Source organism: Dreissena polymorpha, chromosome 9 (genome assembly GCF_020536995.1).
Source record: "Dreissena polymorpha isolate Duluth1 chromosome 9, UMN_Dpol_1.0, whole genome shotgun sequence".
NCBI classification, from domain to species: Eukaryota; Metazoa; Mollusca; class Bivalvia; order Myida; family Dreissenidae; genus Dreissena; species Dreissena polymorpha.
In genome coordinates, this window is record NC_068363.1 from 47,856,723 (window position 1) to 48,093,705 (window position 236,983).

The 236,983-nt window shown below is 35.7% G+C and overlaps 4 protein-coding genes and 1 non-coding gene across 5 annotated transcripts; 3 read left to right on the top strand and 2 right to left on the bottom strand.

The window, feature by feature from the left end:
• Positions 1-1,024: 1,024 nt before the first annotated feature.
• LOC127846015 (1-phosphatidylinositol 4,5-bisphosphate phosphodiesterase gamma-1-like) lies at positions 1,025-131,311 on the top strand. The gene is made up of 36 exons (XM_052377196.1): positions 1,025-1,035; positions 1,676-1,824; positions 2,944-3,037; positions 15,410-15,536; positions 17,083-17,163; positions 30,710-30,808; positions 31,677-31,775; positions 37,046-37,161; positions 37,975-38,060; positions 38,453-38,573; positions 40,372-40,457; positions 43,996-44,081; positions 44,654-44,714; positions 46,870-46,940; positions 48,868-48,984; positions 50,049-50,206; positions 50,826-50,880; positions 52,338-52,483; positions 58,184-58,318; positions 62,573-62,750; positions 73,377-73,448; positions 81,316-81,419; positions 82,986-83,131; positions 84,374-84,531; positions 96,783-96,794; positions 107,182-107,275; positions 108,768-108,864; positions 109,169-109,339; positions 111,941-112,040; positions 112,975-113,089; positions 115,478-115,639; positions 116,184-116,272; positions 118,140-118,321; positions 119,859-119,876; positions 125,066-125,140; positions 130,923-131,311. Coding segments are annotated over exons 1-36 (3,672 nt in total). The 3' UTR covers positions 130,924-131,311.
• A 33,159-nt stretch (positions 131,312-164,470) lies between these two features.
• On the top strand, positions 164,471-164,547 carry Trnaf-gaa (transfer RNA phenylalanine (anticodon GAA)). Its single transcript is given in 2 exon segments — positions 164,471-164,507; positions 164,512-164,547. It is a non-coding gene; the product is annotated as a tRNA-Phe (tRNA).
• Positions 164,548-169,839: 5,292 nt separating this feature from the next.
• LOC127844191 (cytoplasmic tRNA 2-thiolation protein 2-like) lies at positions 169,840-207,662 on the top strand. Its single transcript, XM_052374259.1, has 16 exons — positions 169,840-169,885; positions 179,089-179,167; positions 189,429-189,567; positions 190,080-190,140; positions 192,369-192,478; positions 193,544-193,757; positions 194,064-194,202; positions 195,718-195,853; positions 197,025-197,074; positions 198,128-198,209; positions 199,258-199,349; positions 201,805-201,868; positions 204,247-204,473; positions 205,453-205,516; positions 205,861-205,919; positions 206,966-207,662. Exons 1-16 carry the CDS (start codon positions 169,840-169,842, stop codon positions 207,012-207,014), a joined length of 1,611 nt encoding a protein of 536 aa, XP_052230219.1. The 3' UTR covers positions 207,015-207,662.
• Positions 207,663-220,406: 12,744 nt separating this feature from the next.
• Positions 220,407-226,763, bottom strand: LOC127844196 (neuronal acetylcholine receptor subunit beta-3-like). The gene is made up of 3 exons (XM_052374267.1): positions 226,754-226,763; positions 222,658-223,171; positions 220,407-222,442 (listed from the first exon to the last, which is right to left on the bottom strand). The coding sequence occupies exons 2-3, from the start codon at positions 223,075-223,077 to the stop codon at positions 221,498-221,500; spliced, it is 1,365 nt and encodes a 454-aa protein (XP_052230227.1). The 5' UTR covers positions 223,078-223,171; positions 226,754-226,763; the 3' UTR covers positions 220,407-221,497.
• Positions 226,764-230,508: 3,745 nt separating this feature from the next.
• On the bottom strand, positions 230,509-235,510 carry LOC127844213 (15-hydroxyprostaglandin dehydrogenase [NAD(+)]-like). Its single transcript, XM_052374281.1, has 6 exons — positions 235,241-235,510; positions 234,870-234,982; positions 234,268-234,363; positions 232,886-232,962; positions 232,363-232,526; positions 230,509-232,030 (listed from the first exon to the last, which is right to left on the bottom strand). Exons 3-6 carry the CDS (start codon positions 234,332-234,334, stop codon positions 231,907-231,909), a joined length of 432 nt encoding a protein of 143 aa, XP_052230241.1. The 5' UTR covers positions 234,335-234,363; positions 234,870-234,982; positions 235,241-235,510; the 3' UTR covers positions 230,509-231,906.
• Positions 235,511-236,983: the final 1,473 nt, after the last annotated feature.

Below are 236,983 nucleotides of genomic sequence, written 5' to 3' on the forward strand. Positions count from 1 at the left end.
ACCTTATTAAAGGGCCTTTTCACAGATTTTGGCATTTTTTAAACTTATTCATTAAATGCTTTATATCGATAAATGTAGCATTGGATCGTAACAGCTCCGTACTAAAATCAAGAATAAAATTTAAAAAAGGAAAAGACATTGGCCCGTCACAGTTTCGAACCAGTGACCCCTGGAGTCCTGCCAGAGTCCTGAAGTAAAAACGCCTTAGCCTACTGAGCTATTCCGCCGAGTCCATACTTGACGTATTTTATACGTATTATATAACAATCTTCGTAGTTTCACAAAAAATTTAACGACAAAAACAGAACTCTCCAAATTATTCAATCGTTTCGCGTTGCAACGCTTTATAATTTTAGGTTTAAAATCGTCAAAAGATGCATATAATGGCTATATTAGACCATGGTAGATGTTCAGTATTACTGTTTCCTCACAAATATCATAACTAAAACGAAATTTTCGAATCTGAAACAACTTTTTTCAATTTTGTCAATTACCAAACCGTGAAAAGATCCCTTTAACTATGATTAACTTTTGAAAGTTTACAGGTTTTTTTTTTCCACTTTTTGGGAAGATAGCCCATGGTTTGGAATTGGGAATTTTATCGGCATTTTCATGAAATTGGGAAAATAATTAATTAGCATTTTTTTCCACACACGAAAAGTCCACTGATTAGGGAAATACTAAATTGATATAAACCCTTTATAATCATTCAAATTAAAAGAACAAAATCATATAATACTTTGTTAGATGTAATTTAATTAAAATTGAGATAAAATACATTAGACATCTTTCTAAAAAAAAAAAAAAAAAAAAAAAAAAATTTTTTTTTTTTTTTTTTTTTTTTTTTTTTTGAAATTGGGAATTTTTTGCCACATTTTGGGAAAAATGTATACTTTTTGGGATTGGAAGGACAGTAGCCGAAGTTTCGTCTTAAAATCGGCGGGCAAAAAAAAACCCTGGTTCATTGACTGTATTTCTATATGAAATTGGTTTGGAGTGTTTGCATTATGGGCTTAAGTATAAAATGGATGAAGAGTTTGGAAAGAAAAAGAAATAATTTAGTCAACATTGTTTTTGAAAACAAGTCAGTTCTTTTTGATCTCGAGGCGAGAGCGACGTTGGGGACTTTCAAGGCCCTCTTGTTTTGGAACCCTTTCGAGTTAAGCCGGCCTTCCCTATGCACGCAGAACATATTGTGTTTATTAATAATGGGTGTACACGAGTTAAACCGGAAATCACGAGACAAGAATGACAATAATAACCTAGAACCCAGTTCGCAAACTTTTCGGTAATTTAATTAACGAAAAGCGCAGTATAGGGTTAGAGACCAACAAATCACGCGGGATTATTTGTATAGCCAGATTTTTTTTCGTAATGCGTAAAAAGGGATATTTAGATCATAATTGTATTTCCGTTTATAAAAATAAATGCGTAAAACTTCATGAAAAGGCTGTATTTACGGCTGCAGTGTACGGTCCTTATCTGGCGCTCTGCTAATACATTTGATTGATACCAATATATTTATGAAAATAATTATGTTTTTTATTATTATTTTTAGTCAAACACACATGCAGCCAGGGACAGGTACACTAATATAAAGTAAAGCAAATTACGTAACGCAGATTAGGGCCAACCTAGCATGACGTATACAAATAGTTAATGTTATCATCTTCAGTCATTTTCCGGGACATAAAAGAAGTACGAAGAGTGAAGAAGTCAAGGATTTTGACAAGTGGTCAGATGAAGCAAGACGACATGATGACAAAAAGTGTTTCGTAATTTACCATGGCAACGACTTTAAATTGCGTACACTGTCAGTTGTTGGTATGTAAATACAAGTACAGTAGAAATTATTGTAAGCAATACAATTTACATATTTGTTTTGAAATGTTGGGATAAGTATTTAGTGCCATTCCGCAAATTTAAATAAATACTTTACACTAATGATGGTCTTTTGGCCTTATATTGGCTGACCAGTAAAAACACTAACATGTGTTTGGAAGCCAAAACCAAAATTTGCGTAGTAAACAAAAAGATGCTATATTATGGGCACATAAACGATGATAAGTGTAGTTTATGTTATAATAAAAACATACACAGCAAATAAAGTGAATGCAATTGTTGTAAATATGTATGCTTAAAAATAAATTTCTTTTCTCTAATTGACCCAGAACCTTTTTCCCTAAATTCCCAATTTTATGGGCTGTTTTTATCAAGAGTGTTTCTCAATGTATATTTTGAGTATGTAATGTAAATCTTTGGATTTCTGATCTTAAGCCGTTACCACTGAGAAGCAAAAGTGAAAATGGCTATTTGCAAACAGCATTAAACCAGAACAGCCTGTGAGTAACTTGCAGTCTGTTCAGGTTTTATGCTGTATGCTGCTCGTCAGTATATTATGGATGGAAATGAAACCTTTTAATTGAATACGGTAAGAAAAGTCTTTAATTAAACGTGACTTTTTATTGGACTACAAATGCCTTAAAAATCCGTATCTAAGTGGTAAAGGGTTGATCAAATGAGTCGTGTTGTGAGAGGACTGGGGCATAATGCATGTGCGTAAAGTTTCGTCCCAGATAACCTGTGCAGTCTGCACAGGCTAATCAGGGACGACACTTTCTGCTTTTATGGCATTTTTCATTAAAATGAAGTCTCTTAGCCAAAAGCCAATTTAGGCGTAAAGTGTCGTCCCTGATTAGCCTGTACTGCACATGCCTAATTTGGGACGACACTTTACACACATGCATTATGCCCAGTTTTCTCAGAACGCGACTCGAAAATTTTCCCATGAATAATAATGACTTTAACGTTGTTTCAAGTTCATTGTGAATTAATCCATTTTGGCGGTGATTCTTTTTGACCTTTAAAACTTACTATTGGAGGAAAAAATTAACTGGCTATTTGGTAATTTGTGTATTTGCACCCTTGTTATATTTGTTTCAGCCGACTCCATGGATGAGTGTGCAAACTGGTGCAAGGGACTGGAGCTGTTGATAGAAGGAGCTAGAGTGGCTTCACATACCCTAGTGGTGGAAAGGTTGCTTTCGTTTGCTTTGTTAGTTATAGTCTTGCAAATAGAGTTTGAAAGTCAAGGGTTGAGAGGGTTTTTTTGGAGTCACTTTATCGGTCAGGTTTTTGGTAGTCACAGCGCTTTTCGTCAGCACTTGAAAAATTGTACCGTCAGGTAACGGTCGAATTGGGAAAATTATCATCCATGTTGGGATATTTGTTCATTCTTCTGAAAACTTTGTAAAACATGTGCGAATAAAAAGTTGCGTATTTACATCAAATTTCCTGTAAAATTCTGTTGATTTTCAAACTTTAAACAATGAGTTTATTAAACTAAACATTTGTTTAACCAGGGCTATAGATAACAAGCGTAATTGCGTTATTATGCAATTAAAATAACCAAGAACGTAATAAAATTAAAAATAAAGCGTACAAAAACGCAAATAAAAAATTAATAACGTAATTCTCGTTAAAAAAACTTGCCTCATGAAATGCAATTCTTACGAACACCGGGCGTATTTTTTAGACTGGTTATTTTCCTTACAAAAATTTACTGGATAGTTTATATCAGGGATCATATTTTTTTGGTTTTGTCGGTCCTAGACCGATTGGGGTCATGAAAGACCGATTTGGGTCTTTAAATACCGATTGAAAATCCCAAACAGTCGGTCCGATTCTGCTCGCTAAAATTCACATGACATGAAATCGATTACACAGTGCACATGCTAACACACCCTAATGACATTCATACCTCGATTAGGTGTGATTAACCATTCGCTGCAGTCTCTAAACCGGTCAGGACCGGTTTAATGCACGTCAGACCTAGAATAAAAAACTTGTAAACAGCGGATTATAGACTTGTCCGAAATTAATAAGGGAGGTCTGTGATGTACATATCGATCGATTATCGGGGTCATTGTGTGTCTATTGATAGTTATCATTGTTATGGCGGTTTTCTGTTTGTCTGCTAAGGTGACTGCTGGCACTGGTTTAATAATAATCGGTATTCGATGTGAATGGACGTGCATGTGATACAAATCAATATGTTGCGATTGTAATGTATTGTTAACACTGTAAACTGTTATAAATTTAATAATATCCGAGATAGAAGTAAAAAACTGTTCTAACACGGCACGTGAAAACTTTCCTATAAACAAAGAAGAAAATCGTCTATGGGTCATTCTGCAATAATTATGGGCGGACACTGAAAGCACGCGCTGTAACTTCACAAAACATGACAATGCATTTTCAACCTGCGTAATAATCCGGTAATAAAATTATGAATGAAAGTCGCGGATTTGATCGACAGAACAGCCAAAAATTATTTTTATGGGCAGAACTTCACATAAAATAGTACACAAGAAAAATAATATACATTGTATAAATCTTTAGTAAAAACCATGTTAGAATCAAAATAATTTGTATACTTGATAGTTTGTTGTTGAATAACCCACGACCGGAAAAAATTAACTGCGTGGTTTCAAATCACTGGTGCATGGCACTCGTGATTTAATCCCTAGGCATCTTAACTATCGGCCATGGGTTATTTGACAACAAACTATGACATACACAAATTATGTCTTAATTATTTGGTTTTGTTATTGTCAGTAGCCAACCGACGCACAGACATTTGTTTGGTTCAGTGCATGTTTGTACGCTATTATCGAGTAGACAACGATTTAAAACATGGGTATAGACTAACACAGATTAATAATATTAACAGCAATGAAAAAAGTCTGATAAAACAGCACACGAAACAACAATGAAATAGCAAATGATAAAACCAGTTGAGAAAACTCGTATGTTCCGTTAAAAAATGCCCTAGGGAATTTTACTTGTACATTTATTATACCAACTTCATGAATTGCAAAAATCAATGGTATATATTTTAACCTAATTTTTCATGATTTCGGATATAAATTTTCGGATACTTTTTCCCCATTTATACAGACCGATTGATATTGTGAGAAAATATGATCCCTGGTTTATATGCCGTCCTATGAAGAAATGAAGGCAGTCTTTTCAGCGGTTATCAATCTTTGGGGTATTTTTGTAATTACTCGTAGACCCGTCCAGTTTCTACTTTAATTTTCAAGATATTCAACTCAAAGTGACCCGAACGAGGTGCATCGCTTTGAAAAGTCATTATAACTTCATCAATTGTGCAGTTTTTTTTACGAACTCGGTCTTATTTTATGCAAAAAAAAATAAACTTTGATCGGAAATTCAGTAATTGTTTGTTTTTATGTACAGGTACCTTTGTAATTCGATTTGTATAAATAATATAGTAAACTTAGTAGATTTTTATAATATTATATATGTCATTTCCTAAATTACCCAATTGAGTTGAAAAACCGGGGATGAAAAACCCAATTAAGCTCAAAAGTAGGGGGTGAAATTTTTTGCTCAAACTATTGAATTTACAAAAACCCTATTGTCAAAAAGAGGGGGTTGATTACCCAATATACCCCAAAAGTTATCTATAGCCCTGTTTTAACTGCAGCTGTACTTCAAAGTATCAACTGTCTAAATCGTGACTCTGAGCCTCATGTTCTGTGGTATAACTCAACCGTCAATGAAACGTTGCTATTATCAATATTTGGCACCTATTCACTGGACAATATTTGATCCCCAATTTTAAGTCAGAATTTTATAAGTGCGCAAGTGATAATTAATACTGGTTATTTGTTTGGATGTTTGTTCATTTTACAACGAAATTGGTAACATACTACTTCACATTACCGCATGGAAAGCGTGGGTGTATTGATTTTTGTATAAAAACTATGTAGCGTAGAGACAATTGAAATCTTTTAATTTCCATAAAGAAATGTGCGGTTCTTTTTAACTAAATTATATCACAATTGATTTTGAAAAAATGTTTCCTCAAAATTAATTTCAAATCATACATGCTGTATCTTTATCGTTAAGGTCTGTGAGATGATTCATTATTGAAGCAGTAATTGTAATGGATACATACAGTACCGAGAAAACAGAAAATCAGGACAGAACTGGGTTAAGTGTTGGGTGTAGTGAAAACAAGCTTAGCAGGTATACTGACCTATTATGTAGACTGCCATGTTTCGACAAAAGGGATTAACATGTGCATATGCAACTCTTCCCCCGATTTTTTTCTGCGAATTGGGATTTTTTGTGAATTGGGAATTTTTAACCAGGTTTTCCGAAGGAAAAAACTGGTTATTAGATTGGCGAATGCGGGCGGGCTGGCTGGCGGGCGGGCGGAACAAGCTTGTCCGGGCCATAACTTTGTCATTCATTGTGACATTTTAAAATCATTTGGCACATTTGTTAACCATCATTAGACGGTGTGTCGCGCAAAAAAATTACGTCAATATCTCCAAGGTCAAGGTCACACTTTGAGTTCAAATGTAAAAAATAGCCATAAATGAGCTTGTCTGGGCTATAACTATGTCATTCATTATGAGATTTTAAAATCATTTGGCACATTTGTTCACCATCATGGGACGGTGTGTCGCGCGAAATAATCACGTCAATATCTCCAATGTCAAGGTCGCCACGACTAAAAATAGATTTATTTTTAAACAAACTTACAAAGGGGGTTAATTTTGTTTGTTCATTTAAAAAGTTCAGTTTGAGTTGTCTCCCTTTATCAGATTTTTTTTCACAATGAAAACCTGGTTTTGTGACAATTTTGTCCCTTGTTTATTTTTAAATTTGGAAAAATGGTCTAATTTGGAATGGTGCCGTTAAACGGTACCAACTTTATATTGCGGAAAAACAAGCTGGGTCGTCCTTCATAAAATATTGTTATTAGTGGGTGAAGTGAACAAATACTACATATCGGAATGGATTTAATTGAAAGCTGATAAGCCTGTTGTCCACACATGCTAATCGGGGATGACATTTTGTGCCTACACTGGATTTTGGTTTAGAAAAGACTTCCTTTTTTTTTTTCCATAAAAGCTGAGAGTGCTGTCTGTGATTCGCCCGACATTTACCAGGAACTACAATTTACGCAGATGCATTAAGCCCCGTTTTCCCAGAGCGCTGTTCATTAACATTTTTAACAACAAATTCAGTTAAGGAAATGTTAGTTTCATGGAAATTGTAAATAAAGTACCCTTAACAGGATCTACATGTATTAAGATATTCATCTATTTTGATCATACTCTAGGGAAGTATTTGCAGAATGATGTACACTATGCAGGATAGGTTATTGGGCTTTTAGTCTACACGGTTCACAATTGCAATATTCAACTTCCTTACAAATCTCTTATGAAGGCGAGTGAATACAATTTACAGTTTTGTATAAGTAGAGTACACCATCTTGGAAGATTTATTTTGTTGTTAATATTGGCATTTTATTATAAGCTCATCTATTTTTTTTTTGTAAATTATGAGATATTGTCATTACCTTGGCCTCAGCGTCGGCGTCTGCGTTTGCATCGGCGTCTGGTTAAGTTTTGCGTTTAGGTCCACTTTTCTCAGAAAGTATCAATGCTATTGCATTCAAACTTGGTACACTGACTTACTATCATGAGGGGACTGGGCAGGCAAAGTTAGATAACTCTGGCATGCGTTTTGACAGAATTATGTGCCCTTTTTATACATAGAAAATTGAAAATTTTGGTTAAGTTTTGTGTTTAGGTCCATTTTATTCTTGCCTTCATACTTGCAACACTTACTAACTATCATAAGGGGACTGCAGGCAAAGTTATGTTACTCTGACTGGCATTTTGACAGAATTATGTGCCCTTTTTATACTTAGAAAATTAAAAATTTGGTTAAGTTTTGTGTTTAGGTCCACTGTTCCTTAAGTATCAAAGCTATTGCTTTCATACTTGCAACACTTACTGACTATTATAAGGGAAATGTGCAGGCAAAGTTATGTAACTCTGACTGGCATTTTGATGGAATTATGGGCCCTTTATACTTAGAAAATTGAAAATTTGGTTAAGTTTTGTGTTTTGGTCCACTTTACACCTAAAGTATCATAGATATTGCTTTCATACTTGGAACACTCACAAACTATCATAAGGGGACACTAAAGGACAAGTTGCGTAACTCTGGTTGTCATTTTTACGGAATAATGGCCCTTTTTTGACTTAGTAACTTTGAATATATGGTTAAATTTTGTGTTTAGATCCACTTCACTTCTAAAGTATCAAGGCTATTGCTTTCAAACTTCAAATACTTTCATGCTATCATGAGGGTTCTGTACCTGGCAAGGAATTTTACCTTGACCTTTGAATGACCTTGCCTCTCAAGGTTAAATTATTAAATTTTGCTAAAATTGCCCTATAACTTCCTTATTTATGGTTAGATTTGATTGATACTTTGACAAAACAACTCTTACCTGACATACCACAATAGACTCCACCCAAACCATCCCCCATGCCCCCCCACCCCGAATCCCCCCCCACAATTTTTTTTTTTTTAAAGATCATCTAATAAATGACCACCACACCCGAACACTATACCCTGCCCCAACCCCCCACCATTTTTTTATTTATTTATTTTGGAAACGATAAAAAAAAAAAAAAAAAATTTATTATTTTATTTTTGAAATACCATCAAGAATCCCCCCCCCCCCACAATGCCCCCCCCCCCCCAAAAAAAATTTTTTTTTTTTAGCATTTTTTTTTCATTTTTGGAAGATAATGTAATAAATGACCACACCCCACAAATACACCCCTCTCCACTCCACCCCTCCCTCCTTTGTGATTGAAATTGAGATAGGTCCTTTCACCTTTAAAAAGAAAAATAGATGAGCAGTCTGCACCCGCAACGCGGTGTTCTTGTATTACAAATGATATAAAGTTAATTGTGGTTAAAACTGAAAAATGGCAACATGAACTAGAACACAAACCTGACATAGGCATGAAACAGGAAGAATAAATATTATTCAGATGAAATTAAGATATTAACCCTTTCACACTTAGATACATGTACGTATTTTGACGCATTTGTAGTCCCTTAGAAAGTTGAATTGAAAGTTTACTAGATTCAAGTTTTAAAGGCTTCATCTCTAAACCTTAGGTACTGATGAGCAGCCATAAGCATAAAACCTGAACAGACTGCGGGTTACTCGCAGGCTGTTCTTGATTTATGCTGTTTGCACATAGCCATTTTCTCTTTGCTTCTAAGTGGGAAAGGGTTAAAGGTGGGAGTCTTTTTGTTAAATTTTGAATGCAATGTTGTGATTGTAAAGCTGTAAAATGTGAAGACATTCACGTATCCCGAGTTTCACATAGGAATTCGCTTTGTCTGATATTTAACATCCTTTCGGCTTTAATGTTATTTTTTTATGAAAGGATGTCTCTTCTAAGCAAAATTCAGAAAGTGTTGTCCAAGATTAGCCTGTTCAGACTGCACAATTTTTTTTATTTGTTTTTACAATTATTGAACATTCTACACATTTGTGATAGCATGATTTCAGCTGTGCAACCAAAGTATTACTTTAAAGCTGGAGTGTAAAGCACATGCATTTCTTTTTAACTGTAATCTCAGGTTTATAAAACCCATATCAGCTATTGCTGTATTATAAATTGTATTTTGGACAGTAAATACAATTATGAAGGATTTTAATGTTTTAATTCTTAAGACATAGCAATTAAATCACTAGATAATGATGAAACTTTTCATTGACATATGCACACAAACGAGTCTTTACAGAACCACTCACTTTCACAAAAGATCTATGTAAAAAAAATGTAAAAGATATTGTGCCATGAGCATAAAAGCACTTGATATGTTGAATATGAAATTAAAATAAACCATTCAGTGCCACTGATCAGTGTTTCAGTTAAGTTAACACAAGATTGCACAATAGTAAAATGTTGGTTAATTTGCAATCCTTTCTGCTTGTTTTTTTGTTTAGAAAACTTGTCCCTCCAATTTGGTCCTTAAGAATGTGGTGCAAGTTAAACATGGTACGGAATGATAAGCAAATTGAAATATAACCTACGCTTTCAACTACCTTCAAGAGTTAACATTAGCAATACAATATTATATCCTTCATGATTTCATGGCATTATTTTTATATTGGAGTTGGATTGCATTTCTCATTTTGAGCTTCCTCTCTGATACATGTATTTGCAACAAATTAAATAATTTTCTTAAACTGCAAGATTTCTGACAAGATAAATACTAGATGGATGCATGATAGATGCCAGTTAGATCAAGTATTTGGAATATGATCCCATCATGAAATCTCACTAAACCCAGTGCTTTACCTGACAGGCATATATAAGGAATGCATTTTGATTAAACAGATTTTGGGTCATAAACCCTTTATCATGTAATGTCAAAGTAAACTTGCTGCATATCAAAGTACACATGCAAACATGCTAGAAGTTTAAATTACTTCCTGATGGGACAAATTGTGTTTTGCTCAGAGATCGTTGATACTTTATCTTTAAAAAATCAACAACAAAGTACAAGAATATGAAGAAGTCTGAAATTTGACATCTGCATATATTCATTTGCATTTATTGATATTGTTAGACCTTTTGCTTTGGCTTTCACTACATAACTTATGGTAATAAAGAACTGTTTTCAAAAGACATTTATAATAACAGTTAAAACAGTCATCCAAACAGACTGGGGCTGATAATTTTTCATTTTCAAATATATTTGAGCTGATTAGTGTTTCCTTACAAATAAACTTGGGCTGATCATAGTCCCTCAATAGACTGGGACCAATCATGGACCCCTTACACATGTACCAATAGACTGGGGTAATTCATTGATCCCTCCAATCAACTTTTTCATTTGGATTTGAATTTGAAGATTTTAAAATTTATTGATTACCTGTAAATGAGATGTTGTGTTGTGCACTTAATATTACAACCTTCAAGGTCCATGGTCCAGTGTTGTTTTTTTTTTCATTTGAATGTGGGGCCGCATTCCCAATGGGAAAAGGTACATACCGTATTTTACCATGCATAGCGCGCAGTTTTTTGCCTTCAAATTTCGGAATAAAAATTCGGTGCGCGTAATACATTGACACAACGCTATTAGCTGGTTGCTAAATTGCAAAAAAATCCATTTCGTAATCGTAAATCTTCACAATTGCCGCCATTTTTGTTATTGCAGAAAACTACACCCTATAATGTTATAGACTGAAGGGGCCGTTGTCGAAACAACAAATAGCGGGAAAGGTTAGGAATGAACGGGGTAGTAACAGTTTTGACAAAAATTAAAAGATGATAAAAATGTCTTTGTTGGTGTTTTCACAGTTCTTCATTGATTGTTAATTTAAAAAAATCGAGGTATATTGATCCCCGTGCGTCGCGGTATTGTTTGTTAAAGTTTTTGTTGTCATGAAAACTCGTTGATTTACAACGCAAAACGTCTTATTTGAACTGAGGCTAATTAACTCAATCATATTTCTCAACTTCCCTTTTGCTTTATTTTGATAATTTAATCCAAAGTTTAATGTTAACAATTCCGAAAATTTGCACTCTATGTGAATTGACAGTTTGACGTTATCAAAGGAAAGCCGCTTCCTGTCTGAAGAAATAAAGCGACAAGTTTCTCGCCGACAAAATTGGCTTCCTTTGTCTAGCAATCAACATGCCGAACCAATCGTGTGTTTGTTCCTCAATGGCAATCGTCCAATTAAATAATAGCATGTGCAAAGCTCCGCCTTCGAACCTTTTGCAGAGAACGGAGGTGGAGTTCAACGGTTAATTGAGCAAGTGTTTTACGTAAGTTGAGTTCCGATTTGCCGAAATTACTCGGCCCTAAGCATTCAAACGACGAATACATTTATCAATGATTTTCCGATCTCTGCATAAATATGCTACTGTGCGAGTATACTACGTAGGTAACAAACCAACAATAGAGATATAGACTCGTTTTATTTTCTTTCAATAGAGACAAACAAATGATATTTGTCAAATGGCTTTACGCCGATAACGCCAACTGTATGGAATTGAGCGTTCGGGTGTATTGTTTGTCTCACTATAAATACTTATCAACCAGACGCAGTAAAGGCGCGAAATACCAGGTCAAACTGGATTTAATGGGGAGCATCTCTTAATGGGGAAATATTTAAGTCGATGAAAAATAAAATGGGAGCCACGGACGATTTGCGTTAAATTGGACATTGCGATGTTGCGGGTCTGCAGAAGAAGATGTCATACGATGTTGTGAGCGGCAGGTAATGAAAATGTTACACTGTTCAAATGTGAGGAATAGGTAATAGTTGTTTGAATTTAACGCGCAGGGGTCTTGAAAAAACACCCGCAGTGCGCGGCAATAAGGACATATCAGTGTTCTCGAGAGAATAATCTTTCGAATTGTCGAAAATATAGTGCTATGCAACCCATGCTCCTGATTGTCTAAACTCTCCCTACTTTAAAACAAAAAATTAAGCGCCCGAAAAACTCAGATTAAATGATTGCGCAATATAAGAATGGCGGCCATTTTCGGCCAAATTTTCAGGTTTTTGGTCTTGAATTCTTTTTTTTCTCCATTTTGGCTTTAAAAAATCGCATGCGCGTTATACATGGTAGCGCGCTATACATGGTAAAATACGGTATTTTTCTCAAATGGGACCTACAAATTCCCTATTGAAGACCTTTAAAAAAAATAATTAGATTTCAACATTTATTTCATCTCGCATCCAGATCTGGGTCAAAGCTACACAATTTTTCCCAATCCAAGTGGTCCTGGCCACATTCCCAAAATGGTGAAAAAAAAACAACCTGAGGTCATATTTGTCATTAAAGGTCAAAATATATACCGGTAAATTACTTATTGCAAAACATTTTCCTCAGTGTGTCAAACCTGTGTCTGTAGGCATTTATTGGTATGGCAGCTTAGTGAATCTCCATATTGAAATATTATGCTGTTTAGGCAACCTTTCCATTCACAAGCCTTAATATTGTTCACTAGATACTAAACACGGGTTTATTCTGAGTAACAATTGTCTCTATAAGCCTATGGATTTTGATGCAATTTCATGTAACTGTGTTGACATAAAAAATTGATAATTTTAAGACCTGATATTAGTTTCAAATTCAGACTTAGATTACACGTAAAAGGTTTAATATGCCTTATGCCTCATATAAAACTCTAAATGATGCAAATGTGTGCCTCAATCAATATCAGTTTAAGTCTTTAATTGGAATTGAATTTAACACTTGAAAGTTATTGTTTGAGTTCTGAGTGCAGTAAAATTACTCCCTGTGTGCCTGTAAATCCAGTTGCATTAGTGAGTGTTTTCCTGGTTGCTGAAACTTGACATTTTCAGGGCAGTAATTACAGAGATTGTTTATTTGGAAATTGTGTTCCCCAGATCAATATGGAAAGAAGGAAAAGGTCGTTTGTCATGAATTTGCAACTTCTCTTGAGGAATTATTGACATATTCAATTTTCTTCCAAGACAATTGTCCATCCTGTTGTAGTTAGAACAGGAAATCAACAGTTTTGCTGGGAATTCATTTAATTAATTTCTTATGACATCATTTGAAAATGCATAGAATCCCAACTGTTGATGCACGATGTTTTTGTAACAAACCATAAATTTTATTACATGATGAAAAAGCCTTAAAAACATGAACTCAGTTCTTGTATATTATGAGTGGTAATTTTTTTTTATATGATGTGATAGACTTGTGAAATCACATATAATAAAGTTGAAAAAGAACAGAAACAGGCTTAAACAGTGCTTCTTAAACATTTTCCAATCCTGCTACAAAATACTCCAGTACTGTTTCCACCCAAGCAACAGGCTCCCAAATGGATCAATTAAATCAGAACCTTAAAAACAACAACAATGAGCTGAGATACACAAAGTATAGAGGGGGGATCAAAACAGGATAGACCTCTAACCAAATATTTTAAAGATTTGCTTTTTTCAATAAATCTTTTTCATTTCAATAAAGCATATATTATGCATAGATTTGTGAAAATATATTTTCTTTTAGTTACAAGTGGGCATCTTTTTCTGTAGACCATCACATTGGCTACATTGTTGACTTTTATTGTTCTTACATTTTGTTAGTTAAACATACAATAAAAGTAAATGGCAAAATGCTTTTTCCACCAAAGCAAACAAGAAATGTGCCTCTCAGAAAAACAGGCAAATATCAATAAGTTTTTTTTTCACCAACACAATATTGTTTCCAATGATAAGGTCCTTGGCCCAATTCCAAAAATGAATGCAAGTGAAGTCTTTATATTGATGACTCTGTAGCAGTAACATTAATGCAAATTTCAGTGGTGTTACCAAGAATTGAACATGTTTATGGGTCTGTGACAGTATGGTTGATGCAAATTTCAGGGATTAAACCAAGATTTCAACATGTTAACATGACTGTGACAAACGTTAGATATTAATTTCAGGTGGCCCAACAATGTATTTAACAATTTGTATTCTTACAATGAAGGTTAATAGAATTTCAGGTGACTTAACCAGGAAGTTATTTTTAAGCCTCTGGTAGGGTGGCATATAGCAGTTGAACTGTCTGTCAGTCAGTATGTCAGTATGTGTGTATGTCAGTCTGTCCGTCCATCCGAAAAAAACTTTAACATTGGCCATCACTTTTTCACTATTGAAGATAGCAACTTGATATTTGGCATGCATGTGTATCTCATAAAGCTGCACATTTTGGGTGGTGAAAGGTGAAGGTCAAGGTCATCCTTCAAGGTCAAATGTCAAATATATGGCGTCTGTCCGTCCGAAAACTTTAACATTGGCCATAACTTTTTCAATATTGAAGATAGCAACTTGATATTTGTCATGCATGTGTTTCTCATGACGCTGCACATTTTGAGTGGTGGAAGTGTATGGTCAAGGTCATCCTTCAAGGTCAAAGGTCAAAAAAATAAATTAAAACGGCGTTTTCATGAAGCTGCACATTTTTAGTGGTTGAAGTTCAAGGTCAAGGTCATCCTTCAAGGTCAAGGTCATCCTTCAAGGTCAAAGGTCATTTTTTAAAATTCAAACGGCATTCTCATGAAGCTGCACATTTTTAGTGGTTGAAGTTCAAAGTCAAGGTAATCCGTCAAGGTAATCTTTCAAGGTCAAAGGTCAAAAAAATAATAATTCAAAGCGGCGTTATCATAAAGCTGCACATTTTGAGTGGTGGAAGTTCAAGGTCAAGGTCATTCTTCAAGGTCAAAGGTAAAAAAATAAATAAATAATTTTCAAAGCGGCGCAATAGGGGGCATAGTGTTTCTGACAAACCCATCTCTTGTTTTTAATGACACTTACAGTAAAGGTCGATGTGAATATCAGATGTCTTCACAAAGAATTCAACATTCTTACAAGTTAATGCAAATTCCATTTGATCAACACAGAATTTAACATATTGATACAAATTTAAGATAGCATTTAACTTAAAAGATGACATTGGCTATAAAGGTCATGCAAATAACAGGTGCCATAACTGTGGATTCAACATTTTAGGTGGCTCAATCGAGAATTTAACAGCATCATAGAGAGAGAGAAGAGGGTGTCACTGAGGAACATGAAAACCTGGACCACCAAAATCAACTGTAAACTTACCACAAGCAAGTTGAGGGAGCTATACCAGGTACAATCAGTCAACCAGTTTAGAATAACCCGGCATATATGTTAATTCTTTTGAGCACAATAATTTCTTTCGGGATTTAGTGTCAATGTGAGAAGATGTAAAAATAAAGGGTTACATTTTTTTGAATGATAACAGGTTAGGCCAAACGGCATATGCAGTTTTTTTGTCAAAAATAGGCAATTTAAGTTCACCCTTCAGAAAATTATTAAAAATCATTCAACTTACAGAATAAGTATTTCAAAACATTGTCATGGCATTTGTTTTCAATCAGCAAAAAGTTTATTTTAAAATAATAAAGCCTTTTATATACATATGCACATGTCAAAGCATAACTCATTCAATCAGTTCCAACTTTTTGCCGCATTTATCCCCCCCTGGAAGCATAATACAAAAGCTTTCTTGATAAAACTTTGTTAATTTATTCCTTTACCTCATGTTTACCTTATACACTTATCATTATGTTTTTATTGGGGCATGATGGAAAATTAAATACAAATTAATCGGAACTGCTGATTATCCGGAAATGATTGACAAACTGTATTGCCCAGTCATCGTCAGGACCCACAATTGCTTAACCCATTTATGCCTAGTGGACTCTCATCTCATCCTTCTAAATTGGATCAATTTATTTCCAAAATTAGGGATGTCTAGTATATTTATTTCTATATTTAGAATATTTCTTACAGAAATTCCTTTAAGCAAACAGCGCAGACCCAGATGAGACGCCACATCATGCGGCGTCTCATCTGGGCCTACGCTGTTTGCTAAGGCCTTGTTTCTAGATGCTAGACATAAATGGGTTAACTATGAAAGGTGCCTTGCTCTGGGAAAAGATTTATTGATGGTCCACTTTTGGCCCCATTCACTATATAAAATATTCAATGTATAAAACCTTATCTCAACAGTCCTTTGATTAAGCAGTTTGGCCAACCAAGTGTAATTTGATATTAACTACATGAGGGGATGAAAATGTTAACATATGATAGGTTAGCTAACAGGATTTGAAATGCACCAGTTACAGAGTGATACCAAACTTTTGCTTACTCATTGCAATTACTTCCTGAAAAATATTAACCATTTACCACTTAGATATGTATTTTGACGCATTTGTATCCCTTAGAAAGTTAAATTTTATTTAAAGACCTTTCTTACCAAATTCAAGTTTAAAAGGCTTCATTTCCATCCCTTAGATACTGATGAGCAGCAAACAGCATAAAACCTGAACAGACTGCAAGTTACTCGCAGGCTGTTCTGGTTTTATGCTGTTTGCACATAGCTATTTTTACTTTGCACCTGAGTGGGAAAGGGTTGACCAATGAAGTGGGTAAAATACAACATATAAGTGCTGATTTCCAAAACTTAAAGATGAAGATTTAATGAATAATAATTGGAAGCTTATGAATGATCCTGTTTTATGATCTGTTTCAATGCATGTGATGTACTAAACACACCGGGACAATGAACACATTGGTACAAGTTAGTCGAAAAAATCTGAATTCCCTGATGCCATTGGAAAATATTTTTTTATCAAATGTGTTTGTTTCAGAACGTGGACCAACAAAGGAGGGGAGAGATTGGATTGGATGAGTTTACGAAGCTCTACCACCATTTGGTTCACGTGCCCACTGTAAGTATTGGGAGCCCCGTGTCGGCAGATCATCAGTGGTGGCAAAATCTGTCATTGACCTACGTGTTGGGTTTTGCAATTTGCAAGATTTTATCAAATTCTCTTAAACGTTCACTTGTCTCCTCTTGCTAAGAAGTTGGAGACGTTCTCAAAGCATAAATATTCCATTTGTCATCATGCTGGTGAAGTGTCTATTTCCACCACTAATCTTAATCTGCCATCACCATCAAAATAAGCATTTTGAAAACTGAATTAATCGTTTGGTGGTCTTGATCAGTACAGATGATTTCATTAAGGAAACTGATAATTTTGTATATTGATTCAAAGATTTTTACACTAATAAGGAATTACAACCTCCTAAATGAAAAAAAATAAAAAAAACATGCTCAATTTTGAAGTACAGCATTTTGTCAATAATAAAATAAAGAAATAGTGCTGTGTGCATGCACAAGTATTGTCATTTAAGTTTTTAACTAGGTTTTCTGAAGGAAAAAACTGGTTATTAGATTGGCGAATGCGGGCGGGCTGGCTGGCTGGCTGGCTGGCTGGCTGGCTGGCGGGCTGGCTGGCGGGCTGGCGGGCGGGCGGGCGGAACAAGCTTGTCCGGGCCATAACTATGTCGTTAATTGTCAGATTTTAAAATCATTTGGCACATTTGTTCACCATCATTGGACGGTGTGTCGCGCGAAATAATTACGTCGATATCTCCAAGGTCAAGGTCACACTTTGAGTTCAAAGGTCAAAAATGGCCATAAATGAGCTTGTCCTGGCCATAACTATGTCATTCATTGTGAGATTTTAAAATCATTTGGCACATTTGTTCACCATCATGGGACGGTGTGTCGCACGAAAGAATCATGTCAATATCTCCAATGTCAAGGTCGCCACGACTAAAAATAGATTTTTTTTAAAAACAAACTTACAAAGGGGGTTTATTTTGTTTGTTCATTTCAAAAGTTCAGTTTGAGTTTTCTCCCTTTATCAGATTTTTTTTTCACAATGAAAACCTGGTTTTGTGACAATTTTGTCCCTTGTTTTAATAAACATGAGGAAAAATGAAAATAATATTGAAATCACCTTGTTCTCTTATAAAGAGCATCAGTTTCATAGTTCCTCAATTGAACAATCAAAGAAAAATCAAGAAGTATGTAACAACAGTGCAACTTCTGCTCATTATTGAAGGTTAAATGAAAGCAACATTTCTCAACATTAATTGGAATATGGTTTTCACTGTTTCATATGTAAAATTTTACATAAACTTGCCCCTTAAAATTCTCTTTAAACAAATGTTGTACTTTTTGAACTGATGAGAAGTTGGTTTGAAAAACAGATTACATGAAAAATATTAACTTCTAGAACTTTGAATTTTAAACTTTTTTTGAAGACAAGTGATGAATGAAGGTACATAACAGTCATTGTTTACACAACTTAGGCCTTTGCAACCATTATTATTTGCCAAACATTAATTTTTGTATATTTTGTCGGGAGCTGATTGAACAATTAAGTTTGTTACAAATAATGTTCAATGTTTAAAAAAAAAGACGAATCCTTAGGCATGATAAACATCAATATCCAACGTAATAAATGCATGCAGGACCTGCATCAAGTTCTTTATCTAAATAAATCAGATTATGAAACAAATAAGAGTACAATATACCCTGTACTTACTTGGGACTTATCTGCTCATCATGAAATAAACTAGTAAATTGGCACACTATCACTCCCCACCGCAATTTATCGAAAACAAATATTACAAGAAATCGGAAAATTACCGTCACAGTGAAAAATAATTTTTTTAAATCTGAAATTTGGGAATTTACCTGTTGACAAAGTATTCATAGTTTTGAAAAAACTTCAAAATTTCACGAAAATAAATGGTTTCAAAGTATTGCATATCATTTTTCATATACTAAACTGTCAAAATGTTTTCAAAATAAGACTAAAAACGCATTTTGAATCTAATTTGATTTATGTCAATGCTTGTGCTGATCAAGACTCCACTTTATTACAAATCCTTAACCCTTTGCATGCTGGGAAATTTGTCTTCTGCTAAAATGTCGTCTGCTGAATTTCTAAAATTAGCATTTTCTTTGATTTTTTTCAAAGAATACTATCAGAATAGCAAACAGTTTGGATCCTGATGAGACGCCACATTCTGTGGCATCTCATCTGGATCCAAACTGTTTGCAATTTCCTTCTTAATTCGGTTCCAGCACTGAAAGGGTTAAAATAACTTGCAAATGTTGCATATTTAGTAGGGCTGCACCGAATATCCGAAATATCCGATATTCGCGGATCCAAACGAGGATTCGCGGATCTAACCGTGATTGGTAAAATCGGTTTCGAATGCGGATCTTATTTGAGTTTAACCTTTCGTTTGCGTTAATTGTTTCTTTCGCCCTAATACGTTTCGTTAAATTGTTTCTTTCTGTTTGAAAGGCTGACTGGTATATAGTTTGTCACAATTATCGCTACTTTAGTATTAAAGTATTTATGCAATTTGCACAGCCTAATCAGGGACAAGATTTTCAGCCTAAACTGGATTTTCATTTCATAGAGACCTCCTATAAAAAGAAAAAATCCAGCCTGTGACTACACTTTACACACATGCATTAAGCCCAGTTTTCCCAGAAATCGGTTCATTTAGTTAAATCTTAATACTATAATACTCTTTCTTGCTGGGCTCAGGACTATAGAGACTTATCAAGAACTATCCAGATACTCTGGTTTGGGAACATTATGTCTATTTCTTGTTTGTTTTCATGATACTTCAGTCGGTAAAGTATATCATATGTATTTAGATTGCTTATTGCACCCATACTGTAACCATCCTTGTGCTGATAACAGGTATCATCTTCCCTCTGGCCCTTGAATTAGCTCTTTATCCTACATATGAAATATTGACAGGAATGGAAATTAGTGAGCAGGTCAGGGTTAAATAATGAACCCAGGAAAGTCAATATCAAAAGTTGGAAGTCAGGCTGGGCAACTATCTTTAAAGCCACATAATTATTCAAAATGAATTAACATTTCATAAAATATTTCATAAAATATTTCGTAAAATAAAGTTAACCCATATTTTCTGTGACGATATCCAAACCTTATTATAATAAGGAGCAAATGTGAGATCATGAGCTTCCAAAGCTGCCCGAAGCCAATATCCTGTTTGCTTGTAAATGACTGGATATGGTCGCTGGAAATTCACATGAAATATATTGTGACACAAAAAATAAAAAAGAGCATTTTGTATCTTGTTAATTTCTATGTTACCATACCACATCTAGCGTTGAAATTTTGGCTATTGCTATAAGGAACACTGGTATTTTATTTTACGAAATATTTACGAAATTTTCGTGGTTTCTGAGTTGTGGCCTTAATGAAAAGCCTGAATCAGTTTCCCGTTATTTCTCAGTGAATTTCTCCACCCTTCTAGGAATGGCTGCGTTTATTACTCGTAGTGTAGTACATGATCTATAAATATATTCTGTACGTAGAGGCAATTTATATTGTGACAAGAACATCAGAAAGAAAATGTTTAATAAAGAACATTACATGTCACATTGGAAACACAAATACTAATCTATGTACTGAAGAAAACAATCATTGTTAATAAACATTTCACGATGCCAATTATATAGTCAGTCCAATGTGAGTGTTGTATTTCTCAAGGGATTTTTTTATTAGAGTGTTTGTGGAATGAAATAAACAGCAGCAAAGGCACTTATGAAAGAGCATAATTCAATGAAAGTGGGTCATGTCAGTAATGTTGTAATGTTATTTGATTGGCTTTGTTAAAAGAAAATATGAGATTCTCATGGCATGTACATGTTTCTGGGCCCTCCTTTTCATTTGCCAGTTCCCTAAAGTACATGTACTAAAGAAGGTTGCCAATCTGCACAACCATCCAAAAGAAGTTTGTTTCTATCTCTGATAGGCCTTTTCATTAACAGAAAATGGGCAAACAGGCCAGCTATTTCAGTTAGTAGAGCACTCGACTACAAATCCGAATATTTTGCTTCTCTGCCCAGCTCTGTCCCCCTTTTTTTATTTTTTTTGTTTTAAGGAAATGTCCTGGGTGTTAACCCAGTTTAGACGGAAAGTGTCATCCCTGATAAGCCTTTGCAGACTGCACAGTCTTATCTGGAACAACACTTTACACACATGCAGAAGACCTTTTTCTTTGCGAAAAATTCATATTATTTATACATCAAATTGATTATTTTATTATTGTTATTATGTTCCCTTCAAAGAAGAGGGGGTATATTGTTTTGCTGGATGTAAATGGTCTGTCTTTCGGTTCAGACCAGTTCGCTTCCAATCAATAACTTTTCAATGTATTGACCAATTGGCTTCATACTTCACATGTGCATTGGCTTTGGACAGTAGATGAACTCTATTGAAAATGGGGTCACTAGGTCAAATGTCAAGGTCACTGTTTCATTAAGTCTGAAAATTGTTTCTGATCAATAACTTGTCAACGAATGATCCGATTGGCTTGATACTTCATATGTGCATTGTCTTTGGACAGAAGATAACCCCTATCGAAATTGGAGTCGCTAGGTCAAAGGTCAAGGTCACTGTCACTATAAGTGTGGAAATAATTTCTGATCAATAACTCGCCAACAAATGGACTGTTTGGATTGATACTTCCCATGTGCATTAACCTTGGACAGTAGATGACTCCTTTTGAAATTGGGGTCACTAGGTCAAAAATAATGGTCACTGTCACAATAATTGGGAAAATCGTTTCCGAGCAATAAATCGTCAATTAATTGTCCAATTTGCTTGATACTTCACATGTGCATTTGCCTTGGGCAGTAGATGAAGCCTGAAATTGGGGTCACTAGTTTAAAGCCATGTATGGAGGGGGCATACATCACTGACCGTGGAACTCTTGTTAACTTAAGTTTAATTCAGGGTACTTGTGTATTTTTTGTGATGATAGGTGCTGGTTTTCTAAATGTGGGCATTCTAAAGACACTAATATCAGGGTTTTTAAAATAAGAAATTGACTAGAGAGAGTCAATACAAATGACACATTCTAAGCTGGACTTAGACCCAAAAAGCCTTTTCATCAAGCTTTTGGCTCAATAGAACATAATAAATAAGTGTTCACACTTTTCTGGTGATTAAAAATGCTTTACGTTTGAACTTAATACCTTGTGGATATTTTGGATTGTGCTTTCCTCTTATGACATAAGCCATGTACTCAAATACCCTCAGTAGCTATGACCATCACAGGTGAAGGGCTGCAAAAGCATGTTTGGTAGGTACCTGTACATAAATTGTATCATTTCCTATCAAAAACATACCCTGCTTGATGATCGTAAAATATCTTTAAGGAGAATGTAGACATTTAATATGGAATAATATTTACATTACATAATTTTGTTCTATAAAGTTGTTATTACTTTCACGCATCTGTCTAGTTTATATTTTGCTTGTTGCATTCCATTTATGTCTTCAATCTTTGGTCCATTTTTAGCTCGACTATTATATATGAAATATATATAGTGGAGCTAACCTACTCACCTTGGCGTCTGAGTTAGTGTCTGCGTCTGCATTAGCGTGAGTGTGCAAATGTTAAAGTTTTCGTACTACCCCAAATATTTATACCCCCACAAACGAAGTTTAGGGGGGTATATAGGAGTGAGCTTATCTGTCGGTCGGTCTGTCTGTCGGTCTGTCGGTCTGTCTGTTGGTCCGTATTAAGTGTCTGCTCTCTAATTTAAGAAGTTTTTATCTGATCTTCACCAAACTTGGTCAGAAGTTGTATCAAGATGATATCTAGGCCAAGTTCGAACATGGGCCTTGCCGGGTAAAAAACTAGGTCACGGGGTCACTTAGTGCGTTTTAAACATTCAGCATGTTGTCCGCTCTCTTATTCAAGTAGTTTTCATCAGAGCTTCACCAAACTTGGTCAGAAGTTGTTTCTAGATGATGTCTAGGCCAAGTTCGAACATGGGTCATGGCAGGTCAAAAACTAGGTCACGGGGTCACTTAGTGCGTTTTTAACATTGAGCATGGTGTCCGCTCTCTAATTCAAGTAGTTTTCATCCGATCTTCACCAAACTTGGTCAGAAGTTGCATCTAGATGATATCTAGGCCAAGTTGGAACATAGGCCTTGCCCTTTCAAAAACTAGGTCACAGGGTCACTTAGTGCGTTTTAAACATTAAGCATGGTGTCCGCTCTCTAATTCAAGTAGTTTTCATTAGAGCTTCACCAAAATTGGTCAAAAGTTGTATCTAGATGATGTCTAGGCCAAGTTCGAACATGGGTCATGGCAGGTCAAAAACTAGGTCATGGGGTCACTTAGTGCGTTTTAAACATTGAGCATGGTGTCCGCTCTCTTATTAGTCCCCTACCGGTTGCACCGGAGGGGACTTATGGTTTTGTAACTTTTAAAGTTCTAAATATTTTTTCATGAAACTTGAAACATGGATAGATGGCAATATGGACATTATGCATATCATTTTATTTTGTTCCTAAATATAAAAAAATTGGTTGCTAGGGAAACAAATATATATTTAAAAAATCTGGAATTTCTGACAATGGTGGAGCTGGTAGGGGACTTATATTGCTTGACAATAGTCTTGTTCAAGTAGTTTTCATCAGATCTTGACTAAATTTGGTCAGAAGTTGTTTCTAGATGATGTCTAGGTCAAGGTCGAATATGGGTCATGCCAGGTCAAAAACTATGTCACTGGGCTATGTTTTACACATTCAGCTTGGTGTCTTCTCTCTTATTCAAGTAGTTTTCATCCGATCTTCACCACACTTGGTCAGAAGTTGTATCTAGATGATGTGTAGGTCAAGTTCGAACATGGGCCATGCAGGGTCAAAAACCAGGTCACGGGGTCACTTAGTGACAAGCTTGTTCGGGCCATAACTTTGTCGTTCATTGTGAGATTTTGAAATCATTTGGCACATTTGTTCACCATCATTAGACGGTGTGTCGCGCGAAAAAAAATTATGTCGATATCTCCAAGGTCAAGGTCACACTTTGAGTTTAAAGGTAAAAAATGGCCATAAATGAGCTTGTCCAGGCCATAACTATGTCATTCATTGTGAGATTTTAAAATCATTCGGCACATTTGTTATCATAATGGGACGGTGTGTCGCTCGAAAGAATTACGTCAATATCTCCAAGGTCAAGGTCGCAACGACTAAAAATAGATTTATTTTGAAACAAGTGAGGTAACTATGAACAATAAGTTCAGCTTGAGTTGTCTCCCTTTATCAGACTATTTTTCAAATTGAAAACCTGGTTTTGTGACAGTTTTGTCCCTTGTTTAAAATTAACATTATTAAGACTTTGGTTGAGCCTTCTTTTTATGATAAAGATTGTTGTTCGTTAGAAAATATTGTTTAAGATACGCATCTAGTTATTGCATGTGAAAAGTTGACAGAATAATAGGGCTGGTTTCGGGACCATACCATATCATTATTTCAGTCAATGATACTTTGTAACAATTGTCAACATGTTGATGATAACCTTGAACAATTTAATCTTTTGGCAAAATATATGTTACAAATTAATTAAACAATTAACACAAACTATGTAGCCCGGCATATAAATTTGTCAGTCGCAGTGCTGTAGTGGATATGGTCTCCGCCTAGCGATTGGGAGGTCACGGGTTCGATCCCCACTGTGGGAGTGTTCTATAGATTTCTCCCCATAGACACCAAGTCCTGGTTCTAGTCCCAGGAAACAGACCTGAGAGCGTTTCAAATAAGCCTTAGGCTTTCTATGCGATCGAGCTTAAATAAATAGGTTTAACTATATTTTATATACTAATTGAAATATATATTCATTTCCAAGTGTGTCAGTATGTCTGGGAAGGGGAAAGGGAATAAAATGTAAATATAAAATAGTTTGTGGTACTATTGGAGAGGCCAAGAACTTGTTTGTTGTCAGTTTCATTGTATTGCTATGTTGTGCACTATAAACACATTTCTCTTTTTGGCTAGACATAGAATTGTAATTATGCTGCCAGTATTGCCAACTGAAAAGTGGGGGATGTTTTTGTCTAGTCACTTAATGCTATTGTTATTGTAATTTGTAACAAATACATTTTATGTTTGTATGAGTTCATTGCTCCAGCTAGGCCCTAAAGAGGGCAAGGTGCTCTTTAGTAGAACGACCTTTTAAGCAAACAAGGTCATATTATCCCTGTGGCAATTATTAATATAACACATGTTTCATATTTGATACTGCATGTATTTTTATTTTAAACATGGTTTCTATAATTAATAAAAACTAGTTTTAACTTTGTAAATCTGTTTTATTTATGGAACTACTAATACAATTTACTGTACAATAATGTGATCAGATCATAAAAGGTCATGGTGAAGGTCTAATGGGCAGGGTGAGACCTATGGGCAGCAGGGTGTTGCCCCCTTTAATTGAGGTTTAGCTGGGGCACTGTGTGTATGTACGTGTATTACATGTACACATGTTCCTAAACAAATAATGAAACAAAGAAAAAGCAGAAATAATTATCCCCACGCTTTTTGAAAAGCGTGAGGATATTGTGGTTATCTCCGCCGTCCATCTGTCTGTCCGTCCTGGCCACTATCTGCTCCTACACTATAAGCACTAGAACCTTGAAACTTACACACATGGTAGCTTATAATGAGCATATGTGTGACCCTGCACTATTTGGAATGTTGATCTGACCCCTGGGTCAAAAGTTATGGGGGTTGCGGTGGGGCTGGGTCAGAGATTTTCACTCCTTTTTTATGTTATTTTACATTAACTTCTTCATTTCTGCACCGATTTACTTCAAATTGATACTGAACCTCTCTATGACAATACGGTCAATCTCAACTATGCATGGCCCCATTACCAACCCTTGGGCGCCCCGCCCACATAGACCACACCTAAAATTGCCTTTTACTAAAATTTCTTCATTTCTACACCGATTCACTTCAAATTGATACTGAAATTCTCTTATGACAATACGGTCAATCTCAACTATGCATGACAATACGGTCAATCTCAACTATGCATGGCCCCATTACCAACCCATAGGCGCCCCCACCCACATAGGCCAAACCCACCCAAAATTGCCTTTTACTATAACTTCTTCAGTTCTACACCGATTCACTTCTAATTGATACTGAACTTCTCTTATGACAATACGGTCAATCTCAACTATGCATGGCCCAATTACCAACCCTGGGGCGCCCCGCCCAAATAGGCCACACCCACACAAAATTGCCTTTTACTATAATTTCTTCATTTCTACACCGATTCACTTCTAATTGATACTGAACTATTCTTATGACAATACGGTCAATCTCAACTATGCATTGCCCCATTACTAACCCTGGGGCGCCCTGCCCACATAGGCCACACCCACCCAAAATTGCCTTTTACTATAACTTCTTCAGTTCTACACTGATTCACTTCTAACTGATACTGAACTTTTCTTATGACAATACGATCAATCTCAACTATGCATGGCCCCATTACCAACCCTGGGGCGCCCCTGGGTCAAACATGCGGCGTGGGGATACGCGTTGGTACACTTACTTACTATCATGAGAGGACTGGGCAGGCAAAGTTAGATAACTCTGGCGTGCATTTTGACAGAATTATGTGCCCTTTTTATACCTAGAAAATTGAAAATTTGGTTAAGTTTTGTGTTTAGGTCCATTTTATTCCTTAAGTATCAAAGCTAATGCTTTCATACTTGCAACACTTACTAACTATCATAAGGGGACTGTGCAGGCAAAGTTATGTAACTCTGACTGGCATTTTGACAGAATTATGTGCCCTTTTTATACTTAGAAAATTGAAAATTTTGTTAAGTTTTGTGTTAAGGTCTACTTTATTCCTAAAGTATCAAAGCTATTGCTTTCATACTTGCAATACTTACTAACTATCTTACGGGGACTGTGCAGGCAAAGTTGCATAACTCTGGTTGTCATTTTGACGGAATTATGACCCTTTTTTTACTTAGTTACTTTGAATATATGGTTAAATTTTGTGTTTAGATCAACTTTACTTCTAAAGTATCAAGGCTTTTGCTTTCAAACTTCAAATACTTTCATGCTATCATGAGGGTACTGTACCTGGCAAGTAAAATTTTACCTTGACATTTGAATGACCTTGATTATCAAGGTCAAATTATTAAATTTTGCTAAAATTGCCATAACTTCTTTATTTATGATTAGATTTGATCGATACTTTGACATAACAACTCTTACCTAACATTCCACAATAGACACCACCCAAACCATCCCCCACGCCCCCCCCCACCCCAGAATCCCCCAACCCCAAATTTATTTTTATTTGTTCATTTTTTTTAAAGATCATTTAATAAATACACCCTTACACTATACCCCCCACCGCCCCCCCCCCCCATTTTTTTTAAACATGGTTAAAAAACAAAAATATTTTTGTTTAATTTTATTTTTGAAATACCGTCCAACCATCCCACCCCAGAATACCCCCCCCCCCCTCAATTTTTTTTTGTTTGCATTTTTTTCTTATTTTTGGATAAATGATCACACACCCACTCTATATACCCCTCTCCACCCCACCCCTCCCTCCTTTGTGATTGAAATATTGAGATAGGTCCCTTCACCTTTAAAAGATAAATAGATGAGCGGTCTGCACCCGCAAGGCTGTGCTCTTGTTAACTAACGCATGAATCTCGCTTAAACTTCCACAATTGAATAACCTTAATATGTGGATGATCTTCAAGAAAGAATTTTGGCTCTAATGAGTTTTGGCAGAATTATTGCCCTTTGTTTGTTTTTATTCTGATCACCTTTTATCTGGCCTGCAATACTGGTAAGCAGTATGCAGTGTGCTTTTCCAACTATAGGTGTCACATTTATTCTCAGTTTTGATGAAACTTTGTCAGAATGTTTATCTTTGGAATATCTAATCCAAGTTAGAATCTCTGTCATGTGTGTTTAAAACCCAGATCCAATCTTGCCACTCTAGAAAAATCAAAATTCATGACTCGGTCTTGATGAAACTTTGTTAGAATTTTATCTTGACATTTTCTAGACAGAGTTTAAATCTCGGTCACTTGCATCATAGAACTAGGTCATCAGGTCAGATCATTAAAAAAAGCAACCAATTGGAATTCACATTAATGATACAATCTTGACTAAACAAGTTCAGAATCTTTATATTGACATTATCTAGGCTGTGATTGATATTTGGATCCTGTCAGATTCTCTTGATGATTAATGTTTGGATCTTCTCCTATGATTCCCTTGCATGTGATTGATGTTTGTCTGTCATGTGATTCCCTTTCAGAGGTTGAGTGTTTGGATCGTATATTGTGATTCCCTTTCAGAGGTTTGGTGTTTGGATCCTATCATGTGACTCCTTTGCAGGTGATTGATGTTTGGATCTTATCATGTGATTTCCTTTCAAAGGTTTGATGTTTGGATCCTATTATGTGATTCCCTTGAATGGGTTTGATGTTTGGATCCTATCATGTGACTCCCTTGCAGGGGTTTGATGTTTGGAGCCTGTCATGTGACTCCTTTGCAGTGGATTGATGTTTGGATCCAGTCATCTGATTCCTTTAAGGGGTTTGATGTTTTGATCCTCTCCTGTGATATCCTTTCAGAAGTTTGATGTTTGGATCCTCTCCTGTGATATCCTTTCAGAAGTTTGATGTTTTGATCCTCTCCTGTGATATCCTTTCAGAAGTTTGATGTTTTGATCCTGTCCTGTGATATCCTTTCAGAAGTTTGATGTTTTGATCCTCTCCTGTGATATCCTTTCAGAAGTTTGATGTTTTGATCCTCTCCTGTGATATCCTTTCAGAAGTTTGATGTTTTGATCCTCTCCTGTGATATCCTTTCAGAAGTTTGATGTTTTGATCCTCTCCTGTGATATCCTTTCAGAAGTTTGATGTTTTGATCCTCTCCTGTAATATCCTTTCAGAAGTTTGATGTTTTGATCCTCTCCTGTGATATCCTTTCAGAAGTTTGATGTTTTGATCCTCTCCTGTGATATCCTTTCAGAAGTTTGATGTTTTGATCCTCTCCTGTGATATCCTTTCAGAAGTTTGATGTTTTGATCCTCTCCTGTGATATCCTTTCAGAAGTTTGATGTTTGGATCAAGTCATGTGACTCTTGCTTGTGATTGATGCAGAGCTCCAGATAAGGGTCGTATTTTCGTAATAACAAATTATTTTCAAGTCCGTTACGTCTTTATTTTAAAATCTTGTCGTACCATTAAGAATGACAAAGTCAAGTTACGAATATTATTTTTACAAAATTTCGTATTGATTTTTATTGAGTTCTTTTAGCGTATTAAAAGATCTTTGGTGCTTATATAGAATGGTTATCAGGTTTGTTTAACAAAGCGCATTTTTTCCAATAAAAGCGGCGTGTACAGTCTTTCTGTCAAAAAACAATGGCGGCGCCCAGAGAGCGTCCTAAAAAACTGCAAAGCGTGCAAAAACACCCTTTTAACATATTGTACGCAAAGTGAGTCGAAGTTGAATGTTAAGAAAGACATTATAGAAAAGATCTTATACGATGTTGTATGTTCAAATGCCGACACAGTCGGAAAAGCTATAAAAAAACGCGACACGACGGGTCCAAACTTAAACAAAAAAAAACATTGAACGAGTGGAAGGGACAATTCCTGTGGCTAATCGTTGAAAAGATTGAAGGGGAGACCTGTTTTTATTGTGAAATATGTAAAAATTCATTGAAGGCATGCAATCTAAGCACAGTTTGGGCATATGAAGGTATTTGAAAAATAAAATTGTATAATACTGAATAGACACTGTTGAACTTGTATAAATAAAGTTGCTAGTATGTTTATTTTGATTTTTTGCATGAAAATAACCATTATTATTTATTTTAAGGTCATTTAGAAAAGTTAAGAATTATTTTCCAAAACTTAGTAGCAACGTTAAGAATAAAATTTCAGAGTTAAGAATTCTTTTTAAAAATCTGGTAGTAATGTTAAGAATTTAACAAAATCTTATCTGGAGCTCTGTTGATGTTTGGATACAGCCATGTCACTCTTTTTCTGGTGATTGATGTTTTGATCAAGCCATGTGACTCTTTTGCTGGTGATTGATGTTAGGATCCAGTTAATTGATTCCATTACAAGAGTTTGATGTTTGAATCCAGCCATGTGATTCCCTTTCAGAGGTTTGATTTTTGAATCCTATCATGTGATTTCCTTGCAGGGGTTTGATGTTTTTAGCCTGTCATGTGACTCCTTTGCAGTAGATTGATGTTTGGATCCTGCCATGTGATTCCTTTTAGAGGTTTGATGTTTTGATCCTCTCCTGTGATTTCCTTTCAGAAGTTTGATGTTTGGATCCAGCCATGTGACTCTTTTGCTGGTGATTGATGTTTTGATCCAGCCATGTGACTCGTTTGCTGATGATTGATGTTTGGATCCATCCATGTGACTCTTTTGCTGGTGATTGATGTTTGGATCCAGCCAATTAATTGCATTAAAACGGTTTGATGTTTGGATCCAGCCATGTGATTCCCTTGAATGGGTTTGATGTTTGGATTATATCATGTGATTCCCTTGCAGGTAATTGATGAATATTTCAACAGTTTCATGAAGAAGCTTCACACCGACCGAGTGGCAACTGTCGAGAAAATGCATGTCTTCATACAGCAGGAGCAAAAGGTATGGCCATGTTTGGGGTTGAATGTGAAATTTAAATTTAAGCAACTTTTATGAAGTTTATTGGAGTCATCTGTCTGTTGTTCTGCTGGAGCAGAAAAAAGTTTGGCAGTGATTATACTACAAATGACAGATTCAGCAGTTCTTTTGAGCTAATTATGAAAGCCTTAACCATAGGTGAACCTATGTCCAGGTAAGCTTTTGTCCTAGGTCCAGAAATGCAATTGATGTGCAAGCTTTCCTCTATGTCACAATAAAACAAGGTAGCTTTTGTCAGGGTTGTAAAACTTACTAGTTAGCTTTTGTCCTACATTTTGCTGTGGAGATAGTTATTAGCCAAGATTCATAGAGGCAAAATGTAAAATCATAATTGTGGTTTGAAAAAATGTTTTTTTTATATATATTATGTTTTAATATGTGATCCATCTTGTATAATCAAATGTGATCACTTTGTTGGCATGTACATCAAACAATTTTGAATTGTTTATTTTATGCTTTCGGGTGGTTTATAGAAAAATATCAGTGAATTAAAACTGATAATTTCCCTGTTTCAAACAGGGAAAATTATCAGTGAAAATTATCGATAATTTTCATTGTTTACTGTGAAATGACGTCATTTTATTGACGAAATGACGTCATTATCCAAGCGAAATTCTTTGGTTAAACTCTTTAACAATGTATATAAACTGGGAAAAAAAAGCATAAAATAAAAAGAAAATTTGTTGGATTTTGTGCAATATCGATTTGAATTCACTTGTGTTCATAGATAATGCATATTTTCATTTGTGGGAAAATATTATTTTCTATGATCACTTGTGAATTAAAATCGATAATCCAGCAAATCCAACAAATATCCATTATGTAATTGCAGGAAAACCTGTCACAGATGGAGGTGAAGCAGCAGATGGAGGTGTTTCTTGATGACAGAGGTCGAGAGATTGCCAACCAGTTTTTCTTCAATGAACAAGAGGTACTTATGAAATGCAACCCTCTTGGTAAAAAAGTTCTAACCACAGCCTTATTGCATTCAAACTTGGTACACTTACTAACTATCATGAGGGGACTCGGCAGGCAAAGTTAGATAATTCTGCCTTGCAATTTGACAGAATTATGTGCCCTTTTTATACTTAGAAAATTGAAAATTTTGGTTAAGTTTTGTGTTTAGGTCCATTTTATTCCTTAAGTATCAAAGCTATTGCTTTCATACTTGCAAAACTTACTATCATTAGGGGACTGTGCAGGCAAAGTTATGTAACTCTGACTGGCATTTTGACAGAATTATGTGCCCTTTTTATACTTAGAAAATTTAAAATTTGGTTAAGTTTTGTGTTTAGGTCCTCTTTTTTCCTAAAGCATCAAAGCCATTGCTTTCATACTTGCAACAATTACTATTGTTAGGGGACTGTGCAGGCAAAGTTATGTAACTCTGACTGGCATTTTGACAGAATTATGTGCCCTTTTTATACTTAGAAAATTGATTGAAAATTTGGTTAAGTTTTGTGTTTAGGTCCACTTTTTTCCTAAAGTATCAAAGCCATTGCTTTCATACTTGCAACACTTACTTACTATCATAAGGGGACTGTGCAGGCAAAGTTATGTAACTCTGACTGGCATGTTGACGGAATTATGGGCCCTTTATACTTGAAAATTTGGTTAAGTTTTGTGTTTTGGTCCACTTTACCCCTAAAAGATCATAGATATTGCTTTCATACGTGGAACACTCCCAAACTATCATAAAGGGACAGTAAAGGACAAGTTGCATAACTCTGGTTGTCATTTTTACCAAATTATGGCCCTTTTTTGACTTAGTAACTTTGAATATATGGCTTCATTTTGTGTTAAGATTCACTTTACTTCTAAAGTATCAAGGCTATTGCTTTTAAACTTTAAATACTTTCATGCTATCATGAGGGTACTGTACCTGGCAAGTTGAATTTTACTTTGACCATTGAATGACCTTGACTCTCAAGGTCAAATTTAGCTAAAATTGCCATAACTTCTTTATTGATAATTAGATTCGATTGATACTTTGACAAAACAACTCTTTCCTGACATACCACAATTGACTCCGTCCAAACCCCCAGTCAGTCTGTCTGTCAGTCCGAAAAAAAACTTTAACATTGGCCATAACTTTTTCATTTTTTAAGATAGCAACTTGATATTTGGCATGCATGTGTATCTCATGGAGCTGCACATTTTGAGTGGTGAAAGGTCAAGGTCATCCTTCAAGGTCAAATGTCAAATTTATGGTGTCTGTCCGTCCGAAAACTTTAACATTGGCTATAACTTTTTCAATAATGAAGATAGCAACTTGATATTTGGCATGCATGTGTATAACATGGAGCTGAACATTTTGAGTGGTGAAAAGTGAAGGTCATCCTTCAAGGTCAAATGTCAAATATATGGCGTCTGTCTGTCCGAAAACTTTAACATTGGCCATAACTTTTTTAATATTGAAGATAGCAACTTGATATTTGGCATGCATGTGTATCTCATGAAGCTGCACATTTTGAGTGGTAGAAGTTCAAGGTCAAGGTCATCCTTCAAGGTCATCCTTCAAGGTCAAAATAAATAAATAATTCAAAGTGGCTTTCTCATGAAGCTGCACATTTTTAGTGGTGGAAGTTCAAGGTCATCCTTCAAGGTCAAGGTCATCCTTCAAGGTCAAAGGTAAAAAAACAAATAAAAAATTTCAAAGCGGCATTATCATGAAGCTGCACATTTTGAGTGGTGGAAGTGAAAGATCAAGGTCATTCTTCAAGGTCAAGGTCATCCTTCAAGGTCAAAGGTCACACAAAAATCAAAGCGGCGTTATCATGAAGCTGCACATTTTGAGTGGTGTAAGTTCAAGGTCATCCTTCATGGTCAAGGTCATCCTTCAAGGTCAAAGGTCAAACAGAAAAAAAAAATCAAAGCGCGTTATCATGAAGCTGCACATTTTTAGTGGTGGAAGGTCAAGGTCATCCTTCAAGGTCAATAAAAAAAAAAATCAAAGCGGTATCTCATGAAGCTGCACATTTTGAGTGGTGGAAGATCAAGGTCAAGGTCATCCTTCAAGTTCAAGGTCATCCTTTAAGGTCAAAGGTCCAAAAAAAAATAATTCAAAGCGGCGTTCTCATGAAGCTGCACATTTTGAGTGGTGGAAGTTCAAGGTAAAGGTCATTCTTCAAGGTCAAGGTCATCCTTGAAGGTTTAAGGTAAAAAAAAAATAATTTCAAAGCGGTGTTATCATGAAGCTGCACATTTTGAGTGGTGGAAGTTCAAGGTCATCCTTCAAGGTCAAGGTTATCCTTCAATGTCAAAGGTCAAAAAAATAATATTTCAAAGCGGCCTTCTCATAAAGCTGCACATTTTGAGTGGTTGAAGTTCAAGGTCAAGGTCATCCTTCAAGGTCAAAGGTAAAAAATAATAATTTCAAAGCGGCGCAATAGGGGGGATTGTGTTTCTGACAAACGCTTCTCTTGTTTTTTTCAAACATGGTTAAAAAACACAAATATTTATTTTTATTATTTTATTTTTGAAATGCTGTCCAACCATCCCACCCAAAAATTCCCCCCCCCCCCCTAAAAATATTTTTTTTTTTTTTTTTGCATTTTTTTTTGCATTTTTGGAAGATAATGTAATAAATGACCACACCCCCACACTATACACCCCTCTCCACCCCTCCATCCTTTGTGATTTAAATTGAGATAGGTCCCTACACCTTTAAAAAGAAAAAAAGATGAGCGGTCTGCACCCCCAAGGCGGTGGTGCTCTTGTTTTTCTTGTGGCATTATGGAAAAAAAATTATTGTGGCATTATGGAAAATTAAAAATAAATTTATCGGAACTGCTGATTATCCGGAACTAGTTGACAAACTGTTTATGTTCATTGTTGATTGAAATTTTTGGTTTCTTACTATAATTTTTTTTTCTTTAATCTCCTTTATAAAATGAACTTGCAAAACAGGTGTGATTTTTATACGCCCGTATAAAATACGGGACGTATTATGTGAAACCCCTTGGCGGCGGGCGGGCGGGCGGCGGGCGGGCGGGCGGCGGGCGGCGGGCGGCGGGCGGAAGGCATCACTTTGTCCGGACTCTAATTCAAATTGTATTCATCCGATCTTCACCAAACTTGGTCAGCAGTTGCATCTAGTTGATATCTAGGCCAAGTTCGAATATGGGTCATGCCGGGTCAAAAACTAGGTCATAGGGTCAATAAGTGCATTTTCAAAGGGGCCACTTTGTCCGGACTCTATTTCAAATTGTATTCATCCGATCTTCACCAAACTTGGTCAGCAGTTGTATCTAGTTGATATCTAGGCCAAGTTCGAATATGGGTCATGCCGGGTCAAAAACTAGGTCATAGGGTCAATAAGTGCATTTTCAAAGGGGCCACTTTGTCCGGACTCTATTTCAAATTGTATTCATCCGATCTTCACCAAACTTGGTCAGCAGTTGCATCTAGTTGATATATAGGCCAAGTTCGAATATGGGTCATGCCGGGTCAAAAACTAGGTCATAGGGTCAATTAGTGCATTTTCAACGGCGCCACTTTGTCCGGACTCTAATTCAAATTGTATTCATCCGATCTTCACCAAATTTGGTCAGAAGTTGTGTCTAGATGATATGTAGGTCAAGTTCAAATATGGGTCATGCCGGGTCAAAAACTAGGTCACGAGGTTACTTAGTGCATTTCAAGCATTTAGCATGGTGTCCGCTCTCTAATTGAAGTAGTTTTCATCTGATCTTCACCTAATTTGGTCAGAAGTTGTGTCTAGATGATATGTAGGTCAAGTTCGAACATGGGTCATGCCGGGTCAAAAACGAGGTCACATAGTGCATTTCAAGCATTAAGCATGTTGTCCGCTCTTTAATTGAAGTAGTTTTCATCTGATCTTCACCAAATTTAGTCAGATGTTACATCTAAGTGATATCTAGGTCAAGTTCAAATATGGGTCATGCCGGGTCAATAACTAGGTCTTGAGGACACTTTCAAGCATTGAGCATGGTGTCCAAAACCTTCGAACGGGCGTATCTTGTGACAGTTTGGCACTCTTGTTAAGATTTGTGTTAATTTCTTATCTTTTTTTTATTTGTTATTTTTGCGAAGTCTCAAGAGCTTCCAGGAGCCTTTGGCCCCCTGGGCCCCCTACCAGGGCAAAGGCCTGGACCCACCAGAGGTCCTGGCGGCCCCCAGGCCCCCAGCTAAATTTTTCAAGTTTTTCAGTTTTGCCAACTTTTAACCCTGCTTCAAGGATTTAGCATGGTGTCCGCTCTCTAATTGAAGTAGTTTTCATCTGATCTTTACCAAACTTGGTCAGAAGTTGTATCAAGACAATATCTAGGTCAAGTACGAATATGGGTCATGCGGGGTCAAAAATTAGGTCACGGGGTTACTTAGTGCATTTCAAGAATTTAGCATGGTGTCCACTCTCTAATTGAAGTAGTTTTCATTTGATCTTTACCAAACTTGGTCAGAAGTTGTATCAAGACAATATCTAGGTCAAGTTCGAATATAGGTCATGCCGGGTCAAAAACTAGGTCACTGGGTCACTTAGTGCATTTCAGGGATTTAGCATGATGTCCGCTCTCTAGTTTTCCGAATTTTTTAGATGAAATATGTATTCATCATGAATGTTGTATGACTATTAACTTTGAATTAACTTCTAAACAAAGAACTAAGAAATGTGAGTTTTATTTTGAAGATTTGTCATAGAATTAAAATTTTGACATTGATTATATATAAACACAGATGGATATAAATCATTTGGTAACATGCTTTTTATTAAGTTATTTTTTTATGCCCATGAAGAAGGGCTTATAGTGATCGCACTGTCTGTTTGTCCGTCTGTCTGTCCATCACACTTTGCTTTTAGGTCTCGAAAAATGCTCATAACTTCTTTATGGCTTCAGATGTAACCTTCATATTTGGTATGCATGTGTATATGGAAAAGGCCTTTCCATACGCAAACAGGGTTTTGACCCCTGTGACCTTGACCTTAAACTAAGGGTCCAAGGGTCCGCGTTTAGCTTTACAAATCTGCGTTTAGGTTTTGAAAATTGCTCATAACTTCTATCAAAGCGTTTATCAGGGGCATATGTCATCCTATGGAGACAGCTCTTGTTAATAATTATATATTTAAAACTGTTATATTTCTATGTTATGGTAATTTTTACATACTATAGTAACGTGAAATACAATATTTTAATCCTTTAGATATTTTTGAACACAAGCACTATTTTTTTGCTTTTCCAGTTTATTGACTACCTCTTTTCCAAACAAAACACAATATGGGACAGCAAGTATGACAGTGTGACGCAGGACATGGGTCGTCCTCTGACCCACTACTGGATAGCGTCTTCACACAACACGTACGTATATTGCCCTTTTTGATTGCTGTCTTTACCAATGTCTGTCAGACATTATACCAAGCCAGGATAATTGCATATTGTTCAAAATGCTCAAGCTAAACAAATGCTGTTTCATTAACTTTTTCACATATGTGTATTTGGATTTACAGTTGCTCTTTTGTTGTCTTACCCAAGCAAGATCTCTTACTAAGACAAACATTAACTCGCTTTCAAGCTTCTGCCCCAACACAATTTGATTTTGAACCATAATTTAATTTTCACTCACATTTGTAGTATTTTATAGTTCTATTTAAGTTTATGTATTCATTTATGCCCTCTTATAATGAGTAATCAATGTTGAATGTGTGATTTAGAAAGAGTCCTAGGGAAGCTGAAATAATTTGTGTGCGTAATGTGGACCTGAAAGTCTGTCTTTAAACAAATGTCAGGAAAATACTTGTTTGCAGCTATTTGGCTTGGTCAAGGGAACTTTATTGTCATACTTTTGTTGGCAATTTTTATTAAAAAAATTATTGCAGTAACACAATAATTTTCTCTTGATTTTAAGTTGAATTTTGTTTTCCAGTAGTGCTGTTTATTTTAGATCAATTGCATTGAAAGCCTAGGCTTATAAAAACACTCAAGTGCATTGCCTGGGTAGAAACAGTACTTGTTGGCTTTTGTGGAGATCTAAAGAACTCTCCCACTGAGGAGATAGAAACCCATGTTGCTAGAAACATCATATTCACTACGCCACTGCAACTCTTTGAATTAAAATTTGAATGGCCTTAAGTTGAAATCACAACACTGTGAAGTATGATGTTGATGTTGCAGGTACCTGACAGGGGACCAGTTCTCCAGTGAATCTTCAGTGGAGGCATATGCTCGCTGTCTGCAAATGGGCTGCAAGTGCCTCGAATGTATGTATAAACGCCCCCATTCGGAACACTTCTCGGTTTCACTTAAGTTGAATTCTGTCATATTGATGTTATCAAGTTTGTTTTGAGATAAATACTGAATATATAGAAGAAATCAGTGGACTAAATCTACTGTGCATCTATTAAATGTCAATATCAACAACTCATTATCATAAAAAAATGTATTATGTTTGCTTTCATTATTAAATTGTTTAAAAAGGCGATAATTTATAAAATTGTATTCATGCAAGCCTTATGACAATTTTGATGGTCTCTTCTTCTGAGATTCTATCCTGTCTTATTGCACAGAAAACAACAAATATGCCCTATGTTCTTTATACCAAAACTACACAAATAATTTTCCTATGGTTTATTTAATGAAATTTTGTATGCAGTGGATTGCTGGGATGGGCCTGATGGATACCCAAAGATTTACCACGGACATACGCTAACCTCCAATATCCGCTTCCTAGATGTGTTGAAATGTATAAAAGAACACGCCTGGTGTGTCTCTGAGTAAGTTTATTCGAGAATAGCGCTCAATGCAATGGAAGATCAACATGAAGGAATATACAGAAAGGAAGATAAATATACAAGAGACATTTCAGTTACCAATTATAAACATGTAACTTTTCAATAAGGTGTTTACTCATAATGTACAATATCCAGGGGTTTTCAGCCTTATATAACAGGGGCCTATTAAAGGCCCCTTCCCAATTGAAAATTTCTTAAAAATCATGCAGTTTTCCCAAAAATCCTAACTTACACCAGCTTTTTCATTTTCCAAAGCAGTAATTTAAGCAAGAATTATTCCTTAAATGAGCAATTTCTTCCCAAAATCCATAGACTAGGGCCTCTTCCTAATGAAGCGAGGAAAAACCATGATGTCAGTAAGATGTTTTCTCATAATGTACATTTTCAGTAAGGTGTTTACTCATTATGTACATTTTCATTAAGGTGTTTTACTCATTATGTACATTTTCAGTAAGGTGTTTAACTCATAATGTACATTTTCATTAAGGTGTTTTACTCATAATGTACATTTTCATTAAGGTGTTTTACTCATAATGTACATTTTCACTAAGGTGTTTTACTCATAATGTACATTTTCAGTAAGGTGTTTTACTCATAATGTACATTTCAGTTAGGTGTTTTACTCATAATGTACATTTTCACTAAGGTGTTTTACTCATTATGTACATTTTCAGTAAGGTGTTTAACTCATAATGTACATTTTCAGTAAGGTGTTTACTCATAATGTACATTTTCATTAAGGTGTTTTACTCATAATATACATTTTCACTAAGGTGTTTTACTCATTATGTACATTTTCAGTAAGGTGTTTAACTCATAATGTACATTTTCAGTAAGGTGTTTACTAATAATGTACATTTTCATTAAGGTGTTTTACTCATAATATACATTTTCACTAAGGTGTTTTACTCATAATGTACATTTTCATTAAGGTGTTTTACTCAAAATGTACATTTTCACTAGGGTGTTTACTCATAATGTACATTTTCAGTAAGGTGTTTTACTCATAATGTACATTTTTAGCTTGGCGTTTTCAGAGAAAACATTCTCATAGCCAGCTTGTCGTGTTGTCGTCTGTCGTCCGCGTCGTGCTAAAACCGTAAAATTTTGTTAAGGTTTTGAACATTGACTCTAAAATCAAAGTGCTTCAACCTACAACTTTGAAACTTCATAATTATGTAGATGCACGGTGATGATTCTACATGCCACACCCATTTTTGGGTCACTAGGTCAAAGGTCAAGGTCACTGTGACCTTAATTATTTTTTTTAATCTGAAAAGCTTTCATTAACATATAAAACTGCACCCGTAGCCGAGCGTGGCACCCGTTATGCGGTTCTCTTGTTAGCAAAGTGTTTTACTCATAATGTACATTTTCAGTAAGGTGTTTTACTCATAATGCACAATGTCATTAAGGTAATTAACGCATAATGTACATTTTCAGTAAGGTGTTTTACTCATAATGTACATTTTTAGTAAGGTAATTAACGCATAATGTACATTTTCAGTAAGGTGTTTTACTCATAATGTACATTTTTAGTAAGGTATTTTACTCATAATTTACATTGTCAGTAAGGTGTTTACTCTTTATGTACACTTTCAGTAAGGTGTTTTACTCATAATGTACATTTTCAGTAACCCACAATACGAGTACTTTACATTTTCAGTTACCTTTTATACTAAATAATGTATAAGTATAATGAACATTTTCTGTTACATTTTTCATACATGTATAATTTACCTTTAAATTAATCCAATGTCCATATTCTGCCTATTTTCAGTTACCCGTTAATCCTGTCCATAGAGAATCACTGTAATCTGGGTCAACAGAGGAACATGGCTAGTGCTTTCAAGGACATATTTGGTGGTATGTATGATTGTCTTGAGTTGTAGGATTATGAAAGGAGATACATATTGCTGATTAAGTACATTTTTTAATACAAAGGTATATTACATTGGCCTGTGTACACTATCAGGATCAAAAGTATTGAACTTGAATGTACTCCAGGACTCACAGTGTTTTTTTCGACCATTTTGGAATGGGGCAGGAGTCCATTGAATTCAGAAAAAATGCGTCGTTTTGACCAAATTTTTGAAATGGTGGTGGGTTTTTTGTTTTGTTTATATCGAAACAATACTATAAAATTAAGAATAAGAGTGTTATCACTATTGTATTTACCTTTTACCACTTAGATACATATTTTCAAGCATTTGTAGTTCCTTAGAAAGTTTAATTTAATTTAAGACCTTTCTTACTCAGTTCAAGTTTTTAAGGCTACATCTCCAAACCTTAGATACTGCAGCAAACAGCATAAAATTGAACAGACTGTGAATTTCTTGCAAGCTGTTCTGGTTTTATGCTGGTTGCAAAAGCGATTTTCACTTTGCTTCTTAATGTATGGGGGAGTCAGGTGCGACTAATACAGCTAGATAGGGAGATGAACTAAAATAACTGCAGGCCCATCCAGGAAACTTACATTTGAACGAGTCTCTCAGTTTCCTGCATATTAGCATCAAACTTTACAGATATATATATATACACTGTAACTCCAATATAACGCGCTCCGTTATAACGCTGAATCCAATATAATGCGGGGGGTGCTTGGATCCCATTTTTTCTCCAACCTTCCATTTGATTTTTGATTCAAATCCGTATTACTTCATGTATTTTCAGACAATTCAAAGATGGCGGCAATCACATGTTGATTGCTTTATTCAACCGTCCGTTGAACCGATTATAATCGCCTTGAGGTTAAACAACACCGACAGCTAATTGGTGTTAATCTGTTGTGTAATGTCAATAAAGGTGTGAAAAACTCGTGTGTCAGTGTTTATTACATGTATTCCTCATCAGAGCGGTTCAGTGCGATAATTTCCATAAGTTAAGTGCAAGCGGGATAGTTATACAATTAAAGTAATTCAAAACGATTGAAACGTTCTTACTTAGATATGGTTGCAGTTTGACTATATTAAATGAGCAGCTGTGAAATATACTGCCCACTGTATAAAATAACTTTTTTTGTCATTTCATTATCATTCTAGTATTATGTCATTTAATCTTTCAGTTGGTGTTTAAGAAATTAAATAATGCAGACGATTTATTTACATGCGAATGCAGTGTACCGGTAATTTTTAACAGAGTTTCACTTTCTTTTCGCGCGGTATCAGAAAGTCCCTGGGAAACACGTTTTTTGCATGCGTATGACGCAATAAAACAATTTTTTGTACATGAGTCGTTTTGCATTCAATCTAAATTTAAAGTCGCTCGTCCAATGAAAGCTCTGCCCTAAAATGCACTGTACTCTTAACACTTCTGAAAATGGCATATATGCGTACGGTTGTGTTTACGAATTTCTTAAACATATATCGTCATTAATGTTCAAGATTATTATTTTTTAAGTGAGGTTGCAATTTTATTGGATTATCGGATAAATGTGCACATAAGAAAAGCGGTATGTATACTGTTATCGATACGATTCGGTTTATATGCATGTATTTGCGTCAACAAAGCATGGCAATATACATGACCTATATTATAGGCTATTCTATACCTGTTTTTGACCAGGTTTTTATCCAGGTTTTCCGAAGGAAAAAACTGGTTATTAGATTGGCGAATGCGGGCGGGCTGGCTGGCGGGCGGGCGGAACAAGCTTGTCCGGGCCATAACTATGTCGCTCATTGTCAGATTTTAAAATCATTTGGCACATTTGTTCACCATCATTGGACGGTGTGTTGCGCGAAATAATTACGTCGATATCTCCAAGGTCAAGATCACACTTTGAGTTCAAAGGTCAAAAATGGCCATAAATGAGCTTGTCCTGGCCATAACTATGTCATTCATTGTGAGATTTTAAAATCATTTGGCACATTTGTTCACCATCATGGGACGGTGTGTCGCACGAAAGAATCACGTCAATATCTCCAATGTCAAGGTCGCCACGACTTAAAATAGATTAAAAAAAAAAAAAAACTAACATAGGGGGTTAATTTTGTTTGTTCATTTCTAAAGTTCAGTTTGAGTTTTCTCCCTTTATCAGATTTTTTTTTCACAATGAAAACCTGGTTTTGTGACAATTTTGTCCCTTGTTTTTTTATAGCGCCCTGCAGTAAATGAGCTCAAAACTTATAACACGGATCCGTTATAACACTGTTTCGCGGCTTGGACCCTATTGACCGCGCTATATTGGAGTTACAGTGTATATTTATACCCCCATTACCATTGGTAATGGGGGCTATATAGGAGAGACTTTGTTGGTCGGTCTGTCGGTCTGTCTGTTACGAAAATTTATTCTGATCTACACCAAACTTGGTCAGAAGTTGTATCTAGATGATGTCTAGGTCAAGTTTGAATATTGGTCATGCCGGGTCAAAAACTAGATCCCTGGGTCACTTAGTGCGTTTTAAACCGAAAGTTTATTCTGGACCATAACTATGTCATTTATCGTTGGATTTTAAATTGACTCAGTACATTTGGTCACCATCATGGGACAGTGTGTTATGCGAAAGAAGTACGTCGATATCTCCCAGGTCAAGGTCACACTTGGAGTTGCCCATAAATTAGCTTGTACAGGCCATAACTTTGTCATTTATTGTGAGACTTTAAAATAATTTAGCACATTTGTTCACAGTCATTGGACGGCGTGTCATGCCAAAGAATTCAAGAGTTTTAAGGTCAAAATGGCCATTAATGATAATTGCATAATAATTCTTAATAATCGCCATAAATTAGCTTCTCTTGTTTTGTAAAAACAGCATGCAAAATATTGTGTCATTTTTATCATGTGGGGGTATACGTCACGTCTGTGACAAAGCTCTAGTTTTTTTATGGAAGTGAAATACAATCTTTTTGTGTATTTTGTAATATTTGCAGCCTCATGGGCATTTAAATTTAGACAAATTTTAATACTCATATAATTGTAAAGATGCACGTAGTGTCGCAAATAGTTATGAGTATATTATTTCTTGGTGTGTTGTTTATACTAAGTAGACGTTCAAGACGTTGGCACAAAAATGCAATACCCTCACAAATTAACTTGTAACAGTACCCAAACCTCCAAATTCTCATATGGGCCGTGCTCTAATATATCATGACAGCGGAAAGTGTCGTCCCTGATTAGCCTGTGTGGACTGCGCAGGCTAATCTGAGACAACACTTAATGCACATGCATTAAGCCCCTTTTTCACAGAGCACGGCCCATATATTTAGTGTGAAACAGTGGGTGTTGCCTCCCCACGGTAGATGATACAGATAATCACGTGTATTCAATTCTCTGCAGATTGGACCACAGCAGTTCTTCATATAATACTGTTATTTTGTATCATGGCAATTGCACTGTACAATGTTTGGGCATAAAAGTGACTGTTTCCACATTTAAAACTAAGTCGGCTCTGGTTTTTATTTTCAGATATGCTGCTTACAGAAGCAGTTCTTAAAGAATCTTCAACGTTCCTGCCATCTCCTGACCAGCTCAAACAAAAGATTATACTCAAGGTTTCTGTTGAACCCAGGAGTAAAATTTTCATTTGAAGATTTCACAGTGAAATATTTTGCTTTTTGTCCCCTATCGGTGAAACCTGAGGGGACATATGGTTTGCGCTCTGTGTGTCAGTCTGTCAGTTCATCACACTTTTCTGGATCCTGCGATAACTTATAAAGTTCTTCATATTTTTTCATGAAACTTGAATCATTGACAGATGGCATTATGGAGATTATGCACGTAAATTCATTTTTTTCTTACGTCAAAAATTTTGGTTGCTACGGCAACAAATTTAAAAAAAAACAACAACAACATTTTTACAGACAATGATGGAGTTTCACCAGTAGGGGACCATATTGCTTGGCAATCACTTGTTACATAAATTTTTGATATAATTAAATAAAAAATCCATATGATAATTTTTACATTTTGTACATGCAATTACTTTGTGACAATCCACTGTGGTTTATTAAACTTATTTGAGCAGTCTTAGGCCATCTTGGAATTCATTGTCTTTAATTGCACAGTATATGTTTAATTTGATTATAACAATATTATATTAAATCGTATCATAATATATTTTCAGCATAAGAAACTTCCCAGTGATATGTCCCAGGCTGACCCACAGGACTGCACTTTAGATGATAGTAAGTCAGCATAATCATAATTATCCACTGAACTACACTTTAGATGAAAGTAAGTGAGCATAGTCATAATGATCCACTGAACTACACTTTAGATGACAGTAAGTGAGCATAGTCTGAATGATCCACTGAACTACACTTTAGATGACAGTAAGTGAGCATAGTCATAATTATCCACTGAATTGTACTTTAGATGACAGTAAGTGAGCATTGTCATAATGATCAACTGAACTACACTTTAGATGACAGTAAGTGAGCATAGACATAATAACCCACTAAACTGCACTTTAGATGACAGTAAGTGAGCATAGTCATAATGATCCACTGAACTACACTTAAGATGACAGTAAGTGAGCATAGTCATAATGATCCACTGAACTACACTTTAGATGACAGTTAGTGAGCATAGACATAATGATCCACTGAACTGCACTTAATATGACAGTAAGTGAGCATAGACATTATGATCAACTGAACTGCACTTTAGATGACAGTAAGTGAACATAGTTTGAATGATCCACTGAACTACACTTTAGATGACAGTAAGTGAGCATAGACATTATGATCCACTGAACTGCACTTTAGATGACAGTAAGTGAGCATAGTTTGAATGATCCACTGAACTGCACTTTAGATGACAGTTAGTGAGCATAGTCATAATGATCCACTGAACTGCACTTTAGATGACAGTAAGTGAACTTAGTCATAATGATCCACTGAACTACGCTTTAGATGACAGTAAGTGAACTTAGTCATAATGATCCACTGAACTGCACTTTAGATGACAGTAAGTGAGCATAGTCATAATGATCCACTGAACTTAGATGATAGTAAGTGAGCATGGTCTGAATGATCCACTGAACTGCACTTTAGATGACAGTAAGTCAGCAGTCATAATGATCCACTGAACTACGCTTTAGATGACAGTAAGTGAGCATAGTCATAATGATCCACTGAACTATGCTTTAGATATTAGTAAGTGAGCATAGTCATAATGATCCACTGAACTACACTTAAGATGACAGTAAGTGAGCATAGTCATAATGATCCACTGAACTACACTTAAGATGACAGTAAGTGAGCATAGTATGAATGATCTACTGAACTGCACTTAAGATGACAGTAAGTGAGCATAGTCATAATGACCCACTTAACTGAACTTTAGATGACAGTAAGTCATGACACTAAGTGAGCATAGTCATAATGACCCACTTAACTGAACTTTAGATGACAGTAAGTGAGCATAGTCATAATGACCTACTAAACTGCACTTTAGATGACAGTAAGTGAGCATAGTCATAATGATCCACTGAACTACACTTTGGATGACAGTAAGTGAACATAGTCATAATGACCCACTTAACTGCACTTTAGATGACAGTAAGTGAGCATAGTCATAATGACCCACTGAACTGCACTTTAGATGACAGTACGTGAGCATAGTCATAATGATCCACTGAACTACACTTTAGATGACAGTAAGTGAACATAGTCATAATGATCCACTGAACTACACTTTAGATGACAGTAAGTGAGCATAGTCTGAATGATCCACTGAACTGCACTTAATATGACAGTAAGTGAGCATAGTCATAATGATCCATTGAACTACACTTCAGATGACAGTAAGTGAGCATAGTCATAATGGCCCACTTAACTAAACTTTAGATGACAATAAGTGAGCATAGTCATAATGACCTACTGAACTGCACTTTAGATGACAGTAAGTGAGCATAGTCATAGTGACCTACTGAACTGTACTTTAGATGACAGTAAGTGAGCATAGTCATAATGACCTACTGAACTGCACTTTAGATGACAGTAAGTGAGCATAGTCATAGTGATCCACTGAACTACACTTTAGATGATAGTAAGTGAGCATTTTCAATTAGATCTTTGATCCACCATATATGACCACAAAATCAATGATCCGAATCTACCACTTGATAATTGCCAAGCAATTCTTGAGTTGCGTTGTATTTTTTGTCAATGACAAATAAGTACAAGGTTGCATATTTCTGTCAATTACTCGTCTTATTTCATATGAAAAATATTTTATATAATAATTTTGAGTCAAATGGACCCAACCATTTTCACTTTTATTTAGTTGTAACTTGATGGGCATAGTCTTGTGCTCATGCTGGTTTCTTATTTACAGCTGCCCGAGAAGGTGATCTCAGTAATTCTGTGAAGAATGGCATACTGTACCTGGAGGATCCCATTGAACAAGTTAGTCAAGAGATTTTCATATAATAAAATCATAATTGTCCTCTACTGGTTTCACTGGAGGGGACTTATGGTTTGCGCTTTGTGTGTCTGTCAGTCTGTCACACTTTCCTGGATCCTGTGATAACTTTAAAAGTTCTCCATATTTTTTCATGAAACTTGAAACATGGACAGATGGCAATATGGAGATTATGCACGTCATTTCATTTTGTTCCTACGTCAAGAATTTTGGTTGCTATGACAACAAATAGACAAGTAATACTGCTGAAAATGGTGGATCCTGCACACTTTTTTGAATCCTGCGATAACTTTTAAAGTTGTTCATATTGTTTCATGAAACTTGAAACATGGATAGATGGCAATATTGACATTATGCACGTCATTTCATTTTCTTCCTACATTAAACATTCTGGTTGCTTTGGCAACAAATAATAAAAATAAAAAATCTGACAATGGTGGAGCCAGTAGCAGACATATATTGCTTGACAATAGTCTTGCTATTATTTGATCTTGTTAACCCATTACCACTTAGATATGTATTTTTGCACATTTGTAGTCCGTTAAAAAGTTAAATTCAATTTAAGACCTGTCTAACTTGATTCAAGTTATTAAGGCTTCAACTCTAAACGTTAGATACTGATGAGCAGCAAACAGCATAAAACCTGAAAAGACTGCAAATTACTCCCAAGCTGTTCTGGTTTTAAGATGGTTGCAAAAGCCATTTTCACTTTGCTTTTTATGGGGTAAAGGGTTAAAGATGAAGAAGAAAAAGAAGTAGTCTGGGTTTGATAGTTTAACCCTCACAACCTAAGTTTTTGAGGCGTGTTTTCTTAAAAAACCCTGATCAGTTGGTCTGCACCCTGTACACGTGTATTTTGTGTCGCTATACTTTTTGTTTAGCTGGGTTTTCTTGAATTTGGAAAATGTACATGTATTGATACTTAACATCATTGTGTCTTGGAACTTTGTCTCTCAGTTTTTTTTCTATCATCATGAAACTTTATTGAAATATTGTGTATACTATAGAGAAGTTCAAGTCATTATTGTGTATGTTATGATATTATTTGGAAATGCATGGTCTATATAACTTTTTGGCAAATTTTGGATACTCGCGTAATTTTACATGAATGTGTACATTGTTAAGTGAATTTGTCTCTCAGTTTTCTGCTTATCAACATGAACTAGATAGATATGCTGTTTATTCAATATTGAAGTGCTAAAACATTAATTGAGTCACGTTTTTGAGAAAACTGGGCATTATACATGTGCGTAAAGTGTCGTCCCAGATTAGCCTGTGCAGTCCGCAAAGGCTAATCAGGCACGACACTTTCTGCCTAAACTTTATTTTCAGTAAGGAGAGACTTCCTTGAAACTAAAAAGGAAGTCCCTCTTTACCGAAAATCAAGTTTAGGCGGAAAGTGTCGTCCCTGATTAGCCTGTGCGGACTGCACAGGCTAATCTGGGACGACACTTTACGCACATGTATTATGCCCAGTTTTATCAGAACACGACACATATCTAGAATATGTTTTTACCTATGATGATTTTAAGATGTATGCTGGCTTCTTTTTAGTAGAGGAAGACCACTATTGATTTTGAGGTCGAAGGCCATGGTCACATGTGCTGGAATCATGAAAATATCAGTTTAGACAAATAGCAAAGTTTTGTTTTTTGCCACTTGTCTATTTCTTTCCATGTACTTATGATAATGTAGGTCACGCTGGCTATGTGGATATGGTGTCCACCAAGCAACAGAGAGATTTATGGTTTGTTACCCACTGTTAAAGCGTTTTTCAGATCTCTATATTTCCCTAAAGATACCAATTACTGGTTCTGCTCAGAACCTCAGCCTAAGTCTTTTGATGCAATCAAGCTAAAATAAATAGGTTCAATCTAATTATTGTATGACACATGGTTTCTTTTGTTTCAGAACTGGACTCCCCATTTCTTTGTACTGACGGCCAACAAGTTGTACTATAGTGAGGAGACAGCACATCAGGAAGAGGAGGAGGAGGAGGAGGAAGAGGAGGTCAGTCGAGACAGAGAGGTCAGTGGCGTTGGTTTGGATAGGATATTTTGTGTGCATTTGAATCAGGCCCCCATTTCTTTTAGATCATCTTTTATGTCTTTTTAACAGGATAGACATAAGCCCACCTTTTTAATCTATGTATTCATATTACAAGCTTTACATGAAATTATAATTCAAAATGAATAATGTTAATAATATATTATCTTGTGATAAATTTGAAATAAAATCAAGATTTTGCTGAAAGATAATTGATTATTTATGTATTCGCATTCTTCGATACAAGACATTTGTTTCATGTCTTTTAATGTTGAAGATGATTTGGAAATGTTTGTTAGATAAATATTTGTATGCTCCCCCCAAAATTGGAGCATGTAGTCACCGCTTTGTCTGTCCGTCCGTGTGTCCGTCCGTCCGTGCACAATTTAATTCCGGGCTATTTCTCAGCAACTAATTACCGGAATTCAATGAAACTTTATGGGAAGCTTCACTACCAAGAGGAGATATGCATATTATCAGCCTCTTCTGGTCGGATGATTTTTCACAGAGTTATGGCCCTTCGAAATTTTCTATAAAAAAATTTATTGTCCCCCCAACTACTGTGCCCTCAAGACATTTCCTTTTATCTGAATATATAGTGCAGTATTGTGACAAAAAAACCTTTGGGGAGCATCACCTGTCTCCAATGGTTTCTTGTTAAAAGTTGCTAATGAAAGAGTTGTGAAAATGAATCAGACAGTCATTTTTTTTTACTTCAAAGGCGTTTTATACCGCATCACTGAAAGAGGTGCAAAACAAACAAATAAATGTGAGCTGTGCTCTGTGGAAAGGAGGTTTAATGCATGTGCGTAAAATGTCATCCCCTGATTAGCCTGTGCAGTCTGCACAGGCTTATTAAGGACATCACTTTCCGCTTTTATATTTTTCGTTTAAAGAAATTCTTTTCTTAGCAAAAATCTAGTTTAAATTGTGCGGACTGCACAGGCTAATCTGGAATGACACTTTTTGCACATGCATTAAACCCCCATTTCACAGAACACGTCCCAAATATATTAAATCTGACAGCCTTCTATTATTTCCTGTAGAAAGAACTTCACTTTAGCGAGCCCTGGTTCCACAGCCGTCTACTTGACGGTAGGAAAGACGCCGAGCAGAAATTGAAAGACTACGAATACCTTGGAGACGGAACCTTCCTTGTACGTGAGAGTGACACCTTCGTGGGAGACTTCTCTCTGTCCTTCAGGTTAGTAGCATAAGTAGTGTATACATTTGTTGTATTGTTAGAAAGTAGAACTGAATTTTATCTGGCCAATGCATGTTTTCACAAGCTTATTCTTAAACTTATTCTAAAATTCTGAAAAGGCTCTTATTTTTGGCATAATGTGGCATTTATCAACTTGAATCTTAACCCTTTTTGCATGCTGGGAAATTTGTTGTCAGCTAAAATGTCGTCTGCTGAATTTCTAAAATTAGCATTTTCTTCGATTTTTTTCAAAGAATACTATCAGAATAGCAAACAGTTTGGATCCTGATAAAACGCCACATTCTGTGGCGTCTCATCTGGATCCAAACTGTTTGCGAAGGCCTTCAAAATTTGGTTCCAGCACTGAAAGAGTTATCATTATTCATGTAGAATGTGTAACTCAAGACCACCGCTCTGAAGTTCTTATTTTTACATAAAAGAAAAACCTTTGGATTTTAGATACAATTGTTCTGTAATGCAATTTGTGATTTAAATTGCTAAATGAATTCATATATGAAGATATGAAGTGCAACCTTTCAATATAACTTACATACAATGTTTTATATACTAATGTATTACATATATGTTAATAATTATCTGTTTCTTATGTTGAAAACAGATGGCAATCGACAATCAACCACTGTCGTATAAAATCAAAACAAGAAATGGGACAGGTAAGATAATAAATTATTCTTCAACCTACCCTTTTATTCAAGTTAAGATGACTATGTATAGTTGTATTCTCATAAGGACCAGTGTTTCCCTCACCGAGTGGATAGGTTTCAAATGTTGCAATTGAAAATCTGTACCTTACTTTAGTTCATCAGCACAAAGTGGTTAGTGTTTGTGATCACCCTTGATTATTCAGAGTCAACCTCTATGGTTATATCTTCATCAAACTGGGTCAGAACATTATGTACTTGTCCTAATTCAACATAGTTCAAAACTGGGTCAAACCTTAGTAATTAGGTTAACTTAAAGAAACAACTTGTAAACGCTCTAGAAGTTATATATTTTTACCCAAACATCATGAAGCTTGATAAAATAGTTATACTAATAAGATTGTGGTTAAGTTAAAAAATGGTTCTGGTGCTTTATAAACAAGGGGACAGTGCAGTTTTCCTTATATGTCTTTAGTAAATCCTTATGATTATTCTCAAAGCATGTTTTTGCAAGATCACCTGAGCAAAATATGCTAATGGTGAGCTTTTATGATCAAATTTGGTTGTTGGTTCAATTTTCATCATGACCATTTACCTTGGGAACTCTCTAGAGGCCACATTTATTGCCAACTCTTACTGAAAGTTGGTCCAAATATTTTTCCCAATGATATGTTGGAGATGTTCAAATTTAAGTCACGCCTGGCCTGAAACTTTGTCACAAGATGAAGCTCGTGAACAATCTTGAAGTCACATCTGTCTCCCAATCATCATTAAATTTTATAAGAAAGTCTGTTCTAAAGATGTCTCAGCTGAGTTGGATTTTTTTTCTGTCTATTGAAAAACATGGCTGTCAGGGCGTTTGCCAGTTTTTCCTATAGGCTGTCATGAAAACATGTTAACTCTGCAGAAATCATTAGCCCAATGATCATAACATGTGCTAGGAATATTTGTTCAAATTATATCTCGGCTGAGTTCAAATATTGGTGTTTTTTTTATTTTTTGCCCAATCATTATGGAAATGGCTTAAAACATTACTTTTCAATGATATCTTTTATGGAAAAGTGGTTCTTGTCTGTTTAAAAACATCGCTGTCATGGGTGGGAAAGTTTTCTTTATAATTTTATTGTGAAACCTTGTGAATCTTAGTCAGAATTTTTTGCCAAAATATCCATCTTGTGTTAGTGACCAAGGTCCAAGGCTCTCTTTAAATATTAATTTCCTGCTGGATTTTTTTGTCTGAGGTTATTTTACCCCTTTTAATTCTAACCACTGTGCATTCACTTATATTCTTGTTTGAATTAACACGAACCTCTTCATGTCTTATCTAAGCTTACCCTTACCCATTTATTCCATTATAAGCTGACATTTGTGTAAGTGAACATATACCCTACTTAAATTGCTGTCAGAGCTTACATGTGCACATTTAATTATTTGTGTGCTCCTCATATGACATGAATTGTCTAATGCAGTCGAAGTACTACCTGATTGAAGGGACCATGTTTGACAGCCTCTACAACCTGATAATGTACTACCGCACCCACCCACTCAAGGGCAACACATTCTCAATGACCTTGAGGGAGCCTGTGCCCCAGCCTCAGAGTCATGAGGGAGCAGAGTAAGTTTACTTATATATGGGTGTATATATTTGTATGTATCTTGTATACGAGTCATGAGGGAGCAGAGTAAGTTTACTTATATATGGGTGTATATATGGGTGTATATATGTGTGTGTATCTTGTATATGAGTCATGAGGGAGCAGAGTAAGTTTACTTATATATGGGTGTATATATGTGTGTGTATCTTGTATATGAGTCATGACGGAGCAGAGTAAGTTTACTTATATATGGGTGTAAATATGTGTGTGTATATGTGTGTGTATCTTGTATATGAGTCATGAGGGAGCAGAGTAAGTTTACTTTATATATGGGTGTATATATGTGTGTGTATCTTGTATATGAGTCATGACGGAGCAGAGTAAGTTTACTTATATATGGGTGTATATATGTGTGTGTATCTTGTATATGAGTCATGAGGGAGCAGAGTAAGTTTACTTATATATGGGTGTATATATGTGTGTGTATCTTGTATATGAGTCATGAGGGAGCAGAGTAAGTTTACTTATATATGGGTGTATATATGTGTGTGTATCTTGTATATGAGTCATGAGGGAGCAGAGTAAGTTTACTTATATATGGGTGTATATATGTGTGTGTATCATGTATATGAGTCATGACGGAGCAGAGTAAGTTTACTTATATATGGGTGTATATAGTTGTGTGTATCTTGTATATGAGTCATGAGGGAGCAGAGTAAGTTTACTTATATATGGGTGTATATATGTGTGTGTATCTTGTATATGAGTCATGAGGGAGCAGAGTAAGTTTACTTATATATGGGTGTATATATTTGTATGTATCTTGTATATGAGTCAGGAGGGAGCAGAGTAAGTTTGCTTATATATGGGTGTATATATGTGTGTGTATCTTGTATATGAGTCAGGAGGGAGCAGAGTAAGTTTGCTTATATATGGGTGTATATATTTGTGTGTATCTTGTATATGAGTCAGGAGGGAGCAGAGTAAGTTTGCTTATATATGGGTGTATTTATGTGTGTGTATCTTGTATATGAGTCATGAGGGAGCAGAGTAAGTTTACTTATATATGGGTGTATATATGTGTGTGTATCTTGTATATGAGTCATGAGGGAGCAGAGTAAGTTTACTTATATATGGGTGTATATATGTGTATGTATCTTGTATATGAGTCATGAGGGAGCAGAGTAAGTTTACTTATATATGGGTGTATATACGTGTATGTATCTTGTATATGAGTCAGGAGGGAGCAGAGTAAGTTTACTTATATATGGGTGTATATATTTGTATGTATCTTGTTTATGAGTCATGAGGGAGCAGAGTACATGTACTGTATATATGTGGTTTATATGTCTTTGTATGTTGTATATTTGCAAAGTGTTTGCATGTTGTATTTATTTTACTTATTTTAATAATGGAAGAAAAAAAGTTAACAATTGCTTCTGATTTTGGAAAAAAACATTTGAAAAAAGTACTTTGTTCATATTCGGATTTTTTGAGATATATCATATTTGGGTGAGGGGAATAATTTGGTAATCACTTTCAGGAGGTTGACCCTGTTTATCACATGTAATTTAACTAATCTTTTGTTATCAGGGGATAGTAACCCTTTATTGTATGCCATTAACTATTAAATGGTTATGATAAGGGGATTAGTGGGACTGAATGCCTGTTTACCAATGTTTGAAGTGATGAAGCCAATTGCCACAGTTGCTACATGAACAACTACATAAATAAATAAATAAATAAATAAAGTTAAAGGCAAACAATCAAACACAAATCACAATGTTTTTTATTAATTTTTAATAAAAGCCCAGAAATTATTTCAATCAGGTGTTGATTACACATCGTCATCTTTAATTTAGTTTATTGTGTTTTTTCCGGATCTGCAGCATGTTGGCTGTAATATCTGCAACTCCCCTAAAAAACACAATACTTATAATGGATAGCAAAGTTGTTAATAAGCACAAATCCTTACTATTCTACCTTAACAAAATCAAAAGTTTTCAGAGCAGCTTTACTGCATTCAGGTTATGTCAAGTGTGTGCTAAATTAGTACAAAGTGTAATGAACTCCTGTATGTTTCAGAACTGGATTTATTTTAATTGCAAAACAGACGCAGTATGTATGAGTGAATAACATTGGATATTTATGTATTTCGTGTCTGTGGTAATTCAGTTTTAATTATACCCCCACAAACTAAGTTTAGGGGGGTATATTGGAGTGAACTTGTCTGTTGGTCGGTGCGTGTCCGCTCTCTAATTCAAGTATTTTCATCTGATCATCACCAAACTTTGTCAGAAGTTGTATCGTGATGATATCTAGGCCAAGTTCGAACATAGGCCTTGCCTGGTCAATAACTAGGTCACGGGGTCACTTAGTGCGTTTTAAACATTCAACATGTTGTCCGCTCTCTAATTCAAGTAGTTTTCATCCAATCTTCACCAAACTTGGTAGAAGTTTTATCCAGTTGATCTCTAGGCCAAGCTTGAACATGGGCCATGCCGGGCCAAAAACTAGGTCACGGGGTCACCTAGTGCATTGTTTTACATACAGCATTGTGTCCGCTCTCTAATTCAAGTAGTATTTATTAGCTCGGCTGTTTTCGGAGAAAACCCGAGCTATTGTCATAGCCAGCTCGTCGTCCGACGTCTGCCGTAGGCGTCGTGCTAAAACCTTAACATTGGCCATAACTTTTTAGATATTGAAGATAGCAACTTGATATTTGGCATGCTTGTGTATCTCATTAAGCTGCACATTTTGAGTGGTAAAATTTCAAGGTGAACATCATTCTTCAAGGTCTAGGGTCGAAAAAACGAAGTCAAGGGAAGTAATAAGCTTTAAATGGACATTGTTATCTGACCTGCCCACGTACATATTTTTGTTAAATTAATCAAAGCGGCACAGTAGGCGGCATTGTGTTTCAAACACATTGTGGTAAAAGGTCAAGGTCATCATTTACAGTCTACGGTAAAAAATACAAATTTAAGGGAAGTAATAAGCTTTAAAAGGAGATAATTATTCAATATTGAACATAGCCACTTTATATATTTGGCATGCATGTGTATCTCATGGAGCTGCACATTTTGAGTGGTGAATCTACAGTCACGGTAGTGGCTTTTAATTATTTGCTACTAAAAATAGAGATTTGTTACAGACAATTATTTTCAAGGGAAGTAATTTATATAATTATAAATCTCATATATTTCCTTACCAAGAATTGAAGTTCTTTTCACAGTTACTGTACACTTTTATTATTTAGATTATAAACCAAATTATTGATTTGTCAAAGTTTTTTTTTAATGATATTATTATCATTTGTTTCATGTTCATTACATACCTGTGGACTTATGTCCATAGATGGGTATCCGGACAATCGCTCCTACGGACAATCGCTCCTATGCTAAATTTGACAGGGCGGACAGTCGCTCCTACGATGTTTTGACAGGGCGGACAGTCGCTCCTACATTATTTTACCAAACCGGATAATCGCCCCTACATTATTTTGACTCTACGGCAAAATGTAGTATGCGCCGATCAAAGGCTCATAACTGATCTCAGTGTAAGTCGACATTTTAAAATAATTTAATAATTTATACATATAACATTTTATAAATATATTACAATTTAACACATATAAAAATCGTGCAGTAACACTTGAACACACTTATAATAATAGAAATGCCGATTAAGAAAGCGTTCAGTGTGTCATATATCAATGGGTCAAATGTGTTAAGAATGACCTAACCAAGTGTTTACTTACATTAATTATCTTAAATGTGACGCCAGTATGTAATCTTTATTCACGGTTTGCACATCATAGGTGTCAAAGTGGTCATGATACTACCATTGTTGATATAGCAATTATTGAAGTAATGATATTTATTGAAAGATTGTACTTCAAAAAGATGTTTGCGTATTATTAAGACTTTTTTTATTGTTGCTACCTTATTTGCCAGAAACACATGTTTTAAATTAAATTTCATTGTTATATGAATACTATTTCTTTGCTATTATATAAATATAACTTCTGATTTCAGGTAACACGAGTTAATGGTACAGATCCTCATTTGCACGAAGCAGATCATCACATGATTGAGGCGAACAAATTACGATTTGAAATATGTTTATTAATGTAAATATGTGATTTAAATCGAGCTGTGTGTATAAATCTACACATGTGTTTTCTTTCGTTTGTATGCGCTTTCGTTTGCATATTTTGTGGGTTTATATGATTATAAATGCCATATAAATGTCATATCATAAATACAAATAAAATAAAGAACAACATTTCATCTATGCGGTTTTCATGTTTATTCCATTCGCAAAATGGCACCTATTCCAATAAATGTAATGTAGGAACGAAGGTTCCATGTTGAATTGGCTTACTTAACAAGTCGGTAATTTTAATTGTCGGCCTATACTACGTTTTGCAGTGGAGTCAAAATAATGTAGGAGTGACTGTATGGGTTGACAAATAATGTAGGAGCGATTGTTAGGGTTGGCAAAATAATGTAGGGGCGACTGTCCGCCCTGTCAAAACATCGTATGAGCGACTGTCCGCCCTGTCAAATTTAGCGTAGAAGCGATTGTCCGTAGGAGCGATTGTCTGGGATTCCCATAGATACATGATCAACTCTGGCTATGATCGCTTTTAAACCACAGGCCTTGGTTGTCAGTGAAGTCTTACATGGTCATTATTGACTGTGAGACTCCCCCCCCCCCCCCCACCCCCTGTTGGATTGGACATAATTCAAGGGAAGTAATAACCTTTAAAGGGAGATGATTTCTATACCTGCCAAATGATAAATAGAAATTTATTTTAATGCGGCGCAGTAGGGGGCATGTGTTTCTGACAACACATCTCTTGTTGGGTCTAAGGTCGAAGCTTTTGCAGCCGAGCGTGGGACCCGTTATGCGGTGCTCTTGTTTTGTTTAAACATTAGACATTATCATTGGAACTTACATTAGTCAATTGGTCTACTGACAAAATATACAAAACTTAATGCTTGGCAAATATACAAAAATACATGCTTGGCCAATAGTAATGGTTTCACAGTAAATGAACATGTTAAATATTTGAAAAAGTATTTATGCGAACTTGCCATATATATAAACATCCTGTATGTGTTTACGTGTAAAACATGTGAACCCTCCAACCATAACAACTAGATCTACAAGTACTGTATATTATAGATTAAGCACTAGTATTTGATTGATTTATCAACCTACCCATCTATGGAAAAAATGCCTGGTTTGAGAGTCACATCTGTTGCATATTCACAAGTAACATTTCTGTTGTAATGATCATGTCAGATCTATTAAGGTTACATTTGATCAATTCTCAATTTATGTTGTAATCATCATGCCAGGGCAAAAAAGGTCATATTTAAGTATTTCATAACTTCTGTTGTACCTTGGTGTAATGTGAATGCTGGTCTAGGAATTGGAAGGTCCCTGGTTCAAATCCCGCTCAGACCACGGAATTTTCCTGAGCAAAAGATTAAGCCCTCATTTGCTCCTGTCCATCCAGGTGTATAAATAGGTACCTTTGAGGAAAATAAGCCAATGTGCCGTGGCTGCATACTGCGCCAAATGTAAATGGACAACTTATACCCCAGTGATTGGGGGGTAAATGTCAAAGCCGATCGAAGTTGTGTCTAGTATCATAATCAGACTAAAAACCCATGCATTTACCATTTGATTTGTGCTGCTCTTTTCAGGTGGTACAATGCCAATGTGGATCGTAAGGAGGCTGAGAGAATGCTCACCATGATACCATACGACGGAGCATTCATGGTCCGAACAAGTGATAAACGCAGTGAGAATGACCAGTCCACCTATGCCATCTCCTTCAGGTCAGTTTGATTTGTATACTTCAGGGATTTTATACCCAGTAAACTAGGTATGACAGGGGGTTTAGGAGTATTGCTGGGGGTTGGTTGGTTTGTCTTTCCCTTGATTAGTTGCTTTGTCCACATGAAATGTTTATGGAGTGAACTATTTGTATATTCCTTATGTGATTGATTTGAAACTTTAAATATGTTATCACCATGAAGTTAAGATGTACAAGACACCTTTATGGCCAATGTTCCATAATTATGTTTTGAAGTAATTTGCCCTTGAACTTAGCAGTGTTTATAGCAGAAGCATAGAATGTTTGTGGAGCAAACTACTTATAAATTGATCATGCCATTGTATTGAAACTTAAAATATGTCTGAAGTGTAGATGTTTGAAACACATTTTTAGCTCATCTATTTTTTGAAAAAAATTATGAGCTTTTGTCATCACCATGGCATCGGCGTCCGGTCAAGTTTTGCGTTCTCATAAAGTATCAATGCTATTGCATTCAAACTTAGTACACTTACTTACTATCATAAGGAGACTGGGCAGGCTAAGTTAGATAACTATGGCTTGCATTTTGACAGAATTATGTGCCCTTTTTATAATTAGAAAATTGAAAATTTTGGTTAAGTTTTGTGTTAAGTCCACTTTTTTCCTAAAGTATCAAAGCTATTGCTTTCATACTTGCAACACTTACTAACTATCGTAAGGGGACTGTGCAGGCAAAGTTATTTAACTCTGACTTGCATTTTGACGGAATTATGGGCCCTATATACTTGAAAATTTGGTTAAGTTTTGTGTTTTGGTCCACTTAACCCCTAAAGTATCATAGATATTGCTTTCATACTTGGAACACTCGCAAACTATGATAAGGGGACAGTAAAAGACAAGTTGCATAACTCTGGTTGTCATTTTTATGCCCCCCTTCGAAGAAGAGGGGGTATATTGCTTTGCTCATGTCGGTCGGTCTGTCGGTCGGTCCGTCCACCAGGTGGTTTTCAGACGATAACTCAAGAACGCTTGGGCCTAGGATCATGAAACTTTATAGGTACATTGATCATGACTCGCAGATGACCCCTATTGATTTTGAGGTCACTAGATCAAAGGTCAAGGTCACGGTGACCCGAAATAGTAAAATGGTTTTTGAATGATAACTCAAGAACGCATACGCCTAGGATCATGAAACTTCATGGGTAGATTGATCATGACTCGCAGATGACCCCTTTTGATTTTGAGGTCACTAGGTCAAAGGTCAAGGTCACGGTGACCCGAAATAGTAAAATGGTTTCCGGATGATAACTCAAGAATGCATACGCCTAGGATCATGAAACTTCATGGGTAGATTGATCATGACTCGCCGATGACCCCTATTGATTTTGAGGTCACTAGGTCAAAGGTCAAGGTCACGGTGACCCGAAATAGTAAAATGGTTTTTGGATGATAACTCAAGAACGCATATGCCTAGGATCATGAAAACTTCACAGGTAGATTGATCATGACTCGTAGATGACCCCTATTGATTTTGAGGTCACAAGGTCAAAGGTCAAGGTCACGGTGACCCGAAATAGTAAAATGATTTTCGGATGATAACTCAAGAACGCTTTTGCCTAGGATCATGACACTTCATAGGTACATTGATCGTGACTCACAGATGACCCCTATTGATTTTCAGGTCACTAGGTCAAAGGTCAAGGTCACAGTGACAAAAAACGTATTCACAAAATGGCTGCCACTACAACGGACAGCCCATATGGGGGGCATGCATGTTTTACAAACAGCCCTTGTTACGAAATTATGGCCCTTTTTTTGACTTATTAACTTTGTATTTATGGTTACATTTTGTGTTAAGATCCACTTTACTTCTAAAGTATTAAGGCTATTGCTTTCAAACTTCAAATACTTTCATGCTATCATGAGGGTACTGTACCTGACAAGTTGAATTTTACCTTGACCTTTGAATGACCTTGACTCTCAAGCTCAAATTATTAAATTTTGCTAACATTGCTATAACTTCTTTATTTATGATTAGATTTGATTGATACTTTGACAAAACAACTCTTACCTAACAAACCACAATAGACTCCACCCAAACCATCCCCCATGCCCCCCCCCCCCGAAACCCCCCTCATCTCCCCACCCCAATTTTTTTTTAAAGATCATCTTTTAAATGACCACCACACCCTCACACTATACCCCCCCCCCACCCCACCCCCAAAAAATAATTGTTATGCCCCCAGTAGGGTGGCATATAGCAGTTTAACTTTCCATCAGTATGCCAGTCCGAAAAAAACTTAAACATTGGCCATAACTTTTTCACTATTGAAGATAGCAACTTGATATTTGGCATGCATGCGTATCTCACGGAGCTGCACATTTTGAGTGGTGAAAGGTCAAGGTAAAGGTCATCCTTCAAGGTCAAATGTCAAATTTATGGCGTCTGTCCGTCTGAAAACTTTAACATTGGCCATAACTTTTTCAATATTGAAGATAGCAGTTTGATATTTGGCATGCATGTGTATCTCATGGAGCTGAACATTTTGAGTAGTGAAAGGTGAAGGTCAAGGTCATCCTTCAAGGTCAAATGTCAAATATATGGTGTCTGTCCGTCCGAAAACTTTAACATTTGCCATAACTTTTTTAATATTGAAGATAGCAACTTGATATTTGGCATGCATGTGTTTCTCATGAAGCTGCACATTTTGAGTGGTGGAAGTTCAAGGTCAAGGTCATCCTTCAAGGTAAAAAAAATAAAAGTGGCGTTCTCATGAAGCTGCACATTTTGAGTGGTGGCAGTTCAAGATCAAGGTCATCCTTCAAGGTCAAGGTCATCCTTCAAGGTCAAAGGTAAAAAAAAAATCAAAGCGGCGTTATCATGAAGCTGCACATGTTGAGTGATGGAAGTTCAAGGTCAAGGTCATCGTTCAAGGTCAAGGTAATCCTTCAAGGTCAAAGGTCAAAAAAATATTCAAAGCGGTATTATCATGAAGCTACACATTTTGAGTGGTGGAAATTCAAGGTCAACGTCAGCCTTCAAGGTCAAGGTCATCCTTCAAGGTCAAAGGTATTTTTTTTTTTTTCAAAGCGGCGTTCTCATAAAGCTGCACATTTTGAGTGGTGGAAGTTCAAGGTCAAGGTCAAAGGTAAAAAAAACAACATTTTTTTTTCAAAGCGGCGCAATAGGGGGATTTGTGTTTCTGACAAACAAATCGCTTTTTTTTCAAACATGGTTAAAAAACACAAATATTTATTGTTATTATTACCGTCCACCCATCCCACCCAAGAATCTCCCCCCCCCAAAAAGAAATTTTTTTTTTCTTTTTTTGGCATTTTTGGAAGATAATGTAATAATTGACTACACCCCCACACTATACACCCCTCTCCACCCCTCGCTCCTTTGTGATTGAAATTGAGATAGGTCCCTACACCTTTAAAAAGAAAACTAGATGAGCGGTCTGCACCCGCAAGACAGTGCTCTTGTTAATGCTGAGTTATCCACAAGTTTTTTAGTTATATGCCCTTTAACTTAGCTATGGCATGGCTGCTGTACCTATAACTGGCTGCTATGTGTGTGTCAAAGCAGTACGGGGTATTGAAAGTTACTTATGTGACAAAGCTCTTGTGTTTTTATGCTCCCCAAAAATTTATTTTTGGGGGAGCATATAGTCGCCGCTTCGTCTGTCAGTGTGTGCGTCTGTCTGTCTGTCTGTCCGTCAGTGCACAATTTTTGTCCGGGCTATATCTCGGCAACTAATGAACGGAATTCAATGAAACTTTATGGGAAGCTTCACTACCAAGAGGAGATGTGCATATTATCAGCAGGTTCTGGTCGGATGATTTTTCACAGAGTTATGGCCCTTTGAAATTTTCTATTAAAAAATTATTGTTCCCCCAACCACCGTGCCCTCAAGACATTTCCTTTTATCTGAATATAAAGTGCAATATTGTGACAAAACAAAACCTTTGGGGAGCATCACCCGTCTCCGACGGTTTCTTGTTTATAACTGAGACAGGGCCATTTTATCTTGTATTGGGGAAAATAGCATTTGTGGCAGTTTAGTAGAACAATGTCTGTGTATAGGATTTGAATAGATAAAATTCATTTGAAAAAAATAATCATGACATATAACAGCCTCTAATGGATTGGAAAAAAAAATGTATCAAACTATGTTAAAAAATGCTAGCCAGCATGGGTGAGGGATTTGTACACATCAATTAGAGATTGTTTAACCACTGTTCAATCAATGATTATTTTGAATGATCCCCACAGGGCGGAAGGAAAGATCAAGCACTGCCGTATCCGTCAGGAGGGGCGCCTGTTCACCATAGGTGATGCAGAGTTTGAGAGTCTAACTGAGCTTGTACACTACTATGAGAAAAACCCATTATATAAGAAGATGAAACTGCGAAAACCGGTCAACAGTAAGGTGGTGGAGGAGGAAGGGCAGGTGAGTACTCTGGGCCAATTGCTCTGTTGATTTCCAGGCAATTCTAGACCCGTAGTCACCAAACCAATCTTAGACAGACGTCTAAGAATAAAGAATATTCCTTTATGCCTGACAAGAATTAATATTGAGTCTGAGTTAGTATTAATCACAAATTTCCTAATGATTAATTTAGAACATATTATTAATGACATGAGTCACGTTCTGAGAAAACTGGACATAATGCATGTGCGTAAAGTGTAGTCCCAGATTAGCCTGTGCAGTGGATTTTTGCTAAGAAGAGACTTCATTTTAACGAAAAATGTAATAAAAGCGGAAAGTGTCATCCCTGCTGATAAGCCTATGGGGATTGCACAGGCTAATCTGGGACAACACTTTACGCACATGCATTATAGTTTTCTCAGAACATGACTCACATAGGCTCCAGTGGTAGCCTGTATATATGCAAACCATGAAGCACTTCTTTTGGGTCTAAGTCTTTTTATGTCCCCGGTAGGGTGGCATATAGCAGTTGAACTGTCCGTCAGTATGTCAGTCTGTCTGTCTGAAAAAAAACTTTAACGTTGGCCATAACTTTTGCAATATTGAAGATCGGAACTTGATATTTGGCATGCATGTGTATCTCATGAAGCTGCACATTTTGAGTGGTGAAAGATCAAGTTCAAGGTCATCCTTCAAGGTCAGAGGTCAAATATATGTGGCCAAAATCGCTCATTTTATGAATACTTTTGCAATATTGAAAATAGCAACTTGATATTTGGCCTGCATTGTATCTCATGGAGCCGCACATTTTGAGTGGTGAAAGGTCAAGGTCATCCATCAAGGTCAGAGGTCAAATATATGTGGCCAAAATCGCTCATTTTATGAATACTTTGGCAATATTGAAGATACCCACTTGATATTTGGCATGCATGTGTATCTCATGGAGCCGCACATTTTGAGTGGTGAAAGGTGAAGGTCATCCTTCAAGGTCAAAGGTCAAATATATAGCTACAAAGCGGCGCAAAAGGGGACATAGTGTTTCTGACAAACACATATCTTGTTTATTTGAAATTTGGAGGTAATAAACCGCGCGCTATACGAGGGAAAATACGGTAGTAATTTTTTAGTCAAAATCTGCTGAAATTAAAGAATTGTCAATTTAGATTAGTTATAAGTGCAAGAAATATTGTTATGCTTTAGATTTTTTGTAAATTGACAAGTAAAAGAAATAACGTTATACTGTGATTGCATGTTGGAGTGTTAAGAGTGAAATTGTTGTGAAAAAGGAAATTGTTGATCAAACAAAGTACTATGTGAAGTTGGAATAAGACATTAGGCCACGACTTTTATATTTCTTGGTTTACAAAACCGCCGACCCTAATTTTTGGAAAATGGGAAAAAAAATAAAATCGGAAAATCGTCTTTTTTTTAAATATTTTATTCCCGACCGCACTGCAAAACGAGCGAAACGAGAAAAAAAAAACGATCCGGTTTGAGTACGGTTGCGAATAAAATCAAGTAAGTACAATCAACCATTGGTTCACATATATTGCAGAGATCGGGATATTTTTCAATGTGACACATTATGTACCAGTCCTTTTATGGGCACTTCTCAAAATTTATTTCGGGTAAAAATTACAGACAATAAGAAAATCAGCGCCAGTCAAATGTCGACCCCATCAAAATTTATTTCCGTGTCTGTGACGCAACTATATTGTTTAACATGTTAATTATATTAAACAAACCCGATAGTATTTGATAATAAGTATAAATAATCCAATAAAACACTGCCATTATTTACGATATATGTGTTTAGGAATTTTGTAAACACGTCCGCCATAGTTTATAGGAACTGTACAGAAAGTTTGGAAATCGGAACAAATCGGTATATCTCGGAAAATCATTGATAAATGTATTTGTCGTTTCAATGCTTAGGGCCGAGTAATTTCGGCAAATCGGAACTCAACTTGTGTAAAACACTAGCTCAATTAACCGTTAAACTCCGCCTCCGTTCTCTGTAAAAGATTCGAAGGCGGAGCTATGCACGTGCTTTTATTAAATTGGAGGATTGCAATTGAGAAACAAACACACGATTGGTTCGGCATGTTGATTGCTAGACAAAGGAAGCCAATTTTTTCGGCGCGAAATTTGTCGCTTAATTGCTTCCGACAGAAAGCGGCTTTCCTTTGATGACGTCAAACTGTCAATTCACACAGACTGCACATTTTCGGAAGACTTTAACTGACTCCTTGCTTACAATTCCAGTAAAAAAAAACACTTGCTAACATTAAACTTTGGATTAAATTATCAAAATAAAGCAAAAGCGAAGTTGACAAATATGATTGAATTAATTCGCGTCAGTTCAAATAAGACGTTTTGCGTTGTAAATCAACGAGTTTTCATGACAACAACAACTTTGACAAACATTACCGCGACGACGCATGGATCGATCTACCTCGATTTTTTTTCATGTACGATCTCATAAGTCGAGTAAGAGCAAACACATACCGGGTAATTTGTGTATGAGTAGTTTATCTTATATAAGATTTATGCAACGGGCATCGCATTGCGTAATGGTGCGCATCCAATTTTGGAAATGAAGCGCAGTTTTTCGTTTTAATGGGAGAAGAACGCATGTCATGTAATGGAGTGTTTAAAATTGCCTGATGTTACATAAGGTGCTGTTAGGACTCATTTCATTTGAAGATATAGATGTGTTTCATTGCATAATTTGATTTTTTGTCTCTGTGTTAAGGTTATAAAAGATATGTTGTCTTTGTTCTGATGTTATTAGTATTAACTTTTTTTTCCAATGATGTTTTTTTTTTTTTTTTTTTTTTCGACCGCCCGATGGACCATTTTCAAAATAATTTTTGTAAACCAATAAAAAAAAAAGTCGTGGCCTTAATCTTGGAATGAAATATGTTTCATCAATAGTCCATAATATGCAGTCTCACTTATTTTATTATTAATTTTGACAAATTATCAGTTAAAAGGAACCTTGCATATATAGTTGCATCATATTAATTGAATTTTCTTCAACAATGGATGTTAAAATGTTGCTTTTTTAGCTTCAAAAAATGGAACAGTGCTCATGCATGCAATAACACAATTTTAAAAAATACGGGCAAAATGATAACACATATAATCACTCATACATGCCAGACGTGCCGATCTTGGCGGGGCAGTCCTGTTTTTGGGGTGTTTGTCTCGGTGTCCCGATGTGACACAATTTGTCCCAACATTCGTACAAAATAACATAATGTTCTATAAGGTAACAATAAAATTTGCTATTCAAGCGCCGTCTGGCTAAAATAACCATCGCTAATATTGCCCCCTATTAACAAACCATATCTACTTGTCGAGTGATCCAGTGTTGTTTATGACACCTGTTCAGTGCTCTATCGGCAAATTATAGATTTTATCGGGCATTCACACCATGGTGTTTATATTATAGGGGTCGCTATTTTTTTATGGCAGCTATTGCTAGCGATAGATGCATTATTGCAAATTAAAAGCCGACTGCATTTGTACATGTATTTCATGCCCCAAATCAAGTATAAGGTTCTATTACGCGGTATTCTATGTAATACACCAGCTGAGGCTAAAAAACCTGTCAATACACCAGTTTTGTTTATCAAAATATTTGAGCTCTGACTGATATACATTGAAGTTTGATATAAATCTACTTTCGATTTTGACTGATTTTCAGAAAATAATTTGTACCTATTGCATCAATCTAAATTAAGAGTTAATTGATGATTGGTTGAATAAAAACAGTGCTCGATGCGCACCCATCGCATTGAACAATTACGCATACCTCTGTCCCAAATTGAAGTCAAATAGAGGCATTTCACATAATGGGTTCATCCGCCTATTGCACATGTGTGTTTACTTCCGGAAAATAAAAATGTCTGTGTTCATGAAATTCGTAAACACATATCGCCAACATTTGCCAGAAATTATGAGGTTTTGTAAGTAATATACTGATTACAGACTACAGTAAAGGTGGCATGATTTATTGTTTTAGGTGTCCTGCTTTTTGGTCAAATTTCCCAACATTTTTGATGGAATGTCCCGATTTGGACCTGGAAATTTCTGGCATGTATGAATCACTGTTAAAAAAAAGTCATGAAAAAGTGCTTATTATACTTTCATATTACACAAAAACAACCAGAACATAAAAACAAAAAAGTTTGTTTGAGAAAATTAACAAAATGGTATTAATTGCATGTTTGATATTTATTCCAAATTCACAAAGTTCACACTCAATTCTATATGAAAAAGGAAATTCCTAATGGAAATATATTGCAATTTATTGAAAAAGTTTTTATTCCATATATAACAGTTTGCACGCTGTTGCAGAGATCTAACAAGATAAAACAAAATAAAAAGACAAAATTGTATTTGGCCTTTATTTATTTTAAGCAAAATCAGTTTTTTTTACATTTCAATACCAAATTTCAATATAATGATGTGTATTGAAAAAACAGCATAAATTACATGTAGCGTTAAATTATTATACCCCCACAAACAAAGTTTAGGGGGATATATAGGAGTGATCTTGTCTGTCGGTCAGTCGGTCGGTCTGTCTGTCGGTCCGTATTAAGTGTCCGCTCTCTAATTCAAGTAGTTTTCATTCGATCTTTACCAAACTTGGTCAGAAGTTGTATCTACATGATGTCTATGCCAAGTTCGACCATGGGCCTTGCCGGGTCAAAAACTATGGCACGGGATGCAGCATGTTGTCCGCTCTCTAATTCAAGTAGTTTTCATCCGATCTTCACCAAACGTGGTCAGAAGTTGTATCTAGATGATCTTAAGGCCAAGTTCAAACTTGGGCCTTGCCGGGTCAAAAACTAGGTCAAGGGGTCACTTAGTGCGTTTTAAACATTCAGCATGTTGTCCGCTCTCTAATTCAAGTAGTTTTCATCCGATCTTTACCAAACTTAGTCAGAAGTTGTATCTAGATGATCTTAAGGCCAAGTTCGAACATGGGCCATGCCAGATCAAAAACTAGGTCACAGGGTCACTTAGTACGTTTTACACATTGAGCATGGTGTCCGCTCTCTATTTCAAGTAAATTAAATCCGATTGTCACCACACTTGGTCAGAAGCTGTTATTAGATGATGTGTAGGTCAAGTTCGAACATGGGCCATGCCGGGTCAAAAACAAGGTCACGGGGTCACTTAGTGTGTTTTAAACCTCACCATGTTGTCCGCTCTCTAATTCAAGTAGTTTTTATCCAATCTTCACCAAAATTGGTCAGAAGTTGTATCTTGATAATGACTAGGGCAAGTTTGAATATCGGTCATGCCGGGTCAAAAACAAGGTCGCGGGGTCACTTAATGCGTTTTAAACATCACAATGTTGTCCGTTCTCTAATTCAAGTAGTTTTCATCCAATCTTCACCAAACTTGGTCAGAAGTTGTATCTAGATGATGTGTAAGTCAAGTTTGAATATGGGTCATGCCGGGTCAAAAACTAGGTCACGGGGTATCTTAGTGCGTTTAAAACCTCACCATGTTGTCCCCTCTCTAATTCATCCAATCCTCACCAAACTTTGTTTTATCAAAATGATCTCTTGGACAAGTTTGAACATGGGCCATTCCGGGCCTAAAACTAGGTCACAGGGTCACTTAGTGCGTTTTTTAACATTCAGTATGGTGTCCGCTCTCTTATTCAAGTAGTTTACAACCGATCTTCACCAAACTTGGTCAGAAGTTGTATCTAGATGATCTTAAGGCCAAGTTCGAACATGGGCCATGCCAGATCAAAAACTAGGTCACAGGGTCACTTAGTACGTTTTACACATTGAGCATGGTGTCCGCTCTCTATTTCAAGTAAATTAAATCCGATCTTCACCACACTTGGTCAGAAGCTGTAATTAGATGATGTGTAGGTCAAGTTCGAACATGGGCCATGCCGGGTCAAAAACAAGGTCACGGGGTCACTTAGTGTGTTTTAAACCTCACCATGTTGTCCGCTCTCTAATTCAAGTAGTTTTTATCCAATCTTCACCAAAATTGGTCAGAAGTTGTATCTTGATAATGACTAGGGCAAGTTTGAATATCGGTCATGCCCGGTCAAAAACAAGGTCGCGGGGTCACTTAGTGCGTTTTAAACATCACAATGTTGTCCGTTCTCTTATACAAGTAGTTTTTATCCAATCTTCACCAAACTTGGTCAGAAGTTGTATCTAGATGATGTGTAAGTCAAGTTTGAATATGGGTCATGCCGGGTCAAAAACTAGGTCACAGGGTATCTTAGTGCGTTTTAAACCTCACCATGTTGTCCCCTCTCTAATTCATCCAATCCTCACCAAACTTTGTTTTATCAAAATGATCTCTTGGACAAGTTTGAACATGGGCCATTCCGGGCCTAAAACTAGGTCACGGGGTCACTTAGTGCGTTTTTTAACATTCAGTATGGTGTCCGCTCTCTTATTCAAGTAGTTTACAACCGATCTTCACCAAACTTGGTCAGAAGTTTTATGGAGATGATCTTAAGGCCAAGTTAAAACATGGGCCTTTCTGGGTCAAAAACTAGGTCAAGGGGTCACTTAGTGCGTTTTAAAAATTGAGCATGGTGTCCGCTGTTTTTTGTGAAGACGACATGCAAAATATTATGTGTCAATGCGGCATGTGTGGGTATTCATCACGGCTGTGACAAAGCTCTAGTTTTATTTTGATGACGTATTTAATCTGTTATGTGCGCAGTCATAAAGAACATCTGCATTTACATATTCATGTTAATGTCATAAGTCATGTTGACCTGGACAATTCCACAGGTGTTGGGCGCGTGGTCAAGTCACTTTAACACTATCAATTTGTCCTAAAACAAAAAAAATTATCATTTTGAAAAAGAAAAATTTATTTTTTATTTTTTTCTGATATGATATATATAAACGTTTATTTTATATATCATATCAGAATTTTTAGCTCACATGAGCACATTGTGCTCATGGTGAGCTTTTGTGATCGCCTTTTGTTTGTTGTGCGTCGTCCGTCGTCTGGCATCAACATTTGCCTTGTTAACACTCTAGAGGCCACATTTATTGTCCAATCTTCATGAAATTTGGTCAGAAGATTGGTCTCAATGATATCTTGGATGAGTTCAAAAATGGTTACGAAAAATGGTGCTTGAAAAACATGGCTGCCAGGGGGCAGGGCATTTTTCCTTACAAGGTTATAGTAAAACCTTGTTAACACTCTAGAGGCCACATTTATTTTCCAATCTTCATGAAACTTGCTCAGAAGATTTGTCCCACTGATATCTTGGATGAGTTCAAAAATGGTAACCTTTGCTTTAAAAACATGGCTGCCAAGGGGCGGGGCATTTTTCCTTATATGGCTATATATGGCTGTAGTAAAATCTTGTTAACACTCTAGAGGCCACATTTATTGTCCAATCTTCATGAAACTTGGTCAGAAAATTCATCCCAATAATATCTTGGACGAGATAGAAAATGATGCCCGTTGGTTGAAAAACATGGCCGCCAGGGGGCAGGGCATTTTTCTTTATATAACTATAGAAAAACCTTGTTAACACGCTAGAGGCCACATTTATTGTCCAATCTTGATGAAATATGATCAGAAGATTTGTCTTAATGATATCTTGGATGAGTACGAAAATGGTTACGTTTGCTTGAAAAACATGGCCGCCAAGGGGCGGGGCATTTTTCCTTATACGGCTATATAAGGCTATAGTAAAATCTTGTTAACACTCTAGAGGCCACATTTATAGTCCGATCTTCATGAAACTCAGTCAGAAGATTCATCCCAATAATATCTTGGATGTGTTCAAAAATGATGCCAGTTGGTTGAAAAACATGGCCACCATAGGGGCCGGGCTATTTTTCCTTATATGGCTATAGTAAAACCTTGTTAACACTCTAGAGGTCACATTTATTTTCCGATCATCATGAAACTTGGTCAGAAGATTTGTCCCAATGATATCTTGGATGAGTTCGAAAATGGTTTTTGTTGCTTTAAAAACATGGCCACCAGGGGCAGGGCATTTTTCCTTATATGGCCATAGTAAAACCTTGTTAACACTCTAGAGGCCACATTTATTGTCCAATTTTCATGAAATTTGGTCAGAAAATTGGTCTCAATGATATCTTAGATGAGTTCGAAAATAATTATGTTTGCTTGAAAAAATGGCTCCAAAGGGGCGTGGCATTTTTCCTTATATGGCTTTAGTAAAATCTTGTTAACACTCTAGAGGCCACATTTATTTTCCGATCTTCGTGAAACTTGGTCAGAAGATTTGTCCCAATAATATCTTGTTATCTCGGGTGAGCGACTTTGGGCCTTTCAGGCCCTCTTGTTTTTTTTCTCAGAATTTCTTCTTTTTTTTTTTTAAATGATAATTGTTTTGGTTTATGACAAATTGATAGTATTAAAGTGACTTGGCCACGCGCCCAACACCTGTGGACAATTCAAGTTGTGTATAATGATTTATGTTTCAGAAAACCAAATCCTCAAGGATTGTATCATTTGAGATTGTTTAACTGTCAACATCCACGTTGCCAAACTGTGCTTGCTTTACCATTTCCAAGAGGGAACCAGGAAACTTAACTTTTGTTGCAGTTGTTGCTGGACATCCCCAGAGAATTTACTTTTTTATGCCTGCATATAGATATAGGAGATTTGTTGATTTCGTTGTATGATCTTATAGAGCCATGCTTTGTAAAGAAAGGGGTTTAATGCATGTGCATAAAGTGTTGTCCAAGATAAGCTTGTGCAGTCTGCTAATCAGGGACAACACTTTCAGCTTGTATAGTATTTTTTGTTTATAGTCTCTTCTAAGTGAAAGTCCAGTTTGGGTGGAAAGTGGCGTCCCTGATTAGCCTGTGCAGACTGCACAGGCTAATCTGGGAACTGCACTTTATGCATATGCATTAAACCCCCTTTTTCACAGAAGTGGTTTTATAAAAAATAAAATTGTGAATAGCAGAGGATTATTTTCTTGGTTGTCTACATGTCCAATCCATTAAGCCTTTTGTAGGATCCATCAGAGCAAGGGGCGTACGGATGCTACAGCCAGGACTTGTACATTAATCCCAATGATTTTACCTCCAAGGTAGACCAGACATGTTGTACTGCTGCATGGGAGGCTTCTTCCCCCCACCCCCATATAGATGGTTTTTAAAATTCAAACAGTGTTTGATGTAAGATCTGGCGTGCTTAGATGAAATTATTAATTTGTTTTGGTCAAATTTTTTAGTGAAACAACATTGTATCAAAGCCTTAAATCAATCAAATTATTTAAAAGTAAAATACGCATATATATCAAATAATGTGTTGGCATTTCTTAGGGTTTTGCAGATGAAATGGTAATCATTTTAAAGAATACAGAATGAGCAACAATATGTTTTGTTTGAAAAATCCCTGTTCTTACATCAAACATGTGTTATGTTGTTTTTTAACTGTATATTGCTTTTGTCATTATAGACATTATAATTTAATAAGTTTGACATTTTCTTGGGTTGCTTCTTTATTATTGTATTTATGTTGTTAGGAACCTAACAATCTGAAATACGTTAAGATAGCATTATTTTTTATATGAAGGTTTAAACAACATTTCACATAATAGGAACACCTTGGTTAGCAGAGTATATGATAATGTTTGTGGGGATTATATCTCGGCCAAGTCAGATATCTTGTTAGATTGCTAGAATCACCTAAAAATTATGGCCCTTGAATTATGAACAAATGGCAAAAGGAACCTTGTCCCCTATATAACTAAAATAGTTTTAATGATATTGTCTTCAATATTGGTGACACTGTTACAAGGCATGATATCTTGAGTTTGATTGCGTGATCTTTTTCTGAATTGTGATCCATGCATTATCCCTAATTTGCATTAATAATTGTACTGTCTGAAATTGATTTCCATTCAAACATTTAGTTGGCATCAACAATTCTTGCTGAAACCGTAGGTAAAGTGAGCTTGAATAGTCACCTTAATGTTCTGAAATGCTACAAATGTAAACCTCTTTCACACAATATGTTACCCAGACCTTTAAACAGGCAATGTGACAGGTTGCCACTCTTGACACCAGCGCAAGCCCTGACTGTACTTGTTAATATGTAACCAGGTTTTCAATAATGAGTCAGACTTTCAAGGGGACCTTGTAACTTTTTCTCCAATAATAACTAAAAATCTTAGGATTACTTGGTTGAATTGCTTATTTTTATGAATGGTTCAAAAGCATTTTCATTTGCATCTTTCTTTTATACCTTCCATAAAAAGTCATTTGGTATCTACAGTATGAACAAGCTTTAACCCAAAACTTAAAACAGTATTTCAGATTGTTAGTTCTGCAAGGATTTTTATTCTTAGCCTTGTGATATACTGTAAAATCATTTATTTGTGGGACATTAATTTTCACAGACTTTGAGGGTTGACCGATCCATTAATTCAAAAGAAACCCATCAGAAAATGACCATCAAAACTTGCTCTTTTTGTTCTCTTAAATCAGAAATCAAGAATTTATGTTTTCTAAAAAAAATTCATGCCAACAAATATTAAAGGTTTTACAGTATTTTTTTTTTAATGAGGTTGATGTAGTATTCAATATTTATTTGTTTACATTGTTATTCTTATCCTTTCGTTTTATTATTGTGCATGCGTTTTAGGCCTCGGCAATGGCTGCAGAGGAGCTCTATGGGGAGGGTATCTATCACTTCCCGAATGCTTACACCTCTCAGGTAATGTGCGCGACAAATCTTTAGCAATACATGGTAACTGGACCTAACGTGGTAGTTCCTTGATTTATCATACTGTTGTCTTATTCAGTGTTACAGTACATTTATGCACACAGAATGACATTAACTCTTACAGTTCTGGTACCGAATTTTGAAGGCCTTTGCAAACAGTTTGGATCTAGATGAGACGCCACAAAATGTGGCGTCTCATCAGGATCCAAACTGTTTGGTATTCTGATAGTATTCTTTGAAAAAAATCGAAAGAAAATGCTAATTTTAGAAATTCAGCAGACGACATTTTAGCAGACGACAAATTTCCCAGCATGCAAAGGGTTAATAAACAACTAATTATACACCGTGGAAGAATTATTGGTATTTTTGTGGATTGTAGATTTAATTTGATTGTAAATAACAGTAGTTTGTGAATCTCAATATCTCAAGTTCAGTTATCATCTTATAACTCCTGATGTATGCAAAGGTTGTCATTTATTGCTGTTTGCACTTTGTCAGAAAAGGATGAAATTTTAATATTCTTAAGATTGCATTCTTAAATACTAGATGTAAAATGTGCTTTCTGTCCTTAGTACCAAATAATGCTAATTGTGACCACTCTAGGAGTCTTATTAAATTTGTTTGTGCAATTTTTATTAAAATTTCTTTCTCTTATAATTTTATTATAATGATTTCTCTGTTTATTTTCCCTTAAAATCTCAAAACAGTTTGATACTATATAAACACTTCAAATGGAAAAAATCATGTCTTGGTAGGGGCCAATACAAGGTATATCAGGGTTTTGATTTTGTCACCTAATAATACTTCAGGTCTAGTAGCTTTTAACAGATGTTTACATCCATGAGGAATAAATGTTGATACTTCTAAATATTGACACTCAATTTGTAGGGATAATTTGTGTAAAAACTGAAATGTTGGTAATTGAAAATAATATATATTTAATGTCATTTAACATTATTTGATATATCTTGGGAATGATTTTTTTTAATTACTGAATAAGAATTTTACAATAATTTTCAAATGCATAAAGAAAATAAAAAATTAGATTTAAATAAAATGAACTTTCTTTTTTAAAATCTGTAAAATTGCATGCTCACTTTTGTTTGTGTTACTTGTGCATGTATTGATCATATTGTGTCTTTGTGTGGTTGCTAACATTAACCAGCATGTGTTTATTGTTATTTGTCTGCACATACTTGTATGTCATACTTAAACAACTCCCCTTTCCAATCTCTTGGCAAAAGCATCGGCAACAGCATTAGCAACAGCGGTTCTTTCAATGGCATCTCTGAGACATTGTGTGTGCATGGTTATAAATTGAAAACCACTGTTGCCCAGCTTTCTACTTTCCTTGTTGCCCAGCTTTCTATTTTTCTTGTTCCCCAGCTTTCTACTTTCCATTGTTCTTCCTGTCAATATGTCTTCTATGGAGGACATTTGAGTGTTTTCTGACAAATTAGCAGCTCAGTATACATTATCAGGGCAATCGGCTCCTGCTTATTAAGAGTCCTTGTTAACACCTATGTTCTTAGGCTTACCTGCTGCTAGTGCTCTTGCCTACTTCAAAAGATGTCCACCTGAGATTACAACAGAAAATCTGTTAATGGAGATAAAGCTCTAAGCTTATTTTAAAAAGCATTTTTTCAAGATACAAAGGGCCATACCTCTGCTATTTACAGATGATGTACAATGCCATTTGGCGTGCATCATCCTCTTTTTCATATTTATACTCATACCAAGTATCAATGAAATCTGCCAAAGCACTTCCAAGATATGGCTCCAGACTCAAAAGTGAGCATTTTTTCAAGATATGGAGGTCCATAACTCCGTTATTAACAGATGCTGTACAGTGAAATTAGGCGTTTATCATCCTCTTATCCATATATATACTCATACCATGTTTCAATGAAATCCGCCAAAGCACTTCCATGATATGGCTCCGGACATAAAAGTGCCGGCTGGATGGACGTATGGAAAGACTGACAGACAACACCAAAACAATTTCCATCCTCATATGGCGGGTGATAATAATTATTCGTGTAAATATCTTTGAAATTTACATTTGCATGTAAGTAATCTTCTAATCTAGCAAGAGAGAATTTACACAGAAATCATCATTTAACGCATGAGCCAGAGACATGAAACTTGCAATAGTTGTTGCCAATCACCTGGGGGTGCTTCACATTCAACACGCATAATCCTAGGGGCTAAGGTCAAGGTCACACATTGAGGTCAAAGGTCACAAATTTGATGAATTATCATCCCCTACCTGATTCACCGGAGGGGACTTTTGGTATGCGATCTGTGAGTCTGTCTGTCTGTCTGTCTGTCTGTCTGTCTGTCTGTCTGTCTGTCTGTCTGTCTGTCTGTCTGTCTGTCTGTCTGTCTGTCTGTCTGTCTGTCTGTCTGTCACACTTTTCTGGATCCTGCGATAACTTTAAAACTTCTTTATATTTTTTCATGAAACTTGAAACATGGAAAGATGGCAATATGAACATTATGCACATCATTTCATTTTGTTCCTATGTCAAAAATTGGCTATGGCAACAAATAGACTAGAAATACTGCTGAAAATGGTGGTTTTCTGGATCCTGCGATAACTTGAAAAGCTCTTCATATTTTTTCATGAAGCTTGATACATGGATAGATGGCAATATGGACATTATGCAATTGCATGTCATTTCATTTTTTTTTCTACATAAAAAATTCTGGTTGCTATGGCAACACATAATAAAAAAATTCTGACAGTGGTGGAATTTTTGTCAATGGTGTAGCCGGTAGGGAACATAAATTGCTTGGCAATAGTCTTGTTCATTATTTAGTCATTCCTTTACTAAGCATCAAGGAATTCTGTAATTACTGTCCACAATAATTGTTCTCCATTATCTAGCTGAGTGTCAAATATAAGATCCAGGTTGCTAGGGTCATGGTCAAAGTCACACACAAAGGTCAAAATCACATATTTTGATTAAATATGCCTTATTTGGTAAGGATTCTACCATACTAAAATGGATTCTCAAAATGTCCTGATGTAATTGTTCTCAATTATCAGGCACAACCCTTCACTTATACCTTTTCTTTTAGTTCTACACCCATCCATAAACATAATTTATTTTGCAGGGATATCACTTCAATGAATTTGCTTGTTAGCTCATCTAATTTTTTTTTTTAAATTATGAGCTATTGTAATCTCCTTGGGGTCGGCGTTGGCGTCGGCGTCCGGTTAAGTTTTGCGTTTAGGTCCACTTTTCTCAGAAAGTGTCAATGCTATTGCATTCAAACTCGGTACACTTACTTACTATCATGAGGGGACTGGGCAGGCAAAGTAAGATAACTCTGGCGTGCATTTTGACAGAATTATGTGCCCTTTTTATACTTAAAAAATTGAAAATTTTGGTTAAGTTTTGTGTTTAGGTCCATTTTATTCCTTAAGTATCAAAGCCATTGCTTTCATACTTGCAACACTTACTAACTATCATAAGGGGACTGTGCAGGCAAAGTTATGTAACTTTGACTGGCGTTTTGACAGAATTATGTGCCCTTTTTATACTTAGAAAATTGAAAATTTGGTAAAGTTTTGTGTTTAGGTCCTCTTTATTCCTACAGTATCAAAGCTATTGCTTTCATACTTACAACACTTATTAACTATCATAAGGGGACTGTGCAGGCAAAGTTATGTAACTCTAACTGGCATTCGGACGGAATTATGGGCCCTTTATACTTAGAAAATTGAAAATTTGGTTAAGTTTTGTGTTTTGGTCCACTTAACCCCTAAAGTATCATAGATATTGCTTTCATACTTGGAACACTCGCAAACTATCATAAGGGTACAGTAAAAGGACAAGTTTCATAAATCTGGTTGTCATTTTTACGGAATTATGGCCCTTTTTCGACTTAGTAACTTTGAATATATGGTTAAAGTTTGTGTTTCGATCCACTTTACTTTTAAAGTATCAAGGCTATTGCTTTCAAACTTCAAATACTTTCATGCTATCATGAGATTACTGTACCTGGAAAGTTGAATTTTACCTTGACCTTTGAATGACCTTGACTCTCAAGGTCAAATTATTAAATTTTGCTAAAATTGCCATAACTTCTTTATTTATGATTAGATTTGATTGATACTTTGACAATACTACTCTTACCTGACATACCACAATAGACTCCACCCAAACAATCCCCCGTGCCCTGCCCCCCCCCCCCACCCCTAATTTTTTTTTTTTTTTTGTAAGATCATCTCACAAATGACAACCACACCCTCACACTATACTCCCCCCCCCACCCCCACCCCACCCCCGCAATTTTTTTTTTTGAAACGGTTAAAAACAGAAATATTTATTTTTATTATTTTATTTTTGAAATACCGTCCAACCATCGCACCCAAGAATCCCCTCCCCCCCCACCCCCATTGAAAAAAAAATTAATTTTTTTGCATTTTTTTTTCCACCTCAAATATTTATATCCCTTGACATATTGCTTTTATATTTTTCATACTTCTTTACCAACATGACCCCAATCTATAAACAAGAGCAGACAACTGTATCAAGTATTTTGTAAGAATTATGGCCCTTTTTTCACTTAGAATATGCATATTATTGATAAATCTATGTTAAAGTTTGCGTACCACCTCAAATATGTTCTATGTCCGTTGACATATTGCTTTCATATTTTGCATACTTCTTTACCAGCATGACCCCAATCTATAAACAAGAGCAGACAACTGTATCTTGTATTTTGTAAGGATTATGGCCCTTTTTTGCACTTTAGAAATTAAAAAATTTGTTTATTTTTGTGTTTAGGTCCACTTTTTCCTAAAGTATCAAAGCTATTGCTTTCATACTAGCAACACTTACTAACTATAATAAGGGGACTTTGAATGCAAAGTTATTTTACTCTGACTGGCATTTTGACAGAATTATGGCCCCTTTAATACTTAGACAATTGAACATTTGGTTAAGTTTTGTGTCTTGGTCCATTTTACTCCTAAAGTATCATTGCTATAATTGCTTTCAGACTTGGAACACTAGCTAACTATCATAAGGGGACTGTACTGGAAAAGTTGCATAACTCTTGTTGGCATTTTAAAGGAATTATGACTCATTTTTTATTTAGTCACTTTGAATATTTTGTTAAATTTTGTGTTAAGATCTACTTTACTTCTAAAGTATACCACCTCATTTATTTATGTCTCTTGACATATTGCTTTCATATTTTGCATACTTCTTTACCAACATGACCCCAATCTATAAACAAGAGCAGACAACTGTATCAAGTAATTGTAAGAATTATGGCCCTTTTTTCACTTAGAATATGCATATTATTGATAAATCTATGTTAAAGTTTGCGTACCACCTCAAATATGTTCTATGTCCCTTGACATATTGCTTTCATATTTTGCATACTTCTTTACCAGCATGTCCCCAATCTATAAACAAGAGCAGACAACTGTATCATGTATTTTGTAAGGATTATGGCCCTTTTTTGCACTTTTGAAATTAAAAAATTTGTTTATTTTTGTGTTTAGGTCCACTTTTTCCTAAAGTGTCAAAGCTATTGCTTTCATACTAGCAACACTAACTAACTATAATAAGGGGACTTTGCATGCAAAGTTATGTTACTCTGACTGGCATTTTGACAGAATTATGGCCCCTTTTATACTTAGACAATTGAACATTTGGTTAAGTGTTGTGTCTTGGTCCATTTTACTCCTAAAGTATCATTGCTATAATTGCTTTCAGACTTGGAACACTAGCTAACTATCATAAGGGGACTGTACAGGAAAAGTTGCATAACTCTTTTAACGGAATTATGGCCCTTTTTTTACTTAGTCGCTTTGAATATTTTGTTAAATTTTGTGTTAAGATCCACTTTACTTCTAAAGTATCAAGGCTATTGCTTTCAAACTTCAAATACTTTCTTATTATTATGAGGGTACTGTACCTGGCAAGTTGAATTTGACCTTGACCTTTGAATTCAAGGTCAATTTAATAAATTTTGCTTAAATTGCCGTAACTTCTTTATTTATGATCAGATTTGATTCATACTTTGACAAAACAAAACTTACCGGACATACCACAATGGACTCCATCCAAACCATCCACCACGCCCCACCCCAGAATCCCCCCCCCCCCCCCCCCAGAAAAACCAACATTTTTTCCTTTTTTTTCTTCTTATTTTTGAAAGATAATCTAATAAATGACCACCCCCTCCACATTATACCCCCCTCTCCACCCCCACACCCAAAAAGAATTTTACTTTTTCTTTTATGTCTTATTGAATATGAACAATTTCCCCATGATGGCTTACGTTATACTGTCAAGCACTTAGTCTTCTGACAGCTCTTGTTTGGTTAACTTCTCTGATATTGATTTGAGTACGCAACTAATAAATTAATATCTGGAACAAAAAAAGCATTCAAGTTAGGGTAGATTTGATTTGTCTTGGCTTTATCAAATATCTTATTATTAGTGCATTTTGTAGTTAAACACAAATAATGAGGATTAGGTAAAGAACTTACATTGGTGTAGATGTTACCTTGCTATACATGGTACCTTGCTATACACATGCTCTTTTTATACATGGTACTAAATTTGTTACCTTGTTATACATGGTACCTTGGTTTACAGCGAATTGTTATACATAATACTTAAGATGTAACCTTGATATACATAGTAGTACCTTGCTATGCAAGGCACCTTGCTATACATAGTGCCTTGTTTTGCATGGTACTGAAGATATTACATTGCTGTTATGCTAAAATGGTGCATTGTTCTACACAGTGTTTTGTTATACATGTTACTGGTACTGAAGATTTTATATTGCTATATATATATTGCAATATTATACATGGTGTCTAGCTATGAACATTGTTTTTATGCCCCCAAAGGAGGGCATATAGTGATCGGACCGTCTGTCTGTCTTTCCGTCACACTTTGCATTTAGGTTTACAAAAATGCTCATAGCTTCTATGTCCCTTGAGATATAACCTTCATATTTGGTATGCATGTGTATATGGACAAGGCCTTTCCATACGCACAAAAATTTGGACCCCTGTGACCTTGACCTTGAACTTAGGGTCCGCATTTAGGTTTCGAAATCTGCATTTAGGTTTCAAAAAATGCTCATTACTTCTGTCTCTTTTTGACCCCTGTGACCTTGACCTTGAACTTAGGGTCCGCATTTAGGTTTCGAAATCTGCATTTAGGTTTAGAAAAAAGCTCATAACTTCTATGTCCCTTGAGATATAACCTTTATATTTGGTATGCATGTGCATATGGACAAGGCCTAGCTTTCCATATGCTTAAAATTTTTGACCCCTGTGACCTTGAACTTAGGGTCCACATTTAGGTTTCGAAATCTGCATTTAGGTTTAGAAAAATGCTCATAACTTCTATGTCCCTTGAGATATAACCTTCATATTTGGTATGCATGTGTGTATGGACAAGGCCTTTCCATGCGCACAAATATTTTGACCCCTGTGACCTTGACCTTGAACTTAGGGTCCCCATTTAGGTTTCAAAATCTGCATTTAGGTTTAGAAAAATGCTCATAACTTCTATGTCCCTTGAGATATAACCTTCATATTTCTTATGCATGTGTATATGGACAAGGCCTTTCCATGCGCACAACAATTTGACCCCTTTGACCTTGACCTTGAACTTAGGGTACGCGTTTAGGTTTCAAAATCTGCGTTTAGGTTTCGAAAATTGCTCATAACTTCTATTAAAGCGTTTATAGGGGGCATATGTCATCCTATGGTGACAGCTCTTGTTTAAACATGGTACTATACATTTAGATGATGCCTTGCTTTGCAAAGTGCCTAATTATACACATTGTACACTGTTTGGCCCTATTTTAGGTAACGGTAAAGGCTTTACATGACTACCAGGCCAACTGCGAGGATGAGCTGACCTTCTACAAGGGCTCCATCATCTACAATGTCAACAAGCAGGATAGTGGATGGTACAGTTGGCTTAACCCTTTACCACTCAGATATGCACTTTGACCTGTGTGGACAACCTTTCTTAATAGATTCAAGTTTTTAAGGCTTCATTTTCAACCATAAGGTACTGATGAGCAGCAAACAGCATTAAACCATAACAGACTGTGAGCTACTCACCATGGTTGCATATCACTTTGCTTTTAAACACGAAAGGGCTGAACTCATTTGATAATTATAGGAAACAGTACCAATAATACAGGTGGAAATATAGACTTTTTGAATGTATTTGACAAAAGTTATATAGATAATAATTATAGTTAGGCCTAGATTTATCAAAAACATAACCAGGATAATTATATAATTTTATCAGTCAAAATATTTGTAGTAAAATCATAGTTTCTTCTAAAAAAAATTGTTGTTGAGATTATTTGACACACAATTTTCATTGAATATTATTTGTCTCACTCGCTGAGTAACCCATGTTTTATATTTGACAACCAATATGAAAATGGTAGGGATAGTGTCACATACCTTAATTGAATATTTTTATGTCCCCCACTATAGTAGTGGGGGACATATTGTTTTTGCCCTGTCTGTTGGTCTGTTGGTTGGTCTGTTGGTCTGTTGGTTGGTTGGTTGGTTTGCGCCAACTTTAACATTTTTGCAATAACTTTTGCAATATTGAAGATAGCAACTTGATATTTGGCATGCATATGTATCTCATAGAGCTGCACATTTTGAGTGGTGAAAGGTCAAGGTCAAGGTCATCCTTCAAGGTCAAAGGTCAAATATATGGGTCAAAATCGCTCATTTAATGTACACTTTTACAGTATTTCAATATTCAAGATAGCAACTTGATATTTGGCATGCATGTGTATCTCATGGAGCTGCACATTTTGAGTGGTGAAAGGTCAAGGTCAAGGTCATCCTTCAAGGTCAGAGGTCAAATATATGTGGCCCAAATCGCTTATTTTATGAATACTTTTGCAATATTGCAGATAGCAACTTGATATTTGGCATGCATGTGTATCTCATGGAGCTGCACATTTTGAGTGGTGAAAGGTCAAGGTCATCCTTCAAGGTCAAATATATAGGTCAAAATTGCTCATGTTATGTCACTTCTGCAATATTGAAGCTAGCAATTTTAAATTTGAAATGCATGTGTATCTCATGGAGCTGCACATTTTGAGTGGTGAAGGGTCAAGGTCATCCTTCAAGGTCAAACATCATATAGGGGTCAAGGTCATCCTTCAAGGTCAAACATCATATAGGGGGACATTGTGTTTCACAAACACATCTTGTTAGTATTTGAATTATTGGTATTAACTACTTTGAACTGTGTAGTGTACATCAGCTATACTTTGAACTTTGTAGTGTACATCAGTTAAATATTTCCAAAATATTTGTCCAGATTTGTTGTTAGAGCATTCTCAAGATCTTTGAAGGACCCAGAACTGGTTTTACAGAAAATTGACTAACCGTTTTGCTTTAATTCTTTGTAATTAAGTATTAAAATAACTTATTTTAAACTAACAGTTTATAGTGGGCGTTAAAATGATTATAAGAATTATTGTGTACTCTTATAGGTGGCGTGGAGATTATGGTGAGAAGCGTCAGTACTGGTTCCCAGCCAACTATGTGGTGGAGCTGGAGTCCAAGGATGAGTCCACAGAGAACACGCCGCTTGGCAACCTGCAGAAGGGCGTCATTGACGTCACTGGATGTATAACAGGTGTGTGCATGTTTAACAAATGTGTGGATGCATTTGACGGCCGGATGTTTGGATGTTTAACAATGTGTGGATGTTTAACAGGTGTTTGGATGTTTAACAAGGTGTGGATGTTTAACAGGTGTTTGGATGTTTACAAGAGTGTGTGGATGTTTGATGGATAGGTGGATTTTAGTGGATGTGAGCATGTTTGAAAGATTTGTCATGGATGTGAGCATGTTTTAAAGATTTGTCAATGTGTAACAGGTTTAACATATGTTTGTATCTTTTAACTTGTGGGTGGGTATTTTCCAGGTTTGTGGTCATTGAACATGTCTTTCGAAAAACTCATGTTCTCTGTTAAAATATTTTACTGGCTTTTACCAAGTTTTGGCATTGTTTGATTGTGATCAATCCATTCAATAAATATGCATGATTTCCAAAAGTAGGAGGGAAATTTAAAAGTTATTTTTACTTAAGCTTAGAAACTAAAGGACTGTTTTTAGCTCACCTGTCACGGAGTGACATGGTGAGCTTTTGTGACCGTGTGATGTCCGGCGTCCGTATGTGCGTGCGTGCGTCCGTCAACAATTTGCTTGTGTAGACAGTAGAGGTCACAGTTTTCATCCAATCTTTATGAAATTTGGTCAGAATGTTTATCTTGATGAAATTTGGGTTGGGATTGTATTTGGGTCATCTGGGGTCAAAAACTAAGTCACTAGGTCAAAAACTAGGTCACTGGGTCAAATAATAGAAAAACAGAGGTCACAGTTTTCATCCAATCTTCATGAAATTTGGTCAGAATGTTTGTCTTGAAAAAATCTGGGTTGGGATTGTATTTGGGTCATCTGGGGTCAAAAACTAGGTCACTTGGTCAAATAATAGAAAAACCTTGTGTAGGCAATAGAGGTCACAGTTTTTATCCAATCTTTATAAAATTTGATCAGAATGTTTATCTTGTTGAAATATGGGTTGGGATTGTATTTGGGTCACCTGGGGTCAAAACTAGGTCACTAGGTCAAATATTAGAAAACCCTTGTGTAGACAATAGAGGTCACAGTTTGCATCCAATCTTAACGAAATTTGGTCAGATTGTTTATCTTGATTAAATCTGGGTTGGGATTGTATTTGGTTAGTCAGGTGAGCGATTCAGGGCCATCATGGCCCTCTTGTTTATACAAACAAATCAGCATAGAAAAGGAATTTACCCACCATCTGGGTCTTTACCAACCCTCTATCAATCCCATAGTGTACTGTCGATTTCAGAGGTGGTTCAGGCCAGAGGCAACAAGCCTTGCTGTTTCCGCATCTACAGTCCGTCCATCCCAGGGTCTGGTCACCTGGAGATCGCGTGTGACTCTGAGAGTGACATGAAGGACTGGGTAGAGAACATACGCTTGTGTGCTGACAATCTCCACGATCAGGTGAGAGATAGCTCTAGGTCTTAAAGGCTCAAAATAGGTCTTGTATACTTCAAAGATGGGCCAATCAGAATGCGTGTTAGGTTCCAGTGTTGATTGCCGTTGGGTTGAATGACTAATCCACGAGCAGGCTCTGGGCCCTGATTTCTAAAAACAATTAAGTCGGTTTTAAGAATAACGGACTTAAATGGCTTATTTTATGGATTTGTATTTCTGTTTAAAAGGTTTTAGTTATGCCGCCAGTAGGGTGGCATATTGCAGTTGAACTGTCCGTCAGTATGTCAGTATGTGTGTATGTCAGTATGTGTGTATCTCGGTCTGTCCATCCGTCCGAAAAAAACACTTTAGCGTTGGCCATAACTTTTGCATTATTGAAGATAGAAACTTGATATTTGGCATACATGTGCATCTCACGGAGCTGCACATTTTGAGTGGTGAAAGGTGAAGGTCAAGGTCATCCTTCAAAGTCAAATGTCTAATATATGGTGTCTGTCCGTCCGTCCAAAAACCTTAACATTGGCCATAAATTTTTCACTATTGAAGATAGCAACTTGATATTTGACATGCATGTGTATCTCATGGAACTGAACATTTTGAGTGGTGAAAGGTGAAGGTCAAGGTCATCCTTCAATGTCAAATGTCAAATATATGGTGTCTTTCCCTCCGAAAACTTTAACATTGGCCATTACTTTTTCAATATTGAAGGTGAAGGTCAAGGTCATCCTTCAAGGTATTGAAGATAGCAACTTGACATTAGGCATGCATGTGTATCTCATGAAGCTGCACATTTTGAGTGGTGAAAGTTCAAGGTCAAGGTCATCCTTCAAGGTCAAAGGTAAAAAAAATCAAAGCAGCGTTCTCATGAAGCTGCACATTGTGAGTGGTGGAAGTTCAAGGTCAAGGTCATCCTTCAAGGTCAAAGTTAATTATTAAATTTTTTTCAAAGCGGTGCAATAGGGGGCATTGTGTTTCTGCCGAACACATCTCTTGTTTTGAATAAAATAGTTTTTATTTTGTTAATTTCAAAGGTAGTTTTCATTTTAACCTTGTTATAATTTAACAATAAAATGGTATTAGACTTTATTGCAATTTGAAAAAAAGAAGGGTTTAATCTTATTTCTTCCAAACGGACTTAAGAATATTTTAGAAGTCGTGGCCGGGACAGTGAACACTCTTAAGCTATATCTTGGCTTTTATATCAAAGTATTAACCAATAGCAATGACTGCCAGATTCCTGCTGTAATTTCCAGACCTTTTAAGGTATCATGAATGTGATTAATCACCATATTCCAGTTTTGATTTTCCATTGGTTTAATTGTTAAGATACGCATTTCAACAACTGAAAAAAAAACGTTTGAAAGCTTGGTTACAGACCCCTTTGTTCCATGGAATGAAAATAGTCATAAGCTTAACACTAGTCTTAATGATAATAAAGATTTAGCCAATAAAAATTGAAGGACAGAGCATGAAATAAATGTTAACAACAGTGCCGATTATTTTATGTCATAGTCTGCATATGAGTTTTTTTTGTTGTCACTGAGCAAATCTTCACAATAGTTGAAATGTAGCGTCTGTGTAGGTTTGTCTATGTAGTTTTAAAATGTTTAACCCATTTATAGTCCAGTCGATTTGTGTGAAAATTGTTCACAAAATGATAAAAGCATGAAACTTTGCAGAAATGGAGTTAAGGTTATAACAATTAATTTTGGATATGGACCCATCTTAAAAAATCAAAATGGCAGACTTTGGCAGCCATTTTAAAATGGCAGCCATAATTTGTTCATAAAAAATCTTCAACTAATCATAACAATTGTTTTTGTTCATCTATTTCAATAAAATTTGGTATACAAATCTCTCATAATATCCCCAATCAATAAACTTCTTCAATTGGCAAAAATAAGACGGCCATCTTAAAAAGCGGCCATTTTAAAAATTACATTTTTCGACATTGCCAAAAGAATGCATTTTTTTAATTATTTTTTTGTTAATAGTAGCCTAGGTAATCTTTTTTTCATTAAAATTAAAAACGCTTACATATTACTTTAAATGTATATCCTAACACATTATCTATGTAAATTATTTTTCAACTCAATGCATGCACATATCTATTCTGGATGCCCGACTAAAATGTTCTGTAGTAATTCACGCGATGCGCTTAGCAATTGCTTTCGCAACCTCTGTCATGCCAGCACATGCTTGTGTAAATAACTGGGAGACTTAAAACAGAGCAATACTGGTCTATCTAAATGACGTAAGCTACGTCAATAGAGAATTCAAACACTCCCAATATATCGACAGCTATGGGAAATTCTATTTGTGACAGATTTCAAAATGATGATATTGTGTGTCCAGCAAAACTTCGTGGCAATATTTTTACAACTGGAGCAGTTGATAATATTGGCCACAATCCAAGCTCCACTACAGCTAAAGGATCATTGCATGGAGCAGCGATTTCTCTATTTCAACACCCAGAAGTTGATAACCTAGGTCCTGACAGAGAAGGTATCTTTATCAATGAAAACCTGAAAAGAGACAATATAAAACCATTACCAGAAAGATGCTCAATAGAACCACCTGTCATGCTCCCGAAGGAGCCAGCTGCTGTACCACTTTTGGAAGGACCATTGATGATCCATTCAGACCATTTCAGTGATGCACAAGACTTAGAGTATAGGTTTATGTTATGAGTAGAGCTTATAATTTATATAAAAGCATGTAGAAGAAAAAATAACATTAGCGCATATATTACTATTGCTTTGATAATGCAATTCTGGATATAGCATCAAACTTAATTGTGCTTAATCTTGCTAATTTACAGGTGGCTTAATCATGTACACCAGGAGATCAAAAAAGATGGTCTGCCTTCCATGCAAATTTATCTCAGAGTCATTTGGTTAAGGCCAGTCCTTTGGACATAAGTTCCGTATTACCCTTGTTTCAGGAAGAGGCAAAGTCTGCTGCAATGATTCGGCACTCAATGACCATTATCAAAGAGTGTGTCAATTTTCTTAATCCAGGACAAATACCTGTTATGGCATGTGATCAGCCTTTTTATGCCCTTGCCAAAAACATTCAATGGATTTAGTCTGAGAGATAGGGAGAGAATCTTATTGTAGTGATGTTTGGTGGTCTTCACATAGAGATTGCTGCTTTGAGAATGATTGGGTATTGGCTACAGGATAGTGGCTGGGTGAATGCATTAAGTCAGTCTAATGTTGCATCTGCCGGTACAGCAGACTCATTCCTTAAGTCATCACATGTAACTAGAACCTGACATGCGCACCAGATAACTGCTTGCTCATTACATATTTTGATGCATAAAGCCTATACTCAATTCTTAGACAGTGTCGATGATATAGGGGTCAATAGTCTCAGTTTTGAGGAGTGGAAAGAAAGAAGAGAAATGGAATGTCCACTGTTCAAATTCTGGTCACTTACATTGAAGTTTGAACTGATAATTCTTATCTTTGTCAGGTCTCTACGAGGAAGAAATTTTAAGCTGTATAAAGAATCTTTAAACATGTTGATTCCCTGGTTCTTCGCTTTTGACCATCCAAATTACACTCGTTGGCTCCCTACTCCTATGAGAGTTATGATAGCATTGGACAGCGTAGCACCAAGTATAGTGACAGAATTCAAGAAGGGACATTTTGTTGTACAAAAACTCACCAAGCATTTTCTGCAATAGCTATCATGCTCATGAGCAAAACAACAAATTAGTGAAGGGAGAAGGAGGAGTTATTGGGCTTACAGAGAATATTCAACTTCTACGATGGATGGTATGTGGCCCAGAAATGGCTCGTATGGTCAATGAGTTTGAGATTTCACAAGAACGTTTCAAGCAAGAACAAACTAAAGGGCCGGACATAAAACACCATAAGCAACTAAAAAGTAAACAGAATTCATTTGTTAAACAAGTCCAAGCGATGACAAAACTCTTGAGGAAATGGGTAATCCATTCTTGGAAGAATGTGAGGATCTTTTAGTCCTAGGCACGTGTGACATCGCTGATTTGAAGGATGCAAATACAATACGAAATATTGAACAGATTGGGAAGAATCAATACCAGGAATATATACGGGACAGATTGGACAATATAACTTAACCACTTTCTGATCCCATAAAACAAAACAAATTACATCTATTCAGTAGTCAAGATTCCAAGGTAGCAAAGGATAAACAGAAAATTAGTTCACTGAAACAAAATTGTTCGTTATTTACTCAGTTGTATGTCTCTTGTCAGGTTCGTGACGGTAATCTTGACGAATTCTTTCGTCATGAGAATCAAGCGTATCCACCTTCTCTTTCAAAATTCGGGCAGTTGAGACTCGATTCAAAGTCAGATTTGTTAGTGCCTCTAGAGAAGATCATCACATTACAAACTGAATATCCTGAGATAGAATCTGAGACAGAGCTGCACTTGTCAATATGCTGTCGCCAAAATTCTGCAAGACGTTCGAAGATTATGCCAAAAACGTTTTTCTACCTTATATTGACAACCAATTGGAAGACGTGTAGCAGAGTTGATGTTGTATGGGATGAATATCGTGAAGACAGTTTGAAAGCTTCAACTCATGACAAGCGTGGAAATGGAATAAGAAGACGTGTTTAGGCAGATTCAGCCATTCCAGGAAACTGGGAATCCTTTCTTCGCATTGATGACAATAAGAAGGAGTTATTTACCTATCTAGCTGAACAGTTATCAACATTTAAAGCAGCAGATGACAAGATAGTGGTTTCGACACTCAGAATGGAAGTTGTATGCAATTGCCCAAGCAAGGATACAAGTCAAATATCACCTTGTAACCATGAAGAGGCAGACACGCGCAATATGTTACGCGTTAAGGATGCAGTACAAACTGATATGCGTCAAATAGTGATCAGAACGGTAGATACTGATGTTGCTGTCATTGCAATATCGATTGTGCATAAACTGAACATACTTACCTTGTGGATAGCATTTGTAGTCGGTAAAAATCTAAGATACATACCAGTTCATGAAATCGCTGCCAATTTGGGACCTTCCAGGTCGAGTGCACTTCTTTTCTTCCATTCCTTTAGCGGATGTGACCCAGTGTCATCCTTTTCCAATCGTGGAAAGAATACTGCATGTGAAACATGGTCCGTCTTTGATGAAGTAACTACAGATTTCGAAACATTGAGTGATAAGCCAGATATCTATAGAATCAATGATTGTGCTTCACACATTGAACATTTTATTGTGTTGTTGTATGACAGGAGCAGTGAGTGCATAACCGTAGATGAGGCAAAAAAAATCTGTTTACTCGAAAAGGGTGTGCAATCGATAATATCCCACTAAGTTCTGCTGCATTACACCAACACATCAATAGAGCTGCTAACCAGGCAGCATTTTGCTGGGGACAGTCACTTAGCAAACAACAAGAGCCCCAACCACCTAGCTCCTGGGGTTCGAAGGGCAACAAAGATGGAATGTGGGAACCTTTCTGGACAACCTTACAGTAAGCGTCTGAGTCTTGTGCTGAACTCATCAGATGTGGATGCAAATGTGAAAATGGCTGCCGAGGACGTTGCAAGTGTGTTAAAGCAGCTTTGAGCTGCACAGCTCTATGTAAATGTGGAGGGCAATGTGATAGGGAATGAATACATTTACTTGTACTTTGGACTTGACAATAAATGTTTATTTGATCATGCACATGTGATCTGTGTTGTTTACGGATAGTGAACTCTTAATTAACCTAAATTTGTTTAAAAAACTTTTCAAATTATACCAATCACTTGCTATTGTTATTATGTTTGCAGTGTATGTTTCAAATAAATCGTAAAAATGTTCAAGACAGTTTAATATAATATTTTTCATTGATTTTGACAAAAGTTGCTAGAATTTTATATTTCGAGATGGCCACATTTTAATTTATTTTTTTTTAATTTGGTGTTTTGATAACATTGATAAGGTCATTTGCATGGTAAATACAAGATTTCAGGTCATTTTATACACTAAACAAAAATTCAGATTTTTATGCCCCCCTTCGAAGAAGAGGGGGTATATTGCTTTGCTCATGTCGGTCTGTCGGTCGGTCGGTCTGTCTGTCGGTCAGTCCGTCCACCAAGTGGTTGTCAGACGATAACTCAAGAACGCTTAGGCCTAGGATCATGAAACTTCATAGGTACATTGATCATGACTCACAGATGACCCCTATTGATTTTGAGGTCACTATGTCAAAGGTCAAGGTCACTGTGACCCGAAATAGTAAAATAGTTTCCGGATGATAATTCAAGAACGCTTATGCCTAGGATCATGAAACTTCATAGGTAGATTGATCATGACTAGCAGATGACCCTTATTGATTTTGAGGTCACTAGGTCAAAGGTCAAGGTCACGGTGACCCGAAATAGTAAAATGGTTTCCGGATGATAATTCAAGAACCCTTATGCCTAGGATCATGAAACTGGATAGGTAGATTGATCATGACTAGCAGATGACCCCTATTGATTTTCAGGTCACTAGGTCAAAGGTCAAGGTCACGGTGACCCGAAATAGTAAAATGGTTTCCGGATGATAACTCAAGAACGCTTATGCCTAGGATCATGAAACTTGATAGGTACATTGATCATGACTGGCAGATGACCCCTATTGATTTTCAGGTCACTAGGTCAAAGGTCAAGGTCACAGTGACCCGAAATAATAAAATGGTTTCGTGATGATAACTCAGGAAAGCTTATGGCTAGGGTCATGAAACTTCATAGGTAAATTGATCATGACTCGCAGATGACCCCTATTGATTTTCAGGTCACTAGGTCAAAGGTCAAGGTCACAGTGACAAAAAACTTATTTACAAAATGGCTGTCACTACAACTTAGAGCCCATATGGGGGGCATGCATGTTTTACAAACAGCCCTTGTTTTATTTTAAAATGGCCGCCTGACCCCTGTATGCAAATTTTTGAGAGTGGGTCCATATCTGATATTGATCAGTATGCTCTTAGCTAGTATTCTGCAAATTTTCATTCTTTTATCACAACTTGCACAATTCTGGTGAAAATCTGCACAAATCGACTGGACTATTATGCCTTGTGGACTCTCCCATCCTTCTTAATTGGATCAATTTATTTCCAAAATTAGGGATGTCTAGTATAGGTAATTATTTCTATATTTAGAATATTTCTTAATGAAATTCCTTTAAGCAAACAGCGCGGACCCTGATGAGACGCTGCATCATGCGGCGTCTCATCTGGGTCTACGCTGTTTGCTAAGGCCTTTTTTCTAGACCCTAGGCATAAATGGGTTAATTTGCATATCAAATAATATTTTCATTAGATGGAAATAGCCTTTCACATTGTGCATTAAACGCATGATTTGACTATTCACTATTATTGCATTAACTATATTATGGTATATGTTTGTTTGGTAAGACTGAACGTTCCTAGTGAAGTAAAGACACATTCTTTAGTTCTCAATATTTGTGTTTTACTGACAATCAAATATTTACTGCAAGATTTTGTTATTACATCAAAAAAGCTAGATAGAGTGGCATTCTTTGGGTTACTAGTGTTTTTCCCAGGTCGTTTTAGCGTGGCGCAGCGCCATGCCCGTTTTTGTAGCGCCACTCTGCCCCTTTTCAAAGACATTTAGCACCACGCTGCCCTTTCCAAAGGCCGCCGCCCTGCCTTTTCATGAGCACCTGATGTTTTTCGCCCTTATTGATAACATCTTAATTGCTCCTTGACCAAACCTCTAAGCCGGATAGTATCAGATTATGGCTTCAGCAAAGATTCGCGCGGTTGTGAATTAGTCATACGTGAATAACCCCGCGTCAATATCAATCGATAATGTAAGAGGCTATGCTATACCAAGCGCACTTATCGGTCGGTAATGTGTACTCCTCCACAAAAAAATCGTGGACTGTAACTTCGGAGACTTTTGATGAAAAACTCGATGTTATCCTCGTGGAAATTGTGCATAATTCAGTTATATCAAAACATGTATTTTTACGCATATTTACATTTAAAAACACAAAGAAATTAATTCTTTATTGTTATTGTCTTAACTATAATTAATTATTGAAATAATAACTGAGACATATACTAATTAAACAAAATGCGAGTTGCGTATTAGGCTGACGAATGAGCGTACAATTTTACTTTGATATGTGCACCTGTCACTTACATCATGATCAGAGGTGTCAATTTTCAGGATTATTCCTGAATTCAGGATTTAAGCCCTCAAGGAAAACTTTTGATATTGATATAAATCAGAGGATTGTTTTGGTTATTTTAAGCATTCTTGTCACAAAATGTCACTCTTAAACACAAATTATTGACCTTTGGCATATTGTTTACAAAGGAAACATAATTTAATGAATCATTAAAACTCTTTTGACTCTGGTCCCCAAATTCTAGGATGATTTTCAGGATTTTAGATTTCGGTAAATTGACACCCCTGATGATTTAAACAAGATGGCGGACATACAGAATTAAATTGTGACTCGGCAAAAATGGCAAATAACGTCGTAAACAATCAAATTAACGATGGAGATCATACATTTAGAAGGAATTAATGAAATGTCTGTGATACGCAACGATGCATAAAAATGTTTTAGATAGCAACTAGGGCTGCAACGGGTTCCCGAAATATCCGATGATATCGGATCCTACTTCAGATTCGCGGGTACGGATCCACCCCTGGAAATTTTGGTTCCGAATATTTATTTTTATAGTCGTATGAAACCTAGCGCTGTTTTCACGAGAATAGTCGATATTTATTGACGTGTGACAGTCAAATAGCAGATCATTCGAGATCCTTCGGCTATTATTGTATAAGAGTGTCATTTGCGACAAAGCAAAACTAATTCAAAATCATAGAGGATTTACACATTACAAATGCAATTCATACTGGCAATAAGTAAGTTTTCAATCCTTATTGTCTTTCTGAGTTGTATTAAAAACAAAGGTAGTGGATCCAGTGTGTCTGGAATGTTATTCAGGTAAATTTTGCATAATTTCGCGACCTGTCCAATTGAATTCCTGCATCATGCAGAGCTCCAGATAAGATTCGTATCTGCGTATTTACGCATTGAAAAATAAAAAAAATGCTTTAAAAATCGGCACAGTGCGTAACATTACGCAATACAAATCTCGGTACGCAATTTTGATCGATTAAAGTGCGTAACCGGTTTAACAAATAATCCTGTTAAGGGTTTAGTGTAAGTTAACCTTTGAATCAAAAGTAAGTCAATCAAAAGAACCGTGAAATAAAAATGGCGGCCCATTGTGTTCTAGGTTCGAAAAAGGGACATTTCAATCGAACAGCGGCTCCTGCAGGAAGTAATTGTATATTACAATATGCCATAAATCTTATGATGCTTCTAGAATTTTTTAAAATAATTTTAAGCGATCTCATTGTTGAAGAAGTTTATTGTTAACTTGCATAGACCACATATAGTGTGGCTTTATTTTTCATTGCACAAGCAGTGCCATAACTTAGTTTAATTGCGAAATGGCATTCGTGGTGTACTACATGAATACTATATGCAAGAAAGACCCAATCAAGACAGAGATACAACACATGTAAGTTGCATATTTTAAAGAAAGTCTGTTCATATCATCATTGATAATTTATTCTGTTTGCATTTATTAATTAACAAATAATAACAATTCTAGATTAAACACGCCATGTACTATGTCAGTTTTCTATGGCAATAAAAAATACACCTCAAAATTCCGAAATACCCTTTATGGCTTAAACAAAGGAGTAAAATACCCTTTAACCATAATTTCAGGGGGTAAAATACCCTTTAGACTAAATCCTTATCTGAAGCTCTGGCATCATGTAAATTGTAATGTCTTTAAACCATCATCTACTAAGTTAAAATGCTATCTTGTGATGCAAGGAATCTCAGTGCCCAGTGAGAGAATCTTCTGCACAGCAGGAGATATCGACAGTGCTCATAGTGCTTGCCTGGACCCGGACAATGTTGAAATGCTAATTTTTGTGAAAACAAACATCAAAGTGTATGAACAGTGAAAAGCATATGTTAACAAACAAACTATTAAGTGAATAATTGTTAAGGTTTTGTTTTATTTTGACATTGCTACAATGTTAAACGAGAACTTTGTTATGTTTTCTTTTGTTAATAATTGTTTAATGTCAAATTATACTTCTAAAACCATTGATTTCTTTAATTTAGACAGAATCTTCTAATTTTCTCTTATTTGAGGGATCCGGATCCGAAAAACAGTAAGAAACCATATTTGGATTCGGATTTGGATCCGAACAAATTTTTTGGATTCGTTGCAGCCCTAATAGCAACAACATATTTATTTGTGATCTACTCATTGGATGTATGTCACGGAAACGAGTGTTTGCATATTGTTAGCGATCAGTTTACTCGCAATGTTAAACATCTGACAAGATTATTGTTAGAAAATGGGATAAGACAAACATGCTTTCATTTATATGTTAGTGCATCTGTGTATAATCAGATTCATATGCATATATTGCTTTATTATGTTTTTGTCGTGCTGTACAGCGTATTGAAATAGCATGGAACTTAAATGTACATTGCAAGGTAAATATATTGATATAAATAAAAGTAGGTTAAATACATCAATTACCATTAACTGTGTTTGTTTATATTTTGTTTTTTTCCACAACTGCCTCTGATGCGATTACATGTTTCTCCCTAATTCAGGTATTCACGGAACGTTTTTGCCCTTTTTGCCTAAACTGTGCGCTAAAATGCCCTTTTTATACGCCCGTCTATGACGGGACGTATTATGGTATACCCCGCGTCTGTCCGTCCGTCTGTCCGTCCGTCCGTCTGTCCGTCCGTCCGTCCGTCTGTTAATGTCGTACGCTACGTCAAATATCCTTTGACAGATTTTCTTCAAATTTTAACACAATCTTAATATTGATAAACCCTGATCCCCTTTCGTTTTTGACGGAATTCTGAATTGTCGTTCCAGAGTTATGGGACTTTGTTCGTCAAAATTTCGTGATTTCATTGAATGTCCTACTGTAGCTCAAATATCCTTCGATGGATTTTTTTTCAAATTTCAACACAATCTTAATATTGATAAACCCTGATCCCCTTTCGTTTTTGACGGAATTCTGAATTGTCGTTCCAGAGTTATGGGACTTTGTTCGTCAAAATTTCGTGATTTCATTGAATGTCCTACCGTAGCCGTCCGTCCGTCCGTCTGTTAATGTCGTACGCTACGTCAAATATCCTTTGACAGATTTTCTTCAAATTTTAACACAATCTTAATATTGATAAACCCTGATCCCCTTTCGTTTTTGACGGAATTCTGAATTGTCGTTCCAGAGTTATGGGACTTTGTTCGTCAAAATTTCGTGATTTCATTGAATGTCCTACTGTAGCTCAAATATCCTTCGATGGATTTTTTTTTTTTTTTTTTTTAGTATCCCTGAAAAATTGAACAAGGTGAGCTTTTTTCTATTCCGATTGTACACTACCACTTACCCATCTACATTTCTCTTTTATTATTGGTCAAAATATCTATAACAGGTTTACTTCAACTCCATATCCTCTAAAGAAATGCATACATATACTCAAAAAAAGATATGGTATGAATGTCAAGGAGACGGCGCTCCATGCTCATGTACTTATAAAATAAACCATGTATTCAAATACAAATAAACTGAAGTAAAAAAATGATTCAAAGGGTTATTTATTACCTTACTACTTCATTGGCGAACGACGGGCGTATCATGCACCATGCCCCTTTGCCCTCCTGGGAAAAACACTAGTTACACTATGTATAGTTCAGTCATTTTATCTGACAATGTCTGTTAATGCTTTAATCATATTGTTTAAATCATTCGGCAAGTCTCTCAAAACACATTTTAATCAAGTTTTATCAATTGGTAGTGAAATTTAAAGCAATAGCAAAATAAAAGCAATACATTTACCAAGAAAATGATCACATAATGAGGTGGGCCAGTATTAGTAATTTTACCATTAGGGAAATCTCAAATGAAGCTGACAGTACTTAAAATTTCTGTTTATGTTTACTTTGTGAAATCGAATCTTTTTTGCTAAAAAGTTATATAATAATAACCAATTTGACAATACTTACACGATTCAAACATGTTAATTAAAATTTCTTGCAGGTTTTTCCTCTGTGGCTTTGTTACTATGTCCCAAATCTTACTCCTACATTTTTAAGAATGTTTCTGTCTTTTGTGTCTTTGTTGTAGTATTTGTTATTGTTTAAGTATTGTGTTGTGAACATGTTAGATGTCTTGCATTTCAGAAAAAAGCCGAGGTTTGTTGTAGTGTGTACCTTCTTCTATTCAACATAATTATTTTACTTCTCTTCCATATATTAACCCATTCATGCCTAGCGTCCTGAAAAAAGGACATTGCAAACAGCGTAGACCCAGATGAGACGCCGCATAATGCGGCGTCTCATCTGGGTCTGCGCTGTTTGCTTAAAGAAATTTCGGTAAGAAATATTCTAAATATAGAAATAAATATACTAGACATCCCTAATTTTGGAAATAAATTGATCCAACTCAGAAGGATGGGAGAGTTCACTGGGCATTAATGGGTTAATTGCTTTGGCCAGACCGTTAATCTGGAGCTTGTATGTCAGAGCAATAGATAAGAAGATTATTTCCATCAACTCCATAATTTTTTTCTGAAAATCTGAAAAAAGATGATTTTTTTGTTGTTAATTGGCAAGTTAAATAGAAAATGGTGACCTTTATTAACCCTTTCAGTGCGGGAACCGAATTGTGAAGGCCTTTGCAAAAAATTGGGATCCAGATGAGACGCCACAAAACGTGGCGTCTCATCAGGATCCAAACTGTTTGCTATTCTGATAGTATTCTTTGAAAAAAATCTAAGAAAATGCTAATTTAAGAAATTCAGCAGAAGACATTTTAGCAGACGACAAATTTCCCAGCATGCAAAGGGTTAATTTGATAGCATCATTAATGCATTGTTTTGAAATGGTAGTAATTAAGTCATTTAAATGGATTTGGTGTAAGTGCAACTCTATTGTATGATTTCCAAAACTTTATTTATATAAGTGAATCTCACAGTTTTCTATTATTTAAGAAATGAAAAGATACTGCTTAATTTATTTCTTAATTTCTTATCTGTTGCTCTGTTAGTATAAAGCAACATGTAATATCTTTTGTATGGACAGTTTACTAACAATATCACCCTTTCCCATGTGATTCCCCATGGTAAATAACATGCAACTAAAACTTGTACTCCAAACCTGTATACAACCAGTGACCTATTCATAGACTGATCCGTCCACTTTGTTCTTTTGCATATAACCCTCATATCTTTACTATGCCACGCTTTGGCAAAGATGACGTGGCATTTATTGGCTGATCAATTGGTTTGATTGACAGCTGACAAGTGGTCAATTATCTCAAAAGCCAAATGCCACATCAATCTGTTTAAAGCATCTAGTTCCAATTTTTATCTTTAATTTAAGTATATAATTATCAGTTATTGGTAACATGCAAATTATATTTTGGTAGTCTTAAAACGATGAAGATGTAATATTTGCAGTATTCAGAAATAAGTATTGACTGTTAACAGCATAACCATTTATTGATATTGTTTGAACATGTAAAAATAATTATTGAAACTGCCTTCAGATGTTATTAAATTAACCCTTTCCCACATATTAAGAAGCAAAGTGAATTTGGCTTTTGCAACCAGCATAAAACCAGAACAGCCTGCGAGTAACACACAGTCTGTTCAGGTTTTATGCTGTTTGCTGCTCATCAGTAAATAAGGATTGGAAATGAAGCCTTTAAAACTTTATTAAGAATGGTATTTAATTAAATGTTTTTTTCTAAGGACTGCAAATGTGTCAAAAAGGTATCTATGTTGGAAAGGGTTAAAACACTGCTGGCAAGTTAACTTCATATGGCACGTAGTTAGGAACAAACACAAGCTTGCTTCATTGGCATATTATTTTTCAACAGTGCTCTAAATATTTTATTCAAATTGTGAATGCTTGACATTACCCTGTAAATGCCTTTGAGATGTCATAGAAAAAGTGTGACAATGTTCATGGTATGGCATGGTATCGAAATGTTCTTTGTCTTACTGTCTCGGTTTGGACGAAAGCAGTGGAAGACAACTCCAGAATAGATAAAATTGTACTTCTTGAAACTTTGTAACATGTAAATCTTTTCCAGACGTATTTCCATCTTTTAGTAACTATTTCCTGGATTGCTGATTGTCGTCTTAATAAATTCTGCCAGTATTGAGCAGTTTTTTTTACCAGGTGTTAAATAAAGTGGAATATCATAGACTGAGGTATGTTTGGCAAGATGGTGGGTGTTAGATTGGCTTGGGCAGGGTGGTAACAGGTTGTTACCGGTTTTGAATGGAATAAATTATAAATCAAGAGGAAACTTTAAATATACCAAGCTGGCGTGGAGACCTTTCTTGGGATAGTATTTGGGGCGTGTCATGTCGAGGTCAATGTCATCATAACAGATTTAAAAAAAAAAAAAAAGTTTCTGCTCAATAATTTTGGTTTGTTATGGAGATATTGCAATAAAATATTGTTTTTAGGTAGCTTACATGAAGACCTAGCTATTTATATATACCATTTTGTCACTTTAATGTGTTTATTTAGTTGACACAAATATTAACTGAAGTTCTGTCATTTTGATTTGAACAGTGTCTTATATCAGAATATATATACTTCATTTTGTAATGTAAACTTTAGACCCCAAAGAGAAAATCTGTGAGAATGGACAGCCTTGAGCAATTAAAGAGGACGGTAAAAAGTGTGCACAGTCTGAGTGGCACAAAGCAATGTAGTTGTGTACACATGGCTATAGACCTTCCATTGACATCATCAGTGTGGTCAAAAGTGTGCACAGTCTGAGTGGCACAAAGCAATGTAGTTGTGTACACATGGCTATAGACCTTCCATTGACATCATCAGTGTGGTCAAAAGTGTGCACAGTCTGAGTGGCACAAAGCAATGTAGTTGTGTACACATGGCTATAGACCTTCCATTGACATCATCAGTGTGGTCAAAAGTGTGCACAGTCTGAGTGGCACAAAGCAATGTAGTTGTGTACACATTGCTATAGACATTCCATTGACATCATCAGTGTGGTCAAAAGCAAAATGTTTGTGTACACAAAGCTATAGATATTGCATTGACACTTTCAGTGTGGTAAAAAGTTTTGGTGTATGATTGGCTATAGACATTCCATTGACATAGTATAATAAAGTGTTTGTGTGCACATGGCTATTATATATAGATATCGATAGACATAGTATGTGTGCTAACGAGCAGTTTTTGTGTACACATCCCTACAGAATATTCAGGGACATGATTTGTATGGTAAAAAGCTATGGTTATAATCATATATCCTGTGACAGTTTATAAGCACAGTTAGTTTGCTTAAAGGAAGTGTTTGTGAACACATAACTGGTGACTGTTCATGACCAAAGTTTGTGTACACAAAGCTTTTGACTGTTCATGAACATGATTTGTATGGTTGAAAGCTATGGTTATGATACCATATCTTTTGACAGTTCTTAAAAACAGTTTCTTTGGTAAAAGGCAGTGTGTGTTAACACATACCTAGTGACTGTTCATGGCCACAGTTTGTGTACACATAGCTTTTGACTGTTCATGAACACAATTTGTATGGTTAAAAGCTATGGTAATGATCACATATCTTTTAACAGTTCATGAACACAATTGTTTGGTAACAAGCAGTGTTTGTGAAGACATTCTTAGTGACTGTTCATGACCAGTTTTTGTACGCATAGCTTTTCACTGTTCATGAACACAGTTGTTGGTAAAATGCAGTGTTTGTGAACACTTTGCAATTGACAATTCATGAATGCGGTTTGTGTGGTATAAGCAATCTTTATGTTCCCAGGCTATTTACAGGTGATGAACACTTCAAACCTAGCTACACTTTATTAATACAGTTTTTGTGAAAAAAGCAATATTTCTGTTAACATAACTTTTGACAGATCGTGAATACCGTATAAGCAGGGATCATATTTTCCAGCAACATCAATCGGTCTGGATTTAAATGGGGGAAAAAGTGTCAGAAAATTTTTATCCGAAATTTTGACAAATACGTTAAAATATATACCATTGATTTTGCCATTCATGAAGAGGGTATAATATTGTACAAGTTAAATTGCCTTAAGCATTCTTTTAAACGGAACATACGAGTTTTCTCAATTGGTTTTATTATTAGCTATTACATTGTTGTTTCGGTAACTGTTTTATCTGACTTTTCATCGTTGTCAATATTATTAATCTGTGTAAGTCTATACCGATGTTTTAAATCATTGTCGACTCGATAATAGCTTAGCATTGAATCTAACAAATGTCTGTGCGTGTGTTGGCTACTGGCAATAATAAAACCAAATAGTTGAAAAACAATTCGTGTACGTTATAGTTTGTTGTCGAATAAACCATAGCCAATAGTTAAGATGCGTAGGGATTAAATCACCCGTGTGAAGCACGAGTGATTAAAAACCACGCATCTTAACTTCCGGTCGTGGGTTATTCAATAACAAACAATAAAGTACACGAATTATTTCGATTCTAACACAATTTTTACTAAAGATTTATACAATGTATATAATTTTTCTTGTAAACTATTTTATGTGAAGTTCCGCCCATAAAAATAACTTTCGGCTGTTCTGTCAATCAAAACCGCAACTTTCATTCATTTATTGCCGGATTATTACGCTGGTGGAAAATGTATCGGCATGTTTTGTTTAGTTACAGCGCGTGCTTTCAGTGTATAAGGTCCGCCCACAATTAATGCAGAATATCCGATTTTCTTCTTTGTTTATATGAAAATTTACTGACTGTATCATGCATGAAATGCACAATTTCCACGAGGATAACATCGAGGTTTTAATCTCCGAAGTAACTGTCAACGATTTTATCGTGGACAAGCACACATTACGGACCGATTAGTGTGCTAGGTATAAGCCAGTGAAATTATCGATTGATATTGACACTGGGTTATTCACGCTTGACTAATACACAACCTTGCGAATCTTCGTTGTTTGGGGTCATACGCTGATACTAGTCGGCTGACGTGCAATAGACTGGTCCTGACCGGTTAAGAGAATGCAGTGAATGGTTTATCACACCTAATTGAGATAAGAATGTAATTAGGGTATGCTAGCATGTGCACTGTGTAATCGATTTCATGACATGGGAATTTTAGCAAACAGAATCGGACCGACTCTTTGGGATTTTCAATCGGTCTTTCATGACCCCCAATCGGTCTAGGACCGACAAAACCGAACTAAATATGATCCCTGCGTATAAGTCGTTAAATAAAGTTTGATAACCGACTGCTATTGACAGTGCATAGGCACTGTTTTCATGGTATAAAGCATAGTTTGTAGACACAAAGCTATTGGCAGGTCATGAACTCAGATCATGTGGTAAAAAGGAGTGTGTTTAGGCACAAAGCTTTTGACAGATCATTAACACAGTTCATGTGGTAAAAAGGAGTGTTTGTAGGCACAAAGCTATCGACAGGTCATTTACACAGTTCATGTGGTAAGTGCATATAGGCACAAAGCTATTGACAGGTCGTTAACACAGTTCATGTGGTAAAAAGGAGTGGTTGTAGGCACAAAGCTATCGACAGGTCATTTACACAGTTCATGTGGTAAGTGCATATAGGCACAAAGCTATTGACAGGTCGTTAACACAGTTCATGTGGTAAAAAGGAGTGTTTGTAGGCACAAAGCTATTGACAATTCATTAACACAGTTCATGTGGTAAAAAGGAGTTGTTGTAGGCACAAAGCTATTGACAGTTCATTAACACAGTTCATGCAGTAAAATGGAGTGTTTGTAGGCACAAAGCTATTGACAGGTCATTAACACAGTTCATGGGGTAAAAAGGTGTGTTTGTAGGCACAAAGCTATTGACAGTTCATTAACACAGTTCATGTGGTAACAAGGAGTGGTTGTAGGCAAAAAGCTATTGACAGTTCATTAACACAGTTGATGCAGTAAACAGGAGTGGTTGTAGGCACAAAGCTATTGACAGGTCAGTAACACAGTTCATGTGGTATAGGAGTGTTTGTATGTACAAAGCTATTGACAGGTCATTATATATAAACACAGTTCATGTGGTAAAAAGAAGTGTTTGTAGTCATAAAGCTATTGACAAGTCATAAACACAGTTCATGCAGTAAAAAGGAGTGTTTGTAGGCACAAAGCTATTAACAGGTCATTTACACAGTTCATGTGGTAAAAAAGAATGCTCATAGACACAAAGCTATTGACAGGTCGTTAACACAGTTCATGTGGTAATAGGAGTGCTTGTATGCACAAAGCTATTGACACAGTTAATGCAGTAAAAAGGAGTGTTTGTAGGCATCAAGCTATCGACAGTTCATTTACACAGTTCATGTGGTAAAAAGGAGTGTTTGTAGGCACAAAGCTATTGACAGTTCATTAACACAGTTCATGCAGTAAAAAGGAGTGGTTGTAGGCACAAAGCTATTGACAGTTCATAAACACAGTTCATGCAGTAAAAAGGAGTGTTTGTAGGCACAAAGCTATTGACAGTTCATTAACACAGTTCATGCAGTAAAAAGGAGTGGTTGTAGGCACAAAGCTATTGACAGGTCATTATATATAAACGCAGTTCATGTGGTTAAAAGAAGTGTTTGTAGGCACAAAGCTATTGACAGTTCATTAACACAGTTCATGGGGTAAAAAGGAGTGTTTGTAGGCACAAAGCTATTGACAGTTCATTAACACAGTTGATGCAGTAAAAAGGAGTGGTTGTAGGCACAAAGCTATTGACAGGTCATTATATATAAACGCAGTTCATGTGGTTAAAAGAAGTGTTTGTAGGCACAAAGCTATTGACAGGTCATAAACACAGTTCCTGTGGTAAAAAGGAGTGTTTGTAGTCATAAAGCTATTGACAGGTCATCTAAGCAGTTCATGTTGTAAAAAAGAGTGTTTTGTAGGCATAAAGCTATCAACAGGTCATTAACACAGTTCATGTTGTAAAAAAGAGCGTGTGTAGGCATGCAGCTATTGACAGGTCATTGACATAGTTCATGTGTTAAAAAGGAGCGTTTGGAGGCACAAAACTATTAACAGTTCATTCACACAGTGCATGTGGTAAAAAAGTGTGTTTGTAGGCACAAAACTATTGACAGTTCATTAACACAGTTCATATGGTAGAAAGGTGTGTATGTAGGAACAAAGCTATTGACAGATCATTAACAAGATTTTTTAATGTAAAAAGCAGTGTAAGGGTATGTATACAGAATGTGTTAGTGACTTGTCAATATCTTCACCATAATGTCCCGTAGTTAGGTTTCGTACTACATATACAATTTTCTGATCATTAAAAAAAGTCATTATGCACCAAGTAAAACAGTTAATAATCTTGAATTATAATTTCTGCTTATATTTTCTTATTTTAAAATAATTGTCTATATATAAAGAGGGCATTGAGCTGGTTTCATTTTGTTGTAATTAAAACAACAAACTATATATATTTCTAAAATTGTTCATAATTCAGTAGTATATGTACTTAATTATTCACTTATGGAGTTTAAACATTTTGTTTGACATCAACAAATTGTTGTTGAGAAATGAAGGTTTGATTAATCTTGTATCAACCATGATACTTTATGCACAAACATATGCTTAACATGCACACTAACAAACAGCTTTAACTGCACAGAACCTTTGAACCTGCTTGCATGTGTATTGTTTGAAATTTTGCTAACATTTATCTTGTTTGAACTTTTTCTAATACCGTATTTTACCATGTATAGCGCGCTACCATGTATAACGCGCATGCAATATTTTAAAGCCAAAATGGAGAAAAAAAAGAATTCAAGACCAAAATCCTGAAAATTTGGCTGAAAATGGCCGCCATTCTTATATTGCGCAATCATTTAATCTGAGTTTTCGGGCGCTTAATTTTTTGTTTTAAAGTAGGGAGCGTTTATACAGTCAGGAGCATGGGTTGCATAGCACTATATTTTCGACAATTTTTAAGATTATTCTCTCGAGAACACCGACATGTCCTTATTGCCGCGCACTGTGCGTGTTTTTTCAAGACCCCTGCGCGTTAATTTCGAACCACTATTACCTATTCCTCACATTTTAACAGTGTAACATTTTCATTACCTGCCGCTCACAACATCATATGACATCTTCTTCTGCAGACCCGCAACATCGCAATGTCCAATTTTACGCAAATCGTCCGTGGATCCCATTTTATTTTTCATCGACTTAAATATTTCCCCATTAAGAGATGCTCCCCATTAAATCCAGTTTGACCCAGTATTTCGCGCCTTCACTGCGTCTAGTTGATAAGTATTTATAGTGAGACAAACAATACACCCGAACGCTCAATTCCATACAGTTGGCGTTATCAGTGTAAAGCCATTTGACAAATATCATTTGTTTGTCTCTATTGAAAGAAAATAAAACGAGTCTATATCTCTATTGTTGGTTTGTAACCTACGTAGTATACTCGCACAGAAGCATATTAATGCAGAGATCGGAAAATCATTGATAAATGTATTCTTCGTTTCAATGCTTAGGGCAGAGTAATTTCGGCAAATCGGAACTCAACTTACGTAAAACACTTGCTCAGTTAACCGTTGAACTCCACCTCCATTCTCTGCAAAAGGTTCGAAGGCGGAGCTTTGCACGTGCTATTATTTAATTGGACGATTGCCATTGAGGAACAAACACATGATTGGTTCGGCATGTTGATTGCTAGACAAAGGAAGTCAATTTTGTCGGCGAGAAACTTGTCGCTTTATTGCTTCAGACAGGAAGCCGCTTTCCTTTGAGGACGTCAAACTGTCAATTCACATAGAGTGCAAATTTTCGGAATTGCTAACATTAAACTTTGGATTAAATTATGAAAATAAAGCAAAAGCGAAGTTGAGAAATATGATTGAAATAATTAGCCTTAGTTCAAATAAGACGTTTTGCGTTGTAAATCAACGAGTTTTCATGACAACAAAAACTTAAACAAACAATACCGCGACGCACGGGGATCGATATACCTCGATTTTTTTTAATGAACAATCAATGAAGAAGTGTGAAAACACCAACAAAGACATTGTTTTCATCTTTTAATTTTTGTCAAAACTGTTACTACCCTGTTCATTCCTCACCTTTCCCGCTATTTGTTGTTTCGACAACGGCCCCTTCAGTCTATAACATTATAGGGTGTAGTTTTCTGCAATAACAAAAATGGCGGCAATTGTGAAGATTTACGATTACAAAATGGATTTTTTGCAATTTAGCAACCAGGAAAGCGTTGTGTCAATGTATTACGCGCACTGAATTTTTATTTTGAAATTTGAAGGTAAAAAACTGCGCGCTATGCATGGTAAAATACGGTATTTATTGTCCCCCACCGGTGAAACCAGAGGGGACTTATGGCTTGCGCTCTGTCTGTCTTTCTGTCCTACGTCAAGAATTCTGGTTGCTATGACAACAAATAAAAAAAATACTGACAATGGTGGAATTTCCCCGGTAGGGGACCATATTGCTTGGCAATCTCTTGTTTATCATAGAATTTTGCTTACATATTACAATCCAGTATATCTGAAAATGTCTATCAGTCTGATATGTTGTTGGTTGGCAGATTATCACCCCTTGGCTAATATGAGTGATGCTTTTTGTGCACTATTACACAGCATCTTACTATCTCTTTACAATGTGATACATCAGTGACTTTATATTTGGCAGAGCAAAGCTCCAATCCAAATATATATTTACTATCTTAAAGCAAACCATAAGTGACAAACCTTGTAAAATTTTTATATTACACTTCTCTCTCCAGCATGAACATAATGATAGGAGAAAAGTTAGCTAACTGTACTGGATGATGTTGTTTGCTTTTACTTCCATTCCATCATGAAACTTTACTATCCTAATATGAAAATCTGCTGAAATTATATGGCTAAAATATACAGTCAGCATGTGACCTGGCAAATCCAATAAAAAATGTTCTATGGAAATAATAAGAAATCTGGTCAATAAAACCATAGATTGCATAGCAATATGATAAGAATACACTTTTTTGCAAGGGCCATTTTGTATTGTTTTAATATAGAAGTAAGTAAATAAGAGTGTGAAATGCATAAAATAAGAAATGTATCACTAGGTCTATAATATTCAAAGATCCTTATATAAATTGGTGAGGCTCACAAATGAGTCTTTCTTAATTTTCATTGTTGAACAGATTCAGCAGCTATTCAATATTGCATCCTTGATTAAAACTTTTTTAGGAAAACTAGAGATTTTTCTTATCTGAGCATAGAATATACACAAAACATTTATGAACTTTGGATTAAAAAGGTGTTTTTTATGCTACACATAATTTTATTATGCATGTTATTGTTTTAAAGACTTTTCTATTCAGCTTTACTTCCTTGTGTTTGAATTTGAGTTAATTGATTTTAGTTTTTTGTGGAGGTATAAATCTTGCCAGATTTAAACCGTTCACATATTTTAACTCCTACACCATATAACACTGATCAAAATTGAGTGTGAAACTTCTCTGCTTATTTTCAATATTTCGGATACATTTTTTTCCTGTAAAACCATGTAGTTGTAAGATATTTAGATTATAAATCATGTTATATTTCTGTTGACAGGCAACAGTAAAGAAGCAGATAGAAAGACGCAACATGATAGCCCAGGAGTTTTCAGACCTGATTGTTTATTGTGTAGCTGTGCAGTTCAATGAAAGTGAGTTTTGGTTGTATTCAGCTTTATTTGATGCAGTTCTGTTATTTGTAAGGAAATATTGGTGACAACCATGATTCACTGTTTCAAACATTGAAAAATAACAGCGAAAATTATGGATACTGCGAGTAACTTGCAGTCTGTTCAGGTTTTATGCTGTTTGCTGCTCCTCAGTATCTAAGGATTGGTGTGAACACTGAATTTAGTAAGAAAGGTCAATTAAATTAAAAATTAAACTTTCTTAAGGACTACAAAGGCGTCAAAATACCCATCTAAGTGTAAAGGGTTAAATAGAAAAATCACTTCAACAATCTCCTCTGAAACCACAAAGCCCTAAGGTTTGGTATTTGGTATGTAAAATTATATACAGTTTACTCTCGTTGTTTCGAAGTCGGCGGGAACAAGAACAAATATAGCAATTAGGAGAAATTGAGATATCCGATTAGGTGTTTTCAAAGAAAAAATGAGACGAAAATTTACCTTGTTTTTTACATTTATATACCTGCTAAGTTGTCTAACTAAAGCCGTCACCGTGTGGCATAATACTCTCTACTACCCTTTCTATTACCTGATATATACGCGTTTATACGAGGCACGATTAAATTTGCTATTTAAATGCTTATAATTACGTTTTAAGTGTTATTGAATTGCATGAACACATGCGGTTATTATTTTCTAAACTGTCGAGTAAACATGTTAATGTTGCTATTTAAAGTTATGATGCAATTGACGTCCAATCAAGACGATGGTTTTTCATCTTAACGTGTAAATCACGTTCGGGAATACTGAACTATACATGAAAATTTTGAAATGCAAAGTTCAATTGATTATTAGTACAGGATAAAATAAACCCACAGGTTATAAAGTGACAGACCTTACTGACGTGTTAATGGTTAACGACATTACACACGTGTGGTCATTGATGCAATTAAGGGATCAATTATCTACCGCACAATTTGGGAGCAGCCGGGCGAAGCGGGACGATGAAGTATCCAAGAAAACATTTCTCACCTTTGCCGACGCTGGAACAGTTATTCGCACTTTGAGATGAACCACAGTAAATACATGTAAAATCAGGACTTGGGACAAATTTTTATATCGAGATATCAAATTATGCGACATAATGAAAATCGAAATATGCGATGTTTATTAATATAGAAAAAGAAGGAAAAAGTTGGGACATTGAGCTTACTTTGACATATTGAGAAAATCTAGATATCAGATGTCAAGATTACGAGAGTAGACTGTAGTTTTATTCTACCAAATTTATTCAAATCTTGGCTTTTGGGTCAAAGTTAGCCCATCCTGCAGGGAACTTATTTTTCTAATGTTTGAAGCGAAACTTTAAAAAATATCTTCCAACCAAGATCACTGTAACTTCTTAACATGAATTCAGGGCTCTCATGAGCTTTGTCTCTGCCCTCTTGTTTGGTTATGGTTAAGTTTAGGTTATGCTGATATGCCACGGGGGACATAAGGTTTGCTTTTGTTTCAGAGTTTCAAGGTTCTGGCAACTGCGTCGAGATGTCCTCCTTCCAGGAGACCAAGGCAGAGGGTCTGTGTAGCAAGTCCAAGGCTCTCCAGTTTGTGAAATATCCTTTGTTGTCATTCAGTTATACCAATAAAACTATGGTTTACAATTGGGAATATCTTTTGTGAACCTAAATATTTTGTTAAATCTTTTTAAACTTGAGTATCAGTGTTAATAGTATTAACAATTTATCATAACACTTGCATTTAGTGTTCTCTAACCTAAAGTCTAAAATTATTATTATACTATTATTATACTTACAGATGTTAATATATCAAAACATTTATATGCCAAGTAGCCAATATATTATTTGTTGAATTATATTATTTGTCTTCAATATTCCATTGAGACCTTAACAAGCCTACATACAACTACCGTCAACTCAGTCGGGTTTATCCAAAGGGGTCCAGAATTGACTCGTCCAACTACAACCCTATCCCGATGTGGAATTGTGGGTCTCAGCTCTGTGCACTCAACTACCAGACGGCTGACTGGCCCATGCAAGTCAATCAGGGACGCTTCCTCATGAATGGAATGTAGGGCTGGCTTTTGCATTTCAACACTTGATTGCTGATTATCATTTTACTTGAGCAATTGAAAAGATTAGATTCTTTAGTTTTTTTACACCTTGCCAACCCCCAATTTCATTTCAATATAAACGATTGCCGGGGGTTCTCCAGCTTGAATCTGTTTGTCAAAGTACTTTGGCACTTTACAACATGTAATTGTGCATGCTTTGTTCCTTATGATATCAAGTTTTTCATGTTCAATTTGTATTAATCTGCATAAACAATTGCAGAAATGATACCCCTTTTTTCACTTAGAATTTCATTATTGTTACAAGTTGTTTGTAGTATATGTGATATGAGGGTTTTTTGTCACTTTTGTGACAATCTCTAGTTTTTCCATTATATCCATTTGAACACAAAGAGGGTTGAGCACCATACTATTGTTGTTTGTATAGAAATGTTTAGTAGATACATGAGTCTCACTGTACACCCTTGACATATAGAAATTACCCAATAATAATTGCCAACATTTCAAATGTAATTTGTGTTCAAAACAGGAAATACAACTATTGCCATTTGGTGCTCAACAACTTCTATTTAGTGTATGAATGGGACATGTTCCCCATTAATTACATGGCGATTGGTCATGAAATTATATGTTTACAGCCATTCTCCTTCTACTTTTGATTCAAGTAGGGCAGTTGTTAGATACTGAAATAGGTATATGCACTAAGTACTGGTAAACAACTCGGGTCCGCTAAGCTTGCCCATGAAAAGCGAGCGTAAGTTAACAGACAGCTTTGAAATGACTGATTGATATATTGGTACTAACATAAAAAAATTGGTAAAATAAACCAAAACCCAAACACTTTGTGGCTTAATTATAGGTGTGGTTACATGTTACAACTGACACACTTTGTGGCTTGATTTTAGGTGTGGCTACATGTAACAACTGACACAATTTGTGGATTGATTTCAGGTGTGGTTACATGTTACAACTGACACACTTTGTGGATTGATTTCAGGTGTGGTTACATGTTGCAACTGACACACTTTGTGCTTGATTTCAGGTGTGGTTACATGTTACAACTGACACACTTTGTGGCTTGATTTAAGGTGGGGTTACATGTAACAACTGACACACTTTGTGGATTGATTTCAGGTGTGGTTACATGTTAAAACTGACACACTTTGTGCCTTGATTTCAGGTGTGGTTACATGTAACAACTGACACTTTGTGGATTGATTTCAGGTGTGGTTACATGTAACAACTGACACACTTTGTGGCTTGATTTCAGGTGTGGTTACATGTTACAACTGACACACTTTGTGGATTGATTTTAGGTGGGGTTACATGTAACAACTGACACACTTTGTGGATTGATTTCAGGTTTGGTTACATGTTACAACTGACACACTTTGTGGCTTGATTTCAGGTGTGGTTACATGATACAACTGACATACTTTGTGGCTTGATTTCAAGTGTGGTTACATGTTACAACTGACACACTTTGTGGATTCATTTCAGGTGTGGTTACATGTTACAACTGACACACTTTGTGGCTTGATTTCAGTTGTGGTTACATGTAACAACTGACACACTTTGTGGCTTGATTCAGGTGTGGTTACATGTAACAACTGACACACTTTGTGGATTGATTTCAGGTGTGGTTACATGTTACAACTGACACTTTGTGGCTTGATTTCAGGTGTGGTTACATGTTACAACTGACACACTTTGCGGCTTGATTTTAGGTGTGGTTACATGTAACAACTGGCACATTTTGTGCCTTGATTTTAGGTGTGGTTACATGTAACAACTGACACACTTTGTGGCTTGATTTCAGGTGTGGTTACATGTAACAACTGACACACTTTGTGGCTTTATTTAATGTGTGGTTACATGTAACAACTGACACACTTTGTGGATTGATTTTAGGTGTGGTTACATGTTACAACTGACACACTTTTTGGCTTGATTTCAGGTGTGGTTACATGTAACAACTGACACACTTTGTACCTCGATTTTAGGTGGGGTTACGTGATACAACTGACACACTTTGTGCCTTGATTCAGGTGTGTTTACATGTTACAACTGACACACTTTGTGGCTTGATTTCAGGTGTGGTTACATGTAACAACTTACACCTTTTGTACCTTGATTTTAGGTGGGGTTATATGTTACAATTGACACACTTTGTGGCTTGATTTCAGGTGTGGCTACATGTAACAACTGACACACTTTGTGGCTTGACTTTAGGTGGGGTTACATGTTACACCTGACACACTTTGTGGCTTGATTTCAGGTGTGGTTACATGTTACAACTGACACACTTTGTGGATTGATTTCAGGTGTGGTTACATGTTACAACTGACACACTTTGTGGCTTGATTTCAGGTGTGGTTACATGTTACAACTGACACACTTTTTGGATTGATTTCAGGTGCAGTTACATGTTACAACTGACACACTTTGTGGATTGATTTCAGGTGTGGTTCCATGTAACAACTGACACACTTTGTGGATTGATTTCAGGTGTGGTTACATGTAACAACTGACACACTTTGTGCCTTGATTTTAGGTGGGGTTACATTTTACAACTGACACACTTTGTGGCTTGATTTTAGGTGTGGTTACGTATTACAACCAGACTGCATCTGGTCTGAAGGCTACAGTCCATTTGACAAGAGGTCTGTGAAAGTGGATCCTATGACCATCTCTGTCACGGTAGGGGAAAACATGGTTAACACTTGTATTGGTAGATAAAACATTTGCCGTTTTTGATATGCTGAAATTATGTTCAATCATTGTAATGATTGGTGAAGTGATTGTACATCTTTGTAATGGACGGTGAAATCGTTGCCCATCTTTGTAATTGAAGGTGAAATTGTTTTCCATCTTTGTAATGGAAGCTGAAATCATTGTCTTTGTAATAAAAGGTAAAATCAATGTCCATCTTTGTTCTGGTATGGTTCATCAGTGTCTTTATTTTTAAAGATAGGTAAATTGTCTGTCCTTTAATTAATTTATTTCTCATTGTAGAAATTGTATTTGAATGGTTTAATAATAATGGGAATAATAGATTCTAACAATTATCAATAACATGAAAATTAAGATGCGACAGGAAGCATTCCAGAAACGCCAGCGCGCTCAAAAGTGACTTTTTGACAAAATACTAAGTGTGGAAAATGCTCTTTTGACAAAAAAGCCCCCCCCCCCGCCCTTTTCAAATCCTATCTGGATCACTGAGACCTTAAACAAATCTTTGTCAATAAAGCCATTGATTGCATTGCAATCTAAGAAGTATAAACTTGTTTGTCAGGATCATTTTGTATTGTTTTAGTGTAGAAATAAGAAAATCAGTATAAAAAATACACAAAATAAGAAATATGTTACTGGTTGTAAAAATATTTCACCATTTAAAATAGTGAGAAATGTGGGTACATAAAATTGCCTTTGTAATTGTTGTTGTGGCGGAGATTGAGCATCTATTCAAAATTGTACCATTGATTATGTTTGATAGAAAATCTAGTGTTTTTTGCTCTTAGCATAGAAGATTCAAGAACAAATTCATTAATTTTGAATGAGAAAAAGAGTTCTTTATGCTTAAATTCATTGTATCTTGCTGGTTATTCCATGTTATAAGATGTATGTATCACAGGTGATTGGGGCTCGGCATCTGATGAGGCCGAAACAGAAATTGGGCAATCCCTTTGTGGAGATTGAGATTGTGGGGCTAGACTGTGATAACAACAAGTGGAAGACATTGTCCACACGTAAGACATGCTTATAGCATGAAGTTGTTCATATTTAAAAGTTTGTCAATAATGGACCCATGGCAAAAAAGGTTCCTGTAATGCGGTAATTTGATTGATAGACAATGTTCAGTGTTTGACTGTATGTACTCTGTTCTAATAAGAAACTCTGGTATATATCTGAAGACAAGAAACACTGTTGTGATGCAACCCAGCTAACAACTTACAACAAAGTCAATGACCATAGAACAGAATAGAAAAAAATCTCATTTAATATGCAAACATGCTTATAAGAATTGTTTTCATATTATCATGTTCAGCCAATAAATAACTTTTGCTGATTATAATGTTTGGCTTTAAGATAAAATCTGTCTAATACTTTGCTTTGAGATCACTAAATGTATGTTGTTTATAAGCACATAAACCGATATCATTCTTCTACAATCTGATAATTGTTATTATGCCCCCCTTCGAAGAAGAGGGGGTATATTGCTTTGCTCATGTCGGTCTGTCGGTCGGTCTGTCGGTCTGTCGGTCCGTCCACCAGGTGGTTGTCAGACGATAACTCAAGAACGCTTGGGCCTAGGATCATGAAACTTCATAGGTACATTGATCATGACTCGTAGATGACCCCTATTGATTTTGAGGTCACTAGGTCAAAGGTCAAGGTCACGGTGACCAGAAATAGTAAAATGGTTTTTGAATGATAACTCAAGAACGCATACGCCTAGGATCATGAAACTTCATGGGTAGATTGATCATGACTTGCAGATGACCCCTATTGATTTTGAGGTCACTAGGTCAAAGGTCAAGGTCACGGTGACCCGAAATAGTAAAATGGTTTCCGGATGATAACTTAAGAACGCATACGCCTAGGATCATGAAACTTCATAGGTAGATTGATCATGACTCGCAGATGACCCCTATTGATTTTGAGGTCACTAGGTCAAAGGTCAAGGTCACGGTGACCCGAAATAGTAAAATTGTTTTCGGATGATAACTCAAGAACGCATACGCCTAGTATCATGAAACTTCATAGGTAGATTGATAATGACTTGCAGATGACCCCTATTGATTTTGAGGTCACAAGGTCAAAGGTCAAGGTCACGGTGACCCGAAATAGTAAAATGATTTTTGGATGATAACTCAAGAACGGTTTTGCCTAGGATCATGACACTTCATAAGTACATTGATCGTGACTCGCAGATGACCCCTATTGATTTTCAGGTCACTTGGTCAAAGGTCAAGGTCACAGTGACAAAAATCGTATTCACACAATGGCTGCCACTACAACGGACAGCCCATATGGGGGGCATGCATGTTTTACAAACAGCCCTTGTTAATCTTTCTTCATAGGTAGAATATTTCATACAATATTTCAAAAAATAAAGTTAACACATAAAAAATCAATGTTCCATATAGCAATAGCCAAAATTTCAATACTGGATGTGGTGATCTGGTAACATAGATTTAACGCGATACAAATTGCTGGTTTTTATTTTTGTGTCACAATATATTCCATGTGAAAGTCCAGCTACCATATCTGAACATTCACAGGCAAACATGAGATTGGCTTCGGTCAGCTTCGGAAGAACGACTTAGTTATCATAAATATGTTGTTATTCTGGTGCTGCTTGAAGCCAGTCTTGCATTTGCCTGTTAGTGCTCACATATTGTGGCAGAAAATGAACATGGAATATATTGTCGCATATATTGTTGCACAAACAATGAAGACAAGCATTTTGTATCTTGTTTAATCTATGTTGCCATACCACATCTACTTTGAAATATTGGCTATTGCTGTAAGGAATACTAATTTTTTATGGTTTTACTTTGTTTTACGAAATATTATGCGAAATATTTGTTGATTTTTAGCTCAGCGTTTTAGGAGAAAACCCGAGGTATTGTCATAGCCAGCTCGTCGTGTCGTCTGACGTCCGCGTCATGCTAAAACCTTAACATTGGCTCTAAAATCAAAGTGCCTCCACCTACAACCTTGAAACTTCATATTTAGATGCACCTTGATGAGTTCTACACGTCACACCCATTTTGGGGTCACTAGGTCAAGGTCATGGTCTCTTTGACCTCTAAAAAAATTAATAATTCTGACCAGCTTTCATTTATTCAAAACTGCATCTGTAGCCGAGCGTGCCAGGCGTTATGTGGTGCTGTTGTTAGTATATATGTTACTTTATACAATCTAAATTATTGATCTAAATCATTCTGCATTGGCCCATTTACCATAATCATTTCTTAAACGGTCTTAATTATTGTTCTTAAACATTGTGTATTTGCCATATACGTTAATAATTTGTTAAACAACAATCTTAATTAATATTATTAATCATTGTGCATAGGCCTATAGACCATGATCATTTCTTAAATCTTAATAAGTGTTTTTTTTTACAGAAATGAATGGGTTGAACCCAGTTTGGTCCAAGCAAACCACAGATTTTGACATCCACTGTCCCGATCTTGCTTTGATACGGTTTGTGGTGAACGACGAAGACACGTTTGGGGAACCAAAATTTCTTGGACAAGCCACATTCCCTGTAAAGTGCTTGAGAACAGGTAAACTTCCTGGTTCGCTTTATGAGTTTTGCAATTAACACATACATTGTTTTTCCATTATTTAATTGCTTATAAGTGTTTTGCTTTGTACTCATTTTATGAGAATGACAGTATTGAATGAAATGTGTTTGCATGTGCCATTTAAGTGCTCCTTGCTTCTAAATTAATTAAGGGTAATGAGCCCTGTCAATATTGAAGAAAGATATTTGATTCGTGTACTGTGCTCTTTCTCTCAGTGTCCACTATCAATGTATTCCCAAAATTTAAGAGCCCATATAAAGATGAATCAGGATTTTGAAGTGACTGGAATTTGAGGTCACTTTTTCAGCTGGCAGGTCAGTCTGCATGAAATATGTTTGTTGATCAAACTACTGGGTTCTTTTTAAAGCAATTTATTTAAGATTTGAAAAAGGTCATCACCATATTGACTAGATATACATAACACTTTTCGTCCTTACTAATCCACACGTTTGTGAGTTATTTGCCCTTGAACATAGCTGTCAAATCAGGGTGGGTTCTGTTCACTGTGTGTATTTTGTTGCAGGCTATCGAAGCGTGCCCTTGAAGAATGAGTACAGTGAGCCGCTGGAGTTGTCTGCCCTGCTTGTTCACGTTGACATACGCAACCCTCAGGTGGGTGACTTGTAGAGTTAGGGGTTGATATACATATGGGCTCACTCTTAGATATCTGGGCTTAAAGTTAGGGGTTGATATACATATGGGCTCACTCTTAGATATCTGGGCTTAAAGTTAGGGGTTGATATACATATGGGCTCACTCTTAGATATCTGGGCTTAAAGTTAGGGGTTGATATACATATGGGCTCACTCTTAGATATCTGGGCTTAAAGTTAGGGGTTCATATACATATGGGCTCACTCTTAGATATCTGGGCTTAAAGTTAGGGGTTGATTTACATATGGGCTCACTCTTAGATATCTGGGCTTAAAGTTAGGGGTTGATATACATATGGGCTCACTCTTAGATATCTGGGCTTCCCTCAGGTGGGCGACTTGTAGAGTTAGGGGTTGATATACATATGGGCTCACCCTTAGATATCTGGGCTTAAAGTTAGGGGTTGATATACATATGGGCTCACTCTTAGATATCTGGGCTTAATGCCTTTGTTAGGGTTGATATACATATGGGCTCACTCTTAGATATCTGGGCTTAATGCCTTTGTTAGGGGTTGATATACATATGGGCTCACTCTTAGATATCTGGGCTTAATGCCTTTGTTAGGGGTTGATATACATATGGGCTCACTCTTAGATATCTGGGCTTAATGCCTTTGTTAGGGGTTGATATACATATGGGCTCACTCTTAGATATCTCGGCTTAATGCCTTTGTTAGGGGTTGATATACATATGGGCTCACTCTTAGATATCTGGGCTTAATGCCTTTGTTAGGGGTTGATATACATATGGGCTCACTCTTAGATATCTGGGCTTAATGCCTTTGCATAATGTGTTGTCCCAGATTAGCCTGTGTATTTTACACAGGCAATCAAGGATGACACTTTCGGCTTTCATGATTTTTTGTTTAAAGGAAGTTACTTAAAGAAACTCCAGTTTTAGCGGAAAGTGTCAGTCATGTGTGTTAACCCTTTGCATGCTGGGAAATTTGTTGTCTGCTAAAATGATGTCTGCTGAATTTCTAAAATTAGCATTTTCTTCGATTATTTTTCTAAGACCACTATCAGAATAGCAAACAGTTTGGATCCTGATGAGACGCAACGTTCTGTGGCGTCTCATCTGGGTCCAAACTGTGATGAGACGCCACGTTCTGTGGCGTCTCATCTGGGTACAAACTGTTTGCAAAGGTCTTCAAAATCCGGTTCCAGCACTCAAAGGGCTAATCTAGGACGACTCATGCACATGTATTGAGCTTTGTTTTGCCAGGGCAAGGTTCATGTATGCCCATCGTTCCAGATGTAATGAAGCAGACATCAGGAAACATTTCAAAGTAAATTTGGTTAAGAAAGTTCAGGAATTTCAAATGTTTGGTGGTTTTATGTACACATTTTGGGGGTACCTCTTATATCAGCAGGATTTCCATGAAATTTGTTCTCAGCACCTTATCCCAACACTTATATATTTAACAACTACATATACATGTATATATTTTTTTTCCTAGGACATTTAAATTGAATTGTGCCAGTTTTCAAATTCCTTCCGCATAATAGTTATGATACATATTGGTATCATACATACAATAAAGTAGCCCTATAGCCCTTTCCCCCATTAGAAGCAAAGTGAAAATGGCTTTTGCAGTCGGAATAAAACCAGAACAGCCTGGGAGTAACTCGCAGTCTGTTCAGGTTTTATGCTGTTTGCTGCTCATTCGAAACTAAGGCTTGAAATGAAGCCTTTAAAACTTGAATTTAGTAGGTAAGGTTTTTAATTAAATGTAAATTTTTAAGGGACTACAAATTTGTCAAAAAGCGTATCTAAGTGGTAGAGGGTTAATGAGTTCTGTCTACTATATTTGTGGTTGCCAGGAGGAGGACAATGATATCTACTCGTGCCTGCAAGATTTGCAAGATCAGCGTGAGGACCTAAGCTCACGGATAGCCGAGCTCGAGCTCAACGGAGACCTCCGCCAGGCTCAACAGGTCCGTCAAGTTCTGCAGGAAACGGAGGCAACCATCGTGAAGAAGAACCAGGAACGCCAACATAGGAAGTAGGTGTTACATTGACTGACGTGTTGTCTACTTTGCATTTTCTTATAGGTGTTTAAAGTAGTGATAATGTAAAAAATAGGAGGGGAAAATGCTATCGAAAGTTTGTGTTCATGGATATTGATTTAGCCCTTGCTGACTTACGAAATTATATGTAATATTTAATTCTCTTATAATAGATTCAAAAAGATCATTTTTAATTTACTGGATTGAAAAAATAAGACTTAATTTTAGTTCTCACCAAATGTATGTCCTATTCAACCATGCCATTTTATTGGTTGAAATGTTATGCAGACATTAGAACCAATTATGTTTAATAAATGATTAATGAGTACAAAGTTTTGCTAGCATAATCTCCCTCTATCATAAACCATAGCATATTTGAGCAATAGTTGGTTCAGACAATGTCAGTTTTGATGTTGTGGTTTGATGTTGTGTATGCCAATGCATTTCACTATTCCTGCTATATAGTGAAGATGCAGTGTATTGAGATTTTGTGGTTTGACTTAATTTATACCTCTTTTCAAACATTGATTGTAAAGGAATAATGGTTGTAGTATAAACAACTTGGAGGCAGTTGTTTCTTTTTTGTTAAAAAAACCTTTAATTAAAAAAAAAAAAGGAAAAAAAATGGTTTTAAATAATTTTCAATATGTTAACTACAATGGGCTGATTGTTAGTTCTAAGTTCACTGACCAAAGGTATCACTTACATTTTTTCGAAGTACATGGAACTTTCTTATTATTCTAAGATCTAGTCTTTAATATTTCATGCTTATCTTAAAATAAGAAGATTTTACTCTTTTTTATGCCCCCAAAGAAGGGCATATAGTGATCGCACTTTCCGTTTGTCTGTCTGTCCATCTGTCCGTCACACTTTGCATTTAGGTTTCGAAAAGTGCTCATAACTTCCAGGTTGCTTCAGATGTAACCTTCATATTTGGTATGCATGTGTACATGGACAAGGCCATTCAATACGCTCACAAATTTTGACCCCCTTGACCTTAGGGTCCATGTTAAGGTTTCCAAATCTGCGTTTAGGTTTCGAAAAATGCTCATAACTTCTATCAAAGCATTTTTCGGGGGCATATGAGGACAGCTCTTGTTTAAATATACATGTTGTATATATTCTTTATTAATTGCTATTCACATAGTATGGAAATTTACTCGGTCTGTGAACCAACTTAACCATTGAAAAGCAAGTATTCTGTAAGAGGTATTATAAACTTAGAAATATTTACGCCATTTATTGTACAAATATAGCTTAGTTTGTCTAGTGATGACATTTTATGCAATTTTAATAATAATAATTCAACAATGTTGTCTTGAAAATATGTTTTAATTTAATTAGGAGCTTATGTGAATGAGAATGCATTATGAATTTTTGAAGTAGTTGCATGACATGTCATTTATTGTTGATAGCTTTTAACATTTTCCAGTTTGGCTTGTTTCACATGCTTAATTTGCTTGTGGGACACAGCAATCAGTATATGCAGATTCCAGTTATCATTTTATTTTTGTTATTTTCCCCGTGTTATAGGCTATTGAATTATCTGAAGCAAGTATTTTTTGTGTTACCTTTTAACACTTTAGTTTATTCATCCACTATTGCCATCCTAATTTTTCTTCCTTTCAATTAGTTTGTCCCGTTCTATTTTCTATATATGTTAAGTATTGTTTTTTTGCCCAAGTTCCATAATTTATAATACATCACGTCAAAAAAGACCTTATGTGCTGTCTGTCATGCCAGGTTATAGCACAACCCTTCCCTTCCTGTGTTAAATATAATAAACTTCAATAATTAATTTTCATGCATACAAATCCTTGGAGTGTTTCCACTTGCTTAGTGCCTATGTATTGCACATTGTTACACTCATAAAAAATGACAGGTTGATTCAAGCCCATTGTTAAATATTTGTCCATAAACACTCTAAAACCTAGACATGTTTATTCATGTCTTGTGTCATTATTCTTTATGAATAATAAGTTAAAAAAAACATTTGCATGTTTATTTAAGTAATATGTTCAATATCGTACCTGAACACTTCATGTAGAACCTTAATATGTTGCTTAATGACAATTGTTCAATATTGCGCTTGAATACTTCATAAAGCACCTTGAGATTCTTAATACCAAGTGTCCAATATGGAACATCACTTCCCTTCATAAATACCCTTGACATGTTTCTTCAGGCCAAGTGTCCAATATGGAACATCACTTCCCTTCATAAATACCCTTGACATGTTTCTTCAGGCCAAGTGTCCAATATGGAACATCACTTCCCTTCATAAATACCCTTGACATGTTTCTTCAGGTCAAGTGTCCAATATGGAACATCACTTCCCTTCATAAATACCCTTGACATGTTTCTTCAGGTCATGTGTCCAATATGCACACCACATGAACATTTTGTCAATAACATTGACACTTTTTAATGTGCCAAGTGTCAAAAATTGCACATCAGTTGAAAACTTCCACTGCGGGGAATCACGTGATCACAAAAGTACCGTAATTTCTCTATGTTTTCGGACACTTAAAAATAATAATTTTTCGTGTCCGAAAACTTAGATACGAAAAATATTAACAAAATACAGGTGTCCGAAAACTTAAGAGTCGAAAATGGAAGTGTTCGCAAATAGCGTCAATTGTATCAACGACTACCGGTAATAGCACGCGCTTGTAAAATACCATGCCGTATAGTATAAATTACAGTTATACATGTTTGCACTGCATTTAAAATAATTGTAAATGCTTAATTTATTTGACAGATAGTTACTTCAAGGTTGTACTTTGACTAACGAGTTCAAAATTGAGCTGGTGATGTACCGATACACGCTTGTATGAACCTGTAATTAACGCAATAAAAAAGCAAACTATGAATTCTTTGTTTGTTCATTTCCGATAGTTGTTGTATAACACCTTCCATTGTTCGTAAAACTTGTAATAGGGTGCATCACAATTTGAAACATTTAGTATTTGTCACAGTAATTTTACTGAGAAGGGGTAGTACCATTGCGGTAGATAATTGAACTGTTAATTGGCACTACCCCTGGTAATTGTCATAACGCTTATGCTATGTGGCGAAACCATTGTTTAATACCGGTTTACAAGGTTATTTACCCAATAACGCAAATGTTATGGTCCATTGCCCTCAGGCACGCACCCGCAATGTTTTATGATGTTAATCTGGTTGTAAAACCCCATGATCGAAGTGTCATAAGATATCGAAAACAGGTTCGAAATTTGGTAAGATAGCGCTGTAAAATATACTGTCCGAAAACTTAGAGACATAAAAAACGGACGAAAACTCGTGTGTCCGAAAATAAAGAGTCACGAAAAATAATTATTTTTGCTAAATAAGGGGGGTCCGAAAACTTAGAGTGTCCGAAAACATAGAGTAATTACGGTACATTGTACGAACAAAATGGCAGAAAAAGCTCTCGCTTAATGACGAAAATCAAGGTATTCTCATATTTTATAATATCCAAATAAATGATAACTATGCGCAAAGTTACCCGCTAAGTCGCCTTATGTACTCTGGTAATTGTCGTTTTTCTTAGATTTCTGTAGTTTTTACAAACATTCAGGAACAATAAACAATGTAAAAAAATATGGTATTTTACAACTTTTCTTTTCTTCATTGTCGTGGTTGACAGTCCCTTTTAGCGAGAGCTTTTTCCGCCATTTTGTGCGTACGATGTACTTTTGTGATCACGTGATTCCCCGCAGTGACTTCATAAAGAACATCAAAACATTTGAAACATGCAAAGTATCCAAATTGCACATTAGTTGAACACTTCGTAAATTACATTGAATCATTAATTTTGAAACATGCAAATTATCATAATTGCGCATCAGTTGAACACTTCATTAATTACATCAAAACATTTAAACATGCAAAGTTTCCAAATTGCACATCAGTTGAATGCTTCATAAAACAAATTGAAAAAGCAATTAAACATGCCCAATATTTAATAACCTTATTCACTAACAGACCAGATCGTTGCATGTTACATAGTTCAAACAACCACATACAATTTTGGAGCCTTGTTTATAGAATGCCCGACAAAAACTCTCCCGGATAAAACCCCTCCCGTCAGTTTTATAGGGGCCGGACGAAAACCCTCCCATGAATGAATGGGGACGGACAAAAACCCTCCCATGAAAAAAACGGGGGAGGACAAAAACCCTCCCATGAAAAAACGCGACCAAGGCTCGTGGTTCAGATTTTCTAAGTCTCGCAAAATAAACTTTGCTTTATTCGGCACTGACCTAGTATTCTCTATGAACACAGGGGGAAGAATAAGATTTTCAAGCTGCTTATATCGATCTGCTTAAAGATTAAAACATAAGACTCACTCATTCTTTTTATCTGAGCTAATATATAGGTCTTTGTAGACACATGCCAGCCATGTAAAACAAACCACATGATGTTAATTGGCAAATCAATCTTCACTTTTAGAGACATCTTCACTATTTCTACAAGAAATTCTCAAATTCTGTGTGATTATTTGTTCTTATTCAAAAAATAAAGATTTTATTGTTATGTCCCCCACTATAGTAGTGGGGGACATATTGTTTTTGCCCTGTCTGTTGGTTGGTCTGTTGGTTTGTTGGTTTGCGCCAACTTTAACATTTTGCAATAACTTTTGCTATATTGAAGATAGCAACTTCATATTTGGCATGCATGTGTATCTCATGAAGCTGCACATTTTGAGTGGTGAAAGGTCAAGGTCATCCTTCAAGGTCAGAAGTCAAATATATGTGGCTAAAATCGCTCATTTTATGAATACTTTTGCAATATTGAAGATAGCAACTTCATATTTGGCATGCATGTGTATCTCATGAGCTGCAAATTTTGAGTGGTGAAAGGTCATGGTCAATGTCATCCTTCAAGGTCAGAGGTCAAATATATGTGGCCCAAATTGCTTATTTTATGAATACTTTTGCAATATTGAAGATAGCAACTTGATATTTGGCATGCATGTGTATCTCATGGAGCTGCACATTTTGAGTGGTTAAAGGTCAAGGTCATCCTTCAAGGTCAGAGGTGTAATATATGTGGCCCAAATCGCTTATTTTATGAATACTTTTGCAATATTGAAGATAGCAACTTGATATTTGGCATGCATGTGTATCTCATGGAGCTGCACATTTTGAGTGGTGAAAGGTCAAGGTCATCCTTCAAGGTCAAATATATGGGTCAAAATTGCTCATGTAATGTCACTTCTGTAATATTGAAGCTAACAATTTTATATTTGAAATGCGTGTGTATCTCAAGGAGCTGCACATTTTGAGTGGTGAAGGGTCAAGGTCAAGGTCATCCTTCAAGGTCAAACGTCATATAGGGGGACATTGTGTTTCACAAACACATCTTGTTTCATATGCTTAAGAGACTGCTTAAATGGCTTTATGTAAACTTCAACACCGTTATTTCGAAGTCGTCTGGACTGTTAAAAAAACTTCGGATTAACGATAATTCGAAATTAACATTTGACAGAAGACTTAATCTTTGATTCTGTAAAAATAAAACATTGTGGAATTCGCATGGTTCGGTCACACGCTACTATAAATAATTGTTTTACTTAAAAACGTAAACTAGTCAGATAGCAATAGATTTCTACTTGTAACAAACGGAGGAATAAAACGATTCTTTTTTTTCTTTTTATTTTTCACTAATTACAAAACATATAAAATATAATGAATAGCACAAATTGTCATACATGATACAGATGAATACTTTTTTTAAATAACACATGATGTCTCTCTGAACACCGGCGTTATCAGCACTTAACTGGACACGTGTTTTGTTTCAGTAAATATTAATTATCTGCTTTTGACGACATTATAAAATTAACACTTTAAGCGCAGAAGACAAAGGGGTAATTATCGGCTTTTGACGCGCCATGAGCAGACGACAAAGGTGTGAAATTACGTTTTGACTTCGGATTGAAGATTGATAATTAGGTGCGAATTATAGTGTTGGAATCGACAGAATGACTTCAAATTAACGATTTCTTCGGTATAACGAAGTTAGGATTAACAATGAAATTTTACATCAAACAAAGAAGAACCAAAATCGGGACCCGAAAAATACTTCGAAATAACGGTGACTTCGGATTATCAGTGTTCGAAATAATGGTGTTGAAGTGTATCTAAAAAAACTGCCAGGCCCATATTTCTGCAATGTGTATAGCTCTCATAGTACCATACAAGTTATGTCTTTATAATATTATAATAAATTGAAAAATAAACATTTGGGAAGAAATATATCAAATAGATCTGGTCAGGTTCTTATGGTTATTTTATTTGGAAATATATAAGATCAGTGTTAATTGTTATTAATACCTTTCATTAGATTTAAAAAACTTCTTAAATGCTACTGTAAATGTCGCAAATCAGGTACTTGTTTCTTTGGTTATACTCTTGTGTTGTAAAGTTAACACAGATTTAACTCTAGATAAACTTGCAAACACCCAAATCTTTCTATCTTGCTACTTTAAGCTTTGCTGCAGTAACTCTTTTAAATGCAATAAAAAGTAAATTAATGTTTCAGAAAAGTAACCTAATAGGTTTGTAACATTGAAATTTATTATGTTAAGTTTAATGTTTGAAATTAACAATGCATTTCTCAGTCAAAATTAGTGTTATTTATTACTCAATATACTACCATTTGGTTCTACTGCAATTTTGTGAAACGTCAGCCCATGTTTGTTCACAGTTTAACTCTTTGTTATTCTAACTCAGATCTGGCAAGATTGGTTACCAGGGAAACCAGAATGTTGCACCAAATCTCAAGCGATTTAGTGTCACCTCCGTTTGGTAACCTTTTTGTCACCTGCTTTTACACCCCAAGTATAGTGGGACAAATATTGATTATATGCTAGTTGCTGTGACATTGTTAGTGTCAACAACTGCGCTAGTTTTGCAGCGACAATGTTACACTTCCGAACGTGTCACATAAATCCAACTTTATATTTGAATTCGTCTGAGTGTTCACTGATTGAATTAACCTGAGTCAATAAGGAAAGAAATCCATAATTCTAGTGCAGATATCAGTATTTTCATCAAGGGGTTTGCTTGAAATATGATATTTATACAGGACTCTAGACTGTACAATAAAGTACATGAGAGGAAAAAAATTGTCATCACAAATGTTGTCATGTCCAGTCAGAAAAATGATTGGAATGGTTGGCTTAATGTGACACATAATAACTAAAATATGATCCTTTTGCTCAACTGATGGTGGCAGAAATCTGAAGTTTTACATGTACCAGTAACCAACATCGTCGGATACCCACGTTCGACCCATTCCGTTACTCTCCATTTATCGACCGTGGGACATTACCAGCTCTTTTCACCGTTTTAGGGTGTGTCAAATCCAGTAATTTCATTGGATCCCTCACGGTTTCATGAGGATATTTTTTACCAATTATACAACTCGTACTATAGAGGCTTCGGGTTTGTTGTCAAAATTGCATCGTCCTTAGAAATGGAATTTTGTCGTGCACGCGTATATTTTAAAATTGAGAATTTAAACGACTTTCAGCGTAAAAGTATCTCTAGTCTCATACATGGGCGCGATGTCTTTTTTAGCACTCGGATAGGTGGATGGAAAAGCTTGGTGTATCAAATCGCAATTATCCAGGTGAAGCATTGACACCTCCAAAGCGAAATTATTTTTGGAAACTAGGATTTCATTGGTCGGCTCCTACTGAAAGGTTACATGTAAGGTCAAAACAGCGTGTATTGCTTATATTGTCCCACGGCTAATGCTGGAGAGTAATGTAATGAATCAGTCGTGGGTATCCGACGATGCGGTAACCAATGGCTGTTGTAGAATTTCTCTCAGTTTGGATAAGTACACTTCATCTGCTTTTGGTTATGAAAATAGAGGAGTGTAAAATTATAAACTTAATGTAATGAAATATTGAAACTTGTGTTCCTTTAACTAGGTAATGCATGATGCGTCCTAAGAATCTAGCTATATTCAACTGCAAATCTACAGATGGGTGATTCAACATAAATTTTTAAGGGGGAATAAAGGGTCTGCTGTTTGAGGAAAATCTTGATTGTTAGTTAACAAACATGCTTTTTGTTTTTCTGCCATTGATGTTGAGCATATGGGTCATTACTTTGGGAGCGGGATTTATTAATCAATCTGTAACAAGGTATAAACTTGTTTGCATGGTAGTCAAAGCCAGTACATCTTACATGACAAATGGTTATTGCCTGCAAAAAAATGCAAACATGACTATGAAAAGCTTGTAAGCTCAGCTGGGCACAAAAATTAATGCTGAAGGTGAGCTTTTTATTGTCAGTTGCCTTTAGACATCATAATACATACTTTAATGATAATTACTTTTTATATCATGGCTCTCATGGTTTATGTTATGATAATTTGCACAGAATTTTTGTGGTGTGTAGGATGTACTGTATTTTTGCCACATTTACAAGGGATAATATGAGCGCCGTTTACACATGTTTGGTAGGCCCTTGTAAATGAATATTGGCAAATAATGAAAAGTTCACCAAATATGTATTATCATGTACCATGTATGTATTCCAGATGCAGGTTCTAGATATTCCAGCATCTTATCGAGTCGTGTGCTGAGAAAACTGGGCATAATGCATGTGCGTAAAGTGTCATCCCAGATTAGCCTGTGCAGTCTGCACAGGCTAATCAGGGATGACACTTTCCGCCTAAACTTGATTTTCGGTAAGGAGGGACTTCCTTGAAACTAAAGATACTATAAAAGCGGAAAGTGTCGTCCCTGATTAGCCTGTGCGGACTGCACAGGCTAATCTGGGACGACAATTTACGCGCATGCATTAAGCCCAATTTTCTCAGAACAAGACACAATATTTGGGAGGTGTCTGCTGAAATGCAAACTTAGTTGCTTTCTAAAGCAAATATTGATTGATTCTTTTACAGGGCATAATTGGTTAGTGTTTTGAAGTGGGTATATCAAGTTTTCAGAACCGGTTTTCTGACAGGTACATTGCCCTTGTCAAATAAAGAATTTTTATAATCAGAACAAACTTTTGCCACAATTGCAGTTCTTGGGTTGACTTGTATTGAAATAAGGAAAACATTGGTTGTGAGTATATTAATTGTCTATCATTAATTTTACAATGTATGCTTTTCAAAATTTTATTTCATGAGCATGTATTTGTTTTCTTTTTATAATGGGCTAAATTCAAACTTTGTTATATATTTGTTTTCTTTTTCTAAAGGGCTAAATTGAAACCGTGTTATTTATTTGTTTCTCGTTTAAATTGTCTTAATTGAAACTTTGTTATTGTAACTCTTAAAATTTATTTATCTTGTTCTCAAGGAAACTGTTGAGGTTTTCCTTAAATATCTAAAACTAATGGGCCGCCATCTGGGAAAACTGGGCTTAATGCATGTATGTAAAGTGTCATCCCAGATGAGCCTGTGCAGTCTGTCAATCATATTACTCATAGAATATTGATTTTAAATATTATTTAACATATAAATTTCCATCACTTTTTTCCAAAATAAATAATTTGATTCTTATTGTGCAAGTGACGACAGCCCAAAAATCCTCATTTGTCAGGTTTTAATTGTTCAACCCATCTGATCCATCAATTTTTTTTATCTGGAAATGATAATGGAAATGCAAATTGGTAAATTTAGGCTCTGTATATATGGCAACTATCTTTGCAACAAGTTTTTTTCTGCTGACTCTTATTTAAGTATCTGAATATCTTACCACATAACTAAGACTAATTTCTGATTGTGGTTTGGGTACTTTGTTTTATGATTTATCTAAAAGGAGAGAATTTAAGGGAGTTAAATTTTCAAAACATAAATTTATATTTAATTTAATAATATTCTGGCCTTTTTCTTTACACAAATGGGTGTATATAAAACATTTCAATACAGCTTTGCACAGAAAATATAGAGGAATTGCTGGCTGTTATGCTTTTATAAAATGGCATCATGTTTGTGGGTTAACTTTAGTATTGAGGATGGCTTTGCTTCTCAACATAGTTGTCCAGTATCTCTTTCCAATCAACCGTAGGTGGAAATCAATGGAACTGCATGAAAGTCGTATATATCATAAAGAAACGGGAAGCTTATATGTAATTTCACACTAAACCCTCGTTCTTTGATTTTGTGCCCTTAGCGCGGGTGATTTCAGCAATATAGTAGATGGTCAAATATCCGAGAGTATGTGGAACGTATCCCCGCTGTATGAACCCCTCTGAGGGTGGAATCGCAGTGGTATACACGTACATTCTTTAAGTATACTTGTATCACATTTACCATGTACACCAAAGGACTTGCAGTATAGCTTTATGTGTCTTGGCTGCCATCATACATTTTTACAAGAGCATCTGAAATGTATTTGTATGTTACAATACGATATGTACATTATATAATATAGCAATATTATTACTGGACAGGTGATCACAGTTGGTAGAATGCTGGACAACAAATATCAGTATCACGGTTCATTCCTAGGCCTGGCCAAATAACTTGGGATATGGGGATTGGCCTTTCTACTACTACCTCTGAATCAAGTATTAACCTTTTCCAACATAGATATGTGTTTTTGACACATTTGTAGTCCCTTAGAAAATTACATTTAATTAAAGACCTTTCTTACAAAATTCAAGTTTTAAAGGCATCATTTACAACCCTTAGATACTGATAAGCAGCAAACAGCATAAAACCTGAACAGACTGCGAGTTACTCGCAGGCTGTTCTGGTTTTATGCTGGTTGCAAAAGCCATTTTCACTTTGCTTCTTATGGGGGAAAGGGTTAAAGGCAGTTGTCAGTTACCTGCAGAGGTTACACTGAGTACTGGTAAAGCAGCTAATGCAGGAGAGAAGTGTGAGTTTGTTCACTTATGCCTTGACTGAAATGTACTGTTGAGAACGAAAAAAAATCCAACTATTATAACATCAAGAACTAGTTTTCCTTTTATTTCTGATACTTGTACTCTGGTTTTCTTTTTGAAAAAAAGCAAAACCGTAATGTTTTGACTGTCTAATTTAGCATGTTATCTGTCACAAATAGGTAAATTTTTTACCAATGTAATCCTCTTTATGCCTTCACTTGGATATTTCTAGTTCTGAATTTGTTAACAAACTTTTACTCTCTTACCATATTATACTGAGCTACACTAAAAATGTTACTTTCATACCATAAGTTTTGTAACTAAACATTTTGAATATTTAACTGTCAACCACGATCTAAAGATTTTAACAGTCTTTATCTCCTATATTGCTGATTTTAATTGTTGACATTGTTTGTTAAATTGTGTCCCAGTTTTTACCCCAAACAATTTTTTGTAAGTCATTTTAAGATAACATTCTACTAGGATACATGTTTCATTGTTTTTCTTCACTGATGATTTTACAAACAAAGTTTGATGTTGGGTATGTACGAGTCACTCTGTTGGGTCAGTTGGTTGGTCAGTCCACATCACGTCATGAGCTTCATGTAATATAATTGACATGTAATATAATTGAAACATGAACTGTGGATTTATAAGACTCCAGTGATCCTCATATTTCTCAGTTATTTGCCCTTGAACATAGCTGACAAAGCGGTGCAGGGGTATTTCCTCAGTTGTTTGCCCCATGTACAGCTAAAAAAGCTCCTACCAGCTCCAATGCCAGCTTCACTATACAGCATGGTGATGGGTCTATCTGTACTACATAGCATGAAATGTAATAAATAAGATAAAAGTCATTATACATATAAAGTATGCTTTAAATTTGTAAAATGATTGTTAAAAGCATTCAGGGTTCTGAGTTGATGAGTAATATATGTTGTGTATATACAATCAATAACAATACTAGGGATGGGAACAAATACTGAAAATGATATTTGAATATTCGTTTGTCATTATTCGAATTAAGAAGTATCTTTGCATAAAAATAGAATATTCCAATATCAATTTTGGATTTCAATATTCGGCCGACTTTCAAACATTCAAATATTCGGTCCCATCCCAAAACAAACCCTTATGTTTAGCACATGCAATTAAGCAGAAAGTTATGTTTTTATTGCTCTTGGTCTAATTGTATGAAAGGAACACTAAATGATGCTTCAAAACTATTGATGAAGTCAAAGTGAGACAACAGTCGACAACTCTTGAGATCTATAAATTTCAATTTGATGCTTGATATTTATACTTTGTTGTTATTTCCTGTAAATGAATATGACTTTCAAAAGCATGTAAAAGTTTGTGTGGAATATATTAGAAAAAACATCAATCCTCTTCAAACTTTAATATTAAGGTTTATAGTTGTTTGTCCAATCCGAATATTTTAGGACCGTTGTTATACCGGGATACTTAAAACGAATTGCACTGTCTGTTAGCTATACACCATAAACACCATGGCAATGTACACTCAGTTTGGTGTTGTTAATTGTCTTTATTATGGACTTTTTATAAATACAGATGGTAAATATTGATAGATAATTTTAATTATTTAGCTAGCACTGATTGGAATTTTAATTAACAGGAAGGAATCATAGTTGTGATGCATAGCTTAACTTACAGTTGCTATATCACTCACTATTTAATATTTTTAACATTGTGAGCACTTTATATTTTTCAGAAATACATCCAAAAGAGTAGTGTACCGGAGAACGTCTACAAGTTGAACAACAACAGCAACTAGTTTATAAGTAGATACCATTAATTCATATAACCTTTGTGATTCATGACCATGGTCATAATTGAAAACATCCACTTTCTTTAAGATGCCAAAATCAAACGTTTTCATCAATTAAGGATGAGAAGTAACAGTGATGAAGTCTATCAGACATTTTTTGTCCTCATGTGCTTAATGGCGTTGCATGGCTGAAGAGGAGAGCTTGAAATAATGTTGAAGTATTACTGTGCAAAAGACCAATGGCAACAAACCAAAGAAATGGGCTGTTTGTGTGAGTTGTTAGTGATCAAATGCCTTGTTGTGTATCTGAATTAAAAATGGCATGTTTGTTACTCAATTGAATATTGTTCATTTTGTTTAGAAATTTTAGAAGCAGAAAATACAATAATTTTTTGCCATATTCCTGAGCTAAAGACTAATCCTGGATTAGATATACTTGTTTAATCATTAATTAATGTACATTCATTCAAATCACTAAAATACATGTTTTTTTATATAAAATAGACTTTAATTTTGTGGAAAAGTCTACTGTATTGGCCTGAACAAGTATTTGTTTATTATATCCCTTTTAATGGGTTTTTATATGCAAGTCTAAAATAATCACTGTCTTCACATATATAATGCCATAACCATGAGTTTTCGTCCAATTAAAATTTTCTAGAAGTATATGTTGTTTATATCCTTTTTTAAATGTAAATTGTATGTTTCGAACCTATTTGTGCATGATAGTTGATAAAGTTGTTAAATATATGACGCGGGTTGCTGATTTTTTCAGTGATTCACAATCTTGTAATGCTTTGAATGTTTAAAGAATTAGACTAATAGAATCATCAGAATAATTACATACCCAGTAAGACAAAAATAGAATCTTTACAGACTTGTTCACAGTTTGGTAAAATGATGATTTTCAAAATAATTGTCATAGATTAAAAAAAAAATGTATACATTATATTTTAAAATCCAAATAACACTCTCCACTAACAAAAATGTTAAAAATATTGGTTCATCTACATTTTTCCTTGATAATTTGGAAAATGTTCTACTTGCATTTTCTTTACACATGTAATTTGCTGATACTTTACTGCCTGCATGGTTTAGTGAAAGCATACTAGTTTTTACTTTGAGACATTTGGGGTTTTAATCCACTTGAACTTTCTTTCGTGCTATTATAATAAGTAAAGACTATTTGACACATTGTAGAATAAATTGTGTTCATAACATATTTACTGGGTAGTGGCTTTACGGAGATCTGTGAACAAGTCCCTGTAAACAGGTTAAGTATCAAACTGTTTAAGAGATATCTATGAAACTAGAATAGAGATATAAATTTACTTATTCAATACTGAAGTCCACAGAGTAGGTGTAGTAAAATGACCAGATTTGTACTTGTTTGTTTAATGCCCAGTAATTATATGGAACATAATTAATGTACTACATGTACAGTCAATCTTGTATTAAGAGACCACTCAAGGGAGTAATCAAAAGTGGTCTCTCAATAAAACGGTCTTTGAATACAAAAGGCCATTCTGGAAGAATGCTTACCCTCAATTTTAATCTATATGAAGGATTATCTCTTTTATCCACAATGATTTTAACTTTTATAATAAAATGAATATAAACACAATACATAAACAATATTTTACTTATAATGTGTTTTATTTTTCACTTATTATAAATTATCATTTATTATAAATCAATTGTGTGTACATATTTATTTGCAAAAACAACATAGACAAGGAAATATTTTTCCTAAGAACAAAGAGTTTTGCTAAAAATGTGTAACAGTCTACATATACATGTGTACAGCTAAAACTAGAAATAAATGTCAGAAGCCAAAAGCTATGATATATTATCACATGTATTTCTCTTTCCGTTTCTATATTGCGCGTTTTTTTTCACCTGACACATTATTTTCCACGTCTTCAAGCACCTCGGCTTTACGCTTAAGAATGTTCTGAATTTGGGTTTTTCCAACTCCAATCTCGTCTGCGATTTTACGTGCACTTATACTCTTTGACAATTCCAAAACCCGAATTTTCTCGTTCAACGTTAACACTTTTTGTTTTGACATTTTAATTTCTGCATGTACGCTTAAGGAAATCTAACTCGATTATGATACATAATGAGCTGAAAAAATTAAAACACGTCAATTGAAAACAAACAATCAGACCTGGTTGGAAAATTTATTAAGTAAATAACAATGTGATTGGCTTACAAATATCTACTAATTAGCATTATTACAAATTGGTAATGTACGGATTTCGACAGATGTTGCCAATTAATAGTTTATTTTCCGCACTTCTCAGGAAATGTTTGTCGCGTACAGTGCATTGTTTCTGCACCTGTTATCTATACTCGAGAAAAATCGGCGTTGTCTCTTAACGTTCCACATAGTAAACTATTTAAGCTGTAGACTGTGCGCAATACGTTCCTCTATTATTCAACTCAATAAATTAATACGCAGTCTACAACAATACCGGTCGGAACCGGTCAACGAGAAAAAGCATAATCATAATGGTTGTGAAAACAAAGCAGAGGTGTAACAGTACATCTTATCGGCTTAGATAAACAATTAACACGGATTTGTCCCTGAAAGATCGATAGATTAACCACTTTTACCTCCTAGTGGTCGCTTAATACAAGATTCGGACATCAAAATACACACAAATCAGCGGTCGCTGGTCGCGTAAGACAAAAGTCGCTTAATACAATATCATTATATAGCGAAAAAGCTCCGTGGGATTTCAAAATGGTCGCATAAGACAAAGGTCGCTTAATACAAGTGGTCGCATCCACAAGATTGACTGTACTGTATGAATAAACATTTCATCAGTAACCAGAATTGCTCTCTAGGTCTCTTCAATTTTAGTACAAAAATGCAAACAATACAAGACAAATATTGTGTAGTTTATGTTTATGCCCAATTTGTGTAATCCCCAAAAGTATAGTGACCAAAATGTGTAGCACCAAATTATGAATAGTGACCAATCTTTGTGAAGTGACCAGAGTTCATCATGGCTATTGTGTTCCACTGCCCATACAAAGACGCCAAATGCTTATTACTGCTTGGAAAAAACTTATGAAAGTATCATGAGATTTCATTAAGAAAACAAATTGCATGGTGTTTCCATGAGATTGTATCGTTTTGTTTACAGCAAACTTTGTTTCCTTGGTATTTGTATCATTTTTCATTCACATAATTTGTTACTAGTTCGGAACAGTATGTATTTATCACACTTGATCAAAACAGTGTTCATAAAATAAAAGTAATACTAGTCTTGACACGCATATTTCATACCCTTATCTTACAGCCACATTTGTACAAGATTGTTGTTCTGTGCTCTATACTACAAATGTTATTCTATGTGCCATCAAAGGTGGAAGAAACGTACCCTGGATAGTAATTTTTTTTTTTTAGGAGCCCAATATATTCAAATAATTATATAAAATCATGTTTAATGAGAAAAAAATTGACAAAGAGCCATGAAAAAAATCCCCACCCTCTGATATTGGAATCATAACAAGGTCATTAACTAGAATTTATCATAGACCTGTCTTCGCGGGCTGCAAAAAAGTAGCTTTAATCAAAAGCATCCATTGATCCTCCTATGGGCAATTTGGTAACCTTTCAAAAAAAGTTCACTTAAAAAAATCTGTCCAGCCGTTAACTCACAGTTGGTCGATAACCAAGCAATATTTCCAGTCAGTATGTCAACCCGAATAAATCTTCGACAGACTTTCAAACAATATTTTTGAGTTTTTTGCCCCTTAATCGATAGCTCGTGTCCTATTCCTTTAAAACAACGAGGCGTGTCAAATAATGCATGCATATGCAACCACTTACCCCTAAAAACTAATACAATCAGAATGATAAGTATTTTTCATTTACATTTATTTAAACATCTTTGTTATTGTTGATTGGATATTTATGTGCCTGGCTCTGTCAGTATAATTCACAAGCTGGGTTCAAGAGCGATGGCTACTTTCGTTTTCAAGTAAATCAAATTTAGAGTTAAAACAGTTGTTGCAAAGAAAATATAACATTTTGGAATTAGTTTTTAGGGGTAAGTGGTTGCATATGCATGCATTATTTGACACGCCTCATGTTTCTGCTTACAAATAAAAACATATTAACCATTTAAGCAATATTTGCTCGTATAAAGCATTTGTAACAATACATCGACACAAAATAGCCCCGTGTCATAAGAAAATCTGCATGTAAGGAATTGCCATAAGTATTCCCTAATGGGCTTTTGTGACTACTGGGTATGGGTCCTTATGAATGTCATAGAATTACAAGTTAATCAACCCATTTTTACTTAAGTGTAATTGTCAGCCATGAACCTTCATAGGACTTTGCTATTACTTTGTTAATTAAAAAAAAAAAAAATTTAGTTTCCTCCAATCATTTAATTTTATAATATAGCTGCATGTGTAAATGATAAGGTTTAAACTTAGTTTAGTGTTGTTAATTAGTTGTTTCTGCTTTATCTGTTCAGGTATTATTAATCCTCGTATGTATATTAAGCTCTTTTTACCAATTAAAGAGAAATTGTTATATTGTTTATTTGTTGTGTCTGTGCTATTTTCAGTTCTATATTACTTTTAATTGCAAATAAAAGTTTTAACGGATTCATCATTATTATTAAAGCCACACACATTGCCTCTGACCTTGAAATGAAATACATGTTATTCAATACATATAGATTCATGAAATTTGAAAGTGTGTAAAATTGTCATTAAATCTATAGCCTAGTTAACAAGTAATTTATTATTTTTCAAACGGTATCACTTCTTAAACCGAAAGTAGGATTTCTATATGTATACGTCCCTTTCGACAAACGCGATTATTTTTAAGTTTTAAAACGCAAAAAAGATGGATTTCTACCTTGTAACCACCAGATATATTCTAATTGGCGTAGATAAAATTAATCTATAGCCTAGTAAGCAAGTAATTTATTATTTTTCAAACGATACCGCTTTTAAAACCGAAAGTGAGATTTCTAGACGTATATGTCCATTTCGACAAACGTGATTATTTTTAAATTTTAAAGCGCAAAAAAGACGGATAACTACCTTGTCATCATCAGATATATTCTAATTGGCATAGATAAAATGTGTTTCTTATTTATACTTAAATTCACTGTGCCAAATAAGTTGAGTGGCTTTAACCTCTGAAAAGAATAATATGAGGTGTCCATGGGGCACTAGATATGGGGTCAGTCTAGCCATAACACAGTCTCCACTCCCTCTCTGGGAACATTTGCCAGATCTCTGAAGAGATCAAAATAATAATACCCAGGAAATGGATATTAGAAAGCATTCAAAGGCCTTAGTTTCTAGCTTAATAGTTAATACTACATGATTGCACAAGTTAATTGTGTGATGTTGTATTCCACTAGCCAGCAAGACCAATAGAATACGATGTCACAAAACCAGTGAGTGCAATAAAACTCATCGTAAAACAGTCGTGTACTACGGTTATCCATTTATTATACACCTCACAATAAAAGTAAATCAAATACTATTGAAAACAACTTTTTTGAAATCTGTATGTTTACACAAAAGAACAACAAATCACATTTTAAAAGACATTCATAAACTATGTGTATTATAAATACATGTCAGTCTTGATCATGTCTAATAATAGAAACAGGTTTTTTGTCTCTTAGAACATGTTGGATATTTACAAAACATGCCTACTGAGTATTCAGCGGTTAAATACGGAAAAAGATTTCACACTTAAATATGGAAATCTTATCCAATAGCTTTATTTTATTGAATTTTAGCTTTCAAGTGAAAATGTGCACAGGTATATAATTAATAGGTGTATAATAAGCTACAATATACAGATAACCAAATAATAACTTAAGTTTATCCAAGTGATACACCTGTTTGTGACTGATATATTGATATATAGACTTGAGTATTTTAAGAGTCACCAACCTAGAAGAATAAATTATAAAAAACATCAATCAATAGTACTTTTCAACCCTTTACATAAAGTATAAAGGTATCAAATTCAATATAATCAAGCAGAATTTGGTTTTCATATGAGATATGAAGTATATATATGATATATATCTTAGGACAGCACTTACTCTTCACCCATCATTCCTCTTCAAGAAGCTTATGAAAATGTAAACAATAATGGTAGACGTTACATATTTTATTCAGTTTTGGGGGCTTCCCCTAGCTCCAAATTTTTTCTGCAAATTTTTCCTGATATTGCATTAATTCTTCAGAACATAAATACTACATTTTACTATTTTATGGCTATTTATCAACAACACATTTATCCAAATAGAATTTTAATAAAGCCGACTTTGTCAATTTGTAGACATTGGTCAATTTGTAGGCCTTGGATAATTTGGTGAATGGCAGATTGAGCCCTGGTATTGAACTTCATTGATCTGGGTCAAGGACATGTACATTGACCCAAGGTGTACACCAAGACTTAATTAACTTCCCTTACTATGATCCAAATCTCTTACAAGGGATGTATTTTTAATGCACAGGTCCCTGCTCTTACTTAGTAATTGTATGCGGATCTAATGATAAAATTGGAGTTTGTATGAGATGAACTGATGCTGGATTGTCCTCTCTTATTCTCTTTCTCTTATAAGGCACAGCAGTAGAATCTGTGATGAAATTACTAGAACTTTCTTTTCTTGTTTCAGTTAAAACAGAGTCTCCCAATGCAGACCTGTTTACTGCATTGAAGTCTGTTACATTTTTATAACCAGCGTTCTGATTGGCTGTTGATGCAACAGATGTTATGTAAGGAAACATCTGATTGGTATATTGCCCTGATCTTGACCAATCAGTGTTTATTTTACTTGCTGCGGGCTCCAATTTTCTTTTGTAAGGAACAATGCCGCCACACGAAGTAACCGCTGATGCAGGTTTCTGTGAAGTATTCAATGGCAAATGTTCATCTGAATTGACCTTAACTATAGAGGTGATAGTTGAGGAATATTTCTTGTTTAAGGATCCTCCACCTTTCTTCCATTCTTTTTCAAAATGCTGCCTGAAAAAAAAACAACTAGAGCTTTGTCACAGACGTGATGAATACCCCCACATGCCGCATTGACACAATATTTTGCATGTCGTCTTCACAAAAAACAGCGGACACCATGCTCAATTTTTAAAACACACTAAGTGACCCCTTGACCTAGTTTTTGACCCAGAAAGGCCCATGTTCTAACTTGGCCTTAAGATCATCTTTATAAAACTTCTGACCAAGTTTGGTGAAGATCGGATGTAAACTACTTGAATTAGAGAGCGGACACCATGCTGAATGTTAAAAAACACACTTAAGTGACCCCGTGACCTAGTTTTAGGCCCGGAAGGGCCCATGATCAAACTTGTCATAGAGATCATTTAGATAAAACTTGTGACCAAATTTGGTGAGGATTGGATGAAAACTACTTGAATTAGAGAGCAGACAACATGGTGAGGTTTAAAACGCACTAAGATACCCCGTGACCTAGTTTTTTACCCCGCATGACCCATATTCAAACTTGACCTAAACATCATCTAGATACAACTTCTGACCAAGTTTGATGAAGATTGGATTAAAACTACTTGAATTAGAGAGCGGACAACATTGTGATGTTTAAAACGCACTAAGTGACCCCGTGACCTTGTTTTGACCCGGCATGACCCATATTCATTCTTGCCCTAGACATTATCAAGATACAACTTCTGACCAATTTTGGTGAAGATTGGATAAAAACTACTTGAACAAGGGCTGTTTGTAAAACATGCATGCCCCCCATATGGGCTGTCCATTGTAGTGGCAGCCATTGTGTGAGCACGATTTTTGTCACTGTGACCTTGACCTTTGACCTAGTGACCTGAAAATCAATAGGAGTCATCTGCGAGTCACGATCAATGTACCTATGAAGTGTCATGATCCTAGGCAAAAGCGTTCTTGAGTTATCATCATTGACCTTGTGACCTCAAAATCAATAGGGGTCATCTGCGAGTCATGATCAATCTACCTATGAAGTTTCATGATCCTAGGCAAAAGCGTTCTTGAGTTATCATCCGAAAACCATTTTACTATTTCAGGTCACCGTGACCTTGACCTTTGACCTAGTGACCTCAAAAACAATAGGGGTCATCTGCAAGTCATGATCAATCTACCTATGAAGTTTCATGATCCTAGGCGTATGCGTTCTTGAGTTATCATCCAGAAACCATTTAACTATTTCGGGTCACCGTGACCTTGACCTTTGACCTAGTGACCTCAAAATTGATAGGGGTCATCTGCGAGTCATGATCAATCTACCCATGAAGTTTCATGATCCTAGGCGTATGCGTTCTTGAGTTATCATCCGGAAACCATTTTACTATTTCGGGTCACCGTGACCTTGACCTTTGACCTAGTGACCTCAAAATCAATAGGGGTCATCTGCAAGTCATGATCAATCTACCCATGAAGTTTCATGATCCTAAGCGTATGCGTTCTTGAGTTATCATCCGAAAACCATTTTACTATTTCGGGTCAACGTGACCTTGACCTTTGACCTAGTGACCTCAAAATCAATAGGGGTCATCTGCCAGTCATGATCAATCTACCTATGAAGTTTCATGATCCTAGGCGTATGCGCTTGAGTTATCATACGACAACCACCTGGTGGACGGACCGACCGACCTACCGACCGACCAACCTACCGACCGACCGACTGACCGACATGAGCAAAGCAATATACCCCCTCTTCTTCGAAGGGGGGCATAATTAGAGAGCGGACAACATGGTGAGGTTTTACACACTATGTGACCCCGTGACCTAGTTTATGACCCGGCATGGCCCATGTTCGAAGTTGACCTACACTTCATCTAGTTACAAATTTTGACCAAGTGTGGTGAAGATCAGATTTAAACTACTTAAAATAGAGAGCGGACACCATGCTCAATGTGTAAAACGTACTAAGTGACCCTGTGACCTAGTTTTTGATCTGGCATGGCCCATGTTCGAACTTGGCCTTCAGATCATCTAGATAAAACTTCTGACCAAGTTTGGTGAAGATGGGATGAAAACTACTTGAATTAGAGAGCGGACAACATGCTGAATGTTTAAAACGCACAAAGTGACCCCGTGACCTAGTTTTGACCCGGCATGACCCATATTCAATCTTGCCCTAGACATTATCAAGATACAAGATAAGTCAGAGAATCATAAATTATACTGATCATAAAGAACTGTTCTTTTTAAAAACCAGAATTCAGATTTCACTTAAACATGTCAGATCTTTCAGAAAAAAAAGCAGTGTCCTGCTTATTTTACTCACTTGGACTGAAGTCGCCTTCCTTTGCTCCAGACTCTTCCAAATGAAGGTAACCAGTCATGTGACACTGAGTCGGAGTGGTCAAAGTTGGCACCAACCCGTCCTGCTGGTAGCTTAGCTTTCTTCTTTTGTTCCACTTCAAACAAAACAAAACTTTGAAAAGTCAGAATAAATAGACATATAAATCTACAAAATGTATGCCTTTAAAGCACAACAAGGGACAAAATTGTCACAAAACCAGGTTTTCAGTTGAAAAATCTGATAAAGGGAGACAATTCAAAATGTGAATTGTTAACCTGCTTGTGTAAAATTGACCTTGATTTCAATGAGAAAACAAGGGCTGTTTGTAAAACATGAATGCCGCCCATATGGGCTGTCAGTTGTAGTGGAATCCATTGTGTGAATACGTTTTTTGTCACTGTGACCTTGACCTTTGACCTAGTGACCTGAAAATCAATAGGGGTCATCGGCTAGTCATGATCAATGTACCTATGAAGTTTCATTATCCTAGGCCAAAGCGTTTTCAAGTTATCATCCGGAAACCATTTTACTATTTCCAGTCAATGTGATCTTGGCCTTTGACCTAGTGACCTGACAATCAATATAGGTCATCTGCCAGTCATGATCAATGTACCTATGAAGTTTCATGATCCTAGGCCTAAGCGTTCTTGAGTTATCATCCTTTCATTGTTACATAGTTGTTTCAAAATCAATCTATTTTTAGTTGTGGCGACCTTGACCTTGGAGATATTGACGTAATTCTTTTGATAATGATGGTGAACAAATGTGCCAAATGATTTTAAAATCTGACAATGAACGACAAAGTTATGGCCCAGACAAGCTCATTTATGGCCATTTTTTACCTTCAAACTCAAATTGTGACCTTGACCTTGGAAATATGGACGTAATTCTTTCGCACAACACACAGTCTAATGATGGTGAACAAATGTGCCAAATGTGACAGAGTTATGGCCAGGACAAGCTTGTTCCGCCCGCCTGCCAGCCCGCCCGCCGACATTCGCCAATCTAATAACCAGTTTTTTTCTTCGAAAAACCTGGTTAAAAAGAGTACACCAAAGCAAATAGGAGCATCAAGCAAAGTATTAGAGCAGACAAGCGCAACAACCTAGAGATGCTTGCAACAGGGGCGGAAGAGGAAGCCTATCAGAACAGAACTAAAGATCTGTACTCCATCACCAAGAGATTAGCAGAAAGGGATCCCATGCCAGAGAGGCCAGTAAGGGACAAAAATGGAGGAGTAATAACAGATGACGAAGGGAATCCAGGAGCTTCTCAACAGGCCAGCTCCTGCAAACCCACCTGAGATTCCGCCAGCTATTAGCGATCTGACAATCAAGTGCTGCACTCCCACAAAGGAAGAGATCAGCAGCGCCATCAAGCAATTAAAGAACGGCAAATCTGCAGGACCTGACAGCATACCTGCAGACGCGCTTAAGGCTGATGTGGAGACCAGTGTGGAGCTACTAGACCCGCTCTTCAGCAAGATATGGGAAGTAGAAATTTCATCAGAGTGGAAAGAGGGTTAACTCATCAAGCTTCCAAAGAAAGGCAACCTTAGTTCCTGTTCCGACTACCGATATCACACTGTTGTCCATCCCAGGAAAGGTGTTTAATGGCATCCTGCTGAACCGAATGAAAGATGCAGTAGACCCGCATCTCCGTGACCAACAAGCAGGCTTTCAAAAGGAGAGATCGTGCACGGATCAGATTGCAACCCTGCACATCATTCTGGAACAAGCCCTGGAGTGGAATTCACCATTGTATATCAACTTCATTGACTATGACAAGTCGTTCGACAGTGTTGACCGGGAGTCCCTCTGGAGACTTCTGAGACACTACGAAGTGCCAGGAGAGGTCACCAACATCATCAGGAATGACCTGCAGAATTGTTCATGGAAGACGGCTCAGGGAAGCCCTTGAAGTGAGAACTGGAGTGAGGCAAGGCTGCTTACTCTCATCTTTCATGTTCCTGCTGGGTAATGAAGATGTAAACAGAGCAGAAGCAGAATGGAATTCAGTGGACTCTCTGGAAACAGTTGAAAGACCTTGACTTTGCCGATGATCTTGCTCTTCTCTCCCACACCCAACAACAGATGCAGGTAAAGACAAACATGGTAGCGGACAACTCAGATAGACTATCAACAGTGGGAAGAGCAAGGTATTCAGGGCCAACGCATCCAACAACACACCCATCACAGTCCAAGGCGAGGCACTGGAGAAGGTGGACAGCTTAACCTATCTCGGCAGCATTTTGGACAACCAGGGAGGAAGGGATGCAGATGCCAGAACCTGCATCGGTATAGCACGAACAGCCTTCCATCAGCTGAAGAACCTCTGAGGATCCAGCGAAATTGGCATCACGGCAAAGATTAGACTCTTCAATACCATTGTGAAGCCACTACTCCTCTATGGAGCAGAGACCTGGAGAACCACTGTCACCACCATAAAGAAAATACAGGTCAACACCTGCCTCAGGAAGATCCTCAAGATCCTCTGGCCAAACAAGATCCCCAACAAAGAATTATGGAGAAGAACAAAGCAGCAGCCAGTTAAAGAAGACATCCTTCAGAGACGTTGGCGGTGGATAGGCCACACACTTCACAAGCCTGCATTCAATATGACAAGGCAAGCAAAGGAAGAGAGGGTGGCCTAGAAACACTGGGACCTGGATGCAGATGCTAAGCAGATGGGCAAAACATGGAGGCAACTAAAGATACTAGCCCAGAACCGAGACGCCTGGAGCAAGCTGGTTAAGATGGGACCACAAGCAAAGATGAGAGAGATGAGATGACAATAAAGAATCAAAGCACTGAAAGTACTGGTGGATTATTGACATGAAATCTCACAACGTGGCCCTGATTCAAAAGGAAACTAAGTTCATTTAGAAAAACATTCAAGTTTCTGAACCCTGTCTTCGCCACTGCGATGTTTAGTGTGTTACTAGTCTCGGACCAGCTGGTGAAGAACACGTATTTTACTTACGCGCGTTTGCGTGCTGCTGCATACACAGAAGAGGCTTTTGTGGCACGCTCATGTAAATCTTTATTTTGATTTGACCATGTGAGCTAGTTTTTGACCCCACAAGACCCAGATTCGAACTAGTTCAAAGTATCATATGAGGCAAATTGACCAAGTATCATGAAGATTGGATCAAACTTGTGGCATTTACAGTGGGTTATAATATTTTTTAAGATTTGACTCTTAGGCCTAGTTTTTTTTTACCTCATATAACACAGATTTCATAGACAAACATTTTGACCAAGTTTCATAAAGATTGGATTAAAATTGTGCCTCTGTGGTTGTTAGGATTTTCTAAGATTTGACCCGGTGACCGTTAGATAGACTGAACGTTAAAAAATAATTGGGTTTGTCATTTTGTTACTACATATCCTCAAAAAGAAAAGCTTAGCAAGACATTGTGTACATGTTAACCCCGCACTATTTGACAACCTATTCACCGTTAAATAACGGAAATAGCCGATATGATCGGCTATTTCCGTGCATTTTCATATCGGCTATTTCCGTGCATTTTCAATGCGCATGTACTAACATTTTCACAACAATAGGAAAGTATTAAAAAGAGATATACAAACAAAATATCGCCTGTGTGAATCGATTATAGTACATTCGGATACTTTTTCTCGGTAACGGCTTTTATCGTCAAATTGCGTTAACAGAGAGTTAGTTCTGCGGCGTAGACAGAAGTGCTCCGAAGTTTGCAGTAATATGCAAATTAGGCTGAAGATTGGCTACTGTGTATTATTGCCGCTTTGCGTCAATAATCCAAAAACAGCTTTAACCCTTTCTTACTCAGCAGCAAAGTGAAAATGGCTATGAGCAAACAGCTTAAAACCAGAACAGCCTGCGAGTAACTCACAGCTTGTTCAGGTTTTATGCTGTTTGCTGCTCATCAGTATCTAAGGGTTGGAAATGAATCCTTTCAAACTTGAATATGTTAAAAAAAACTTAAATTTTATTCGATTTTCTAAAGGACTTCAAATGCGTCAAAGTGCCTTTCTGACTGGTGAAATGTTAAGTTCCTTTTTAATAACAATGCCGTATGGCCTACAATGTACATTGTTTAGTACTTGTTATACTACTAAACATGATTATATATTAGCAGGGTAATACAAATGTGTTGAATCTAAGGAAGAACGGTACGGACTCGTAAAAATAAAATTTGAAACTATGCAAGATAGATATAAAAGGCTACACTACAATGCTTTGTGAAGTCTGCAGCTGTGGGTCCAATCTCAGTCCTGAGGTCATCAGACTCTGTCTGCAGCCAGGGGGGCAGGGCTCCAGAGTGCACATTCCCCTCCCCTGGGGGCCCAGCCTGAAACATGTTTTAACCAGTCATTAATAAACACATGTTGAGGGATAGATATAGTTCAGTAAAAGCAAAAAAATCTTAAACAAGTTATGATTAAATGACGTTTGGTAATAGCAACAAAATCACAAACAAGTTATGATTAAATGAAGTTTGGTAATAGCAACAAAATTACAAACAAGTTATGATTACCGGTAAAACTTGTGAATGTATCTATAAAATACAATGGGTGGCATATTTCAAATACAAATGTGCTTAAACATAATTATGTTAGGACAATATTATACTGAAATAAGAGATGTTTGTAAGTTTTGCTCATAAAGGTTAAGTTCATGAAAAATGGACACAGAGAGTGAAATCTGCTAAAAAGATCACAGTTTGACCGATCATTCCTTAGTTCACGGGGTAATCAGGTTAATTATAAAACTTTGGTATGATATAATCCAACCAAAATAGTGATGGAGTCCATCAGATAATCTTTGACACTGGGTTGGCGTAAGGAGAAAACAATTTTTAAATAGAGGGCATATATGTAAAATATCTACTAACCAACCAGCACTTCAAAACCAATATATCTCCAATCTTTGATTAAGTATCTAATTCAGCACTCTTCACTTTGTACAATAAGAAATATCCTATAACCTGGGACACACAGGCTAGACCTTCTGCATGCGCCATGATGGTGCGCTTTGGTTTCTGGGTCACTAATTGGCTGGAATCCCATGCTGATTGGTTCCCCACAGAGGTTGCAAAGTGTGACTGGTTCACATTGCTGGTACCCTGCTCAGCCTGCATTGACTGTGCATATTCAGGAATGAAATAGGAAACACTTGCACGATTGTGTAATACAGATGATATAGTCACAGATGAGGGAAATATTTGTTTAATACTTAATTTTTACATTTATTTTAGTCCATGTTAAAAAGTCCAAAACCATAAAATCAATAGATGTAACCATACTGAAAACCTGCATGAAATCATTTCTGAAGTTAATTCATATCAAATTGACTTATTCCTAATAAATTCAAACAGAAAAACAAATCCATTTGGGGGCATTCTCAACAATACCCGAGATATTTACAAACATATAAAAGAAGCAATATATGTCTATTACTACTGGAGCTGTGGGTTCTTCTGGCATACCCAATTCTTAAATTTCAAATTACAACAAAGTCCACTTTTTACCCAACTTAACCCAAATTAAAACATAGCCTTGTCATTTTAGAGACAAACATTCTGGCCATGTTTCATCTTGATTGAGTCACAAATGTGGCTTCTAAAGTGGTAATATGGGTTTTCTAAGATTTGACCTTGTCATTTAAACTTTGAACAAGTGTGACCTTGATTCAAGGATATCACCAAGATAAGCATTCAAGATTCATCAAGGTTGAGTCATTCATGTGGCTTCTGAAGTGGTTATAAAGTTTTTGTAAGATCTGACCTTGTGACCTAGTTTTGGACTTGTATTTGAAATTGGTATATAAATTTTAACCAAGTTTGAACAAGATTAGATAATACAAGAGGGCCTGAAAGGCCCAAAATTGCTCACCTAAGATACAAAAGAACTGACCTGTTATGTGCAGTCCAAGATATCATAAGAACAAATGTTTTGACCTAGTTTCATGAAGAGTGAATTATAAATGTAACTTTTAGAGTGCTAACAAGGTTTAACTAAAGCCATATAAGGATAAATTCCCCACCCCCTTTTTCAACAGACCGAAACCATTATCAAACTCAGCCAAGATATCATTAAAACAAATATTCTTACCAAGTTTCATGAAGATTAGACAATAATTTAGTGAATAAATGTGACTTTAAGTTTTTGCTAAAAGCCATTTAAGGAAAAATGCCCAGCCCCCTGGTGGCCATGTTGTTCAACCAACACGAACCATTTTCAAACAAGATATCATTAAGGCAAATCTTATGACCACGTTTCATGAAGATCAGACACTTAATGTGGCCTCTTGAGTGTTAGCAAGGTTTGACTGTAGCCATATATAATCATATTAGGAAAAATTCCCAACCCTCTAGCGGCCATGTTTTTCAACCACCCAGAACCATTTTCGAACTCGTCCTAAATACCATTTGAACGTATCTTCTGACTAAGTGTCATCAAGATCAGAAATAAATGTGGACTCTAGAGTGTTAAAAAGGTTTAACCATAGCCAAATATAGGCATATACAGTAAAGTGCCCCGACCCTGGTGGCCATGTGTTTGAAAAAACCGGAACTATTTTCAAACTCGTCCAAGATATCATTGGTAAAATGTTCTGACCAAGTTTCATGATTATTGGAAAACAAATGTGGCCTCTAGTTTGTTTACAAGGTTTAACTAAAGCCATGTAAGGAAAAATGCCCCGCTCCTTGTGGCCATGTTTTTCAACCGAAAGGAACCATTTTCGAACTCGTCGAAGATATCATGGGGACGAATCTCCTGACCAAATTTCAAACAGATCGGACAATAAATGTGGCCTCTAGCATGCAAATGTTGATGCCGCACAAGGCACGACAGACAAAAGGCCATCACAAAAGCTCACCATAAGCACAATGTGCTCAGTGCTCAGGTGAGCTAAAATGTATGACCTTTTGTGCAATACAAGCTAACAAATGACCACACAGGATGCATGATGCCAGGTAAGGACTGACCACAATAGGTCACCATCAGCACTTCTTGTTCATGTCTGCTAAATATGATTTAAATTAAAACCAAGTAAAATTCTAAAACCAAAGACACAATTAAATTTCTGTGCTAATAGTTTTGCAAAAGCAAAAAGCCTAAACCACATGTTTACATTTCTAATATTATCATTCAAATAAAATCAATTGAAATAGCTATCCTGTTTAAATAACTCAAATGAACTGAAATTGAATGCTTCTGAATCAAAAGTGAAGGTCCTAAAACACATGACAATTTTGACAGTTTGGATACAGTCTCCAATACTGCTGACTGGTTTAACCTCTGTAAGTCGCTGACATCTTAGATGTTCAGAGGCAGAAAGAGTAGCAGCCAACTGAAATTAAATACAAATGAGAAAGTCTAACTTTTCAAATCAAACTCCAATGAAAACAAGACATTGTCACAAAAATGACACAACCCTGTGGAGCTTTGTCACGTGCAAAGTTAAAGGGCACATAACTCATAAATATGTGGATAAGTGCGTATACAAATCTTGCAGATGTTCACCTCATGTCTCATGTTGACAACATATTTCAAGTTTTAATTCATGGCTTCAGAAATTTGGAAGTAGTTTGCTTCACAAACAAATTATAATTTATGTGGACAGACAAAATGATTGTCCAAATGACAGAGACCGAGTGACTCGGATACAACCCTTCTTAACCTTCCTTAGCAGGTGATGTAGTGAGTCTGTGACATGCATTTTCAAATCACCAAAGACATTTATTCTATATGCACATTACAAATGCTGATATTACAATAGCAAGCTTTTTGCATAAAAGTACCCAACAGCAATTACTTGCCTTTCACAAAAACTTAATGGAATCCCAAATAAAAAAGAAAATAAATAGAAACAAGAGTGCCAAACTGTCACAAGATATGCCCGTTCGAAGGTTTTGGACACCATGCTCAATGCTTGAAATGCACTAAGTGACCTCGAGACCTAGTTATTGACCCGGCATGAACCATATTTGAACTTGACCTAGATATCATTTAGATGTAACATCTGACTAAATTTGGTGAAGATCAGATGAAAACTACTTCAATTAGAGAGCGGACACCATGCTAAATGCTTGAAATGCACTATGTGACCTCGTGACCTCGTTTTTGACCCGGCATGACCCATATTTGAACTTGACCTACATATCATCTAGACACAACTTTTGACCAAATTAGGTGAAGATCAGATGAAAACTACTTCAACAAGAGCTTGTCACAGTAGTGCCAAATCCCAGCCGAAATGTGTTTGCTTGTATGACAACATTTGTTTTAGAGAGTAGAATAATATTTGTAAAAACAAATAAAGGGAGATAATTCATTATGCTCTGGACAAAAATTTACTTTGAAATTAAATAAAGGGAGATAATTCAAACACTAAGGTAGATAGAGTTATGGTTCTTAGTCACTGCACTTCTACTACTTGCCATCGGTTTATATTTCAAGTTTCAAGTAAATCCCTTTAGTAGATATAGAGTTATGCTCGAGACAAAAATTTACATTAAAATTATATAAAAGGGGAGATAATTCAAAAACTAAGGTAGATAGAGTTGTGGTTCTTGGTCACTGCACTTCTCCTACTTGCCATCTGTTTATATTTCAAGTTTCAAGTTAATCCCTTAAGTATATTTAGAGTTATGCTCCGGAAAAAAATGTTCTTTAAAGTTATATAAAAGGGGAGATAATTAAAAAACTAAAGTAGATAGAGTTATGGTTCTTAGTCACTGCACTTTTCCTACTTGCCATCTGTTTATATTTCAAGTTTCAAGTAAATCCCTTCAGTAGATTTAGAGTTATGCTCCGGACAAAAAATAACTTAAAAATTATATAAAAGGGGAGATAATTCAAAAACTAAGGTTGATAGAGTTGTGGTTCTTGGTCACTGCACTTCTCCTAGTTGCCATCTATTTATATTCTAAGTTTAAAGTAAATCCATTGAATAGATTTGGAGTTATGCTCCGGACAAAGCTTCGGCCGGACGGACAGACGGACAGGACCAATTACTATTTCCCCGCCGAATTTTTTTTCGGCGGGGATAATTAGAGAGCGGACACCATGCTAAATGCTTGAAATGCACTATGTAACCTCGTGACCTAGTTTTTGACCCGGCATGACCCATATTTGAACTTGACCTACATATCATCCAGACACAACTTCTGACCAAATTTGGTGAAGATCGGGTCAAAACTACTTCAATTAGAGAGGGGACACCATGCTAAATCCTTGAAATGCACTAAGTGACCCCGTGACCTAGTTATTGACCCGGCATGAACCATATTTTAACTTGACCTAGATATCATTTAGATGTAACTTCTGACCAAGTTTGGTGAAGATCGGATGAAAACTATTTGAAATTGAGAGCGGACACACTGCTTTGGACACCGCCCGCCCGCCGCCCGCCAAGGGTGAAACTACATGTAATATAATACGTCCCGTTTTTAAAAACAGGCGTATAAAAATGACTCTCACCTGTATAAAATAAATCGACAATGTTTCAATAAAAATTTACGACAAAAATCAACTTGTCATAGAAATATGATGTATATAAAGTACCCACTTAGTACAGCTTTAAACAGTGGAATCATGTTTATAATCAACATCTATGGTATGTGACTGACAGCAGCATAATTTATCATATCAATAACACATACATTTCATGGGATTACACCATATGTTTGGGGTGTATTAAAAATGTACTATTTAAATTGAGTATTTATATCATGAATAAGTTAACACAAATCAAAATGATTCAAAGATAATCGATAAAAGACAAACCTGTTTTATCTCTTCTGTTTTGGCCTTTTGATATTTCTTCACAGCAAGGAATGAAGATTTTTCAAATCTAGAAAATTAGACCGACATTCTGGATATTCAATATAGAAGTAAACCATTAACTGCTCACAGGTGGTTAGCGTGTAGCTATGATATTAATAAGTGAAAACATCGTTTTGAATGATAAATAATCATATTATAACGAAAAATTAACTTTTCTGAAAAAAATAATTCACTATCAAATATATATAATTATATATATTTGATAGTTGTTGTTTTCTTTATTTGATAGTGAAATATTTTTTAAAGAAAAGTTAATTTTTCGTTATAATATGATTATTTATCATTCCAAATCATTTTTCACTTATTAATATCACGCTAACCACCTGTGGAACTGCTTAATTGAAACAAGTTTAGTGATAAAACCAATTTTAATATTTGGGAGGTATATGTGTCATGTCTAGTATGAGTGCTCAGTGTCATACTGTTTGGCAACTGGTTCATCGCTATTAACCCTTTGCATGCTGGGAAATTTGTCGTCTGCTAAAATGTTGTCTGCTGAATTTCTAAAATGAGAATTTTCTTCGATTTTTATGTCCCCCACTATAGTAGTGGGGGACATATTGTTTTTGCCCTGTCTGTTGGTCTGTCTGTTGGTCTGTCTGTTTGCGCCAACTTTAACATTTTGCAATAACTTTTGCTATATTGAAGATAGCAACTTCATATTTGGCATGCATGTGTATCTCATGAAGCTGCACATTTTGAGTGGTGAAAGGTCAAGGTCAAGGTCATCCTTTAAGGTCAGAGGTCAAATATATGTGGCCAAAATCGCTCATTTTATGAATACTTTTGCAATATTGAAGATAGCAACTTGATATTTGGCATGTATGTGTATCTCATGGAGCTGCACATTTTGAGTGGTGAAAGGTCAAGGTCAAGGTCATCCTTCAAGGTCAGAGGTCAAATATATGTGGCCCAAATCGCTTATTTTATAAATACTTTTGCAATATTGAAGATAGCATCTTGATATTTGGCATGCATGTGCATCTCATGGAGCTGCACATTTTGAGTGGTGAAAGGTCAAGGTCATCCTTCAAGGTCAGAGGTCAAATATATGTGGCCCAAATCGCTTATTTTATAAATACTTTTGCAATATTGAAGATAGCATCTTGATATTTGGCATGCATGTGCATCTCATGGAGCTGCACATTTTGAGTGGTGAAAGGTCAAGGTCATCCTTCAAGGTCAGAGGTCAAATATATGTGGCCCAAATCGCTTATTTTATGAATACTTTTGCAATATTGAAGATAGCAACTTGATATTTGGCATGCATGTGTATCTCATGAAGCTGCACATTTTGAGTGGTGAAAGGTCAAGGTCAAGGTCATCCTTCACAAGGTCAAGGTCATCCTTCAAGGTCAAACATCATATAGGGGGACATTGTGTTTCACAAAAACATCTTGTTTTCAAAGAGTACTATCAGAATAGCCAACAGTTTGGATCCTGATGAGACGCCACCTTCTGTGGCGTCTCATCTGGATCCACACTGTTTGCACAGGCCTTCAAAATTCAGTTCCAGCACTGAAAGAATTAACCCTTTCCCACTTACAGGAAAGTGAAAATGGCTATAGGCGAGTATCTCGCAGACTGTTCAGGTTTTATGCTGTTTGCTGCTCATCAGGGGGTTGGAAATAAAGCCTTTAAAACTTCCATTTAGTAAGAAAGGTATTTAATTAAAGTCAACTTTCTATGAGACTACAGATGCGTCAACAACGTATCTAAGTGGTAAAGGGTTAATAGAGAACAACGTGCTATTTAAAGCTTTTTCTCATGCTGGTGAACAAACGTTTTGCTTTGTTTTTAATTGCAAGATACCATGATTCTGTGTTACAGTGTAAATATTCATTATAGGTCAATTTTTTTTTTTATCTTCCTTTAATTTACCAGGGTCGCTACCTATAGCAGGGGGGAATTTTCGCGGCGTTTTCCCTTTTGGGGGGATTTTTTACTTACTATCTAATTATTACGTTTGTTCATGTTTGCACTATATTCATTGCTTATTTTATAATTTAGTATGTTTGACAAGATTAAATTAAAATAGAATTGAGATATAATCATCATGAGACATCTATCTATATAAAGAAAAAAAAAAATTTTTTTTTTTTAGGGGGAATTTTTCCCCAAAAAAAGGGGAAAAAAGTATACTTTTCAGGGGGGGGGGGGAATGCGGCCAAATTTCGGCCGTGCATTTGACAGATTGAGGGCCCTGTTTACATTTGATATTTACAACTGTTGTAATCTGCTTTTCATTATTAGATGCTTGAATATGAACTAAGATATTTGTTACAAAAATTTAACACATTCAAATGCCTCTGACAGATAGCAATACCATTTCCTTTGATTTAGGTTGCTGAATTAAACAAGAGATGTGTTTTTCAGAAACACAATGCCCCCTAATGTGCCGCTTTGAATTTATTAATTATTTGACCTTTGACCTTGAAGGATGACCTTGACCTTTCACCACTCCTAATGTGCAGCTCCATGAGATACACATGCATGCCAAATATCAAGTTGCTATCATCAATATTGCAAAAGTTATTACCAAGATTAAAGTTTTGTGACGCATACAATGACAGACAGACACATACAACGACAGACAGACAGAAAGGCCAAAAACAATATACCCCTGATCATTCAAACTTGGGGCATAACAAAAAATTCCATTCAGTTGCTTACATGGTCAAATCTGCTGGTGTCAGAATAAACTTTGGCTTGCGCTCTTTCTTCACTAGATTGTCCCAAAAGAACTGGTCCATACTGGCTCTGTGCTCATCACTACAACATATAACACAATAATCATATAGTCAAAGCATTTATATAAAATAATTAAATAATAATTTACATCATATGACATAATTTGCTGAAACTCATGAACATAAGTCAAATCAGTAACAGACTACCAGAAAATACCCCAGATTGATAAAATCTAATAAACAAACTGTTAACCCAACATTTGTACTGAGGAGCTGTGCTCTGTGAAAAGGTGGTTTAACTCATGTGCGTTGAGTGTCGTCACAGATTAGCCTGTGCAGTCCGTACAGGCTAATCAGGGACCACACTTTCCCACTAAACTGGATTTTTGCTAAGAAGAGACTATCTTTAAACGAAAAATACAGTAAAAGCGGAAAGTGTCGTCCCTGATTAGCGTGTGCTGGCTGCACAGAATTATCTGGGATGAAACTTCATGCACGTGACTTAAACCCCCTTTTTACATAGCACAACCCATATAAATCAAGGCGCCTGATCCCCCCACCTGCTGATGTGATGCAGCAATCCTGAGCCCAGCACTATACAGTCCTCTGTAACCCACCTGCTGATGTGATGCAGCAATCCTGAGCCAAGCACTGTACAGTCCTCTGTAACCACATGCTTACCTGCTGATGTGATGCAGCAATCCTGAGCCCAGCACTGTACAGTCCTCTGTAACCACATGCTTACCTGCTGATACGATGCAGCAATCCTGAGCCCAGCACTGTACAGTCCTCTGTAACCCACCTGCTGATGTGATGCAGCAATCCTGAGCCCAGCACTGTACAGTCCTCTGTAACCACATGCTTACCTGCTGATGTGATGCAGCAATCCTGAGCCCAGCACTGTACAGTCCTCTGTAACCCACCTGCTGATGTGATGCAGCAATCCTGAGCCCAGCACTGTACAGTCCTCTGTAACCACATGCTTACCTGCTGATGTGATGCAGCAATCCTGAGCCCAGCACTGTACAGTCCTCTGAAACCACATGCTTGCTCGCCTCTATCTGACAGAAGTAACACCAAAACTTGGCACCAGATTCAAATCCTGCATCTTGGACGTCCGGACTGAATAGCGTGGATTTAGCATGAACAATCTGAAGGATCAAGATTCAAGTCCATGATCTGTTGTCATGTGGTTACTAAAATGACCTGCCTATTGTAATAAAAACACAGACATTTAAAAATTGCAAATGGTAATACCAAAGACATTGAACATCATATATTTGAGATTGCTTTAAAAGTATTGCTAAATATTAAAATCAAGCAGCAAACAAGAACATCAAATCATATCTTTTACACTTAAACAGGTAGACAGTAAAGTATCACTTTTGAAATATTATTAATGTTAAGCATTTATTTTCATCATTTTGTACTGGTACTTTTATTGTTGGTGAGCCCCTAAAAATACGGATGGGTCTATAAATTTAGAAAGCTAGGGCCCATTCGGGCAACCAGGTAAACAAGTTAATTTTTATTCCTGATCACTTCATTCATTAATATTCAATCTAAGTAGAAAATGTTAATAACATCTTCAGGTGTTCTTTTGTAACTGTTTTTTTTATGGGATCAAACCCACCCCCAGAATTGCAACAATCCAATCCTATAATGTGATTTAATTTCAACTTATCACAGAATAAGATTGATGAGAAAAGCAGCGATGCCAAAGTAGGTATAATTTGTCAGGACCCTTTATCTGCATTTCATAGGCCGAATAGGGGAAAAAATCTTCCTAAATTTTTTTTTTCAGAAAGAAGTTTCTCATGTCAGATGATTAATCTCAATATTATTTCAAATTCATCCATTCAAAAATTCTAAATTCAGAGAAAAAAAATGAATATATTGCAAACATGTTCAAATGTAGTAATGAGAGAGTAAGTAAAAAAAAATCCCCATAAAAGGGAAACGCAGGGATAATGCCACCTCATGAGGGACCTGGGTACCTTCCCCTGATGGCCAGAGAGGGCCCTGTTTGTAGTAGCTAACAATGATGCTACCTGAAAGTTACATGGCTGTTAAAATAACTAAATTTGCAATTTGTTTTGAACAAATCAATTAAAATATCTGTCTATCTACACTGTCTAACTTCCCTTGCGGGTATTATTGACACGTAAATATGCTGAACTGTTATCCTTATTTGAATCAGGTACTCCACTTCAGCTATTTAAGTTTAGTCCAGTAAAATTATTTTGGGCTAGCAAAAGTTTTTAATTAACACGCCTGATATGCTAGTTGTTTAAAATGCATAAAGAATGGAAGCTAGTGATGTTTTCTTTGACACTGACAAATAATTACACAACAAGTGCACATGAATCTTTGTGAACAAGTAAGTCATAAGGGAGATGGTCCTTCAACATGATCTCTTTGCAGATCCTGTTTAATGGTTCCCTTCCTACTTGTACTCTTGTTGCGTGGGTAAGACTCAAATAACTGCTTAATCGGGCGGTTTGTCGCCTGTCGGGGCTGGAACTTGGAAGAAACATACCAAAGCTTTTGTAAGAGGCAGTGGCTAGTCGTACAGCCCCGTACGGCTAGACAAGAGGCTAGCCGTACTGCCCTGTACAGCTAGTCAATAGGCTAGCCGTACGGCTCTGTACAAATAGCCTTTCCAATGGAGATTGTCCAGCCGTATGGCTGTTATAACACATAAATATATTGATGTTTCGTTGTTGGAAAAAAAAGAAACACATCAATAACATGTTTCATTAAAATAATAGAATGTCTTCATACAGTACACTCCACGCGTTTTCCCCAAAAAACGCGCTCCCTCCGCGGGTTTTTTTTCTGCTAGCGAGCGTTCACGCAGCGTTGAGAGAGTGAGGTGAACTCGATAAAACGCTCTAATTCCCGCGGCGTGTATTACTTTAGCCTAGTCGGTAAATGCAGACAATTTCCGTTCTTATCAGTGACCGCCGCGCAACGCCGCTTTAGCAGTGTGCTACTGGGCATGCCAACAATAAAAACATTGTTATAATAAATTGTTTAAATACTGTAGTACATGTATAAAAAAGATAATTGTATAGAAAATTAATACATATAAAAATTATGTTTTTTAATTCACAGGTACGTCTACAATATGAATGAATATAAGACATTTGACAAATTAATATTTAAATCATAACACATATAAGACAAGAATAAATGTTCCGTAAAATTTCCAAATGAGAATAATAATTAATAATCCGAAACACACTACGATTTTTATGTCCCCCACTATAGTAGTGGGGGACATATTGTTTTTGCCCTGTCTGTTGGTCTGTTGGTCTGTCTGTTTACGCCAACTTTAACATTTTGCAATAACTTTTGCTATATTGAAGATAGCAACTTCATATTTGGCATGCATGTGTATCTCATGAAGCTGCACATTTTGAGTGGTGAAAGGTCAAGGTCAAGGTCATCCTTCAAGGTCAGAGGTCAAATATATGTGGCCAAAATCGCTCATTTTATGAATACTTTTGCAACATTGAAAATAGCAACTTGATATTTGGCATGCATGTGTATCTCATGGAGCTGCACATTTTGAGTGGTAAAAGGTCAAGGTCATCCTTCAAGGTCAGAGGTCAAATATATGGGGCCTAAATCGCTTATTTTATAAATACTTTTGCAATATTAAAGATAGCAACTTGATATTTGGCATGCATGTGCATCTCATGGAGCTGCACATTTTGAGTGGTGAAAGGTCAAGGTCATCCTTCAAGGTCAGAGGTCAAATATATTTGGCCCAAATCGCTTATTTTATGAATACTTTTGCAATATTGAAGATAGCAACTTGATATTTGGCATGCATGTGTATCTCATGGAGCTGCACATTTTGAGTGGTGAAAGGTCAAGGTCATCCTTCACAAGGTCAAGGTCATCCTACAAGGTCAAACATCATATAGTGGGACATTGTGTTTCACAAACACATCTTGTTAATGTTAACACGACGTTTACAAATGCTTCCAATATACAGTCATCATGTATATTTCCCGACAAAAGCGCGCGAAAATTATGCTGCAATGTACAAGGTATACCCCTGCAAAGAGTGCGTGTATTGATTTTTTTTATGCAAACTTTATAGCGCAGAGAACATTGAATTTTGTTGATTTCGGTTAAAAGTTTCTTTGGTATTTTTTAACAAAATTATATCGCTAATAAGTTGATATTTCCTCCAAAATAATTTCAAATCATACACGCCGAATCTTTATCGTTACAGTATTATAGAAGAGTAATTATTTTAACAGTAATTGTACTGTAAACTGATTAAAGAAGACATCTGGGCGGAACTGGATTTTAAGTGTTTGACGTTATGAAAACATGCAAAGCTTGTCTACTGACCTATTGTGTAGACTGCTGTCTGCGGTGTTTTGACAAAAGGGATTAACATGTGTGAATGTCACTCTGCTGATTTGGTCCATAATTACTGGTAAACATTGTTTTGAATGTCGACGCAACAAGAATACAACTGTGAATATAAAATGCAACTATCAACTCAATAGTTACCACCTTCTTTTAGCAATCAATGGAATAACCTAACTCAAAGAGAAAATAAATGCTTTAGCGAGCAGAGAATTGACTTTGTTCCGACGATTAAAACCATTCCTTATGCATTCGTTGAACGTGTTTACTTGTGTAAGTTATGCCTTTAGACAGGAAGCGGCTTTTCTTTGATTACGTCAAACTGTCAATTCACACAGATTTGCGAGATTTTTAGGGTCCTTGGTCATTTGTTTACATGTTCAGTATGGAAAATCACCTGCTAACATGAAAACTTTGGATAAAATTATCAAAATAAAAACAATGTTGCAAACTGTGTTTATATTAATTGGTAAGTATTAGTTAAAAGACGACGTTTTGTTTGTCGTAAATCAACGAGTTTTCTATACAACAACAACTACTTCTACAACCACGTCGGGATTGATCTATCTTGGTTGTTTTTTTTAATTGTAAATATTATACTACATGTACATGTATGTACTTGTAATAAATGTAATTTTATTTGAAAATCAGGATGTAAAACAAAATTAAATTCATCGTTATCTCGTAAGACGCGGAGTTTCCCCCACGTTGCCAACGCCGAGGGCCGCCGCGTCGGCTTATCAGTTTTGCCGATCGTTAACCGCCGCGTCCAAAATCATGCAAACGCCGCGTCTGGCGGGATTTTCTTAATCTCCCTCCAGGTCAATCACCGCGGAGTATGGAGGGAAATTGGGGAAAACGCGTGGAGTGTACTGTATTCATGAAAATATGTTGATTTTATACTTTTTAACTTCAAACAGGAAACTATTAGAACAACTTCCTAAATAAATCTGCCAGGGCCCTCACACTACTTTGGGGGAAGGGGTCCGCAGCCCTTAGGAGGGGGAATTTTCACGGCGTTTCCCTTTTTGGGGGATTTTTTTTCATTACTCTCTCATTATTACATTTGTACATGGTTGCACTATATTCATTGCATTTTTCATAATAAGTATGTTTGAAAGATTACATTGAAATAGAATTGAGATATAATAAGCATGAGACACATCTTTCTATTAACAACAAAAAAAAAAATTTTTTTTTTTTTAGGGGGAATTTTTCCCCCAAAAAGGGGAAAAAAGTATACTTTTCAGGTGGGGGACTGCCGGCGGCAGATTTGATAGATTGAGGGCCCTGTCTGCATAACTAATGTCTACATTTTCTCAATGCGGTCGGACTTTAATGACTAAAGACTCAGCAAATAATTTCTTTCAGCCACTAAATAATGTGCAACAGAATAAACTAAGGAATATCAATAATGCGAACGCTATCCTATTTACCTCTGATTTCGATTGCAATTGCCTTCTGATTTGAAGTTCTTCCCTCCATGAATACAACTGTATGTAATTTCCGACACTTAAAGATTTTCATTGAAAGTTTTCTTAGGGGATCTGCTTTTAGCAGCCTCAATTTTCCGTGAACTAGGTTTGTAAAACTGTACACAATTTGAACGCTGGTACAGTTCAATTTTGCCAAATAATTAGGCAAAATTGACCCGGCCTATTAATACACCATAAGTGGATCATTTTCCCTAACAGTTTAAGACACGGTCATTTTCAGTGAACTGATATATTGCTTGTATGAAACCATCTATTTATCAATTGTCTATAAGATAATTAAATTATTTAGTTTAAACCTATTTATTTTAGCTCGATTGCATCGAAAGCCTAAGGCTTATATAAACGCTCTCGAGTCCGTTTCCTGGGCCTAGAACCAGTACTTGGTGTCTTTGGGGAAGATCTAAAGAACGCTCCCACGGTGGGGATCGAACCCGTGACCTCCCGGTCGCTAGGCGGACACCATATCCATTACACCACAGCGACCTAAAACTCGATTTCTGAGAACTACCTTTGACGGTTGCTGTCATTGAATTTCATAATATCGATGCTGCAACTTATTAAAATCAGTTTTTCACACCTTACTTAGGAACGTTGACTTATTAAAGAATCAAATTAGAAACCAAATTAAATTATTTGTGCTACTCAATTTCTAGGACCTAACTTTGACGGCTGCCGTCATTGAATTTCATATTACATGAAGGAAGCCATAACAGATAAAGAATTTTTAAACTTTAATGAGCTTAAACAAATTTATTACTGATTAACAGCACTGTCAATTCTATATTTTATAAGCCGTATGGCTAGACAATCTCCATAGGAAAGGCTATACGTACAGAGCCGTACTGCTAGCCTCTTGTCTAGCCGTACGGGGCAGTACGACTAGCTTTTTGCAATAATTCAACTCTAAGCTTTATAGCCCAATGGGCTGCTTAGAGTTGCAATGCGCTCTCTCTTGTCCATGGGTGCAAAATAATATCAACAATGCAAGGGTTAAGGAACACTGAAACTGCAAGAACTTATTAAAGTTTACCTATATAAACCACAAACTCATCCAAATGGTACCATTAAAGCAAGAAATAATTGATTTTATTGACTTAGGTTTTGTTTTGTACGCTGTATCCGCCATATTAGAAAATTGACCCAATATTGGTTAGGTTGCAGTACACCAATATTTTGCACGTCGGGTTATGTGCTCCAGCCTATAAAGTCGATAACGATGTGGTATTCTATACAGAATACACTGTTTCAAATTTAAACAAAAACATGTCAGTGAGAAAAGTGTGTTGAAACATCGTCGTGTTTTTATAGGTAGCATGCAACGGATAACATCCGTAGGTTGCGATTCAGGTAAATTTAACATGTTGTGATTCAGGTAAATTTAACATGTTTATGAAGTTTATTCATTATTTTCCTCAATATGTCTTGAACGACGTCTGTTTAGTGAAGCGCACGGATTCGCTGCGATGAACTGAACCCATGTTTATGAAGGGGTGCATATGGACTGCCAGAGCCGCCATAGCAAAAATTATCAAAGGCTCTGGGAGTCCGTTTATATGGACTTTATACGACTAGCCACTGCCTTTGCCTTTGGCTTTGTAAGAACCATTCCATTAACAAAATTACCTTTGTTTCAAATTTTTGCAGTATGTTGTTCAAAACAATCTGATGTCGTTTAGAGTAAACATGTTTCTTCCCTAAGTTATTATTTAATTTACACATAGAACAATATTTATATTGTTTAAAACTCATAATTATGTGTTGTTGTTGTTGTTGTTGTTTTAGTTATTGTTGTTGTTGTTGTTCAATGAAAGACATTTTAATCGATTATAAACGAGGCATTAAAGGGATCTTTTCACGCTTTGGTAAATTGACAAAATTGAAAAAAGTTGTTTCAGATTCGCACATTTTCGTTTTAGTTAAGATATTTGTGAGGAAACAGTAATACTGAACATTTACCATGGTCTAATATAGCCATTATATGCATCTTTTGACGATTTTAAAACCTAAAAATTATAAAGCGTTGCAACGCGAAACGATTGAATAATTTGGAGAGTTCTGTTTTTGTCGTTAAATTTTGTGAAACTACGAAGATTGCTTATATAAGGTATAAAATACGTCAAGTAAGTGTAATCGGCGGAATAGCTCAGTAGGCTAATGCGTTTTTACTTCAGGACTCTGGCAGGACTCCAGGGGTCACTGGTTCGAAACCTGCTCCGGGTAATGTTCTTTTCCTTTTTTTAATTTTATTCTTGATTTTTTACTGGAGCTTTTACGATCCAATGTTTACATTTATCAATATAAAGCATTTAATGAATAAGTTAAAAAATGCCAAAATCTGTGAAAAGGCCCCTTTAACCGATTACAGTACAGAACATCAGAATCAATACAATTATAATTACACACCAATAAATCGCGTTTGTTAATCTGTATTTAATGTTTAGTGTAACTGCAAAATTAAATATTGAGCAGCCTAACAGTACCCATATTGCTAAAAGATACATTATGATAACGTTAATCTTTACTCCTGTATCATGTATCGATCGTCTGCTTCTACTTTCTTTTTGTAATTTTCTGAAAATACAAAAGCATTATACATGTTACGTGACTAAAATGATTTCTTTTTCCGAAAAATATATGTATATGGACTAACCTAGTCGCCATAAATTTCTTTGAGAAGTAAGTTTATTAAAATACAATACATCGATATTATATATCGTTAGTAATATATTTCCGTGTTTATTCAGGGACCTATACAAACTAGAAATGGCGCGGCAGAGGCCGACGCGTATCCCCACGCCGAATGTTTGACCTAGGTGTGCCCCAGGGTTGGTAATGGGGCCATGCATAGCTGAGATTGACCGTATTGTCATAAGAGAAGTTCATCATCAATTAGAAGTGAATTGGTGTAGAAATGAAGAAGTTATAGTAAAAGGCAATTTTGGGTGGGTGTGACATATGTGGGCAGGGCGCCCCAGGGTTGGTAATTGTGCCATGCATAGTTGAGATTGACGTATTGTCATAAGAGAGGTTCAGTATCAATTTGAAGTGAATCGGTGTAGAAATGAAGAAATTATAGTAAAAGGCAATTTTGGGTGGGTGTGGTCTATGTGGGCGGGGCGCCCCAGGGTTGGTAATGGGGCCATGCATAGTTGAGATTGACTGTATTGTCATAAGAGAAGTTCAATATCAATTTGAAGTGAATCGGTGTAGAAATGAAGAAATTATAGTAAAGGCAATTTTGGGTGGGTGTGGTCTATGTGGGCGGGGCCCCAGGGTTGGTTATGGGGCCATGCATAGTTGAGATTGACCCTAATGTCATAAGAGAAGTTCAGTATCAATTTGAAGTGAATCCGTGTAGAAATGAAAAAATTATAGTAAATGGAATTTTTTGGTGGGTGTGGCCTATGTGGGCGGGCGCCCCAGGGTTGGGATTGGGGCCATGCATAGTTGAGATTGACCCTAATGTCATAACAAAAGTTCAGTATCAATTTGAAGTGAATCCGTGTAGAAATGAAAAAATTATAGTAAATGGAAATTTTTGGTGGGTGTGGCCTATGTGGGCGGGGCGCCCCAGGGTTGGGAATGGGGCCATGCATGGTTGAGATTGACCGTATTGTCATAGGTGAGGTCCAGTATCAATTTGAAGTGAATCGGTGTAGAAATAAAGAAGTAAATGTAAAATAACCTAAAAAAATGAGTGATAATTTCTGACGCGGCCCCACCCCAACCCCTATAACTTTTGACCCAGGGGTCAGATCAAAATTCCAAATAGTGCAGGGTCGCACATATGCTCATAGCTACCATGTGTGTAAATTTCAAGGTTCTAGTGCTTTTAGTGTAGGAGGAGATAGTGGCCAGGACGGACGGACAGACGGACGGACGGACGGCGGAGATCACCACAATATCCCCACCTTTTTTTCAAAAAGCGTGGGGATAACAAATTGTTTGTATAGGTCCCTGGTTTATTTAATGAACGATAACCTTATCATTAAAAAAACATTTTTTGTAGGCAGTGTTTATGTGAGATGTGCTTGTAAAATTTCAGGTCTCAGTGAGTCATTACTTCTCCAAAAAGTATTAAAATCGGGAATGGAAAGGGATCTAGTCAAACTTTTACGTCACGCTGGTTCGCGAGACAAAGTTGGCATGCGGCAAGATGGGTATACATCATTACCCAGCTTACAGAGACATATTGGAGGTCTGACGGAGGAAAAGTTGAGGCAGATCGTGCGAGTTGATGAGAAAGGAAGATTCAGTTTAAAAGAAATAGACGGAGTTCTTCACTGTAGGGCAACCCAGGGCCATTCTAAGCATCTTGGGGTCGATCTGAACCACAAGCCCGCTACGTCCCTCGAGTTAGCCTACCATGGCACAAATCGAGGAGCGTGGGAATCCATCAAGCACGAAGGTCTGCAAAGAGGTAGACGCCAGCATATTCATATGGCTCAAAGGCCAACAGAAGAAGCAGGTATTCCCCGCTCGTCTGCAATCACTGTTATCATTGCCGTTGACGTTAAAAAGGCGAATCAACGTGGCGTTGAAATAACGGTTTCAGAAAATGGCGTGGTGCTATCTGAAGGACCCATATGTCCGTGCTTGTTCCGATCTGCGAATGACAGAAGTGGAAGTGCACTTGACTTTGGATGCCGACTTCATCAATAAGTATGCAAGTTTGCTGGTCACAAGTGCGCAAGTGATGGTGTTTATCTGTCGAATATTAGCTTATAAATGTGAACTTTGACAAAGACTGTATTTATATGTAGAATATGTGTGTATTACTTTTACATTGGCTATGTGTGTATGCAGAATACTTGATGTTGTAAATTATTGGGAAGCTGGTAAAACCTATTTTATTTGTTTGTTCTTCCCATGGTTATTATTTTCATTTGTGTATACATTATTTCCTTTTATAATTGTAATACTTGCAGGTTGTTGATCTTCTTTTTAAAATTGCAAGTATATAATAAATTGTGTACCTGTTTGTTTTTGCTGTAATTGTTGTGTTTATGCTTCTAATGTGCTTATCAGTTTCGTTAACTTCATATCGCTTATTTTATGTAATTGTTCTGACATAAACGCAGTAATAACAGATATTAGTATATAAATTGTTATATTTAAAGGAGAAAAGTGTAAACATGTGATCAAATATGAACGTTTGATAACATATCTAGTGACAGTTGTTTGCATAGATGAGGACCAGCTCAAACATGATACCCACAAAGATATTGGGTAAACTGATTGCACTTAGAATTATTGGCGTCGCTCTGGAGAGCGGCGACTAGTATGTAATGCATTTTTTTCGCTTATTGGAGAAGTTATTTTACGGATCAATGTATATATTTTTGTTTGAAGAATATCTTGCTTAGTGGTGATTTATGTGTAAATTAGTGTAAATGAGTACTGCATTTGTGCCTATTACATTTATTACAACATTTATTGCCAATAATGCAAAGCTAAGTGTTTTAATTAATAACTGATCCACATTTGATCACAGGGGAAAGATCACAGGGACTGGGCAAATACGCGAAACTTTCTGGTTTTGTATAACAACAAAACATAATCAAATATATTTATTTTGTGGTTTTTGCATATTTAGTGGAGAATCAATGTAGTAAGATATTTGACGACCTATCGCGCAAGCAAGTTTATTGGAAGGCGTAGTTGTACGAAAACGTTCAATGTATTAGTTTATTAATAGACATATAATAACAATCGCTATACACAACTTCACCAAATAGCAGTACATTAATGATGTCAGCCGGAATAGCTCAGTTGGGAGAGCGTTAGACTGAACAATCATCTAAAGGCCCCTGGTTCAATCCCGGGTTCCGGCACGAACGGAACAGTTAGGCGGCTGACAATTTTTTTCAGTCAGGTTAATAAATATAATAAAGCTTTATTTTAGGTAGACATTTTAAAGTCCATTTTACTACAATTTGACATTTTTATTAAAATTAATGGATGCCGCATGGTAACAACGTTAATTAAAATTTCATACATCACTTAAATATCTTATAAAAATACACGTGTTTTTATATTAACAAATAAATGCAAACACCACATCTATTATCCATGTATTTTTATGGTTGTCTATCATAGGCCCTAAGTACTATCCCTACCACATATAGAGCACGAAGCGCGATAGTATTATTGATTGTAACAATGAGTTGCGATAAAAGAAGCAGCCGCTTATCAAGGAGGAGCTGTGTCCCAGCAACCCGTTTCCCTAGAGTCAAGCACTCCTCAGAGTTTTTTTTTAAGAACCACATATAGAGCGCAAAGCGCCAAACGTATTACTATCCAGGTGATAGGGCCCGTTAGCATTATCCGACCATTACGTCCATAGTTATCTTCCTTAGAATTTGAGAAATTTTGAAATCGTTGTTTTAAGTCCAAAATTTTCATCCAATTGTTCCCAAACTTGCACAGGTTTTTTATCAATGAGGACCCAACCCAAACTCTGTATGAGCAATATCGGACCATAAGTCCAGAATTATGTCTCTTTGAATTTAAAAATAAAAGTGAAAAACTGCTTGGTTAGGTGATTATGTCAACATTTTTCATCAGATTCTTTCCAAACTTTCAGTGTCTTCATATCAATGAGCATTTTTACCTCATTTAAAATGAGAAACATCGGGACAATAAGTCCAGTTTTTTTCTATTAAATTTTACAAAATAAACAATTATGTTTAAAAGATTTCACAACTTTCGTCTGAATCTTTCCAAACTTGTTAAGTGTTTTTATTTCAGTATTACTCGAACCCTATTGAAAATGATGAATATCGGAGCAATAAATCTATTATGATCTTTTACTGAATTTCAAAGTATTGTAAAATGCAGCTTCTTTATGCAATTTACAGTTTTCATTCGTTGTTTTTTTTTTCAAACTTTTACAGTGTTTTCATATCAATGAGTACTCAAACCCTATCGTAAATGAGCAACGTAAGAATAAGTTCACAATCATCTCCCCTTGAAGTTGAGAAAAATATGAAATTACGCTTGCAAGATGAAGCAGATTTTTTTAAACCTACACAGGTCTGTTCCATTAATGAAAACTGCACACGGATGCCAGTAAAAAAGGAAACCAATGTAAATAAAATGAACTATGAAATATTTGGGGGTTACAACACAATATCATAGATAATGGTTATTTGGGGTTATAACACAATATCATAAATAATGGTTATATGGCGGTTATAACACAAAATTATAGAAAATGTTTATACCAGTATCTTTTTCTATTTTGTTTAAAATAATCGGCCAATATATAAATATTTACATTAGAAAAAAAAATCGTTCCATGTAACTTCATTAAGTGCCTTTTACACTGAAATTCCCGACGCCCTTTGATGCTTTGCATCAATACTTATCGTGTACAATAAATTAATACGAATGTTAAGTTGAAAACATAGTATATACCAAAGACCTATAGAATACAAAGACCTATATAATACACTGTATTGTATAGGTCTTTGTATATACACATGTATTCACCAACAATTATGATCAGTTACGTTAACTAATTAATGCCTTTTTGCTACCATAATCTCATGTACACATTGGACATGTGGTTAATACGCATAGACTCAGTCATTTTTAATAAACATGATGGCTATATTAGAGGCTTTCATGAAATATGTGAAGCAACAGATTTCGCGTCCAATTAAATTGTAAATGAACAAAAAATCTCACGTTAAAGCAAATGAGAACAACCGCTGCTTTTTTGTATGAAAATCAAGAGGTAGTTGATACTAGTTGTTTATGTTTTCTACATGTGGCGATTGGTAAAAACAATGACTTGTGCACTTCGCGCACCGAAAATTTCGCTTTAGTTTAAACATATTTATTTCAAACACTACGCATTGTTTTACATAGAATTGCATGTAGTATTTATACTATGAACATGTTTAAATAGGATTATAACGAAAGACATTGTCTAATATAGTACAAATACGGCATGAACTATGTAAGGTTAACTTCTTTGACAAAGTAAATGTTGTAATTTTACTGAGATATTTTGTTTAAGTGGTTATTTATAACTTTTACAAATGTTTGAACCTTGTTAACTTGCTCAACCAGATTAACATATGCGCATTTGAGCAAATATTATGAGCAAGATTACTTTAAAGTAAATAGTTTCACTGGGTATGGGGCTTTGTTTTTGTAGTAAAATAATCAAACGCTCATTAGGTAACGCACAAGCAAGAGTTCGTGATATTCGTGCAGCTAAAGAGGTCAACCTCGAATGAAAATAAACTGAACAAAAACGATATGTAGTACTAAAGTTAGATGATTTTGTATTTGTCAAGTTCTGACGCACAGCTGATGGTTGATTTGCCGTTTTCAGTTATCCTGATCAGGACGTTACCATCGGCTGACAATGAACTTTAAATTTACTTGGATCTCACTAGTTCACGTGCGATGGGTAGCAGTTGCGCACGGTGTTGGGTCAGGTCTTCGTTAATGAAGATTTGTTCATGTCCGCAGCTTGACTTCAGCTCACGTCTTCGTGTGTACAGCTTTGCCGGGCCCTGTATCTTGTAAATTTGACTATTATCGGGCGGGGTTCACATGCGCCACGCTTTCAAGTTCTACGGGAGCGATCTATTTCATTTATTGAAACATCTGCACCCAGGGACTTGCACAAGTTTATCACAATATTGTCTGTATTTTCGTTTGTGTCTACACTTTCTGGAATGCCAAAGATGCAAACGTTATTTCGCCTAATATACTGCTCGCTGGCATCCATCTTGATTTCTAGATTTGAAACTCGGTGTCGTAGCATTCTATTTTTATTTAAGAGGACCTGGTTGTCATTTGCAAGTGACGCTATCCGAATTTATAGTCAATCAACAACTCTATTGAAGAAGAAACTATTGATTCTATCATACTTTGCAAATGTTTTTAAAGCGACGATTTAATGGAGTCTATGACTGCAGTAGCTATTGCAAGAATGGTTTTAGCGTCAAGGTTGACATCCGACTTTTCCGTATCCTCCACGCTTGTAAACGTATAATTAGAATCACAACTGGAAGCATTGTTTAATCTGTTTTTCTTAGAGTCGCTACCTTGGTCAGGGGTAGATTAAACTGAGATCGTCCTCTTTGTTTTGCAACTGTTTGTGGCGTTGATGCGTCAATGCTGATAGTGAGTACGACACTTATAATTTTGCGCACTTTATATTTGGAAGACAGTGAGCTTGACGATAAAACAGTACATAAGACAAAATGCATATATTAACGGTACACAGTGTACACCTCCACCAATGCTTAATTCTGGTTAAGATTTTGATCTAAAAAATAATGTTACAAATACTATAGACATTTCTAGGTTTTCACAACACAAACACAACATTCAACACTAGCTGAAATAAGTCAGAACATCGAGAAACAAAATAAAACCACAGACGATAAGAAATCAATCAACCAATATGTCCGCCACCGGAAGTTTTTTCGACCATTAAAATACTTACCGGCATTTAAGTGCATTATACTAGATCAATCGCATTTAACTATCAATCACATTTAATGCATGATCATAAAAAGATAAATTTACATAAAAAAATATCATTATTATTGTGAATGCCATTGCTGTGGTTTATAACAATTTCATCGACTCGTATAAATGCCTGCTATGGTGCCACTCGTGTACAACTTCTTGGTTATATTCTTTCCAAGTCAATATGCCCCATCAATAAGACTCTAAATTAAGCTTTCCGTGAAGAGCAGTTTAGGCATATGGGGTTGCACGTATTTTGCTATAAAAAAAGAAATTTATTTAAACAAAAACTGTCAACAATTGAAACATGCAGACGACGTAATTGTAGAAATCAGCGTCACTGACAGGATGGCCATTGGAGTTATCTCTATCTCTATCTCTCGGTTAATGTGCTGGGCCCCTCTGGTGCATTGTCGCACAATTGTAAACTATGAACACGTGTGATGGGAAGAAAAATGGTTAAAATCAGGATAAAAACATTTTGCTCCAGAGTTATTTGTATAGCTCCCCCATCCTAGTAATGAAGACATCTATGGACGGGGAAGTGACCACCTGTTCTTGGAGACCATTCCAGAGGCGTATTCCATTTTGGAAAAAGGAAAACTGGTAGGCATTGACGGTGGTAAATGGCACTATGTAGCGGTTTGCATGGCCTCTGGTGTGCACTCCTGTTGGTATAAGTTCACTACTGGCATTGATGTCCACCATGTTGTTAACGAGCCTGTACATCATGGCAACTTTGACCTTTGGCGTCTGGATTCAAGCGTTGTCCAACCGAGCTTGTTCATCAATGCAGTAACACTGCTGGTGTATCGGTAGTCACCTGTGCAGAAGCGGGCATTTCTTCGTTGGACCTGCTCCAATTTGTTGATGTTTGATCGGGTTTTCAGATCCCAAACGGATGCCGCATACTCAAGCTGGCGTCTTACATGAGATTTGTATGCCTTTGCCTTGATGTCAGTAGGGCAGGTTGCCTGATTTCTACGAAGGAAAGCTGATGTTGAGTTGGCCTTTTTGGCGGTGATGTCTATGTGGCTGTTAAACGTAAGCTTGCTGTCTATGATCACACCAAGGTATTTTGCTTTATCGGTCTGTTGATGGGTTTGGCTATGGATGTTGTATGAGCCAGGTGTAATATTCTGCTTGTTGGTAATGCGGATCATTTCGCACTTTTCCGGATTAAAGTTCGTTAACCACCCCTGCTCCCACCAATGTAACTGGTCGAGGTCATCTTGAAGTGCCTTTGTGTCATCTGCCGATCTGATGGTCCTGTATAGAAGACAGTCATCGGCGAAGAGGCGTGCAGTTGATGAGACTCTACCTGGGAGGTCATTTTGTAGACCATGAACAGGAAAGGCCCCAGTACGGTACCCTGACGGACTTCAGATGTACCTTTCCGTCAAATACAACTTGCTGCTGTCTGTCCAAGAGTCTTGCCGCGTACACCATAGTGGTGTAACTTTGTAAAGTCAATGTCCAATAGCTGGCAGCCGACGTTGAAAATTGTCAATTTATATGTTTGGTTGTAGCCTCTGTATAATCGAGCACGCCTTTTTAGTCACATAAATTCGCGACTTATTGCCTTCAATTTGACAATATTACATAAGGTAAAAATCTTTACTGTTATCATGTGCAGCATTCTGGAAGATGAAATTCCACTGGCAAAAGAGAGGAAATTAAACATGTAAGATTCACAAGAATGATGTTATTTGAGTTTCAGTTAAATTACATGTGAAAACTAGTTATAATAAATGTAGAACTAGAAGTGTCATAGTAGTGATGAGCGTACAGCTGGGATTGATTGTCCAAATACAGTACAGCCCAAGAGTAAAAAACACAATTCTTGGTCACGCCACGGCCAGAATCGTTAGTACTCGGCAGCCACGTCATGTGTTCACGTGGCATATTGGCGAGGCACTCGATATCGATCCGCGTAACGTTGCCGTGTCTATATTAACCTCGCGTACTTACGCGGAATAAATCCCACGCCTACATGTACATTTGTGTAGCGTAGAAATCTAGATTTAGGCTTCTTTTGTTATTTTTATGTTTTAATAAGCTATATGGCACCTTATGCGTTTTTACAAATTATCATTTAACCCTTTACCACTGAGATATGTATTTTCACGCATTCATCGTCCTTTAAAAAGTTATATTTTAGACCTTCCTTGCTAGATTGAAGTTTTGAAGGCTTCATTTCCAACCCTTAGATACTGATGAGCAGCAAACAGCATAAATGCCATAAATTTCAGACCAATTCCAGGACATTGAGCTCAATTTTCCGGGACATTTGCCGATTTTCCGGGACATGTATACATATAGCCAGGGATGGAAATAAGTGGTTTCCCGTTAGCCCGTGGCAAGTTAATTTTGGCCTGGGCAACTCAATTTCAAAAGTTGGTAGTCCTGCCGGGCAACTTGTTTTTTTTTAAAGCTTAAAACAGTTCAGTGCAATAAAAATTGAATAACAACTGACCACCATGGATCAATTCAATGTACTAGTTAAACAACATTCATTATTTAGGAAAAGGAAATGATTTTATTCAGACTGATAATAATACATCATGCATTAAACATGTGTAATGTCAGCAATTTTATTTAATTAGGCCAAAACAAAATTATGTTGTGGTTCAGGTTACGTGCAAAAAAAATAGGGTAGGTTGGCGCTCAAATTCAAGAAGAAACAACAATAAAACCATTTAAAGACACAAGTCTTTGACAATCACAACAGTGTTTCCAAATGACGTCAATTAAACCAATCCCTAAAAAACTGCAAGCTGTTAATGCTGTCGGTATAATGTAGAAATCAAAGGTCTTTGATTTTATGACCGAATTCTAGGAGTTAAAACTGTAAACTTGTAACACCTCAGCAGGTGGCAATTATGGCCAAAAGGCATTGATCAATACTACGTTACCGGCAGCATGAAGTACTGTCAGATACAGCATTAATACATTGGCTCCATAGAGGATGCAATGTGTGAAAAACTATCGGAGATTTGACTTCATTTGTACTTATTTTTATCGGGTGTGAGGAAATAAATTGTGTTTGCTGGAATTTAATTGTGATGTTGCTTTACAGGTATTGTTAGTTTATGGATTAACTTGAAAAATAAGGCGAAATGAATTTCGCTTTTCTCTTCAATAAAGGTGATATTAGCCGACGTTCGGCAAAAATTTCGCCCAAGTCGCCCGTTTTGTCGACCCCTGTAATAGGCCATTCGAATTATGTTAAATTAGTATATGTTACAGTAATTGTTGCAATAATTAATCATCCTAAACAATAAAGATACACATTGTTTGTGTGTTGTTGTTTTTTAGCAATCAGGTGAGCTTTTGTGACTGGTCTTTGTCCGTCGTCTGTCTGTCCATCCGTCTGTCCACATTTGTTGGTAAACACTCTAGAAGCCACATTTATTGTCCGATCTTCATGAAACTTAGTCAGAAGCTTCGTCCCAAAGAAATCTTGGTTGAGTTTGAAACTGGGTCGTGCCGGGTCAAAAACTAGGTCACTAGGTAAAAAAAAAGAAAAATATTGTAAACACTGTAGAAGTCACATTTCATGCCCAATCTTCATGTAACTTTGTCAAAATGTTTGTCTTAATGATATGTTGGTTGAGTTTAAAAGTGGTTCCGGTCTGTTGAAAAACATGGCCGCCAGTGGGCGGGGCAGTTTTCCTTATTTGGCTATAGAGAAACCTTGTTAACACTCTAGAAGTCACAATTTTTGCCCAATTATCATGAAAATTGGTCAATACATTGGTTTTATTGATTTCTCGGATGAGTTCGAAAATGGCCCAGATCGGTGAAAAAACATGGCCGCCAGTGGGCGGGGCATTTTTCTCTATATGTATATAGTGAAAACATATGAACAATCTAGAAGGCACATTTTTGGCCCAATTTTCATGAAATTTGGTCAGAACATTTGTTTCCTTGATATGAGAGTTGAGTTCAAAAACAGGGCTTGACACTAACTTGTTTTACCTACTGACCCAAAGGACCACCAGCTTTCAGAAATTACTGGTCCTCCAAGATTTCAAGTGGTGTGACAATTTCTCTGTTATTTTACCTAAATTTCAACTTACTTTCCGGACTATCCAAAATGTATTGTGCATTTATAAAAAGAAAACTATACTATCTACTAAACTATCTCAATATCCCTTTCTTATTTTCGCTGTACTTCAAGCTTCTCTTATTAGTTTTAGGTTTTTTAGGCGTAGGTTCAACCATCCCTGGAATGAAATTCCACATCGTGAAAACTTGTAATCTTGAAAATACGCACGTTTACTCTCCCGCAATATCAAAACATTATTCAGCGCCCTCCAGTATAAATTCTAACTGTAAACAAAGTATTTTCTGATGGTATTAAGATCGATAAAATGCTGATTACTGCTGCTTTTTCAAAATAATAAATACTATTTTGTTCATTTATCGATCCGAACGATTAGAATTTTATGTTAATTTGTGTATGGATCACAGCGAAGTCCGGAGACATTTTCGGGAGACCGGAACGCAAATCAATTTTTTGATGCGACAACAGGTTTTTGTCATCCGGGCATCTAAAAAAATTGAAATTTCCAATATGTTGCTATTTTTATCCAGGTCTTGAGTCGACCCATAAAATAATGATGAAATTATCGGTTAATTTTGAACATATAAAGTTGTTTTATTGATGAAAATGGCTTTCCACCAGTATTTCACAATAAGCTGGCCAGGATTTTTAACTGGTCCGACGGATCAACCAAATTTCTAGTTTCTATGGTCCTCCCTTTTTTTTACTGACCCCTGGTCAACGGACCACCGTTAGTATCGAGCCCTGGAAAATGGTTCCAGTCCGTTGAAATACATGGTTGCCAGGGGGACGGGCAGTTTTCCTTATATTTATATAGTAAAAAGGCTTGTAAACAATCATGAATTAAGGTCATGTAACATGCAAGACAACTCTTCTAAATATCACATTCAAGTTTACAGTAGTTACTCCCCTTTGACTATTAATGTTTTAATAGTAATACAGTGTATTTTCTAGAGGGCACATTTCTTTTTAGATCTTCATAAAACTTGGTCAGAAGCTTTGTCCCAATGATGTCTCGGTCGAGTTCGAAACTGGGTCATGCCGGGTCAAAAACTAGGTCACTAGGTAAAAAAAAAGACAAACCTTGTAAACACTGTAGAAGTCACATTTCATGCCCAATCTTCATGAAACTTTGTCAAAATGTTTGTCTTAATGATATGTTGGTTGAGTTCAAAAGTGGTTCCGGTCCCTTGAAAAACATGGCCACCAGTTGGCGAGGCAGTTTTCCTTATTTGGATATAGAGATACCTTGTAAACACTCAAGAGGCTACATTTTTTGTCCGATCCTCATGAAAATTGGTCAGAAGATTTGTCCCAATGATATCATGATGAAGTTGGAAACTGGGTCATGCTGGGTCAAAAACTAGGTCACTAGGTCAGAAAAAAGAAAAATCTTGGAAACACTGTAGAAGTCACATTTGATGCCCAATCTTCATGTAACTTTGTCAAAATGTTTGTCTTAATGATATGTTGGTTGAGTTAAAAAGTGGTTCTGGTCCATTGAAAAACATGGCCGCCATTGGGCGGGGCAGTTTTCCTTTTTTTGGCTATAGAGAAACCTTGTTAACACACTAGAAGTCACAATTTTTGCACAATCATCATGAAAGTTTGACAAAACATAGGTTTTATTGATTTCTCGGACGAGTTCGAAAATGGTCCAGATCGGTGAAAAACATGGCCGCCAGTGGGCGGGACGTTTTTATCTATATGTATATAGTGAAAACATTTGAACACTCTAGAAGTCACATTTTAGGCCCAATTTTCATAACATTTGGTTAAAAAAAGGCTCCAGTTAGTTGAATAACATGGCTGCCGGGGGGGGGGGGGGGGGGGGCAGTTTTCTTATATTTACATGTATATAGTAAAAAAAGCTTGTGAACATTCTAGAAGTCAAATTTTTTGCCCAATCATCATGAAACTTGGTGAAATGATTAGTTTTATACATGTATATATCGCATATGAGTTCGCAAATGGTCCCGATCGGTAAAAAAAACATGGCCGCCAGGGGGGGGGGGCAGTTTTCCTTATGTGACTAGAGAGAAACCTTGTGATCGAACAATATAGAAGTTTCATTTTCTGCCTAATCATCGTGAAACTTAGTCAATACATTGGTTTTATTGATTTCTCTGACAAGTTGGAAAATGGCTCAGATCGGTGAAACACACTTTTTAGCTCACCTGATTGCTCAGGTGAGGTTTTAGAATTGGTCTTTGTTCGCCGTCCATTCGTCCACATTTGGTTTGTAAACACTCTAGCTTTCACACTTCTCAAGCATTCTTTATGAAAGTTGCTGAAAGATCTCAGTCAAGTTTGATAATGAGCAAAATCACATAATTAATACCATAATTATTGCCCTTAGATTGTCCAAATTTTCATTTTTCATTTTCTAGAGGTCACAATTTTGTTTCAGATTTTATGAATCTTGGTCAAAATATTTATTTTTGTAAGCAAAGTTTGATGTTTATTAAGGGGGTCAACTCAAAATATAGGTCACCAGGAAATATCTTACAAAAACACTCCATACGCCAGAGTTTTGGTTCAATAATGATGAAACTAATAACCAGGATGTTTGTTTGGACAATATCTAGGTCAAGTTTGATGTTTGGTACAGATTAAATGAACCGACTCCTCTTAGGTGAGCGAACTAGGGCCATCTTGGCCCTCTCGTTATTTAATCTGGCAGAACTAAATAATAATGTTTTGATATAACCGAATTATGCACGAAATGCACAATTTCCAGGAGGACAACATCGATGTTTTCATCAAAAGTCTCCGAAGTAACTGCCCACGATTTTATCGTGGAGGAGTACACAATACGGACGGATAAGTGAGCTTGGAATAACAAAGCCACTGAAACTATAGATTGATACTGACACCGGGTTATTCATGCATGACTAATTCACAACCGCACCAGGGCCCTTGCTACACTGGGGATTGGGGCCGGGGCCCTTAGAGGGGGGAATTTCGCGTCGTTTTGGGCCGAAAGGAGAATTTTGGAAGATCTTTTCACCAACCATTCAGCACTTAAAATTGCTATATTTTAATGTAATTTACATAAATATACATTTAAGGGGGGAATTGGGCCGAAATTTCGGCCCCAAAAACGGCCAAACAAGGGCATAAATCTTCAGATGTGTGAAAACTCCTTTGCCCTTATGCACCGGGAAATTATAACGTAGTATATTGAAGCCAATTAACTGTCTTTTCGGTTTGACTGCAAATATGAGACAATCGATATGATAACAGGACCCCTGTTAGTTGATCGATTTTGACACATAGCGTAGTCACCTATTCAGGTAGGCCTTGTAATTGAGACGCTGCAGATTAGTGGGAACACAGATTCAAGGTGCAGTTTAGCCTAAGATAAGGTACATTTATATATGAATTTTGTAAAATCCAGGACCTTTTACAGATTTGCGGGACTGTGGGACACGATCTTCATTTCCGGGAAAATCCTGGACAATCCGGGACGTATGGCATGTATGGCAAACAGCATAAAACTTGAACAGACTGCGAGTTAATCGCAGGCTGTTCTGGTTTTATGCTGGTTGCAAAAGTCATTTTCACTTTGCTTCTTATGGAGAAAAGGGTTAATTAATTACTCTCAACTGTAAATGTTTCGTTCGATTCTCAAATGAGCATTATTAAATTTGTAATCCGAAACATCCTTCCGAATTTTAATGCTAACGCGACATCAACAAATTCTAGCGTCAGATAAACAGTGCTAAAATATCTTTTGTGTCAATGAAAAGCTCACGAAAATTATGCAGACATGTAGAACGTCCCATGGAAAGTTTGGGTGTATTTTGTGTTGTATCACGTCAGGCAATTTACTTGTGTACAGTGGAGAAAAAGAATTGGATTGGACGTTATTTCAACACATCTTTAGATAGTAACAATTAATGCCAAAATTTATTTGAAACTTAAGAAAAATGGCAAATGTTTGTTTTTCTTGAGCACTTTTATGGTAAATATTTACCAGAATTTGCCTTAAAACTGGACTATACGGAATTATTGGGTAATGAGTAGCGATATCAACTGTATAATATGAACAAAATGAAACGAGTTTATATATATATATGCATATTCAAGCAATAGTTATAGTAAGCTGAAAACAAAACAACAATTAAGTCTTGATTATTGATGTGGCTTCAAACTGCTTATTGTCATAGCTAAAATATAATAGCAAAAACAACAAGCAATTATAAATCCACTATCTACTGTATCCTCAATGACCACTTGTAGGTGTGAAAACAGCTGCCTGGTCTCCTTGATGTCTCGATATAAAAGGGAAAATAATTGTACACAATTACGTGACCTTGTTTATGTGTGAAATACATACACTACGGGCAGGAAAACAAACATACTTGGCCAGACACATTAAATATGCTTATATGCTAATACAATCCGCGCACATTAAATTTATTATGATTTTAAATATTATTATAATTGTTCTTTTGAAATTTATTGACTAACTAATCATTTTTAAAAGATTTTTATTTTATGATGCGCATGGACTCTGCGTCATATTGCGGATCGCGGCTTGCCTTGACATGGCTCTGCAGACAGATGTGAAGCATCGCGGCGAAATGCGACGTGCTGCCACATACTGACGCGGCTTCAACGGCCGACTCAGCATCGACTTGTTGCACATTGACTCCGCGGATCGCGAAATATGTTTGTTCCCCGTTGGCTGTACTGTAAAGGGACTCACAAAGCCTTTGATAATTTTTGCTGTGATTGCTCTGGGAGTCCATATGCACCCCTTCATAAACACAGCCTCAGCAGTCAGCTGCTGATCGGTGCGCATCCCTAAATACATGTCATTCGTGACATATTGAGGAAAGCAATGACTCAGGGCCCTCAACCATCAGATCTGCGGCCAAATTTCGGCGGCAGTCTGCCACCTGAAAAGTATACTTTTTCCCCTTTTGGGGGGAAAAATTTCACCTGAAATAAAAAAAAAAAAAATTTTTTTTTTTTTTAATAAGATGTGTCTCATGATTATTATATCTCAATTCTATTTCAATTTAATCTTGTCAAACATACTAAATCATGAAAAAAAGAAATGAATATAGTGCAAACATGTACAAATGTAATAATGAGAGAGTAAGTAAAAAAATCCCCCCAAAAGCGAAACGCCGCGAAAATTCCCCCTCATGAGGGTAGCGACCCGCTTCCCCTAAAATGAATTGAGGGCCCTGTGACTAATCTTCAAAACACATTAAATTTACCTGAATTACAACCTATGGACACTTAAAAACATGCCTATGTTTCAAAGCACTATTCTTGTTGACAAATGTTGATAAGTTATTGCAGTTTCAGTATTCCTTAGCCCTTGCATTGGTAATTCAGTTTTGCACCTTTGGAAAATAGACGGCGTATTGCAACTCTTGGCAACCCATTGGGTATAAAGTTGAGAGTTTAATTATTGCAACTAACAGTAATAGCTGTGTAATATGTAATAGTTATGATAGTATATATTAATTATTATATTAACAACTAAATTTACTTACACATGTTTTATTATCTCCAGATACCTGCTAATAATCCATTGTTTATCACAACACAGTAATTCCAATCCAAAAATACGCTCCATGTTTGTTTACTATGACGCTGTCAGCGCGCTGTGTAAGAATACAACCTACATTGTCAATTGCATAATATTATTTGATTTTCCTAATTATTATTCCTCAAAATTAATGGTTTTCACTTGTATTATTAATCTTAGGATGCATTTGTTTATTGCATTTGGGTAATGTTATGTCTTGTTGCAAATGCTTTGGAACTAGTTTGTTACGCGTACGAAGCCTATGCATCGTATAGTTTCGTGTTTTCATTGTAATATTAAACTGTTAAGCAGACTTTAAATGCAGAACATTACTGCCTGATATGATGTATTAATTTAATGTGTTTTAATATGAATTGCTTTTTATAATGTAACAAATCATATTATTGACTTACTTTGTTAATTTAGGATTCCGAAATGCTGTTTAGGAAATGGTTCTTGGTAAACTTCTTTCATTGGTTAAGGAATTCCTAAGTGCTTGTTGATTGGTCGAGACGCCTAAGTTTCGGAATCCTAAAGCATCTTCACTATAAATAGCGCGCAGCATCACAGATCGTCACCTTGGTCACTGACTCAAAATCTATGTCATTTAAAGTCCAAAACCTACCAGTTTAAGCTGAAGTCACCATAATGGTAGGAAATAGTTCTAAAAGCTCATAAGTATTTTTAAGTTATTACAAAACTAACCGGCTGACAGTGATGCTGCGCACCTTCATCATATTCATAGTTATTTATTTGTAAACTAAACTTCCTAAGTCTCGCTCTACGATTTGAATAGATTCGTTGAAACTACTCGGTCGTTTGTTCAATCCTGACAACTTAGACAGAAGTGTCAAGGTATTACAGCTGGTAACGCTTGAGTGGTACTTTGGAAGTGTAACTGTTAAATTTGCAGTGAGCTGTACTTGCAAGAAATTAGTTAATTATCCAGTGATGACCACATGTATCATAGCTGCTCAGTGATTTGTTTGCTTTTATTTGTTACAGCCTGTGCCTCTTGGATTGGGAAAAATAGCATAATAAACCATGACATTGGGACAAATAGTGCATTAAACTGTGAAGTTGGGAAAAATGAACATTATTATTATGATTATAAATAACAGAATTAAAATTGTTTTTAAGTGCATGTTTCATTTTATCAGCAACAATTCACTTTCAAGGGTTGAAATGGATGTGACAAAATTTCATATTTCACCCATGATTGGTTTGATGTTTTTATTTTTGATTCTTGTTATTTTTTCAGTCTTGATAGAAAATGCATGAAGTGCAAAGAGGAGCCAGCCATTCTTATAACAAGGGTGAATGATGCTTTCTGCAGGTGAGTTGGACACAATGTAGTCCAAGGCTTTTTCCTTCTTAAGTTGTGGCCTGTAAGATTCTTCTATATGCACATATTTCATCTGCTTTGAATTGCAAGTGAAATGAATTATTTAATTTTGGTTACACTAATGTTACCAAGTTAAAATTAAATCAAATGTCATATTTTCTATTGCTTCATTTTTGAGAGAATAAGTGTAAACTAGAAGAAAGCATACATTTATTTAAAATAACTCGCACAATATTTCTAACAATAAACAGTTCAATAAAGAAAACGACAACAAACAAATTTAGGCAGTTGTCAACAGTAACATCCTATTGAAGGATATACAACACAAATTCCATTGGCATTTCTGAGTGTCAAGAGTTGAGTGTATGAAAAAATCCTATTTCGCTATAATATTTATAGTTCAGTTATGAAACTTGAAATACTTTGACAATGTTTGATTTCTGCATGGTGACCACAAGTTGTCTCCCCTGTGACCAATAGCATATTGACTGCGGTGAGAGTAGCCCCCCTTGATTTGTAATGAGTTCTTCAAGATACTGGCCCCCGGCATTAAAGCGGAGAACGTTATTTGACTTGAAGCCACAGGTGTATACGTCCCCCTCTGTGAGCACTACAAGTCCACCTGGGTGGTTGCCATCTGCCATTTGGTGTGTGTGCTTTACCTCGTCGTTTCTGGTGTCTATCGTTACGATTGTGTTGTTTCCGCTGTCAGAGACGTAGATAGTCTTCCCATCGTTTTGCACTGCGATGAACAATGGGTCGCTGAAGATTGGCTGCTCTTGGTTGCTGTTTGCAATTTCATGGACTGGTGCCCCATTCATATCCAGGATTTTGATGCATGGGGGTGTTTCTTTTGGGCATGTTACATACAGCCTCTCTTTGTAGTATGCTACGCCAAAGTACTGACTGCTTTTTAAAGATGGAATGTTGCCTATCTTTTTGAGCGGTTGTATGGTTGAACCAATGTTGAAAAACTGGAGTTTTTTCTCTTTAGGCAGACTGACAATGACTTGAGTATCAGAAATGGGGCACACATCCCAAGGCTCTGTGGATAGCTTGGTTTGGGTCACCAGTGCAAAACTTGTGTCCACGACTTTCAGACTCTCGTTATACATGTCAGCAAGGATTAGACGTCCGTCTGACAGGAAACACGACCCTGTGACGTCAGACACGTCATAGGCATCACTTTGGGAGTTGACTTTGAAATGTTTCAGCGTCGTCACAGTCTTTCCTGGTGCCTGTACTATATCAAGAGTTCCGAGAACATCCGTCATTTTCAGGAACTCCTTAACTTTAGGATCTGCTTTGAACTTGAAATTCAGGGCTTCTTTGTTTTTCTTTTGGATATCTGCTAGCAGATCTTCAAAGTGCCTTACTTGCTTTTTAATCTTTTTCATCTGAAGAAAGACTTTGCTTTCGATGCCGTTTTTCTTGGCAGAGTCTAGGTGTTGTGTGGCCTGCTGGAGGGTTTTGATCGCCTCGCTACATGAGCCCACCCTGGCGGATATGTACCCTTGCTGGTCCTAGAATTGATTAAACATCAGGTATTAGTCTTGGCAATCATTTACATGGCGTAGGTTATTAAATATTATTATTCAAATACTGATAGAGATTGAATCTTAATTAAATTGCCTGTTTTAGTTCTTAAAAAAGGCATAGGAAGAGCAATTCTATATAATATGCTGCCTATTATGAAAGACAGCACTCAGTGCCTGTTAAATAAATACCACCTCTGTATCCACTGTATACACATTCCTTTTTAGCTCATCTATTTTTTGAAAAAAAATTATGAGCTATTGTCATCACCTTGGCGTCGGCGTCTGCGTCGGCGTCGGCGTCCGGTTAAGTTTTGCGTTTAGGTCCACTTTTCTCAGAAAGTATCAATGCTATTGCATTCAAACTTGGTACACTTACTTACTATCATGAGGGGACTGGGCAGGCAAAGTTAGATACATGTAACTCTGGCGTGCATTTTGACTGAATTATGTGCCCTTTTTATACTTAGAAAATTGAAAATTTTGGTTAAGTTTTGCGTTTAGGTCCACTTTTTTCAGAAAGTATCAATGCTATTGCATTCAAACTTGGTACACTTACTTACTATCATGAGGGGACTGGGCACGCAAAGTTAGATAACTCTGGCGTGCATTTTGACAGAATTATGTGCCCTTTTTATACTTAGAAAATTGAAAATTTTGGTTTAGTTTTGTGTTAAGGTCCATTTTATTCCTTAAGTATCAAAGCTATTGCTTTCATACTTGCAACACTTACTAACTACCGTAAGGGGACTGTGCAGGCAAAGTTATGTAACTCTGACTGGCATTTGGACGGAATTATGGGCCCTTTATACTTAGAAAATTGAAAATTTGGTTAAGTTTTGTGTTTTGGTCCACTTTACCCCTAAAGTATCATAGATATTGCTATCATACTTGGAACACTCGCAAACTATCATAAGGGTACAGTAAAAGGACAAGTTGCATAACTCTGGATGTCATTTTTACGGAATTATGGCCCTTTTTTGACTTAGTAACTTTGAATATATGGTTAAATTTTGTGTTTCGATCCACTTTACTTCTTAAGTATCAAGGCTATTGCTTTCAAACTTCAAATACTTTCATGCTATCATGAGGTTACTGTACCTGGCAAGTTGAATTTTACCTTGACCTTTGAATGACCTTGACTCTCAAGGTCAAATTATTAAATTTCTCTAAAATTGCCATAACTTCTTTATTTATGATTAGATTTGATTGATACTTTGACAAAACTACTCTTACCTGACATACCACAATAGACTCCACCCAAACCATCGCCCGTGCCCCCCCCCCCCAACCCCCCCCCCCCCCCTATTTTTTTTTTTTTTTTTTTTTTTTTAAGATCATCTCACAAAGGACCACCACACCCTCACACTATACCCCCCCCCCCACCCCACCCCCTCCCCAATTTTTTTTTTAAACGGTTAAAAAACAAAACTATTTTGATTATTTTATGTTTGAAATACCGTCCAACCATCGCACCCAAGAATCCCCCCACCCACCCCCCCCTCCCCCCACCCGAATCCCCCCCCCGCTATTTTTTTTTTATTTTTTTTTATTAAGATCATCTCACAAATTACCACCACACCCTCACACTATACCCCCCCACCTCACCCCCCCCATTTTTTTTTATGAAACGGTTAAAAAACACAAATATTTATTTTTATTATTTTATGTTTGAAATACCGTCCAACCATCGCACCCAAGAATCCCCCCCCACCCCCCCCCCCCCACCCCCACCCCCCGATTTTTTTTTTTCCTTTTTTTCGCATTTTTGGAAGAAAATGTAATAAATGTCCAAACCCCCACACAATGCACCGCTCTTCACTCCACCCCTCCCTCCTTTGTGATTGAAAATGAGAGTCCCTTCACCTTTAAAAAGAAAATAGATGAGCGGTCTGCACCCGCAAGGCGGTGCTCTTGTTATCAGATAGAATGCCCTCTAAAAACACCACCTTTTGGCCTTTGTATCTGATATAATGCCCATGAAAATCAACAATACTTTTTGTATCTGATGATAGGGTGAACATGAAAATTAACCCCATCCTTTTTATCTAATAGAATGCCCTCTTAAATCAACACTTACATTTGTATCTAATATAATGCCCACGAAAATCAGTATCACCATTTGTATCATATATAATGCCCACCAAAATGAGCACCACCCTATAATTCTAATAGATTGGCAATGAAAATCAACACCTCCCTTTGTACATGTATCTAATAGAATGCCCATGAAAATCAATATCATTATATGTATCTAATAGAATGCCCATGTAAATCAACAATACCATAATAGAACTTCCACTAACACCAACAGCGTCTTTCGTATCCTAAAGAGTGCCCACTACAATCAACAACACCTTTTGTATCTGATAGAATGCTTACTTAAATCAACACCATTGTTTGTATCTTATTGAATGCCCATTACATTCAACATCATTATTATTTTTTATCTCAAAGAGTTCCTCATACAATTCACAGTAAAATCAATTTAACTTTTTGTATCACAAAGAGGGCCCACTAAAATCGCCACCACCATATGCATGTCTAAAATAAACATCACCTTTTGTATCTGATAGAATGCCCTTAAAAAGAGTTCAGACAACAATGCATTTTTATAGAGTGTCAACTAACGCCAAAACCACTCTTTCTGAATTCCCATTAAAAAAAACAACAACACAACAACACCTTAATCTGAAACAGTGACCATGCAAAGCAACAACACCTTTGGTATCTGAGCATAAAAACCACCTTTTGCATTTGAAAGAGTGTCCCATGAAAATTAATTCCGACCTCTGTACCTGGTAGAGTGAGCATTAAAATCACCATCACCATATGTATATGTACCTGATTTATTGTACCTGATCACCAACCGGAGTTCTTCTGATTTATTGCCCATTAACCCTTTACAACTTAGATATGTGTTTTCAGGCATTTGTAGTCCCTAAGACAGTTATATTTTATTGAAAATATTTCTTACTAGATTCAAGTTTTTTAGGTTTCATCTCCAAACCTTAGGTTTTGATGAGCAGCAAACAGCATTAAAACCTTAACAGACTGCAAGTTACTCTCAGGCTGTTCTGGTTTTATGCTGTTTGCACATGGCCATTTTCACTTTTCCTCTGAGTGGGAAAGTGTTAAAATTACCACCAACTGTTTACCTGATACAGTGTCTCCAGATTCCTCATAGCTTGCTGCTCCAGGTAATGCAGATGGTCTATGAAGTCTTGGTGAAGTTTCAGCATGCTTTGCTCATAGTCATGTTTCTTAATCTCAAGTGTCTTCATTGTTCGCTCAGTTTCTTCACGGGCAGTCTCAAACTGCGCGGCGAGGGCGTTCATTTGTTTGATGGTATTCACGCAGCTCTTGTTGGTTTCCTTGGACTTGAGATCAGGAATGTAGACCAGGGTGCTGCAGGCTCGATGCTTGAGAGTGGCACAAATCCGACAGCTCGGTTCATCATGATCTTTACAGAAAAATCGTATCAGCTCCATTGGATGTTCCTCGCATATTTCTATAATTTCTTCCTCTGGGTCATATTTCTGAACTTTTGGCATCTTTCGACGATCTTGCATGGTGTGGTTCTTGGTGATTTTGAGATTTTTGTGATGTTTTATGCAACTCTCGCAGAAGTATTCGCTGCACTCGATGCAATACCCCGCTGCGTCGTGGTGCAAATTATCCCTGCTACATGGACTACACTGGATATCGGTACTCATCGACTTAGCAACCTTTCTCTTTTGCTTTGTCTGCGTAGCGGTCGGCACTGGGGTGCTGCTTGGCGGAGAATTGGCGGGTATTGCCGACAAGTTTGTTCGACCTGGTCGTGAATACTGAGTTCTTGCTGAGAGGGCATATGAGTATTCACGCATTCTGTTAAGGCGTGTAGCACTCTCGGCTGTGCTGGGCGGAAGTAGACTGCGTTCCCGATCATAATTCATCGCCAGTCTGCTCAGGGTCCTCTCGACGTCGTAGTATTTCACAGAGTGGACACTCATTAAAGTTGTTAACAGGGAGATCAACTGATTGCTAAACTTAAGTTTTGTGGATCAACTTTTTGCCTTAAAGTGAAGCCTTGTTGACTAACTTGATAATTCAACAAATTATTATTTGATCAACTTGATTGTTGAACTGAAGTTTGGTGTTTCCTTTTTTTCACAAAATGAACAGTCATTTTCGTATTTAATGTGTCCACATATATCAACTTGATTGTTAAATGGTAGCCTTCTGGTCCCTCAATAAATATCAGCAGATCTTTAAGTATCCATTTATGTTACCAGTATTTGATCATTTTCTTGTAAGTCCCATTTTATTTTTATTTCATTTTCACTATTAGTCTGTGTTGAAGTTGTTGTTTGTTTCTAATTTGTCAGGCTAATGTGATATACAAACTAAAACAATTTTATTGGAATGAATAGATCATTTGTTGAATGTGTAGTCTGGTAACTACTAAAAAAAGATGTAAAACCTCTTAATTTTGTGAAAGTATGTTTTCATGTCATTGTTTTTCGTAAAAAAAATCTATTCCAAAATGCTATTTTTGTGTCAATATACTAATGATCCTACATGTATGTTATTTGTTCAGAACTTGAAAGTATGTTATTAAATGGTTAATTTTATTGGCGAGATATTTTTTAGAAAAAAATATTATTCGCACAAATGTCTATCACTTTACAGTATTTGGAGAAATGTGATATCAAATGTCTGATTACATTGTCTTTGATTAAAAGTGTGAATGGAAATCAGCAGATTAGCTTCAATGAAGAAAGCTATATCAAATTTAGTCGTAAACTTGTGTAAAGCAGAGCTGTAGATAGAAGTTGGGTTAATCAAATTTATTGATTGTATTATAAAAGTTTCAATTTCACTCTGAGATTACTTTTAACAGTAGCTCAATGCCTTGTTACTCTTTTGTAACAAATGTAAATTTTTACAGTGCTCAGTTTTTGTATTTCAAAACACCTTTTTTGGTCTAATTGTGTGTGCTATTTGACTATGCAATTTAAATCAGATAAAGAAATGTTTGATAAATTGTAAATGAAAACATGCACATTTGATCTCATTTAGTGAATTAGACTTAAAATTGTTGTCTGTAAACTTAAAAGCCTTTCTAAAATCATAAACTCTTGCATGAAAATAACTTAATTGTAAATAGCTTTAGAGTAGCATATATACACAATGTCCAACAAAATGTAAATTTGTTTTAAAATAATGAGTATGGACCTTTTTACACATATATTTTTATGGCAACAATGAAGTATTTAACATTGTTAAGAAAGAAAACATGAGCAAAAAATATTGGTCAATACATTTTCCCTTTGCATTAAACTAATAATGACAAAAGTGATGTGAACAGACTTTTATTAGAATTTAACACCACTGCTGCCATGTTATCAACTTGTGTATGCCAATACTACTTGGACATTTCATTAATTTAATAATGATTGATTTTCAGGTCACTAGGTCAAAGGTCAAGGTCACGGTGACCCGAAATAGTAAAATGGTTTCTGGATGATAACTCAAGAACACTTATGCCTAGGATCATGAAACTTCATAGGTACATTGATCATGACTCGCAGATGACCCCTATTGATTTTCAGGTCAAAGGTCAAGGTCACGGTGACTCATCTTAGAAAAATGGTTTCCGGATGATAACTCAAGAACGCTTACGCCTAGAATCATGAAACTTCATAGGTACATTGACCATGAGTCGCAGATGACCCCTATTGACTTTCAGGTCACTAGGTCAAAGATCAAGGTCAAGGTGACTTGATACAGTAAAATGGTTTCCGGATGATTACTCAAGAAAGCTTACGCCTAGGATCGTGAAACTTCATAGGTACATTGATCATTACTTGCAGATGACCCCTATTGATTTTCAGGTCACTAGGTCAAAGGTCAAGGTCACGGTGACCTGAAATAGTAAAATGGTTTCCGGATGATAACTCAAGAAAGCTTATGCCTAGGATCATGAAACTTCATAGGTTCATTGATCATGACTCGCAGATGACCCCTATTGATTTTCAGGTCACTAGGTCAAAGGTCAAGGTCACGGTGACCCGAAATAGTAAAATGGTTTCTGGATGATAACTCAAGAACACTTATGCCTAGGATCATGAAACTTCATAGGTACATTGATCATGACTCGCAGATGACCCCTATTGATTTTCAGGTCAAAGGTCAAGGTGACTCATCTTAGAAAAATGGTTTCCGGATGATAACTCAAGAACGCTTACGCCTAGAATCATGAAACTTCATAGGTACATTGACCATGACTCGCAGATGACCCCTATTGACTTTCAGGTCACTAGGTCAAAGATCAAGGTCAAGGTGACTTGATACAGTAAAATGGTTTCCGGATGATAACTCAAGAAAGCTTACGCCTAGGATCATGAAACTTCATAGGTACATTGATCATTACTTGCAAATGACCCCTATTGATTTTCAGGTCACTAGGTCAAAGGTCACAGTGCCAAAAAACGTATTCACACAATGGCTGCCACTACAACTGACAGCCCATATGGGGGGCATGCATGTTTTACAAACAGCCATTGTTGCAAGTGCATTCTCTTTAAGCCATTAGTTTAAATCATTGTCTATATTCTGGTATACATGCGAGTACACCCAAATAACATATTCTTACGGACCATTGACTTCTTGCAGTCACCCTTAGATTTTATGGATATAATGGAGTTGTAAAAAGCTCAACTTTTGAAATATTGTGTTTAGTTAAGACACCCTCTTCCTTACCTCAAAGGACAAAGTCACTTATAGAGATAAAAGATCTTAGTCAGGCGTAATACAGCTTGTCTGGACTGTAACTGCATCATTCATTTTGCAATTTTGAAACAACTTGTCGCAAATGTTTCAGCATTGAATAGAAATAAGTCATGTTCAATGCCTGTAACCTGAGCTTAAAGGTCTTGGGCATACTTTAAGGTCAATCCTAAGAATATGGACATGAAACAGCTTGTTCAGACTGTAACTTCATATGGACATGATACAGCTTGTTCAGACTGTAACTTCATATGGACATGATACAGCTTGTTCAGACTGTAACTTCATATGGACATGATACAGCTTGTTCAGACTGTAACTTCATATGGACATGATACAGCTTGTTCAGAATGTAACTTCATATGGACATGATACAGCTTGTTCAGACTGTAACTTCATATGGGCATGATACAGCTTGTTCAGACTGTAACTTCATATGGGCATGATACAGCTTGTTCAGACTGTAACTTCATATGGACATGATACAGCTTGTTCAGACTGTAACTTCATATGGACATGATACAGCTTGTTCAGACTGTAACTTCATATGGACATGATACAGCTTGTTCAGAATGTAACTTCATATGGACATGATACAGCTTGTTCAGACTGTAACTTCATATGGACATGATACAGCTTGTTCAGACTGTAACTTCATATGGACATGATAACAGCTTGTTCAGACTGTAACTTCATATGGACATGATACAGCTTGTTTAGACTGTAACTTCATATGGGCATGATACAGCTTGTTCAGACTGTAACTTCATATGGACATGATACAGCTTGTTCAGAATGTAACTTCATATGGACATGATACAGCTTGTTCAGAATGTAACTTCATATGGACATGATACAGCTTGTTCAGAATGTAACTTCATATGGACATGATAACAGCTTGTTCAGACTGTAACTTCATATGGACATGATACAGCTTGTTCAGACTGTAACTTCATATGGACATGATACAGCTTGTTCAGAATGTAACTTCATATGGGCATGATACAGCTTGTTCAGACTGTAACTTCATATGGACATGATACAGCTTGTTCAGAATGTAACTTCATATGGACATGATAACAGCTTGTTCAGACTGTAACTTCATGATTTAAACAGCAATTTCAAAAGAACATACAACCCTGTTGTGAGGTATGCCTGTGCATGCTTTGAGCTGAAAGGTCAAGGTCACACTGATTTTTAGCTGGGCGTTGTCGGAGAAAACCTGAGGTATTGTCATAGCCAGCTTGTCATCCGATGTTCGCCGTCTGATGTCTGACGTCCGCCTCGTGCTAAAACCTTAACGTTGGCTCTAAAATCAAAGTGCTTCCACGTACAACTTTGAAACTTCATATATAGATGCACCTTGATGAGTTCTACACGCCACACCCATTTTGGGGTCACTAGGTCAAAGGTCAAGGTCACTGTGACCTCTAAAAAAAATTAATTCTGACAAGCTTTCATTTATTCAAAACTGCACCCGGTAGCCGAGCATGGCACCCGTAATGCTGTGCTCTTGTTAACCCTTTCCCCCATTAGAAGCAAAGTGAAAATGGCTATGAGCAAACAGCATAAAATAGGAACAGCCTGCAAGTTACTCGCAGTCTGTTTAGATTTTATGCTGTTTGCTGCTCATTAGTATTTAAGGTTTGGAGATGAAGTCTTAAACACTTGAATCTAGTAAGAAAGGTCTTAAATTCAATATAACTTTCTTATGGACTACAAGTGCCAAAAATACGTATCTAAGCAGGATTAACATAATTATGGCAGAAAGGAATCTAGTTTGTTGAAGGTTACATAACAGCCAATCATAATAATTATGCTGTGTATCTCTCATTGGTTCATTTGAATGCAGTGCCTTTATCAAATGATATCCTTTTTTCTTTCTGTATAATAGCAACAAGACTTCATATTTATATAATATCGACCTGCTGTTGTTATTCAAGAGGATGTTTCCAAGTATATGTGACCCACAAGTTCCGTGCCGCTATTGGGAAGACCAAACTGGTGCGGGATGGAGAGAAGGTGTTAGTGGGGATATCTGGCGGGCCCTCCTCCTGCGCCCTTCTGCATCTGATACAGGAGGTATGGGCCGAACAGGTTAAGGAAAGATTTGGGATACCAAAAAGTTCAAGATGCTGCTCAAAATGGGAAGGATGAATACCCAGACAATTCTAGTGAAATTATATTGAGTTGACTAGATATCTATAGTTGAATAAATATAGGCAATTTCCTACTCTACCATACTAAACTTTAGATGTTTCCCTCCAGTTTATTTTTCTGCCCTCAAAATTGGCTTGCAGATCTCAATCAAACATTCACAGCATTTAGGTTTGGTAGTTGTTGTATGTGACTCCATTTTTAATTGTAAATGGGACGATTTAAGGACTTGGTAATAACAAACAAATCATTTGATATTTAGTATCCAAAGATACCCATAGCGCGGTAGCATCAGTGTTTGCATCAAATTCTTTGTTCTATGAATATCATAATAAGATTCTGTATATTTATAAATTGTTTTAATGTGATACAATTTATATTATTAGTGGATTATATTTTATTTGACTGATGGGAACATTTTCTTATACAATTTGCAGGGATTAAGTCAGCGAGCTCACAAGAAACTAAGGTTCAAGCCTGGACTCTTATTTATTGAAGGTATGTATAAATAAGTATATTTATATAACAAAATCTTTCAAAAGTCAAACGAAACAGAACATTATTTTGTATCATTCCACTACACTGATAAATACCTGTTACAAAGTAACTGCCATTATTTACTTATCTTAGATACTGTTATTACTCTTAAGTTTTTACTGTAAATTTGTGGACACCCTCTTTGTTAGTCAAAATAAATATTTTTCGTGGCTCCAATTCTGGACGACCAGATTCTCTCATATTATTATTGACTTACTTTTAGGATGATTGAATTTTTAGCTCACCTGATTGCTCAGGTGAGCTTTTGGGACCGGTCTTTGTCCGTTGTCTGTCTGTCCGTCCGTCGTCCACATTTGGTTTGTAAACACTCTAGAGGCCACATTTCTTGTCCGATCTTCATGAAACTTGGTCAGAAGCTTTGTCCCCATGAAATCTCGATCAAGTTTGAAACTGGGTTGTGCCGGGTCAAAAACTAGGTCACTAGATCAAAAAAAAAGAAAAAACTTGTAAACACTGTAGAAGTCACATTTCATGCCCAATCTTCATGTAACTTCGTCAAAATGTTTGTCTTAATGATATGTTGGTTGAGTTCAAAAGTGGTTCCGGTCCCTTGAAAAACATGGCTGCCAGTGGGCAGTTTTCCTTTTTTGGCTATAGAGAAACCTTGTAAACACTCTAGAAGTCAGAATTTTTGCCCAATCATCATGAAAGTTGGTCAAAATATTGGTTTTATTGATATTTCGGACGAGTTTGAAAATGGTCCAGATCGGTGAAAAAACATGGCCGCCAGTGGGCGGGGCATTATTCTCTATATGTATATAGTGAAAACATGTGAACACTCTAGAAGTCACATTTTTGGCCAAATTGTCATGAAATTGGGTCAGAACATTTGTTTCCTTGATATGAGAGTTGAGTTCGAAAATGGTTCCGGTCAGTTGAATAACATGGCTGCTAGGGGGGGGGGGGGGGCAGTTTTCCTTATTTGGCTATAGAGAAACCTTGTTAACACTCTAGAAGTGACAATTTTTGCCCAATCATCATGAAAGTTCGTCAAAACATTGGTTTTATTGATATCTCTGACGAGTTCGAAAATGGTTCAGATCGGTGAAAAAACATGGCCGCCACTGGGCGGGGCATTTTTCTCTATATGTATATAGTAAAAACATGTGAACACTCTAGAAGTCACATTTTTGGCCCAATTTTCATGAAATTTGGTCAGAACATTTTTTCCTTGATATGAGAGTTGAGTTTGAAAATGGTTCCGATCAGTTTAATAACATGGCTGCCAGGGGGGGGGGGCAGTTTTCTTATATTTATATAGTAAAAAAAGCTTTGAACACTCTAGAAGTCACATTTTTTGCCCAATCATCATGAAACTTGGTGAAATGATTGGTTTTATATATATCACATAATTAATGCCATAATGATTGCCCTTATATTGTCCACATTTTCATTATATTGTACAAAATCCTTTTAAACACTCTAGAGGTCACAATTTTGTTTCAGATTTTATGAATCTTGGTCATAATATTTATTTTTGTAAGCAAAGTTTGATGTTTTGTAACGGGGTCTATTCAAAATATACATGTAGGTCACCAGGTCAAATCTTACAAAAACAAAATCACTCCATTTGCCAGAGTTTTGGTTCAATAATGATGAAACTTGACCAGGATGTTTGTCTGGACAATATCTAGGTCAAGTTTGACGTTTGGTAAAGATTGAATGAACCGACTCCTCTCAGGTGAGCAAACTAGGGCCATCTTGGCCCTCTTGTTTATAAGAATTTTATCAGAATATTTGTGGTCATCAAGTTACAAATCACACATGTAATATACAACCTAATCTGTGTACTCTGTGTTCAAAGTACAACCCTGAAATATTTGTCTGCAAAACAAAATCAAACAAAATGAATTGCAATTTGTGTGATCCCTTGGGGGAGAAAGGCCGTTTCAAATATTTCATTACAAATCCCAACACATGTTTAATCCTTTCCCACTCAGAAACAAAGTGAAAATGGCTATGTGCAAACAGCATAAAACCAGAACAGCCTGCAAGTAACTCACAGTCTGTTCAGGTTTTATGCTGTTTGCTGCTCATTAGTATCAAAGGGTTGGAAATAAAGCCTTTAAAATTTGATTCAAGTCAGAAAGGTCTTTAATTAAATGAGTCAAAATGTGTATCTTAGTGGTAAAGGGTTAATAATAGGAAAGATGTATGACTTATTTCAGAGGGCCAGGTGGTTGGACAGAGTCTGGAGGAGCGTAAGGTCACTCTGACCCGGATACACTCCCTGCTACGCCAGTCAGGGTTCCCATATCACTTGTGCAAGCTAGCGGATGTAAGTGGGTAGTGCACATTAAGTCCACAAAAAGAAGATAATAACTTGAGTGTTGTTTTGAAGTAGTATTTTTGCTAGTTCAAATTATTATTTTGTATGGAAAAAAGGATGTTTAAGAGATATTCCTTCTAGTCCAATTAGTTCAGCATATTTATTGTCCCCTACTGGTTTCTCTGGAGGGGACTTATGGTTTGCGCTCTGTGTGTCTGTGAGTTTGTCTGTCTGTCACAGTTTTCTGAATCCTGCGATAACTTTAAAAGTTATTCATATTTTTTCATGAAACTTGAAACATGGTCAGATGGCAATATGGAGATTATGCATGTCTTTTCATTTTGTTCCTACGTCAATAATTCTGGTTGCTATGGCAACAAATAATTTTTTTTTAATCTGACAATGGTGGAGCCAGTAGGGGACATATATTGCTTGGCAATAGTCTTGTTGGTCTTTTTTCACACTACCTAAGCATAAGCTGGTTTAAACAATGGGTATTTCTGTTTGAAATTTATGTAACAATGATTAGTATGTATTAATTATAGAGAGGATGTAATAAATCTTGTTTTATTTATTTTTTTCATTTGTTTTAGTTGAAAAACGTACTTTAACGTTTACACATATTATTTTTTTGGTAAAACATGCAAATCTCATCACATAAGATGTGATCCTTATTACTGAGTACCCCTTAAATGTTTTACATAAATTTTACATATAATGTTTGTGTTATTTTCCATAATGTTAATAAAATTAACTTACCAGCACTAACATGATTAATTAAGAATACAAGTATATTGCAATTGAAAACCTTATAACATCAGCAGTACAGAAAAAAATGCTCAACGGTGATTCTGCATTTGGCAGTTTTTTTTAAATTTGATCATACATAACATTGTATAAATGTGGAAATAATGCACCTTTTTAATGTTACTTTAAAAGGAAAAGGACACAATATCCTACTAATGACATCATATCAAGGTCAGTATGATAACAGTAAGTTGCATATATTTATTAAAAGAAAAAGTTGGGTAATACATGTTATGAAATACCCACACCAACTCTATGTATTTACAGTCTCTGGACTTGGAACGGGTTAAGACCCTGAGTGCCTGTCAAAGCAACCATGCAGCAGTAAATAAAATGAACCAATCTGCAATGGACATAAATACTGCAGCAGTAAATAAAATGAACCAATCTGCAAAGGACATAAATACTTCAGCAGGAAATAAAATGAACCAATCTGCCATGGACATGAATACATGCATAAATCCTGTAGAGGGGGACAAAGGTAAGCCAATTACAAACAATGTGGACCAAGAAACGTAACAGGCACTCACAAGAGATGTTGCAATGTAAAGTGAACATGGGCCATTTTTTCCATTATTTAACAAATAAAACTTGTAACTCAGAGCTAATATAACTGAAGTTCATTTGTTAGTGCAATTCAATGTTTTCATGACAGCATATATATTTAATGAATACATGTTGTATGTACACAATACCAAAACATATAATTTGTTGTGTTTTAACATTTATTTAAAAATGCTGTCATAATTTTGATCAATGAAAAAAACAAACTTGTGGTCCTCCTCAGGAGAAGTTGAGAAATCAGGACATGGTGAAAACTGCTGTGATTTGTTAGAGATGAACAGAGAGGCAGAGAAGCTTTTTGCTGCACAGCTTGGATCTATCAAGTCCATATCTGGCAAGGAGGACTTTGTAAGAGCCTTGAGGTAAGAAAAGTGCCTTTATGTAAGACATTATTCCTTGAGGTCAGACATAGTGCCTTTAGGTAAGACATAATGCCTTGAAGAAAGTCATGTTGCCTGAAGGTACATGTGTAAGATATAATTCCTTGAGGAAAGACATATTGCCTTGAAGAAAGACATGTTTCCTTAAGGCAAGACATAGTGCCTTGAGGTAAGACATATAGCCTTGAGGTGAGACATAGTGCCTTGTCGTAAGACATAGTACCTTGATGTAAGACATAGTGCCTTATGGTAAGACATAGTGCCTTGAGGAAAGACATAGTGCATTGAGGTAAGAAATAGTGCCTTGATGTAAAAATAACACCTTGAGGTAAGACATAGAGCATTGAGGTCAGACATAGAGCCTTGACGTCAGTCATAGTGCCTTGAGGTGAGTCATAGTGCCTTGAGGTATGAAATAGTGCCTTGAGGTCAGTCATAGTGCCTTGAGGTTTGACAAAGTACCTTGTGGTAAGAAATAGTGCATTGAGATAAGACATAGTGCCTTGACATATTGGACAAGGAAGACTTTGTAAGAGCATTGAGGTGAAATACACTGCTTTGAGGTAAGACATATAGCCTTGATGTAAGACATAGTGCCTTGATTTAAAAAAATACCTTGAGGTGAGACATAAAGCCTTGAGGTGAGATATAGTGCCTTGAGGTAAGACATAGTTCCTTGATGTAAAGGCATATTACCTTGAGGTAAGACATAGAGCCTTGAGGTGAGATGTAGAGCCTTGAGGTAAGACATAGTACCTTGAGGTAAGACATAGTACCTTGAGGTAAGACATAGTACCTTGAGGTAAGACAAAGTACCTTGAGGTGAGACAAAGTACCTTGAGGTGTGACATAGAGCCTTGAGGTAAGACATAGAGCCTTGAGGTGAGACATAGAGCCTTGAGGTGTGACATAGAGCCTTGAGGTAAGACATAGAGCCTTGAGGTGAGACATAGAGCCTTGAGACAAGACATAGAGCCTTGAGGTGAGACATAGAGCCTTGAGGTAAAACATAGTACCTTGTGGTGATACATAGTACCTTGAGGTAAGGCATGGAGCCTTGAGGTAAGACATTTAGCCTTGAGGTAAGACATAGAGACTTAAGGTGAAAAAATGAGCCTTGAGGTAAAGCATAGTGCCTAGAGGTCAGACAAAGTGCCTTTATGTATGACATAGTTCCTTGAAGTATCTCTGATACAAATTTCTTTGTGAAATCCAATGTTTTCTGCTTAAAAAAGTATCATTTCAATGTACACAGACATAAAACTTGTGAGTTTCCTGTTGACCTTTGTGAATACGGCAACTTCTGGTCCCTTTTGAAACTATTAACTCATAAACTTAAAAATAAATAATATAATTATGAATACCAAAAAAATCATTGTTCAGTTTCAATAAATACTTGTTATCAATAGTGCTTATATCACTCAATGAAGAATGGTGTTATTCGAGGTTTTATATACCAAATAAGACTCAATATATTACATTGGTTTTACTTTTTAGGCACAGACTTCTACTGGAGTTTGCTAGGCAACACGGCTACTCCAAGGTCATGTTGGGTAACACAGGCTCCCAGCTGGCTGTACGTCTGCTCACTGACATCTCCACTGGCAGAGGAATGCAGGCAGCCATGGAAACGGTAACAACTACAATAGAAATAGTACAACTGTATTTGCTAGGAGTAACAATGAGAAAGTATTTAGGCCACACCTTGTCAGTTTGTCATTGTTTCATAAGTCTTTACATACTCAACCATATATTCATGGCAGCATCCAAAAACAAGCATACATTATCAATTTGATAATATTGATAACTAATAGATTTCATTTATTTAATTCAGGTGGTTTAAAGACAAATATCAGTGGTTTAAAAATGATAGGTAAAAAAAAAGGTGAAAATTATCAATAATTTTCACAGTTTTTTGTGACATACTGTTGTTTTCTTACATCATGACATCATCATTCCAGCTAAATTCTACAGTTCAACTCTTGAAACATTTAAATAACAATTGAAAAAAATTATATAAAATGTATTGGCTTTCAAAAGATATATGTTGAAAGAATGCTTATGATTTAGTCGTAAGATAAATGTGACTTTCCCTTTTAAAAAAATTTAATGGACAGACTCTAATTTTTAGTGCTCACCCTGTTTTATTGAACTCTAAAGATATTAATAATTTTTGCTACATTGAATGATTTGGGAATATTTCTGCATGTCATTACGTACTCTTGTAATAGCAGAAAGTTGTAAAAAAAGTTAATGAAAAAAAGTTATTGCAATATACCTACCCTTATTTTTTTTAAACTTAGTTGAAACAGATGACATTCTCTTTTTTGCCTTATAATGTGTGTCTTGTCTTCTATGGAAGTCCTTAAAAAAACAACCAATCCAAAACAGGGCTTTTTCTCACCACTTTTGAAATATGGAAATTTTTGAGTAAATACACTTAAAACCAGGATAAAGTATTTTGCTTGATTTTATTTTATGAATAATAATTGATAAAACTACATAATACAGATAATACCAAGACCTAAAGATACCATTTTTCATGTAAATGGACATTTCAACTTTAAACTTTCAATACATTACAAATTGGAATTACAGAAGAACAAAGGTACTTTTCCCTATCTGAGATATGATCAAATAATGGCTATGAAATCAGCCCCCCCCCCAAAAAAAAAGACCTTGAACAAGATATATTAATGTGAATGTTAAGTTAATTTTACTCTTAATCATATCAATATGATAACATAATTATAGCCTGAATTTTTTAAGGAAAAGGCAATTTATTTATGTTTCTTAATTTGCAGGCCTTTGCTGACAGACGAAACACAGACATGATGTTCTTAAGACCACTGCGGTGAGAATCTTTTCTTACATATAACATCACTTTAGAAATATTGCTATACTATAGTTGATCTATTTATTGTTTCCAATAGTTTTTAGTTTGGTCAAGGTCACTGTCACTAAAATAGATAAAGAGTTTTGGCTAAATAGCTTCAGTTATTGTTTGAAGATAGCTGTCATACAGACCTAGAGTTTGATTGCATTAACCCTTTACCACTTAGATACGTATTTTACAAATGATACGTATTTTACACATTTGTGGTCCCTTAGAAAGTTACATTTAATTAAATACCTTTCTTACTAGATTCAAGTTTTGAGAGCTTCATTTCCAACCCTTACCGGTAGTTACTGATGAGCATCAAACAGCATAAAACCTGAACAGACTGCGAGTTACTCACATGCTGTTCTGGTTTTATGCTGGTTGCAAAAGCCATGTTCACTTTGCTTCTTATGGGGGAAAGGGTTAAGGGCCAGTTAGGTCAAGGTCATTGTAATCAAAAGAAGGCACATTGTTTATGTCCAATACCTTGGCTTTTGATGGACGCATTGTGCTGTTATTTTGTGCACAGGCATCTAAGATGCAGCCCATGCTTTAAAAGTTTTATAAATGGAGTTAAATTAATTGGTTGAAATATGTCTTTAAGGTCAATATATCAGGTATTGGAAAATGTACATTTTACTATAAAAGCGGAAGAATAATTGAGCGAGAAAATTTGTTATTTTTAAAGTTTCCCAAAGTACAAAAATATCGTACTACAAAACAGTGACACATTAACGTTTTTATCTTTGACACAAACAAAGAAATTTACATTAGTCTTTAACAAACACTTTGATAATCATTGTTGATATTATATCTTATCCCATGTTAATCTGATACTTGTAAATTCTACATGCATAAATACATGCTTAAATTATGACATATATTTATACACAGTCTTTTGTAGATGTGTTTTGTGAGACAATTTACAACAAAATAGTGATTCATTAATAACTGTTTAGCTGGGTTTCATAACTTAAACGAATGCATTCATCACAGCGCTACATAAAGTATTTACATGTTTTACAGGGATTTCAGCTCCAAGGAGATTGCAATGTACAATAACCTCCACAGATTGGAGTGTGTATTCATACCCTCTCTAACAACTATGGTAAGTAAAGTTGTGTTTTTTTTCAAGGTGTTTGTGCCAAGCCCAACATAGCTCGCACAGTTTGTGTACAAGCATTTCCAAACTGTAACTTTATCATATGTCATGCAACTTTTAAATAATGTTCTCACCATGTGGTGACACTGTATTCCGAGTAAAATCCTTGTCCCGAGGTCAAAGTTCAAAATAGTACAGGGTACAGCTTCTTAAAAAATCATTGGTTAAATTTCAGACTTTGACTAGGAACAAATGCGTAAGTAAAATGTCATGAGGAGTAAGTGTTTTGCTAACCAAAATCCCATCTGTTGATCTAGAAGCCTAGCATACTCGAGCAAATTTGGAAATGGTCAATCTTTTGTTTGTCCAAGGCTGCAGGTCTAAAGAATTTGTAGTAAACTGATTGGATTCAAGCAATATGTCTTAATATATCCAACCTAAATATAAACTCAACAGATTCACTCAACCCTTGATTGAAAAGTAGCAATTTTTCAATTAGAATATGTTTATTGAACCTTTCTTTGAAGCTTCAGAAATATTAGGAGACAACAACCCAAATTTGGCCTGCTTTGATAAGCTATAAAGTAGTGGACCCAATGGTTTTGGTCTCTCAGCTGTTTGTTTAATCCATAACAGATCAAAACATTGGCTTAGCCATTAATAAAATTACTGCTTTGTTAATGATAATAATGTTGCAATGTTTAGTACTCAAAGATAGATTTTATCATCCTTAATGAATTAAACTATTCCAATATCTGCACATAGTATTAACAAGATAAGCGGAATCTAGCCTTTATAGAGAAGGTTATGCCAGTTAAGAAACAAAACAGTCTCCTTATTTAAATCCTGGTTAATTTAACATACATGTAAATTTGAACCAGTTGATCATGTTGTATAAATGTAGCAGAAATTTTCTTGAGTCACCAAAATCATACCTGCTTGTCTGATTTGATTAAATTTTATTGACGAGAATCATGTTCAGGAAGTACCTAGAGCTATCCATTAAAAGGGAATTCATGTCATCAACAGTTCATGCACAGTTTTGCTGTTTAAGGGAGACGTTGGTGCCAGTATTGAGCATCTGACAGAGGCGTTTGTAACAGGACTGCAGGCTGAATACCCATCCACTGTCAGCAACATCATGAGGTACATGTGGGTTAGCATCTGGTACATGGCATCTTACCGACCCCATAGGGTGGGATAGAGCCAGTAAATTAATATTGGGCAACAGCATTTTATCACATTTTCAACGCGACACTGACGGTATAACACCTTATGGAATATACTAGCCTGTATTCAACCTTGTGGGATATACCTGTCGCGTGCAAGGACAACTTTTTACTTTACCACTGAATGATTTTTCATAAGAAATAAAGTGGAGAAAACTTTTGCTTCAAAATTATACGACCTTCAACCTTTAAATCTAGTCATATGACATAATTTTTCGCCATCCGTATAATGAATCAACTGATTGATGGCGTCATAAAATGACATACTTATTGCGTCATTTTCCCCCAATTTTTTTGACAATGTATTATAAACGCGACTTATTTCACATGTACATGTACTGTATATCGACATATTTGAATTGTCAATTTATCACATTTTCCTTTTTTCGTGTAATGTGCATTGTTTATAATCCATGCATATACTTATGACATTTAAGAATGTACAACAAGCCATACAAATATCGCACAATTCATAAATAATCTGCAATATTTGCTTTCCGATTTAATTCATGTTAGGCATAGAGCTGTGTAAAGTATAAGATGGTAAAAATAGCACCACACTGGAATTCGGAACGTCCCATTTTGTACACGGGTATTATCCACTAATTTATCTGTTGTGTAATGGAATGTTTTCCATTCTTTGTGTATTTGTATATTAAATTATTTTCTTGTACAATAAGGGCATTTACCATAGACAAATAAAACATTGTGCAAGTTCAAACATAATTATGTTTGTATGCAGAAATCTGCAAATGCAACCGAGTTTACCAACGGCTATTATTTGGTAAACTGCTCCGGTTCATTTTAACAACAGTAGGCTAATGAACATAGAGTACATGATGTAGCGTGTGACGAAGAAGAAAGTTTATTGAGTTTGTAAACTCATTTGAATATAGTGATAGGATGGCATAAGGGTCTTTATTTTACTATGCTAAAATAATTATTAAAGTCCCTAGATGCATAATCGTCAATTATTGAGTTAAATGGATTATTAGATGGATTTTAAAGGATAATTAAAGGTAAGATACTAGTTCAAACGTGTTTTGGTTTTTGTTTGTACTTTTGTCGTTCCCTGTTCTCGGGGAAATGATTTTAACATGGGCGCCATTGATGCATCGGATCACACACGGCATACCCATAACATTATATAAAAAGCACGTTCTGTGCGTCCTAAAATTCGTTGTCCGACGTTGGAAAACGTATTGTCCTGTATATTAAGTCAAAGTGTCAGTCGCTGCAATTGTCTGTCTTGTCGAAATTGTCAAGGTTGGGATGGTGTACATGTATGTTGACATCGACATCATTTTGTCAGGAGCAATCTTCTTGTCAAGGTCGTAATGTGTTACAATTTGCATACTGCGTAAAATTGAATCGAGGCATATGGTGATATTTTTACTCGTTTTACAGTTTGTGTGTGAATTTTTTAAAGACTATTTTGCGTACCAGAACCAATACATTTATATCACTACGCATGGTTACATTTGTTAGATTTTAAGCGCTTTTATGACTGAATTAAAATAATTGTTAAGGTTATTAGATCTATTTATGTTAAATGTCACGTTAAAAAAATCAAATGGGATACATAGAATACTAGGATTAGCGTTGAATACAGAGAAGTTTATGTTGCGCGGCTCAAACACCGAAAGTGCTTGCCAAGGCTCGCGCTCTCGGCGTTCTAAGCCTCGCAACACAAACTTCTCTGTATTCAACGCTAACCTAGTATTCTCTATGTACAGGGTCACTGTGAAAGCTGTGTAATGAATTTATCCTACAGAGTAACATTCTTTGCCCAGGATTGACATGACAATCTGACGTAGCTCAACTGTTTTTAATTTGTGACCTGTTTGTGTGAATCAAGACATTTTTATATCACTTTTTGTGCAAATAATGAATAAAGACAATTTTATATACACATAACTGATTTTGCAAATAACATTCTTTACCTAATTGATTTCTCAAATCCCAAATCAAATCACTATTTCCAGTTCCTACAAAGTCATTCAATGTTTTACAGTTTGAAACAAGGACTTTGATCAGCAGTCGGTTTCTTATGACCCTGTCAGATGTCTTTTAACATTCAATTTGATGAAAGAATGACTGCACTGACAGGATATCAAGCCCTACATTCTGAATATATATTAACCACGACTCACCAAATATGGAAATTACACAGTCGTCATGTGATCTGGCTTATCCAATAAAAACAAGTATTTTGTTTGAAAAGACAATTTTGTTCAGTCTTTTAAAAGATTTGACACAATATATGATTCTAAATACATGTGTTTTAGTTATTAACATGACAATACTGCAATGAAAAGTGTCACAACCATCTTTTAGCTTGATTTGCTCAATTGAAGTGTCTTACTTTGTAGAACTGGAGAAAAGCTGGACTCATCTAGTGCTGTGGATATAGAAAGTCACTGTGCACTATGTCAGGTATATTTTGCCAACATCTATTATTTTTATGTCCCCCACCACTATAGTGGGGGACATATTGTTTTTGTCCTGTCTGTTGGTTGGTTTGTTGGTTGGTTGGTTTGTGTGTTTGTTTGTGCAAACTTTAACATTTGCAATAACTTTTGCAATAGTGAAGATAGCAACTTCATATTTGACATGCGTGTGTATCTCATAGAGCTGCAAATTTTGAGTGGTGAAAGGTCGAGGTAATCCTTTAAGGTCAAATATATGGGTCAAAATCGCTAATTTAATGTACACTTTTGCAATATTGAAGATAGCAACTTGATATTTGGTATGCATGTGTATCTCATGGAGCTGCACATTGTGAGTGGTGAAAGGTCAAGGTCATCCTTCAAGGTCAAAGGTCAAATATATGGGCACAAACACATCGCTTGTTTATTCTTGGAACTATTGGAAACAGTTGGTTTAGAATTTGAGAATTATCTTTGAAATATCAATGCACTTAGAGTTTTATAACCTCAGGTTTAAGCCTGTCCTATGACATCTACAGTGAACGCATGTTTTTTCAAGACAGGTCTGTCAAACACTTAGCTTTTACATGCAGTAAATCAAACGCAGTATGATAATATTGTCAAATTTTCAGTGACCAAAGGCAGGCATTTATTAAACTCCTTAGCAAAATCTTGAATTGTATTGTGTTTAATTGAAAATGACAAATAATAATTCTTTGCAAAATACTACATGTGTTTTCTTCTTTTTATGACACCTTTCGAAGAAAAGGGGGTATATAGTTTTCGCACTGTCCATCTGTCAGTTTGTCTGTCTGTCTGTCTGTCTGGCAGTCTGGCAGTCTGTCTGTTAGTCTGTCACACTTTTTGTGTCCGCTCTCTAATTCAAATAGTTTTCATCCTATCTTTACCAAACTTGGTCAGAAAGTGTATCTAGACAATATCTAGGTCAAGTTCGAATATGGGTCATGCCGGGTCAAAAACTAGGTCACGGGGTCACTTAGTGCATTTCAAGGATTAAGCATGGTGTCCGCTCTCTAATTGAAGTAGTTTTCATCTGATCTTTACCAAACTTGGTCAGAAGTTGTATCAAGACAATATCCAGGTAAAGTTCAAAAATGTGTCATGCCGGGTCAAAAACTAGGTCACGGGGTCACTTAGTGCATTTCAAGGATTTAGCATGGTGTCCGCTCTCTAATTAAAGTAGTTTTCATCTGATCTTTACCAAACTTGGTCAGAAGTTGTATCAAGACAATATCTAGGTCAAGTTCGAATATTGGTCATGCCGGGTCAAAAACTAGGTCACGGGGTCACTTAGTGCATTTCAAGGATTTAGCATGCTGTCTTCTCTCTAATTTATGTGGCTTTCTGATTTATTTTAATATTCTAAGACATTTTTATGCCCCCGAAGGAGGGAATATAGTGATCGGACTGTCCGCCTGTCTGTCTGTCACACTTTGAGTTTAGAGTTCGAAAAATGCTCATAACTTCTATGTCGCTTCAGATAGCAATTTCATATTTGGCATGCATGTGTATATGAACAAGGCCTTTCCATACGCACACAAATTTTGACTCCATTGACCTTGACCTTGAACTTTTTTTTATTTATTCAATATCTTACATACAATGTAAACATGTATATGATCATACAACATAGTGATTGTACAAAGCAATAAAGTTCAGACATGTTATACAAGATATGCTTATATATATTTTGACCTTGAACTTTAGGGTCAGCATTTAGGTTTCGAAATCTGCGTTTAGGTTTCGAAAAAAGCTCATAACTTCTACCAAGCGTTTATAGGGGGCAAAAGTCATCCTATGGTGACAGCTCTTGTTTATTGTCATTCCAATCTTATTTCTTTCCAAATGACTAAATGCGTGCACATATACCATTAATTAACAGTATGATTAGGAAAAAATTGTGTTATCACAAAAGGCACTGGTTACTGCTAAAAAGCAAAAGCAGCAGGGTGGAAAGTTTGACCAGTCTGATTACTCTTAACAATATTTTGTACTACGGAATGAATTTTTTAGTCTGATTTTGTAATTACAGTTTCTAAGCACAGTATTTGTGTTTGCAATGAAATATTTGCAACATTACATTTAAATTCAAATAATGTTAAAACTTTTCATGTTGACAAGTGGCAGGTGGAAAGCTTAATGGGATAGGGCGCATTAGAAGTATGAAATGCTTTTGAAATATTTTCTTCCTTTCATACATTTAAATGTTAAAATGTCTTAAATTGCCAACAACAAATGGTATTTTATCACTTGTAGAACTTTTGTTAATATTTTCCTTAAGTAGCTTTATGAATACTGAACTTGGTGTATACTTTTTATATAAAGCTGCTTACTGTCATTGGTCCTTCACTGTTTTTCTCCCAGGGACCTCTGGACACAGATGTTGGAATGTCTTCTGCACTGGCTGCCCTTCGATTCTCACTAGAAATCTCTACAATGGGTAAATCCAATGGCAAACGGTGTATCAAGGGGGACAACTCTGTGAATAATACAAATGATGAACTTTGTAGTAACGGGGTTAACTATGATGCCAAAGTGGAATGTTGTGGAGAGAGTGATGGGAGTTGTCGTTCCTCAACTCAACTTTCAGTGTGAGTTTGTGTGCTTATGATTGTATTTATAATTAGTTTTAACCTTATTTTAATAAGGTTAATTTGCTTTGCAAGGATAAGGACCAGTTCTTTGGGTCTATGGATAGATTTTGAGTAAATCAGCCCATGCAGTCAGCAGTAGATTCATGGTTAGAAAAGACTTTGTTTAAAGCCACACACTTTTCTTCTGACCTCGAAATGAAATACATGTTAATCAATACATATACATGTAGATGCAATTTGAATTTTGTCTTTAAATCTATAGCCTAATAAGTTAGCAAGTAATTTATTAGTTTTCTAACGGTACTGCTTTTAAAACCGATAGTAGGATTTCTAGACGTATATGTCCATTTCAACAAACGCGATTATTTTTAAGTTTAAAAGCGCAAAAAAGACAGATTTCTACCTTGTAACCACCAGGTATATTCTAATTGGCATAGAAAAAAATAAATCTTTAGCCTAGTTAGCAAGTAATTTATTATTTATCAAATGGTACCGCATTTAAAACCGAAAGTAGGATTTCTAGACGTATACGCCCATTTCGACAAAGGCGATTATTTTTAAGTTTTAAAGCGCAAAAAAGACGGATTTCTACCTTGTAACCACCAGATATATTCTAATTGGCATAGATAAAATGTGTTTCTTATTTATACTTAAAACTACTATGCCAAATAAGTTATGTGGCTTTAAACAGAAAAATGACCACCAAGCTGATCTGGGACGCACAGTAATTAATGCATAGTTTTTCTATGCCACTCCTTATGTTTTTACTGTATTATTCAAAATCAGGTTCCGTACTTCTTGTATTATTGAACATCAGGGAAAGCATTTACCAAATACTGTCACAACTCATTGTTGTGATTGTGTCCAACAGTAGTTCTTTATTTGCCATTTTGCTAGAACTTTTCATTCTTATTACGAGTTCATTGGGCTTTGGACTTTTGGATTATTCTGTGTATGTTTTATGATTTTTTTTCAGGCCGGACGAGGGATTGGTGTTACAGACTCTGTGCTATGGATGCAGAATAGTTGCCATGGAAATGGTAGGTTTTTGTCCGTAAAGAGCAGACACATTTAAATCGAGTTATAAAAAAGGAAGTAATCAGGTTTTGTTTGATAAGGTTTGGGAATGCAATGAAACATGATAAACACCTCCAGCTATAATGGGAAATATGATAAGACAACAAAACAAACATGAGCATCTTTTGTTTGTGATGTTTGATGATGATATTATAGATGCTAAGTTTTCTGATTTAATGTTTGACAATTATTATTGCAACTAAATGGTTTGACACTGACAAAATTAATATGATTGCAGGAATGTTTTGACATTACAAGAGCATGTTGATTAATTAGAGATTTGAATAGAGATTGTTGTGTGTTTCAGGATGATGTAAACTCCCTGCCTGAATTTGTGATGAAAGATGTTGCCTGGAGAAACAGACGGTATGCTGTAGTGTGAGTCTCCGTTAAGTCTGTGAGACTTCTGACAAATTCAGTCAATGAGTACCTGATTCAGAAAGATGACCAGTGCATAGGTTGATATGGGTAATCTGATCAAGTACCCATGAACAAGTCAGATTATTTTGTGTGGCCATTTATATGGTGTTATGGCCAGTAACATAAAAATCGATAACAAGGCTCTGCAGCAATGAAAAAAAAAAAAAAGGCTAAACTTGAAATATTGACCAATAAGAATGGTTATAACTTCATTGCCATTGGCTGGTTGTTTGACCTTAGTATTACACAAATAAATAGAGATGAGATTATCCCGGTTCTTATGGTAATCGCACTTTGGGCAGGAATTCAGGAGTAAAAAAAGAGGCTTGATTGCCACCCCAACTCTAACCTCTGGAGTTGTTTTGTTGTACGAAAAATAAAACCAAAGGGCAGTGTTCTAGGTACTTCATTCGGGGCCATAAAAGACCCTGGGTCATAAAAAATAAAAAACCAAAGGGCAGTATTCTAGGTACTTCATTCTGGGCCATAAAAGACCCTGGGTCATAAAAAATAAAACCAAAGGGCAGTGTTCTAGGTACTACACACTGAGGGCAGTGTTGTCCCGGATTAGCCTTTGCAGTCTGCACAGGCTAATCAGGGACGACACTTGCCGCCTAAATTGGATCTTCTGAGAAGAGTCTTTATTCAAACGAAAAATATCATAAAAGTGGCAAGTGTTGTCCCAGAGGAAGGCCCATGTGATAGATTTCCTGTGCACTTGATAGTATGTACTACACTTGATAGTATGTACTACATGTATAGATTTCCCTTGCACTTGATAGTATGTACTACATGTATAGATTTCCTGTGCACTTGATAGTATGTACTACATGTATACACATATTGATTTCCTGTGCACTTGATAGTATGTACTACATGTATACACGTAGTCAACTGTTCATTGATGGATATTTGTCTTATGTGTCATTTATAAATTTGTAAATACGTAGTAATTCTAATTTAAACACATTATGTACTTTTGTTATTTTCAGGTCTGTTATGAAGGCTGAGATTCAAGACTTCCTACTGGATGACAGATAACAAGAACTTTTTAAAGAATTATATTTTATAACTACATTAATACCGTTATACTATTAAATTACAAAGGTGCAGGGAAATATATGAAAAATAAGAACTTTAAAAAACACACTTTACCTAGCTTCTCCTCATGGCATGTGAGTTATTAAAACGCATGCCTGTTGGTCATGATTATTATTAGCGGGGCTGTTTTCGGAGAAAACCCGAGGTATTGTCATAGCCTACTCGTCGTCCGCCGCCCGGCGTCGTGCTAAAATCTTTACATTGGCTCTAAAATCAAAGTGCTTCCACCTACAACTTTGAAACTTCATATGTAGATGTACTTGATGATTTCTACACGCCACACCCATTTTGGGTCACTAGGTCAAAGGTCAAGGTCACTGTGACCTCTAAAAAAATAAATAAAAATCTGACAAGCTTTCGCAGCTGAGCGTGGCCCCCATTATGCGGTGCTCTTGTTATCATTATACTACAAATAGATCGGGATTCTGTAAAATTACTTAAGTATGAAACTCTTAGTAAGTGTAAGTTCTTTTCCATAATGAATTTTTAAATTCAACTACAAACTGTCTGTATTTATATTTTAATCGCAATGCATGTATTGTGATATTTTTAACAATAAAACATGTTTAATAAAGTTCATTGAATGCATATGTTTATTGTTTTATTTATGATTATGAGGGGTGTTTTTGCTCACCTAAATAAAAAGGATATCCTATCAAATGTTAGTTTACATCATATTACAACATTTGGTTTCAAAATCCGGGTTTGTCGTTCAAAAACATGTCAAAACACCCATAAGGGTCTCTTTTACTTAAGGACTAATATTAGTTCTATATTGAGTGCCTTTGTCTATGTATGTTTATCTCCTTGATAAATTGGTGGATGTATTATTTAACATCAATTACTTATGAATCCTTTAAACAAAAAACTTTAAAACAATTACACTAAGACTTCATTATAAAAGCATATGGGGACTTTGATGCGTTGCACATGTGTTAACCAATAAATACATAATAATTAGCAAAAGTAAACAAGATTAATTCTACTTGAATGGGCATGTTACTTAAACAAAATATTTGACACATTATGTCATACATATATTATTGTTGTTGCATATTTTATTATCCTTTGCTTTTATAGTGTTCTATCATGGTTTTATTATGTATAAACTGAACATCAATTAATAACCAGTTGTTATATATAAAGAAATAATACTCATATTTTTAGTATCTTTCTAATTGAAAGGCTCAAAAAGATAAATAGAGGCATGAACTGGACGATGCAAAATAGTCTCCAATGTAAGTTTTTTTTGTCAATTAATTCCCAGCCTGTAATAACTATGAACAGTTAAAGAACCATATTTTCACTCCTGATACTGAATAAAATGGAAGGACACAGATAATAAGAAAATTATGAAAAAGCAACGAACCTTTGTGAAACGCATTTAACGGTATCAAACTTGTGACTTGATGTATCAAACTTGTAACTACAGATATCAAAATTATGAGTAGTTATATCAAACTTGTTCACAAGATATCACACTTGCAACTTAATGTTCCAAACGTGTTCATAAGATATCAAACTTGTGACTTAAATTATTAATCTTGTAACTTGAGTTATCATAATTGTGAATTCCGATATCAATGTATCAAACTTATGACTTTATGTATCTAACTTGTGACTAAACACATGACGTAAGATATCAAACTTGTTACTTAGATAATAACTATTTGACTTGGTTCTAAACTTGTGATTTAATGTATCATTCTTGTGAATTAAGATATCAAAATATTGACTTAATGTATCATTCTTGTGAATTAAGATATCAAAATATTGACTTAATGTATCATACTTGTTAATTAAGATATCAAAATATTGACTTGCGGTATCATACTTCTGATTTAAAATACTAGTATCAGATGTTTGACTTGCGGTATCAACTTGTTACTTCAGATATCAGACTTGTGACTTAATTATCAAACTTGTGACCTAAGGTATCAAATGTGAGGCTTACATTATCAATCGTGTAACTAAAGGTATCAAAGTTGGACCTTGGGTATCAAACTTGTGAATTAAGATACAAAACTTGTTAATTAATGTATCAAACTTGTGACTGAATGTATCAAACTTGTGACTGAATGTATCAAACTTGTGACTGAATGTATCAAACTTGTGACTGAATGTATCAAACTTGTGAAATGTTTCATACTTGTGTCTTAAGGCTCCAAACTTGTGAATTAACATATCAAACTTGTGACATCGTGCACCGACGCATGTCATCAGCTTTGCACACTTACATGAATCAAATCACAACATGGATGTTTCATTCGTTTGTTCATTCATTATTGCGTAGCTGTTCTCAAACTAACGAGGTTTTTATTTTTTAAATGTAAGTGGCATTTTAAATTTCGTTTGAACAAATACATCGCTAAATCAATTTCGAACAGAACAGTTTATATACATGACCAAACACCAACGTCAATTATAAAACTAAACTTCAAAAGACCAACAACATGAAAACCACATGTCCAGCTCCATGTAGTTATTTTCACGATCTAGTTGTTAAAGTTGATAATTATGCTTTGTGAAGATTGTATGGCCAGATTTGTGTCTGCTAATCACTGTCCTGACACACTCTATCTTCACGAAAACAATGACTTTCATTCTACCTCCTCAAAAAGTAGGACAAATCTATCCCGATGAAGAGGTATTCTCCCGGAGTAACATGTTTGGATTTGTGTGTACTTTAAAGAGCCTTACATGTCTGTAAGTTACTTCTCATCCATTGTGTTGGATTGCAGTAGGCGACTTGATTCACCAGGGACCTATACAAACATGTTAGTATATATGTTTGTATAGGTCCCTGGTTTTTACTTGTCAATATTTCTTGGATTTGCGTTTGGAAATTTTCGATACATGTAAAAAAATCTACCAGAGAATTAATTCATGCGCATTTTCGTGACATGACGTATTTTTTGTTTTACAAAACAATAAAATTCTTGAACTAAATATCTTTCATGAAATAGAAGTATGCGCCTTTAAATATTTTTTTTCAAAACTTCGTAACCCGATAAACCAGAATTGAAACACAACTATTGATTGTTACTGTCACACGTCATTAAAAAAGCCAGGTTACTGTAGAAAACAGAATTGACAAAAAGCTACGGTAGTTAATGTCTTTATGTTCTGAACTTTACTTTGTACAGATTAAATGTCGGTTATTTTTTCCAAGAAACACACTTTCATACGGCTAAATATGTAATTATCTGTGAGAATCATATGGTCCTGCTGTCACTGACTGCCAATCATAAACCGATTTTTAACGCATTTCTTTCCCAGCAATTGACGACATATCTAGTTTGGTACATTCTATGTACTAAAGTGATTACATACGGATTGTCTAAATTGCAAATGACAATATTTTAATATTGGCGTTCAACCAAAAAGTATCAATATAAGCGAACGAAGTTAGAACTCAAAATAAACAGTTGTTGCAACATAATTTAACATTTTTTTTATAAAAGACCTACAACATTCTCGGGTGACAGATGAATATTCGGATATTTGCACTATATGTGAGGTCACATTAATTTGAATAAAACTGCAAAAACCGATATATGTATTAATTTGATATGAATCTCATGCAAATAAGCGAAAGAAAAGGTTTCACTGAGTGACAGTTAATAACTATACCATACTTCAGTGCCGTTTACGAAAGTGGATCATAATAATGTGTTAATATATTCGTGCGTCCGCTAAAAGTGTCAACGGAAAAAACTTCTATTATATTTGACATGAATAAGGTTTAGCGACCTTTTAAGAGATAATTTATACAATTAAAATATTATTTTGGAAGCTAATGCATCGGTTAAGGCTCCGGTTAAAACCACTAGAGGGATAGCTAGACAGATATATTTCCAAATACAATCCATTAACCAGCATGGTAGAGTGTATGTAACAATAACGCTAGATCATTCAACATAATAGATCACGGATGACACATTCCATTCTCATTGTAGTCCCTTAAGAATTCAATACCAGAGTGTCAAATTATATGAAAATATAGTGATAATTAAACTTAATAGTAATAGATATCTCAAGTTTCTTTTGAGACATTTAGATAAGAAAATACTATATGAGATAATTTATCTAAATGTTAGCAAACTAATGTAGCCAAAATATGATGCGCGAAACGCTGAAATAATACATGTTTTAATTCTATTTAAATAGTTAAAATATCACAATTAACGAAAATAAAACCCGTTATTGATAAGATATTTTAAATGTCAAATCAAAACAGAAAAGAATAAAAACAAAACTGTATCAGTATAAAACTAAACCAAATAATGCAATTTTAAACAACGTTGGACAATTGACCATTGACCAATCAGTGAAGAGATCCCTTTAAGAACAGAAATATAATATCACTTGCAGTGTACTTATAGAGTAGCCAGAACCCTCTAAGAAGGAAGTGTCCTTTGTTCAGAGCCTTGTCGACAAAATTCGTGTACAGACGCTCGTGTTAATAGGTGTACATGTAATTCGTAAGGTAAATACATTTTGGCGTGGATCGAAATCCTATTGTATTTCATAACATTCTGAATATAAATGCAATGCTTGTTTTAAATACGCCATATTTTTATTTTGATGTTTTTAGCAATCATAACGTAAAAGTTTATTTTCAGAAACCGCTATAAATTCGTTTCAAAGCATTATTGATCTTTTCAACCTTCCAGTTTTCTTTCTACCGCTGTCATGTATAACTTTATTATTCGTTAAATGTTAAAGGGATAGCAATTATAAGGTTGTTTTACAGATTTCATGGCGATCGATTTCCATTTAAAATAATCAAGTAGATGCTATCAGTGCATTTCAATTTTTCTTCCATGTGAACGAATAAGCAGTCTTTAATTATGCCTATCGACGGTTTATGCACTAGTATCTGTGACTCTTTTCTAATAAGTTTGAATTAAATCGTTATGACGAATATAGGTCTCGTATTTCTGAACGTTCAGTAAACTTTGTGTTTTTAATATGTATAATACTTGCAATGTGGAGACTTCACGGGAGCGGTAAAATTAGTAGCAGAATAAAATTCAATATATCATTGAAATCATCACGAAGTACTGCTAAACCCGTTCAATATATCATTTTAAATCATAACGTAGTACTGCTATACACGTTCAACAGATCATTGGAATCATCACGAAGTACTCCTATACACGTTCAATATATCATTGAAATCATCACGAAGTACTGCTATACACGTTCAATATATCAATGAAATCATCACGAAGTACTGCTATACACGTTTAATATATCATTGAAATCATCACGAAGTACTGCTATACACGTTTAATATATCATTGAAATCATCACGAAGTACTGCTATACACGTTCAATATATCATTGAAATCATCACGAAGTACTGCTTTACAGATTCAATACAGTATATCATTGAAATCATCACGAGGTACTGCTATACACGTTCAATATATTATTGAAATCATCACGAAGTACTGTTATACACATTCAATATATCATTGTTATCATCACGAAGTACTGCTTAACACGTTCAATATATCATTGAAATCATCACGAAGTACTGCTATACACGGTCAATAAATCATTGAAATCATCACGAAGTACTGCTATACACGTTCAATATATCATTGAAATCATCACGTAGTACTGCTTCAGACATTCAATATATCATTGAAATCATCACGAAGTACTGCTATACACGTTAAATAAATCATTGAAACCATCACGAAGTACTGCTATACACGTTCAATATATCATTGAAATCATCAGGAAGTACTGCTATACACATGAGCACTTATGATATTTAAACGTATTTGTTTTATATAATATCGATAGGTGGTGCCCCTCCCAAGTACTCCTCGAACGGCCCAGACATTCTTTCAAAATGTCCTAGGGGAAACGCTGGTTGTAGGCATATTTTTTTATTTTCATAACTTTGTGTTTTAATGAATACTTCTCAAATCTTAAGTTTCATAAATTTATTATATTTTTGTCTCCGTGTATGCACGCAATGTCAATATAAGTACATATTGCACAAAATACATCAGTAGATAATAATTGAAGGGACTAAACAATATACATGATTTTTTAATTTCAATTTAGAAATTATTTGGTTCGTCAACACACATCTAATGTTGCGGTTCTAGGTGAACTTGGTCGCTTCCCATTGTCTGTCATTTGTAAAGAACGAGCCTTTAATTATTGATTTTAAATCAAGAGATCCCATAATACTTAAATAAATAGAGAATTTAATAAATTAACAACTGACAATGCTTGCATAAATATTGATAGCAAACTGTGTTGACCAAATGGGGTTAAAACCACACTTGATTCACTTGGTTTCAGTAATTTATGGTTTCATCAGTATCACGAAATCGATTACATTTATATGCTAAAACAAAAGAGTCAGTGATGTGTACATTCAAACTTGGTTTGAATGCATACAGTCTCAAAGAATATTTTGAATATTACTTGAATTGTAAAAATAGTGAAAAGCAGAAAATTGCATTGATAAGATTACGATTGTGTTTGCATCATTTAAAAATAGAAAGAGGAATATTTAATAATATTAACGAAAATGATCGTAATTGCCAAGTGTACAACACTGGCTTTGATTGAATCTGCATTAAATGCTCTATTTATTTTTCCAATTTAGAGATTATATGTCAAAATAATACATAAAACTGTCATTTAACACATTGAATTATTTCGAAAAAAATATGTCTTTAAAGTCTGTAAAACGTATCCGTAAATGTATCTATTTTGCAATGTCAACACTTCAAGATATAATTGATTCTTCTGCTGCTTTCTAATTGTTTAAATTCCTTTACACAACATTCTATTTTGTTTGCTATATTTTCTTGTTGTTATTTTGCTTTTTGTTATATGTATTCATATCGTCTATCGACATTATTTGAATGCTACGATTTAATTTTCTACACTTGTGGTATAAACGTATAATAATTATCAATATAGCATACACTAACTCTCTGTATGGCCGAACGTCATCTCACGGCTTATATGTATTTATGATATGATTTATTTTGCCAAAAGCATGTCTTGCTGATCATGCGAATAAATAAACCGTATAAGCAGTTTTATTGACAAGTTATACTACATATAAGAAACACATAAGCACAGTTAGCAAACAGAAAATACAAATAAATGTCAAGAAACAACACGGAAAACACAGTATAAATTGGCACTGTTTGTCCATGCACGTTAAATACCAACATGCTATCAATAACTTATTATGTAATATTTGTTTTAAGGTCTCATAAAATAATGTTTGCCAATAAAACGATATCTTAGATCCTTACATGCATTACATCCAAGTGAATAATGAATTTCATCGCTTATTTTATTATTGGATTTACATTACACAAACACAGTCTTTGGTTTGATTTATATTGACAGCACATATTTTCCATTCATTTTTTTCAATCCTTATTTTGTAGCTGTTCTCATGTTACACAGTGTTTTTTTTTAATCATTTCAAGCTTAATATCAAATAATAATTAACTTTTTCAATAAATTGTATCACTCAATCTATTAATATATGTAAATTACCAAACAACACAATCAATTATAAATATAAACTTTAAACGAACGATCAGCAAACTGCATATACCACATGTTTAGCTCTATTTAATTATCATGATCTGTTTGTAGAAGTGAATTTTCTCCGTGATATTTGTGTTGCCAGACTTGTATCTTCTGGTCTCTGTCCGGTCATACTCTATCTTCACGGAAACAGTGACGTTCTTTCTCCCTCCTCCCCAAACAGGCATACTATCGCGATGAAGGATGTATTCTCCCGGAGTAACATTTTTGGATGTTCGTGTGCTTAGAAAACTTCTCACGTCAGGCGGCAACCTGTGTATATTGCTGCCACTTTCTAATGCACGGGCGTATAGGAGACGACGTGTTTCGTTTGTCCATTTCTTTTGAATTTGCGCTTGGAAATGTTCGATTTCTTTCATCTCACGGAGAATTATTGATGTGTCGTTAATATTCTGTTGAATGTTAAACAAACGCCGAACGACTTCCTGAGGAATGAAGACTTGCTCCCCTCCCCCAAGATAATTTTTCTGAGCTCCTGCCAGTCCTTCATACATGTGAACTCCTCGTGGTACAATGAGCTCAGTTGTCTGCTCAAGCGAATTCCACTGTTTTAGCACACCAGCATCGTATCTATATGCCTCGTTACCAAGCCTTGGTTCCGTTGTCCAATACTGCCCCATACCCGAGGCATTTCCGCCATGTAGTCGATACAATTTGATAACTGAGCTTTTTGGGGTTGTCAAGTAGTAACTTCCACCTCTAAAATTGCTAAAATGTTCTCCGCGTATGATGTTTAACGGACCGAAGTCAAGGGGGGTAACATTGAAAAGAATGTTCGTTTTACCTGTGAAAGCCATTTTCTTTATTTTATTCCAAAGGGCTTATTTTCACAAGGTGATCTATCCAATCGAACATATGCAAGGAGTGAAATGAATATTAACAATATGTGCGGCTCTCATTAAAATCGATAGTATACCTGGTAAAAGTTATGGTTTCTATTTAAATAAAAAAGGAAGTAATATGTCATTATTAAAATGCCCACGTATGTGAGGTAGAAGCAATTAAGTTTGACTGCGATTTTCAATAATCGATATCTCGTTACTTAACAGCGTCCATAAATTAAGTAAAATGACAATGCTCCATTACTGTCGGGCGGCTAGATTGTTCGGGTGTAGAATATCATAGTAAAGCATTGATAAATGAGCCAAATGATATAAGATTGATTTTTATAACTCGAAATTCCGTTTATAGTCACTTTCCATCCGGAGTTGACAAGCAGTCATAAACATTATTGCTAACCTTTTGTCCAAAAGTATGACATCTACTGAGCTCCAAAACATATTCTCTGAAAAGCTAGTTATAGTCTACACAGGAGCCAAACAGTCTTAAGGACAAACTTATGCATGCCAAATATATCATCGAACCAGTGAAAGTGTCTCAGGAGGGTTAGTCTCATGCAACAATGCTCGTTGCTAAACATTCCAGATCATGCAACTGACAAAGACATTTATAAGCCATTGCGATCATCATGGGTATCTTGAAATGTGAAACAGACATGTAATATGAATGTGAGACAAAAATGGCGTTGAACAAATGTATCAACTTTTCGATTAAACTTACAAAATATAAGCAAACGAGCCGAGCTAAAATACATGTGTTTATTTTGCTAAATTTAAAGTTAGGATATTTTATGATTCTTTCTGAACATTTCTTTTAGATGGCAACATAATGATTACGATATGCAGTGAACTATGGAATAAATAACATTTACGTAAGGTAGATATTTCGTACGTTTATATCCGTATTTAATAACTCTATGGAACTATACATTCATCATTTGTTTCGTTCTTTGTGATTATGAAAACTGAGTCCCACTGACCTTATTATAATGCAAAATAATATTTTATTATTGTAAACAGATGTAAGTGGTGAAGAAAACGGAGACGTGTACGTGTTTGGTTAATATACACTTTTAAGACTTTTAATTGCTTCGATTATTTTTTAACTTAACAATTGATATATTTTAATTTTAAACAACAGCATACATTCAACAAGCATTTAATTTCGATAAGGGCATATTAAGTACATTAAGTACATTGCAGTTATTGTAATTCTTGTATATATTGGACCTTATGAGGAAAGAACGCTTGTACGTCAAGTAAAACCTATCGAGCGACAATAACCTGTGGGAAATGTGCAAACATGTATAGGAGATAAACATATCATGCATGGCTACAAACAGCATTTAAGGATGTTACCCTCTAAATATAACTAAATTATAAAAGAATAATGTAACACTTGATAATCCAAGACCAATTACCAAGTGACCTAAAAACCACTCTACCTTCGAAGAATACTTGCCATTACCCTGCTCCCTATAATAATTTTCAAAAAAAGCAATAGCGTGGAATAAATGTCCGAGCAAACCGTATGTTGAATCTATCGTGCTTTGTACAATATCGTAACCTACAGATGCATAGTTTTGGCTTTATATGGTCAGATGATACAACAATCCCCCTTGAAATGGACCCATTTATTTGATTTTAATAATCTTGCATTTGTAGTATTTTCTGTACTATAACTTTTTTATACAGTATTTTTTTTTAAACCTTTTTTGCGGAAGAGGTTTCTGAATGCTCTCCCTCCCAGATACATATAATATAAACATATACATAAACAAATAAAATAATCAACTGTGCATTCACTTTTTTAGTTAAATTTTTATTCTTATAATGGTTTATTTTAATTGTTTAACATGAAAGTCAAATGTTACTGAATCTATCGACATTGCAAAATTGTATGCTCTCAAGTTGTATGATTTCTATTATTTAGTATATCTTTATAAGTAACATAAAATCGACGAGTACTTCTATTCATTTTCCCGATCGAAACTACTTTTCTTTGGCTTGGTTACTCGTCAAACAGATCACATACGGTGACGCCGGTTCATCAAAAGTACCGAATAAAGTATGTGTTTGAGTGTGTGTTTATAATTATAAGACTGCTGAAATGTAGATATCCGCCATGTCATTGTAAGCATTACGTATTTTTAAAAAAAAACGTTATTAGTTTTAGGTGTTGAAACCCAACACCAAAATAAACTTTATGTATGTTCCAATAAAACAGATAATGCTTCAGTGTTTTGTTCTCGTACTCGGAGTTTGTTCCTTTCGCATCGTTATCTCGCGTCATTTCTTTTGTAAGCCAGGGATAGAAGGTGTGAAACAACGCCTGACCCTAACGGAAACCCTGGGGACTGAAAGTTAATATTGATAAGACAAAGATAATGGTTTTTCGAAAAAGAGGCGGATTATTGCCAAATGAAAAGTGGGCATACAATGGCCATGCTATAGAAAATGTAAATGATTTTAATTATGTAGGTGTTGTATTTAATTATACAGGTAGTTTTAATTTAAATCAAGAACATTTAATTGGCAAAGCTCTTAAAGCATTGAATACATTGTTTTGTAAATGTCAAGATTTTGATTTAAAGTCAAAAATTCTATGTCAGTTATTTGACGCATTCGTTGGGTCTATTTTAGGTTATTCAGCAGAAGTTTGGGGTTTTACGAAATCTAAGGAATTGAAAAGGATACATCTGAAATTCTGTAAAAGACTTTTAAGCGTTAAAACTAATACCGGTAATGCATGTGTTTATGGTGAGTTAGGAAGATATCCTCTCTTTATACATAGATACATACGAATCGTACAATATTGGTTTAAAATAGCAGCCTCTGATAACATTATTATCAAAACTGTATACAACATTGGAGTTTCAGATTACGCCAGAGGTTGTCGAAATTGGATTTATAACATCAAAAAATTATTTGATGATTACGGATTCAGTTATTTTTTTAACAGCGTTCATGATATCGATGTTAAATTTTTTAAACCCATTCTAAAATCCAGAATTATTGATTCATATAAACAAAATTGGCACCGTACACTAGAAGATAGTTCAATGTTAGATATTTATAGAACATTTAAGTCAAATCTTGAAAATGAGACTTACCTAGACTTAGTTAAAAATTATTTAAGGTTGTATATATGCCGATTAAGATAATCTGTTCACCCCTTACGTATACAGACTGGTAGATATAATGGAAACAATATTGCTAGACAAGAACGATATTGTCTTTGTTGTTATGCCACGGATATTGAGGACGAATTCCATTTAGTATGTATTTGTTCAACATTTGCTGATATAAGAAAGAAATACATTAAAAAATATTACTATAATAATCCATCTGTTATGAAGTATGTACAATTGCTTCAATCAACCAATAGGTCTTAAATAATAAAACTTTGTTTATTTGTTAAGAAATCGTTGAGTATTAGATTGAATTTGTTAAATCGTATAACTTAATTTTCAAATTGTTCATCCTCTGTACTTCTGTATATATTTGTTTTGTAAGTATTGATGTTTGTTGACACTTGTTTTCTGCGCATATACATGTTGACATATATCAATACCAACCACATGTGTTGTTGACGATGTACATTGTGCAAGTCAAATAAAACGTCTGTCTGTCTGGTAAAATGATGTTTATAATTAATATGCTAATTAAACGGCGTATACTATTGCGGAAATTTACAACCATATATGGCCACTAAGATATCCAAATAAGTTGTAATCATTGGTGTTTTCATTATATGTAGTCTAAAGGTACCCTAAGAGGTTGTGTTTCAGGTATTATTACAATTCCGATTAAATTATATTCAAGTTTTATTTCAGAAGTTGCAAAAGAGTATGCACAATTTATTTATTCCACATCTATTAAAAAAAAAAGCGACACTGTAGGTTAAATGCTTGAACATGTTTTTTTTTTAAATCAGAAAATCGTAATATAAGCGTGATATTTTTCGAACAGACAGAACATGAATTTATTAATAGCAGTGAGAACATACGAATTATCAAAGACAAACAACAACTCCCAAAGCTATTGTACCAGATACATGTTCAGGTATTAATTGAGTTCAATATTTATCATAGACTATGTAAAATATAAAACAAAGCATTTATATGATATTATTATTATATTTTTAATTAATATGGTTTATGGTATATATAATATATACAATAAACATACACTCCATGAGTATACATGATACAAAAATAGTAACATATATAAAGGCATGACATGTGATCAGTATTGAATTTCATAAGTTGTACAATTAAGTATCATAAAATGAAAAGGTCTATGTCAAATAATTTTGAATAACATCATTTAGAATCTATTCATCAACAGACGCTATAACGATAACATCAAAAACAACAAAGACGAATCTACAAGAGAGCGAGAAGTCAAGTTTGAGTAATGAATTATATACAATAATCATTATAATTATTATAATATTTGTACAGGTTTCTTTGACTAATTGCTTTATGTACATACATAATTAAGTTTATGTTGGTACTTGTATTATCCGATTGCATGAATCAAATAAATTGTATAATGTTTGTCCTTTTCCAGTAATATTTTTTATATATAATTTCCTAATATCATCATATAAAGAACATTCTAATAAAAAATGATATTCATCCTCAAGAACATTGCAATGTTGACATTTTCTGTCTCGAAAATTGTATGGCTTCAGGTTTCTGCCATCTGCCTTATTCGATTTCTAGTCTATGGGATGACATCCTTAATCTACAAAAAATAGATCTAAACTTACTTATACGTACAGTTTATTAGTAAGGTTGCACTTCAAATTTACAAAACTGTCTGTAATCTATTGCTCTTGAAGAATCATTAAGTTCTGACATCCAATGGATCATTGGATAAATGTATCATTTAATCTAGACATTACCAAGGATAAAAAACACATTCCATCACCTTCACCTGTGCTTAGCCATACTTATTGGAAACCTAAGATCTGCAACAGATTACAAACATATTTTGCCCAAGAATGTTTATTTGGTTTATGTATAAAATTCGCACAAATGCTGCTATAAAACACTTAACATAGTTATGATCTTCTAATTGAATAATTTTCAACCAATACCGTATTACATTATTGGCTCTTTTAGTTATCAAGGATGTTCTTCCAAGTTCACCATATAAAAAATTATAATGTATTTGAACTTTCACGCCAAACAGATTTTTTGCACAAATTTAGCTGAACTTTTTCAATTTCCATTGACTCAGTTAAGCGCCAGATGTATAACCCATTATTTAAAATTGGTAAAACAAGCTGATCAAACAACTTTAATTTGGTATGTTTTGAAATTGTTGGATAATTTATTAAATATGATTTAAAGTTAATAACAGCCTTTGAGGCTTGACATGCAAGTGTTTCAAAGTTATTTGCAAAAGATCATCCTGTAGTGAATACATTTCCAACGTATGTAAATGATTACAAAATTTCTAACGCTTGGTCTTTGTACACAAAGTTAATATCCCTCATAAGTTGTCTCTCTTTTTAAAAACCATAACCTTTGTTTTATTTGGGTTAACACATAATTTCCACCTATCACACTATTTCTTTATCAAAGACAAACCTTTATTTAGTTCTTCCTCAGTTTCTGCTATAATTACAATCTCATCTGCATATAACAAAAAACATAGTTTTAGCATACCAATATCTTTTCCTTTAAAATCATTTAACACATAATGTTCTTCTTAGTCGTTCAAATAAATAAAAAAAAGAAATTGTGATAATGATTCTCATTGTCTTACTCCTAAACATATCCATTAGTTAGTGTATTACCTAATTTTATTCTTGATTTCACATTTGTATACATTGTATGATATCAAACATTTTTCCTATAACGCCTAGCTTCAACAGTTTATACCAGATGATATCCTTCACCAAATAATCGAACGCTTTGGTGTTATCAACAAATACATACAGCCTTGTGATACAACAACCTTTTATATTCCATTGTCCTCACACACAATCACTTGTGAAATAATGCTTTGCAGGCGGGCGGCTTGCACCCGAGGACTTGACTTGTCAACGTCGCCATAGTACAGAACAATGAACACGCATACGGCGAATACGATCTTTATTGCATAGATAATCACGATCATATATGTGTCCAGGGCGCGACTTACGTGCTGCCAGGTGATTTTCCTATCTTGAAAATTCGATTTCCCTCGGTCATTTCTGTTGTGCGTTCCATCATTATGCGATACCATCTCAATATCCTCTTCTGATGAATCATGTTCTGAAACTTTCTTTACCTCGCAACGCAGTCTTCTGGCAAATGTAACTATGGGGTCACAAACAGACGGAACATGCTTTGTTTCCTTCTTTACATTGAGAGCAGAATCCAAAATAACTATGATTACAATGGCCGCATTTGACAAGAACCACACAAACATGCACACGTTGATCAGGGGCATAGGGTCTGAACTGCTTGGCAAACTTCCTGCTACGAGTGACATGTACACAGACACCGCTAATAAACCTGTCACCGCTAAACTCAGACGTTCACCGGACTCCTTTGGTATCAGGAAAACTAGAGGAACCATTGACACCAGAATAAATACCGGTATAACAATTATTACAAATGTGTTAAGGGGTTTACGTTCCAACTCATATTCGATAATAAAAACCTGACGAAATCCTATTTTTTTCTTTGTTTGAAACTGTTTGAAAGTTAAAATTTGCCACTCTCCAGTAGACAAAGTATCTGGATTGATACAATGCGTGAGTGAGATCTCGCTGCCAGAATACGATGGTACCGATATCTGTATTTCACAAAACTGTTTGTCGAACGGGAAATGAGTGCTATCAACACTACATCGGGTTTCCACTATTTGCGAGTATTCCCATGTAACCTCGCCAAGGAACATAACGTCGACGACTTGACTCTGAAATAGAAAGGCTTCCTACCTATAAAATTGTCAGATGGTGTATACATAATATGATTTCAGCTAATGCAAAGTCTATATAAACAAATCATAAATATTTTTTTTGTTAATACAACAAATATAAATTATTACAATTATTCATGTTAATTTGTTATAGATAAAAGAACATTAGTTCTATATACAACTTTGTTAATGAAAATAAAGCTTATGTCTACCCCAATGTTGTCTGACAGCATGTATCTTGGGCTATGCGGATTAGCGATTGTTATTGACGGTCTCCAAATCAGCTCCTTATCAAGTTCCATGAAGAATGCCTGCCGTGGCAATTTGGCCGACACGTTTTGATTTACAAGGCACAAGATATCGTTCATCCAGTCGAGCCGAGTGTCTCTCCAATTGATTGTGAACGACATCACAGACGAAAGTCGCTCCTCTACCTGATCCAGTTGTATCAACGTTTCCAACCGAGAATTAATGGTGACGTTAAACGTCTCCTGACTTCCGAAGTTTGGATGCAAATTCTTTCGATAACGTTCCATAATTTTGTTATATATATCCGGTAAAGAGTTACTGTTATATCCGATGGATAAACATTTCTTTCCAATCTTACTACCGCTTGCATCTTCGCTATCCATTGACCCATTTACAATTATTTGATCGGCATCTATGTTGTCGTTGGTTGCAGTGATGGTATCATTCAAGTTTTGTAACTGCACCGCAGAGATAAAACTATCATAGAAAACGAATAAGTTTAATATTGAAAATAGGCATCTCATCTTCGCGAAGCTTGTGTTAGTATTTGTTCATAGCCAAAACACTGACTGTTGGTTTCCAGATATGTTTTAACAGATAAACTTCATTTACTGCGTGAATGACTTCAATCATTAATCCACATACACACACATATGTTACATATATAATATCAAATTGATCTACTGAGTTTTCCGTTCTTACTATATTAATAAGAGTCCACACGTCACACGAACAATAGCTAATGGGTGCCATAAAATGAGATTTGGTCATCCTCATATTTCTTAAAGGTAAAATCTAGATTCTAATTTAGATAAAAATAAATGGGTATTTATACGAGACATCGTGAATCAGTGTGAAATAAAATTCCGTTTTACGTTGATATGTTGGTAGGTTAATAGGCGTTTCTTTTTTTAAATTATGCGTTGGAAAAAGAGACGTTTTCTATTTTCAATATGGTAATGTCGTCTTATCAGATTGGAATATTAGCACGTGAATTTTGTATCAAAACGTTAATTCCTACCTATTTAGCGTTATTTCATAGACAACACTTGGACAATACATAAGCTTCATAGTTGAAGATAATATGAATATGCATGTGTCTGCTGAGCAGACTTTGTGCTCTGTGAGTGCTTTGATATTATGTGCCTTTATTTTATTCTAAGCCTCATATTCTCTTTCACACATCTATAGGGCTGTAATATGTTATTATCTCTATGTATGGGCCGTGCTCTGTGAATAGGGGGTTTAAAGCATTTGCGTAAAGTATAGTCCCAGATAAATCTGGGCAGTCCGCACAGACTAATCAGGGACGACACTTTCCGCTTTTATATTTTTCGTTTCAACAAAGTCTCGTTTTAGCAGAATTCAAGTACGACACTTTTCGCACATGGCATAAACCCCATTTTCACAGAGTACGGCTCATATATGACTTAGGGTTATTAACCTCACATAACCGGACTATATGTCGCGTGCTCCTACGTAGAATGTCAACGTCACAATTAAAGATCAAATGTCATTTATTGTAATTTCCGCTCTGTAATTATAAAGGGATCTTTTCACGGTTTGGTAAATTGACAAAATTGAAAAAAGTTGTTCAAGATTCGCAAATTTTCGTTTTAGTTATGATATTTGTGAGGAAACAGTATTACTGAACATTTACCATAGTCCAATATAGCCCTTATGTATCTTTTGACTATTTGAAAACCTAAAAATTATAAAGCGTTGCAACGCGAAACGATTGAATAATTTGGAGAGTTCTGTTGTTGTCGTTTAAATTTACGAAACTACGAAGATTGCTTATATAACGTATAAAATACTTAAACTTTATATATCCGGCGGAATAGCCGAGAGGGCTAATGCGTTTTTACTTCAGACTTACTCCAGGACTCCGGGGGTCACTGGTTCGAGCCCTGGTACCGGCTACTTTTTTTTCTTTTTTAAATTTTATTCTTGATTTTTTACTGGAGTTTTCAAGATCCAATGTTTACATTTATCAATATAACGCATTTAATGACAAACTTCAAAATATGCCAAAATCTGTGAAAAGGCCCCTTTAAATATTACGATGTCAATTTGGGTGTTCAAAATGTGTGCTTACATAAAGACAATAGGATGTGTCATTTTAAACGATTTTTACCTGTGATTATGCTCCTCATTTCTGCGCTGTAACTAATGAAGATTTACTTTTGATCTTGTAGTAAATGTAGTACCCTCTCTCCGATACACATATGGCAGATCCTGTGACACGCCTTGTTTATAATAATAAAAAATACTGAGCGATTGTAATTGAGATAAATTAATATTGCTAAATTTATTAAATGCATCAATTAAATAAATTAAATCAATAGGAATTAATTATAATAATAAAATTGAAAAAAAAGTTATCGTAAAAGCCGTCTAAAGTTGTTTATCATTCAACCGTTCAGCAAATAAAATCTAAGGATATTATTTATAGTATAAATATTAAATTGTATTTCTGTGTCAATTTATATTAAATATCCCAACTGGATACGAAACTGAGTAAAAGAAGTTATATCCAGCCAGCCGTTTTTTGCGAATATTCGAATATTCGATTGAATGGATTTGCGAATATTCGAATACCGATATAGGAATTCGATGCCATCCCTAATTTATACGCATGTAATGAGATACAGTCAAAAGATTACATCTAAGCATAAGGGGTAGGTCCGTTTTAAAATATCCAGTCAGACGATACCATCTTAGAACAAAATCAATATCCATTTTAACAGATCCAGTCACATTGAATTTTAGCATAATTTCTAGTTCAATGTCATCCTATCCATTCAGCAGAGAAATATTTGAACATCCTTAAAATGCAGTTTTCGCAAAATATAAGTTACACATTGCTGAATCAACATGAAATATCCTTGCAACTGTTCTTCTAAACATTTATAGGGCGAGTTCAAAAATGGTTTTGTTTCGTTGAAAAACATGGAAGTCAGGCACGCGGTGGTACAGTTCTCCTCAGCTGATACTTGCATGGCAAAAGTGAAACTTAATGAAAACTCTAGAAGTCATATTTTTGCCTAAAAGTCATGATTTTTGATCAAGATAGTGTTCTCTTTTTCAAACAATATAATTGGATGCAACACAGATTTTAATTCTTGGAATTTATTTCAATTTTGATCTTACAAATATTTTTTTAAATCAATTAGAATGAAAAAATGTTGCTGCAGTTTTGCTGATTTTTTCCACCAAATAGATTTTGTTCAAAATTTATATTCAAGTATTATATACAAATCCTATATGAAAAATGAAATAAAAATATAGGGTCGACGGCCTTGTTTTGATTTTATTCACCATTTTATAACATGTACTTTTTACATTTAAAATGGAAAATCTCTAATTGCCTCAAACCAATTAATAACCTATGAAATACACAACATATAGATATTATATAAGCTGAGATACATAAAATACCATTTAATTAAACAACACAAAGCCAAAAAAATGGAGAACACACGTTAAATCAAAATTATTTTTTTTTAATGTTTATGTCACCCCAAAAAAACATCAATTTTTTACTATTTTTAACACCAAAATGTAATTAAAAAAAATCTGTCAAATAGAATTCTGCAAAACTGCTCAAATATGTACGTGTTGTCATCATAAAACACAAATAAAAAAGGGGGTCACCGCACTTTTAACAGAGATTTTATGTTATAACTATCCCTACCGTCTACGTAAAATTTTATAAAAATACATCAATTAGGCAAAACCCAAGTACCGGTACATAGATTGTAAAAAATATGCATAAACATTAGAACTTGTTTACAATCTTAACTGGGATCACAACAGCTTACCAAAAGACATTAATAAAAACAATATTTAATCACAAACATAATACCATACAGTATCAAACTCGACCTTAATCATTAATAACTTACATGTACTTGTTCACAGATTTCCGCTTGTTTTGAAGTTTGTGATTAAATGCTTTAAATTGATAAATTTAAACGACATGACTAAAAGCTCCAGTATAAAAGAAGAATGAAATTAAAGAAATAAAAAACACGTAAAAAAAAACGTTAAACCCACCTGGGATCGAACCTTTGACAATTAAATTATGAACCAACTCGGTCATTTCTGATGATACTGATAACAAAAATATTGAGTTGTGATAATAGCATCATCGGTGTTGCTATAAATATATTCTCGGTTAAATAAACTGCCGCAACATCCCTTAAAATGAAAAAATATTCTGAAAGATTGGGAAAGAAAATGTTTAACACCAATTGGAAAGATTGTAATAGTGAACATTCTTATTGTGTAATTAATCACTTTTTCATATCATTTCCTTACCCACCCAATACAATTTTAAATGCAAAAAACTACTTGTAACATTAGTTTCATTTGGTACGGGCATAGCAAAATCAACTTGACCACTTTAGTAAAAGAATGTAGTAAAGAAGGTTTAAAAAAGATCGATTCGGATTCATTTATTCCAATATTGAAACTTACTTGGCTAAAAAATATTCAATCAGTCCGGGGAAATTGGATAGATATCACAAAGCTGTATTTTGATACTTATAAACATTTAATCTGCAGTTATCATTATTCTTTAAATAAATGTAAGATACTTTCAAACCTTCTTTGGATAGATGTTTATCTTAAAGATTATCTTTATTGTTTTACATAAGAATTAAACAGAAGAATTCTTGCAAAATCAACATTTCTGAAGCCCAAATATTTTGATAGGAAATACATTTGTTTTTTCTTTAAATCATTAGATGCTGTAATTAATTGTATAGGTAACATATATCAAATTGAACCTTTATTGATGATTTAAAATACAATTTACAGTTGGAACATAATTTCATAAATAATACAGGAGTGACAATAGCAATAGCTCAATTTATGATAAAAATATAGTATATCTTGTCCTACCCATACACTTTTGAAACCATTTTTCCCAATTATTACGACTTATATTAAAAAATAATCTGGCGCAAAAAGACTATAAAACATTTTAAATAAAAACAATTAACAATGATAAATTAAAGCAAAGTGGTATATCATACTTTATGCAACAAAGTCTAGTCTGCAATACATGTTTGGTTGCGTACAGACATATACATATTACCAGCAGCTGAATCATACTACATTTACATCATATTGTAAAACACATATAAAAATATAAATCAAATCACAAAACACAATCCACAGTACTGCATGTTACACGTTAACACTCGGTTGATTCTTTATCAACTATTTGAACTAAGTGCTGTTAATTGTTCCACACATTTTTCAATTACTTTATGCCAATTACCGACAGTCTTATTAATTAATTCAAAATTGCAAAAACTGCAACAAGCCTTTGTAAAACACATTAGTAAATTATGAATAATTACTGACACATAATATATTGTATCCCATTTTTATACCGACATTGACGGTATAACACCCCATGGAAAATCTAGCCTGTATCCCACCTTGTTGAATATACCTGTCGCGTGCACGGACTACTTTTTATTCTACCACTGATTGATTTTTCATAAGAAATTTCTGGAGTCGAGAAAACTTAAGCTTTAAAATTATACGACCTTCAACCTTTAGATCTAGTCAAGGGACATAAATTTTCGCCATCCATATAATGAATCAGCTGATTGATGCGTCATAAAATAACATACTTATTGCGTCATTTTCCAAACTATGTGATGTCATCTTTTGGTGTACACGAAACTAGTATGCGATGTCTGGGAATAAAACATTAAAGACTCGCATTTTTTCGTGTTAATGTATCCTGGATGTAATTTTGAAAAAGTGCATATTCTATGGACTACTTACCTCTGATGGAACCGGTGAGACGAAGGATTTAGATCTACATCTAGATCTAGCTAATTCGTGTTATTGCCTTTCAGAATGTGCGTGCCTATTGGATGTGAAATTGTGTGTGTAGAACATACTGATAGGTGTGTATTTTGGTTCAGTAGTCTATTTGAATTGTTTTGCTTTTGGATGTTAGTAAACGTTAGTGTATTTTCTTTGATGAATACACTTTTTTGTTGTTATTTTTATCAAAGAAAGTCTATTCAGAAGGAATAACCCGTTTGCAACGTAAGTGTTTCAAAGCTTAATAGAATTATTACGGATTATCTTGTGTTTGGGTCACAAACTAAAGGATGTGAAGGCTAGAACAAGACGCCATCAAAATCTGCAGCGCCCATGAAAAAAATATGCGAGTATAGTTTTATTGATAATTAATTAAGACATAACAAACGAAGAATACGGTATTTGGTTGGTTTGGAATGTTATTCCTCTGGTAGGGGTGGCATATAGCAGCCGCACTGTCTGTCCGACAGTCCGACAGTCTGTCAGCCAGTCCGGCATTCCGTTTTCCGGAGTTTTTTTACGCAATGTTTTCAGATATTGAGCTGATTTTTTGGCATGTGAGTCTTCCTACTTGACTTACAGATGAAGTGTTTCGGTCCATCGTTTTTTGGCGAAGTTATGTGCCTTGGAATTAAAAAATTCCCGTTTTATGGAATTTTTTTTTTACAAAACGCTTTAAGATATTTATTTGATTGTTGGTATGTGAGTTTACTTACATGTCTTGATGAAGTGTGAGTTTCGCTCCGGTTCTTTTAGTTTTGGCGAAGTTGTGGTTCTTGGACTTAGAAATACTCCGTTTTCTGGATTATTTTAAGAAACGCATTCCGATATTTACCTGTTTTATGCCCCCGAAGGGTGGCATATAGTTTTTTAACTGTCCGTCAGTCAGTCCAAAAACTTTAACATTGGTAATAACTATTGCAATATTTAAGATATCAACTTGATATTTGGCATGCATAAGTATCTCATGAAGCTGCACATATTGAGTGGTGAAAGGTCAAGGTCATCCTTCAAGGTCAAATGTCAAATATATGGCTTCAAAGGGGGCATTGTGTTTCTGACAAACACATCTCTTGTTTGGTATGTGAGTCTACTTACATGACTTACATGCAAAGTGTGACTTTCGTTCCGGTCCATCGATTTTTGACGAAGTAAAGGGTCCTGGACTTTCTCTAAAATAGCTAATGTGTGGCTGCAAAGCGCCTTTGGGGCATTGTGTTTCACAAACGCAGGTCTTAGTAATCCTATTACGATATGTGTCTTCGGGCGTTGAAGTGCCACTAAGAGACGTTTTTTAATTAATTGAAAATGTCAAGAAACAAAAAAAACACAGTGCATTTCAAAACGCGAGAACCTTTAAAAGGACTTTTCCGCAGATTGTCGAAATGAACGTTTTTGCCACAAATTCAAGAAATAGAGGAAAATTGTAAATCAGGGAGCGATATAACACTTCAAGCGTACAATCAAAGCCTTCATACATTTTTGTTCACGAATAAGCAACATCGGAAAATATGAAATTGTTAAGACGTTACTGAAAATGTGACCATTTTTCAACGCGCGAATGTAATAAATCGTTTGGCTTTTTTCAAAAGCATATATTGGGTACTAGACCTTAAATAGTAAATCGATTGAGTATTTTGGGGCTTTTGTTGGTATTCGTTATACTTTGTGACAATACGCTGCTTGTTAGAATTATAAACTGCATGATAACACGTTTAAGCTCGAATAGCCGAGTGATTTAGAAGATAGTGATTAAAAATAGCCGAGTGATTTAGAAGATAGTGATTAAGAATAGCCGAGTGATTCAGAAGATAGTGATTAAGAATAGCCGAGTGATTTAGAAGATAGTGATAAGAATATATATTTTTAATCACAAAGCCCGTTCAGCCTCAGAGTATTTATTTTTCTTAAATTATATTTATGTTTTATAGCCGGGCTCATAAAATTATGATGTTTACATTTATCAACTTAAAAAAGTTAATGATAATCTACACAACAAATGCCAAAATATTTTAACAAATCCCTTTAAAAGTTAAGACTTAACGAAGTTCGCCTCGGCTGCGTGAAGAAGACATACTATCTAAAATCGCTTTTGTTCATTACCTGTATTTATTTTGTTGGTGTGTTACAATTGTAGTTTCATTCTTTATTCTCATTTATATACATACATTACATATTTATAACAGAGACACATATTCACACTAAAACATTATGTATATAACCGCTCATGATGTTGAGCTATAAGAGATATTGCAAATGTTTGCATATCATTATATAAAATATAATTCTATTATCACTATTCACAATACTAACAGGTAGAAAGTAAGTGCTACTCTTTCTTTAAAAATAAAATAATCAAAGTTAAGACAATGATTGCTGTAAATTGGAGCACTAGCGCGCTAGTAAAATACATTTTTGTATGAACATAAGTTAAGCTTTTCCGAATTAAGAAATCGTTAATGCACCTATTTCTTTCTTTAAAACAGTCATTTATATAGGAGTGTGTACTATTGAAGTTATTTCTGTTAACAAATGTGTAAGAGTACACTATTCACATACAATGATTAATCAATTCCAAAACAATTACTTACTACTAATGGCAATTCAATGAACAGTTTAAATACGATAGAACTTATACATTAATGTACAAATCAAATGGGTATATAAAGTATTTCTTACTGTTGACATATGCATTGAACAAATTAAAATATAAAAGCAAGACTCGCAACTTGTTATTTTTGTTCAATACATTTTACATGCACCTACCGTTAGATTTTCCTAAAACGATATGTTCTCTCTGTACAATATGAATTCATGAACTCTGTAAACACACAAATAATGGTCAAAGACTACATACAATATATCTTTTTTTTTTCCAGCCCTGCCAGTTGGCACATAGTGTATGCTTTTCCGTTCAATTAACGAGATATTGATGGCAATACTATTGAAATGTGGATCCTTCTCACCCTTCTCGCTTATTTATTAAGTTTCTGCAAGGATTTGAGCGCATGTTGTGACCTGGTACTTATGGACGCCAGCTTGGTTTTCGTGGTCATAACGGTCATCATATGCGAGCTGTCATGATTCGCTTTAGTTGAATGACTTCAACCTGTACACGAATGTTATACACATGAACAAATTAACAGCACCCAGAATGTACTTATATTCCCCAACAACCGATGTTTTGTATACGTCCGTTTTTCGATTGCCTTCTTATCTCATTGTTCGGTTACACGTCCATTTTTCGGTTGTACACAACAATAGGTTCTGTCCCATAAACGATACGCAAATCCGCTGCTCCATTGCACTGCCGCTGTTAAGTAAACGATTTGTTCCGTTACACGATGCATGAAATTATGTTACACGTCTTGTACAGTAAGCGTGCTGTAAACGTTCCCAGTCTTCTTCGCGCAACGCAAAATCAACCCGTTTCTCGTTTCATCCGTGAGAATGTCAATTAATGCCGCCGACACATCTTCTGTGCTAAAACACGCAAACTTCCAACCGTCACATTTACAATAAGTGTTTTATTCCTAAACAATTTTCTAAATTTTAGCAGTTTGTACTGCATCAGTAGGAATGAGATAACTATAACCAAAAAAAAAAACTATCGGCACAATTCGTTTCACAAAACCCGAAACATATGTTCCTAAAGATTATAATTCAGACGGACATACACAGCGGATAACATTTATTCTTTCGTTTTCGGGTCGAAAAAAGAAGAAACAAAGATCAATGTGCTGCGATGTTATACACATGTGCAACAATTAATTTAGGATCAATCGCCGCGCAAACCAATTCCACGTGAACAGTACCTGAGTACTCCAATGCGCTCAATGAACGCGTTCACGGCTGTCTGGTCCCCGCCGATAGTCTGGGAAGCGTCCCCCGCCGCCATCTGTCTAAACATGGGCGTGTCTACGAACGCCGGACACATCACGTTGAGTCGGATGTTTGACTTTTTGGCCGCCTCGGATACCTTAATAAAGATGTTTCTTTGTTTGTGCGGTGCATCCTTAATACTGATTATTGTTTATTTATGCATTGGGGAAGCTCAAAATAGAATGGTAATATCTTAAGAGAAACAAATAGTTATTATATGTTTACGTTTGTTTACACAAAAATGTCAAGCATTTCTACTCGACAATAAGTGTTGACGGAGTCTGTTTGAATGTACGTTAATTTACACAAAACGTTTAGAACTACAATGGGTTAATGTCAAGTATTCCTCAAACTTAATCGAAACAGTTTTTCCCTTTCTTCGGGACAATTAAACGGGTAACATATCTTGTGTTTTTGTGTGATCAACATAGATATAAGAAGTGTTTTTCAACTTACTGCATAACATCGTGTAGCGTGAATGATTCCTGCCTTAGTGCAGCCATACACAGGCGAGAATGGGTTCGGATTCAAACCTGTATCCAGAAAGTACACATATTAAAGCAGCCATCTATTTTTCAATTAAATGGCTCAAACATGTTGACAGTTCTGGTGTACTACGGTACCACTGAAGTGACATACGGAATATTGCTGAAATATTTCACCTTCGTGCCACCGTTGATACTGCATTTAGTATCCATTTACTCGTAATAAACGAAATAATAACTTTCCTCTCATTATGTATTATTTGACCAAGGAGAAATCTCCAACAGAAGTAAGTTGTTGAATAATGAAGTCATACTGTGCAGTAAATCATAATTCTTTAACTTCCCGTTCAGGTCCACTGACGGGCGCTTACCGCCATACTGGGCGCTTATCCGTCATACTGGCAAGTTGACGCATACCCGCCATACTGGCCACGTTGACGACACTAACCCGCGTTACTTGCCACGTTTATCCACCATACTGGCCACGCTTTCCCGCCATACTGGCCACGCTTAACCGCCATACTGGCCACGCTTTCCCGTCATACTGGCCACGCTTAACCGCCATACTGGCCACGCTTTCCCGCCATACTTGCCACGATTACCTGCCATACTGGCCATGCTTACCCGCCATATTGGTCACGCTTACCCGCCATAATTGCCACGATTAGCCGCCATATTGGTCACGCTTACCCGCCGTACTGGCCATGCTTACCCGCCATACTGGCTACGCTTATCCCCCATACTGGCCACGCTTACCCGCCCTACTGGCCACGCTTACCCGCCATACTGGCCAGGCTTACCCGCCATACTGGCCACGCTTACCCGTCATACTGGCCATGCTTTCCAGCTGTCGTTTCCCCGCCATACTGGCCATGCTAACCCCGCCATACTGGCCACGCTTACCCGCCCTACTGGCTACGCTTATCCGCCATACTGGCCACGCTACCCGCCCTTCTTGCCACGCTTACCCGCCATACTGATCACGCATACCCGCCATATTGGTCACGCTTACCCGCCATGTTGGCGGGTATCCAGCTGTCCTTTCCCGCCATACTGGCCACGCTTACCCGCCCTACTGGTCACGCTTATCCGCCATATTGGTCACGCTTACCCGCCATACTGACCACGCTTACCCGTCATACTGGCCACGATTACCCGCCATACTGGCCACGCTTACCCGCCATACTAGCCACGCTTACCCTTCCTACTGGTCACGCATACCCGCCATACAGCTCACGCATACCCGCCATATTGGTCACGCCTACCCGCCATGTTGGCCACGCTTAACCGCCATACTGACCATGCTTACCCGCAATACTGGCCATTCTTACCCGCCGTACTGGCCATTCTTACCTGCCATGCTGGCCACGTTGACAATGCAGCCCCCGCGGCCTCCATGCTCTACACTGAGATAGTACATGCGAGTCGCAGTCCACGTAGGGTCCCTTTCTGTCGGATGTACAAGGAGTAATCAGTTTGGTTTCAATCGTGTTCATAATCATGGCCAAAAGCTTAATAGTGTTTAAAGCTATTAGCCGATAGCAAAAATATTTTTTTTTACATTTCGACTCCTCTGGCTAGGTCTTATCATGTAACGCTGGACTACACAACCGAGCATTGCAGGTTCGATCTCAGGTCCGGCCATATACCTTAAGAAGGGATAAGTAATGAATCCTTAATATGACTACCCCCCCCCCCCCCCCACACACACACACAACATCAGATTCAAGAGGGGCACTTGTCAGTTACCGACATTAGTGTTTGAACTTTGTACTGGTTATCCAGCTGTCCTAGATGTGTTTGTACACTCGACAACGTAAGGGCGAGATAGAAAAGTATGTACACACGATCCAACCGACAGATATAAGGATAACAATAAACAAGTTTCAACATCATCTTATAAGAGTATATTTAGTTAGCAATACATCAAGAGTTAACATATCACAACATCTCACCATGTTAACATTCACAGTTTGTTCCCACTTCTCGTCCGTTTCCCCTCCTATTCCAGCGTTATTGACGACTATATCGATCCCACCGAACGCCTCTTTTGTCTGTTTGAACACAGCTTTAACATAAGAAAGACATGGCGATAGTAATACAGAACAGGGGAGGTCTGATTTTGTATGTGCAATTATTCCTTGGTTAAATAATATGCATATAATGTCGGCAAAGTTCAAATAACTAGTTGTGACGAATTGCAAAACAACCCAAACAGCATAACATGCAGTTGTTATGATGTAAATAGACATGCATGCGAACTGTTAACGTTTAACAACGTAACATAGATAAAGTTTCTTTTACGCAAACATAGACGCACGACAACCCTCAAACTCCGTCGCAGACGTGATGTTACACTTAGAGAACATGACGTTGTCGTGTCCGTACTGTTGTCTGAGATCCAACTCCGTGGCCACACCCGTCTCTGCGTTGAAGTCGGCAATACAGACCTAAGATTATAGAAAAGAACTGTATTAGTGCGGGACATGTTTGAACAGACCTTTATCAATGAGTGACGTGTTGAAACATACCTGAGTCAATGGGTGACATTTTGGAACAGACCTGCATCAAAGACCTTACCGATGTAAATGTTTGAATTTTTTTTTCCTTCAAGTTGATGACCACATGTCAATTTTCTTGTATGCTGTTTAACTCAAGCCTAAATTATGCAAGATTCGATGGCCGATTGATAACAGCAATATGATCATTAGGCCCCGGGATCGAATCGGGGTCAGCAAAAAATGTTTCACGGTTATTTATGACCTTTTAATGTCATTGCACGTTAGCATGAAGTACCGTGAAGTTAAATATGAAATAAAAAATAATTTTATAAAAAATTACAAAAATACACTAACAAAGTTAGACACGACGTTAATCGCTCAATATTTTACTGTGCCGTGCATGGATACACATATATGCAGTATATTGATATTCGTCCGCAAATTCATGATGATCATCGAGCAGAGAGAAAGTTAATATGATTTATAATGTTATTTATATAGAACTATCCGCTCGCGGGAATATCATGTAAATTGAGCGAATCAATAATGAACACATGTCGACTCTAGATAGTGACATACATGTGTAATTCATCGAATTTTTGATCACGGTAGACAAATGTATAAAAAAAATCCTGAAAAAAACTCAGTTGATAACTATAAGTAATGTACAATAATTTAGTAATAACTACATACAGTATGTAAACTAACGAAAGCCTACAACCAGTACTTTGTTCTTTGGGGGAGATCTAAAGAACGCTCCCACGGTGGGGATCGAACCCGTGACCTCCCGGTAAATCAATGTAAATCAATTGTTTTCGTAGTTTATCTCTGAAGATGTGTTTACATAAGCCAAAGCGCTGTGTTTACATATTGTTAAAGCTTCTTTTGTTCAGTATTGTGATTTATTATGCTCAAAGACTAAGCCCGAAGTTAAAATACGACCGCAATAAATGTATCTAACTTCAAGGCTTGTAATTCAAAGCGGACTAAGACCAAACAAAAGTTGCTTGTTTTCACTTACATTTAAAAAACTGGGATTTCAGGCAATATTTCGTTGCCTTTTATACTATACTGTAAGCAAGTTATTTCCCACCTTAATAAGGATGTTTAATGACAAAACTTTCCAAAAGGCCATGCTAAATTTCTTCCTTACATGTAAGACTTAATTTTGCGTATTACTATGATCAAATGTAGGGTCGTTCAGTTTAATGGAAACACACAATTTTGTAAGTACAAACTATGCAGTAATACCGACTTAGCGATAACTTCAATCGGATTAAAGGAACGGTGCGTATGGTGTATTTTGCTTATAATTGAATATTGGATTTTCGTATATTGATAAACTATTAATGTTTATTCAAAAGTAATACTGCAGATAAAAAATCAAGGAGTTAAGTCCTATCGTTTATCAGGTATCGAGTTATCGCATATGGATATAATTTCTAAAATGACTATTCAAAAGTTGTAAATACATGTAAGAGTTAAGATAAACAAACGATTCAGGGCCGTTCGCAGGAATTTGGGACCGGGAAGGGTGCGAGAGGTGTCTCCCCGCCTGATTTTTGTTT

Coding starts and splice junctions, on each gene's coding strand:
- LOC127844196 (XM_052374267.1), bottom strand. CDS start 223,077: ATGGATAGCGAAGATGCAAGCGGTAGTAAGATTGGAAAGAAATGTTTA. Junction 222,443..222,657: donor TGCTGTCAGACAACATTGGG/GTAGACATAAGC, acceptor TTTCTATTTCAG/AGTCAAGTCGTCGACGTTAT.
- LOC127844191 (XM_052374259.1), top strand. CDS start 169,840: ATGTGCAGCATTCTGGAAGATGAAATTCCACTGGCAAAAGAGAGGA. Junction 195,854..197,024: donor TGCAGGCAGCCATGGAAACG/GTAACAACTACA, acceptor CTTAATTTGCAG/GCCTTTGCTGACAGACGAAA. Junction 201,869..204,246: donor GTCACTGTGCACTATGTCAG/GTATATTTTGCC, acceptor TTTTTCTCCCAG/GGACCTCTGGACACAGATGT.
- LOC127846015 (XM_052377196.1), top strand. Junction 37,162..37,974: donor ATAGCGTCTTCACACAACAC/GTACGTATATTG, acceptor TTGATGTTGCAG/GTACCTGACAGGGGACCAGT. Junction 116,273..118,139: donor TTGACATACGCAACCCTCAG/GTGGGTGACTTG, acceptor TGTGGTTGCCAG/GAGGAGGACAATGATATCTA.
- LOC127844213 (XM_052374281.1), bottom strand. CDS start 234,334: ATGTACTATCTCAGTGTAGAGCATGGAGGCCGCGGGGGCTGCATTGTC. Junction 232,963..234,267: donor CAACGTGGCCAGCATGGCAG/GTAAGAATGGCC, acceptor TTCTGGATACAG/GTTTGAATCCGAACCCATTC. Junction 232,527..232,885: donor ACGCTACACGATGTTATGCA/GTAAGTTGAAAA, acceptor ATCTTTATTAAG/GTATCCGAGGCGGCCAAAAA.